Source organism: Erithacus rubecula, assembly GCF_903797595.1.
Source record: "Erithacus rubecula genome assembly, contig: SUPER_Z_unloc_3, whole genome shotgun sequence".
NCBI classification, from domain to species: Eukaryota; Metazoa; Chordata; class Aves; order Passeriformes; family Muscicapidae; genus Erithacus; species Erithacus rubecula.
In genome coordinates this window covers 113,883-402,240 of record NW_027635944.1, presented here as the reverse complement: position 1 = coordinate 402,240, position 288,358 = coordinate 113,883, and the positions used below count along the sequence as shown (strand labels likewise).

At 39.0% G+C, this 288,358-nt stretch overlaps 4 protein-coding genes across 6 annotated transcripts in view; 2 read left to right on the top strand and 2 right to left on the bottom strand.

Annotated features, from left to right (window-relative positions):
- LOC306814886 (uncharacterized protein) overlaps nt 1-20,089 on the top strand; it is a 262,807-nt gene extending 242,718 nt beyond the window's left edge. The window contains exon 14 of the mRNA XM_079331380.1: nt 20,077-20,089. The gene's annotated coding sequence lies outside the window, so the exon portion shown is untranslated. The remainder of the gene's footprint in view (nt 1-20,076) is intronic.
- Nucleotides 20,090-65,779: 45,690 nt separating this feature from the next.
- On the top strand, nt 65,780-117,868 carry SLC12A2 (solute carrier family 12 member 2). The gene is made up of 27 exons (XM_079331353.1): nt 65,780-66,650; nt 82,160-82,279; nt 83,304-83,379; nt 83,956-84,051; nt 85,623-85,762; nt 86,541-86,651; nt 89,540-89,648; nt 90,028-90,155; nt 90,243-90,327; nt 94,085-94,245; nt 97,561-97,668; nt 98,284-98,407; nt 99,509-99,610; nt 100,526-100,681; nt 101,444-101,543; nt 102,340-102,451; nt 104,577-104,717; nt 104,903-105,009; nt 106,804-106,883; nt 108,183-108,320; nt 108,987-109,034; nt 110,513-110,629; nt 110,790-110,901; nt 111,350-111,436; nt 113,227-113,362; nt 113,990-114,057; nt 114,784-117,868. Exons 1-27 carry the CDS (start codon nt 66,150-66,152, stop codon nt 114,917-114,919), a joined length of 3,399 nt encoding a protein of 1,132 aa, XP_079187479.1. The 5' UTR covers nt 65,780-66,149; the 3' UTR covers nt 114,920-117,868.
- Nucleotides 117,869-130,306: 12,438 nt separating this feature from the next.
- On the bottom strand, nt 130,307-246,146 carry LOC306814893 (fibrillin-2-like; the record flags this gene model as incomplete). The annotated part of the gene is given in 66 exon segments (XM_079331388.1): nt 130,307-130,699; nt 131,949-132,105; nt 132,769-133,000; nt 134,480-134,599; nt 136,594-136,722; nt 137,374-137,490; nt 137,580-137,702; nt 138,308-138,433; nt 139,094-139,300; nt 141,545-141,670; nt 143,053-143,184; nt 143,589-143,711; nt 144,264-144,383; nt 144,473-144,598; nt 144,846-144,911; nt 145,210-145,362; nt 145,577-145,702; nt 148,681-148,800; nt 149,095-149,223; nt 150,683-150,799; nt 152,100-152,225; nt 152,609-152,734; nt 153,498-153,623; nt 154,150-154,218; nt 158,393-158,545; nt 159,063-159,188; nt 159,893-160,018; nt 160,672-160,740; nt 161,729-161,890; nt 162,177-162,299; nt 162,518-162,640; nt 164,796-164,921; nt 166,462-166,584; nt 167,735-167,857; nt 168,807-168,932; nt 169,504-169,629; nt 169,750-169,872; nt 170,680-170,805; nt 171,472-171,597; nt 172,737-172,865; nt 174,657-174,782; nt 177,482-177,709; nt 180,462-180,587; nt 180,758-180,808; nt 182,138-182,275; nt 185,553-185,672; nt 190,687-190,812; nt 193,188-193,313; nt 196,732-196,785; nt 197,500-197,652; nt 202,861-202,983; nt 203,995-204,117; nt 204,757-204,769; nt 204,771-204,883; nt 205,456-205,575; nt 210,809-210,946; nt 211,821-212,048; nt 212,758-212,910; nt 215,067-215,192; nt 220,128-220,253; nt 225,479-225,676; nt 239,702-239,797; nt 242,073-242,168; nt 242,624-242,722; nt 245,050-245,132; nt 245,896-246,146. Coding segments are annotated over 66 exon segments (8,733 nt in total).
- A 28,268-nt stretch (nt 246,147-274,414) lies between these two features.
- On the bottom strand, nt 274,415-281,768 carry LOC306814877 (ketosamine-3-kinase-like). 3 transcript variants are annotated; one of them, XM_079331369.1, is made up of 7 exons: nt 281,589-281,768; nt 278,842-278,993; nt 277,428-277,519; nt 276,860-276,942; nt 276,328-276,450; nt 275,504-275,640; nt 274,415-274,929 (listed from the first exon to the last, which is right to left on the bottom strand). In XM_079331369.1, exons 1-7 carry the CDS (start codon nt 281,727-281,729, stop codon nt 274,878-274,880), a joined length of 780 nt encoding a protein of 259 aa, XP_079187495.1. In that variant the 5' UTR covers nt 281,730-281,768; the 3' UTR covers nt 274,415-274,877. The 3 variants fall into 3 exon arrangements, with proteins under 3 accessions (XP_079187495.1, XP_079187494.1, XP_079187493.1); XM_079331368.1 differs by having other exon boundaries at nt 274,416-275,640; nt 281,579-281,750; XM_079331367.1 differs by having other exon boundaries at nt 274,417-275,640; nt 281,589-281,767.
- Nucleotides 281,769-288,358: the final 6,590 nt, after the last annotated feature.

The following is a 288,358-nucleotide window of genomic DNA, read 5'->3' as shown; positions in this document are numbered from 1 at the left end:
GAAGGAAAGACAAAGAATAGGTATGTAATATAATATTTCAATCAAAAAAAGCAAGAAGGCCCACACCAGACCCCATCCCAGCTTCACAATGCTGCAATGTCATTGACCTCTGGAGGATTGTGTTGATCCAATTGAGAGCAGAGCTGGTCCAGTGCATGATCCTGGAAAAGCCATTGAATTCAATTCCGAGATATTTTTTAAATATAAAATTTCAAAATACCTAATATTTGGTTTTGTAAATATGCTGCTGGTAATACACAAGAAAGGAAGCTTTTTGTGTTTAGGCACTTTCTGTCTTCTTTCCCATTTTTTGTGATTGAAACAAGTAATATTCTTGTTATGACATGACACTTGTTTCAGAAGCAACTCAATATGAATTCTGTAAGAGAGGCTCAACAATTGAACCAAGGGAATAAACAGCTAGAAAGAAGGCAATAAAACTGATTAGACTGAAATATTACTTAGTATGGGTAGAGGGCCCTTTCTATATACAGACATTTATTCAGGGAAATAGTGATTATTTTAGATCCTGTGGCTGGGCTGCCTGGTGAAATGAAAGACATTGTCTAAAATCTTTAATTCTTCACTCAGAATTTGAGTTATCAAAGAGTCCAAAGAGTCTTTTTAATATCTTTCTGTAAACAGCTATTTTATGTTGCTACCTACCAAACTGCAGGGTGCTTTCAGAGAATCATTATATACTAAACAAATATACATAATAATATTATAACAACATGATATATTTCAAAATAAACAGAATTTCTTCACTGACACTTATAATCATGTACAGGGCCCTCCCTCTACCAAACACACTTTTTTTTGAGAGAGAGCTAGCATTATCTTGATTCTGCCTTGTTTTTCTTAATAATTACTACTGTATATAACAAATATATATACAATTGCCCCATTATATTAGGAGAGGATTTAGAGTAAAGCATGCAAATAAAATGGTAACAAAAACGGATTCCAATAAGCTGCAGATTTCATTTTGCACATAAATCTACCAGGCAGAGGTAGAAGTCACCCTGCTCTTGATATGTCAACACAAGAAACTGTGTCCCAGGCAGCAGAGTCTGTATTCCTATTATTTAGGTCCTGGTTTTTCCTAGGTGATTTCCTCTTTGCATGAAGCCCATCTTCTTTGCAAGTTTCTGCTTCCAACAATATTGAAATTTAGGCAGACAATTCCCTAAGTCTACTTAGATGACAATTTTTCTCAAAATCTCCTACTTTATTTTATTAAAATCTTCCTTTATTTTTTTTTTTTCTTCTTTTTTTGTTTTTTTCATGGAGTAAGGAAAATAATTTGTCTTGACTATAGGGTTAGGGTTAGGGTTAGGGTTAGGGTTAGGGTTAGGGTTAGGGTTAGGGTTAGGGTTAGGGAAAGTAATAAGTAATTGTTCTTGGCATTTTTCAGGTAAATGTACATGATAATATTCAGATATGATCTGACTGCACAGATAGGGAGAAGGGGAAGGAAGGCAAAGTCCTCTGCCACATTTCTTTGTGGGCAACTTGCAAACTGAGACCCATTCCAGTTGCCTGCTTCCCCCTCTAGTATCAGAATACACTTTTTCCCCCATTTTTTGTTTATTCACAGAGTCGCACCACCACAATTTTTTCATTTATTCCTGCAGAAATCCCTTTCTCCCACTTGCCTCTCCCTGGTGTCCTGCCTTTCCTAATTCACAGGGAGTTTGGGCCCCAAGAGAAGGGAGTTGACTGAAAACAGATGCAGGAAAGCTGAGTTTGCTGCTGCTTGTGAAGGTCAGTGACAATCCCTGAGAGTTGGCTCCCAGGCAGGACCAGGGTGATATCCCTTGGTTCCCACAGCCCCTGGAATCACTGGGGACGCTGCATTTATCTCCCCCTGTGCCTGAGGTCAAGTGCTCCAAAGGGAGCCCTTGGTGGCTGGTGCAGGTTGTTTTTCCAGGGCAGGGAGAGGAGTTTTGTTGATTCACACAGCATGATCAGGCCAGCATGTGACAGTGGCCAAGTGCCAGGAGGGTTCCAGGGGCACCGGCTGCTCCTGCCACTTCTGCTGTGACCTCTGCTGGGACAGGGAGACAGCTGAGTGCCTTCTGTTTATCCTGCTCTTCTGCCTCCATCCCAGCTTGCTCTTACTCAAATAATGCAAAAACTGTGGAGTCTTCATCACATTCATTGTGGTTTTCCTGTAGTTTTTTGTGGTACTGCTCTAGCATCAGGATTTCATTAGCCACTGGGTAGGCTGATATTTTTTTCATATTTGTCTATATCATCATGGAAGACTGGCAAATCTGACATGAACAGCATCAGTGACCAAGGCATTTTTCTCCCTCATCTCAGTGCTGCTTGGACAGAAACAGCAGAATTTCAGGAGTTCTCTACTGAGGATTGGTCATATCCCTTCACTCCCGCCACAGACACTGGTTGAAAAAAAAAAACAAACCCAAAACAAAAAAAGAAAAAAAAACAAAAACCAAAACCAAAACCAACCAAACAAAAAAACCTAACCAACCAAAATTAAAAAAAAAAAAGAAACCAAGACAGAAGAATTTGCTAATTGCTCTCAGAGATGTGTTTGTGTGTTTGCATTGACAGCTTGCACAAACCTCTTTCCACTTTTGAGAGGAAAGATGGAGCTCTCCCTTGAGCACAATTGGTTCAAGTAACATTAATTTAGTAGTACAACTACAGAGGCCCTGATGCTCAAAAAAATATGAGGCAGAAAAAAATTTGTGAGGAGGTATATTGCATTAGACCAGCTAGTTAGTACATTTAGAAAGTCAGCAAACCTGTGAGGACACAAGGCTTTCCCCAGATCTGAGACTGCAGGCTTGAGTTCTTCCCTGTGTCCATGAACTGTCCTTTAGCCACACAGAACCAGGCCTTGGATTTTAGAATATTTGTATGTCCTCTACCTAGTTTTTTTAACTTTCATTTAATGTCTGGTTACGAAGGGCTGTACAGGTTTTCTCTCTGAAACACAGAGTTTATTTTGTTATATGGTCAAAATAAATCCCAGAAGCATCGTTATACCTACTTGAAGATGCTTAGTCCAGTTTTTGGACTGGATTTTTTTTCTTTGCTTTATTGGGAGGGTTTGGTTTGTTGATTGTTGGTTTCTGTGGGTTTTGGAGGAGGGGGGTGGTTATTTCCCTTTCCTTTCCTTTCCTTCCTTTCCTTTCCTTTTCCTTTCCTTTCCTTTCTTTCCTTTCCTTTCCTTTCCTTTCCTTTCCTTTCCTTTTCCTTTCCTTTCCTTTTCCTTTCCTTTCCTTTCCTTTCCTTTCCTTTCCTTTCCTTCCTTTTCCTTTCCTTTCCTTTCCTTTCCTTTCCTTTCCTTTCCTTTCCTTTCCTTCCTTTCCTTTCCTTTCCTTCCTTTCCTTTCCTTTCCTTTCCTTTCCTTTCCTTTCCATTTTTGGGACCTCTGCAGAGTTGAATGGTGTTATAAATGACTTCCTCCTGGGCTCAGTCTTAATAGGTTCACAGATAAAAATCTCATCTCTTAATTATTTAGGATATTGTGTAGATATTTAACTGGACAGAAGGTTCAAGCACATGGGAGGACAGACTGTTCAGCACAGAGGGTTGGGGCACTTTCAGAGATTAATGATTTGGACAAGCAGAATTCCCTCAGCCCCTAAACTGGACTGCTGGATGTTGCTGTGGGGCTTTTTGCCCCTCACAAATTTCTTTCTGCAGAGGCAATCTGCTTGTCTTATACCTGTTTTAAGGCAGTTCTTCACACAGGCCCCAAATCCCTGAAGTAATAATTATGTTCTTACAATGACTGCAAACAGCTGTTGAAATAGGAGAGAGAACAGGTGAGGGTGCATGACAGATAAGATTCTTGAGCTTGCTATTCCTCAGATTCCCTGGGAGCAGAAGAAATGTAACAGCCCTGCTTATTTTCTTATTTTTCCATTGTTTTTTGTGTTTTGGGTTTTTTTATTTTTAATAGTAGCTGAATTGTTTGTTCTTGTTTTTCCAGTGATTTTTAGGAACTCTCCCAGAGGAAAAGCGTGGGTTGTGTAAATCCCCATCTGCCCCAGCTGTGATAACCTTGCTGCAGATACTCAGAATCAGAGCTGGGGACTGGGACCTCAGGGAAAGCATTTGAAATCCTGCCAATTTTCCCAGTTGCCTCCCACTCCTGAATTAAGCTTCAATCTTGTCAGTCAAGGAGCTGAGCAGCATGGCAGTGCAGGAAACTGGGATCCAGGGAAGAAACTGATTAATCCACTTTGGATTATTTGATTTGCAATTCTTTCTGCTAACTTTATAGGGTTGCTTTTATATAGGAGCAGAGGGACTGAAAAAAAAACCCTTTTGAGTCATATAACCTAATCCTCCAAAACAATAATTCTCAAGGCCTGAGGAAAGACAAAAGCACTGAGCTCCACAGTCTGGGTCTGTTTCCATCAGATGTTGGAATCAGTAGAAGGAAAAGCTGTTTCCTTCACCTGGAAAGACAGCAAATATTGGAGCAAGTCTCTTCTCTCCAAAACATTATTTTCTTTGGGAGAAAAAAAAACCAACAAACAAAATGAAACAATCAAACGTACAACTACAAAAAGAAATCAACAAAAACCCCCACAAACAAAACAAAATTAAAAACCCCCAAAAACAAAACCCCAAAGGCAAACAACCCCAACCCACCTCATATTTGTTACTGAAACAATACATAAAAAATTCAGCAAAAGTCCAAGTGCCTATTACTCTACAGTCTCAAAGTAAACTGGGAGTTTAAATTACTCCTATTCAGAAGTACAAAATTATTAAGAGCATCTTTTGCTGCCTATATTTTCTAGATGCTGAAAAGGAAGCACAATGTGTCTGCTTCTCTTCAGTCTCAAGTCCATAATTTGAGTAGGCAGGGCAGGGTTTGGAGTTTCAGTTGACAGATGCTCAAAAATCTGAGTTAAAAACTTGACAAGGACAGAAGCTTGTTAAGATTTTTAGGGTTTTCTATATTCATGTGAAGCAGGAAAGAAATTTTTTCATGTCTGTTCGCATTTTGTCTGAAAATAATAAGCTACCTTTCTCTACTTTGAGCTTTAAATTAATGCTCTTCCTTTTGAATTAAACTTCTTCAGGCTGGCTTTCATTCAGAAGATCCGCAATTCCTTTTTAAATTCAACTGCTACCTTGAAATACCTCCAATCAATATAATTGGTAGATCAGACCAACACCTGAAACTGTTCTTTTCAGAGAAGAGAAAGAAAGCAGCATGATAAAAAGTAATAATGTCTGCTTTTATTCAGCTCGATGATATATCAAATATAACAAATTATTGCAAGGTAACGAAGCATTCCCTTGGGAAAAAAAGGGAACATTAGATAAGTGCCTGTAAAAATTAGCACAAGAAAAAATTGATACAAGTCCTCAGTTCTATCTACCACATAATAAGTATATTTTTTTTTTTTTTTTTTTTAATGTTTGGACATTTAGATCTAGAAGTGACATGTGAAAATTTATTTTTTCCTTTTTAAATTGGAGAAACTGTTGGGGATTTGATGTAATTTTGGTGTCTGGCTATCTTCCCACTATTTTGTTGAAGGAAAGAACAGACAGACAGGTGTAATATTCTGAGGTAAATGAGGTTTGTAACTGAAGTAGGTGAAGTGTGAACCACAACAATGTGGTTCTTGGCCTGTGGTAACCATAATAGATAATAAGTTTAAAGCTGATAGAATCATGTCTATTTACCTTTGGTGCCTGATAAATGCCAAGAACAATTATTCTTAAAACCCTGTAAGATTGTTAGAGATAGACAGGACAAATTACTTTTTTTTTAATTCCATGAAAAAAAAAAAAAAAAAAAAAAAAGGAGAAAACGAGATGCTTTGCAATAAAACAAAGTAGGATTTTTGGGAAAAATTATAATCTAAATAGGGATATTGTCTGTCTATATCTCAGTATTTCAGCACTAAAATAGAACAATTAAATAATTGTGAATTGCAGGGTTGTGTTTTTTTAATAAAACAGGCATTCTAACTACAGAGGTTCTCAACCTTGTTTTGGTAGAGAAATGGCGCTATAAACGGAATTCACAGCACTTCTTGCATAAGCAGTGTCAGTTTTGGATTCATATTTGAGGATGGTAATTGAAAAATGTGAACTCAGAAATCCTGTATCCCACATCCTGCACTCACTGAAGGATTCAGGAACAGCTTAAATGGAGCTGTGAAGTGCAACTACTAACAGAGACAGTATAGATAAAAGAGATAACTACAAAAATACCAATATTATAAATTTTCACTTCATATCTGGTAATCAGGATTTATTTTGAGCAAGAAAATGCTGGCCCTGATTAGCTAAACTCAACACCAATTTTGAGACTTCAGTCATGGTGGGAAAGGATTAAATGTGTTTTCCTGCCTGACAAAGACTGATGATGCCTCACCCAACCCAAATCCAGGAGAGAGATAAGCAGAGGGGTGAGAAGAGGAAAGCTGGAGTGATTTGAGCAGGCCTGAGGCGAAGAGGCCTGGGGGCATTTAGCTCTGGCAAATATTAATTAGTTTTTGAACAAAGCAGAGCCCGAGGAAAGGGGCTTGGCAGTGTTGAGAGACACTGTGGGTGTGACTCATGGAAACATGTCTCTATTTTCCACTTATTTTAGTGGCATTTAAACAGATCTTTAAATGTTTTGTTTAATGCTGGCAATTTCCTAAAGCTTTGGTTCCTTTACTTTAGGAACATTTGGGGAAGAAGGTAGCAAGTTCATTTTTGACAGAAAACTTTGCCTCTGAGAAAAAAAAAAAAAAAACAAAACAGACTTCCTCCTGACACTGAGGCTTAAATAACTTTTTCATGAATATTTGCTCCAGGAGTCCCAGGTTGCATTTTTTTTAAGGCTCCCTTGGCCTGTAGAAGCCAAGTTATTCAAAACCTGAGTTCTGAGCCTTGTCCCAAGGGGCAGCCAGTGGGAAGGTTTATGGAGCAAGGAGGAGTCTGGGGTCAGTAGGTGGCTTGGGGATGGCTTTTGCATCAACAGGAAAAAATACTTTTATCGAGAAAAGCATTTTTCTGTTGAATTCTACCTTTAAGTTAGTGAAAAAATCACAGTCATGGAATGGTTTGGGTGGGAAGTGAGCTGAATTCCCATCTTGTCCAACACCTTCCACCAGACCAGGTTTATCCAAGCCCTGGCATTGTACCAGGCAAGGCAAGGCTTAAAAAAAACCCTGAACATGGTAAATAAATAATTATTTCTGTTGTCAAGATGAAGGGTTGACAAGTTCTCAGAAAATTCCTGTGGCCTGGACCTCCTGAGTGAACTTGTGGATACTGCAGATCCTGGAGGTATCCTGCTCCAGACTGAACTTGAGGGAAAAATAACAGTTTTATCAAGCAAAAGTACTTAAGGGTAAAAGTTCTCAAAGCAGAAAAAATTAATGACTGTTTGTCCAAGCCCTCCTGGGAACTGCTTTTTATAAGTGAATGAAAAAAATCAAATGGCAGCAGATGACAGTAAACAAACAGAAATGCTCTTGAAACAGCAAGGGATTATTTTTTTCCCTATGATGATTTAAAGGGTCCAAACAACACTACAGATGATGCTAAAATGATGCCACTGAAAAGGGTGATAGTGTAGTTATTGTTATTATTATTATTATTATTCAAAAGTTTCAAATTACTACATTGCTTTTTTAATTAAATATTTCTCTACAGTTTTCTGGAGAATGACATCAGGAAAAGATCTGCACTGGTCAAAACAACTAAAATAAATTTGGATATCACAAGCAAATTCTCATATTGATTGCATGAGACTTCAAGGAGAGCTGAATTACAAAAGATGATTGTGTTTGTAGAATTTTTTTTACCTTCTGAGTTGTTGAGGATGAAGGAGTAGGGTCCACTGACGAATGGTTTATTACCAACATCATTAATTAACATGTGGATTTTTTTAGAAAGGAAGAGAGGCTGAAAAAATTGAACAAAACATTAGTTGCTACAAATTAAACTTAAAACATTAAGGGAAAGTTTTTTTCTTCATATACATGAAAAATATTCTGTGTGTGGTAGCTATTAACCAGATTCCATACATTAACCAGATTGATAACATTTTGATTTATTTTGATGTGAATAAAAGATTACTTATATTGAATAGTTCATATTCTAAAGGTCTTTCTCATCATTCCCCAGAAGTAAATTTGCATGGAAGCCTTGGCATGCTAAAGGGTAAAAAACTTGTGGAAGAAAAAGTTCAGAGATGTGAAAAAAAATAAATCTCAAAGTACTCAGCCAATTTATTTCCACTTTCTCAGGCAAGTTTTCATGTTTGATTGTTTACATTGACACCCTGCTGGACTACAACCTCACCAACCCTCCCCTTGAATTTCTGACATTTTATCTCTCAAAACCTCATCTTTTGTGGCCCCTGAGAGCTGCAAATGCTGCGTGACAGGGCTGGGCTATCACACCACTCAGCAACAACTTCTGTATACATGAAACCCCTTTATCTTGGAAAGGAAGGGGTGATAAGATTAATATGTCCTTCACAGAGGTCTAGAAAAGGTGTCTTTTCTGAGTACTGTTCCAGGACTTGGCCCTTTTAGGTATTCTAGACATGAAAGTGAACCTTTCATAAAGTGAACATTCTCTCCCTGGTGTGGTTGGATGAACAAGTTCCAGACAACAGTTGAACAAGACTGTGCAATTATTGTATTCTCTGCTGCAAGTTATGCAATGAAACCATCAATTTCAGAGTTCACAGGCAAGGTCTGAGGACATCATCACAATGACATCAGAGACAAATTTGATTTTTTTTTGTCCCCTGAATCACAGCAGCCATGGGCTGGTGTTGTTGTTGGTTCACAATCTTAGTGGAGTTACCTCAAGAGGTATTTTTCCAGAAAGTGATGGCTGTAAGAGGAAGGAGTACCTTGTTTTGGAGCCAAACTGTGAAATTCTTGCTTTTTTCAGTGTCTGGAGCATTGTTTGGTACAGCTTGCTCTTGCCACAGGGATGGGCTGTCCCTTCCCTGGGCTGTGATTTGCATCTTAAAAGTAGTGGGAGCTATTTCTGAATGGGGATTTTACATCGGGAATGATTGTTCACATAAGTTGAACTGTTTTATTCTGTGAGTGTGGTGGCAGGAGTTCCTCTCAAGGGCTAGTTCTTATCCTAAATTTGCCATCAACTGTATGGGTTATATGTATGTTTTATGTAAACATTCAGAGGTAAATGTACCTGAACACACAAGTATGTATATACACAAACATATATTCACTGAAAATGGGAACAGGGGAGTGTTTGAGTCACCATTCCTGGGAGTGCTCCAAAAACGTGCAGATGTGGCACTTGGGGATGTGGTTTAGTGGTGGATGTGGCAGTGCTGGGTTAATGGCTTGACTCCATGAATCCAGAGGTCTTTCCCAGCCTAAACCATTCCATGAGTCTCTGGAAAACACATAGTAAAACAAGTGTGCAATTAGTATATTGTATTTTGTATTTAAATGATACAGATTGTGTATATTTTTAAATTACACACATATTTGCAAGTCCTAATCCGCTTGTCTATATTTAAATAAAACCTGAATTATTCTAAGGAGAAAAGGAACTTTTTCTACAGTGAAGAGAATGAATCTTTGAGTTTCATGGATGACAAATATTTACTAACTGTGAGTGGGAAAAATTGGAGCACCCACAATTGTAACATTCATGGGTGTTTGAACCACTGGGTGCAGCAAGTGCAGGACCACAAATACAACTGGCAGGATGTATCTTGGAAGGTGTCTATTCCAGAAATTCTTAGAAAGGGAAAAGACTGATGTTTGACATGGGTGAGGATGCAGCAGTGCTGTCTCAGAGCCACCTGAGAAACTCTAAAGGTTTAAGTGCTCTCACCTCTTTGTGCCTCTTTGGCAGGAATTGAACCCACTCATGTCCACAGCTTCTCTCAAACCCAAGAAATTTCTTTTGGACAGTGCTGTTACCAATTGAAATTTCCCTGTTCCAGGTTCCTACAGGCTGACTACATTATTCACTTTATTCTTTAAAATAATGCATAATTCATAACAACACTTTCGAATTTGCTTTAATCTGCATTTATGAGATGAAGTATGTGCAGCTGTGAACAGTCTTTCATTTAGATTCAAATAATCTGGCATTAAGCAATAGTTTGCAGGGGTTTATTAGCAGAAGTTACAGATGATTTTGATCAATTTGTTTGTCTGTTTATTACACAGTACTTTTTACCCTGTAGTGTGTATTTTCTTTCTTTCTTCTGTGCCAGGTGCAGAATTAAATCAAATAGCATATGCTATAAATAAATTAAAAAGAAAAGAAATCTGCTTGCCTTCCTTCATTGTTGCCTTCTTCCCCAGTCAGCACTGCCTTATTTAAACAAGTTTGGTCTGGTTAAATTCTTCCACTATGAGCTTTGCTGCATGGACTGCCTGTAGTGCTTCTTCATGTCATGCTAGTGCAGTGTGAGAGTAATTAATGGCTGAACATCTTGGTGTAACTTTACACCAGAAATCACAGGCCTTTTGTTAGTTGTGGTTTGGAACAGCAGTGGGAAGACAACTAAACCAACCTCCCAATAATTTATTCCATGGTTTTGAAGAAATGACAAAATGTCTGAGCTCTGGCGAGAATGAGATTAGATTTTTTATTTTTAAAGACATATTAATAGATGAAGAAGACTACTAGTGGTCAGTATGTTATGCTACAATAAAAGGTTTTCATCAGGGGAGAGGAAATCCTTAAAAGGTTAAGATCAATTTCTATGATTCTCCACCCTATTGAACATTACATTATTTGATAACTAATTACAATATTCTTTCCCTAGATATAAGTGCATCTAGGAAGTGCTGGGGTTTACTGCTTTATCTGTGGATATTCATGAAAATAATTTTAAACCATTCCTGATGTTCAGAAGACAGAACATGTATTCTGGGCAAATACCTAATGTTCTCCCCTCCTAAACCCTTGCTGAGATTGAACCTCCTGTGCCATGTCTCTAGCAAAAACAACACTTAATAATAAGATTTTTCCTAGGCAAACCCATGGAATAACACTCTTGTCTTCAGCACTGCAGCTTCATCTCTGTTGTGCCTATGAAAAGCGACATTCTCATTTAACTGGACTGGTATTTGCATGTACTGTGTGCTTTTTACCAGTAATGTTCTTTCCTATTATGACTGGATGAAAGTCTTCCACGAATTTTCCGTGGTTTCTCGGTGGAAAAAGGATTTCTGATATGCTGGTTTTTTTGGTTTTTTGGGTTTTTTTAAAATCCTGCTGCTCATGAAAACATTCCAGTATCAAACTACAAAAGTTCACAGAGGGAAACTCCTGGCAAGTGCCTGAGTTTTACCTGCAATAACCATCTTGACCTCCCTCCTAGCTGGACTTCCCAACCTGACTTCACTCTTTGTGACACATGCACAGCCTTGAGACCACCAGAACCTCCTCCCCAAGACCGCAGTGAACATTTACAGGTGAAATCCAAGCTGTCTTTAGGGAAAGAAGTGGGAGAGTTCAGCCTCTGAGCTAAAAGTGCTATGTGGAACGCTGAAAAAGATTGCTTTGGAGTTTTCCAGCCCAAAATGGAGATTTTCACTGCAGAGAAAAAGGGAATAGGCACACCCTGTCTCATCCAATCATCTCACAAATAATATTATCCCATTTTATTTCCAGCAACACTGCTAAACAAAGTCAGTCTGGGGAGAATGAGTGAAAGTTTCTTCATTTTCGCCCATCACCTCCAGACCAGTCTCATGAATCCTTGTGCATTCTGCCATCATCAGTGTAATAGTTAGTCCCATACCTTTGAGAAATAATGCCAATCCCAGTTCCATGGCTCAGCCTGTTTGAGAAGAAATACCTTTACCTGTCCTCTAAAGGGTCAAAGGGGCAGGTGAAGGACACTGGAGAAGCAACTAACAAACTTCTCTTTCATAAACCAAGCCTTTGTGAGACAGGTTAAAGGGAAATAATGCAGACAGTAATCCCAAGCCTGTTTTGTTTTTTTTTTTTTTTTGGAGACTTTTCAAGGCAGAACACCAGCAGTGAATGCCAACAAGACACATCCTATGTTTCTGTGGCTAGGACTTAATCATGACACCACAGCAATGCTAAATCTTTAATCTGTGTACACAGGTGTCCCAGGTTGGAGCACCCACACGTGGCTTCTGCACTTCACACCTCATATTGGGGAAGAGACAGAAACTTCTGAGTTATACTCCTTAAATCTCCCACTCTGGGGACTTTCACCAGGACTAGGAGTCATTTGAGCTCTGGAATAACTGCAGCCTGGCTGAGCAAAGGGAATTTTGTCTCCTGTGCCCTGGCACAGCCAGCAGAGCCCCTCAGCTGGGCTGGCACTGTGGCACTCAGGCATGACACAGCCTGCAGTGAGCTCCAGGCAATCCTGGGAGGTCTGGCTGCTGCAGATTGCTCATCCCTGGTCAGTCCTGCCCTGCTCTGCTTTCCCATGGCATGGGTCTGGAATTCACTTCAGCTGACTCAAGCAAACTCCGCAGTTGTGCTCCCCACACTCACTCACACCTGAGAAGATGCAGGGAAACAAAGTGGGGGGAGCTCAGGTGCTGGTGCAGATCTAGATTACATCTAGGCATTTGTGTTTGGAGCATTATTGCCTTCTTCAGCATTTTGGAGAGTCATCACTGCTTCCTTCTGATGAACATGATATGGTCAATGTCCAACCACAGAGCAGTGATCCCATCAAAATGTACCACAGCATGACAAGGATTAAAGCAAGGCTTATATTTCTCAAATACATATTTGTTTTAGGGTTTTTTTCTCTATATTTCTTTCAGAAAGTTTTCTCCCATCTGATGGTCTGTGTTTTATTGATTTCACTGATTTTTATCTGATTTTCCAACCTTTGCTTCATGAGCAATAGTGAGTAAAGCATCAAATTCCTTTACTGCTCTGTCTAGACCACAGACAGTGATAATGATCTCTTCTTGTGCAGATATCTCCAGCTGCTCTCCTTTGCTGTGAAATCTGCCATGCATTCCTCCACAGCTGCATCCACTGGGTGATTAACAACTTTTGGTGCCTGGCTGTGGAACCTACACCTTGGACATAAATCCCTCTCAACATTTTCTCTCTTTCACACTTTGGACAGCACTAGAAAAAATGTTTTACAGCCTCTTGTGCCATTTACCATATACTCTTCCTTTTTCTTTCCTTGCTTTTAAAATAAAATATGTCCATATGCTTATTTTCTCTATTGCTTCTTTCTAACCTCTCTGCTGGATTTGGGGACAGGAATTTGGTTTGGAGCTTTCTGCCATTTCCAGTCAGACCTCCATGTACATTAAGTTATATTTTGCATTTCAGTCATTGCATATCCTTACTTCACACCACTCTTGATGGCTGTCAGCCCAGACAGTTTTCCTTTTTGGTGACTTTTCTACCAAGAAGATGAATATGCAGTGGGAGCCTGGTGCAGCTACTATCACACAGTTTCTGAGGCATTAAAACCTGTCCATTAACACTTTACCTTCAGTGTTTTCACTAAAGCTTCCATTCTCTGAGGCTAAATGCCAAATAAAAATGTGAACTTTCATCTGCTGCATGTTCACACTTAGGAAAGAGAAGCTTGGAGCACGAAGGTTATAGTAGGAGTGTAAAGACTGATTTTTGTTAAAACTTTGGGGCTGAGAGCTCTGTTTCTGGAGGCATCTGACAAGACCTTTGTCCTTGACAGAGGTTTTCTGGAGGTCACTTGGCAGCCCAAGCACAGCAAATGCTTGTCTGTGACCGTCTGACACTGGTGCCTGAGGACCTCAAAGGAAAAAATATCAAGGTAGTAAATAAATCATAGGAGCCAAAGGTTTAGATTAAAAAAAAACATGTACACTATAATAAAGCCTTTTCTCTATGAGTGACGGGGCCCTTCACACTTTATCCTCCTGAACTTCTGGTTAAAAGGGTAGCAGGGCCTCAGAAACCTATCATGTACTTTCCTTCCCTTCCCTTGTTCTTATTAACGAAAATATTTAGATAAAAAGGGGTCCTTATTTCCTAACAGTTCATCCGCCTCTCCTGTTTATTCTCTACCTGGGTCACAGTCCTCTGAGCTTTGGCAGTGTATAATTTCCATAGCAGTTCCTGCTGGATGTCACAAGCAGAGGATTAGGATTTCAGGTTCTTAATAAGCAAAAAAAGAAAGATGAATAGTTAAACAAAAGACTCTGTCTTCAAGTAAATATCCTCAATAATGTACAATAAGGAAAGAAAAAACAGGGGAAATGTATAAAACCTATGCAGAACTGTACAAGAACAGTTTAGCTTTTTTAAACTTTTCCTCAAACTCCCAGAAGGGCTTCAGGAATGCCATTGCATTTGTCTTCATCCTCTGTTAGAAAACTGCCTCTGTATTTTTTTTGGGGCAGAAGAAGGGCTTGGCCAAGTTTCAGACTGGACTGAAGAAAATTTTAATGAACCTTTTCTTGGATCCCACCTTAAATAAAGGCCTGGCTTCCCAAAATAAATAGAGAGAATTCCAGGTGGGTATGAGGCAGGCTGGGGAGAGCCAGGTAGCTGTTGGTCACATTGAGGGCTTGGGGCTGTGCAAAAAAAAATCAAATGTGGTTTGAAGAGACCCTCAGTAGTATTTTAGGATTATTGTCACTACATGGTGGATCACACCAAAACAGGCACCCTGGGTTAAACAAATGGAGTGGGTTGGCCAAGAACACAAATAACTGAGCTGTAGAATTTTAATCTGAATCCTGCAAAGCAATTAGGGTTTGAAATCATGAGCACAAACCTCCAGGTGTAGCTCACCTACCTCAGAAGCAAGTTAAAATAATCACCAGGAGCCAGGTTGTGCTGTCAGGGTTCCCAGGAGGAAGTTGTTTATTCTCCAAGTAAATCTCCTTGAAACCCATCCTGTTTAGAACAGCAAAATGTGCTGTAAAATAGCTACCAGCAAATGGCCATGTGGCAAAAAAAGGATCCTCTGAAAAATTATGCTTCCACATCCTAGTTGTCTAACAGAGTTACTAAAATAAAGCTTAAAGTGATGTGTATTTTTACTGTTACCAGAATAATGTTTCAGTGATAGCTATCCAAGTCACAGCATTCCAAGTCTTCGTAGGATGGCACAACTGCAGTCCTTGAAAAACCTTTATTTTTGGTCCTGACGTGAAATCACACTGATATAAACCCCAAAATGTTGAGTCCTTCAAAAAGCAATGCTCTGTTTTCCATGGAACATGTTCCACTGCAATTTTGCAGATACTGCAGGCAGATAATTTTATGCCTTGGTTAAAAGAAGCAGCACAGACTGGTATTTTAAACATTATGTTTTGTTTTCCAACAATGATAATGTCTTAGGCTAAACACTTCTCTCCAAAGTGCTGCTTTGCTTACCTATCTGTCTCTGAGGAGCTCCTAAATTCCTGAAAATAAACCCCAAGAAACAAAAGGTGGTCTTTGATTACACTGGATAAACAGTCTGCTACACTCCAGCTCCAGCAGGTTTCCAGCACTGCATCTGCACTTGGTGTGTGTGTGTTACAAGGACCAATTAGTAATGCTCTGATGAGTTTTCTTTCACGTGCCTGTAGCAAGGCATTGTGTAATTTGTTCAAACAGTGGCTTCATTTGCACATTTCATTTGCAGTCATTACAGCTGTATTGCAAATGAAGCATGTATTCATGGGCTACACGTGGTATAACCATAGGCACTCTTCTTTCTTTTACTATTTGGACTGTGTTTATATTTTCAGGGCAACATTTATCCAGTTTGTATAAGTCTTCCCTGGAATAGAACAACTGAAAAGTACTTACCTACCCCAGAAAATGTGTTTGCTGGCAATTTTTACAGCTCCATCTCTACACCAAGGTCTAGAATATTGTGCTGTTAAAAACTCTCTCCATTGCATTTCCTGAAGGTTGGAGCCCTGCAGAGCTGAGCTATTCCCTCTGGCAGTTCTCCTGCAGCAGCATTGTCTAATCAACAACATTCCCACAGCTTTTGGGGGAGAATTTCTGGTTGGCACTGAATTCTGCTGGTGTAGGTGGATTTGCAGTGGGTTTTTACCACAAGCTGAAAGCTACCCCCCTTTTCCCCTACCCTGTGCTAATCACACACACAAAGACAGACAGAAAAATTAGGAAAAAAGAGAATTTAATGACACTGGGGGGCATTTAGGATTTGGATGGGTTTCTTTGGGTGGTGTGTTTTCTGGCTTGTGGTTTGGTGGAATTTTTTTTCCCCTTATTTTACAAGAAATTATGAGAAATTAATTTCTTGCTGTGAGATGCTGTGTCAAAGGCAAGAGGAGAAATGGCAAGTGGGGTGAATAATCAACTCCAAATCCTTCTCCCCTGCTGTGCCAGGGTGGAACAATCTGTTACCTGCAGATCAATTACACATTGGCAAGTGGTGGCAGGTTTCAGCTGAAGGCATTGTGGCCTTTAATAACAATAATAATAATAAAAGCACTCTGTGCAGGCACCCACCGTGGATGAATTGTGTGTCACTCCTGCACTCCCTGGATTTTCAGGTGCATGACCACCACTCATGCATTAACCAAAGAATGCTGTGGGATCCCTGGTGTGAAAAAAACTCCTTGGGGTTGTTTCACAGGGGGAAATTTGCTTAAAAGAATTCTGGATTTTTTTTTTTTTTTTTTTAGGCCACAGTATCCAAATTCAGGCAGCAGTAAACACTTGAAAGCCCCCATCCCTTCCAGAATCAGTCTTGGGAAACAGGATATGGGGCTTAGCATGCTGAGTAGTGAAAAAAAAAACAACAACTCCACTTTTATGTAGAGAACATTAAAAACAACGGGAAAGCCAAGCTCTCACAGAGCCCAGGATCCCTAAGGATTTTAGACAGGAATTGTCTTTCTGCAGTAGCACAGCTGCAGGTGCAGATGGAAACATCTCTGAGTAGGAGTCATACAGGAGGTTTTCCTCAGCCGTGGGTGATGGAAAAACATGTGTTCTGAAAGCCAGAGGAGCTCACATAGGATTTTGGAGTGTTCCTGTTTTAAACAGGATAACCTGCTACCACAAGGCCAGCTCAGGATTCATTTAATTGCTCTTCCCTGAAGACTGGGCTTCAAAACTACTGCTTATGCCAGTGTGAGGCTGAGTTAAAATCAGTTTAAGACCCCTTTGTATGTGTGTGAGGACCTGCAAATGTGCTAAAAGGGAATGCAGCTGCTGCAAGGATAAATTCCTACACTTTTTTAAGACAGCATTATGAAAAAATCTAGGATTCTGCACCCCTGTAATGTGATATGAAAAATGAACTTTGTCTGCAGCTTCCACTAAGGAAGTGTGCAGAGAGGGGGATTCAGAGAGCAGGAGTCTCTTTTTGGAAGGTAAAATGGAAAAAGTTCAGAAGTTCTTTATTTTCTGACTGAAGAGGTAATCCTTGGTTGCCAAAGGAGCTGTATTTAGGCTAGGCATTACAATAACAACCTCTCTGACTCCTCATTTTGGAACATTGTCTTTTTTTTTTTTTTTTTTTTTTTAAGTTAATAAGGATTAGAGAGCGTAAAAATAAAACCAGGAACTGGGAGAAGAAAATTTATCTGGTGAGGCAACAATAATGCTGTGGTTTCTGACACTGTTGTATTTTTTTCATCAGGCAGCTCATTCTGCTTCCTCATCTCCATGAAGTCACAAATTGTGATTGCATTGGAAATGCAGCACCCCCTCTGCAATGGTTGGGTGGTTTTTGTGTCTTTTTCCTTGTTCATTACTCATTTCTTCTGTGAATCATTACCATAATTTTGTTCTAAGCAAATTTGGGGTTGGAAAAAAAAAAAAAAAGTATTTGTGTCTAAAAATCAGAAGGCTGTGGAGCTTTACTGTGTCAGGTTTGCTCTTTTATTTTAGCAGAAGAAACTTTTTTGGTTAAGTTTAGATGAATAAAAGATAACCATGGTTTTTACATTCTTAGGACTCACCGAGGTCCTTTTGTGGACTACAAGTTAATTTCTAGGACATACAGATATTATTTTATTTTCAATCTTTTATCAAAGGCACTCTGAGTAATCAACCAATTTATTATCTTTACCATGGCCCCTCATTTTCAGCCTCTAAATTTCCTGAAAATGTATTGTATAAACTGTGGATCAACAAAACACCATTCTAAGCCACTTAATGTAATATTTTCTTGAAACAGACATATGTGAGAGAAATGCTTTCACAAAAATATTTTTCTGCTATTTTCCTTAGTGCAGGCAATAAAATGTTTCAGTGCTGTGCTGAAGAAGCAGAATTAGAAAACAAATTTAAATTTTCTGTTTCCATTCATCAAGATGAAAGGAAAATGAAACCACATTTCAATCAAATTATAGAAATAACTATTCAATTTGTCATGCATGTTTTCTTTTAAATTATCAGTTCTAAAAGGTATAGCTTTTTTAGGGCTTATGGGATGCATCTGGATTCAAATCTCACCTGCTGAGCTCAGGGGTAATATTTTTAGTTTTTAAGGAACAGGATTGTGAGTTTAGAGTTGGTTGGGAGTTCTTGTGTTGTGTGCAGGCATTTCAGCTGAAATACTAAAAAATACTAGAAGGATACTAAGGATACTAGAAAATTAGTAGCTTGGCATTTTTGGGGGGGTTTTTTGTGGGTTTTTTTTGGGTTTGTTTTGTTTTGTTTTGTTTTGTTTTGTTTTGTTTTGTTTTGTTTTGTTTGTGTGGTTGATAGGCCAAGTTGTTACTTTAATGTACTGTAATTCTTCGATTATTCCTCTGCATTACCATGCAATAAAATGAAATAATCTAATGTAACCAATACTAAAAAGTCCTTGAAACATGAACAGCAGTTCATAGTGTAACTTTCCCTTACATGTAGAAAATTTTAAAAAAATTAATTGAACAAGCTTCCTCATGCATGTTCAATTATGCTTTTTTCCTGTAAAAATTCTATTTCTATTTCTATAGAAATTCTATTCAGATTGATGCCTTCCATGGTACTGTAATTTTTTTCTTTCACAAGTAAACAAAATTAATTTATTAAGAATTAAACTGATTATTAGAATGGGCTTTGGTGAGTTACCCATATATCCAAATACCATTCAATTAAAGGTTTCACACTGTGATAAAAAAGAAAAATGGCATGCCTTTAGTAATAAAAAATTTTGGACTATTGGAATGAATAATTTTATCAAAAGGAGGCAGCAAGAATACTAGAGCTCTAAATATAGTATTTTTTTTTAAAGGCAGAGTGTGTCTATCAGTAATTTACTTCAGAGTTGCCTACAGCAATGACATTTTTAAAGTGTTTATTAAATTTTAAATGCATTTAAAAAATCATTTATTATATTAAACATTTCAAGTGTATATTAAATCTGGTGTGGAGGGACTCCTGAGGTAAGTAATGAATTAAGCTAGAGGAGGTGCAAATGACCTCTGTATGCTGACCAAGCTGTGATGGGTGCCCAAACATTTGTTTAAAACTGCTAAATGAACCTAAATGAAACTCCACATATTGCTTTATCATCAGCTGCAGACATGCAAGAGTTGGTCACACACTGCTTTGCTTCCCCAGCACTGCAAAGCTGTGCCAGAAAGAGAATTATTTATACTGCCCTTTAATTTGGACTCCAAGATTTTCTTTTGCCACATTTTTTTCACTGTAGCATTTTCATTGAAAAACAGGGTTTTTTAATCTTAGAACTCCCAGGTGCTGTAATACTGCAAATAACAATGTAGTGAAGGAATAGCCAGAGCACTAATTCTCTAATTTGTCTTAAAAGAAGGGGAAAGGGATCAAAGGCTGTAAAATAGCTTTAGACACCAAACCACTCAAGCTAAGCTACTGCTGCTAAGGTGCATTCTTTATTTCATCCATTGATTGAATCATGAGGAGGCAGAAACAACCAGGTGCTCACCCAGGCACAGTAGGAACACTGAGTACATTTCCAATGTAAAACACCACCTAAGGTTTCCTTGCCTTCTGACAAAAATTATCACAGATCTCAAAATAAAATAAAACATTTTTTTCCCCCCAGCCCCACAGAATTGCACAGGTGAAATAAAACATGTATTTGGCTTTGAGATTGTACTGAAATGTGATATTAATGCAACATTCTTCTGCACTTGTTGCTAAGAGGGGAAATTGCACACAAAGAAGAACAGTTTATTGCTACACAAATTTAACTCCATGTAAACAGGAAATGTTTGCCACATAGGGACAGTGGTATGTTTATATATTTACTATAAAGGCTCAGAGCATATGGTGGGAAGGACACAGATCTGCAGCTTGGGGAAAGCCAGTTCCTTCTGGCAGGGCCTGGAGCTTTCTAGGAGGAGATTTTATAGCATTGACCTTTATTTATTTATGGTTTGTTGCCTTGTATCCTGTGTGATGAAACGTTCAGCATTTCTTATCTAAAGCCCTGCATCAACTACTGCGTTAGAAAGAAAATTTTACAGAGACAGAAAAACTGCACAAACAGCTTTTATTTGGTTCTTTATTGAGTTTCCCACTCAAGAAAATTTAAAGTGTAGATATATGGAGTTTTTTCCAGGTGTTATTGAAAAAACAAAGTATTTGTGAACCACATTGTTAAATGGTGAACCGAAGTCTACTGTAATTTAATTATAGACATAATTGCACACAGAAATAAAGGAGTAAAATATCTGAGGGAAAATGTACTTTTACAGAGTATCCTTGAAAATATTGTCCCTTATTTTCATGTGATTACAGCAGTAGCCTGTGACTTCAAAAATGGGTAGTAATGTGGATTATGTTTTGTTCTTGTTCTTGCTGTGGTTTTCTGGTTTTAAGCTCCCCAAGCATTTCCATTTCTGCTCTAGCCGTGTGAAGCCTGTGACTAGTTCAAATAAATCAGCACACTTGTGGATTATCCAGCCCTGTCCTGGCTAAAACAAACTGATCTCACATTGATGTGGCAGGTTCATGGGACACTCCAGAGTAGCACCAACTAGTTCCACGAGAATCACAGCATTCTTGTGCTCAGCTGGTTTCTTCACTTTTTTTTTTTTTTTTTTTTTTTTTTTTTTTCTTTCTCCCCAGGTAACAAACTCGTTTTCAAACAGCAGGGAAGGCAAAACTTTAGAAATCCCAAGCACCAAGCAATAAAGGAATTCACAAAACTTGCTATGGCAGCGAGCATTCTTCAAGGTGATTCAGGTCAAGGTGGCAGCTAAAAAAATTGTGTTACCCTCACTGTTTTAGGTGTTTAAGTCCCTTTAAAAATCTGGCTTGCACCCACATTGTATTGTACTTAGACATCAAAACACTGGCAGTGATTCTTTTACAATTTACATTTTGTTTCTGAAGTTTTTTAGAATACATAATTTCTGTGTATACTGACCGTGCTTTTCTTCCTGCTGGGCTTCCCCTTTTTGTTCCATAACTTTCCTCTATGAAAAGAGTATGGAAAAAAAAAAATAGTTGGATACTGGATTTGAAGACCTTCACCTTTTTCATTGTTTAAGAAGACAATAAATCATCAAATATTCACCTTCATTCTATGGTAAACTTTAAAGATTCAAGATCTGTTCCAAATTCCCCTCTCTCAGTATCATCATAGTTGTCAGCTGTTTGCAGCAGTGATAACAATCTGTCTGCATATAACAAATATCAAAATACACAGTGCTACAAATTAAGGATAAAAGATCATCAGAAGTCTTCAGACACAGCTGCTGTAAGTTTTAACTGAAGTTTTCCAGCAGGAACCCACACTTGCCAGCTTCAGTTGCAGCTCTTTAACCTGGGTTGTTGGGGGTTTTTTTAACTTTTCTAGGAATATGAGTAGCAAAGTGACTAGAGGAAAAGGAAATTTCTCACTTATGCCAAGTGAAATGGAACAGACCTTTTTTTAAAGTTTATTTTAAAGAAAAGCCTGCCAGAATAGGTCTGTAGAGACCTGACTGGTCAGGGAGAGACACTGTTTCCTTCTGCTGTCATCTATTCAAGTTTCCTGTAGCATTAGAAAATAAAACAACTGGAACAAGCTTCAGAGCAAATAAGATGCAGCAGCTGTAGCAGATTTGTCATTCAAGGCTATTCTTCTTGCTAAATTCTCTTAGAAATATTTATCAGATGTGCCAAATGGTAATAATGTCAGGAAAAATCTCACTGAAACTTCTGGGAAATGGAGGTTTCTTGTCTGAAAGCACCCAGTTTATAATGTGGTATCAAGCCAGGTAATGTCCACAGAGTTCTCAGAAGCAAAATATACCATAGTAATTGTATGCTGCATTCAGCAATAAACAGAACTTCTTCTGTTTAATTGGATCTTAATTTAGAAATAGAAAATGGGCAAATTTCAAAGGCAGATCAGGAGGCTGAGGCTTAGTGATAAGTTTAATCATACAATTAGCAAGGTATGAATAACCTTGGGTGAGGGAGCCAAGGTATCAGTTAAACTGGAAGGAATTCAGCCACCACACTCATTAGGGAAAGCAGTGAAAAATAAACAGAAATCCTGGAGTTCAAAGTTACTAAGCAACTGCACTTAAAGGAAGAAATATTAGACTATGCATTTCTCTTTGTTTGTCCTTCTTACTGGATTCACTGCAGAATGATTGGTAAGCAATAAACTAACCTGGGAAATTCCTCAGATATTATCTCAGTTTTATTCCCAATGACTTTTTATTTGCCTGGAATGCATTTCATTAACACTTTGGAAGCCTTTATGATATTAAAAAAAGACAATCTAGGCAAACTGTGGTGTGATAATTCCAGTCAAGTGGGCAAATTCCCTGAGGATGTCAAGACTACAAAACTGCATGAGAAACCACAAGATGTCTCATGTTGGTAGCTGGCTGAAAAAAGGAAATGGAAATACAAATTACTGTTCTACCATGCTCAGCATGGTGGGAGTACTGCTTGGGGAGAGGGAAGATGTTTTAAAAGAGAAATTTCAATAAATCCAGAACAGTGCAGGATGCCACTGGGCTGACCAAGAGCCTCACAAACGTGATGGGTTGGTCAGAGCTGCTGTCTGAGCACTTTCCTTCTTTCCCTTGATGATTAAATGATGATTAAATCCCACAGGATGGACAGAGGTCCTGACCACAGTTCAGCAGCAGCTCAGGGTGGAAGAAAAGGGAGGGATGTCACTCCTAGAAATTAAGGGTTTTTTTGGTGGGCTCATGGAATACTTTTGATTCTTGTTTCTACCATTTCATGGCGGAGTATAAAACTTATTACAGTATGAAATCTCATTCATTCTCTGCAGTCTGTCAGGACAATTTTTATCCTCAGTAGAGCAATCCTTCCTCACAACAGCAGCAGTCTTTCTGCTGTACAGATAATTCAACTCTCCCACAGACTCCTCAGTCTCTCCTGGAGACTGAATTAGTGCCTCCCAACTCCTGCTTGTGATCATATTTAAATCTTTTTTACTGCTCTACAAGTTTTTTTTAAGATCCATAACTTACTTTATTTAATCACACAGTTTGGTGAGGAAAATCTAGGGATAATTTTAGGACACAGAAATTCATTTGTGTGAAGAAGGACACTCTGAGATATTAAAACACTGAATGGACCCCATTCAAGTGACAGTTTAATTTTGTCACATGCCATGAGATGATATGTCCCATTGGCTCCCTCTGGACCTTAGAAGGCTGCTGATGCTGTATAACATCAAATTGAAGGTTGGTAGAAAAATAAAGTAATTTATTTTCCACTAGAGAAAACTGCTGTGGCAGAAATTCTTTTGTTAAAAAAATCATAGCACTTTTGATCTTTTGTTTTTTGAAAAATAAACACTGAAAAATGTTAAAAAGTATCCAAGGCCCATTTTTATATTTTAAATGTAAGTTTTATTGATAATTTCAGATTCATTATTTGCTTTTGGATTCTTTTACAGTGCTTCAAAGGGATTTGAATTCCAAATGAAACGTTTTGCATTTATTAAAGTAAAATACTTGTGCTGATCCAGTTTGGTCTTTTCAGATATGTGAAAATATTCATGAACTTGAAAATCAATTTTCTGAAAAGGCATAACTATGATTACAGCAGAAAATATGAATTCATATATAATAATATAAAGATTAGCAAGATTAATAATCTTGCATAAAGCAGTGAGTCACTTCAGTTAGTTAAAGAACAAATACCCTGTAGTCATGTAAAAAAATTAGCAAATTCACAGTAAAAAGAGTTCAAAGCAGATTTACTTCCACAGGAAAGTAAAAACTATTTCAGAGTCAGTCCTCCTGGAGTGAAAAATCATCATTTTCAAAGCCACCACCATCAGGTTATACTCAAATAGACAAAAGGCTATTACATTGATAATAAATCACATTAATTTGATGTTCTTCTGTTGATTTCACCTCGAGCCTGGGAAAGCAAAGGCCTGAAGCAGGTGAAATGTGCAGCACAAAGAGACCTTTAGGTTTCTGTGCTTGAGCAATCATCAGGATTCCTGTTTGGTGACAGGGGCAGGCAGGCAGCTCTGGGAGGAGCTGCTCTCAGAGCCCTGATGCTCCATCAGAATCACCCAGCTCTAGGACACAACAGTTTGGTACAGCAGCCCCACAAAAAAAAAATCCCAAAGAGCAATATTTAAAATTTTTAGGATGGATTTTTGCTGCTTATCACCTAGGTTCTGGCAAGCACAGAGCTTAAGCATCGTGTCTAATCCCTTTGACTTGAATGAGCTTTGAGTCAGTTGCTTTTTTGCATTCATACCCTTTATTGTAAGTGTTTTCTGATGCAAAGCAGAGTCTAAGTTGGTTGTACTGCCTACTTGCATACAAATGCTGTGGTTGTTGTTTCATATGGTTATTTACCAAATCCAGAAGCATGGAACCTGTCCAAAGATTCCAAAGCAGAATCATATCACACTCCTTATTGGCCAGCATCCCCTGTACACAACATAATATATGTGGAAATGGGATCCTGTGAGGAATTTGGTGCTCTAAAACATCCCTTACTCTTTGGAGCATCACTCAACCCTTTGAAATCTATTTGGAGCAATTACATGAAAGAAACATTCCACTTAAATTAAAAAATTAATTCTGTTTTTCCTGTGATTAAAAAAAAAATATAATGGATGGGTTTGTGACTGTGACAGCTTCCTCAGCAGAGTCCACTGTAATATTTGCTTCATAGAGAAAAAAATTCAGCAGGTTAAGCTAAATGTATATATAGTCAAGTGATATGTTTAAAAAACAACAAAACAAAACCACACAAAACCACCCCTCCATCTGTATGGTCCCTGAATAGGACATCTAGAAAGTATCTTCAAAAAGAATTCATAAGAAATATAAATGTTGAGCATTTCTGCAGGTCTACCACTACTTTATTTCACAGTCACAACTAGCTGATCACAAGTTATGAGATTTTCTCTGCTTACAATAAACAATTGTTCTGACCATACCCTACTCTTAATATTTTTTTTCCTCTTTGTTCAGTGTGAAATGAGATCATCTCATACATTCAGACATGCTAATGACTCATTTCAACACTTGAAGGTAGAAAATCTCAAATGAAAGCATTGCACAAAGGGAAAAGATTTTGGCAGTAGGTCTGAACCACAGCAATGCAGCTATGAGCATAGTTTTGGGGAATATACAGAAAACACTTTTAATCAATATTTGGCTTATGATTGGAATGTTTTTCTCATTTATTTCATTCCTACATGTTTACAAGGCAGTGAGAGCAAAAGTGAGAATGATTGTGTTTTATCAGTAGCCTTGGAAAATTAGACAACTCATGAACTTGACAATTATTTCTCTCTACTTAAACATGATGGAAAAATATCAATTCCCAGAAATGAAGCCAAATAAATGGTATGCAGGGGTGAGGGGTATATGAGAAAGGCAGTTGAGATACACAAGCAAATATAAATGACTCTGCAAATCTTAGAATGTGCTGTCTGAGGTGAAAAATTAGTGTTGTCATTAGTACTGAGATCCTAAATAAGTTGCCAGATCAGTGTGAGAGCCACACAGAAAGTAAATGATTAAGCTTTCCCTGAGCCTTGAATAAAAGAACTGTTCATTTTTAAAGAATATGTCCCTGAAAGGACATGTTTGTACAAGGGGGACAAATAGCTTTACACTTTGCTTTGTTTTGTTTCCTCTGAAGAAAGTAGATGCCAGTTGTGAGAAAACAGAACAAAAGCAGCACAGGAAGGAAGAAGAGACACAAAAATGATTTTGATATGTGTAAAATTATCTGTTTGTATAAAAGAACAAGCAAATCCAGAGGAGGACCACAGAGGCTCTGGGGACAGGCTGGGAGAGCTGGGGGTGTCCAGCCTGGAGAGGAGAAGGATCCAGGGAAACTCAGAGCCCCTTTCAGTCCCTATTGGGGCTCCAGGAGAGCTGGAAAGGGATTTGGGGCAAAGGATGGAGGGATATAGTGCACAGGGAATGGCTTCACATGGAAGGATGTTAGATTTAGATGGGATTTTGGGCAGGAATTGCTCCCTGGCTGCCCCTGGATCCCTGCAGTGCCCAAGGCCAGGTTGGACATTGGGGCTGGGAGCAGCCTGGGACAGTGGGAGGTGTCCCTGCCATGGATGGGGTTGGAACCACACAAGTTTTGAGGCTTTTTCCAACTCAAACTATTACATGATCCTACACCAGATTCACAGGGGTGGATTTCTGCTGGCCACCAATGGAATTAACTGGTTTTGTACATTATTTATATTGGTGTATTTAAATTAAAGAAAATAGAGCCTGATCTTAGGAATTTTGGAAATTAGGCAAAATTTTCCTTTTTGTTTTGTATTCACTGGATTCATCTCATGGAGGGTAGAAGAGTAAATATGGGGGGAAAGCTTTGATTATGGGCTCTCTCCCAGACCCTTTCCAATTTTTTTTTTGGAGTTTTGCAAGCTCTTCTGAAGGCTAAGGTTTCCAACAGCTTTCTTAAGTCTAGTTTCCTCAATTTTGTATACAAAAGTGCATCTCTTGCAGAACTCACAACAGAAAAGCCAAAGCAGTGGCTCCAACCACCCATGCTTTAGCCATCCTTATTGCTGGCTTTCTTTCAAGGCAACCATCACCTAAGCATGTTGGAGTTTTGTTTTTAAGTCAGTGAAATAACTCAAGATGTGGATAGAAATCTCAGTGTCAAAAGCTGACATTTATCTTTAAATTAATTCGGTGTGCGGGTGGGGGGGGGTGTTGCAAATTCTTTGCAGGTGTATGATTTTTCATTAATTTTTAACCTCTAAATACCAGCACCATGTTAAATACCAGTATTGGTTTTCAGGGACATCTTTCCAGGAAGTAATAAGGTCTCCTTGTAGAACAAAATTAATTTCTGTCTGACATTTATTACACATCCTTTCTAGTTTAAACAAATGGGTCATTTCAGGCCACAAAGTGGGAAAAACAAAGAAATTTGTAGGACTGCTACCTCTTTCAGATTATGTAGAAAACAAAAAGATATTTCAGAGGTTATTAAAATCTTAAGCACTTAAACCCTATAATCAAATGTAAATTATTGAAATATGTATGCTGCCACTTGTCCAAATTAAAGCAATGTGGCAATGCATAGAGAATATACAGATTAATTTTATTTTTTAATTCTTGCAAGAAGAAGGGTTCAGGCAGGTGGCTTTGCCCTGTGTGGGATGGAATACAAACTAAACAAACAGCTCCCATCAACTCAGAACTTTAGTCCTGCTTGCCATCTTGCAGCTCTCAGGACATCTTGTCTCTCTCCACATGAAATCCAGTGGGTTTTCTACTGATTTTGTGTTCTAAACACACAAACACCACAGCACCTGGGGTGAGTGATTGTTTTCTGCTTCACCTCCAGCACCTGTGAAATTATTTTCATTTCAGCCATGGTGTCATACAGCTGTAACTCAGCACAGGCACTTCTCTCTTGTATTCCCTCTTACCCTCAATATTGCAGGGCAATAAGTCCCTCTTCCTTCTCAGCCCAAGGCATGGGAATTTCACACAGCTTCCATCCTCAAGGGACCACCCACCCCCAATTGCTGACAACATTTACTAGATACTGTGCATTTCCCAAAGAGGAACCAAGCCACATTCCTTGACCTTTAATTTAGCTCTCACAGCAGCTTTGTTCCACTGGCAATGCATGGTCCTGGGTTCTGCAAGACTGGCTGTAAAACCAGTTTTAAGGGTGGGTGTTTACAAGCTTTGCTTGCTTTGCCATTAACTTCTCAAACATCTAGAATCCAGGAACTGAGTATCACAGTTATGAGTTTAAAAATAAACAATTGGGATTATTATCCTGTTCCCCCCTGCCCTCCATCCCCTCTGCTTTCACCAAAAGTGCTTTGGTGCCACAATGTGAAGCCAAAAGCTGCCCCATCCTGAATTCTGCATGCTGTGAGTGCCTCATATTGAAAACCAGCATGATGAGAAAAGGCTCACATAGTCCAGATTAAGGGTAAAATCCATGAGCAGGAGTGTCAGGGAAGTGGGAACATGCACATGAAGCTCCCCAGCAGCAGATCATAAAAGTCACAGGGAACATGCAGGCAGGCAAATGACTTGAGATCCTCTTCAAATAGGAGAATTAGGAAATATCCAGCAACACACCTAACAGAACTACAGCCTTGCAGGATCAGCTAAAACAAGAAAGGAAATATTAAAATTGTCCAATAGTGACCATAAAAACTTGATGGAAGAAAAATCCAGCAAGAGCTATTAAATATAGTGGAGAAGTCCTTGGAGTGGCAATTACTGGAGGTTGTGACTTTTCTGGGAAAGTACTTGTCCTCAGTTCTTATTTTAGGTACCCAGTGTTGAGGGCCATTTCCTTTATTACTCCAGTTATTTTCGTGCTTTTCTGCAGATTTTGAAAAGACAACACTGACGGTGTTTGTTGCTGTAATAATTTTTAAAATTTCCACAAGTGTTACTGCAACCACCATGGTGATTGCTGCCCTGCCAGTGCAGATGCACCAAATTTTTTCCCAAAAACAAGGGATGTCCAGCACTGCATGTTTAATTCACTCAGAATTAAATATTTATCCCTCAGAATGATTGGAAATACTTATTTTTACACATTTTGGGGATTATTAAAGACTCCATGCAAGCTCCCACTCCCCACAGCCTGGAGAAAAGGAGGTTGAAAAGTTACCATGGAATTCACTCCAATCCCAACTCCATATTTATTGTGATCCTACTAATTTACTGTGCCAGGAAGGTCAAGGAGCTTTACAAACAGCTGTGTGACAGAGGAGCTGTCAGGAAAAAAAAAATAATCTGCCTGGTGGTGGTGGTGACTTCTGCTGAATGGAGCCTTAGAAAGAATGGAAAGGAGAAAGCCTGAGAGCTGGATAAAGTAGAATGGCAAAATAAACAAATCAGGTGGTAAAATAAGCAAGTTAGGTGTAAGAACAGCAGAGCCTTCAGCACTTCTTATACCCACACACCAAAAACTATTGACTGCAAAGCCAGAAATTAGATTTTTTCCTGCAGATTTTTTCTGAGCTTCCCTGAAAAAAAATTAAAGAAAGACTTCTGGAACTCTACTCACTGAAGTGGGTAGAGAGGGTCTAGTTATTCCAGCACAACATGTGCACTCCCTTCTCTGTACTAACCAGTGGAATGTTCAGTATTAGTGCCCAATAGGTTGACCTGAAAGTTTTCTTACCTGAAGAAAAGTACAGAAATAAATCCCACATTTAAGGTTATGTAAACTACTATTCAACTTTTTCCCATTTTAAAATATTTTTTCCATCTGCAGTGAACGTGGTAATAAAGTTTTTCACATTTTATTTGTGCTCTTTGCATTCCCTAAGGATATAAGAAAAAATGCACCAGCTAACTGACTTAAAAGAGTGAGCCATTCACTTTACCTTCCAGGGACAAAGACAGAAAAGTCTCCTCACATTTTTTTTAGCACTGAAAAGGGATCAAGTATTTTTTTTTTTCCATTCCTGTAGACTGAGAGTAGTAGCACTCCCATATTTAATGAAATGGGCACAAACAAATATCCAAAAGTCAGCCTGAGAACAACCTCCAGTTTTGACTTTGACTTGACAATCTTCCTCAGACTAACAGGAAACACTGTAAAACCTTTTCACCAACCTTTTATTCCTATGATAAACCCACATATACATAAATACAGAAAAACTTCACCCACTGTCCATAGGTGCAGCTTTAGGACTACAAAAGGGGCACATTCCCTGGAGGACTAAAAAAACCAGCATTCCTACAGTGTGATCACAAATTGTGTGGGGTTTTGTTTGTTTGTTTGTTTGGGGTTTTGGGGTTTTTTTTTTTGCTTTTTTGTTTTTTTGTTTTTTTTTTTTTTTTTTTTGTTTCAGAACTCTTTCTCAGCCTTGCTCCCTCGTTGAGACACCCAGTCATGGGAAACAGCAAATAAAACCCTCCTAACACACTGTGGGAAGAGTCTTTTCAGCTGCTGCCATGGCTACAAGATATAAGCCAAGGTCATTGTTTGTTATGATTGTAGCTGTGTTGAGCCTGGTTTTTGTTGGGTTTTTGTTTTGTTTTGGGTTTTTTGTGGGTTTTTTTTGTTCTTTTTTTTTTTAATCAGCAGCTGTTGCATATCAGGGAAATTAAATAATGTTTTAGGCAGACAGAAAGTGTAGGATTTTTCTAATTCAGGTGAGTCATGCTGGTATTTCTGTCTTCTCTGTGGTGTAATGTCTGATCTCCACTATCACCATACTTTAAACATGGAATAGCACACCTTAATGTGCTGCACCACAAAAAGGGTGTCAGAATAAGTAACTCTGCATTAATAGCTTAAAATAAACCGGTAGTTACAGAAGTGAGTTAAGTCTGGGTGCTTGCAAGCTTTGACATTTTACAGACACGTTCTCTAAAACTAATGACATTGCTGGCAATCTGTACTTGTGCTTTATTTAAGGCGCATTATCCTCTGAATTAATCAGATTTATCAGATTTATTCTGCATGGATTTAGTGTCAGTCACTCACAAGCAACTTCAAAAACAATGAAGAGACGTGGTGTGAAAAACAAAGACCCCTCTCTTTAAGACTGCAAGGTTGATTTGGCAATTTTTGTAGATATTTCTATTTAAATAAGTTATTTTTAAGTACCTGGACTAAAAGAAAATCTTTCACATACTTTAAATGAGATTTCTGTACGTAGGACCACTTCCATGCATGGTGAAACCATACCACAGGATTCAAGAAGCTGGTCCAAAGCCCTCTTCTTGGCTTTTTTCCAGGCAAAACCAGAGGCAAACCCAACTGCTAACGTAATTTAAAGCAGATCCAGGATTGCTTTATTGTGTATGAACTGGAATTATTTCCTCAAGCGACTAAATGCAGGTCAAAATTGCTGCAGCAGTGTATCAGGGTTTTGATACAGAGCAGAAGCCAAAGCAGTAAATGGGATATGATGTGATCCTGGATACAAGACTAAATCTGGGTAGCTTTTCCTTAGCAAAACACAAAAGGCACAACAGGTAATGTTTAGCATTTTATTTACTTTCTGTTTTTAAAAGCCTCCTTTCAAGTGTAGCCCTCTAAAATGGATAACAATGGTTATTCAGGTATTCACTACAAAAGTGAAATATTGCCAAGACCTGTATTTCCCTGCAGGAAACTTTCCATACTTCTGTATTTTCCTTTTCAAAAATGGTGTAAAACACAGCGCTTCACATCTCTAGATGAAATATGACTCTCTAAACATTCACTTCCTTTAAAAAAAAAATGTATATACACATATATAATCGAAACTGTGCTTATCTCCCATTTCATGTGGTCAGTCATGTAATACGTGTTCTTAAATGCATCCATGACCTCAGTTAAACCTTACAGAGCACGCTCCTATTTTCCATCATTTCCTTTCTGACAGAGTTGACACTAAGCCAAGGGAGCAGAGAGAATCCCTATCTTGATGTATAAAGAAATAATTAAGGACATTACTTTTCCGGGGCCAAATCATCCAGTTTCAGAAAAGTATATGGAATAAAACACTTCAGAAAGGATCTCAGAGCTAATTATCTCTTTGCTTTCAAGTCTTAGCATATTGCAATATTTTTGAAAGTAAACAGACTGAAGGTTTGTTAATAGGGAGAATACTGGATGACAAATTCTTGGGTAAAATTATTTACAGGAAGATAGGAAATGAGTCAGGATTCTCAGGAAAAAATAACTATCTTACAGGCGTCTGAAAAAATGTCCAAAGAGTTATTTTAGATGGAGAAAGGAAGGGGAAATGTATCAATAGGAGTTACAAATCACAAATTCCTAGCTTCCTTCTTAGCTGCATACCAACTTTGTCTTAAGTTTTGTCTTAAACTTCTAGTGCTAGGCACCGATGGGCAAAAGAGAGAGATTGGCTTTATTCTGTATATTATGGACTCCTTGATGCAGGCACCAAATAGAACTTGAATAAGCAATTTCCTCTGCTTCTGAAATTCTTTGGAAATATCAATAGCACTGCACAGAAAAGGTTTCTGAAAGCTGCTTTAGGAGCTTTTGATAAGCAATACAGAATGCATTTTCATATGCTAAGCAGAATAACAGTATAATTAGTATGTGGTGTCTATAGTTTTGCATACTCAGAAGAATCCAAAATGTTCATGGAGAGAATAAGGAAGGTATCAGAGCTAACAATCACTAAGTGACATTATTTAAACTTTGACATTTCAGAAAAAAAGGCTTTGGGGTTGAGGAAAATAAGATTTCAATGGCGTCATGCAGTACATTTTTTGGGCATGACTTGCCATTTGCATGCAGCAGCACAAGAGGTGGATGTTTTTCTGCATGCTCAACTCTCTTCCTTGCCTTGCTGCCAAAAAAATCCTGCGAGAGTCTTTGTAGGACCAAATGAGCCAAGTTTCATTGTAGTCAAAAATTTGAGGTGGATGAAGGGCAGGGGAGCACTGTGGATGCTTCTGTTCTGCTAAGCAATTGAGAAGAATCCTTCCTTGTAAAATGTGAGTTTGAAGGTGATACAGGGTGTGGATCTGCTGGAGGGTCTGGACAGGCTGGATCCACGGGATGAGCCCAATGGGGTGAGGGACAACCAGGGCAAGTGCTGGGTTCTGCTGATGCCTTCAGTTCTAAGTTTTTCTGTTCTGCTTGGGTTTGCTTGGGTGATGAAGACAAAATAGTCCAATTCCAGCTAGGGACTCAAGGACTGTCTCTTCAAACTTCAGGCTCTAAGCATAAACAACGTGACAAGAGGAGGGCAGCCAGCAAGCAAGCAAGGAGGATGGAACTTCACCCTTTGAGACTATTAATTGGATGGTTATTTCCTGTATGCAAGTGGACTAAAATCTATAGAGATGTGAGTTCATGTGACCAAGCATTCTTTCCTTCCATCCTGGAGCCATCCAGGCAGTGGCACTGCCAGGGCCTCTCAATAAACACCCATTTTATGTCAGGCTTTGGAACAGGCTGCCCAGAGAAGTGGTTGAGCCACAATCCCTGCAGGGATTTGAAAATAGCTGTGGCACTTGGGGACAGGTTTAGCACTGGCCTTGACAGTGCTGGGTCCATGATTGCACTCAATGTTGTTAAGGTGTTTTTTTCCAGCCTAAATGATTTGGTGTTTCTAAGAACATGAACACAGGCAGAAAGGGCTCACTTTTTTCCAGGTAGTCTAATTAAGTAGAAAAAAAGCACATTGTTCAACAGGCAAATTTTAGTGACATGGTGGCAGTAAAGCTGTTACAACCCCAAGAAAAGTCAGAATCTCTGTGTAGAGGAGCTTCCATGTGCACAGAGCAGCTGCTTCCAAGACTTGGAAGATGGAAGCAGGTGTGGTATTTTTCAAAGAAACTTTTGTCTTCTTTTTTTTTTTCAATTAACCCTTTAAGGTTAACCATATCCTTACATTTTTATTTCTGTTTTAGAAGGTCAGGTTATAGCCCCACAACCCACAAAATCATTCACTTAAACCAATTGGGGAACATCTCCTTTCAGCCCCAGGAGACTGCCACCTTCCACAACTCTAAATCACTTTTCTCAAGCTCTTTGAAAAGTGGTGATTCCCTGGAAAAATAAATACCTGACAATCAAATCTCACTGAATGAGGCTCTTTTTGTATAGGACCCATAATTTAGTTTATTACAGTCCTCAGGTGCACATATTTCAGCAGTAAAAAAGCCAGACCAAAAGGCTTTAAAGAATAATAAATTTCCATATACTAAGAAAAAAGCATATGCAGGTGAATAATAAAGTTTGGTTGTTTTTTTTTGTTGGTGGTTTGTTTGGTTGATTGGTTGTTTGCTTGATTGTTTTCGGTTGAGCTTGGTGTTTTGTTTTTGGGGTTGGGTTTGTGGTTTTGTTTGTTTGATTTGTTTTGGTTTTCTCTTTTGTTTTTGTTTTTGTTGTTTGGTATTTTTTTTAACACAGGCCTGCTTAGATTAAATTGTTATTATATTTGCTGATGCTCCCCAAAGGGGATGTTTAAATTCAGGACTGCTCCTGCATAAAAATACCTCCAACTTTTACTGTGACAGGCACATCTTCTGTTGTGTGATGGTCCCAGATTATGGTCCCTGTTTTGGGAAAACAAGCAGAAAATTATGTATTTGATTCTCTGTACTCTTCTTATGTTACTCCAGGTTAGGTTGTTTCTTAGATCTCAGCTTAGATTAAAAAATGCAGAAAAGCTTTTGGGTATGTAACCTGTATTTTAGGTAGTCTTTTGTAAGTATTATTAATTGAAAATAAATATTTAGGGTATTTTTATAGACAACAGCTCAATCCCTTCTTTTGCAGCTCCCAGAATGGATGGTTATCACAAAATGAATATTCAGACACTAATATGAAGCAATTGTTTGCATTTTTTGCTGCCCATCACTGATATTACATTGTACACACAGAAAGATTAATTTCGTCCGAGATTTTTTCCTAGTAGTCTCATGATTTTAGGACTTCTAATATGATTTCAATATGATTTTTAATATGATTTCATCACTCTCCAAGGACCTCTGTCTATTTGCTTTTGCAAGTTTTTTAAGTGTCCATTTCATTTTTGGGTACTTACTACTTTATTTAAAAATCCTGAAAATTAATTAAGTTATATTTGTAGCTACATCTGGATGCAAATGCAAGTGTGTGGAGCCAAAATCCTGGTCTCTGAAATATCTGCTTAAGGCAAGCATTTCATAATATTTCCTCCTTAAATTAATGTCATGGATCACGCTGTTCTCCCATGCAGACTGAAGCAACAATAGATCTCATTAATTAATTAATGAGAAGGATAAGAAAGAAAAGAACCAGCTTATCACAAATACATTCAACAGTTTAGTTATAATAAGGTGTTCTTATCACCATGTGACCTTTCAGGATACAGGACTCAGCAAAATAGGCACAGCTTTCTTTATAAAGGTCAGATGCTGTTGAAACTTCTCTTCCACAGAAGAGAATTTGTTTTACCCTCCAAGTTCTCAAAAGGTGAAACTTTCCAACCAAATTCAGTTCAAATATCTGATTCTAGGGTCCTGGTGTTCCAACATTTTTGCCTTTTTAGCTGAGGAAATCTACAAAGATTAGAATAATTTCTCTAAAGCTGCTCTGAAATTGAGCAATTTTCAGCTATAATGACATTTCAACCCTAGTTCCTACAAGTGCCAGATTTCTCTTTTCACCTTTGAATCAAGAGCATATTCTGCTTTTCCAGTTTGATTTAAAGGCCAGAAAGTTGTTTAAGACTGCTGATCATTCCAAAACCTGAATATAGCTTAAATATGGTGGTGATGAGGGAGAACAGATACACCATAGTTTTAATGACATGAATAAAGTTTTTTGAATCATCTTGGCTTATACCAATGTTTTGGGGTTTTTTCCTATAATATAGCAGCATTTAAGGACTTCAAGAAGAAGGACTGAGTTCTTATTCTTCTACTGCAAACACAGTAAAAAACAGTCTGACCTCTGGTCCAACCTGAAACAACAGGAAAACCATGAAGAGAACATGGAAAATCACAGAAAAAAAAGTGATATCTAGTTGTTATACAGCTGTTTGTTGATGATTATAATCTGTCTATATAGTTATATTAGCTTTCTTGTTATTTATTTCCCTTTATATTTGGTTATACATATTGTCCATGTATAATAACCATGTCTGAGCAGACTTTCCAAGTATAATCTGCACAGAACTGTCAAATAAACAAACCTGTTTTTGGAGATAACTAATTTAAAAATCTCTATCCATGCCTGTCACAAAAAAACAAACAAAAACCAAAACTAAAACCAACCAAACAAACAAACTGGGAACATTGAGGATAGGTTTAGAAGGTTTTTTTATTAAGAGCAGTATGATTTTTGTAACATTAATTATCAGTGAACTCTCACATAACTGCAACAGATCGACTGGAACACAACAATTTAATTTCTCATGAAATACAAAACCTGTGCAGCTGGGAAAAACTATAAAAATTAAAGGATGTAAATACCCTCAGGTTCATTTTGGCCTTCTGCCTCTTAAGGAGAAAGTGAGTCCAACAACATAAATTTTCCCCCAAATTAGGACTGCAAAATAAGGGAATCTATGAATCATGAAAGCTGTAGCTCTAATCTTTTATTATGCTTGCATTTTCCCTCAGGGCTGCAAGGCATTGTGCTTCTGGAATTAGGATACTAGACTCAAAAAAGAAAATGAGATATTCTTCCTGACCTCCTGCTCAGGAAGTTACTAGAATGGTATTTATTTTCAGTGACTAAACCCTGGGTTAACCATGGCCCAGATTAGCAGGGCAAGTCATCTCTCCCTGCTGAAAGTGCTTTGCTTCACCCTGTAAATAACATTTTTCAACACCTAAGAACCTTGAATTGCAGTAATTAATTCATGAGACACTGCAGTTGAAGAAAAAACGTGTCCTGTTGATTAAATTCTTGGATGGGGATCAATGGCTTCATTGCTGGGACGTATCAACTTCCTAAATATCATCACTGTGAGTTCCATTGCAGGGAGCACAGTGGATTGCACGTGGCTGAGTGGGAGGAATTCACACTTGGAATTAGCACACAGCGCTCCCTGAAATCGAGGAGCACTGCAGGGAGGAAGAGGAGGGCACATCTGACAGCCTGACCTCCCTTCCATGCAGAAATAGAGAGGACAGGCTGGGTGTTCTGCTGGTTTCAGAATTTGTGCTGCTGTGAAATATTGACAGGCAAAGGTGATCCAACCCACAGGAGGAAACAGGGAGTTGTGGTTTTGGTAGATTTAGAGGAGTTGGATGGTTTGACAAAAACTTTTTTCACTGAGAAAAGGGACATTTTTGAAAATTGACTGGCAGTGACTTGTCAGATATATTTTCCTTCTCTCTTTTCTTTCTCCTCTCTCATCCCACTACTCTCTTCCTCCCATTTAAGATAACACAGTAGTTAGGACGTGTTTTTCCTGTTTCTCTTTGAATCCTTTTCAAAGTGAGGAAAGATTGGTAAAGACATAGATTACCTGTACTATTTTCCTTCAATTTTCCTATGTTTATAGCTTGGGAGTGACCTATTCTGCCACACTGATCTGGATATTAATTTCATTTCCTGAATATATGCATATATACAAATTATTACAATGGACTTATCTGAGTCCACTATATGAGTAAGGGGTCTTTTGAGGGTTCTTGTGATCATTTAGTAACATCCCATTCCCCAAACTTCCTTTTTATGATTCCAGATCTTCTAAGGAATCTTTTCTCCTTGAGAATATCTCAAGTATGTGGGCAGGTCAAGATGTACTTCTGTTACCATTCTTTGCTCTGGCACACAATCTCAAAACTAAATTTGCTAGTATATTTTATTAATCACTGATATAGGCACCAAACATTATTGTGCTAAAGTTAAAAGAATTTTCCAATGTCTTCCCCCCCACCTGTTTTTAAAGAGGTTGTTGGGTAACACCATCTACACTGTTTTAAATTTAATTCCTTGGTTTTGCCTTCTTCCCCCTATTTTTTATCTAATGTTACCTTCCTGCTTGCAGTGATTCACCTCTGAATTTTTTTCTGTAAGGAGAAAAATACCCCAAAACTTTTGAAACAAATTGAAATTGGTCAATAGTTACCATTCAGGAAGTGTGCCTGGTTCACTGCACACAGGCAGCACCTACTGATGTCCCCATTGGGTATCAGGTTGGTGACAGAAATGTTAACTTATTCTGGAAATTAACTTATTAGCTGGAAATTAACTTATTCAGGAGTCAGCAGGCTCCTGACCTGCTCTCCAGAATGTCTCCTGTGGTCACAGAACAGATTTTCTAACCAGATCTTCTTCCACCCTATGGTGGATATAAGCACATGTCCAAGCACCAGCAGTTCCTTAAAAATGTGAGCATATTCTCCCCTGGGACAATCCACAATGTACCTTTTTTTAACTGTTTTTTGTGGCAAGATTAGAAGAGCACAGAAAACATTATATGTTTCCTTATTTTTTTAAAATTTCCTCTCCAAAACACTGCAATTTCTAAGACACTCCCCACAGATTTCCACTCCCAGGGCCAGAAAAAGTTCTTTTACTTGGCAGTATTTGGTATTTTGAGTAGGCTCATGGTTAAAAATCTTTTTTTCTCTAACAAAGGAGGAGCTGAAATCCTGATGTTCAGAACATGCCAGAGTGTTGAAAAGATAAATACTGCTGCTCCATTAGCATCTTAATGAACTTACAGAAAAGCCCATCAGATGTCTCAAACTCGTGTTTCACACATGCTGAACACTCTCATGTTTCTCTTACATTCCTTTGAAGTCCTTACATGCAGAAGACCATCACAGGAATTTTTTTTGTTGTTTTTTTATTGAGAGCAGTTGCAGGTCTGGCTCCAAGCATGGTGCTGATTGCTGATCTGTGGCACACAGAGAGAAAACAAAGTGCCAGACCTTTGTCATCAACACCACCTGCCTCAAACTTCTGATTTTGCTGCAGACATAGCAATGAGAAGGAGGAGAGGGAGCTGGGGAAGGACAGAAAGATTTCAAGGCTAAAGCTCTAAAAACAAACTGCAGTTTCCTTCCAGCCCAGGGAGTACACCAGAAATGTCCCTGCCTGAAACAAAGCAGAGGGAGGAAGGGTGAGGTTGAATTTTGTGTTTTATAGTCTATCTCAATTCCACATGGGCATTTATTATAGATCTGGCCTGGAACATAGTTATTTCTGCATCAGCACAGAAGAGATCAACTTATTTTGGCATTTGCTTCACAAAATAGTTCTGCAGTTTCACAGGTACACTCTGGGATGGACCATTTCCAAGGTCCTTTAAATCTGTGAGACACATGACAACCATGCAGGAGCATAAATTTCAATCAAAACCCTTCTGGAAATGATTTTCAAAAGTCCTTAAAAGATTGAGTGGAAATTAGTATTTAAGTCATATTTTCAAAAATTCTTGCATTGTAATTTCAGGAACTGAATTTTGAAACTGTATCAGACTCACTGTTTAATAAAGCAAGATGAAGGCATTTAATTTTTCCCAGTTCAGGTGGGGCAATTATCTGTAGCGTAATGATAAAGAAATTGCTCCTCTGTGATGTCAGCATACCACAGCCTAGAAGGCCAAAAACATTTTGGGGAAATTTTATCTCCTAACAGCAAGTCATGGATCCTGGGAATTTAATACTGTGGATTGACTTTTTTTTTTTTTTTTAACAGAACATCCCATGGGTCAGGGTTGAAAGACATAAATAATATTACTGCCCAGGTCAGACTGGGAGCTACAGAAAGGTTTTTTCAACCTCCCATTGAGTCACCAGGTGTGGAAGGGACCCCCTGGATTTCTAAAATCCTTGTCTGAAAACTTGTGCAGGTGTAATTGAACCTTTGGATTAAGGATGGCAAACCAGACATGTTTATGTGAAAGCAAGTTATTTATTATAGGTGCCAGATGAAGAACTGTTTGCACCTGGTGGGTAAATACAATGCTTATTCTTCAAAAATAACTGGTCTATGGAACCACACAATGCTCATTCTGTAGAAGGAGAAATGGAAAGCAACCAGCCCAGTTGTGCCAAGTTTCACCAGTTCACTGGGTGGTCAGGTGTGACTTTGGAGTCACAAAGGAGGGACCACCACAGAGACCCCCAGGACAGAAGAATGCATGAGCAGAGGGAAGGGAACACCTCCATACCAATAATTTTTGGGAAATTATGATCATTTGTATGTTTTTCCTGAGAAAACTATGAATATGTATGTTAAATACTTTTTCTGTACTCATCCAGCTCAATATTTCAGAGGAGATTTCATGCATCCTGCTGAATAAAGAATGCCTGCTTCTTAATTCTGTATTGGAGCCAAGGAAGGGTTTTTTTAAATCTATTTTTGGTGATATTATGGACTACAACATCTTAATCAGAATTCTTTGCTCCACAGTAAAGGCAGCTGTAACTACTGTGTAGCATAGTGCATTATTTTTGAAGCAGTATCCAGGCAATTGTATTAAAGCTAGAAAAATCAGTTTTTGAGTAGAGGTTGGTGTGGTTTATCCCCACCAAGATGGGGTAAATCTCTGTTTTTAGCCTCAAGAGATAACCTGGAGAGGAGTCCCCTTTCCAGGGAGGAATCTCCACACACACTCCAAGGAGGGGTGAGAGAGAATATTTAAAAAGTGGACCTGTGTTCTTACAGTATCAGATGTTGGACTGTCAGCCAGATGTGCCCAGGCCAGCTGTCAGCTCAGCAGCCCCAGATAAGTTATCAGCAGCATCAATTAGTTCCTCTATTGGGTCCTTCACCCTGCCTGCCACATCCTCACCACACTCTCAGGATGTTTGACTTCCACCAGTGATGGGTTGGGCTGATCTCAGCATTTTTCAACACTATAAACACCAGGACACCCCCTTCTCCACTCACCACTGATAAGGTGTTGTAAGACTTGTTTTACCCCTACTCCAGGCAGAGCATCCTCCCACAATTACTTCTCACACTCTTTTTTTCCTCTGGAGCACATGAAGTGCTGGATGCAGGTTGGAATACCACTCAGATGGTTTTTCTCCTCTCATTGTTTATATGGATGGAGAAGCATTTACAGGAGTTGGTTCTTTTGTTGTTTGGGCCGTCTTTATTTTTATTAAAAAAAAAAAAAAAAGGTACTTTTGAGCTGAGAGTAATGTTTCCACCTTTGGAAAGCTCAGCCAGCTGGTGTGCTTGGATGCTGGGACAAGAAATAGTGCTGGTTTAATTACTTACAATGCTGTTGCCAATGTACAAACAAGATTTCTAACTGAAATTTCTTAGTCCTGTCATACCAGGACCAAGAAGCTGCTTGGCAGGATAAGAAATGGTATCTTAAGGACACTTGTGCTGCCTAAGGTAAAGCAAGTGTTGTAAGGTACAATAGAGACTTTGAAAAGCAGCATTGACTTGTTGTGATTATAATTCATATTTGTGTCACTTCAGCTGTCAAAGACTCAGAAAAGCCTTACAAACTTGAGTCATCCTGGATGACATCCAGACCTCCTACATACAACTTGTAAAAAATGGTCCTTTATAAATATATCATAAATATCTTATCCATTTTCTGGAGTGACTGACTGATATTCTGTTGTCTTTGTGTTGTAAGAGCCTTATGCATGGCAAATAATGTATCATTTGTTACTGTTTTTCTAGTAAGACCTTAAAATCTTTGAAACAGGTAGGAGTCAGCTTCCTAATAACATACACACTACTGAGAAAACTAAGAAATTATTAGGAAGTTACTGCTATTCTGGTGCCTGGTGCATTACTCAGACATTCCTGTAGACTGGAATTCAACTTTTTTATATAAGCACTGAGTGAATATGAATGAATTATTCCGAAAGTACTTAAAACATCCCAGATCTGCCATTGAGCAGTGGATCTCCCAGGTCATTTCCCATCAGTGACTTTATGTGAAAAGTGGGAACCAGAAGCAAATCAAACTCTGAGAACCCTAACAGCACTCAGCATTGACATTCTAACAGCTGTAGTAGATGTTGACCAATACTTAAAAAGCACAATTTAGTTTTTGGATCAAAGCTGAAGAACTGTATGTTTTGCTACATTTCTACCATTCTTGGGAACACTGCTTTTTTGGCTAGGTATTATTTAAAATCAGAAATAAAGGCTTTTCATGTTTCCCTGGTGCATACCATGGAAGATAAACCTGTAACTTAAAATACTTTGAGATTTGGCCTGTACAGGACCTAGCAGGGTGAGCTTTATATCCCTTCCTGCTCCCTCATGGGTACCACTCACTGCCAGCCCAGCTTGCCACTAAAGGAATTTGGGCTGTTTAAACATCCTGAAGTTCGTGTTTGTTTTGCTGACATTCAGAGGGTGCTGTCTGTTCAAATGAAATATGGGACCTTGGTAAAAATCTAACATCCAGCCTTATCAGCAGTGCACCAATTTTCTCACTGGGGTTGTTTCTGCGTCTTCAAATTCTGAATAAAATGTGCTTTTATAGTATCTAACATACAACTGATCCAGCTTATGAACTCCTGGATTCTTCTAAAAATCAGGCAAATATTTAACAGAGGAAGTGTCCTTTCTAGAAACTTGTTTGCTCACCTACTACATTGCCATAATCTCCCCTTTAACTGCTGTATATTTATTGGATTCTGACAAAGGGTTGCAAAACATGCCTCTGATGATTGCATACATTCAAACACATGTAGATAACACTTGCCTTAAGCAATCGGTGCTGTGAAAGCAATCCTTATGTAAAAGGGGTGAAAAAACCCTGTAAACTGAAGAGGAGACAATGTTCTGTCATCTTCAGAAACACACAGTCAGCCAAACAGTAACACCAACCCTGCTAAAACAGTGGAAAAACCCCAAGCATTGTACGTCAGCACTCCAGCATCTTTCACAAATGGTTCTTGCAGCTTTGTGACAAGAAGACACAAGGCATCAATCTTCTCCCTATCTGCAACAATAAGATCATATGCCACTTGGGACATGCAATTTATTTTTTTCTGTCCCACATACAGGAAATGTTTTCTCATGCACTAATATGCTCTGAAATACATATTACAGTGCTGTGCCAGTGAAAAACCTCATTGGTATAGCATAATAATAGTGGTAAGTGAGGAATAAGGTATGCCAGGGTAGATTCCTCTGCTGTATTTAGACATCTGGAAAAACGATTTGCACAGAGTCATCTAAACAGTTGACTTGGTTGCCTTAATGGGTCACCAGCATTCACAGATCACTCTGATGTAACCACTGCTATTGGCACCTGGTTCCCTCAGACAGCAGAAGGCATGAAGGAATTCAGTTATGCCAAGAGGGAAAGAATGAGGGGAAGGAGTGCAATACAAATTATAACTCAGGGATAAGGTGGCAGGAGCCACTAATGTGATTAAACAAAAGAATTCCTCAGCAAAAGAATGTTCAGGGACCTGCTTCTATCACAAATACTTGTTAGGACACTGGTGTGTCTCAAAGACTGATCAGTTCCAGAATCCAGGGGATTCTGCCTGAAAGATTAAATAACAATATTAGAGTGTGTGAGTGGCTGCCCAGCAATTTGGACGTGTGTCCTCCTCTCCGCGTGCCTGCACTGCCTCTTGCTCGAATTTAGCAATGAAGAAGATTAAAGCTGTCAGTTACATACAAGGGTTAAGAACTCCAAAAGGATTTGTGATCTCTGTGCAGTCTCCAGGGAGAATAAGCAGACTGCTCCCTGCCAAAACACTCCTAAGCTGCCCTGCAGTGAGGAGCATTACAGGAAAAGTACCAGTTAGACAGAGGGAGGGGGAAGAGCTAAGGAATAGGGAAATGCAGCTGTCAGCATCTTACCTGCTGCGTGTGTTCCCCATTCTCACTTCACTGTACTTCCTCTTTTCTTTCAGAAATGTGTTTAAATTGACTCAAATTTAATGTAAAGTTTAATTAAATCAAGTTGCAGAGTTCTAGTACATCCTCTGCCGCATATAGAATCTTCCTTAGAATAATGAACAGAAATAATGAACTGCTAAGAATAGTGAACTACTAATGAAGATGGCTCCTTTCTCAATTTGCTTATTCATTGCCTGAGCAAATATTAATGGTTTACAACTGATGGATGAGACAATTATTATTGTTTCAGCACTCTCCTGGACAATAGTGCTTATCAAACTGCAATGGAATGTTACAGCATTTTAGTATCTGAAAATATATAAAAGTATCTGGAAATATAATTTGCTTTCAAGTCCTCTCTTTACCCTAGGTATTAATAAAACAAAAAAAAAAAAAACAACCCTCTGGAATTATCACAGGGCACTCTCTTGTCAAAACATAATCATATAATCTGCCCCGGTCTTCTGCACAAATCTACCAGTCAGCAGAGGTCTTTCAATCCCTAATTTCTCAAAGTCATCGTGGAGGGGTTTTTGAGAGGACAGAAACCCCAGATGAGGAAAAAAATCCCTGTGACTGGACTGCAGATCTGCAGCTGGGGCCAACTGCTCGTGAGCAGAGCTGTGTGAAGCCTCCAGCTGGAAGAACACACATCTCTGCAAATATCAGAACCATCCCTGAGCCGTAGCTCACCTCGCTGAGCAGCCCACATTTCCACAGCTGCATCAGACTGTGGCAAAGGTGATGATAAAGGTTTACAAGAGCTTAAGCTCACCCACACGCTTAATCACGCGATCCGCGTAATTTGGGCTGGCGTTTTCAAAAACTGCCCAGCTGGCACCGGGTCTGCTGCACGGGAGCACGGTCAGGAGGGGTCAACACAACCTCCAGCCTGGGGCTTGGGGGGGTTGTTTTCCACTGCACAGCTTTTCCCCATCAGTGATGAAGAAGCAGAGTTTTTTTTGCCGGCCCCAAAAAGAGAGGAAAAGCAGCCAAAGGGAGGGTTTTGCTCCCTGGCGCAGGGAAGGGCCATGATGACTGCAGCTGAGTAGCCTTTTCAAGCATAATGTTGCATGTCTTCACTTGTGTAGCAATTTATATCTTGTTTGCATAAGGTGTGTGAATGAGATGCATCTTTCCTGCGAAATGGGAGCATTTCTGAACAGTTATGTAATAAAGGTATTAGCGTGCCTGTCTGCAAGCACAATGCCAAAGGAAAGGGAGAATTGTGGATGAAGCTGGAGGAAAAATTAAAAGGCTTGAAGCTTCTCTATCTATCAAATTTCTGTACATATTTTGGTCATCTTTTGGACCTTTCCACATCATAAGACACTGGCAATAGGGAATGCAATGGGGTGGAAATTGTGCACAAACAACCAAACTGTGCCTCTGAGCCCCAAGTACTGCCAAACTGGGCAAGGAGGGCAAGAATTTGATACCTGTGTATATTAGATTGACTCTAAAATGCACATTCTTAGTGTATCCTCAACATGAAGTAATCTTATAATTTCATTGGGTGTTTTAATCAAACGAGCATCCCCGTGTAACAATTTATGTGACGTAAAAAAACCCAGCAGATCCCTTAGAGATGCAGCTCTACCTGGACTGTGCACTTCAGCACAGTTTGGGTTAAATTGGCTGCCAGAATGACTCATTGAACCTGGATCATTACATTGGAAAAGAGCTCTTCTGGAAGGAAATTAATGATCTGAAGCTACAATCTAGCAAGACCCAGGATACCAGTACCAGTTCCAAGCAAATAGGCGGCTTCTTTATGGAACACGTGTATTTTTGGATAGCACTAAGACAGTGCCATAAGGAACTGTAGGAGGAGAGCAGATTACAAGCCAGGATCTCAGAAAAAGTCAGAGGCAGGAAACAAGCAGAAGAAGCTGTGGGGAGCCTGTCTAGATCCAAAAGTCTCTTTGGAAAGACTGAAGTTAAAAACTGAGAAGATACAGAAAGACAAGTTAATATATCTTCAAATTATATAATGCTTCTTTTGTTATTCCCATAACTTCCACGCCACAGCAAACAACTTCATCGACCTTACTTTGTGTTTTTGTTGTTTTGGTTGTTTTTGCTGTTGTTGTTTTGTCAGGAAATTAGCTGAAGCAGCACTTAAGCACCCCCTTTTTTCCTTTCAGCTCCAGTGCTGACCTCCTGTGTCAGTCTTGTCACTTCAACACTTGTTCATTTTCCAGGCAGCACAGGACATTTTAGCCTTGTGTGAATCCCTTTCCAGCATAGTTCCTCCTCCCTGTGGCCCAGGAGCCCCAGACAGATGGCTGACAGCAGTTCACAGCATTTTGTCTCTAGCCACTCTCTGAATATGTAAAAATTCAAGAATAAAGACAGCAAAACAGCAACAAAATTCTCAGGAATATAGTTCCTCCCAACACTTCACTGTTAGACATGAAAACTAATGTAAAACAAGGGGAAAAAAACCTTAATATTTCTTGTTTCCTCAAGCCTCAGGATTTGGTTTTTTCCTTAAGTTTAGCAGTAGTCTCACAGTCAGATGACAGTAATTCCTTGCAATCCCTGACAAATTCTTCTGAAGTTTTCCTGTTCTGAAATATGTCGTTTTCTAGGATTTCTTTCAAGCAATTTTACCTGATTGGAAGTTAGAAGTCTTCCTTAAAATCTAGGTGGCTTCTCCAATAGAAAGATAGGCACTTCCCATGTATCTTGCGTTTTTATCTTCAGGTGGCTGAATCATCCACTGGAGATGCTTATCTCTCTCCATTAGTGCACTGTGAGAATAGGCAGGTAATTTAAAATTTATGTTTAAATTAAAATGGTTAAAATTCAAATAAATCAGCCTGTTAGTGAATAGATTAAAAAACCCAAACATTGTGGACAAACACTCTTTAATAAAATTATTTATCATTAACTACATTAATGTCCAGAGTATTTCAGAGTGCACTGACTAGACAATTTTCTTTTTTCTGGTCAATATTAGGACCATTCTGCCTATACTGGCAAGAGTAAGAAAGGGGAATTCTATAATTTTTAAATCAAAGCCCTATTTATTGGCAGTCCTCCATTTCAGATGCATGAGAATAATTTTCCTATGTTGAGTTCTGATACCACATCCCCATGTTCCTATGCTCCTATCCTAGGATGCTGTGTTGAGTTATACTGAATTCTGATACTCTGCTGAAATGTACAGCACCCTTGACTTCCATGGCAATAACAGTTTTTAGGTGTCTTTACTCACATTTTAAGAATCAGGGGATGCTTTTGCAATCCCAGGTATATGAGATGACCAGCAAACCTAGGAACAAATCCTACTTATTTTCAACCTACTGTTTAAAATATGGGTTTTTTCCCCTGTTATGTAGGATTAGCTTTCTACCACAAAACCAGAGAATTATAATCACAGAATACCAACATCTTGTGCAGCATGTATTCAAGGGAGCCCTGGATGCATGGATGAAATTCCCAGAGGCATTCACACACCAATGTAATACTTGATTAACTCCCATCCTTCACACATTTTTTCTTTTTTTTTTTTTTTTTTCTCCTGTGAATCATTTACCTGAAAGCATTATTTTCTTACCAATAATGAAAAAGAAAAGCAAACATCATTCAATCATGACCTTGACTCATAACTTTGTCCAGGCAGCAAAGCAAAATCTTGAGGTTAGATAACTGAAATTGTGGAGTCAAGGGACAGAACATTTCCATGGCTTGATCCCTGCACAGAGAGAATCCAGCAGCACTCAGGAAACGCCTGTCTTTCCCAGTCTTGCTTGTTTGTGTTATTTGGAGCTGTCTGCCATCCTGGTACTGAGTGACTTCATCTGAGAAACTTGCAACCCCTTGCAGCCAAGTGTCAAAGAATGCAAACAGTAAGGCAGAGAGTGTGGAAGTTTAATGTTTACTTAGTGTTTTAAAACGGAGCATCTATTCCAACATATGTAGGGGTTTAGATGCTGTGGAAAAAGGAGAACTCTCATCTGAGGAGCAGTGCCCCAGCTATTCTTATCCTGCAGCTTTCCCTCTTCTGCTTTTCAGTTTAATGAGATTTCACAAGCAATTCTGCTTCCACATCAATTTACACATTGCCATATCCTTGTCAGAGTAATTTTTTGTAATTTTTTTTTTTTTTTTGTCTGGAAAATTACTGAGAGGAGACATAATTGGAGGATGTAACTTCAAACACTTGCAGATTTGTATAAAGTTTGATAGATTCTTGTTTATGTTTCCCATGACTTACAGAATTGGGAAACAGGCCCAAATCAATAAGTTAAGAACATGCACTGTGTAAATATAGCCACATCCCAAAGAGAAGCATTGAGTGGGAGAGGACTGGGCACTAGGCAGGGTTTTGTTGATATTTTTCACATCCATATATCCTGAAAAAAGGATAATTACGTATGTGGCACTCTCTTGGCCTGTTTTTCAGAGCCTAGTATACTAACATTTAGTAGGTTTTTAGTTGTAGTTAATCTGTTTAAGTACCAGTTTAGTCTTATATTATTCAAGATCCTGGCAACAGATATTCAGACACTACTTTCTAAATCCACCCCTTTGTGTTCCAGGCTGCAGTTCAGAATAACCCAAGCCCAAAGCACCATCTCAGCCACTGGCACTTTGATATTTCTCTTGGAGCTAAGGTTCCTACACAGTACTTGGGAAAGCTGTTTCTCAAAGGAATGGCCTTTCAGAAGATAAAGTGAGCACAAGTTTGAAAGAAAAGCTTAGGAGAGGAGCTTATGACTAATCTGATTCAGCCAGCTGATAGGCATGTCTCTTTCTCAAGATAATCAGCCTCCAATCCTTTCCTGGTGGTGGTAATCATTCAAGAAGCTTAGTTTGGACCTGCCAAAGCCCTGTACTTGCCATTCACTAGCACTGGCTTCCTCTGGTGTATTCCTTAAATTCCAAGTGTTTTCTGCACCACTCCTCTGCTGTCTCTCACTATTATGGATCTGTCTTGCCTGATGGCTGTTAAGTAATAGTTATCAGGCATGTTGTAAGAGAGCCAACGATAAGGAAAGGCTGCCTGGGGCTCCTGTTGAGAATATTTCAGCTGTGGCACCCACAACAGTCTAATTGGCATGTGGCTAGACTGAAAAGTCCTAATCCTAACCTTGGAAACAAGGTTATGCTGAGAGCCAGCAGCATCCAGCCCAGCCAACATCCAGCTAAATCCACTGCAAGCTCCTGTCATCTGCCTTTGACCCCACTGAGCTCTTTTCTTTCAGCCTCTCCTTATCTTTTCTGAGGTTCAGCCTTGGTGAATTCTTTGAGAGATGGTTTGTAACACCTGGTTTAATGAATTCTGCCTTTTCAACCTAACTAACAATCCACTCTGGGGGCCTTGGGAGATTTGAGGCTGGGGTTTCCATAATGTTTTAGTCCTGGGGAGGCACACTGTGGTTTCTAAATATGAAAAGGCAGAAAGAGGAATGGTAGAGAGGAGTCATCTAAGTAATTCTGAGGTTTTATGCTGGACCAAGATGGGGAAAAAACCATGAAATTGTCATCATAACTTTCACATCAGCCTCTCTTCATCTATTTATTAATTGCTATAAAGTCATCAGGAGGAAGTCCTTGCTTATCATTATGTAAAATTAAATACGTAGAAATACATATTGCTGCTTTTTTTGATGCTTTATATCTAAAGTATATTTGGAGCCTCTCTGAGGTACATGATGTCCTGCTTGCAGCCAGACAGCCATAAGAAGATCAAGCAATTTATGCAAAACTGACATTCTGAGAACATTGCACCTCCTAAACATTAGCTTGAAAGCAATTTACCAGAGTACAAACCTGCATAACATCAAATAAGAAAGATCTTACTTGTTAATGTGGAAGTAAAGTGATAGGAAGATTAGGAAGAGCTCTAAATGACCAAAATCATCCTGTTCAACAGAGATCAGATTAATCCAAGTAAACTTCAAGTTAAAAAATGCTCTGCCTTGTGTGATGTGATGCCTCAGATCCACCTTGTTCATTTCAAAATTTCAATGGTCATCCTGGGAAAGGGTCCCTGCAACAAGATTTAAAAACCTTCTCACTGCTGCTCAGGAAAATTTTCAGAATATTTGCTTCACCTATAATTTTGTAGGGCTGATGGAGGCATTGGGGTGGCCCTGCCCATGTGCATGGTGTGAGAATGGACATTTGCTGCTTGCAAAGCAAAGACAGTGGCACAGGCACAGAAAAGCTGATCCTGGCAAAAGTCTGCCAGGGAATCACCTGACCAAGGGGGCAAGGCTCTAAGAACATTTTATTGTCATTATTGCTGCCAAAATATGAGTGTTGTTTCCAGCTGGGCATCTCCAGGATAGTTTAGTACCCTCAATATTGTTACACACAGAGCTCTCTGAGCTCTCAGCCTAAGGGACATTCTTTTGTCTCTCTCTGTAAATATTTAATTACTGGCTACAAGCATAACATCCAGTTGACATAAGCATGCACACATCCTGGTGTCTACATTTCCATTACCTTACAGTCACAAAATATTTGTGTGTATCATGCTGTGTTAGAAGTAATTTAAACATTATGCACCACGTAAAAATCACTGTGCATCATAATGGGTATTTTCACCAAGATTCACACAATCATCAACTGATACTGTTTGATAATTAAAATTAAATTTAATAATACTGTAAATGCATTGATAGGCATAAGAAAAATACTTTTTAAAACACCCTCTTGGAATTCAGAGATCCATTTTATAGAAATTGGACTTACAGAAAAGTTATTCCCACATTTTGAAATATAACAATGCATGAAAACACACTGCATTGTAACTCTAAGCTCTACTGTAGTATATAAGATTTTATGAAGATACGTCAAGTAAATTGTTCATATCTGGATCACAGCAATACAGCAAATCTAACCCAAGATTCAAAACACAGCAGAATGCATATAAAATCTCAACAATTCTTCCTGAGAGATATTTGTAAAGAAGTGGTTTGTTTGGATGTGGGATAGCTTGTTCCACTTTTAACATTTTCAGTAGAAAACAAATAAACTCAGGACTCAAAGGTGAAAAGAAATGTGAAAGCACTTATCATTTCACGACAATGTGGAAAAGATGGCACCATATTTGGCTTTGTTTATATAAAAATCACTGTTTCTGCAGAGAACCACTTATCCTCCTGTGCAACAAACTCCTCCAGCAAATGCAAGCATTTCAACACCAACAAATTCTATTCCTGACCAACAGAGTATCTAGTCAATTTTAACAGTTTAAATTTGCATAAAAATTATAAGTCTGTGTGTGGCTCAAACTGGCTGTTCTTCTGACAAAGAATTTCATGTCACATGAATGTAAAAACCATAAATTAAACAGAGGCTGATATCTTTTAATTTTAACCTTAGTCATGCAGCACTCAGTTTGAACTATTCTACTGAAATTGAGCTCTTGCTAACATAAGGGCTATATTTAAATTTTAACTTCAAAAAAAATTCCAACCAACAACATACTTCAATCCACAGAGAATGGTAGTTTTGTCTAATGCAGATTTCTAGCTTTTAACAATATGGAGAATACTAAATCTAAATTCCACCAAAACTCGGTAAGCAGCACACTGCAAACAAAGAAAAATATGGTATTCCTCAAAGTGCAAGTTGTCAAAGTACTTCATAGTTCTAATAATAGCTTTCTGGCATTAACAACACAGAACACAAATGACATCCGCTGAATATTTGTTAATTGTGTTTTTGAATTGCTTATGGCTACACCAGAGGATATATTCCAGGCTCTGATTTCTATTAATAGATGCCTGTTGTGGAAAGCATCAACCTCCCTCTGTCCTATCCGACCTCTCCATGGCTAAGACAGCAAGTCCCCATCTTTTAGACCACCTACTCTCAATAAAATACAATGAGCTGCTGCTCTCCCATAGCAGACAGGGAATATCCATGTGGATGCACAATGTGCAGGTCTGTAGGTTCTGTGAAACCCTTTGTCAGCCCTTAAAAAATGCAGAAGTATAATTAATCTGAGCCAGCAGTTGTATTTATTGCTTTCACAGACTCCAGCATTCTGTAATCCTTCAGGAATAGGTGAGGCTCAGTTCAAAGGGATGTTTATCTCAGTTATCTAAATGTATTGAGATTAGACTCTACTGCAAATAGAATAAAGTGAACTTTCTTACTAGGCATCTATTAATTTCTCTTTTGATCACTCGGAAACAATTCAAGTGCAATCAGAGCCCAAGCCAAAACCTGGAACTGTGGAGCAATGAAGTTTACACAATGTTTTGATAACAACAGTTGAATTTCAGAAAGTTCTGACAAGAACTGAGGTCTGCATTTCAGCTCTTCAGCTTTATTGAACTGACTGAATCTAAACAAGGGCCAAAGGTATGTAAGTTTTCTCCCCAGTTTTTGGACCCTACAAATCTAACTGCTAGTCCATATTAGAGGAGCACAAATAATCTGTTCCACCATCACTGTTAAATCCCACCCATGAGAAAGAAGACACCTGCTTCCACATGACTGCTTCCAATAGAAAATACAAGATTTATTTTTAAAAGTCAGAAGTTGTAAAGAGAGCAACATGATTTAATCCTGAAAATACTTCGGAATTATCTCCTCAGGAGATGTAATATTGCAGTAACAAAACCAGATATTCTAAAATTTTCAGCATTTATTAATAAAATATTATAATTATAGTGCCAGTAACACTATTAAATTAATTGCACTTTTTGTATAATAAGGAGATAGTCTTTTAAGAAGCACTACCCTGTTTTCCAAAAATGTCCCTGAAAAGTACATACTCACTGCAGACACAAACATTTACAAGTTGCAACTCGTGGTACAGATTAAAAAAAAAAAAAAATTCCATGAAAACATTACGTAGGTATTGACAAGTTGGATAAGAATGCAAAGACTGATCCAGGAACATGTATCTGCTACTTTTGGCATGGAATAAGCCTGACATTACACCTGCCCTGGCTAGGTGAAAGATTGCCTAGATATGAAAAGGCAGAACAAACACCAACAATGACGCCTGCATGTGAGAGGCTGGAGAACGTTGTGGTGTGAGGGTAGGGCAGATAGAAATGTCTGCTCAAAAGCTCTCCAAGGGCAGACAATCAAAGCTACTTAAACACCAGATGAGACAGAGGCAGTTGGAAATCTACTGTTGTGGGTTTTATGGGGCTAACATATATCCTGGATGTCACTGGGGCAATCTTATCCCAAAGCTACAGTTACATACCTTCTGAAAAATTTGTTTTCCTTCCTCCTCACCCTTGCCCACTACTGTTTTCTCTGTTTTCTCTGTTTTCTCTGTTTTCACTGCACATTTTTCTTGGTCAAATCTGCCTCTCTGCATCACTAGGGCTGTAATAACCCTACTGCTTCTTTTCAAGAGGAGGGAAAACATCAAGAAGAAACACACACCTGCTGCATCCAGAGGCAAAGGTTTTACTGTCCAGTGGGAGAATCCTGTGTGAAACAGCTTTCTTCTCACAGAACAGGTGACAAAAACCTCCCCTCTCCCCTCCTTGCCTGACAGCATCAGCAATCCGGAGTTTCAATGCAAGCACTTGTATGTAACCTCTTTGGGTTGTGTGTCAGCTGCTAATTTTGCAGATTTAAGACCAAAGCTGGCCTATCTGCTCTCCAGAGCCAGCAGAAGGAGCTGGGACTCTCTGGAGGGAGGGCTGGAACAGCCAGGTAGGCTGCCTGCCTGCTAGAAGTCCTCCCCCACACCAGCTCTTGGGAAGACGAGGTACCTCAGCTGAATAAACCATTCCATGTGATCTGAGGCTTCTGTGCAGTAAAGGAAATTATTTTCCTCAGAGAATAGGACTGAAGGGCTCCTAGAGTTAACCTTTAACTGGAATGGCTAACCCAGTGCTTTGTCTGCTGAGGGCAGGCAAGTTCCTAGTGTTCCCATCCGAAGGGGACAAGGTGATTTGGCACAGCCAAACTGTAGGATGCTGGCAGTGGGAGACAGCTCCCATGGGAGCTCTGGAAGAGGGTGTTCTATTGCTGTCTTTGGGCAATTCCCATCCAGGCCAGTCCTGCAAAAGAGAAATGAGGAAACAAAGCAGGACATTTATTCGCAGAGAGTGGATTTTGCTGGCTAAAAGTCACGTTTATGGTGTGGCTTTGTAAGGTGGGGAGCAAAGGAAGACCTGCACCTATGTGACTATGGGGAGGGAGAGAGAGAAAGCAGGGGAAGAAAAAGAGCAGCCTGATCCTGGCAGGAAAAAAAGGTGAGAAAGAAAGAATTTTCCCTGTATACTTTCTTAAGTAGGAACACCACTGAGGAAGCATCTGATTTAGTTGTCTGAAGCCTGTTCGCATCCTTGAATCTTCAGCAGTAATTTGAGATACACAGTAGTTACTCCTATATTTACCAGCCAAGAATTAAAAAAAAACCAAAGCATAGGATTTCTTTTGCACAGTTAGCAAAACAACAAATGATTGAGACCAAATTAATCACATGGCCTGTAGCATTTTTGGCAAATATATGTGTACCTACATAATTTTGTAACATTACCTAAATCAAACTGTCATCATTAATTTATATTTAACCAAAGACCCCTGCTTTCCTTTTTTAAAATAAATAAATAAACAAACAAACAAACAAACAAATAAATAAAGGTAGGTTTGCATTTTCATTTCCAGCAAAGTTTTAATGCAAGAGTGGTAATGTTTTATCTTCCTTATGTATTCATAGTTACTGGGACACATTTCAGCTGGTGCATTGTGATGATGAACCCCTAGAGCTTTTTCTGAAAATTCACTGTTTTGAATTTTCACTTCACATTTAGAAAATAAATGTTAGGAAAATAGAACTGGCAGAAAGATGTCAACTTACAGACCCACTAACCAGACTCAGAACAAAGTAAAGGGGTATCTATTACCAAACCTGAAAATAATTTGAATAGCAGTTACAATATTTCCCAGACAGGTAAGGACTAAAACAGATTGACAATGTATTTTGATCTGAGTGATGGTTTGCTTTTGTTCTGGGTTTTTTTGGGGGTTTTTTTTTGTTTTGTTTTGTTTGCTTTTGGGGTTTTTTGTTGGGTTTTTTTTGTTTGGTTGGTTGTTTGTTTGTTTTTTGTTTTGTTTTGTTTTGTTTTTTTTAATAATAAGAGTAAATTATCAAAGCATTTAATTTAATTTACTCAATTTTATCAATTAGATTTTAAAAAGCAGAACAACACAAATATAAATTAAAGACAATCTCACTGCAGAACAACAGAAAAATTATTCAGGAGAACCTAAGCTTTTCCTTAGTGCTGTGTTTGTCCCTGTTATCTGCAGAATAACTCGATTGGGAAAAAATAGGTCTTGAATTTGACCCATGTCCAAGTCAGAATGAAGGTGAAGAAATCAAGAGTGACTTAAATTGTGTGTGTGTGTTCAATCTGACATTAGCCAGATTAAAAACAAGATTTTTGGTACATCTGGATAGTACAGAAAGAGGGATGGCAACAGCTGCACAAATTTAAAACATATTATGTATCATAACTTTTTGTCCTAGATTTCTAAACTTTCTGCCTTTAGCCCTGACCTTTCCTTCCTGTGCATACTGGATAAACAGAAAACAAAATTTTTGCTGTGGTCTCTCAGTGAATCATATTTGTATTTATGAGTCACTTATCTTAAAGGAATAGTCATTCATCCACTAAAATATTATTTATCAAAAAAGAGTAGTTATTTTCCATTATTTATTTATTTAAGGACTACTTCATGTGAAGTACTCATAGCTAACACAGCAGTTTTAATGCAAATTTATTTTCTAATTTCATTGTTCTAGGTGGTAAAAGGATTACATCAATCATGTTTTAAAGTCACCCTGGTTTCTTTGAGAAAAGTAATTCCTTCTCTTTGGGAACAAATTGGCATATTATATTTCTTTAATGAAAAAAAAAAAAGTTAATGAAATATTATCAGAAATCTCACTGAAGATGCAAACACATGAAAAAGTATTAGATTAAGAAGTCAAAGTTGCAGTTTTCACAGAGCACTGCTAAGTATAAGTTTTCAGGTAATCTTTTTAGGGAAGGCCTTTCTGCAGTCTTAAATTATATTTAATAATGTCTACACTTTACTATGAAAATAAATAGAAATATTTTTCAATTTGACAAGACAACTTATTCTAGTTGCCAAATGCTTGAGATGTCAACACTTAATCAACCTGTTGACAGAGAATTAAGGAGAGTGGAGCAGCAAGCCTTCCAAAATGCCAGTTTCAGCATTAGCCTATTTTACTTGTTAAGAGAAGAGAACACCTGTTCTCTTGTTGGAACATGAATATATACATCAATATTCTACCTAAACAGACATAATTGTCAGGTTAGCAAAGTAAAGGTGACATCCATATTGTAATAAAAATAGGAACTTAGAAAAATACGCATATTTTTCTGTCTAATATTACATTTCTGAAGTGGGTACTTCAGTTCCCAGTAAATACATTGCTGTGTGTTATTTCCTGCAAAAGTTTTCCCCAAACAGTATGCAGAATTCTTTTTTATATTTAATACAAGAACACTTTACAATGCTATGGATGGATGACTGTATGCTCCAAGGAGCAGGAGTTGTAGGGTCAAATGGAAAAACACAATATGAACCATAACAGAAACTTTTGGGGAGGTCACTGTCTGTGCCTCTCAACCAGGCTCAGTTGCTAGAAAACTAAACCCAGAGAAATTCAATGTTAAGTATCATTAGTCTGTTTTATTTCCAAATTACCAACTTCAGTGACAGTGTTTAAATATGTCTGATGAGAGGCAAAGTGTTTTAATCTGGAATCCAATCTCCTTGATAGTGTCTATACTTTTTTACCTCTTTTTTTCCCCTGTGCTCCAACCTGCAAAATGAGGGATTTCTTTCAGCAATCCACCTCTGCTTGGCATATCTCTCAAACTAATTGCTTGTCTTTAGTAGGCCTCAGCAAGTTTAATGCTGAATTAATTCTTCAGTGCCTTGCTGAGCTGCACAGGAGACAAACACACCCTTACATAATTTGCTAAGTTGGATGTCTAGCTATGTATATAAAACAGCTATTCAACTGAATATTTGTTTCAAAACAGTATAAGGTCATTAAGAATTTTTTAAAATTCAGTGTACTGAAAACTTTAATCTGGGTTCTGATACCTTTCAACCTGCTAAAGCTCAAGATCTACTGCTGAAAAAGGCCAAGAGGAAAGACAGAACAGAACAAGACAAGGAATATAAAACAGAATGTTAGCAATAGCTTTAGGAGAAACGAGCAGATAGGGATTCAAAATTTCACACAAAAATGAGACAAGACAGTGGCAGAATGGAGGCAAATCTTTGTCTAAGGTGTGTCTGATGTGGAAGGTAGCTGGTCACACAAAGAACAAGGTTTGTAAATAGAAGCACTAATGAAATGAAGAAACAGTTATCATTTTCATTACAAAACAGAACAAAAATATTCTTTGTAGAGATCATACAATAAAGGGATAGAAGGAAAAAACGCTGCTTGCTGACAGAGTAAAGAGATAAGATGGAACACTGCCAAAAGACAAAATTAATTATTTTTTGCATGTTGATGTTCTAATTGAGAAGGATAATCACATTTCAAAATTATAGGATTTTCAAAAGCAGAAGATGTGCAGAGACAGCTGCAGGACAGTATTTCTCCTGCATTTTCTTCCAGTCCATCCTGAAGATTAAGGACTGCCTAGGATATTAATTCCCTTTGACATAAATGGGTGATGACAATAGCATGAGATGTGTGGGGGTGATGTTTGCCATATGTTTTTTGGCACAGTTGAAGGAGTTATTTTTGAAACTGGATAAAACAGATTTTACAATATGACATGTGGGACGGGAATGAGCTATAGTTACAGCAGAAGTTCTCCCTCTTGGTCTGAATGAGCTGCCTACAGGATGTTTTGAAAACATGAACCAGTTAATCGATCAAAGCAGCAGCAAGTCAGTGTCTGTTTCAATGGCACCTTTCATCAAGAGGAAAGCAAATGATAAAAGAAGATTCTCTCTTGAACATTTCTGCAAGATTTTGGATCAGATTTTGTGCTGCCAGTTCAGTCTCCCAGTATTTGTAAAGTTACCTGACATCCACTTTCTCCACCAGATGCCTCTGAAAAGGGGTGTTTTTCTAGGAGCAGAAGCACTACATGAGGTAAGTTAATGCAAACATCACCTGGAAATCCAGTCCCTAAAGGGACCAGTGTCAGCTGCAAGCATGAGAAAATTCAGATTGCAACTTACACACCAATTCTGAGGAGGAATTCTGTCTGATCCTTGCTAAGAGTTCACATGTACTTTGACAGAAAAAGATTAATAGCTTTAATATTTTCCTTTGCCAGAAAAGGAAATTTGAAATGGTCATTTGAACGGCTAGTCCTTTCTTCCCATCTACCTAAGTCTATGGTATCTGTGTCACCAATCTTATTATGCTGCATGTCATAATTTTTTAAACTTAATTGATCGTTCTATTATATTTGAAAGATTGACCGTAGCTCCCCATTTTCCCTTTTTTCAGTGCCTTACAGCATTTTGGATACATATACTAAGCTCCTTCTAATTTGACCCCTCATAAGGGCCACAGCCTTTTTCAGTCTCTCATTTGTCCACTTCTAAGCACTTTTATTTCTATTTTCTAGAAAACTGGATATTTTTGTCTATTGTGTTTGGTTTTTTTTAAAGCAAATTAATCAAACTGTATGATTTCAAATGAAGATGAGTGACTGACTGAACATTATTAAAACCATTTGATAGAATCCTAAAACAATAGAAGAACAGAATGGCTTCAGTGGAAAGGGCCTTTAGGATCATCTCATCCCAACACCCTGCCATGGCAGGGGCACCTTCCAATATCCCAGACTGCTCCAAGCTCTGTCCAACCTGGCCTTCCAGGAATGGGGCAGCCACAGCTTCTCTGGGCAACCTGTGCCAGGGCCTCCCCTCCCTCACAGCTTTCATCCCCTTCTCACATTTTTGCACCATGATGATTTTCTTTTTTTTTTTTTTTCCTTTAAAGTAATCATGTTTACTTGGAAGGGTCATATACATGTTAGGTATGTGCTAGCTTTTTCAATGAATTTTCATAAATATTAAATTTCCTTAGCATTCCCAGGGACCATTCATTCAGGTCACCCTGAACTTATCCTAGGGAAAGAGTTCAAAAACATTTATAATCATAAGAAGAAAAGCATTTGTATTCTAGCCCTATACAAAGACATGGGGATTTTTTTTTTTTTTTTTTTTTTTTTGTATAAAACCTTGGTGTAATGATTTTCAGAGATTAGTGATAAACTCTTTGAAAGGATGCAGGTGAGTCACTATCTGAGCATTTAAGGACTTTAATAGCACATACAAAAATACCCCAAGAAAAAAGAACACTTGACCAAAATACTTAGCATTGTTCAGGAATACAATATACAGCAACTTATCCTGCCAACATATCTTTAAAAGTTACACAAAGGACCTACAGCTAGTATCTGTAATGCAATCTGTATTTCTTAGCCTGAAAGAAAGAGGAAAACAAGTGCATTGCTACAAAACTGCATTTTCAGCTTCCACTACTTATAAGATTAGAATGGATTTGACTGCCTTCAGTATTAGCAATTTCCCCAATGAAACTGTGGGTGGAACAAAAATGTGGAAATGAAAACTGAGAGGGTATTGTGTGTTCAAAATAATCCACCTCCACTCTCACACAGTAGAGTCAATTCTGGCTGTCATCTTTCCATGCCTCAGTTTTCCCATCTGTGAAATGGTTCAAGTCAGAATATCTTCTTTTACCACTGTATCTTCTCACACCTTAGTTCCTTTGTGCTCCCACACTAATTTCCTGTTCTGGAGATGAAGGGAGAGAGCATTTATTAAAACTGCTTATGAAAAAGTTCCTTGATTCTCTCCCAGTGGCTGCACTCCAAAGGCTGGATACATGCTGGGGCACAAGTGCCCTGTGCAGACATCCTCAGGGATGTGGTAAAGCTTCATCTTCCCTGCCTGGTCTTCAAGGATCCCACCCTCTGATGCCAAACATGTACCATACACAGCACAGTCTTATACCATACTTCCCCAAAGATTTGAATATGAATTGAAATTAGGAGTAAGAGATTACAGTGGTGACATATGACAGAAGTAGTTCAATCCTCCTTTCCCATAATCTTAATTTCCTGAAAGTGTAAACTCTGCAAACTCGTACATTAACACAAAAAAAAAAATCTATAATGACTGGATTAGCAGTCTTGGTGCTGATGGCACATGGGACACATTTTGTTTGTCATATCAGGGGAGAGTAACAAGATTTCCATTCAAACAATTGGACTTTTCCCTCCAACCTGAACCACTCAGTTTTAAGCTGTTACAGGGCAGGACAAAAACTAGGAGTTTGCTAAACCCTGAATTAAGTAGGCAAAGCAAAAAAAAACCAAAAACCAAAAACCAAAAACAAACACAAAACCAAAACCAAAACAAAAACAAAAGGATTACTGTAGAATAAATTATTGGTAACTTCCACTCAATTTTGATAATGAGTGTTTATAGAACATGAAAAAATAAAAAATATTAATGGACTGACTGTTACAGTACAAGAAGAATTAAAAGAAAAGGACTGAAAATTAATTGTATGAGTAGAATGTGGTTGGCTGGCTTGAACTTCTGGAAATATAGATATCTGTGGACACTGGTGGGCTGCTGGCCAACCTGCTTCCTTTGGCTTCTTTACAAAATGGGTATTTGCTCCAAAGGACATTATTTCAGGAGATAATGAATGGGATACAAAGACATAGAAGCTATTTTATCTTCCAGAAACATAATTAAGTAACCAAAAAAAAAAGCAAAAAAGCAAAAAAACCCCAAAAACCAACAAACCAACCAAACCCCACCCCCCCCCCAGCAACAAAACAACAAAACCTTTAAAAAGGAAAATTGAGAAAAACAAATCTTTTAGCTATAACTCTGAAGGGTAATGCAGCTCCTCATCCCTGTATTCTGGCTGTCTCATGACTATAGGCCACAGTTTCCAGAGTGTTATGTCTGAGATAACTTCTTGCCCATATTCTAGAGAGCAAAGAGATGAACTGATGAAGGGACTGAAATATGCAAAATGGACTTTGTTCACACAGAAGTGTCAGAAAGAAACTGTCAGAACACGTTCCTAGATCACAGAGAAATGAAACAGATGGATCTCTGGTGAGATAGATTGTATGAGCTCTGTCCTGAGCAGCTCAGCTGCTTGGTTTGAACTCAAAATTAGCCCTCTGTAATCTGGAGTTACTGAGTGTTCAGGCTACCCATTTTACATTTTAGCCACACCTCAGAGACAGCCTGCAGCTTCTTCTGTGATAAAATTCCTTAGAGACTGAGATATAGAAAATTATTATAACTTAACAACAAAAGAAACATAATAAAAAAATCACAAAGAGTAAAATTTCATATTGAAAATATATTAGACTGCACAAATAGTCCTGTTGTTGTCTTATTCCCGTAATTGTTGCAGTAAGTTCATCTATATTTTCAAATCATTCTTGATGTACCTGCTTATAGCCACAGCACATTAAAATAATGAATTCCATCTCCCTTTGAATAATTTCTACTTCCTAACACATGTACGTACACACCACAATTTTCAAATGTTGGGCAAAAAGAGAAGTGAGTCAGACAATAAGTGCTCTGAATGATATGTGATAATTGAAGTTTGTAATTATAAGGTCTGTCTTTGCATTTAATCTCACTGTGTCACATGCACATCTTGGCAGTGGTTTCTAGAGCCTGTGGGGCTTTGCTGGTCTCAACCAGACTGTTACGGGCACGGGATGAAAGGCAGTTTCTTGGGTACCAAGACAACCAGAACTTTAGAGATAAACCAGTACCCTAAAACTAGACATGGGAACACATACTCAGGGCAGGGAGCAGGTGCTGGATATCCTTTCTCCAGCCTCCAAAACTGCAAAGCATCTTGCAAAAACTTACATTTCTGGATGCACATGAGATGTACCCAGCAGCTCACTCCTAAGCAAATGCATTGGTGACAGAGTATTAAAACTGGGGCCTGTGTAAGAACCCTCTAAAATGTATCTTCCATGCCAGTCTTTAGGAACAGTAAAATTTCAGGACTAGAGTAATTATGGCAGTGGTCTGACTGCCACCAGGCCCATAAAAACAAGGACAGTGAAATACTGAAGACACATAGGGACACATCTAAGGCATGATCAGAACAAGAAAAGCCCCCTGGAAGAGATTTTACAGCACCACATCCGGCTGCCAGCAAACGGATTTCATTTCTAAGTGTCTTAATCATAGGATTTATCTGGCAGCCTTTCAAAAGTGTTGCTGCAATTACCTTTTTTTCCCTTGTAAGCTAGGATTAGTGTAATACAAATACAGGTAAGTTACCACATGACAATACCGTATTTGTAAGGACTTCATCCAGATTTCTTGGAAAAGAAAGTATTACTTAAACACTGATTTGGATGAACACCTGTAGTAATTATAAAGGACACAATAAACAGGAGAATACAAATGTTAACTCTGCCTCTATTTTCTAAGGAGCAGGAAAGAAAGATAGAAGAAAAAAAAGTCATATAAAGGAAGTGAAAAAAGAAGGAAGCAGAACAAAGAATGAGGCTGTGTGTGAGCTGAGGAAATGAGGGACAAGATGCACAAACATTTCTAGATCCTAACAATTGCATTGATAAAAGTAAACATTTCTAGATCCTAACAAACATTTTTAGATCCTAATAATTGCATTAAGGGGCCACTAGGTAGAGACTATCCAAGAGAGTGAATAACCCTCATTATGGTGAAAAACTGCATTGAAACAGTGACTGCAGCTTCCTCCACAGGACCAAAAAGTAGACAAAATCACAAAATCCACCTATGCTCACCAAAAAAAAAACCAAACCAAAACAAAAAAAAACAAACAAAAAAACAAAAAAAAAAAAAACAAAAAAAAAAAACAAAAAAAAACCAAAAAAAAAAAACAAAAAAAAAAGGAAACCGATCAAAGACACAAAGGCAAAGCTTACAAGGAGACTAAAAGGAGTTAGATTCTTACAGGTGCCATGTGCTGAAAAAAAAAATTATGAAAAAATTATGGAGAGATGACAAATTTGTATCACCAAAGCAAGAATGTCTTGAGAAGGGCTGAGAAGAAGTTGGCACAAATAAACAGTAGGAATAAGGTAAGTTACTAGGGAAAACCTTTTCCATCCAAAAGTTGAAGTGTCAAAATGTTTTAAAACCAAATCAAAACAGATCATGAGCATGAGAGGAATGACCCAATACAGAAAAAAATATGGAAAAAAATTAAATTAGCACACAGATCTGGAACAGCAAGCCCATCAAGAGCCCAGGGCCAGTGGATGATGAGGATGATGATATAAAGAGATGAAAACTTGGTTCATTTTTCCTCTTGCTGTTGTTGCCAGCTTCTCATAGTGGTAATTCCTCATTTCTTTGAGACTTGTAATTCTGAGAGGCTTTTTGGCATTTTCATCATCAATCTTTTTCTCTTGTCCTCCATCCCCTTGCCTTTCTTTGGGACTGTGGTAGCATTCTCAGCTTTTTGTTTTCTTCAAAGCCGGCATTCAGCACTGTCTCACATTGTTACAACCACGGAATCACAGAATGCTAAGAACTGACACCAGGCAGGCCAAGAGCCCTGCAGATGCAGCCAACACTCACCCATGAAGACTGTCCTGTGAAATGCCTAAATATTGCAATATCATCCCACCATCATCAGCTGTACAACATCCATGGGATTTCACAAGCTGTTTCCCTGCTCTGTTTTCACTTATTTAGACAGGGAACTGACAGAGATTGCCATTTCCAAGTCTAAACTGCTTCCAAACACCTTTTCGTATGACATTCTATGCAGATGTTGATCAAGAACTGTTTATGTCTGCTTATGAAAAATGTACGGTGGATTTTCTTTGCATGTCATCTGTTGTTTAGGTGCTGTTTCACTTTCACTTCTAAACAAAAATATTTTATTTTGACTCGTTCCCTTCATCACCCACTGTTTTTCAAGTCCTTGCAGCCTGACAAAAGTAAAAACTCCACCATGGCCTACTCTTTCATTTTCCAGTCTGCATGCAGATTTTATTTTCTTTACGTTCTGAAAATTTGCCAAATGCTTCAAATATTTTATCTTTTTTCTTTTTTAAAGTAGTGAGTCTATCAAAGGTTGTCTCAAACTATTTTCAAGCATATAAATTTTTACGGTTTTTGAAGAACAGTGTTTAAACAAGAGAAGGATCAGTGTACCCATCTTTTTAATCTACTGAGGCATCCTCAGGGTTTTTTAGGCATGTACACATCCCTAGAATTGAAATACTTCTTCGTCTAATTGTTATGGAAAAGCAAGCTTTGTTTTATAGTTCCAGTCATTTTCTGTTGGATGACGTCACCAGGTTTGTTGTTAATTGAAATTAAACAGTAGAGATGTGGTGAGCTAGAAAATGGATGTTGGCACTCAAGAGTTTGCTAGGCAGAGGGAGGAAAATATACAAAACTGCACATCAGGGAAGAAAAAAATTACTTGAAACCCAGAAGTACCAACTAGAATGTCAATGAAATAAAGAGGTGGCATTGTTCAAGGGGCCTGACTGAGGTGAATGCTTGCTTGATGATTTTTAGCACCTTAAATAAGGTGAAACTGTTTTGGAGACATAGCCCACCTCTCGTGATATTCTGTGAGCTGCTACATTCGAGTATAAAGACAACTAAAATACAATGGAAAATCATTGGTGAGTCCCTGTTTAAATTCTGACTATAGAAGTTGAAGCATTTTACTCCCATCTGAGGTTTCTTTTCACAACCTCAGAGCCAACTTCATATGCTTTAATGGATTATCCAGGCACTTATGTTCCAGTAAGAGCAAGGAGGCAGAACAACTCTACTTTTCAAGATAAAAGAACCATGTATGCTTCTGGAGAAAGAATAAACTTTAAGAGAACAGGGACAAAAAGCTGCAGCAGAGGAAACAGAAAAAGGCATTACTGACATTAGATCAATTACGCAAGTGGTTTTTACAGTGCACTTGGCAGAGATCCAGAGGCTGGAAGGTAAAAAGGGGGATCGGGGGGGAGTGTGAAGGGGCCCAGGGGTGTGAGGGGTTCAGGGGGTGTGTGAGGAGCCAGGAATCCCTGAGCAGGTCCAGGGGCAATGAGGATGACGGCACTGGAGCATCTTTAGCCTCGAGAAGAGATAGCTGAGAAAGAATCTCATCCTTGTTTATAAATATCGAGTGGGGGGTGCCAGGGAGATGGAGCGGGGCTCGGTTTGGTGATGGTCAATCAGCAGGGCCGAATAAACGGCAAAAACTGTGAAAGAAACGCAGGAACATTCCACCTGAGCGTGAAGAACTTCTTCCCTGTGCAGTGACAGAGCATGGGAACAGATTGTCCAGGGAGGGTGTGGAGTCTCTGCCTCTGGAGAGATTCCAGAGCCGTCTGGACACAATCCGGTGCCATGTGCCTGAGCAGGGACCAGATGACCCGGGGTGATCCCTTCCAACCTGACCCAATCCTGTGATTCTGTGGGGTGGCTGAGGAACCAGGGGTTAATTAGGGGATCTGGGCGTGTATGTATGGCACCAGGGTATGTGTGTGAGCTCTGTGCGTGAGGAACAGGAGAGATGTGAGGGGATCTGGGGTGTAAGAGGCCTCCGAGGGCTGTGTGAGGCTAAAGCCATGAGAAAGCTCTGGGGGCGTGTGAGAGGAGAACTGGAGGTGATTATGAGGGGCCCAGAGGGTTTGTGAGAGGTCCGTGTGTGTGTGTCAAGGATCAAGGGGTATCTGAGAAGATTTGAGGAGACCGGCAGTGTGTGTGAGGGATTGGGGGGAAAGTGATGGGATCTGGGGATGTGTGAGGAGATCTGGGGGTGTCTGAGGGGATCTGGGGGTGTCTGAGGAGATCTGGGGGTCTGTGAGGGAGGCCCGGGGCTGAGTGAGGGACCGGGGATGTGTGAGAGGATTCAGGGGTGCGTGAGGGGATCTGGGGGTGTCTGAGGCACCGGGGATATATGAGGGGATCTGGGGGTGTGTACGGCAGTTCCGGGGGTCTGTGACGGACCCGGAGCTGCCCGAGGGGTCTCGGGGCTTCCCGAGGGGTCGGGGCTCCGTGCGGCACCGCGCAGCTCCGGGCGCCCCCGCGCTCCTCTCGCGAGACGTGGCGGCGGCCGGCGGGGCTGTGCCGGGCGGGATCGCGGCGCGGCCCCCCCGCCCCTCCCAGCGCCGCCGCGGGGCGGATGCGGCGGGGCCGCCATAGTGCGGGCGGGAGGAGCCGCCGCCGCCCGGCCGGGGACGCGCTCCCGCCGCCCCCTCCGCCGCAGCCGGGAGCGGGCGGAGCCTGCGCGGCGCCGCCGGTTTTTTCCCCCCCGCATCCCTCCCGCCGCGCCAGCCGGGGAAGCGACCGCGGTCCTGCCTGAGCTAGAGCGGGATCGGGCGGAGGGGACCGGAGGCACCGTCACCTGGCGCTGCGGCGGGGGCGGGGCGCGGCTCTGTGTCTGCGGCAGCCCCGGGGCGCTGCTCGGCCGCTTAAAGCAGCGGAGCCGCCGGCCGGGAGGGGCGTTCGGAGCAGCGGCGGCCGCAGAGCGAGGGGAAGGCATGGAGGGCAAGGAGCTGAAATCGGGCTCCTTGGGGGATGAAGGCGCCAAGGATGCGCTGGGCAAGCCGCTGGGTCCCACGCCGAGCCAGAGCCGCTTCCAGGTGGACCTGGTGGCCGAGGGGCCCCGCAAGTCGAGCGGGGACATCGGCGCGGCGGGTAAGGGAGGCGAGGAAGCCAAGGGCAGGTTTCGGGTGAACTTCGTGGACCCGTCGGCCGGCGGCGAGAGCCCCGGCGAGCCCGGGGGAGGCAGCTCGGAGGGCGGCAATGTGAGCGGCGTCCAGAACGGCGGCGACACGGTGATGAGCGAGGGCAGCCTGCACTCGGGCGGGCACCACCACTACTACTATGACACACACACCAACACCTACTACCTGCGCACCTTCGGTCACAACACCATGGACGCCGTGCCCCGCATCGACCACTACCGGCACACGGCCGCTGACCTGGGCGAGAAGCTGCTCCGGCCCAGCCTGGCCGAGCTGCACGATGAGCTGGACAAGGTGAGAGCGGCCCCCGGGCTCCCCCGGCGCCGGGGGTGCGGCGGCTCCTCGGAGCGTGTCGGCAGAAAAGCTTAAAAAAAAAAAAAAAAAAAAGCAAAGAGAAAAAAAGGAGAAAGCTCACCGAGCCTCGAGGAGGCGCGGGTGCATAGCTTGCGTCTCAGTTATGGGGTTTTTTTTTGTCTTTTCATGACGCAGTGGTATCCATCCATCCTCCCCCCCACACACACGTGCTTTTGGGAGATAGTCCCCCAGTGCGAGGGGTGTGTAGAGCCCTTGGTCTGTTTTCCCCATCACCGAGCGGGGATCTCTTACAGGTTTTCCACTTGCAAATAGCCTCCAGCACACAGGGTATCGATTCGGGGGCTCGCCATAGGAATTAGTCTGAGAAGGGAAGTGAAAACATTTGGTAGAGACGCTGGGATGTGGGGGAACAAAAAAAAAAAAAAAAAAAAAAGTAAATAAATAAAGATGCTCTTGCTTTGGCAGCGGGCGGAGCTTTGTGTCTGCGGCGCCGAGGCAGAGCCCGCTGGATCCGATGGGATCTGGATGGGATGCTGCTGGATCCGCACAGGCACAGATCCTGAGCGAGCCTTCCCAAGGCTCTCGGTGCTTGAAACATTTCCGAGCTGTGCGTCTCGAGCTTTTTCTATTTTGGACTACGAGTCCGTGTGTTATTTGAGACGAGTTGACAGTGAGAGCCTTCTTTGCATTGCCGGCTGTCTTGGCTAGAAGACCAGCTTTAGCTGAACGTAGAATTAATTTCCTAGGCTTTCATTTTTTTTCCTTTTTTTTTTTTTTTAAGCTATCATCACTAGCGTAGATAAAAATCAAGCTCTTACAGCGCTGTTTTTCTCACAGTTTGAAAATTGGTGTGTGTCTGTGCTCAGCAGCCTGTGTATTAAGTGGGCTCTTAAGGCTGGGTTTAGGGAAATAAAGAAGTTCGTGGGCCACGTTCCAAGGAAGTGAAGAATATTCTGTTTTCAGAACTTTTTTTTCATCCCACCTTTCACTCTTTATAGGTTGAGCTCCATGAGGAAATGTGTGTTTTTTACAGAGATACCTGTTTCACTCCATGATTAGGCTGCTCAGTGCATCAGCACTGATAGGTGGAGTTTGGGGGTTTTTTTGGGTTGTGGTGCTGATTTTTAAGTGTATTTTTTGATACTGTGGGGTTGTTCCAATGGAAATAACTAGTTGGTGTATTATAAAGATCCTTGTTCATGACATCTGAGATTAGATGTCAAATTTTAATTGCTAACCATAACTGCAAATTACTCCTGCCTTCCAGATCCCCTTTTGATGGAGCTAAATGATGATCTGTGATCTAAGTCAAAATCGGCAGTTACTGCCATGTGTTTGGACATGGGTAAACTACAGATAAAACACATACATCTGTGCTCATAGTACATGTGAAACCACATTGATTTTCTGTCATGCTCCCCCAAACTTCTGACTCCTGGTCCGTGAAGGGCTGACCAGGTGTTGGATACTCAAGCTTTGTAAGCAGAACATTTCTCAAGGTGGGCACATAACTTTTTCAGTGTTTTAATGCTGCAGCACTCTGGAAAGCTCTTTGACTCCATTAGGATGTTTCAGTGCTACTGGAACTACTATTTCTAAAATTGTAATATCTTTATTAAGAGGAAATTTATAGCAAGGAACTTTCTTTGTAGTTTCTGGCATTGAGGAGTGGCAGGCAACCTGATTACAGGGTCATTATCAAAACAGTTTTATAGTAAGCATTAGTTAAGTCAAATTACTAATTTCTTAAATATCATTATTTTTTTCTGCAGTGTAGATAGATGTACATATGAAGGTACTTTTTTTTTTAGAAGTCATGTCCTGTCTGCCTGGGACAGGACCCACCTCCCATAAAGAAAATATTGGACATGGAATATGGAATTTTGATATACATTTGGTATTAAGTATTAATTTTTTTAAATGGTCACGGTATAAACTTCAGAGTTTTTAGTTGAAGTTCAGTGGAGTAATTCAAGTGTTCTGTCGCAGGATGTTTAATGTCCAAAGCAATTAAAGTGTTAGCAGTTACTTAGGCTTATATGAAGAAGGGAAGCCACTATTTTTGCTTCCAACTTGGCAAAACACTTTCCAAGATAAAGCTGTGAACACAAAAGCTTTTAATAAGGGTGTGTTGTGTGTGCTAATAGCATTGGATACCTACATTCCTGATCATCCCCAGAGTATGAAATGCATCCCATCTCGATTATGTACTTGGTTTGTGAACATAGAGCCCTGATAATTTTTAAATCAAGATGGTGCTGTGCTTTTACTTGGAAGGTGCTCTCAAAGCTGTTGTGCTTTTTTTTACTGTTTCCAAGGGGCTTGTTGTCTCCATTCTCAAAGTGACTTCAGATCTGCTGATTAACAGATCTCTGCTGTTGAATAGTGCTGTGCATTTGGGAAAGTATCTTAGTGACTTTCAGTAACTTGAATAATTAACCTTGCTCTTGTACCAATCTATCAGGTACAGCCTGTCTGTGCAAGGCAGCTGATACAAACATCCTGGTTCCCTTACACAGAGTTTGCACTGTGTGAATACCTATTGTTGTGCCTCTGCTCTTGACCCCGTGCATCAAAAGTGGCAGATCATTCTTTGTGTAAAGAATGATCCAAAACTGTTTACCAGCAGTATGGTTCACTGGTTTGAATGCAGCTATTTTATCTGGCAGATAGAGTTCGTGCTATTCTGTTTGCTTTTAATAGGTAGATAAATGTCAGGCAGTGTTGGAGCATTGTTGATGCCAGTGCCAGTTATAGAACAGATTTTTTTTTTTTTTTTTCCTTTAGCTTTGTTTGGAAAGTTCACCTATCTAACTTCTACTGATTCTGTTCTCACAGAGAAGCAGTGTTGGAAGAGGAGTGACTGAGGAAGACACACACACATGTACTGGAGGGGTCCCATTTCACAAGGCTTTGTCCTGCACTAATAAGGATAAGTGTTTGTGTGGTCATTCCAGCAGTGGCTGTTCTCCTAGGAAAGGGATTGTTCTTAAAACTGGCTGTGGAAATGCAGCTGAGTGATGCTGCAGCACTCTGAGGTTGATGAATTGCATAACACTGGTCTTGGTTGATCATATTTAACTCCATGTGAGGGGTCTTGTCTTAGTATGTCATAGGCTGTAGATAACTAAGGTGATCAATCTGTTCCTTACCCAGTTGGTATGTATGAATTTCTCTCTGCTTTGGAGAGATGAGGGGGAGAATTTGGTGATGCTGTTGCAGTTGCTGCCTTGTAGATAAAGGGAGTGTGTTGACCTCCAGAGATGTTGAGGTGAGAGCATGTTTATGAGCAAAAAAGTGGGAGGGAAGTCAGCATACCATGACTGCAGGTTTTTGTTGCAGTGGTGTCACCTGCCCTCTTGAGGGGGATCTGTCTTCAGACCATGGGAAGATTAAAAGCATTCTTGCTTTTATTAATTTTTTTTCTTCTGTCTTGCAGTTTTTGTGGGTGGGCTACATCTGTACATAAAGACACAGCCTGTAGAAATACTGCAGATGCCTTTGTGCTCCTCAGTTTATCAAAACTGTGTCATAATAACACAGACCTTACTGTTCTGACAAATGTACTCTTAAAGTATTCTGACCTGCACACTGCCATGCTCTGAAATAATGTGGGATTTTTCTGTATGGCATTGAATTAATTGGGGAGCTTATGTTTTTTTTCCTTAAGACTGGATGTCTGGAGTGGTTCTGACTTGATCTTTGTTCAGTCCCTCGCAGCTGTGGTGAGTGGATGTGGTGTGAACCAAGCCCTCTGCTGGCAGCTCTGCTCTGCTGTTTGTTAAACACTGACAGAGTAAGGTACTGATCTCAGAGGAAGATCCTTACACCACCTCCACCCCCCAGATCAAATTATAAATCAAAACAAAAAGAAATCCCAAGGTGTATAAAAACACAACTGCGCTTGTCTTCCTCCCACACAAAAATCTGTGCACCTGTCATTTGAATTTGAAGACAGGTGTCAGGAAAAAAGGCAATTAACTGGTAGTCCTGATACAAACTGAAGGAGGTTTTTGTTGTTTGTTTTTATTCAAGTTGGATGACTAATAATTATTTTCAGTTGTCTTTCTGACTTTGTTAAGTATTTTCTCAAACACTGCAGCTTTTCCTCCTGCATAATGACTTCAAATGTTTAATATAAGCACAGTGAAATATGGCACTGCTTTCTAACGAAATTGTATTCTATCTTGAGAATGTTAAACAGCTGCTGCACCTCTAATATTTGTTTGGTTTTATGTTCTTCCAGTTTGTGGTTTAGGTTTGCTTAGCCTGTAACAAAAGCAGGACTGAGCTAAAGATACATAAAAGGCTAAAAGATGATTGTAGGGTATCAAATTAGCTGTTACATAAAGTCTGTCTTTAAGATTGAGACCCTCTTGCACATAGTTTTCATTTCAGCACATTGCTCAGTCTTGTTTGCAGTTTGTAGATCTCTTTCTTGAGTCCCTGTTATTTTTAATTTAAATTACATTTCCTTCTTGCCGTCCTTCATATATGTGAGCAGAATTTGAATCTTCCTTCTGAAGTTCACTGTACTAAAATTAAACAAGAGAAGCTCTCATAGTCTTGGTCTCAGTGCTGTTGTATGTCCCAGAAGCCTATAATTGGTAACTGTTCTTTCATCACTTTTAAACAGCAGTGACCTTAATGCACCTATACTCAGTGAGGCTTTACTTGCATCATGCAGAGAGATGTTTTTATGCTTTTTCAGCTAGTGTTGAGAATCCTCACATTGTTTACCCTGATACCCCACTTAAGCACAATCATTTTCATGAAGGGAAAAATGAGTGTACTGCTCTGGTTGCAGCAGTAAGTAATATTAGTGTTCCACAGCTTGTATTTTGTAAAGACTTTGTATAAATTGTATTTTTGTGTTACTTAATGCTTGTATCTCTTGAATCTTTGATTAGTCTTTAATCCTTAACACTTACAGAATGCTAAAAAACATGAACTGTGTTCAGCAAACTGTTAATATTATTCTTATTACTTTTTTTTCCCCTTCATATCCCAGGGAAGCTGGAAATAACCTTTAAAATCTTAAATAGCTCACAGCACTGTTGTGGACTGCTGATGAAAGGGGTGAGCTTTTTGCTGTCACAGATCTTAGCTGAATCTGATACAGATCTGATCTAGTTTGCAGAAAGCCAGCATCCCCTCAATTGCAAAATCTTCCACTGCATGTGGTGATTCAGTTCCCTCATCCAATATTTAAGGAATCTCCACAGTATTTCCACTGCACACAGGCATGAATAAAATTATTTGAGTATGCACTCCTAATCTGCATATGTTCATTTACTTAAAAATTTTATATACTTGTGCTACTTTACAAATAATAATGTGTATAGTACAAAGTAAAACTTCAGGAGTGATATAAAGATGAAAGCAACACTTCCTTTTTTTTCTCTAATGTTGCAAAAGCAATATATTGTCACACTCCTAGTGGACTGTTCCAGAACTGGTTTTAGAGGAAGGTGCTGCAGAGTTCATCTCCAGATTAACTTTTTTCCTTTCTGGTACTGCACTTGATTAGACCTCAGATGATCTTCATTCTTGAAGAACATTCTTGCAGGGGAGGAGCTTGGCAAGATCTGTATCTTGGAGTAATTTGAACCAGTGTACTACATCTTCTGTTGAATTCTTCAGATTTTTTTCCTAAAGCCTTGTATAATACTCATTCATTAACAACTACAAACACATTTTCCCCAGTTCTTGGAATAGGTAATAGTGGTCACACCATGGTCATTGGTTTCTACTGAGAATTGTTTTAATTAGTTGACTTCAAATTATTTGCTTTACAGAGTTTTGGAAGTGATCCAGTTTTTGCAGTTTAAGTGTGTGAATGGACTTTGATTTATTTCTGCTTTTCACCATACTCATTATTCCTGACAAGCTTGCTGAAATTTCATTTGTGTATAAAAAGTAACTTTGGATGTATTATCCGTGCCTTGTGAACTTGACTGATTTAAGGATAAGGTGATAAAAAGAGTGAAGAAATTCTGAAAAATTAAATTAAAGTTGCCTTTTAATTAGAAGGCTTATCTCTTGCATCTTAATTTAGTTAGTTTACTTCCCTTTGAATACACTGTTCCTACTTCAGATGATTCAGTTGTTTGGGTTTTTTTTTAAATTCAAATAAAACAGCTCTGTCTGTTTCAGCTGTGAAGGAGCTGTGATGCTAGTCAGCTTGGTCTGTCAGTCTACATGGCAGAGACTCCCAAGACTATTCTGAGTAATACTGCTTTTGAACTGTAAGCAGTTTGGCAACTTTGGCTGAAATGTGGTGCTGTGCTGGTGCAAGGGAGGTTCTTTTCTGTGGAACATACCAGCCCTGCTCAGTGCTGGCTCAAGGGCTGTACTGTAGCTGCATTCACCACTTCAGAACAAAACATAAAAAATTTAGGTGGTACTTAAGTGATTTTTTTAGGATTACTTCAATGGGCTTTTTAGTCTGTTTTAAACCAACAGGTAAAATGCGATTTTTCAGGAACCTACTACGTAGGAGTTAGACTTTTTCTAGAAATGAGATGTTTTATTAGGGTTTTACTGTTGCTGCATAGGGTCATTTGTTCCTATCTCTGACTTCTTGAATAGAAAGTGCAGCATGTTTTGCAGAAGTAGATGAAAAGCAAAAGCTGTTAAAACCAAGAACATTTCAAGTTAACCTTTGTTTTTGGTGGAGAACAGATGACTTGTGTGCTGGTTTTGGCTGGGGTAATTTCCTTCCCAGTATCTGGTGTGGGGTTCTGTTTTGGATCTGTTCTGGACACAGGGTTGGTAGTTTAGCAATGTTTTTGTTTTTGCTGGGCAAGACTTGCACAGAGCCAAGGCCTTTCATGCTCCTCCTGTGGCCACGCTGGTGAGGAGGGTAGGAAGGGACACCACCAGGACCCAAACTGACCAAAGGGATGCTCCAGGCCCCCACATCACTCAGTGTAAAACTGGGGGGAAGGAGGAGGGGGACATTGGGAATGGTGCTGTTTGTCTTCTCAAGTCACTGTGATGTGATGGGACCCTGCTCTCCTGGAAGTGGCTGAACACCCCTGCCCAACCATGGGAAGCAGGGCATTAATTCCTTATTTTGCTTTGCTTGTGTGTATGGCTTTTGCTTTCCTTTCGAACTGTCTTCACCTCAGCCTGTGAATTTTTGCCTTTCCATTCTCTCCCCAGTCCCACTGGTGGAGGAAGTGGCTGCTTGGGGCTGGGCTGCTGGGGTTGATCTGTGATGACTTGGAAATGTGTCCATCCAAAACAACTTCTTGACAACACTGAAATGGATTCTCCTTCGTATTTAACAGCAGAACATTGTATTTCTTGGACTACATTTGAGTATGTAAAACTTCTCTGCAGGAGGGTCTCTAATTGGATTTACTTCAGGCCTTATACAATTCAATGCTGTATCTGCTTCATTCTGGAGTGTATCAGGCTTATGTGTTTCAGATACTCATGTGAAAACTACCTGTGTTCAGAGGCTGGATCCACTTCCCTGTGGAGTGTGGTTTCTCCTTCCAGGACAATGGATGTCCAAAGGAATATTGCATTCAAGGCGCAGTAAGGAATAATTACTTCTGTGGATCATTCAGAGTGCAGTGGTGGTTCTGGAAGGGGTCAAATGCATCAGTGCAGAAATTAAGGCCCGTTCTTGAGGTAGACTACTTGGATTTCTTTCCCTTAAACTGAAGGCATTTGTTGCCCCCACATTTGTGCAGGAAGTCATGCCTCCTGCATCATTCTGTTAACCAGAACTGGAGAGAGTGGAAAAGGAAGTTTGCACTTTTTTTGGTGAAGTTTGTTTTTTCGGGGGTTTGTTACTGTTTTGCTTTTACAGTGGCAGACAATGTTGACTACTCCATGGCAGGAAGGGCTTATTTTAGCTACACAATTTCTGAGAGTGCAAGTGTTGTGTGTCTTCCACACTACAGAAGCCTTTTCTCATTTGTTTTTAATTTTCATGGTCAGCTTGCCCAGAATTTTTATACCATCATGTGCTTATGGAGGGATATATGAATCAGGATGTGAAGATGTGGGGAAGTTTTCTATATTTTGCAAAGTGCTCATGCTTTAATTAATGTTTTTACTAGGGGGAAAAAGCAAATATTATTTATATTTCTGATGGGATACTGGTCTTGCATACCTATAGATGTCAACAAAACTTTGCTGCTTTAACACATATCAGCTGCTTCAGAGGGATGTAGCTTCCATGTAGTAAGTGTAGAGATTTGTCAAGAAAACTGTTCATGTAAGACACTAAAGTAGTGCTAATCTTCACAAACAAATCTCCTGTTTATCCTTTGTAAGTATATCACCTTGGAAGAAAGGATTTACTCCTAAGCTGAAATCAATTGCCTGAGTTTCCTGATTAAGTCTTGCTAACTTAGTTAATACATCATACTACATGTAAGAGATGAAGGATGAGCGGGTGATTATCCCTTTAAAAGAATTAAAATAAAAGTGGCTTTTAGAATCATTATATATACTACATATATATATATATGCACACACATAAAAAAGCCACGTGTTTAATGTTTCTCTATTAAAAGCAGTGTGCAAGACAGAAATACAAGCTGATGGCAGAGACACACAGCTAATCCTTCAGTTGACATGTTAATTGCAACCATAAATTTCTTCTGTTTAAAATTGTTCTACTGCAAGCACAGTACAACACTCTTTAATTTCAGCTTATGATAACATTAATGTTCAGTGTTTGATGCAATCTCTTCTAAAATCTCTGGAAGTGGGTGCCAAAGGCATTTGCTACTACGTTTTAAATCTATAATTGTAGAGAAGGTAATACAGTCAAATCCCTTAAGTTTTGGTCTGCAAACCTGGAAAGGATTTCCTTTGATTGAGGTGAATAACCAATGATTGTAGCTGTTCATGTTTGATTCTAAGGAATCCCACATTTTAAGAACTGACTGTGTTTTTATCTTGGCAGTTTATCTCCTGCTGTTCTAGGTAACTTCTGGATGCCATTTAATGACTGAGTAGGCTTTTTAAGGTTATGACTGTAAAGACACTGGAGTGGGATTTATGGCAAATTTGCTAATAGAATTTATAATTCTTTCCTGTTTTATAATCAAATAGTAAAGTACCTAATATGACTGCACAAATTTCTGAACTGCTGTCATCAGCAGTCACTGGTCATTGTTCCCTGGTAGTATTCATTTTTTGAGGTAGCTCTTTAAAGAAAATGCTAAGAAGGTGTTAGGCAGACTGAGGTGTCTTGCACCTTTCTTTGTGCCATGTTTTCTTTTCTATGTGCTACCTGACTGGCTTTTTTTCCCCACTGGGAGCAGTGCTGATCAGTCAAGCTTCCCATCTAACTCCTGAAAAACCTGAGCACCTGAATCTGTTTTGTTAGCTTGGAAAACCATTTTTTACTGATTAATAGTCAGAAATCTGTGAGTTGCTCCACACATTCTGTGGGAGAGACTGGCTTTCTGAGTAGCAGTTTCTGAGTGAGGGTAACCCTGTGTGAAGTACCAAAGATTCAGACTGTTACATTTTACATGTACATTTTAGTATTTAGACATTCATTGCTCTTTCATCAGAATGAGGCCAGTTATAAAGCATTAGTTGAGAGTTGTACATGATGCTCTTGCTTTCCATACCTGTCACCATCCTTACTCCAGCAGAGCAGGACTAGTTTACAAAATACTGGCCAGTCAGACTCTTCTTCAGAGAATGTTACATGGAGTAAGATATTTTAAAAGTCATTACCTGTGATACTTCCTCCCTTTGGAGTTATTTCCCTTACAGGAAAAAAAGCCACTTGAAAACTGTCAGACTTGGCAGACGTATTTTCCAAGTTTACTATTAAAAACTCACTGTGATTTGTAGTTTACTAGCAAAGTTTGACAAAGTATCCCAGCCTCTCTGGAGTAGTGGTTTTCGGAACAAAAAATGGTTACAAGCAGCAGTTAGTGTCTCCAGCTTGAGTCAAAGATGGGTGAAAACTTACATTTCCTCCTGTGTATTTAAGTACTGAAATACTCAATCTCAGGCAACCAAATTCAAGGCTTTTCTTGATAAATGGTTTGTCCTAAGACTGTCTGGTGTCCCTGCTTAAAGCCATTTAGTGATTCAGGTTTTGGAAAGGAAAGTTCAGTCCTCTTGATGTCTTTGACAGTTGTGTAGATAAAAGCATTTAAATATAAAAACAACTTACCAAACTGACCTGTAGACAAAAACTGGGAATTCTATGACTGCAAACGTCAACATGCTGCAAAAGTAATGTTTAAAGAACAGATATATTTGATATGGCTTGGTGTCCTTCAGACAGCATTTAATACCTAGCTTATTATTTATTCTTTATCAAACAGCATCACGCTTGTACTAGTACAGATTGTTTTCAAAAGTTCTGTTATATCAGAAGTAAACACCATAGCTGTAGAATTATTCTGTGCAGTTACTCTATGCATTAAATACATTTAGCACTTTTGAAATCTTCTGTTCAGCTTCTTGGAAGTGTCACAGGTGGTGGGAGCTAGAGTCCAAATGTTCATTTGCTCTTTCAAGGAAAAGATCTTTGGTAGTGTTTAAAAATCCTTTGAAGTGTTGCCATCATTTGAGGCAAAATGTCTAGTAATTCTTATGTAACTTACATACTTAGGTAGCTTTCTTTATTGTCATTTTTATCTATGCTCTGGCTAAAGTATCCTCTTAATTAGAAAAGCAAAAGAAAACAAAAACATATGTTTATAAGCTCTTTTTTCATGTATGTTTTGAACAGTTTTGACTGTGGAAAGAGCAGATTTTGTAGCCAAAGTCTTAATAGTGTGCACGTCTGGAGCTGGGATATTTGAGAGTGTAATCTCTCCAAATAATGATTCTTCCTCTGTTGTGACAGATGGTCTGCTGCATCTGGATCAATACATTTTACTGTTTGTTTCCTCCCACAAAATAAGGCATCTTAAAATGGCAGTGCCTGCCAAATGAACCTTTGGGAGATGTAAACAAGAAGTTGTGATTGTAAGGGCTGTGAACAGGTTGGCAGTAGTGCTGTGAGCCACAGTGAAGGGCTGCAGGAGACGTGTGAAAGCTTCACTTGGGTGAAGAAGGATTCCTGCAAACATCCCCAGCCCCAGAGTGGTGTGGGCATTGAATTGTTCTGTCAGTACTCTTTGGGCAAAGTTGGTTCTCAGGTAGCATCCTTTGTTTATTTTTTTTCTGTTCTCAGTAAGCATGAGAGAATTATGCTCAGCATCAGAATATAGGTAGGTAATCACAGTAAAGTATGTATCAGAATCTAATACCAGAATTTAGAATGTCAGTACAAAGCAGTTTTCAGTATAAGCAGCTTGATTAAATGTACTGGAAGCCCATTTTTATAGTTCTTTGCAGAAGCTGCAGCTTGAAAAGATTAGACTCTTGATTTTTAGCATTATGATAATATAAACTATTGAAACCAGCTTCAGTACTGTATCCTGCCAAGATGAGAAGAAGCTGCTGTTGTGAAGCCTTTCTAGGGAGTTTGTGTGAGAAGAGGCTCATATTACATGACATGTGCTAAACCTGCAGCTGGCCAAGCTTGAGGAATGGAAAAAGCAGTTAAATGCTGCAGTCTGAGGTGCTTCTCTGGCCTCCTGTTTTTGCACAGAATAATAGCAGTGGGAGGGATTAGCTAAAGAAATCAGTGACTACCTAGAGCACAGTTCAGTGAGATCCAGCAAATAGTAGTACATGCAGACTTGCTGGTGGTCCTGCCCTTTACTTGTGGCTTCCAAGTTTGGATTCTTGAGGACTTCATGTGTGTTTATTCTGGTATTACCTCATACATTTCCAACATAGCCCAAGTATATTGCCATTAAGATGGGATTTAGATAAGTTCACCACAAAAAAAAAAATCATGCTGCGTGGCATACACTGCTATCAAGAACTCTTAAATAAAGCAATTTTTACTGAACTTTTTGATGCACCAGTGTATTCCAGACTGTGTGTGAAAAATCTCAGATCTCCTCTACCAAAATACCAAGTATTTTCTCATTACTAATCTACTTCTAATAGATGTGGAGGCTATTCACAATTGTCACAAATAACTTATTGTTATGATCCAGCACTGGAGATGAAATAGTAGATTATCTGTGTAGAAGCAGAAATTAACTGTTTCTTGTCTGAAGTCCTCTCAGTGTATGATAGAATTGTCAGCTTGTGAACATACATTATTTTTCACTTAACAGCGCAAATGAATGCCACGACTGAGTATTTTTGGACTGATTATTTTAAGATTTGTGTTAATAGGACTGTTTCTAATCTGAAATGCTAAACCCCCTTTTCTTACCCCTTTTGTTACACCCCCTCCAAATCCACAGTGTGTTAGTGTTTTTGACTGTTTATGAAGATCTTATCATACTTGTATTGGCTGTTCTAAAATAGTGCTAGGGCAGTTTTTTCCATTCAGTGTCTGACTTGAGTAGAAGCATTGTTTCCTCATGAAAACGAGCATGAAAAATACTATGCCTCCTTGATTTACAGCTGAGACCACAGTGGTGCTTTCTTAATATTGCCTTAGAGGGCTGAACTTGGAGCCTTCTGGAGTGAAATTCTTTTGTGCCCACACTCTGCAATATCTGTTCTCAGTGGTGCTTTATTGGGCACCCACCAGCACTGATAACCAGGAATAACCTTTCAGTTATTACATTTTGCTCGTGCCTCAAAATATTTTCCTGAGAAATATTGCATGGTGTGGAGAGACGAGACATAGAACAAAACTTTCCTGTGTTCAGAGTGTGCAGTATCTCAGAGCTGATCTGGTAACTGATAACTCAGAATACCAGTTGTGAGCCATTGTCTCCTGCCTAGAACACAACAGACTGAGCTGTGGGCTTGTTTGAGCACTACAGTAAAATGTGTGGCTGCCACATGGTGGTTGGGGTTTAGAAGTGACCTTTGGGAGTCACCTTGGCCATGTGTGCAGCTTTTACCAGTGCTTGGCCAGCCATGCTCACATCATGATGTATGTGATCCTTTCTTAGACTAAATACAATAATATTTCTCCACCTTCTTACCAAATCTGAACTTGGAGCAAACAAGCTCCAAGCTTGTTTAAAAAAAAAAAAATAAAAAAAATAAAGGCATTACCACTTTAGTCTGTTTAGCCACATTTCACTATTTTAAGACATGAAGATACAGAATCCTCCTGCCATTCCTTGATATCCTCCCTGACCACACTTCCCCGAGAACAATTTTGTTATTTATTAAAGACATGATGTGTGTTGTTGTAATAGATGTTATCTAATGCTGGCAAGTTTTTTTGGCCAAAGCTTAAAAATTGTTTAGATATTTTGAATGCTACTCCTTTTATATAATAGTTTAAAATAGAGTTTGTTCTAAATATACTGTGATGGTTTTCTATGAGGAGTAAGAATGGGTTTCATATGAACAAGTAATAAGTGGTTATACTGTCTCATACTTGATTTGAGGTTTTGAGAACAAAGTATAGTTGAGAACATGTTTATAATCTGCCCCCTGTTTTAATGCATTCTTTTTCTCTTCATTTCCTCCCCACATCTGTAAGAAGTCATAAATGGAGGCATTAATGCTTAGAAGCATATTTGCATTTTATTTTGCACTTCTGTTGGAGCAGGGTAGGTGTTCAGCTCATCCTCTTCTGGCATGAGCCTCAGGCTTGAGTAGGAGATATTTTCTTAATTCTGGTTCAGGCAGGTCAGCATTTGTGAAATGCACCACATTGCAATTCTCTTTTTGGTCCTCATTGTTCTTCTTACCACTCTAAGTGATTAGGTGCCACTGCTTGATTTGGCTTGAGTGCCTGAATACAAATCAGCAATCAGTGGATTCATCTGGTCAAAGGCTGTGCAAATCTCCCAAGACTTACAGCCATTAGTTCTATCCAGGAAAGCTGCAGTCAGCAAACTGGGTGACTCCTGGGTTAGGTTTCTATTTGTCCTATTTTTGGTGTATATGACACAGTGTATAACACATGAAAGAATGTATATGACACATAAGATGTCTTCAGGTTTTTTGTTGTTGTTGTTGTTGTTGTTACCCTTTCTGGAGATAATGTAATTTACCTCTTTAAAAGAAGAGGCTGTTAAAGGTAATGATTTGGAAACTGATCATGATTCTGCCTAACAGTGGTAGGCTTGTGCTTTACAGGATCACCAGGTGTGTTGCAGGTGTATCTATTCCTCTGAGAATTTCATAATTCTGCGTCAATGATAGAAGCATTGATGTGAATCTGTGCTGTTGACCTTTGGATAAGGTTGACATAATCTGTTTATTTAAAAATCTGTTTTATATGTTTGCTGCTGATTATAAGAGCATATGGATGGCACCCTTCATTACTGACAGATTTTGAAATATTTCTTCTGGACTCAGTGCTGGGCTGTGTGTGGTAGTAATGTATCAAGAGTAGGAAGGATTTGGTAAAGTGTATCACCCTAATCTTTATTACTCTTTCCCTTTGTATACTTGGAAGCTTTATTTGTATCCACTCTATTTTGTCTCTTACTTAGCAAGTGCTGGTTTTGCCATTTACCTCATTGGGATTGAACCTCTAATTGCATAAATTCTTTCTAAGACCTGGGATGCAGGCTGCCTCACAGTGTGCTGCTTGAGCTGGTTTGTTGGATGTTTTTGAGGGTCTTTTTAGTGTATCCATTCTTAATTCTTGTTGCCTTGGATAAGCTTAACTTTCTTAGCTTAGAGTGCTTTTTGCTTTCTTGCAGCAATTGTGGGAAATGTTTGAGTTTAAGTGTTCTGGTATTTGCCTGGCTTGGCAAAGCAAAACTGCCTTTTAATAAGCATATATGTGTGTGTGTACACATATATTTTCATTGATATCTGAAGTTGAGATTTTGTGTTTTTGAAGTTGAGAGTTGAATTGTAAATAAAAGACATAAGTTGGCCTTTGTCCATGGGCTGATGTTTTCTCCATCTGTCAGCCTTACCATTTAAATGGGGAGTAGTTTTTGGGAAAAGACTCCTCTTCCCTCCTTTTCCCATGAAATGCCGATCTCCCATCCTTCTTTCCGGCAGCATCACCTTACAAAGAGTAGTAGAATAGTTTACAGGGAAATTAATAATTTATTTCCTGAAAAATTGGTCGAATGACAGCTGAGTCTGAATACAGGAAGTGCTACAGCAGAGACCAGTAACTTGTGGTAGAACAGTCTGTACTTTCAGATTAAGAAGTAAAAATTCATGTACATTTGGAATCTTCCAGCTCTTTTTCTACAGACCAGGTGTTTGACTTATTTAGGGATCTGGAACTAATTCTTGAATATACTTTACCATGCTGGCTGTAAACAGTTTGCTCTTATAAGTTTGTTTTACATTACGTGAAATCCAAGATGTATGTCATGCACAGGATGTAAAGGAGCAACTCAAAGCTTCTCTCATATAATTCTTTCAATTTTTCTGTTTACAGAAGTAGGATAGTTTGTCTTTATTTTTTTTAACAACATACGTTTCACATGCCCACTCTGTTCTCTCAGTCACACAAAATATAAACTTTTTTGTTTTCCAAGGAGCCCTTTGAGGATGGCTATGCAAATGGTGAGGAAGGGACACCAGCTGGGGATGCAGCTGCTGCTTACACACCTGACAGCAAAGGGGTGGTCAAGTTTGGCTGGATAAAAGGTGTGCTGGTAAGTTTTATGTGTGTCTCTTCAGTTTCTCACAGATGCTGATGTATTCTTACAGATCTTTCCAACTACCTTTTTTTATTGACAGGCATTGTGATAGTGTAGTATAAAGATTTTTATGTATGAGAGGCATGATAAATGCCATAATTTCAGGAAGGGTTGCTCCCACTTCAGCTGAATTTTAAGACAATAAATACTTCAGGGCTTTAAGTTCTTAAGGGTTTATGGTTTCTTAGACAGGTTTTAAGAGTTTTTAGACTGCATGATTTCCAACAAGGAAAAAGATACTGTAGTAGAAAAATGCATACCATACTTCTGTGGTCTGGAGAGGTCCTTATCTCCTCTTTTGGAGGATTGATATCTTACTCTTTAGCTAAGACAGAGATCCAAGATCTGATTTTAGTCTCTTGTCTAAGTTCTGTACAACGCAAACTCTATTTTTTCAAGATCTTGGAGTTGTAAATGCAGGGATTAAAAAAGCATACCTCTCCATCCTTTTACTGTGCAGCTGTGTTGTAAGATACAAAAGCTATAGAAATGGAAAGCTGCAGCAGTTTTTTTTTATTTTAAGAAGGATAAGTTATTTAGTAGAGTATTGCTTTAGCGCTTTTTTTTTTTTTTTGAGGGAGAGATTTCTGAGAGATACAAACTGGGGTTGTAGATCTCACAGTCATCACAGCTTTCCATCATTTTTTAAGTCATATATTCCATAGTATGAATTTTGAATCTTAAAGGTTAGGTTCTAAATTATTATTGTTGTTTGCTTAAGACATACTGCAAGCTTCAGATATTGGAGTACTCTTAATTCTGTGATTAAGGTAGTAACATTTTAATCATATTTAAGTCCTTCTTTTAAAAATCAAACTTAAACTTGTATAATAACATTATATTCTTGTGAAATAATTTGAAAAGTGGTGAGGAAAAACAGCAAGATGATTTTAAGAACATTAAAAACTGAAATGAAGAATTAGTGAAAATGACTGAGGATGCAAGAACTTATCTCTGTTAAATTTTTGTTTTACCCTAGGTACGATGTATGCTGAATATTTGGGGTGTGATGCTCTTCATCAGACTATCATGGATTGTAGGACAAGCTGGGATAGGTATGGGTACTAATGCTGTAATTTTCAATGTATTTCAATATATTTAAATGACTTTCAAGTGTGATCCACAAGAGGTGTTGATCCTGAGCTTTTGCTTAAAACCGGAATAGGAAATTATCTTAATATTGCCAGTTTTTATGGTAATTTATCCTTATCAAGAACTTCAACCAGTTACTTAGACTTTTTCATTTAGGTACAAGGGAAGTATTTTAAAATTGACATTTAAGTCTTCAGAGAGCTGTAGAGATATACTCTTGATCTCTGGTTATTAAAACCTGCATATAGACTGTGTAGTAAGTACATAAGCAATTCTTTTCAAAGGCTTAACTTAGTGTTGGACTGATCTGCAAAAGGTCTGTATTTCCTTGAATCTCTAGAGTACACTTCTTACCTTGCTGATTTAAGAGAATCTTTGCCCAGTTTTATTTGTATCCTGAGAGGGGAAAGAAGAAGCCTTTTCCTTGAAAGTAAATTTGTGTTGTATTTACAAGACTGAGTATTTAAATGAAATTAATTGAAGGTTTGTACTCTAAAACTGCTGGGCTTACAGTGTTTTTCACCTTTTTTTCCCTAAAGGTCTGTCTGTCTTGGTTATTGGAATGGCCACTGTTGTGACAACTATTACAGGACTGTCTACTTCAGCAATAGCCACAAATGGATTTGTAAGAGGAGGTAATGCTATTTTCATGAAGTTTTTGTAGCTTTCTTCACTCTGGAGTGCACACTTTAATGTTACTGAGGAGCAAAGCCTTCCTAGTGTTCTGTATGTGATTAAACAGTCAAGTAATTAACAAAAAGTCAACAGGTAGCCTACAAATTAGATTTGAACTTGTATCTTGCTTTTCTGCTGTGAAAGAAATGTAACTGGGTAAATTTTTGTAGTGCAAACATTTTTAAGGATACATATCCAGGAATGAGTAGGGTGGGGTTTTTGGGGTTTTTTTTTTTTTTACTGATTTTTCTGAGCTGCACCAGTTGGTGTGTGCTTGTATGTGTTCATGTCCTGAAATAAACCTTCACACAAGTAACTCTCCAAACCCAGTAAGTTAGCTCCACCCTTTTCCACGGTGATGGTTTTTGTGGTGTTGTCAGCTATTTTTGGAAATGGTTGGTGCCTCTGACATGATCAAACCGCTTCATGACATTACAAAACTGCTACTAGGAAAAAAAATAGGATGGAATTAAAAGTAGAAACTTAGAAAACTACCTTCATTAAGGTTAAGAATGAAGAGAAAAGCCTCACTAACACAGAGTAAACAGACCTAAGATCAGCTATGAGTTGTTATTATGTCAAGCTTAATTTCTAAATGCTCTTTCTGTTTTTTAATTCCATGATGTATATCAGGTTTTCCCATTAATATAGGAACTTTTTTTTTTAAGATAGTACTTAATTAAAAAATTTGAAATGCTAAATTTGAAGAACTGTGTAATTTCATAGGAACAGCTGTTCCTATGGAATTGTTATATTACAGTAAGATTTTTTAAAATGTTACATAAGAAGTCCAGAGTATGACCAAGCTGGGTACATATACAGGATTTGTCCAAGAAGTCTAATGAAGTGAAATTAAGTATTTTCTGTTGCAGATTTTTGACATGCACTCAGTTGCTTCAGACTGGGGCTGAAGGATTTTGTTGCTTTTAGAAAGCTTACCCATAAGTTTGGGGAGTATGCCTTTGTTACATGTTCTAAACTACTTTCCTGTAATACTCCAGATACTCAGATTTTCATTTGTCATGTGGGATTTGAGATGTTGTTTTTATCCAGCTCAAAAGTACAAAAAACAGGCTCTTGAGAGTCCCATTGGAGGGCAAAAGTTCCTTTAACAACAGAGCTCTTAGAAACTTGTCTTGAAAATTTGGAACTTTGGTGGGTTTATTCAGTCTGCTTTGCCAGTTTCCTGATCTTGACTGCACAAGTGCTTTGACCAGTTTGAAATGAAAAGCCCAGTTATACTGCAGCTTGTGTTTTACAGTTTTTTAACCATAGAACAGGTTGCAAAGCTGAATAGTATAATGTGGTGCATGTTCCAACTGGTCTCTTTTCCTAAGAACTTGAAATATGTTCCTGAAATCAGCACGTCTGTCTCTAAAATACTGAGTTAAGGGTTAGTTTTAATACATCAGGGAATAAAGAGTGAGTAGATTCTGGCTCATGTAAATGTTAAATTGCTGATGATTCTCTGTTTTAGCCTCTGTCATAGAGGACCTGTTTGTCATTTTACTTTTTTTTATTTTTCTTTCAGGAGGAGCATATTACTTAATTTCCAGAAGTCTGGGGCCAGAGTTTGGTGGTGCCATAGGTCTGATTTTTGCATTTGCCAATGCTGTGGCAGTGGCAATGTATGTTGTTGGTTTTGCAGAGACAGTTGTTGAGCTACTCAAGGTATGTGGATCACAGTGCTTGTATTCATTATACTTTGTATATATAAAGTTTTATACTTCATATAAAATGTTTGAGTATATGAAGTGTGTACTTTATATGTAAAGTTAAAGATTATGTTTGGGTTTTGATTCATCCTATCACAAAACAGTGTGGTTTGGAGGAGACATTTCAGGGTCACCTAGTCTGTCCCTCATCCAGGTAGAATCACAAAATTATTTGGGTTAAAAGGGACCCTAAAGACCACTCAGTGCCACCCCTGCTATGGCAGGGACACCTTCCACTGTCCCAGGATTCTCCAAACCCCAATTTCCAACCTGGCCTTGGGCACTGCCAGGGATCCAGGGGCAGCCACAGCTGTGCCAGGGCCTCACCATTCTCACTGTAAAGTCCTTCTTTCTTACATGTAGTCTAAATCTGCCATCTTTTAGTTTGAAACCATTATTTCTTGTTCTGCCACCACAAGGCTTATCTAAAAGTCTGTTCCCATTTTTCTTGTAAGTCCCCTTTTAAGTGTTAAGTGATTGCAGTAAGGTCTCCCTGGAGCTCTCTCTTCTCCAGGTTGAACAGCCCTTACCATTTCCATTTGGAAGATTCATTGATTCAAAAGCAAGGCAAAAATCCCAAATTACTTGAATCCTTCAAAGGAATTTGCAGTCAGTAAATTTGTGGTGTAACTAGTAATAAATTATAGTGAATATAATGCTGTTCTTTAGTAGGGAAGGTATTTATGTGATTAAGTGTATGACTCTGTTTTTTTTTTTTTTTTTTGTTTTGTTAGGAAAATGGAACATTGATGATTGATGAAATGAATGATATCAGAATCATAGGGGCTATCACAGTGGTTATACTGCTGGGCATTTCCATTGCAGGAATGGAGTGGGAAGCAAAAGTAAGGAACTCCTTTTTAATTTTCTGCTTCGTTATTTTCATTCTCTTTTTGTACCTTAGCTGTCTAATTTATTTTTAGTGTATTCATTGTGTTCAGAACTGCATGATAGTATGTTAGAAGTCAGTTGACTTCTGTGCAGTAGGTCTTGGTCTGGCACTAGCATATGCAGCTCTGAGCAACATTTCAGATCTTAAACCACTTCACTGCCAGCTTAAGCATCTATGAGAACCTTAAACTCCAGCATAATCCACTTTTAAGGACATTGTGAAGTAGATTAATTGTATTTCCCTCTTCTGGGCAATTACAGCACAAGAGAAGGTAAGAATTTAAGCATGGGAATTTTCCCTTACTGTGAACTTTACACAAATTCTGAGGATGAAGAACACACTACTGGTACCAAAGTCTATCTAGAGCTGTGTAGTTTCTGCTAGCTCAAACCCAGTACCCTTCCTTCTCTTCTATTCTTTTTCTGGTTTGTTTTTCACCTGGGAACAGCCTGAAAACTGTGGGATGCATTCCCCTGACCCAGCATGGAGAAGGATTTTGAACACTGGTGATGAATGTGTAGGAGGGGAAACTTCCTTCCCTCACTTGTGGTTGCACAGTCTTAGGTCAGCTCTGGCTGAAGGGATCTTAAAAGTACCTCAACAGAGAAGCTGCCTTACCAGTTTTGTGTTTGGCATTATGAGGCAGTGTACCTTGCTCTGTCTGCACCTTGTAGGCTTTTACTGAATATCTGTCCATAATTTGCTCAAAGAAAAAAAAAAGTTCAGAGCTTCTCACTGGGGCTTCCTTCCCAACTTGTATCTATATCACAATAGCTCCTATTTTCTGCGCTGAGAGGCAGCTGAGGGAACCTTTCTGTGAAGTGTTGTTTCTTGAAACAATCAGATTATATTTATAATCAAAATGAGAGAGAGTATTTTGTCACTGTTGCTTCCAAGCAATAGGGATCCTGGAAGAAGTGAGTGAAGATTGAGTGCATTTATTTGGTCTACTGGGGAGAGAAGAAACTTACAGAAATTTGCTTTGGCAAGATCTTCTAAACTGAGCTTCTGTAAAAACTGTTTGCCTTTCTCTCAAGTAGCCCTTCACTGTCTTAACTTGAATTTTTGATGCTATCTTTATACACCCAACTGCAAACAATGCTGACCTCCTTATTCTGAACTGTTTTGGAAGAATTATTTGTTATTAATCCTCTGGCTGCTGCCACCTGAAGTCATGAGAAGTATCTTGATTTTGCTGTGTAGCATGAGCAGTTATATGACAATAGTTTGCATGAAAATACCCTATTTAATGTTTCTACATCAAGCCTGAATTGTGGTATTACTGCAGTGTCATCCCTATTTTATTGGTAGCTTTCAAAACTCCTGTCCTCAATGTAAAAGTCAAGACCTGGTTTCTGTGTTGTGGAAGGAGGCAGGTGGGGGCAGTGATAGGCTGAACCTGTCAAACAAGCATTTCATGTGGGCTAACATAAAACTCAGCATAGCAAAACACTGATGTCTTCTTGATCTGTGGTGCTCTGTGCCTTAGCCATGCCTTGGGAAATGGAGCAGGGGAATCTATAATAATGCCTCTGAAATACATCTGAAAGTCAGGACAGACTGGGATTTGTTCCAGGGAAGTTTTTTTTTTTTTTAAAAATGGATTTACAGAGTTTACTGCTGAGCTCCTTGTGTAGAAGCTCATTCTTTCAGACTTTGTAATTTAAGTAAGATATGCAGGAAACACCCCTGGCTTCAGGGAGAAGCCTAGGTTAGTTACTGGAGAAATCCACTTGTGGCAATTGCTCTGTCATTACTTCATGTTTGTTTCTTACTGAAAACTTCTGTAAGCACGAACATGCATCCTTACACCTTTCACCTATTCTTGAGGCTTTACTAAGATTTAAATACAGGGCACAAACTCTTTTCTTCAGGTGGACTTTAAAACCTGCTCCAGGTCCTTTTTTCTCTGTTTATAACTGCTCCACCCTGTTTTCTCCAGAGCTGAAAACTTTGTTTTGTAGGCATCAGCAGTGCCACGGTGATAATTGCATATTAACTCCTCATCCTAGGCCTAAAAAAGGTCTGTGAAGAGCTTCCCCCAAGCTACTGGCATTCCTTTCTAAGGAACAAATAATCCAAAAGATAACAGCACTGTGATTGCTTGTTGAAATGAAGATCTGAACCATCCCTGCAATGCCTAGATTTATCTTTTCTTTGCACTTTTAATGTGTTGCATGGTTTAAAGTACTTTTTGTTCAACTTGTGGGGCTTATAATAGTTCTGTGGAAAAGTGACTAAAAACCTAGGTTGTAATAAAATAAGTCTCTAAACAAGGAAATAACAAGTAATTGTAATTTGCAATTTAATTTCCTAAGTTAGTGTTGAGAACATGAGAATGTAGCAAAATAACCTAGTTCCTTGCATAAAATAGGAAACAAAAGCTTGTTTGATTCTGGATGTAATAAAAGCTTCAGAAAATAGCACACTCTAAAGTATAAGACAAAGTATGGCCATGGCTAATAATGCAGTAGTATCATTTGTGTTGCCTTTGGCTATTTTCATGTGAATTTCTTGAATCTCCTCAAATGAGCTCCTTCTGGAAGGCTTATATATAGAAAAATAAGTCCTTTCAAGCATTTTATCTTTAGGAGTACAATTTTGAAGTGTTTGGTAATAATAAACCTTTTTGTTTAGGCATAAAACTTGGAAACTATTCGTATTTCTTAATTAAAAATCCTGGTACAAGTTCTCTCCAGCTTTCCTCATTTTTTTGCAGAGAACATGCTGAGAAGGTGAAGCTGAATTTGGAATCAAGTAAACATTTACATTTTATAGCACAGCACTTGATACTGTGAAAAGAACAAGTTCTCCCGTCTGACAGCAGTCTTTGTGTTTCAGGCACAGATAGTCCTGCTGGTGATCCTCATTCTTGCTATTGGAGACTTTGTCATAGGAACATTTATTCCTCTGGACAGCAAGAAGCCCAAAGGATTCTTTGGTTATAATGGTATGTTGCAACAGTTTACAGTGTGGTAAACAATACCTTTTTTGCAAAACAAGCTGTTTTAATTGAATTAGACATCCAATATATCTTGTAGTCCTGCTTAACTATGGAGACTGTTTTCCTGATTTCTTCAAACTACTGCAGTTAGGTTAAAACTTGAATATGTATTTAATTTTAAAAGCTAGATTATAGCACAGGTATTTTTTCTACCTTTAAATCTGCTTAATCTTGCTTTGAATTGATGAATCAGAGCTTAAATGTTCTACACTTAGTTTTAAGGTCCTGTGACTGTCAGCTTTTTTTATTGATCTGATAGTGGCTGGAATGGGTTAATGCTTCAGCTTCCAGGTGAATATTGACAGACTTAAATCTTCTCCCACAGCTGAAATATTCATGGAGAATTTTGGACCAGATTTCCGACAAGAGGAAACTTTCTTTTCTGTGTTTGCTATTTTCTTCCCTGCTGCCACTGGCATACTTGCTGGTGCAAATATCTCGGGGGACCTTGCGGTGAGTAGAGAATTAAAAACATTGTTCAGGACCACTGGAGTGTGCATTGACCTGTGTCATCACTGTCCACTGACATTTTTCTTTCAGGATCCTCAGTCAGCCATACCTAAAGGAACGCTGTTGGCCATCTTAATCACTACATTGGTTTACGTAGGAATTGCAGTATCTGTAGGTAAATAGAGAATGTTTTTAACTTTTATCCTTTCACGTTCGTTCCGAGGGTGTATTTTGATACGGTTTTTATGTAATTTGTTATGTAAAGTCATTATGTAATTGACTTTCCTGCATGGGAAAGTAATAGCCAAAGGTTTCTGGTTTTTGCTGTTGGGAGATTCAGTTTTAGCTGCTTCTATAATTTTGTGAAATGACTGATGCTTTTCTAAGGAAAGTGTCTGCTTCAGAGTCAGGATGACAAAAAACTTCTAACGGTGTTTCCTCATTTGTTGCACTTATTTGCTTTCAAGGATTTACAGTTTAGCAGGGGGATAATCCCTGGATTAGAAAAGCATGTTTACTGGAAACACCCACTGAAAAAACACCTGTATTGTTTTGAGGATTATGGTAATCAGCCACTTACCTGCAGTGAACTGTGAGATGATCAGGCAGCACTGTGGGGAGGATGCTTGAGCAGTAATTCCCCTGTTGAGGGAGGAATCCAAGAAAGGCCTTCAGTTCTATCAGTCCACTTTTGGAAGTGTCATGTTCTTGTGTAAAGAGGAGAAATAATCACAGTCTGATCAGAGTCTTCACTTCCCAGACTTTCTCACCCCACAGTTTGAAATCCTCTGTATAAGTCACCCTGGGGTTGATGCCAGTTTTGATGTAGAGCACCAGTGGTTAACTGTGTTTTTCCCCACACATAAAGTAATTCTATTAACTTTAAAATTACAAGCTTGTGATTGAATCATGCATGTTTCTTGCCTGTGATTTAAAATGTTTTTTTACTCATGTCACATAAACTAGTTTCTGACAGCAGTAGTAAGTTTTCTTATATGAAAGACCTTGTTTTATAATAGCTGTGGTGCCTTTTGAATGAAATTCCGATTTTTAAGAGTGGCATTGATCTTACCACTAATGATACTTCCTTTCCAAAGATACTAATCTTGCTAGTCTGTTGGCGAACGTGGGAGTGTAGCTCTGCCAAATAGTTGCTCTGTAGTGATTGTGCTTTTTGCAGCATAATGAGCTACACTCATTTCCTAATTAGATTGACTGCATAGACCTCTTGCTACCAGATTTGAATCCTTTGGAACCTCAACCCACACAAGACTAAAATTATTGTTAATACTTGCTTATTAATGGGATCCTTTGATCAGCTTCCAAACATGAAAAATGCAGTACAAAAATTGACAAAAGAAGCAGTTTGCAAAACCAACTGGACGTGAAATTGTTTGATTCATCAAAAATGTTCTGCTGTGTACTGACTTATGCTTTGAATTCTGCTAGTTAGAAAAAGGCAGCAGGAGTCAGGTTATGAGTGAAATTTAGCTCCTTGTGAGGCATTGATTTAGGAATTCTGGACAAATACAAATGCTTCTATTCCTCCCCCAGAGGAGTGGTAAGCAAGTCACTAATGAAGGGGCTAGTAAATGTTGCATATCTGAAGAGGAAGATGTTCTGAATTTAACTCACTATTTATATGCTCTGTACTAAGTAAGAAAACTAAACTAAGTAGAAAAGACTGAAAAAAGGAAAATTAGTGTTCCTGCTGCTAGGGGTAGGCAGCTACTTCAAAAAGATAACTGAGACATAGGTATGTGCAGTTTCATATTTTTGCAAAGGACTAATGCAGACAATGCAGGTGGCATGAGGTGGCAGATTTCACAGGACAATATGCATCAAAAATCCTAGAACACACATTTCAAGGAACTCCATTTATTGCTTTATAAACAAGGGAAGCTCTAATAAAAGGGGAAAAAAAAGCAACCCAAAGTTCTGAGTAGCATTAAGACTTGCTTCCTGTATCTGCTTCCTGTAGTTATGAAAGTAAAACTAATTGACAAGAGCCAAACTGTAGGTGTTTACAACACTAGTAAAATTAAACACTCTGAACTGCAGTCTGAAGGGCTGTAGTACCTCTGGAATTTATATATTAAGGAGAAAACTTGATGGAGATGACTGTAAGCTTTCTAATGCTTAAAGCATGGCAAAGTTCTATTTGACTTTGGCATGAACATGCTTATAAATGCCTGTGAAAAGGTGAAATTTTATTTTCACAGGAAGGAAGACTTAGAGACTTCGAGGGAAAAGGCTGCCAGAATCATATAAATAGATAAAACTTTTCTGAATGTTACAGAAAGTAACATTTAGTATTGTTACTTTTATCTAAATGTTTTCAGCTGAGCCTGCCTGCCTGCCTGGCTTCAGTCTTGTGTTCTCCCAAACTGAGGCTCACATTAAGTGTGTCCCTACTGCCATGTCTCTTTCTGCCATATTTTGATTCCTCAAATGTCTGAAAGTCCTGTCAAATCAGCTGAGTTTGAACTTTGAAATGAGGAAGAGGAGGGTTGTGATGGTGCACTGCAGGTATTTAATGACTTGTTCAATATAATGGGCCTGCCACTGCCATCTGTCACCAACAACATTTTATTTACAAATAGTTCAGCTGAGATGTTGTCAAATGCATTATATATTGCTTGAGTAGTTGGGGCTACTTATGTAGTGAAGGAGAAACATTTTCCTCTTACAGAGCTTTTAATCCCAGTTAAACAAGAAAACAATAAAAAAAACTCAGCTCTTCCACATACTCACAAAACAAGCATAGGACAGGTGTTTAGTGTAGGAAAGTTTTACTGTAATTTAACTAATTAGGCAAAATAAGTAACTAAAAAAAGAAATGAAGAGTGGAAGGATTAATTAATGTCCACCTACTGGGACCAGGTGTTGCTGTGGGCTGTTAATCAAGTTCTGGTATCTCACTATAATTTATATATGGTGTAGCTAATTAGGAATTAATTTTCCCCATGGAAGAGAGACAACAGGCATAGATGCCTAGGAATATTACTGAGTAAATTTAAACTTGCAGCAGATCTCTGCCTTCTTCCTTACTTTGCAGGTAGCTAATTTGGGTCCTTAGCTGTCATGGGGTTCTGTTGCTGGGCAGTTCTTGTCATTCATGTTCCTAAATGATTAAAGTAAGGGAGTTTTACTGGCTCTGTAGACTTTTCCCACTCCTTGTTTAATTCCAGTCCCTGGAAGTATTTCCTGGTGTTCAAACAGTTAGATCACTTCTACTGTTAGGCCACAGAATGTTAAATAATACTTAGTCTGATCAACTTTTTGTCATATGAGTTGAAAACTCATTGAAATACAAGATTTCATAGTCTTTTAGTACTCTCCAGTTTTTCTTAATAGTTGCAGGCTGAAATGCTTTTTCTGCAGCATTTTCATGATCAGCAAAATCCAAAGTAATCATAGATGAACTGAGGACAGTAGTTAGGGTGATGATTATTAAAAAAAAAAGTATTCTGTGTCTGTTTTTCACCAACTGAAAAATACCATGGTCACATAGGAGATGGCTTATTTAAACATTGCAACAGGCTTTCATGAAACTTACTTTTTTTAATGGCTGAGTCATAGTAACTGGAAAAAAAAAAACCAAGTGCAGCAGAATGTGTACCTGTCTGCAAACATCTGTACATACAAAACAAATCTGCACTCCTCTAGGAAAATTGACCAGAAGAGAAAATATAAAGTTGTAAAGCTATAAAATGGCTTGAATGGAAGGGACCTTGAAGATCATCCAGTGCCACCCCTGCCAATTGTTCTTCATAGTGAGGTTAGGCTTAGTACTTTAGTGTGTTAAAGAAATAAATGCTGTATTTTAATGTTGTTCTGTGAGATTATGCTTACATAAAAAGCAATTAACACATATCCTTAAATTCATGTTCAGTTTGTTAATGTTTTTTTTATTGTTGTGTCCCTTGTAGGTTCCTGTGTAGTTAGAGATGCCACAGGGAATGTTAATGACACCATTATCACTGAGCTGACAAATTGCACTTCTGCAGCCTGCAAACTAAACTATGACTTCTCATCCTGTCAGTCTCAGGCAGGGTCAGGGTGTCACTATGGGCTGATGAACAATTTCCAGGTAAACTTCCTCCTTAATCTGTATCCTGGGCTTTGTGTTTGGTTTTTTGGTTGTTGGTTTTTTTTGTGTGTGTGGGTTTTGGTTTTGGTTTTTTTTTTTTGTGTTTTTTGGGGTTTTTTGGGCTGGTTTGGTGTTTGGTTTGTGTGTTGATTTTTTTTTTTTTGTGCTTTGTTTTTTGGGTGATTTTTTGTGAGTTTTTGTTTTTTGTTTGGTTTTGTTTGTATCTTTTATGGGGTTGTGTGGATTTTGGGGATTTTTGGGGATTCTCTTTGGGTTATTCAGTCGTGGATTTTTTGGGGGTTTTTTTGTTTGTGCTTTTTTGGGTTGTTGTTGTTTTGACAGGTTTTGGGGTTTTTTTCCTTGGATTTGCTGGCTTGGGTTTTTTTTTTAGTTGCTTATTAGGAGAGTCTTAGGCTAAATATGCTTACCTCCATAAATGCAAGTTTTGTCTGGAATAGGTGTGTGGTGCACTCTAGCTGGAATGCAAAAGAATGCATACATGTTGAAAACTCTTAGGTGTTTATGTGCAGGTGGTATAAATATTTACACTTTCTGATTATACTGCTTGGATTTAGATGGTGGTGCTGCAGTTTTCTTTAGGGGCCTGAATGTCATCATTCACTGGTGGGATTAGATGTACTCATTTTTCAGTAGTTATGCTGAGTAATCATAGGTAGCCTCTGACAGTAATTTGTTTGCTAAATTTTAAAGTTTTTTAGAAAATACACACTGATATTTTTTTTTTAAGACTGTTTTACATATTTATCACAGCATCCTCTTTAATGGAAATAAGGTAATGGAACATTACATTCATTAAACATGAAGTTACAGTATTCAAAGTCCTCTACAAGTTAAGGGGTAATTCATAGTTTTTCACCACAGCCAACTGGGTTGTTCATGAACTACTGGTAAGGGTTTGAAAAAATCCAAGGAAAATAAACTTACTGCCCTCTGATTGCAGCTTAGTCTGTGGTAATCCCATCTTTGCCCATAGTTTTCCTAACGTGTACAGAAAGTTGGCTAGAGATTGAGCTGAAATCCACTGATGGAATTGTTATAGTGGAATAATATGAGTATCTTGTGTGGTGTTAACTTTGTTCTTGTTCAGAGAAAGTCAGAATTGCTCCTGTGGGATGGACAAATTTGCAGAATTTGATGTCTTCCATTGTTTGTTTTAAGCTCAAAAGAACCAACATAATTGTCAGGTGCATATTTGTGAATAGCCTGTAGCTGGTTCCCTCTGTCTTTAAGTCATGACTTTTTAAGGTTCTTAACATAAAGGATAATTGTACTTACAGAGTGTTTCTGTCTCCCAAACTGTTCTTACTTCTCTCAGTGGAAAGAAGAGTTGGTGTCAGTTAGGAGAAGTCACTTTTTAGGACAGAGGCAGCACAGAGAATGCCCCTCACACCCCCCTGCTTTGTTGTAGTTTTGAAAACCTTCTATGTAAAATTTCATTTTTCTATTACCCAGTGAGACTCTCCCATGCTGTTTTTTCTCTCACCCTGCCTTTTGCTGTGCATCTCTGGGAAGAGTCTGATTCTGTCCTCTCAGGAGGTGTCAGAAGGAAAATGTTTGTGTGAGAGGCTGTTTATCTAATGAGAAACATGCCCATTTCATAACAGCTCACAACTTTGTATCTCTGATTTTTAGGTGTAAAGAAAGATATTTTTTTTCATATACAGAGCATGGTGTGTGTGGGAAGGGGAGTGTCAAAGCTGGTACACTTCTCAGGCTCAAACTTACATCTCTTTTCTGTATGATAAAAAAAAAAGAAACAACTTCTCTGTATGGGGAACAAATAACTGCACAAACTAAAATAAACCCCTAAGATAAGGGAGGGCTGTTGTATTTCTCTTCCAGCTTGTAAACAGGCAGGTTCTGAGGCAGAAAGTGCCAGTTTGAGTTCTGTGTAATGACTTTATCATTTCAGGACACTTTGTGCTGCACTCAGTTCTTCTGGCAGAGAATTGATCTGAAGTTCTGCTGGGGCAGCTCAGGGTTTGGGTGTGTTCAGGCAGCAGATGGATGGCTTGTATTATGATTTACCTGTGGAAATTTTAGATGAGAAACTCCAAGTGAGGACAGAAGATGAGAGAGGTTTAGTCAGACCTGCCTGGGAAGACCATCTTTAGTTCCTGTTACAGTCAGGGAATTACAGGTCCTCACAGGCTTCTGAAATTTCTGTTCAGTGTCAGAGGTTATTCTGTGCCCAGGCTGCCACCTGGTAGAAGAGTGTTTTCAAAAATTTGCTCTGGGCAAATCTAGAGCTTCCCAACAAAAAGTTACAGCTGCTTTTTTTCTTTTTTTTTTTTTTTTTTTTTTTTTTTCTTTTCCCAACTTTGGATGAAAGTTGAAAGTAGCAGAAACTCAGTTGTTTTAATACAGCATTTTTGTTTTGCTTCAGGATGCCAGACCAAGGGATGAAATAGTCAAAATACAGTATTTCATGATCCCAATTGTTTGAAATTTAGGAAACTGCCTTAACTGTAAATACCAGGCAAACATAGTGAGGCCCTTATCAGCAGGAACTGTGTGTCTGTATCAACACACCAGTGGTTACAGGGCCACTCTGCCCTACTTTGCATGATCTTGCAAAGAAGATTTCTCTGCTATGGGTATCTGCCTTTTGCTCCTTGGTTCATGGTCAGGAGGTCTGGATTGTGTTGGGGAGGGAGAGGGGGGAGTTTAACACCACTGCACACTGGTTCTGCTGGGTCTGGTTCCCAATATATTCTCCTAGCTTAGAGAAGCTTCCTAAAGTCTCTTAAGGCATAATTTGCTAGCTTTTGAAATGCCAAATATTGCATAGGCTTTGCTGGGGTATCTCTCAAATTTATAAAACAGTGTCATAGTCAAAAATGGAGTGTATCAATAATTGGAGGTATTGGACAGAACCAAGAAAGAGAATGTAAAATATGAGGCAGTGTAGTAGATGTTCCCCAGTTTCACTTATTTTATCACTTGAGCTTTCTGAGACAATATTAGTCTGCAATAGGTTAGTTGGAATAGATAACACATTCCACAGTGTTTCACTTCCATTACTTCCTTCTTTTCTTCTACTCATGATGACTTTTGCACTTGATAATTTTAGCTTCAAATTATAGATGCATTGTATGAAAAGTTACTGTCTCCTGTACTGAAATCAGGATGCATTTGTGTTCTGTTTCTAGTTCATTCATTTATGTGAATGCATGATATTCAGAGAGCTTTTAAGTGAAGAGTGCATAGTATTTTTTTTTCTGCTTGTGTAGTTAATGGTGCCATCCAATTGTGCTTTTTCACATATTTTTGAAAAATAATTTTGTTTTTCAGGTCATGAGCATGGTGTCAGGATTTGCACCACTGATTTCTGCTGGTATTTTCTCAGCCACCCTGTCATCTGCATTAGCATCTCTTGTGAGTGCCCCTAAGATCTTCCAGGTAAGTAAGGGAAGAAAACTAATATTTTGAAGCATAATTAATTCTGAGTCATGATTTTTGGAAGGGGGCTCTGACATACTGCCAGTATTGGTTCATATCAGATGACCTCAGTAGATTGTTTTAATATTTACCTGTTTAGAATGGGAGAAGAGTTTGTTACTGTTTCTTGAGGCTCCTGAGTGTGTTTTGCTCTACCTTCTTTTTTACTATTGAATTTCCTTCTCTGTATTTAATTGGGTTTGAAAAAATTCAGTGGGGAGTCAGTCCTGTTGATGCAGAGAATTAGTGTGTATATTGGGCAAACTTTCCACTTCCTGAGAAAATACTGTCTTTAAAAATGTCCTTTTGTGATTGTAAGACAGTAAAACAAGATAGTCAAGTAAAATAGACAGTTTCTTACAGAAAAGCAAAACTGCTTCTTGCAGGTGGAGATTACTGAAGGATAGAACAGTGGAAATGCAAAATGTCAAGATGCAAAGACAGTTAAGAATAAAATCAGTCCATGATGGCTATAAACTAGCAGGAAGTGTTCAGAAAGACAGTATGCAAGGGAAGATGGCATGGGCAAAATGCATGTTGACTCTTGATTTTTTTTTTTTTAATTTTTCCCCTTAGGCTTTGTGCAAGGACAGCATTTATCCAGGATTTCAGATGTTTGCTAAAGGCTATGGGAAGAACAATGAACCACTGAGAGGATATATTCTAACATTTTTAATTGCTCTTGGATTCATATTGATTGGTTAGTTCAAAATTTACTTAAATCTCAATCCCCTTTTGAACTTTAGAAAGCATTCCAATGCATGTTGACAACAGGGTCCTAGAGATCTAATGCACATCTTAGTTCTAAACCAGCATTCTAAATCTGGTTATTTTGAGGTTACTTTCTCCTAGCTGCTAGATATAACTATATCAAGAACTGCAGCAAATTCTTTTTAACCACAGAGATCTGCCTTTAGGTGTTGTCAGTCAATAAAAATGCCTCCTTTGCTTGAGACAGTGTTAAAATCTTGAAAGTACGAAAGTTTGATTCAGATTTTTGATAATGACAGCTTCAGTAAAATAGAACTTGCATGAGCAATATTATTTAAAATGTGCTCTTCTGTGAAAATGTGGTAGAGTTGAGTGCTGATGCTGCTGTTGCTAAAGGTTGTCTGGGTATTATTAATTACATGTGTTCTCTGTAGTTGGCAAACTAATTGTGCTGTGTTCATCTATGTGCCAGTGCTTTAAACTTCTTTTCCCAATTTGCTCTGTCCTCCTTTGTCCTCATCTTCTTGAGGCAGAGCTGGCTGGAATTTTGATTGCAGCTAGAAACTTACAGACTAGGATGGCACATTCTGCATTTTGATCACTTTTTTTATTTTTAAGTGATGGTGAGAGTACACATCCAAGTGTTTTGTAACATGCTGCCTTGAGGAAAGGAGAGAGCATCAGGTTTTTCCTTCTCACTGAAGGGGATGTAAGCATCATTGTTGTGATGGTGTTGGTCTAAAATATTAAAACCTACTGGCATTCTTCAGAACCTAATGTATTAGTGCACTGTTTGATCCAAGCCCTGCTGGGAATGAAATTTTCTCAATTAATGATCTTGAGAAAGTATGTAGTGCTTTCAGGGTGCATCTAGAACACTTGGTAGAGGTTAAATTTTTGAAACTGAAAGCTATATTTTCTAACTGTTAAAAGATAGCTTGGTAAATAGGAGATCATTGACATGAAGCTCAGTCAGCAAAAAGAGTAAACTGCATTTCTTCAGAGTATAACACAAAATAAGATTCCTTGTAAAGTCATTGATGATACCTTTGATAACAGCTTGCTTTTTTTTTTTTTTCTCATTTTACAGCTGAACTGAATGTCATTGCTCCAATTATTTCTAATTTCTTCTTGGCCTCATATGCCTTGATTAACTTCTCTGTATTCCATGCTTCTCTTGCAAAATCTCCAGGTAGGAACTACATTTTAGGGGTGGGAGTTTAGCCTTGCAGTTCCTTTATGCATAAATACAGTGTAAAAGATTTTAAGAGAAATTAAGGTTTAATTTAATTATTAAATTTGTATTTGATTAAACTACAGGGTTAGGCCAAAACCTGATGTCTGCAGAGTGGATGTATATTATACCCACTCCATGTGCAGTTGTACTGGAATAAATCCCTTAAAAGCTTCTTAAGTTACTGAACTCATAGATTTATCTTTTTTTTTTCTTCTCAGAGGGTGGATATAACAGTTTGCACAGCAGTTCTAACTTTATAAATCTATATTTAATATGCTTGTTAGTCTTGGTGTGTTGGTGGAGGTGTGCATGTGTATACCTGATTTTGGAAAAACTTGTGGTTAATAATGTAAAATACTGGCAGTCCAGTACTTTGGTGTACCCAAGTTGGTTTTGGATATACCTGTCCTTTTTCATGTAGTGAGAATTTCTATGTGAAAGCAGTAAAAAAATGCACAATTAAAACAGTAGTAAGAAACTGAGGTATGAGTGGGTGATTTATACTTTACTACCTTTGAAAGGAAAAATTGAATGTCAGGCAAAGCTATTGCCTAAAATTTTTGGAGCCTGATTCAGTAGACATGGTGGCACAGGCATCCTCAAACTTCTCTTCTGAGCTGTGCTTTTAGGGGGCAAAATTAGGAGCATTTACATACCTGTGTGAGAATGATGCAAATTCATTTAAGAGGTGTTGGAAAATGGGAAGATAAATGTGCCAGTCTGCATTTTGTTCATCACAAACTCAGATGTAATGGATGCAGAATACCAGGAAAGGGAAAAAAAGTGCAGTGCCTTCCTTCTCTTGTAGTGTTGCTTGAATTAATTTTCCCCCTCTTTTTTTCCTGCCCTCTGAAATTTCATTTTGACTAGGCTGGCGCCCTGCTTTCAAATATTACAATATGTGGATTTCTCTTATTGGAGCTATTCTGTGCTGCATTGTAATGTTTGTCATTAACTGGTGGGCAGCACTTCTAACCTATGTCATAGTCCTTGGGCTTTACATCTATGTCACCTACAAGAAACCAGGTATGGATAAAGAATTTTTTTGGTTGTGGAGGTGGGAAAGAAGGGAAAAAGTGATGATCTTGGCAGGGAAAATCCCCAGCAACTTTTTTGTGTTTGGACCACTAGATTAAATTTCTGTTTCAGAGTTTTTAGTTGTAATTAAATGGAATTTTGCATGCATAGTCACTGCCTAGTCACATAGTTCCCCCTCCTCCCAAATTATGAAGATGCCACTTAGGCATAAATGTCTGAATGAGAGTTGGAGGAAAAGGTGCATGTAGAAAATGGTAAATTCATTGTGGCTATCAAGAGATGTGTATGGGAGCAAAAAAGAAATAGTGGGTTCTTCATTTTCCTCATAAAAATAATAATAATCTAAAAGGATCTGCTTCATCTAGCAGTTTTCCACTGAAGGTATCTGATTTTGTTTAGGCAATGTTTTGAGATTAAGTTTTGTCTTTGCTGTAGTATAAAATAACTCAGCACAGCATTTTTTCCTCAAGTGGTGTTATTTGGACTGTGAAGTTGTGGTCTTTGAATTGTGGAGGTAAAGAAGTCAGTTACTCCATTCTTTAACTTTTTTTGCTAAAACTTGTACAGAAATGTTATCTTTAAATATAATAGCCAATTAAGTAGGTTTTGTTACCTGGTATTGTATAAAATGCAGCAAGGTGTAGCTTAAACCTGTGTGTTTAGTCCATGTCCAGCATTCAGTTTGTAATCACACAGTTTTACAATGGGCAGCTGTAAATAACACACTGAAATCTCCAAATCTTTCAACAGATGTGAACTGGGGATCCTCAACTCAAGCCTTGACTTACCTGAATGCACTGCAGCATTCCATTCGGCTCTCAGGAGTGGAGGACCACGTGAAAAACTTCAGGTGACACTCAAAAACAGGGAATTCTGTGCTCACTAGGCTGCTGTCATGGGGTTCCATTAAATCCATGTTCATCTCCTGTGATTTATCCAAGTAAATGGAATTACAGATTGAGTGGGGCTCTTAGTGCAGGTGCCATCCTCTGAGGTTATGGAGAACCTGGCAGCAACACTGTTTTCAGCAAAGCAGCCATGAAAATTAAATGGAGCAGCTAAAAAGATTGAGAGATTACTTTAGAGGAATTTGTATGATATGATGTATTAATTATAATGATTATGAGAAATGATCACCTGTAATGAGTTTGTAAGCTTGGACACTTCCTCATTTAAAATTTATTTTAAAGTTGTCTTTGGCTTACTTGCATTAGGTTGGCTCTGCCTTCTGAAGGAAAGTTTATGTAAAAATGAGCATTTGATTCCAGTATTTCTTCTGGACACAGAAGAGTCTAAGCTACAAAATGCAAGAATGTGATTTTTCAGTGAGGAAGAAAAACTTAATCCCTCTGCCATAGACTTGTCTAAAATCTGTTCTTGAACTTTTTAAATGTGTAGATTTTCAGATTTAATGGGATTACAGAATTTTTTTGCAATTAGTCAGATCTGCTGACAGTTGGGTAACAACTGATTTTTTTCTTAATTTAACATAGTCTTATAAAAGTGGGTGAGGTTATTACATATATATTATTTGATGAATATATTGCTATGGCTAATGTTTGGAAGAAACTTTTCTGTTAATCAAAAAGCCCCAGAATTGCAGATTAATTCCAATTAAAATCTTCTTTTTTTCCCTCATAATCCAGACCTCAGTGCTTAATTATGACAGGAGCTCCAAATGCACGTCCAGCTTTGCTTCACCTTGTCCATGCTTTCACCAAGAATGTGGGCTTGATGATCTGTGGCCATGTACATATGGTAAATTTTCTTTACTTAATAAAGTTACCTTGTTGGTGTTTTTCTTTTCTCTGCTTTGGGGTCTGGTTTGGTTTTTCTAACCTGTTTGACTTAGTTTCTGGCTCATGTTTAAGTTTTGGGTTGATTATTTGTTTGGGTGGTTGTTTTAAATGAAGGTATCATTAGACATTAAAAAGAGATTTACTGGTAAGTTTTGCTAATGTATGGGTCATCACTATTCCAGTTATGTGTACTACAGGGAAGAATTTATAAAAAATCAGTACCTTTGATAATTTGGTGCTTAAATGGTGAAGGACCTTTCACTTCTAATTGAAGTGAACATTGGGAGATTGATTCTCTTGTAGAATTCTTAAAAATCCTGGGAGAAAAGAAATGTTCTGGAGCAGGAATCAATATGAGTTTACTCAGTTGCTAAAAATTGCTTTTAATCTTCTAAGTAGCTTTTTATTCCTTCAGTTATCAGATTCATTTAATTGTCAGGTGTTTCCTCTTCCTTTTATGACCAGCCCCTGATACTTCACTAAGTATCTTTGGGTGTTTTTGTCGGAATTTCAAGTGAGCAGAGGGGATTGTTTGATGCTGGTTCTGCAAGGATATAATTCTAACTGTTCTTACTACTTAGTGTCTTATGTGGCAAAACTTGAGAGTGGTTTTGTGATCATGGGAAGGAAACAATTTTCAAGTAACTTTTCTTTAGAATCAGCTTGTCAAGGATTTTGTTGGGTAGATGTAGGGTGGCTGTCATACAGTGATCTGTACCAAAACTTCCATTTAGCTACAGAGAGGCTGTGGCATCTCTGATAAACTCAGGTAAATGAACTTTACCACATTGGAATTGTGTAGTTTTGCTTCATATCTTAAGACCAAACCTCTGTCACATCACTAAGAACATTTAAGCAAGACCATGACTTAAAAAATGTAATCCAGGACTGACACATGTCACCTACCCAGACTTCTGCAAAGTCTTCAGAGTCCTGTGTGACACTGACACCTCCAAATTGAAGAGTCCTGGGTTTGAAGGGTGTAGGATTCAGTGGAGGAGGAGTTGGCTGGATTATGCAGCCAGAGCTGTGGTCAGTGTTCTGTGTCCAGCTGGAGCTGGTGATGGGTGGTCTCCCTCTGGGCTTTGTCAGGGATGCTTTCCTGAGTGAGAGCAGGTTTGCAGCTGGGAGGGATGAAAGACTATGAATAAAAACATGGATTACTCCTAAATGTGTTTAAATTTATTACACTTACCAAGTATGACTTGCTTCTGATCTAACGAGCAGATAAGAGCAAATCAAGTTAATGCTGTCCACATACAGATACTGTCTTAAGAAACTTTTAATTTCTGTCTATATAAACTTAATATTTCAGTGAATATCAAAGGACAAACTGAGATACCACAGATGTAATCAATGCCTTTTAAAAGTAGGGCTATAGAGAAAAGAATAAGGTGGTGTCATCCTCCTTGTAGGAAGGCAACTGAAGATTTTTTGGGAACATATCCTTTCCCTATTTAAAATTGCTTTCTTGCAGGAAGGGTGGCATTGCCTCATTTTTCAGTAGCTTTGGCCATTTGGTTGAGCCTGTGTCCTACAAAAACTGGGCTTCTGTGTTCCTGATGATACCTTGTGCTTCTGTATATATAATACCTTGTATTCTGCATTTTGATGTCTAGGAGGAGAACAAAAGATTCACCTCAAGAGAAGTAACATAAAGGAAGTATTTAAAGGGGAGGTGACTTTGACTGCAGGATACAAATACTCCCATAAAGTGTAATATTAAGTCATCCTGCATCTGTGTCTATTTCTTTGCAAAGCCCTTTTCTTTTAAAACTCTGTTAGTGCTTTGGAGGACAATCTTATACCTCCCCCTGGGCAAGAGGGTTGTGCTCTGCAGGAGCAAGATTGCCAGAGTTTGAGCAACCCTCTTCCTAAAATGGTGAAAGTTTCTCAGTTTTGGTGCTGACAATGTGTGGTATTTTGGGGTGGTTTTGATAGTGTGCAAACGTGTTTTGAGGCTCTCTGAGTTTGAATTTGTTTCTAGCAGTGACACTAAAAAAATGGGTGGGGGGTTTTTACTCCCATTACTCATATTCCTAATTCTTGTTCCCTCCCCTCTTACTGTTTCCCTTTTTTGAAAGGGTCCTCGGAGGCAAGCCATGAAGGAGCTGTCAACTGATTTGGCTAAATACCAGCGATGGCTAATTAAAAACAAGATGAAAGCTTTCTATGCACCAGTGCATGCAGAGGACTTGAGGGATGGAGGACAATACTTAATGCAGGTATTTTTTAAAAAGTGCTTTAGATGCACATCAAAATCAGAACGGGCTTTGTACTTTGAAATATGTTCCTTTTGCAAAATTAACTTAAGCTTTGATCAGAAGTACTTTATTATTCTCTTAAGCAGAAAAAATCCCCTTCAGTTTAGTAACATGTTATTTTATAAAATCCTTCTTGTCTTTCTTAGGCTGCTGGTTTGGGTAGAATGAGGCCTAACACCCTTGTTGTTGGATTTAAGAAGAACTGGAGACAAGGTGATATGAGAGATGTTGAAACCTATATCAATTTATTCCAGTAAGTAGTAAATACAAAGTTTTAGCTGCTGTGTGCTATTTCAGTATGTTTGGTAGTAAGAAAGATCTTAGTTACATGAAGTCTCTTTCAAGTGGACCTAGATTTTCCATTCAGCAGTCTTCAAGAGGTTGGTGTTTTTCTGATATGGAAATTAATAAGCAAGTCTCTGTAGTTTAACCAGATTATAAATCTCCATAATAACTTTCTGTATCTGAAAAGGTTTGTAGCAGAGGTCTGAGGTTTGAGAGCTACTGTCTGAAAAAGAGAATTACTTTACTCACAAGATACACAGCACTGACACCCAGGCTAATACAGGAAGGAGAAGAGAGAGGAAATCCCAGAGTAACTTGACAGTACTGAAATGCAGACCAGTTGAGGCTGAAAAAATTAATAGAGTTTGTGTTGCTACCCAAACAAAGTAAAAACTTGCTTGGATAGCACTTAAGGTAGAAAAAGAATATTATTTTACTTACACAGAAGTTTTTGTGTTCAGCTGAAGTGTTGGTTAACCCTCTTCCTTTGTGCTTTATATTCCTTTGTGATTTATTTTATATTTCTCATTTCCTACGCTTTTGGAAGAGAGAGAGGATGGAGCTTTAGCCTATAGAGGCAGATATTAGAAAAGGACAAAAAAGTCATCTCACCCAGGTCTTTAAGAGAAAAGCAGGGGCACCAAATACAGGGAAAAATAAGGAAACACTTTGGTTAGTTTTTCTTTTCTTCCTATTTTATTTTGGGATGGCTTTTGCAGGAAGATCTGTCAAGGTCAGCAAGTCATGTGGTTCTCCACATCCCTAAAGAAACCTCAGGAGGTAATAACTGCAGGTCAAAAGTATTTCTGGAAAACTAAAAGTTTCTGAAGCACACAATAGAAGCACATCTAATCTCTACAAATCTAACACATTAAATAATTAAATTAAAATGTTCACTAATAGACAAAACAAATCAACCTCAATATTTCTTGCACTTACTGTAGAATACATTGGTACTCCAAACATTTCTAATCAAGTCTTACTACTTCTAAAGGGAAGTGTTTAATTAGTGAAATCCTGAGAAATTTGTCTGGAAATTATATGGGAGGGAATTCTGATTTATGGTTGTTTGTAATGAATAAGGTATTTATATGTAAAGGATGGTGATTAATGACTAATGCAAACTGTTTGATATGGTTAAGTTCATCTTTTTCTTGTCCTATATTTTGGGGGTGGGGTTGTTACTAACTTTATTCATTTTATTCCACTTTTATTCAGCAGTTTTGGGGGGTTTTTACTCTTTTCTACAGTAATGAAGTTCTGCCTCTATTTTTGATTGGAGTGAGTTTTGACTTTATCAGATGTGATGGGACAAGGCAGATCACAGCTAACTTACATCTAATGTGATATTAAATTATATCATCTTAGGTGTTTGTAATAGGCAAATGTTTTGGGAAGACAGCAGAAATCTTTAGTGCTCAGATCAAAAAGATGTATTCAAATCCCTTTTTTTATGGATTGAGATAAAAATCTCTATTTCTTGTGCAGAACTCGAGTGACCTATTGACATTGATTTTATTTAATCACTGTTTACATAGTGGAGAGGGGGAGGAGGGGTAGGTATCCTTTCTAAATCCTGTTTTTCCTAAAATGATGTTCAGTTAATGTTTTGGAATTGAAACTGACGTTCTAAAGCAAATTTTTAATTTGGGACTTAAAACAGCAGTGCTTAATCACTGGAATTTGTTCAGGGAGGGTGCTTTTTTCATTTGGAAAAAAAAAGCCAACTGTAAAATATTTTATTTCTGTCCCTTTTGTTTAGTGATGCCTTTGATGTTCAGTATGGTGTAGTTGTCATTCGCCTCAAGGAGGGTCTGGACATTTCTCACCTTCAAGGCCAAGGTATGACTGACTTCATCTGGTGAATTTGCTGGTCTAATTTCTTTCTAAAACTGCATTCTAAAAGTACTAAGGCTCTGTTAAAAAAAAAAAATCAACAAGATACCACTGTTGTGGTACAAAAAAAATTGTGAAAAAGTGAAATTAGCAAGTCTGAATTCTAAGAGTGACACCATGGTCAGCAGCAGAACATGGGTTTCCTGTGCTTCACCTTTTTGTGTTTGCAAATTGCATGCAGCTGCTTCCAGAAGACCTGATACTTTCCTGAAACTAATCTGTGATGCTGGCAAGTTGGCACCAAGTATTTAGGGCACAAGCCCAGAAATTGTGAAAATCACAACAAATACTGCACCATGCAGGAACTCCATTGAGTTTGGTTGCCAGACTGATTTAGGGACTCTGAGTAGTCTGCCTCAAATTTGGGAAGATTTTCCATGTTGAAGACTTGGTTGCTCTTTCTGAGTAGAGTTCTTAAGTGGGGTGGTGTAGTTTCAGTTAAATTTCAAGCCTGTGAGCTTTGGTGCAGCTGTCCTGATTTGATAATGTGTAATTTGTCTGTGGCTTGCTCCATGAGGAAAAATGGCACAAGGAGAGGCATCCCTCTGAAAGAGGAGGTTCCTTCACTGGAAAAGATGAATGTTTTAGTGTTAGGAGAGAGTCAGGGAGCCTGTCACCATGTGCAGGAGGGCAGAGGAGTGTGAGAAATGGCAAGGAGTGAGCCTGCAGTGTGGAAACAACACTGCTGAGAAAACTGGGAATGTAGCACCAAGGTGCCAGAAGGATCTTGGTACCCACTGGGGGATTGTGTGAGTTTGCTTCAGCTCTCACAGCTGCTCCACAGAAGCCAAACTTGGAAAAAATCTCACTTGGAAGTGAGACAGACACACTTGGTCTATGCCCTGTCTAAGGCTCATCTTGCTCTTGGTGTTAAAAGCAGAAACAGAAAACATTTCACCAAGTGATTTATTTTTCTTTTTTCCTCTTCTAGTTGTAGTTCCACAGTGTTACCTAGCTCTGTTTTTGTACTCTGGGCATGCAATCAGCAATCACAGCATGGAAAAATAACAGAAAATGACAGCTCTGCTCAGAGGAAGAGCTTTGTGCTCTCAAGAAACTCACAGAATACTTTTGTGTTGGTTTTTCCCTCTCCTGTCCCCTTTGCTGTGGTGAAACAGTTGCAGCACCTTGTAATTCGTTAATTAGTTAATTAATTCCAAACCTCCCCAGTATAGTCACACACCTCTGTTGATACTGTTTGTAACAATTCAGTGATTTCTAATAGTTTTTTTTTCCTTCACAAAGATTTGCTGTCATCCCAAGAGAAGTCTCCCTGTGCCAAGGATGTAATAGTAAAAGTGGATTACAGCAAGAAGTCTGAGACAGACACTTCCATAGCTTTTGCTCCCTCATCCAGTGAGAGAATTCCCACTCCACGCAGAGGTAACTGCTGGTTAGCAATGAGCCTTGAATTCTCTCCTCTCTCTGACTCCTCCTCAGTTCCTCTCTCTCAGCCCAGGGATTATTTAGGGGATTTTTTCCTCTTTGGAATAGAAGTGCTACATTTTTCTAGATGTTGATGTCTAATCTCTTTAAGTGCTTGGTTCAGATCTTACCAGTATGTAAAATAAATATTTGTTTCTAGTCCCCTAAATAAAACAGGTGGTGGACAGTGATTTAGAATGGATTTTTTTTTTGTTACTGGAGACAGTAAACAATGCTTGAGGATTGCCCCACATCTGTATGTTATGAGTGATTGGAAGGCTGCTAAATTTGTGGAGGTTTGTTCATCTCAGACTAGAATATTATGTGCATATTAACAGATACACATCATTCAAGACACTTTGACATGACAATAAACAACTTTACTCTCCTCTTACAAAGCAAAAGCCTTTATAGTTAAATGAATAATTGAGGTATATTATTTTCTTGAAGTGCAAATTAGGATTTGGTAGACTGCATTTGTGTGCTTTTCTCTGTGCAAAAAAAAACATGCTTCATTTCACATCTTTATTTTCTATTTTTTTTTTTAATTTGCATTTGTATTGTGTTCATTAATATCACAAAGGAGATTAACCTTTTTATTTTGTATCTTTAAAAACCTTGCAGAGGAGGATGACGATGGAAAGACTCCAGCACAGCCACTGTTGAATAAAGGCAGGCATTTTCCATCTTTTTGTGTTAAATCATTCTTTCACATTGTTGATTTCTGTTTTCCTTTTGTAATTCTTTCTACACCTAAGTACCAGAGAGGAAAATACCAACCATGCAATGTTTATTTCTTTCTTCATATCTGCTTTAGAATGTGCTCCATTCTTATGGACTAGGCTTTGGGGGGAAAAAAAAAGCAACATTGTGGAAATTTCCAGAAGTTGCTACTGAGAATGGATTGTGCATAAGTGCTGGAATTAAATCAAAATTTAAAAAGCTCATCTCTTAAACTAACATTTGAAATGTGTTCAGGACCTTTCTCTCTATTCTGTCTCAGTTGTCTGTCTGGGTCTTTGCTTGGTTCAGGAAATACTCTGATGGTGTAGTGGAAGAGCTTCAGTTTATTCAGTGTATCTTCCAAAGTCTCAGTTGTTGCTCTGTTATTTGGAAATAATTCAATATCCTGAAAAATTAAGGCTTAGTGCAGCTACACAGTGAGGTGAACATGTTGAAATAATGCAAAGTAGTCCTTCAAATCTGCATTTTCAGAAATTAACTGAGCAGTTTTCACTTCCTCATTTATTTCACACTTGTTCTGAGCTAATCAGGTATTTTTGTCTTAATTGCAATTAATCTGAACTGTTTTGACATTTTCTTTGTAATTTCAGCAGCTAGAAGCTTTTGTGTTTTATAAAGGAAAGTGAGATTATATCTTGAAGCACAAGATGGCAGTTTGGAAGAAGTCCCAGTATGCAATAAAGTAGTATATTAATGTAAATCAGTCACAGATGTGCTCTAAATTTTAAAAATTCCTGATAAAATAAGGACAGAGATGAATGTCAGACTCCTGGCTCTTGCTCAGACTGAGGTTTTAATTAAGAGAGAGAGCTTAGGAGTTTTTTTCTGCAGTTCAAAAAAGAATATCTATATTATTCTAATTGAAAATGCTGATACTGTCTTGTTCTCAGTAAATCAGATAACTTTGTTATGCAAAACAGTGCTTTTTGCAAAAGGGGCCCAATGTGCACAAATAGCTTTTAATTTCACCACATGCTTAAAGAAAACTGGATTTAAGGAAAGAATTGCTCAGGACATCACATTTACTTGTAAAAACAGTTACCTCCATATTTTTAGGGAAAGTTTGCAAGAGGTAGAGTGCATGACCTAAAGCTGGAGCAAAATTAATTAAGTTGTCCAGGCAAATGTCTATGTAAAGACCTCAAACATCCTTTATTTCTCAGATTCCTGCTAAATGACTTCAGCTGCTGAAATTATGAGTCTCTAGACTAAAACAGACTCTAAATTCATCCAGTTCAGCTTATATCCAGTCATTCAGAATTTGGAGTTGGGTTGGGAGGCATAAAGGAAAATTTTTAATTTTAAAAGTAGGTATATTGCAAAATATTAAGAGTTGCATTTGATGATTTTAAAAGTGATTAGGCAAAACGCTTCAAAGCCAAAATTTGATCATATATTTTTTACAGATTCAAAGGGCTCTCCTTTGAATTTGGCTGACCAAAGACTCCTTGATGCCAGTTCTCAGTTCCAGAAGAAACAAGGCAAGAGCAATATTGATGTCTGGTGGCTCTTTGATGATGGAGGTAAATGTGTTTTATAATTTAAGAAACTTTAAATGTTGATACTGGAGTAATTCTGGATTAGTTGCTAATAGATAGATACCTGTCAGTCAGTTCATATAAAACCTGTACTATTTAACAAAGTGCAATTTTATTCACATCTCAAATTCTGTTCAAAACACAGGTTTGACACTGTTGATTCCTTACCTTATCACAACCAAGAAGAAGTGGAAGGACTGCAAGATCAGGGTGTTCATTGGTGGAAAAATAAACAGGATTGATCATGACAGAAGAGCGTGAGTTTGCCTTAAAATTCCATTTCAGATGCTAACACAGCATATTGCACATTGGACTGCTTTCCCTTCCTACTTGCCTTATTTCAGCTGTTCTTTGCTGGAGGTGTGATCATGTTCTATTGCCTTTCTCAAAAAGGTGGTTTAATTTCTCCCAGATTGTTTTTGAATGAGTTACCTTAGACTAATTTTTCTGTTATGCTGTCTGACACTATTTTCAATTATTTTCTGAGATTATCTTCAAGAGAGAGCTCTTCTGTTATTTTATTTGTTTGTGTTTTTATTGGTTTTTATAGTCATATGCCAAGTCAGTTTGATTTTTGTCCTTGTTACATTTAAGATGCATTTTTCTCTTTCTTAAACTAGTGTTTATTATTACCACACATCTATCTAACTTGTGAAATAATTAAAACTATGATCATGTATAAAGGCTGGTTTTTTTCTGATGCAGGATGGCAACTTTGCTCAGCAAATTTCGGATAGACTTTTCAGATATTATGGTCCTTGGGGATATTAATACTAAGCCAAAGAAAGAAAAGTAAGTCTCAAAACACATCTTGTTTGTTCATTGAGTTTGTGATGTCTTTAATTTAGAGGATTTCATTCTTTCCTACATATGACAGAGAAGTTCCTCAGTGTTTCACAAAAATGTGGGCAATTAATTAACAATAACTCCCATGTCCAGAAATACAGAAATCTATTTTTTTTATCTCTGGCCCTTAGATTGTAATACCATAAAGTACCTGAATTGTCTGGAGCAATCTTCTTTAAGAAGAGAGATATTCACCAAAACTTACTTGATCTGAATTTCAAAGTCTTAGTTTACTGTAACAAAACTTGGCCTTGAAATAGCCTTGGGTTTTTCTTTTTTTGCTTCTCCATTTTTAATTTGCTTGGACTTTTAATGTACACAAGAATGGTCATACATATGATATTTCTTACTTTCAAGTTCAAAAAAGCATTAATTGTAGATGGCTTTCAGCACAAATTTAGAACAGAATGTGTGTGATCTAAAAATACCCTCCTTTGCCATTATCCTCCTTTCTCTTCAGGCCTTCTTGAGTATGCTGAAGTTGTAAAAATATCTTTTATATGGGCTTGCACTTATCTGAAATTCTTGATATGCCCTGGAAATTTAGAAGTGTTATTTTAGAGCTTGGCTAAATGCTGAAGTTAATATGAGTATAATAGTTTTTTCTTTTAATAGTTTTTTTTTTTTTTTTAATAAATAGTGTTTTTTTAAATATGGGGTTTTTTAAATGTATAGAATATATTGAGCAACTAAAACAAAATATTTCTGGCACTCTAGTGCTCTTGGATATTCAGCTTACAGGAGCTGCTGTGAAAGGTGTGAATTCTGATGGAGTAGCACCCATTTATGCATCACAGCTGAGATCTGAGAATCGTGGAATTATTTTTGTTTAACAGCAGTGATCCATGAGTTACTTGTTCTCAGAGCATTTTTCTTTCTGTCTCTATGGATACATCCCCACAATATATCCAAAATATTTCTAAATACCATTTAGGTATTAACAACAGCTGGAAACCAAGTGGAGGATTAATTTTTAACAGTTGCAGTGCTGTATAATAATGTTATTATTAGATCTGCTTGTTGCTCAGCCAAACAATAGCAGATCACATTTGTATTCTTCCTTTTGATTGGAGTCAGGTCATTGTACAGTAAAGACCACCAAGGGTAAATGTAATGTGAATAATTCCTTGAGGAACTGTAGGTGGAAAAAGTAGGGTGATGTGAGTTCTTCTTTCTAACAATTAATTCCTCCTTAATTTTCAGAAGGTTTTATTCCAAAGTTCTTGCTCTAATGTCCTGGTAAATTCAAAGTATTCATATTCTTACAACAGGAAGACTGAGTTAGAGATGTGTGATTTTTTTTTTTTCATTTGAATGTGGCTCCTGGACTGCACTGGAAGGAGATAAAAGAAGCAAAGTGAAAAGATGAGAGCCAGAATCCTAACAGCAATGGCATGAGACTTGATAGCTGGTTTTTACTGTACATCAAAGTTAGTTCTGAAGAACCTGCTCCTAGTTATTGTCCCTTTTTTAAAGATAGTACTGTTCAGCTTTTATAATTAGAGGTAGATTTCTGAACTGAGAGAAACTTCAGTTGTGTGTTGAATTGTTTGCTGAATCACAACGTCTGTGTGTGCAAAAAGCTGATTTGATGTTCCAACTGCAACAGGCAAGGGGGGAAAAATGCTCAGTTTGTTTTTACATAGCAATAAAACTTAGTTTCTGATACCATGAAAACAGTTTTTGACATAAAAATTCATATCTGCTGTAATGTTTTTTTCTTTTAATCCTTGCAGTATTGCAGCTTTTGAGGAAATGATAGAACCCTTCCGACTTCATGAGGATGATAAAGAACAAGAAATTGCAGATAAAATGAAGGAGGATGAGCCATGGAGGATAACAGATAATGAGCTTGAGCTTTACAAAACAAAGGTTCTGGTTTTTTGTAGAATGTCAGTTAAAACTTCCTTCTCCTACTGCATTTGTGGTTGTGGTAACAATGAATTAATTCCTGTTACTGTCTCTCTTCCATAGCGGTTCTTATAACAGATAAAAAGTAGCATCTAAAACCATTTAGATTGTTCATAAAAGCAAAATAGTTCTGCTTTTGAGTATAAGCAGGGGCCAGGCTGCTTTCCCACAATATTTCAGCAGGTAGTTTAGAATAATTCAGTCTATAGCCAGGTGTTTGTTTTTAAAAAAACAAACCAAAGGGCACTTTGTGGTTGTTGAGGAGCAGTTAAAGGTTTGACATCTTTCCCAAGCTATTGTGCACCAGAGACACAAAGGTATTTCTTCTTGGGTGTTTCTTTGCATAAATAGAAAATAAATGGCATCCTGTAATAGGGCAGCACTTGTCTTACTTGCCCATTCTGAGCTTGCTGCTTTCTTTTTTTCCAGCCTTACAACAACAGTTTTTTTGATAATGAGAATGAGTTTCCAGCTGCTTTTTATTAATTACTCATTCCAGTTGGGCATACTATTTTTATTTTTTTTTTTTAAGAATTTTTATAGTTTTTAAATAAAAACTCTTCCTAACAAGTTTTATTTTATTTACAGACTTACCGACAGATTAGGTTAAATGAGTTGCTGAAAGAACATTCAAGTACAGCTAACATAATTGTCATGTAAGTAAATTATTTGAATTTGTGCTGTTACCTGAATTGATATGGAGCTGTAATTCGAAATATAAATATAGATCAGGAACAGGACTTTGCCTGGGCATTGAAGTATAGAAATATTCATAATTTCAGTGCTGACTATATTTTTTTATTGGGAGTATGGAACCACGATTCTGCTGAAGATAAAAAAAAATATCCTTGTCAGCATTGTGCTTTTGACTCTGCTGCTTTAGCTGATCTCTTCATTTGTGGTGCAGCTCAGGGTTCTCACATTCTTTCTACTCCTCTGTGCAGTGTTACTTGCCTCTTTCTCAATTCTTTCCTTTGGTTTCTTTTTCTAGAGGATCTCTCTAGATAAAATTAAGTCATTATCTTACAGATTTTTGGGGATTGCCTTTGGGTGTGAACAAACAAGAGGCAGATTGTAGGTTTCTTACTGCTGTATTTTAAAATATGTTGAAGATGAGGAGAATGAAGCTGAGGAGGATTCTTCATGAAGCTGCCTGAGTATTAAATGGTGTTAACAGGCCTGAAGTTAGGGGGGAATAGATCTAAATGCCTATGATGTTTAAGATAAACTCTCAGCTCATGAATTCTGAGAGAGGGCAAAAAAGATTAAAAAGAAGGGAAATCTGACTTAAAACTTAGATCCTAAATATGACAGATGATTCTAGAAAGGTCTGACTTGTACATGGCCAGGTTTCTCAAAGTTGTTTCCCTTGTGGCTTGCAGGAGCTTGCCAGTGGCACGGAAAGGGGCAGTGTCCAGTGCCCTGTACATGGCCTGGCTGGAAGTTCTGTCTAAAGACCTTCCACCAATCCTCCTTGTTCGTGGGAATCACCAGAGTGTCCTGACCTTCTATTCCTAAGAGTGCTGCCCATGGCACAGCTGATGAGATGGTACTGCAGTGCCCAGGGGAGAGTGACTGCCGTGGTCTCTAGTTCATTAACATCACAAAGGCAAAAAGTGACTCTTCTTTCACTACTTCACTGACTTGAAAGCACACAAGGAAAGTCACTGTATTTCTAAAGTTGTGACATCTTCAGTTTTATTCTATATTTTCTGTAATTTAATCTTGCTTAATGGGGGAGGATTCCTTGTTAGACTGAAGAACAAGACGAGCTTTTTGTTTGCTATTTGAATAGCAGCAATAAAATGTTGTATTTTTGATCAATGAAAGGATTATAGATTTATAAAAGCCTTTTAGCCTTGAGGTGCCTTCTGAAATTAACCAAATCTCACCCATACATCCTATTTTGTAAATTTATATAGAATGTCAAAATCTGCCTTCAACTAAGAGTTTCGATCAGACTTCCTTTAGTTTTTAGTCTATTCCATATTACAATAAAAATGAATGCTGCTTTTCAGTCTTCCATTGAGCTATTAGTTCTTAGTACTGTATGTTTTCTATCATCAGAAAGTTTTTTGGTTTGTTGGTTATCTTGGTTTTTGTTTTTTTGGTTTGTTTTTTTTTTTTAATTATTATATCTGTTAGATTTAAAGGTGAGAATTGGGGCAGGTCAGTTGAACTAAAGCAAATCCCTGACATTACTGTCACTAAGCTTTGTAACAGCTAAAATAAAACTAATTCTGCTTGTAGGGAGGATTCTTTTCCTCAAATTTGTCAATGTGTACTTTGGCAGTAGTCTAAGACAGCTAATTTTATCTACCTTGGCAGAAGGTAGTATCCTCTTTGTCTTAGCTCTGCTGTGAAATCAAGCTCATCTTGCTGGCTGAGGCTTTTTATCTTAATACAATTTGGAAGAAAACAAAAAGACCTGTCCTAATTCTTGGCCTCTTACGTTTTAGTGTCACTTTCAACTTATTTTTGAAACAAAACTCGACTTAAGGCTTGAATGGGGATAATATAAGCAACGTGATGCTATCTAACAGAAAACAGTAAACACTATGTGGAATTGTGCTATCCAGTATGAAATGTAAAAGCTGCAGTTCTCTCGCATTTTTCAACAAATGGTTAAACGGACCACTAAGTTCTTAGGGGAGATGTTTTTAGGTCAATTCGTTCAGTTGTCAGAAAATGAATTTAGTCTTATGAAATAATACTCAGGTTTATCGTCTAGCAATTTTGATCTATTCCATACATCCTACTTTATACATTTTCTATGTTCAATAAAGATACTGCCAGTCTTGTGTGCCCTTTCATTGTATATTTTGGAAACTTCATAATTTAGTCTACTACAAACACCTGCAAAAGAAATTTCACTTGAGCCTTTGTATAAAGGTTAGTAATGTGAACTGTTTTTTAAATTCCTAATATTTTTTTTGATAGAAAGGATTGCCTAAAAACATTTCACAAGCTTTTGATATTAGCATTGGACATGCTACTGGATCAGTTTACCAGTGGGTGAGTGACTTTCATTTAAGGATGCACAGAAAAGGTTTTTGGGGTTTTGGGTTTTTTTTGTTTGATTTGATTTGTTTGAGGGTTTTTTTTTTTTTTTCCTGTTTGGTTTTTTTGTTTTTTTATTTTTTTTCCTGAATGCAGGATCAAATTGAAATGTAACTGTTGAAGGATGAAGTATAATCATTGTGTGGCAAGGGAAAGCTTCAACTTCTTGTGATTAAAGACAAAATAATAATACACTGTGCAGTGTACACTGTCAAGTTCTTGGTAAACTGCGAAAAATCCTTCTTTTTTTTTCCTTTTTGTTTGCTGTTTCTGTCAATTGGATTTGAGACTATGGAATCATTTCACTTTTGAAAAAACTTCTAAGAAAAACAAAACTTGCATGTCTTGCTGCTAAGTGTGAGATAACTGATGCCAGCATGAACCCAGCTTGTTATGATAAAACGTTGTAAGACAAGGCAGACAGTGTGGGTCAAAGTGATGTTCCCTTCCAGGTGAGGGGATGTGGATCAAATTTACCAACATAAATATCACAGGTTTTACAGTGTTTTGTAGGGGATAAGGTTGTCACATTCTGCATATGGAATCATTGCCACATTTCTCCTTGTTTTGTGGGTAGCATTCTTTTGATGGACAGTATGGCATGGACTTAGTGCTGCTATCTTTTAAAAAAAATTACAAAAACAAAACATGCACAGGTACACTTACTTAAAAAAGGTTTATTTGCCCATTCAGGAAACCATTGCTTGTGATCTGTAACACAACACAGAAACCAAATGAAGTATATGTGTATACATGCATATATGTGTATAAAATTATATAAAGTATATCTAAATATGCATAATGGGGATAGTTAAGGTCATGTCTGTGAAATACCATAGGATGCTTTTCACATGCACTCTCAGGAGTCCACTAATGCTAGGCATGAGGGCAAGTTCCAAGATTTATTTGCTCACTTAAAATTTGAACAGTTAATGGTAATTGTCTGCAACAGATGTCAGTTAGTGGCAGTCACTCCAACTCCTGCTTTGATTTTGACTCCAAATTTACTTATGTTCCAATCATCATTAATTAAAAAAATTAAATCACTTACACATGGCAATTCATACCTTCTTATAGATTAGGTTCCTTTGTATGGGTTTAGAAAGACAGTAATAGCTGGTGAAAATCAATTATTTATTTGTTCACTTGTGTTTAGGTTTCCTTTTACATACATTCTTTTTATATGCTTTTTTTTCTGACATTACATATTTAAAAAATAACTAAAAATAATTTAAAAGATTTGAGCGTTAGTGGGTCGTGGCCCACTTGGGTTTGAGGATGTAAGATTTGACACTGTACTGTAACTGTCCCACACAAATGCTTTTCTAATGTTTTAACGTAATTATTGCAGTTAATACTTTGTACCAGGGGGATGTCACTGCAATAAAAGAAGTGAATTCAATACAACTCTCTTGTCTAACAAAGCCTTTTTTTTTATCTTTATTTTTTTCTTTTTTTGGGGGGTGGGAAGGGAATAATGTTCATAATTCAACAGATTCATGCTGAATTTGGTTCCTGACATGAATATCTTCTTACATCCATCTGATAATTACCTTTGTAGTGGGATTTGCACATGACCAGTGAAAACAGTTCATGTGTCTGATACAAGACCAAAGCCATGTTGTTTTTTTGGGAGGAATGTTTGTCTCTAGCAGGTCTAGGAACAGCATTGCATAGGAACATTCATTGCATAAGAAATTCACCTTGTAGAATTGGCCATGGCAGCACAGACCCGTCCTCAGCCCCTGGGGTGTCTCAGCTGCAGTGGTGGTATCTGAAAATCTGTTACAATTCATTTTGCCCCTGATTACAGAGAAGGACTCAACTCCTCTTTCTCCCACTAAAATAGAAATCCACTGGGACATGAAATGTGTTGGGAAAATGTCTTCTCAGACTGCTGTGAAGTTGCATTGTAAGCAAGACATGTTTGTGCAGTGCACTCCACTGAAAGGTGGAGAATCTTCAGTTTAAAAGCATAAAGAAAGGGTGGGTTCTGTTAAAATACTGCAGAACACTGAAAAACTTAATAATCTCACCAGTTTTGGTATTTGATCCCTGCTACCTTCAGAGCATATCCATTGTTAGTTGTGTTTCAGTCGAGGCTGTAGGAGTGAGGTTTGGAAGCCCCTGGGAAGGGAAAGGTTTTTAAAATGCCCTGCCAGCTCCCTGGCATTGGCTCTGCCCTGGTTTATTCTGTAAAGGAGAGGAGGTTTGTGACAGCTTTTTCTGGATCCTCCTATTTGCTTGGAGCAGTGAAGAAGTGAAGCTGAATAATGGCATTATCTTGTGCTGAATTCACACATTAGTAACCCCACCCATGCGTTTGAAGGTAAAATATGAGGATTTGATCAAGGTCAATGCCATCAGTTCACAAGAGAGTGAAGGCTCACACTGCAGAGAATGACTGCTGTGATTGTGTTTTAAAACAGCAGCAGGACACCCTTCACCAGTCCATTACACTTCCCATGTCACCCCTGTGGGCTCCTGTAAATCCCAAAACCTGGTTTTGTACAGCTGGGCTGGGAGCCAGGCTTCAGGCCACACAGGTGGCAGCAAATGGTGCATCACCAAATCCTTCTGCTGTTCTGCCTTTGTGTGCTGCAAAAAAACAGGTTTGCAGAGTTCACTGTGGGTGAGGTGGATGGAGACTGCTGCTGGTGTTCAGGACAGAGAGAGATGCAGGCTGGCCCAGAGCTCTGGCTGTTACCATGGAAGGAGGGAATGGTGAAGAAGAGCAGGCACATTCCCCAACCAGCAGCAGGGAAGGTGTTGTCCTTGAGGTGCAGGAGGTTTTCCTGAAGTGCAGATGCCCTGGGGTGATCTGGTGCTGGCAGACTCTGCTCCATCCCTCGGGCTCCTCTGGCCTTGCTGGCAGCTGCACAAACAGGAGGTACCAAGACAAGCCCTGCTGGTTCCTGCACCCTGAGCTGAGAGCAGCAGCAGGAGCCTGAGGGCAGTTCCTTTGTCTCTCCTGTCACCTGCCTGCTGTCTCTTCCACAAAACTTAGGATTTCTGCTTCCAGGAGCCCCCTGCACCCTGCCTGCACAGCCAGCTTTAATTGTACCCCACCACACAACAGGGGGCAGGAAAAGGGAATCCTTCGGGATTTGAACTGTCAGGCCATGTTGAATTAAACTTCTTAACACATCTTCCTCTAAAGATCTCTCAGTAGTGATACAATCAACATAGAGCAACAGCAAAGGGACATGCCAGCCTGCCCTGCCTGGCTCACAGTGGTGTAAAAACATTACAGCAGCCTGACTTGTGGCCCTCTCAGCCCTGCTGACAGAAATCTGATGGCAGCAGCCCCTGGCTCTGAGATCTGCCTCACAATCTCCCTGGGATCTGGGGAATCCTGCTGAGCTGCAGCCAAAACAAACTCCAGCATGAGGTTCCATGTCGGGTGCATCCCCTGGATGAACCATCCTTGGATCCATCCACAGCATTGACAGAACTCCTGCTGACGGAGCATCAGTGAGGGGAATCCTCTTCCTGCGCAGTTCCAGGAGTTCCAGCTGCAATCCTGTCACCAGGTGGCACCGCACCCCCTCGCTGGTCCACTGCTCCCGTTCATTAAACCACCTAATGCTTTCAACAAATAACAAATACCACCATAATAACTTTGCTTTCCCTATTTATGTTTATAATAATTTTGAATAGATTGGTGAAGAGTTTAATATTAATCCTGCCAGACCCTGTGGAGATAAAGTGCTGTGGTTTTGCTCCAGAAAGATGCAGGAACCTTCAAGCAGAAGCTGCCTGAAGAGTTCAAGCAGCCAAGTAACCATTTCATAACACACTGGGTGATGCTTGATTTTCACAATGTCTTTCCAGCAGTGTTAGCCTAGAGAGCAGAAGGATAAATTCTGCAGGCAGAGAGAGAAAGACTTCCCATAAGGTGTTTTATTTCATAAACAGCAAACAAGACAAGTGTCTGCCACTTCCAGCTACAAAGGTGGGAGCTGGACAAAAGGAAATACTTTGTGTCATCCTGAAATATCGAGGGACTGACTGTTCAAAGTACTGATGGAAACTGAATCCTGCAGCACTAGACACATTTTCATATTTAGCTTGAAAATCACTTTATGACGCTGTTGAACAGTTTACAGCTACTAAAATCTTGGAACATCTCGGCAATTAAATTTGTCCATGCAAAACAGATGGTAACATGGAGTCAGTCACGAGCAAAGTGTTTCCACAGGCTCTGGCTTAAAGTTAAAGAGCTGGGATTAGCCTTGAAATATCCTCAGTCCTGGCCCTGTGAGGTTACTCATTTTTCAGACCAAGCTATCTGGCTGGATGGGTTAACCACAGCATTGCAAATTATAGAGACTCTTGAACAATCCCATTCTACTGCTGTTACAGTACTGCATATAACACTTAGAGTAGTATTAAATAAAATTACACATCAAGTAAGGGGCTGGACACCTTGCTAAAGAATAATCCAGCGTTGGCCCATGTGTTTTGTAAACCCTGGGGGCAATTTAATGCAACTCCTCTCTCCTGGGTAGCAGTGCTGAAGAAAAAAATTGAATCAAAACCATTTGATAAGGTGCAAAAATATCAGCACAAAAGTCAAGCTTGTAGTTTAAGCACCTGTAAATCATGGTAGGTCAAAGCACAGTCCTGCCAAGAGGAGCAAGCAGCACTCTGCAGAGTCAGCCAAGGACAGCTATTTGCAGAATTAACAGGTGAAATCAAGGCCAGCCACACACTGGTGTGGGCTTTCTGCAGGGTTTTGGCTAACCTCATACAGATTTCATTTTATGGAGCCTTGTTAAGAGTGTTTGTTCTCATTAAAATCTTTCTGTACCCTTCAAGCAGTAATAGTAGTAACTCTGGCATGGCAGGAGTAAAGTTCAGCCTGATAAACCTTGATGAACACTTTTTCATGGCATTTCTATTTTCTTTATATTGCATAGCTTGGGGGAAGCTTTTGTGTTCTTCCTGTGTTTGTAAGGATCTAGAAAATGAGGCTTGATACTCAGCTGAGACTTGGAAGTGCAAGGTTACATTTCCTCTGTAGCCACAGCTCAGATCTCACTTTTTCCATCCTGTTGGCCAACCCTCAAACCCATCACTCGTTCTAGAATTCTCACAATCCATTCTGCCCCGGACACAAAACATTCCAGCAATAATCTGTGGTTTGGAACTGCATCCATGTGCCATCACTCCAAACACATCACGATCCAGAAAGTTTCACTTTCCCAGGTTGAACAAGGTTAGTGATAAAACCCATCTTCCCCTACTGCAGCTTTGGCTTTATGTCATAAATAAGCTCTGAGCTGTAGTTTTGTCCTTGCTCTGATAGTTATTAATCACATTCTATGGCAGCTTTTATGCCAGGAAACAACCTATTGGTAGATTTGGGATTCAGATCAAATACTTCTCTTGTGTATGTTTTGTTGTGAATAATAGTAATCGTTTCTCTTCTAATGGGAAGCACCTAAAATTGTTTTGTAATTTCTTTAAAATAACACTTTAAAATTACTTTTTGTAATCCTCTTTAAAACATTCCTGTGGGATAATTAATAGTTTCTGATAAAGAAAAATCAAATACATAAACCAGCTTGTTCCTGCAGTCCCTGAGCATAAGATACTCCCCAAATCTAAACAAAAGCAGGAAAAGATGTGTGGTTTCACTGGCTTCACTGCCCTGTATGAACAGACCTTTTAAACTGGCCAGTGGTATAGGAATACCAAGGGATACCAATGTTTCTGCCAAGATTTCAGATTCTCATGGTGGTTTTAGTGAAAGTGAGGCTGGTCAGGTCACACTGTCTGACAGATTTTGGAAATTGGTGCTGTTTGTCCTCCAGGTGATCCACTTTGAGCAGCTGCAGTTTGCTAGGAGGTTCCTTGCTTGTTTGTTTGTTTCAAGAAACGAAGAAAAATCCCTGTTTCTCAGTAGGTGTAGGAGAAATTGTTCAGTGTCCCAGGGGATTTCTGCCCTGTGGGAGCACTCACATTCCAGGGGTGCTCTGAGGACTTGACTGCTCCTGTCAGGAGAGGAAGGAGCAGAAGGTCACCCGCAGAAATCCTGCAGGATCTCAGCCTGGCTCAGGAGCTGAGGGTGAGGGAATTTCAGTGTCTGCCACCAGAGTAGCTGTGGAATGATCTGCTGGAGGGAACTGGCAGAAGATGAATCCCTGTGGATGAGATCCTGTGTTTCTGACTTCTGCCTTGGAGAGGACATCAAAAGTGGTGTAAGGAAATACACAGCAGGACAAGGAGGGTGTGTCAATGCCTTCTGTGCATATAAACTTATTTATTTTTTTAAAGCACTTTGTACTATGGAAAAGTAAAGTGGTTTGCCTTTTTTATCCCTTTTTTTGCCTTTTTTTTTTTTTTTATATATAAACCATTTAGTCATGGGATGCTTGATATTTGATCACTGAAAATTTGGGGCTTTGACAGCTTGTGTGGGCCATATTCTAGATTCTGCTTCCTCTTGATTTTTAACAAATCTTGTTTTTTCTCTGGATCACTTTAGAATATTTGCTCTTGGCTGCCCCCATAACCAGTTTGTTTGATGCAGACTGCATTCTACACCTGAATGCACAGTTCTTTGTTTGCCACTGCATGGCTGAAATTGAAAAGGCAGGAAAAGAAAGGGTTTTTCCTTTAATTAAGTAGCAGCACTAAATAAAATCAAATCTAAGGAGGAAGATGGTGATTATTTAAAAAAAAAATTATATATGATACACAAATAGTTTTAGTACTTAGTCTGGAGACAAAGAACTTGACAATTGAGAGTGGTTTCTTCTCATGTACAGAAGTTTCTGTTTATTTCGTTCATTTTGGAAGGTATTGTCTGCACAATGGGGAAGGCAGATCTGGCACTGTGATTGTAACATTTTTGCATCTTTTGTGGATAAATAGATATTACCCCATTTTCTGTCTGTGTAACTTCAGAAACATTAAAAAAAACCCCACTGCTTTCCACAAAGAACAGGTTTGTTTTTTGTGTTTGTTTGTTTGTTTTGGTTTTATTGACCATGCCAAGTTATATACATATTTTATGCCCCTTTCATGTTGTCTCTTGCTGGGTATTTATTTTTCTCTTGTCCGCAGCAATGTTTTTATTTGCTTCACACTTGTTGAATGTAACTTTATGGAAACAAGAGCTTTTCAAGCATTTTCTTTGCTGGTGCTCCATTCAGGGTTGGGTTGCTGTGGTTTGTTTTCCTTGGGCCCTTCCTCTGGACTGTTCTTTCCCTAGGAACACAAGCCCTGAGGAAGGGCAGCTCGGTTTTTCTCTCCCTGGAGGAAGTAACTCAGTTCATCCAGCAGGAAAAAAGACTCATCTGTGATTAGCTCCATATTCCACAAACTCTCAGGTTTTGAAGTGTGTGTGTGTATTTATAAAATTTACATCTGCGCTCTTAGCAGCAGAGAAACTTAAAAAACAAAAATAAAAATAAGGTAAATATAAAAAAATAAATGCAGAAAATGAAATTAATTTTCAGACCATCATCTTCTGCTTCCATCTTGGCTTTGAAATTGGGTTTCTACAAAGTTCAGTGGTCTGTGGATATTAGTGGTTGGTTGGGGTTTTTTTGTTTGTTTGTTTGTTTGTTGGGGTTTATTTATTATTATTTTTTGAGGTTTTTGTTTTATTTTGTTTTCTTTTTGTTTGTTTGTTTGCTTGTTTTTAATTAGAGTTGGGATTGAGAGACAGGATTTTTGTGTTTGGTTGTTGATTAATTCTTATCTATAGTACAGTGATTGTTACAGCACCTTTAATTAATAACCTTAAAATGACAAAATGGAGCTGTATCTTGTTTGTAACAAGGATTTGCAAGGCCTAACTATTTAAATAAAAGCTAGCATCTATATTATTTGTACTTTTGACACAATGACTAAACACTTGTGACCCACACTCTGGTACTTTTTATCCAACCAAAAACTACTACTTTATACCAAGAAGAAAGAACAAGAAGGAAGAGGAGCCAACACCCAAGATCCTTTATCTTGTTTCACACTGTTTTAAAAAATTAAATTCCAAACCCTTCACAATGTGATATTATACACTAATTTTCACATACATACCTATGATTTTAACTTTATTACCTAATTTTGCAAGCCCTCTCCAAGGCTTCAGGTCAGAAGCAGTGTTTGTTTGGGGGTCAGAGCCAGAAAGCACAGAAAGTTTAAAACTCTCAGGTTTTAAGGATCCAACAAGTGGAGAAACACACTGCACTTTCCAGTGATTTTTTCCAGTGTATTTTTTTCTGGCAGAACTTTACTGATCAATTTTGCTGATTTTAAAATTTTAATGATTACAATTTTACTGATCAAGGCTGAGGGACAGAGAACTGAGGTATCCCAGCAGTGAGTCTGGCTTTAAAAATACTGTAGTAGGAGGCATTTTTTTGGTTTTAATTCATCTTATCTAAGGTCTCTGAGATACCTGATAGATTTAAAAACAGGCATTTTAAGCTGAATTTTGATTCTTAACTTTAAAAAAAAAAAAAATGACACAGAAATTGTTAAGCTAGTGTTTGGATAATTTATGAGTAATGGGGGAGATGAACTCTGTGATTATCAGATGCTGAAGGTTGTGGTTATCCCTAAAACTGGGGCCTGGAGATGAGAGCAGCTGGGATGTGAAGGATTCAATGGAGACTGCAGCTGGCATTCCAATCCTAGTTTTAATTAATTAGGAGTGAAATATGAAGATTATACAAAGTGAAAAGCCCACACTGGCAAGTTTGGGGTATTTCAATGCAGACCTTGAGTGTGCAGTGACTGATTTGAGGACTTTTTATTTTTCTTTTTTTTTTTAATATTTCAGTGTGGATTCTTTAGGAGGTCTTTCCCAGCATTTTTTCCAGAAATCCTTGGAATTTTGGCAGATTTTGGGACTTTTTTGCCCATTTTTAGTGTGTTTTTAAGGGGATTTTTGTGTTTCTTAGTGCAAATTTTCAGGGGGTTTTAGGGTTCTTTAGGCTGTATTTTTTCCAGGTTTTTCCCAATGTTTTTCCCAGATATGCTCAGAATTTTGGCAGGTTTGGGGCGTTTTAATGCAGACTTTGGATGTCTCAGTGCAGATTTTAGGTAAATGTTTACACCTGACTCAGGCCATTTGTGCCTGTCAGTGTTGTGTGGCAGAAGTTCTTCTCAAATATCCACCTCAAAACCGCTTTTATTTCTGATCTCCAAGAACTGGTGGCTTCCAGAGATGTGATATTATTTTGGGAGAACAGTTGGATTCCCTTTTGACCCTGAGGGCGAGCTGCTTGGCAGGGTTTCTATTGAACTGGTAAGTTTTTAGTCAGCTCCTTTCAGCCTTCTGCTGGATGATTTTTCTGGAGCAGACACAACAACAGTGAAATTTGTGCCTTTGGGTGTTATGGTTGCTCTGCGTGTTGACCTTAAAGCTAAAGGTTCTTTTTTAAAAAATGAATGTTCATCAGAATGTTATGGTCATTTGATATTCCTCCTCCCCATGTGAAGAACAGCAAGGCCTGGAGATATGAACATTATTTTTCAGAGCACAAAGAGGCCCTTGTATTTCCCTCACTTAGGTACATAATGAATTATTTTTGCTAAATAAGTAAACTGGGGATCAGATCCTGTTTTCTTGAAATTCTTTGGGCTCAAAACCACAAGCCAGGCTTTGGGAACACAGCTCATTTTCAGCTGTGAGTTTGGAGATATGGTCTAAAATTCCAAATATTTCCAGAATTCAGGTGTAATGGTGACAGGAATTCTTCATTTTTCATCATTGCAGAGAAGAGGGAGCATCAGTTTAGTTGTGTGCATATTTGTGCTGTTTTGAATACTTTTTTTTTTTTTTTTTTTTTTGTCAGCTTCTTAGGAATCTTGCCCAGGGGCAAATCTTAGTGGTAACTGACAGGGTTTTTTTCAATCTATATTGTTCAGGAAATGCTAGAGGTTGAAGCAGAGAAATACCAAATATTTCTCTAAGTGTATGATCAATACAGAAAGACCAGAATTGGATAAAACTGCAGCAAACTGTTGCATATTTACTTTACATCTTTAGTCACAGGATTTTAAAATGCACCAAAAAATTCCTGCTTGTGTAGCAAGTGTTTTCTGAGGCAATGAAGAGCTGCTCCTGCTGGTATTCTTTGTGTCTGGAAATCTGGTTTTGGCCATGAGTAGAAATGCTATCATCACTCTCCTCACTAATATTTGGTAGGTTGCTTTAATTAAATTGCAAGCACTTTTAGTCAGAACTAGATAGGTTTCCTCATAGACTCTAATTGTTTCTTTGATTATTAAATCACTGAAAACTTGATTTTGCTAAAACTAACCCAGACAGGCTTCAATACACGAAGCCAAAGGGAGTTGAGGATTGGACATCTGGGATCCTAAATCCATGGCACTTCAAAGATGTTCAAGGAGTAAACAGAAGATACAGAGGAGATAAAAACCTGGAAAGCTGGTGACACCCTGTCTGGGAAAAAGATGATAGGACTGAAAATGTGGGCCAAATGAGCATGAAGAGCAAAAAATCAACAGAGGAAAAACCACTAATTAATGAAGTGAATTATGTAGTTTGGAACAAACAGTAACTTCACTGCTTGCAAAAAATTTATAAATGAGTGAAAAAGCTTTGCATCAGCTTCAGTGGTGAGGCTGAAAATCTGACAAGCACACTCAAACCCTGGCCAAGAATTGCCTGACTTGCCAACACAAAAAAATACAGTGTTAGAGAGGGTCATGTTTTTCCTGACATGTTCACAGGATTTGGGCAGTGACCTTGTTTTTGACCAGCCTGGGCAGGGAGGAGGCTGGGGAGGTTTTGGCTCGTGCTAGAACCGTGCCCAAATCCACAGGTCAGAGCTCTCTGTCACCACCCGTGCTGAGGAGGGGCTGGAATGTGTGAGAAACCACCTCCTCCACCAGTTCTGGAATTCTGTGGGAGCAAAGAAATTATTTCCTACCTCTGCTGCAGCAATTTGGTGTCAAACGTGAGCAGCCACAATGGGGACCAAGGATTTTATCTTAGATGTGAAATGTAGCTTTTTCCTCCCACCTTTTCTTCAAGAAGTGTGAATATTCCCCTCCTCAGAGCGAGTCTCATAAACCCAGCCCTTTTCCTGGATTTAAGGGGTGCCTGCTCTGCAGCTCCAGTTTAGTTTAGGTGTTAGTTTGATTTATTACACATGGGAAGAATTAAGAAACAGACTCAGGGCAGTGAGATTTTTGCTGTTGTGTAGTTTTGCAGGGCAGCTCTCCTGGGTTCCTCTGTGGGTTCTTGACCTGCAGACCCCAACCCGAGGTGTGACTGCTGATCCTGAGTCAGTGCAGCAAAATCCCACAGAATTCCACAGAACCCCACAGCCCTTTCTGGAATGCTGGCTGCCCCTGCCTAGCAAAGCCAACAGTTTATGTTTAAAGGATTCCCTGGGTCTAACTGAGCCTTCTATACAACTTTGTGGGATTAAAGATGGAAAACCTGACATATTTATGCAAGTAATACACATAATTTTTTTTAAACATTTATGATGGCGATTAGACTAAAAGACTTTAATCAAACCTGTGTCTATACTACAGTTATAACCAAAGTCCCTGCTGCCCAGGCCTAGCTTAGGTCTTAAAATTAGTCACAAAAATCTTGGTTTCAGTTGTCACAGGCTCTCTTAAATAGCAAGATATTAATTTTACTTTTAGCAACAGGCTTGGAGGTTCTGTAGCTTCCTGGGACACCAGTCTGCCTGTGCATGTGCAGTCAGCTTTCTCATTGTTTCTCAGAAGCTGTAAAAAGGCAGAATTTAGAGAAATCAGTATATAAATTTATACTGTCACAGGATGGATTGCAAAGAGGTTTTGGATTTCTTCCTCGGGATTTTGGGTTTTTTTTCTTTTAATTCTAGTTATTTTTTCATCTGGATTTGAAGCTGGGATTTTTCTGGGATTGTGTGCAACTGTTTCATGCAATTTATGATGGATGATAATGTTGCCATTCTAGAAAAGAAACAGAGTTTTTTTATACCTTGTATTTACTGTGTAATTAGTTAATGTATTACTGATGACAGGCGTGTTTTTTGTTTTTTTTTCTTTTTTTAAAAAAGCTACAAAAATCTAACAAGTGTGCACAGCACATGTAAATAATCCCTGCCCATAGCATCCTCCAGCATTTGCATCCTCAGGGAAGTCAAATGTGAGTGTTGCTGATATTTTCTCTCCTGGAGTTGACAGCAAAGGACAGAACTCTGCTGTTTTCTGTGTAAGAAATGCCAAATAAATGTGGTTTCAGACCCCACTATTGGCTATTGCTTTGAATCAATCACCAGTTTAATTCTGAACGGGGAAAAAAAAAAAAGGACAAAAAATAACCCAAAATAAGCTTTATTGCAAGAAAAGCATTGTCTTAATGATACAAATGTTCAAGAAAAAGCTTTTTTTCTTCAGACATTTCTTTTCAAAATCCCCAAACTCAACAAAAGAGAAGAAAAATCACTGAGTTTAACTTAGTATAGTCTTTGGTCAGCACCTACATGCAACTGGAACAATCCTGGATGTGCTCTGGCTGTTTTCACATGTGAGATTCTGTTGCATGGCCAGTTACAGGCACCAGCTGTCACAGAAAGCACCATTGAGACATACACTTTAACACATGACAGTACAAAACTTAAAAATAAAAAAAAAAAATCACTAAAGTAAACTAAAACTCAAGTCATTGTACAATCATCTTTCATACAGAACAAGCTATGATAAAATGAGGCGTGTACAACTACAGCATTAATGAGATTTCTAACAAATGAACTTCAGATACATAACTTCCATAATTAGCTCTGCAGGTGTGGCAATCCTGACACTGAGGGCTCAGGAAATGCCCCCTGGTTTCGAGCCAGCACCAAACAGAGTGAAACATTCTCTTCTGAGAGACATTTGCTTCAGCTGCCTGCAGGAATTAATTAATGCCAGTTTGTGGAGCACCTTTCTGAGCACCAGGTGCTGGCTCCTGAGGTCACGGAGAGAAGGGCAGCACAGTTTGGTTCTGCAGTTCCCAGGGGATTAAAAACAGTCCAGGTATTTTGCTACAGGGCTTGTGCCTCCTCCACTGTCTGCTGAGGGTGATTCAGAACAAATCCCACTGAGCTCCTGTGAAATATGATCTCTGCAGAGACTCATCCTGTGATATTTGTCCTCTATGATCCTTTTTTCCCCCCTTTTTAAAAAAAATTTCTTCCTTAGTTCTCATTTGCAAGAGCACTTCAGAATATCTTATCATGTGAACAGTTTACAATATCCCAATTCAGGATATCCTACTACAGTGATCTTTCAGCTCTCATATATTTTAGAATTACTTATATACTGCTGGTCCAAGTAGAAAAGAAAACATCTTTCAAATCCACTTTTTTTTTTTCTCGATTAAGAAAGTACCTCTAAAAATGTTATAGCTCAAATTTATAAAATGAAAGAAAAACAAGTTTCCCTTTTTGTTTACATAATTTGTTATTTTCTCCATATATTACTGCATTAAAAATAAATAAACTTCTATAATTTTTTTCATTAGGAAGTATAGCAAAATACCCAAAGTGTTACAGACTGCTAACATGAAAAAAAAACTAGCTCACATTATTGTGCCATTTAGTGCCATATGATGACTTCTTGAACTTTAGCTTTCTTAATACACTTTAAATCGAGGTTATATAGAAGATACAGTAACCATGATTTGCCCTCCTAATAGAAGTTTTGGCAGCGGCAGAGTTTGAAGCCACCCTCCAGAAAGGGCGGCTCTGCAGTCCTGGCCGGATGAAAAGAAGAGCTCTTCCCCTCCGCCTTCCTCCCCCCAAAACACACTTCCCGGAGGCAGATTCTCTTGGAAAAGCGGTGTTCTGGGGCGTGTAGACAGCTGAGGAGCAGCTAATGGAGGCGCACCCGCAGCCTGACCCTGAGGGGCTCTGTGGGGACGTGGCCGCCCTCATGGCCGCCCTCATGGCCGCGCTCGGGGCCGCCCTCGGGGCCGCCCTCATGGCCGCGCTCATGGCCGCGGTCGTGGCCGCCCAGGGGCTCGCTGGTGATCTCCAGGCGGTGCAGCCCGGGCGCTGCCCGGCCCCTCACGGCGTGCAGGCGGCCGCCGCCGCTGCCGAGCGCCATGCGGAAGGCGCCGCGGGTCCCGCCGCGCTGCCGCAGCGCGTATCGGCCATGGCGGCCCCTGAGCGCCGGCAGCAGCTCCAGCAGCGGCGCCCGGCCCAGCCCCGACACGGCCGCGCTCAGCGCCAGCGGAGCGTCCGCGGCCAGGCTGCCCCAGCTCACCTGCAGGGGGAAGAGAGGTTAGAGCAGGAGGGACGGAAAATCCCTAAAATGTGTCAATCCTCTAACAGGCCTCACAGCCACAATGAACAGCAGGCTCTGACTTCCGATTATTTTGAGAATCGTTTAACTTCATGCTTGCAAAGAGACCGTGTAGAGGAGTGTTACAAACAAGTGTTTGAGATCACTTAAAAAAACCATCAAGGTACCAGCAAAAGGCAAATTTAATTTTCAAGGGTAAGGCCTAACAAGGATTTCTCAGATTGCTCTGCAGCCTAGAAAAGAGGAGGAGGGAATGCACCACCACAAGGAGAACCCTCTGTTTTTACTGTTTTAGTGTGTTTGCACACAAAACTCACAGTTCTTACATTCTTACGACCAACAGAAACTATAGATATATGCATTTCACAACAACCCATGGAAATTCCCTGAAACTTTCTTTGAAAATTCCACAATGTACCAGTATGTAATGCAACCAAAAAAGCACAGTGAAAATAAGGAAAAACTTTAGACAGGAGCAAGTAATGCGTTACTTTAAAAATCTGAACCCCACAGATGACAACAGTGATTAGAAAGTGGGGGTTTCTTCACACAGTTTATGGATGTCACTTTTTCCTGCCCAGAAAGCTCTAGAAACTGGCAAGTTTAATGGTATTTTAAAAGTGCAATAACAAGATAAAACAATTCCAAATTAGATATGAATTTCTGCAACTTACCCTTATAAGACCACAAAATGAAGCAAGACAAAAATTAAATCTAAAGTGTAATTCTCTAAAAACTTTATCAATTCTGTAAATATTGGACTTCCAACAGCCAGAGCTAATCCCCCACCACTATGAGCAGCTATGGAACAGGCACCAAGGCTAAAATGATCTCCTGCAAGGAGATTTGTTCAGCTGTTCCAGACCATAAATGCTGCCCAACCTCCTCTTGGCAGCAGAACATGTTGAAGACATGTCCAGCTTCCCAGGTCTCTGTATCTAAAGGAGAATTATTCTCCTGGATGTACTCCAGGAACATCTCACAGTACAGAGGAATGTCTGCAAACTTTAAAAACCTCTTCCTTTCACAGCTGTTATGTGTTTATTGTCAAATTATTACTGCCAGCAGGACCTAGGTGAGGCAGGGGGAGAAAAGATATTTTTACCATTGAATGTGGCCTGTTTAAAAGATAACCTCTATTTACTACTAGTGTCGTATTTCTGAAAATACTTCAAAAAACATAACAATGCTTTTTTATCCTGGTACATACATTGTTAGCACTTCTCTTCTTCCTGCTGTCTTTTCTGGAGTAGCCATTGATTTTGCACTCATAACACACTTCTGGTGACAAAGCATTCTCTCCATCAGCATCTCCATCCAGTGGCAGGTACTGGCCTTTGTTAAATCCCATCCCTGAGACACAGTGTCTGTGGAATGAAAACGTGTTTCAGTTACTCCTTCATGAACTGTCCCTGCTAAATGGAGTGTGTGTAATCTGTGCCACAGTGTTTCTATCCTCTTCCTTGCCCTTCCCTCAGCAGGAGAGCTGTGCATTAATTTCCTCACACTGGAGCTGCTTACTGAGGGAAATGCAAACGCTGGATGAAGGCTTTTAGCCTGATCTAATTTTCATTTACAATTCTAGAAAGAAACCTAACAAAGTCAGCCTGCCCTGAAGTTTGGGGACTACAGAATTTACCCATTGTTCTGTACCAGAACAATGTTAATTTGTGTTTAATGCTCCAGATTGATGAGTGATACTTAAACCCCTTAATTATCTCAGTACATAGGGTATGTATTCCTTATCAATCCTCACTGAGCAGGTCTGTGAAGGAGTTCATGTGCTGCCACTGGGGGACAAAGCAAAACTCTTAATTAGTTAATTTTAATTAATTAGCTAATTTTAAATATAGCATATAAATACTGTTGTTTATATGCTACATTTAAAATTAGCATCATGTTGCACGCACAGATTTTTTTTTTTTCTAGTTTCTGGATATTTTGTGCAAAACTAGAAAGGACTTAGCAGCTTGTCCATCATTTGCACCTCTGCACCTTTTGAATGTGGAGAAACACATGGGGAAACTCACCCTTGTCCAACTCTGTAGTAGCCAGGGGGGCAGCCACAGAGATAACCACCCTCAGTGTTGGAGCATCCATAGCTGCAGGGGTTCTTGGCAGAGGAGCACTCATTCACATCGTGGCAGGCTTGGGAGAACTGGTCATAGGAGAATCCAGAGGGGCAGACACACCTGTAACTCCCCAGGGTGTTGTGGCAAGAAGCAGAGCCACACGTGTGAGGATTGGAGCACTCGTTTTCATCTGGGAAGCAAACACAAAAATATTGGTGTTTTCTAGTCTGAGAGACAGCACGATGCAGCTAACAAATAAGAACATCTGCAAGTCCCATCTGCTACATCCCTGACCTCATCATCCCACAGAGACTTGGTTTCTGAAAGAGAAAAGGAGTATCATCTTCACTTGTGGGTGTTAAGATATAGAGAAGATGACACCTCCAGTCACCGTGGCTTGGTTTCAGGCAAAAAAATCCCAAACCCACAAACAAACCAAAAACCAAACCCAAATAAAAAAAAAAAAACAAAACAAAACAGGAAGGTTGTGGTATCAAAGTCATGTTTTGGTACTTGGTATAATGGTTATTTTATTTCTCTAGCCAAGGCATTTCTCTAAAACCTGTAGGTTTTCCTCCCCAAGACCACTAGAGAACACTTTGTCATTCTTGCCTGCAGCCACTTAGAGGGAGATTCTTCTGAGGACTATAATTTACAGAAACTTGAGCTGGTTTGGGGTTTTGTGAGAGCTGTTCATTGTGTGTTCTGTCACTCTCACCCCAGTCCTTTGCTTTCTTTGCTGAAGAGCAGTATTAAGTCAGGAGTGATCACAGTGACTGGGACTTCAGAAAAACTGGCTAGTGTGCTACTTAATGTTAAAATGGGGAAAATAAACTAATTTTTATGTATAGAATCAGGACAGTGAAATCAGCCTAAATGAAACATATAGCAGTGCTCACAGTCATGCTCTGATTATGATACCATGGACAGAAAATCATGAAAGAGAACCTGAAAAGGTAAATATTTTGTGTTGGTCTTTGCGAGCAGCTCTGAATCACACTGTTTCTGTGCATATTGGCTTTTATTAAAAAAAGAAAACCTACATTTCGTTTTGTATGTGATACAGCTTATTCATAAACCACAGAAAATAAGGGATGTTGATGGATCGAATGAGCTAAATCTAAACAGAACACCTGAGCTTCCTAAATTGTCCCATTGCCTGCACGAAGAACTAATGCTGGCCTTAAGACTGTGTTTGGGAAGTAGGAAATCCTTAATGCTTTTGTTGATTTCTTACTCACCATTTGTTTTAGATGCTATTCTGTAGAACTCTTAAATTGCTAATGGTTTTTTGTGCTTTTTCTTTATGACAGGTATGTTTTTTAATGCATTTTTCCCTCAGCAGAGGTATTCATGCTGATACTTTCTGGAATTCTATGAACATTCAGTGATGGGGATTTTCCACAGAAGGAACAGGTCAGAATTTAGTCCTTTTTAGAAAAGCTAATTGTCACAGTGAGTTTTCAAAAGGCTGAGTGTGTTTTCTTGCTGCCTCCTGTTGCTGATTTATGTTGGAAGTAGTAAGTGTATGGAAAGAGTAGGAGACAGATAAAAAAGATTTCTGTTTGCACACCCTTTGTTCTTATTCTTGCCCTGGCCTAGTGTTGTTCCTATAAACACTGAGAAACATTTGCTGTTTAAATGCATGCTGTGCTGTTTGTTTCCTTACCAACACACTGATTCCACTGGTAGTGCTGGACAAACCCTTGTGGGCACCCACATCTGTATCCACCCAGGATGTTCTGACAGCCATGCTGGCACCTATGGTTTCCATCACATTCATCTACATCTGTGTTTTCAGGAGGGAAGCAGAGCAGGACACAGGATTACACCCACTGCCAAACACTGGTGGATCTGAAGTTTGTCACAACCCAGCCATGTGCTCTGGCAGCCCAAGAAGCCAAATCTGTGCTGGCTGAGCCCCAGTGTGGGCAGCAGGGCAGGGGGATCCTGCCCCTCTGGCCCAGGTGAGACCCTGAGCACCTGCAGAGCTGCCCCAGCCCTGCCCAGCACAGCAGGAGGCTCAGCATGAGCCAGGGATGGAGCAGCTCTCCTAAAGGCAGACTGAGAAAATTGGGGCTGTTCAGTCTGGAGAAAAGAAAGTTTCAAGGAGACCTTAGAGGCCCTTCCAGTGCCTAACAGGGCTACAGGAGAGCTGGAAAGGGCATGCAGTGATGGGACAGGGAAGAATGGCTGTAAGGTGAAAAGGGTAAATTGAACCCTGATATATGGAAGGAATTGTTCCTGGGAGGGTGGGCAGGGCTGGCACAGGGTGCCAGAGCAGCTGTGGCTGCTCCTGGATCCCTGCAGTGCCCAAGGCCAGGGCTTGGAGCAGCCTGGGACAGTGCAAGGTGTCCCTACCATGGATGGGGTGGGACTGCATGAGATTTGGGGTCCCTTCCAATTCAAGTAATTTTGTGGTTCTGAGACTTATGACAGAGGATCACTATTGTAAGATAGAAGGACCATGCAAATTGTTGTTCTGGAAAGCCTTAAAGTTAATTAATGTTTTGTTCTTTCCATCAAAAATCTGATTTGAGTTCTTGAGCCTTTTCAGTACTCAAATTTGGAGAATAAACACTATTCTTGGTAATCCCACATGTCGTTGCTTTAGTGTAATGTTTATAATTTGAGGGGTTTTGTAATTTCAGTTTTAAACCAACCACTCAGGGATAAGCTTTCCTGAAACATATTATAGTGTTTGAATGTCAAATATGGATGTGTTTGCAATAGAAAAAAACAAAAGCCACATAAAACAACTCTGAAACAAATGTTAATAAAAGGAGACAGCCACAACCATCCCACCATCCAAATTCTAAAAACTTAGACATCTGTAATTGTATCTGCTGTAAGAAATAAGTAGATTGTAAGCAATCTAATTTTTAAGGTACAGTATGCAGTCTAGTAGAAAATAAAATGTTTCTTCATTTTAGAGGCACATCAGGACATATGCACTTTATGAGAACAAAGTAAACTGACAGGAGATAAATCTTAGTCAAACTTCTAGCTGCATATATTCTGGACTGCTGTTCTAGAAATAGCCTCTAAATATCAATTCCTGTTTTAAATGCTCTGTCAGAGTTGCTGGTATTTTGAGAGATAATAAACTTCTTCATGTATGCTCTTGCATTTTTAATTCTCAGCAGCCAGGTGGCCTTGTACTGCCTTTTATTTTCTTTTTTGTCAATACCTGAGGCCCACATAGATGTCTGCAGCTCTCAAAGAGAGATTTCCTGACTGAGGCTTCCCCTTTGGCCAATAGAGAGAGATAAAACTAATCAATATAACCTGCATTCTAACTGTATTAATTATCTTTCTGAATGCAGTGAATTGGCCCTCTCAGGTTTGTAACTGCGGTAGGAGAATTAAGTACAGGATTTAAAATCTAATCTTAATCCACCCTCAGGTGGACAAATAAAATCAGCCAAAATGAAAATTGTAGGGAGATTCTGTTTAGGCATGGAAGACATAAATGTAGAAAAGCCCCACTACTACTAGATTTAGATGCATTAAATCTGTGTCAAGTTGAAATGGCAGCCTGAAAACAACTGTTGAAGAGTTCAACTAGACAGTCACCTTTTTATCCTAATTTCTGTAAGTATTATTCGAGGTTCTTGCAGGTACTTTTGTTATACTTACAATTAGTCTCATGCTTTCCAATTTCTTTTTGTAGTTATTTTTACTGTGGCTGGTGATCTGTTTTCTCTGTCTTTAAAATCAAATAGTTCACTAGAAACTGAAGTAAGGATGCTCACAATAAATAATGTGACTGTTCCTAGTTACCTTCACAGTTTAATCCAGTAGAATCCAGAGAAAATCCCCTTTGACATTCACAGGTAAAACTTCCAGGAGTGTTTTGGCAAATTCCTTTTGATCCACACAGTGATGGATGAGTACCACATTCATTGTTATCTTCAAAATACAGAGGAGATAGAAGGTTGGTTTACCTTGTGGCATGATGTTAGATATGCTCATATAACATAAAAATAAAATCCACAGAAGTACAACATTTCATTTTGTAGCTTTTCATTTTTAAATGCCAGATTAAATGGAGGCTTATGCAGAGCAATGAGTAATTAATTAACTGGAAGTGCTAGTGGTAGTTCAGTTGTGATATGAGTGTGGAAGAGCAGGCATGTAATTGCTGATATTGGAAAAATGCTGCCCCTCTGTGTTAGCTGAACTAAAACAGTTTCAGTTGGCAAGATTTATACTTATACTTAAGATCTAAAGACATCTGTATCTACTAAAAAAAGAAAATGCAGTCTGGTTTTGGTTAACTACATTTTAAATGAGATTTTAATAATTCACCCTTTTGTCTCCATGTGGTTATACTTAGAACATAATAACATGCATTAAATATGCACAACTCTTTACTAACCAAGAAAACTGAAATAGTGGACAGACTGGATAGACTAATTTTTTCTTTAGCTGTAATTGCTGCTTTTCAAAATCTGTTTTCTGCCCTCTTGATACTATTGCTCTGCATAAACAGCACAAGAGATAGCTGAGAATGTTGTTCTTCCTGAAAAGCTTATGAAAGAAAACCAGTGTTTTTCTTACCAATACAAGCTGTGTGATGTTGTGTAAAACCAGGTGGACATTTGCATGTGAAGCCTCCAAGGGTATTGACACAGAGAAACTGGCAGTTGTGCTGTTTGGTTTGACATTCATCAAGATCTGAAAATGAGAGTGTTGTTGTTTAAAAAGCCAACAGAGAGGCACATTTAATCAAATTTAATAAAAATTCCACACTTATACCTACTTACCTTTACATGTCTTTCCATCTTCCTGCAGGACATAGCCCCTGGGACATGAGCACTGATAGCTCCCTTCTGAGTTCTTGCAGATAAAATTGCATGGCCTGGGAGACTGGGAGCACTCATCAAGATCTAATGAGAGGAAAATATTAAGTTATCTTTTGTCCTCACCTCCCTGACACAAAGATGTTTGCTACACAGCACAACATTTTAGAGAAGAATGTTCATAGAATAAAGCCCCCCCTATTCACATTTGTTCAGGGTTCCTAATCCTTTCTCTACAAATGTGTTGCTGTGGAGTTCATGTGGAGTTGTCAACTACCATGACAAACTGTTTTGAGGAGTTAATACAGCAGAGTGACAGTGGCATTGGTATTTTGATACAAGCAAGAAATATCTAGTTTTTGGTATACTATGGTACATTTGTACCTGAAAACCAACAAAAAAGTGGGAAAATGTAGACTGTGAGGTAATGAGCTGGTTTGCCACTTAAAGTGGTTACATTTTAATAAAATGCAGTGATGATTCTGCTGCACAAATACTGCCAGCAGAGCTTGTTCCTCTGTTTCCCCAAATGAAATACAAAACCAGAAATGTGTATTAGGAAAAGACATTAAGGACATTAGATTAAAAAAATGGTTTGCTACAGGGGTTTACAAGGGCTGGCACAGCACTGTGTAAAAACTGCAAAAATAACTGATGATTACTTTGACTGATGATTAATTAATGAATCTTACCATTACAAGATGTGCCAGTTATGTCAGTGGTATAACCAGCTTTGCAAAAACACCGGAAGGAGCCCATGGTGTTAATGCACTGCCCATTCCTGCACAGGTTTGCCAGGACCTTACATTCATCAATATCTGCATAGAAATTATTAAATATGTGTCATTATATATATTACATATGTCACATATCAGTTTTGAATTTGACTTTTTTCTTCCATTTTTGCAGAGTTCCTCATCACCATGCTTCTGACAGAAGCTTTCTCCCTCTTTAAAAATGGATCTGAAACCAAAGCCAAACATCTTTCAAATTTCATTACTGTTCTTTGTACCAACACCCTCCTGCTGTTTCATTGTGTACTCGGATTCCAGTTTTGCTAACTCCAAATACAAACCCCATTCAAGAGAATTTTCTTATGATTACTTCCACCAACATTAAGAAATTCACATTAGCTTCTGCTTTCTGTGTGGAGGTAGTACCTGCAAAGCATTGTGAGATTGTTAAACGAGATGGTTGTGGCCTTGCCATGTGTCCAGCAATACAAAAGCTTTGGAATAATTTCTAGCTTTCAGTTACTGGTTGGTACTTCCAACCAGATCCTAATCCTGAAAATTCTGCACAGTTGATCTGTTTGCAGCTACCGTCAAATGTGTTTTTAATTTCTGGTCTCTCGGCATTATCTGAAAAACCAAACTCTGATGCTTAACAGGAAATTCTCCAAAGGAACTTCAAAGAGAATTCTGCATTTTCTTAAGCACGCAAGCATACTCTTTTCCCCTTTTCCGGCCTGCAAATACCTCTTCCATCTGTGGTGTAGCCTGGTCCATGTGGACAGAGCTTCTTGTGCTGGGTGGTTCCGGGCAGGGGGCAGAGCCTGCACTGGCTGCCCCAGCCCCGGCCCCCGTCACAGCAGCACTCGGAGCGGGTGACGAGGCTCCGGCTGCTCGACTCCACCTGGCACACGCCCTGCAGAACCTCGGCAAAGCACAGCCCCCGGCGGTGATCTGTGAGGAACAGGGAGAGGCTGCAACAGGCAAGGAGAAAAAGATCTGCTCCATTAAGCATCTGGTGCGTTATTCTGGCTCTCTGTCAATGTATGCAAGCAGCAGAAGGTTATTAGCCACCGTGAAGTCCATCTTGATCTAGCTTTTCAGAATTGCTGTGTGTAAAATGCTGCCATTCCAGACATATCCAAGACATCCCTAAGGTTCAGTTTTTATGAGTTTTGCTCGTAGGAAAGTTGTACCCTTGGTTGTAAAACAGACTGTGGGCAAAACTGAGCTTCTACTTCAGTTGCCTGTGCTGTGTTTGCATTTGAATGATTTATTTGGAGTGGGGTTAGAAGTTTGTTTAGTTTGTTTGTTTTATTGGCCAAAATAACACATTTGATCATCTGTTATTATCCTAGTGTGGTTTAAATAAAAAATCCTTACAACTTAGAAGTGTATATGCAACTCAGTACTTATTTCAGTGGTACTCTTGTTGTGGCAAAAACATAAAATGTGTGGCCTTATTATTGGTATGCCCCTGCCCCCTAACTCTATTTTCATCTTTAAATTTTTTAGTTCATGCCTGTCAATAATGAAAATGAAGCAAAACTTTAAGGTCATTGGGCTCCTATAGGTTTCCTTCCAACAGGGAGCTGACTGAACAAATCCCAGTTTCTGGTGCTAACAGAAACTCCAAATCTTGCAGGGATTATATCTTCTGTATAGGGTATGTCACCTGTCTTATTTATTGATTAAAATGGAGACATTGTCAATTACTGATCTGAGAATGTTTATGTTTTTAAATGAAAGATTTTCTTTTTTTTTTTTTTCCTCACAAAGATGGTAGTGATCACTCAGAATGTGTAAATTTATCAATACTCAGATTATTTTCTCTTTTACAAATTAGAAGAATCTCTACACTTCTTACAAGAACTAAGCAAAAGTCAAACTTTGCCTTTAGCAAAGACTTAATCTGTTCACCTGGTAACTTAACTGTTTACATCAAATAAAGCTGTCCTCATTGAAAGTGTCAGCTCTAAGAAAGAAAATATTTGCTGTAGTACTTTGCAAGACTCTGCAGATCTCTGTTTTCCCACACAGGGATATTTTGCAGGTCTTTAGGGACATTATAACCTGAAGAACATATTCATGCTTTGTCCCCAGTTTGAGATACGGAATGAATTTTAACGTGAGCAGAATATAAAGGTTTGCACAAGATATTTAAAACAATGTAATCTGTGACTTAAAGCTCATGCTATAATTCAGAACAAATTCTGTGTTTCTGACAGATCCATTTTTCATTGTAATTTCTAACCCAGGAAACCTGAAACAAAAAGCAGCAAAAAGCAAACCTTCCCAAGGCAGAAAATAAGAAAATTACATATTAAATATAGGAAAGCAATAACGACCTCCAAACAGGGTATTTCCTTGGCATTAATGACTGGCTGGGGTCAGCAGACTGCAGTTTTCTCTTCCCATCTGGTTCTAATCCTTAGGAAATACTCTGCACTTCAATGTTATTGCTTAGCCATTAAGTCAGCACACTTCTCATGACAATTTACAGGGAGCTGGTTTTATAGTAATAGCATCAGATAATTATGCTTTTTTCATGCAAGAATACTAATAAAAACACCCTTTCAGTACTGTAAGTACACTTGAACACTGGTCAAGAAAAAGTAAATTTCTGCAGTTCCGTCTGACTCCAAAAAAGGGAATGATGAATTTTGTAGTGCAAATGAACAAATATTAATGTATTAAAAAGAAAATGCAGGTTCATCAGCATACCCTTCATCAGCATTTATCTTGAAGGCCTGCCTCAAAAAAAAAAAAAAATCTTGCAATTTTCTAGCAAAATCATGGTATTTTTTATCTGAATTATAGATACAGAAAATTCAGATGCCTAGTTGCCATATGTTGCTTAAGATCATGTTCTGAATAACCAAGTTGTATTCTGCATCAATTTTTGAATTATCTCAGAGTGGCTAAATTCTCCTTCTTTAAAAACCCCTGTATTTTGCCTACATTTATGTCCTGTGGAATGAAGACACTCTATGTGAGGCCTGATTGCTACAAGCTGTTCATTCCTATAATTATTTAATAAGATTAACAATATTATTTAATATTGTATCATTATTTAATTAAGATGTGTAATTATCTAATTTCTGTAGATATGACAGCTGTTAGGTGTTCATAAGTCTAATTTTCTCTCTGCATTTACTCTGTAATGTGAGATGACATGTGTACAAAAGAGACATTTACCAAGGCACTCAGTGCCTGATGGACTTGACAGGAATCCCTCGTTGCATTCACATCTGTAGCTCCCAACAACATTCACACAACGACCATTTTCACAGACACCTGCCTTGGAGCGGCACTCGTTCTCATCTTTACAGAAAACATAAAAGCATTAATAAAAATTGCAACAGTAACAGCAATAAAAACAAAAATAACAACATCAGCAACTACAACCGTAGCAATTCATTACAAGAGAATATATCAGACTCTCTAGAATACATTAAATGTTTAATCTAACAGTTGAAAAATATTTTCAAGATGTGGAAAAATCAACTGATTAAGCCTTGAAAGGGCTTTCCAAGGAACACTATCCTATTCCATTCCTTCTGTACTTCATCCCAGGACAAAAGCTTTAATGCTCCACAGCTTATAATAAGAAGCAGAAAACACAGCAGAGCAAGTTCCAGGCACAACATTAACCTGGTAAGCAATATTTAAATAAAATTGGAATACATGCATGATTTGAGTGATAAATCTTCACTCCATAACCATCAAGAATCTCTGAATATATTTGATCTCTCCCACAGTAAGTCATATTTCAGTCCACATATAATTTTCCTGAAAACTTACAGTCTTAATGTATTTTCTTCCATAGCTAATGGCACACATATTGTAAGCAATTACACCAATTTTTTAGATGCCTAAAATGCTCAGAATTCAGATGCTTTACATGTTCACAAAACCTTAGGTTCTTTAAAGGCAAAATTACATATCAAAAAAAGGACAAAATTCTTGCTAATACAGATTGTTTTCCCTAAAATAAAAAAAAACCCATAAAGATCTCTGAAGGAGAGTAGTCATTATCCTGCTGAAGGAACATTGCTATAAAATACTTCTATTTAAAACATTCATTAAGATGGGAGTTTAATTTTTTTTTCTCCCAGAGAATTTTTGAATTTGGGTTTTTTTCTATATACCAGAAGAAAGCATGATTTGTCAAAATATAGCTATTGTCTTCCCCTCAACTATAGAGTAAATGATGGAGGAAAGGTGTTTGTTTACTTGCAGGATGGAGAATTGTTTTGAACTATGACAGTTTCTTGGGTTTTTATCACTTTTCTAAGTAGTTTCAGAATCTTAAGAGTCCTAATTCTTTAAAGAAGTGACACATTATTTATATTAATGTTAAAGGAAATGTAACTTCTTATTTAAGAAAATCTTACTCCCTACCCATAAATTGAGGTCTCATTTGTTTGGAAAATTAATTTTTTAGATGCACCAACTGTCTGAAGCACTTCTGGATTTAGTTGTTGAGCAATGGAGCTTTTATTCTGAAATTCTTATAGTCAGTTAGAACTCACACTGAAACAAAATAGAAAGTTTAAGCTGCTGGGTATCATTAGATGCCTTAGGTGCTCCATGAATTGTTATTTTCAGATTTAATAGATACATACACACACATGTACAAAAAACTTCTATCTGTTTGCTTGTGTAGATTCCATTAGATGCCTTCTTCCCTTTCTGAGCTTTACCTGTGCATCCTTCTCCATCAGGTCTCTGGGTCATCCCAGGAGGACAAATGCACACAAAGGTTCCAATCAGATTTTTGCAAAGCATGCCTCTTGATTCACAGTCGTGGAGACCTTCAGCACACTCATCCAAATCTGGAAGAAAAACAACCAAAACTTTTGTATTTGAACTTCCAGTATCTTCAAGACAACTTCAAGAGAAAGGATGTACAGGCTTCCCTAAGTAAAAGCACTGAAGGAAAAGTCCAAAATCTGTGTTTATCTGCAATTATCTTGATCTTAATGAGCTGTATCATTTTCTCAGGTTGGAGATGAATTTCACCATTGTGACATTCTTGGCATTTCAGTCCCCATCATGGGTTACATTTGAAGACAAAAAACATTAAATACTGCTTTTTTGTGAGTTCTGAAAGAGCAAATCATCACCTGCTGGGCTGTTTGCTACCTTCCACCAAGAGGATGAACACAAGATACACAGAAATATTTGGATTATGTGCTGGTGCTGGAAGGTGGGGAGAAGTTTATACATCAGTCATTACCTTTGCACATCTTTTGGTCTTCCCTCAGTTGATATCCCACTGGGCAGGTGCACTCATAGGAACCATAGGTGTTGATACAACGAAAAGCACACAGCAAGGGGTTCTGAGCACACTCATTGATGTCTGAACAGGGAGAAACAAAACAGTCATTCTCCACTAAGTTCCAAAGCAATCACCAAGAAGATTTTATTACACCTAAGCTTCTCTTTTCAGCTAAAATTATCAGAAAGGCAGTAATCAAAACCATTAGCTTTTGAGTGACCAGAGAAAATTGAATAATGCTCTGCTTAAGAATAATGGCATAGCATATATATAGAACTACTTAGCATAGTATGGCAAGTTAGGGCAGGCCTATTTCAGATTTTTATTATATGCTCATATACTTATTTGTGTGATGAGAAATGTCAGCTTCACAAAGCAAACTAATTATAATTCATAAAATATAACATTTGTGAAAATGCTCCACATGGGGCCTTTCCACTGAGTGTGGGAAGTCCTGTGATAAACTAAAAGTCCTGCTTAAATCAATTCAGATTTCTTTTCCGTATTTCATAGAACAGAAACTTTCTTTTCCTCCCAGTTACTATGACATGAAATACATGGCTAATAAAGTAATTATGCTGAGGACTGGACAAAAGCCAAAGGAGAAAAAAAATAATAAAGAGGACAAGTTACCTTCACAATTCATCATTGGGCCTGGCTCAAACCCTTCGTGACAGCTGCACTCAAAGCTGCCAACCACATTAGAGCACGTTCCGTTTCCACAGGGGTTGCCAATGGAACATTCATCTGTATCTGCACATAATGAATAGATGCAGAGTGAGGAGATCTGGGACAAGTTGTGTTTTAAATTCAAGAGATCCAATTCCTATAACTGCACACACCTATGCAATGCACTCCTGTGAAATCCAAGTTGTACCCCATGGGGCACTCGCAGCGGAACGATCCGTCAGTATTGATGCAGTGACCACTGGAGCAAATTCCTGGGCTTTCAAGACATTCATTGACATCTAAAAAGCAGGAAGATATTAACAACCACTCAGCTGATGCATTTCAAGTCTGAGAAAGGCTTTAAAAAAAAACTCTAAGCACCCTATTATGTTAGTCTCGAGCCATGCGCTTCAGGAAGTGTTCCCACATTTTACACATCAGCCTCTTGTCACCAGCAGCTGTGAAGAGTAAGCTGTCACATGCTATTATATCCAAGTGTAGTTTTAAGTATTAATATTTACTTTTTATATTCAGAAGAATACCTACCTTCACGTGTATCATCAATTCCAGGGATAGTTCCATGCCCATATGGGCACAGGTCCTGAAAAGCAACTGCAGAGATAAATTTTCATTAAAAAATAGAGCAAGTGAGAGACAGAGTCATGAGAGATGGTTAAAGCCATACAAAAAGGATACTAGTTCAAGTCTCTACAGAGCAAAACCAAGAAATCAGTACTTCTCTCTGTCTGTGGTTTCCTGCATTCAATTTTATTCCTTTTGCTGACTTGAAAAATCATTCTAGAAAAAGCCATTGAGAGTGAATGCCAGAAAGATCTCAATTTCTAATGACCAAAAAGTACACACCACCTTCTTTTCCCACAGCAACAAATTTTGAATTTCAAATATGTACCTTCTTCTTCCTTTGGACAGAGCTCACAAGGATCACCCCATCCTTCTCCTGGCATTTTACTGCAGCAACACTTGGCCTTTGTGGTGTTGAAAGCCTTTGGCACTGAGCACTTCCCATTCTCAAAGTTGGTGAAACAGAAGCTCTGACGAGTATCTAGGAGAAGAAAATACAGTTATGCAGAGCTAAAACCTTCTCCCAAGTTAGATTATGACTGACTGCCCTGGGAGAAATAATGTAAGATCTGTATTTTTCATAGTTTTTAAAAAGCATTTAGCAATCCTTGTAAAGATACAAATTGGAAGGAGTTTCTACAGAGTATCTCTTACCTTTTAGACTGAGTTATTACATTCCTTATCCATGAACTTACCAAAGCACCTCCTCCCATTATCAGACAGCACAAAACCCGTGGGACAGATACACTGGAAACCTCCTGGGGTGTTTGTGCAGGACCCAAAGAGACAAATGTTGGGATCCTCATTGCACTCGTCAATATCTATAAAGAAATGGAGAAATCTTCACCATAAACTCACTTGCTGTGACCTCCTAGGTTAAGGAAGATTATTGATTGATTGATTGAACTGAAACAGCTTCCAATAAAGTGGCCAAGAGATAAAGCAGCCTGTAGGTCTCACTGACTGCTCCAAGTCAGAGTTTCTCACTGGCATGCACCCTTCTTTTCTGAATAACATTCTCTGTTTTTCAGTATATTCAAAATATAAACATTAAATAAATGCTTTCAGAATATATTTCCTGTAACAACAATATTTTTCTGTAAGCATAAAACATTCAAAGATTACTTTTTAAAATCTTTATGTTGGAGGTTCTTTTTAATTAAAGGCATATTTTTTTTAATGCTTCCTGTCAAGATTCTGGGACTGAGACTATAGCTAGTTATTAGTAGAGTGTGACACCTTTAATTGTATTTATGCAACTCAGATTTGTATTTAGCAGTGTTTTACTGCCACTCTCATTGTCTTATTTAAGATATATTCATGTTCTGTTGGATAATCTTTAACATATTACTATTATTATTATAAGACAAGATTTATTTTAAATAGCGGTATATAGTATTAGTATTTAGTGTAAATGACAAGTGCCTGTAAAATTGTGCAGCTCAAACATGTCAGCTGTACATCCCCCATCCAAACAGAAAACAGACAAAGCAGGAAAATAATACACTAAGAGACCCTTAATTTTTCATATCTATTATTCAAATCTTTATTTTAACTTATTCTATCCTGCAAATATTAAAAAATATATAAGCCACCTAGCTAAGGTAATTTTTAAAGGTTATTATAATCGGATAAATATATGAGATTAATTTTAATAATCTACAAAGTACAAGGCTTTTTGAGTCTTTCAGTAAGGAATATTGGAAGAACCATGACAGAAGCCTGTGGCTATATAAGCATCTTACAATAAAAACCACACTGAGCTTTATCAAAGCATAGACAGGAACAAGACTCTCTGAATGAAAATTAGCATAGTGGATGTTGAATACTCAAATCTGTAGTGCCATTTTTGCCCATATTTACAGATTTCTCCACTGTTCTGAGTTTCAGAAAACCACCCTGTTTTCAGGAGCTAAGAAAACAATGGAAATACAATCTTTATTATTTGGAAAATGTAAGTGAATCAATGGAAGAAATCAGTTGGGACTAGATTCTGTGATGTAACTTCTGAAAAAATACTACCTTGAGTCCCATTTTCAGAAATTGTTATTAGGTACATGGACAAACCACAATCTGGCATTTGACTGAACTCTGTAGTAGCTTCCCACGGACAGGCTGTTTCTGTGTGAAGCATTCTAAGTCAGCTTATTTCACAGAAAATGGTAAATAATTTCCTAGTTGCTGTGATACCTGTTAATATATAAAACTCAGCAATTCAGCTGCATAGAATAGGAAAATTGCTCTTCGGAATTTCTTACTATTATTGCAAGGAATGGTTTGCTGCTAAGACTCTTTCTGTGGCCAGGATGGAGAGGTGACCAGCCAGACTGTGGAAATAAACATGTTCTTTCACCTTTACTCCTGTAAAATGGAAGGGAATATCTCAAATGGGTAGGTGAAAGCTAAGAATTTTTCTGTGGCCCCAGCTGCTCTGGTTTCTCCTGCATATAATCACCCTGAGCTCACAAAGCAACCAGCCACTGCCAACTTTCACATCACACACAGAAGTCATGGATTCTCATAAAGCTGTTTGCATACAACATCAATAGAGAGTAATGAGAAACATCTACTGCAAGGGCTGTCAAAATATTAATCTAAGTTTTAGTGCAGTCACATGTGATAATCTGGGCATTTCCTAGGAGCTCTAGCTTCAGATTTTCTGGACATGTGGCAGGATGAAAAAAGAATGCAAGCAAGTCCATTTCATTCAGTTTGGGCAAAAATCTGTCTGGAAGTCACTGATGCTCTCAAAAGCATAAGATTCTGAGAAGGTACTAAAGTGGCCATAAACACTAACATTCCTTGAAAACCAAAAGCTTTCATTATTTTATATTCATAACTTTAGAACTGTAGGTGATTTGAATTCACCTCAAACATAACTGCTAATATGGAGTCAGAAGCTGCCAAAAGAAATCATGAAGTTGGCAGGCAAACTGAGTATTGGTGGCATGATACAAATGGCTGAGAGAACTCTGAGGCTTAGAAAAATAAACCCTGATGTTCAAGACAAAAAGCTCAAAATGGTTCCTGTTCCTGCACTCACACAGATTAGGTGGCAGTAAATCAAATCTTAAATATCCATGAAATTCACAGTACCCCATGCTTTGCTCTGTTGGAAAAGGGAACTGTAACCTGGATTTATTTCTTGTTCTCTGCCACAGCAAATCTTAGTTCAGTGTGTGACATTCAGCTCCTGAACAGCATACAAGGCTTTAAGTGAGGCCTCTATGAAGGACCTAGAACATAAAAATTGATGCCAGGTCTGCTGTCTCCTCCTTCTCCTTATGAATTTCAGCACTTGAGAGACATTATACAAAAGGTAAAATCAGAAAACAGTTGTTAGAAAAAACTGATTTAACTGATTGTTCCTATAAGCGCCATGATTTTATCAAAATTTTTAAACTTTGTTTTCCTCTGAAACCAAATGCTTAATTTATGCACTGATTGCCAATAATTACCTCCTGTAAAAAAATTATGTAAATACAGTGAACACATCTGTTTTATGAATTGTATTTTTTCAAAAGTGACTGAAAGATAAAAAATATTTATTTTCTTAAAAGTATTTTTCCTTGCATTAACGAAGAAATCAATGTTCAAAACAGAGAACTATAAAGTACAAAATATTCTAACTTCCTTTTCTAAACCTCTTCCTGAAGACTTTTCATACCTATTCCCTGTCACCTTGACTGTAAGTCAGGAAGCATTCACAACCACTAGGGTGTACAACTGCTTTCCACCCAATTAGAACCACATAAGAATTCTTAAACTGTTCAGGAATAACAGTTACAACTTGCCTTACCAATACAACTTTCACTTTTTACTTCGTATCCTGGTGGACAGATGCACCTGAATGATCCTTCCAAATTTTGGCAGGTACCAGGAGAGCATGAACCAGGCAGTGCCACACACTCGTTGGTATCTTTGGGGAAAGGAGGAGATCAAGAAAGGTTTAGAATCTTGTAATTCTTATGGTAACAAAACACGAAAAAGACTGAAGGGTTCTGTACTAATTTTCTTTTTTTAGGGCAATTAATTGCTTGAAGACCAACAATAATTAAAAAAAAAAACTCCTGTTACTTCTACTGTGTTTTTATTTGAGTCACTATCATTCTCTTTTGTTATTTACATAGTCAGACTGTGTTGCTGCCCTCTACATGGGAAGTATTAGTGTATTTCTCATCAGTACTTTAACATCCTGTGGTTTCATACATACCAACACAATTCTTGCCATCCAGAGTAAGCTCATATCCTTCATTACACAAACATTTGAAAGAACCAATTTCATTGAAACACCGTCCATTCCTGCACACCTGACCAAAGAAGGAACTGCACTCATCAATATCTGATAAAAAAAAATAAAATTAAAACATATCAAAATTGAACCCAAGAAGTGAGAGTTGAGTCCCAGTATACTACATACAGTATGCTATATACACACTCAAGTTTCAATACTCAGTGTTTCTGTGGAAAATACACATTTTGTAGCAACAAGAAATCAGCTGACAGCTGGTGGAAAGTAATTCTCACTTAAGCATTAAGGTGCTTGTGCTAATTAAAACACATTTTCTACATAAGGTATTACAATTTCCAGGTTTATAGCATTGCCTCAGTTACTGCATCTGGTGATATCCCATTACTGATAAGGGGCTGCATGACACCAACTCCACCAACAGAGGAGCAAATGCCACATGGGGTGTTCTGGATTTTATCGGGATCCGCATGCACTCGAGGTTCCTCCTAAAAAAAACCTGTCCCTGCCAATCTCAAGTTTTGGAATATGTAATTTTCTTTCCACAGGATGATCTTCTCCTTTGTAACGCTTCTGAAAATGTTTTAAAATACCTGGTATTTCATAGGGTTATGCAGTAATGCAGACTTAAAGGAGCACTGCATAAGGAAAAATATGGATGAGGAAGAATAAATGAAAAGGATACTGGACAAACATCATGTTGTAAAAAAAACTTGTACTTTGCAGCACATTGTTGTTACTTTAATTTTTTTCTTTCCTGGACAAGAAGAGGATTTAAAGTGCTTTTTAAAAATGTATTAGTTCTCTCCTGAAACTGAAGGAACAATTAGACTTTGCTGTGTCTTCCTTCGGCATGAAGCCTTCACCTTTTCTTTGCTTATGCTCTGCAAAAGGGAGAAGATCTTGAGATTTATGAGCCTATTTCTCAGCCCAGGATGCTGGCTGCTTTATCACAAGAATCCAGGAATTAAAGCAGTCCAAACTTATCAGATATTCTGGTGCCCTGTGCTTTAGGGAATGTGAAATAGCAATGACTCTGTCAGCTCTGTGTAACTTTGCTCCTTTTAGGAGAGTAGATCTGGCAGGTTACAGACCAGCTGTCCTGGCTTTCTTAGTGCTGGCCTGCTTATTTCTCATCCTGTGCAAGAGTCAAGCAGAACAGTGAAATAAAGGAATTATTTTAAATTCAGGAGGCAGCCCTGGTGGTGGGATGGAACAAGTGGTGCCTGGGGGCTGTGCCTGTAGCCAAAGATGTGCTGTAAATACCAAGGAAGTCTACAGGAGCTGAGAGATGCATTAAAACACCAGTGAACTGAAAGCTGCCCCAGTAGTCCAGATATTTAGGATAACATTATATTACCTCAATTGGCTGTAATTAAAAAGCATTTTTAATTAGTTTAAAACATGACAGGAAGGATTAACCTCTAGTGCTGGTAACAGCAGAAGCTACAGCACTCAGTTAACTTTCTTCAGACCCTGACATCTCTTCTGTTTAACTGTCCTCCTTGTTGCCAGCAGCAACAAAAATAAAATCCTGGATTAGGTCTCTTACCCACACAATCATTATTACGAGTTAATTCAAATCCTGGGTAACACAGGCAGTTGTATGATCCAACTGTGTTCTTGCAGGTTCCATTTCCACATGGATACTGTTCACACTCATCAACATCTGCAAGGAGAGACAAACTGCATGTGGGAACTGGTTTACCCAGGTATGGGCTAATGTGTTGGCTGTGCATAATTGCAATATCCTAAAATTTGACCCCTCATTTCCTGTGGCTTTTTGTGTTTATGCTACAGATTTTTACAGCTTCTTACAGAATTCTACAGATTTTTACAGTACACACAGGAAAACACCACATGATGTAACTTTGTGCTTATTTTAAAATAAAAGGTACTGTTACATGTGAAAATAAATGCGTGTATGCAGTTATCTGAGGGCATTCTGTCTTCTTGTTTTCCATACTCACATTTCTTAATTTCTTTAACGTATGCAAGTGATCAGAACTGATTACAAAGGATTAAATATCACAGCCCTGAAATGATCAATTGTTATGTACATATTTTACCTCAGAGCCCATGAAAAGCCATTGAAAATGCAATTCAGTTTATATCAGCAAATGGATAATATCAATATCACATCCAGAATTGCAAACACTGCTTACAAACTTTTGCAAACATCCATTTTTAAAAGTTCAATGTCTCCTGCTGTGTGTTACAGTAATTTCTGGAGTTTCATGGGGATCTGGAAAGTATTGAGATTTTTGTCCTGCTAGTTCTTCAAAAATTTGCTTTGTCAAAACAGGTCACTTTCCCAAATATCCTCCTCTCATAGTCTGAAAACTGTGATTTAGTTTAAATACAAGAAGAGTCTAGGCTAATATGAATATGTACTACAATATGAATAGGTTTTAAATATCTGTTTAAAGTTGAAATGCATCACCTTTTCATTTTAAAACCCTGTAGAACTGATTATGAAGTAAAAGAAAAAGATCATTCTTATTGTTCAATCTTATTTCTTATATCATACCATCATTTTCACATGAAATTCATATGAAGTCACATTAAAAGGGGAATTCTGTTTATTAAATGACACATTAACTCAATAGATTTAAATAACTGAAAAATGTGTGTTTTTAGCTCCAAGCTCTATCACTCTCTGATAAATCCTATTAAAAACTCTGTCAAATTAGCCAGTGTGATGTATTTATGAGAAAGTGTTTCTTCAGTAACACGGAGCTATCTCTGAACACATTCTTTGATTCTGAGTTTTTTTCTCAAACTAATTATACCCTCCAAGGCCAATTTCACAGACTTTACTCACAAAAAAAGAAAAACAACAAACAGAAATACCTTAGACAGTTTTTTAATGTTAGTACAACCTACTAAAAAAATTCGACTCATCTTCCTCCCTTCAAAGACCCCACAGCCAAACAAACCACACACAGAAATGTATTTTCTCTCCATACCCATGCACATAGTCTGATCTTGGGATGCCTTGAAGCCATTGTGACATATGCACTGGTAGCTTCCCTGCATGTCCACACACAAACCATGACTGCAAACATTAGGAATTTCCAGACATTCATTGCGATCTGTAACAAAAACACAAAACAGATGGTGCACATTATTGACCTCCATTATATCTTCATTTTACACAATAATGTTTTTACAACCCGTTGCTACGATTAAAACCAGATTCAAAATTATCTGTAAGTAAATCTGAATTGCAACAGAACTTCATTTTACAGGAAGTGCTTGCCTACACACCTTGAGGATAAAACTACTGTGATGATTTGGCCGATACCCAGAACATATCCTTTAAAAATATCACCCCGTCTTTACTTTTACTGAGAAATGTGGCAATAAAGCAAAACAACAGAATGCACAAGGTAAGAGAAAATAAAGGATGCTGGGAGAAACACATGCATACCACTGGTGAGGTAAAAGCAGGAGAGGAATGTCTCTGATTTCTTACCAACACAGGCACCATTGGGTGAGAGTTTAAAGCCAGCAGCACATTCACAGCGGTAGCTCCCAGGGCTGTTGATACACTCAGCATTTCTCTGGCACAGGTTGTCCCCATTGCTGCACTCATCAATATCTGAAACACCAAGAGCTCAGACATCAGAAACCACTCCTGCTTCCGATTTGCACTGTAATATCTGTCTGTGCAAGAGGAAAACTTCAGTCCTCCACAAAGCTCGAGCAGCCTGACCTGCAGCCCTGTGTGCTGGGAATGCACACAAAAAGCAAAATCAGCACCATTTCACCTATGTCATCTTTGGGATGAAAGAGGATCCCACTAATCCAACTTACCATGCATCAGTCACTTTGCAAATTTGCACTATCTGCCTAAAGAAATTTTTGTATTTAAAAAGACTTCCTCTTTGCCTTTGAACTGAAAAAATAAGTGGCACAGTTTGCAACTTTTTAGGTTGCATGTTAGCACAAAATCCTTAATAAAAAAAAGACAAAACTCATACTGACTTCACCAACACACAAAACTATTAGCTTCTATGAGTATCTCTGCCTCTAAAACTGTAGCACAAGACATACAAGTTGGAAAAAAAATCCAAGATAGTTTCCTTTGAGAAGTTCTAAGAACAAAAAGTGAATTTTCTCCCTAAAATAAAACAAAAGCATTGGCTACCTATTTAGAAGTTTGACAGAAAACAATCACAAATTTTATTATGTGCATGTTCATCTGTATTAAAGACAAGCATTTAAAATGATTTATAACCTCGAGCCCTACAAAACTTCCCAGTCTGTCTCTTAGATTTTGAAAACCATATGAATTGAATGTTACCTTCCCTTAACAATAGGCTTTAGGGCACTAAGCAGAAAATAACCAAGTTTCAAATCACCTTCACAGACCAGGAGCAGGTCATTGTAGCTGAATCCAGTGGGGCACTCGCAGCGGAAGCTGCCAATCTGATTGATGCAAACTCCATTGGCACAGATTCCTGGGATTTCCTTACATTCATCAATGTCTGAAAGGCAGAGGAGCTACTTTAAGTACAGTTCATCATGTCTTAGCACACTGCAAGGATTCTTATTTCTGCTGTGTTTAAACCTGAATTGAGACGTTCCTTTCAATCCACAGAAATTGCACATGGGTCATAAAACCACACATATGCCCATTATCACAGAAAATGGCACAGGAACTTCAGGAAGTGGTCAAAACAGAGCTACACTAAGTATTGGCCAAGATGCAAAACTTACAAATGTGCAGAGAAGTCCCAAAGTATTTTTCATGGCAAAACTTTTAATCTTGATTAAAACTCAAAATCATGAACTAGGATGCCATGTCAGCAAAATATCATAACAAAATGTAGGAATTAAAACAAACAAACAAACAAATATTTTACATAGAAGTTGGCCTCAATTTATGTCTCCATTGTAACTCCAAAATGAAATTTAACAACTTTAGTTGAAATGTTTACTTTGGTTAACATTACGCAGGTGCAAAAACTATGTAAAACAATTTTTGGTTAAAATGAGACTGGTGAAACTTACCAACAGCTTTTCCAGTATGGATGTCAAAAGTGAAGCCAGGAATATTCCCACATAGGCTCTTGAATTCAACTAGAGGAAAACAGAGTGCAATGCATTTTCAGGGAATGCATAAATCTCCCAGTAATTATTTGCAGTCTTCTCAGCTACTCAAGAGTTGGTTTAAGCCAAATCTATTCAGGAGAGCAATTGCTTCTTCTATAGCTTGCACTGAAATTTCAGACTACCAATAAATTAATGCAAATTAGAATTGTAATTCATACTTTCCTCAAATCTTTGCAGACTTTGGCACATGAGCAAATGTCTCATTTAAGAATGCAGCCATTCAGTTACCTTTTGATGGGGTTTTTTTGTTTTTCCATGGTTTTTTTGGTTTTTGGTTTGGTTTTATCTGTTTGTTTTTTCTTTTTATAAATAAAGCACCATAAGGTTTATTCCTGTTTCCTAAGCATCTGTAGTGACAATCTACAGCAGCACTTCCAAATATGAGAAATAAATACAATTTACCAGTACCTAGGCTTCTTTCACAGTACTATTTTATTTTCTGTGGAATTACTGCAGACTAGTTCCACTGAATTGTTCAGGCAGAATGGAGACTGTGCATTAAAAATAGATGCTCCAAAACTCCCAGAGTTCTTAATATGCTCCTTCCATATCCTCTTTTTGGAGAATGGGAAATGCTTGGTGTGACGTGCAAAATAAATTAATGGTTTTCTAAGAAAGATGATTGAAATTGAGTGAGTTTGCAACATACAGAGAAAAATTTCTAGCACGGATTCCATTAATTATTGCAGATGGTGTTTTAGTGGCAGAACGGTGCTCTCTAGACAAAAAGTTTACTGCATTACAGTATTACACATTTACAGCAATAATTTTTAATCTAGGTAGAAATATAAAAATGACAGGCCTACAACCATAAGCAGGCCAAAATTGCATAATACTGCCAGAAAAATTTGTACCTATTTGAGGGAAATGAATCAATTCCAGTGTGATGTCACTACCTGTTTAAATGAAGTTTGCAAACAATAACCATGCAGCTGCTATTCAGCACCTTTTTATATTCTATCAGCATTCAAATTATTGAGAAAAAGTATGTTTTAATATTCAGTCCCAAAACTACTGCCAGGGAAGCATTTCAAGGTGTGTGGCAGGTTATTTGTACATTCAGGGCATCAGGTTAAAGTGAAACATTCTTTTAAAAAGTGTGCAAAATTTACAAAAACATCAGATTGACATAAAATTCAAAGTGTTTCTGGAATTTTAATATCTGGAGACTTTCATGGGTGCTTGGCCCACTGTTGGTGCTGCTGAGGATCTACAGGAAACCTCTTTACCCAACTCAAGGAAGTGTCTGGAGCCTGCCTTTGATGTGCCTCTAAACCTGAAATGCTGACAGATTATTCTAGCATCAAAAAAAGAAAAACAAAGAGCTGCTTCTGTATTCCTGAAAGTAATGCTCTTTAATCTGGAGCCATAATAGTCTTTACTGGCTGTAGTATGAGTTTCTTATTATCCACATTTATTAATGGCAGCTCCTCAGCAGCTCATGATTCTGAAAAGTTTAACCACTATTGTAAATTGAATAATTCTTGCCTCCTTTCCACCAAACATCCTCATTTTTAGCAAGTTTAGTTAATCACTGCCCAGAATAATATTTGGCAAAATCTTTTTCCTGCATTCAGACACACTTGGTCACTTTTCTAAGCCCAGCAGGATCCAGTATATCTGAACACCAGCTTTTTCTCCTTTCTTCTGTCCTATTGTTTAATGGCTGCTTAATGCTCACCCAGCTTATTCTTTCAGTACAGGGTACAGGGATACACAGCTGCTACCACAGTGCTTTACCATCCAGCAATTCACTGCTCCTTTATAGATATATCTTTAATACATGCTGCTGTAATGGTTTAATAGACTAATATATTTTACATGCTACTTACTCATAAGACCTGAGTCTTAGCAACTTAGTTCTTTTCTGCAAGGAGATTTATGCCATTTACTGCTGCCAGTAAATACACCAGACAAAAACAGAGCCCTGTGCTCACTACCCTGTCCTAGTGGGCAGTGATCTCCTGCTCCCATGATAAAACACATCAGGTCTGGGAGGATGAGGGAGAAGCTCCAAGGGTTGCAGAACCTCTTTTGTTCTATTTTGCTACCTCCATGTTTCATGAATTTCACTGAATTCAGCTTATCACACTTTTTCCCCCCCAGTTTTTACTGTGTAGAGAGAGAGCATTTAATTAGGTAAGGGTGGTAGGAAAATGTCTTTATACCAAGTGCCAAAATATCCACACGAAAACATGCCAGAAATTTACCTTCTAGAAGCCTGACTTTGCATCTGTAACTTTGAAAAGATTTCAGAATCCCTTACACTTATAACTATACTATTTTTTTAGGACAAAAAGATCTGTCACATAACAGGAAGAAAACAGAGATCAGGCACTCCTGGCATTACTAAACCATGAAAGAGTTCTGTACATTCTTCATTACCTCTTAACAGTGAAGCAGCTTTCTACACTTCTTTGGTTAAAAACAACCAAACAAAAAATAACTATTCTTTCTGATTAAAGTCTGTATGATAATAGTTATGATCCGTATAATGTGTAAAACCAAACAAAACAGTCTTCACTACTTAAAGTCATCAAAGAGAGACTGATTGCTAAGCTTAAACAGAGAAAAAGGAAGAAATTATTTTGTTCATCAAGAGGAAAAAAAAAAAAAAAGAGGAATGCATGGGCATGTGAAGTTCACTTACAATCCTCATCAGGGCAGAATAATGTTCCTAATGAGCACTGGGCTCAGTGTGGTGACGTGGATAGGGTCAGTTTACCCCAACCCCTATCTGTGATGTGCAGCCCCCACCCAGATTGCAAAACAACTGATTATAAGTGCAGCTATTCAACCATTTCCACTTGGAAGCTGATCCCTCACACCATCCCTTTTCATGGTGAAAAAGTTTCAACCACGCCTGCAGAAACAGTGAAGTCATTTAGAAAAGGTAAAAGGCAATATGGAGATATTTCAGGAAATATTTAAACCTCATCACTCCTTGCATAATACTAAGCAATTTTGGTTTTAACAAGTCATTAAAAGCTGCAGAAGTTTTTGAGAATTTGAGTGTCACTAATCTGAAAGAAGATTCTTTCTTCTACCCAAGAACATTAATTGCAAGAATCCCTGCTAGCAGTTTGCTGTACTTTTCTCATCATGTTGTCACCATGATGACAATTTTATGACATTTAGATAAATGACTATGGGAAAGAATTTCAGGAACTCTCTGTGGTAGCAAACATGTATGTCCTCTCTCAAGCTTTCTTCCATTTCCCATTTCTGACTACTAGGAACATTCCTTCATTCTCCCTCCTCCTATTTAAGAAGGAAAAGAAAAAGACTGTTTTCTTTTCAGTCCTATTTTCCTCCTCTTTACTGGGAGGAAAAAATCTTTCTTAAATTATCTCTTTACCTCATATCACCAGCATAAACCACTTGGAACGGAAGTAATACATTCTTCACACTAAAATCACAAATTATTTTTAAATCACAGCACCAGAGATATAGATTTAGTGATACTAAACCAGTAAACTCAGGGCAATTAAGCTGTGTTTGTAGAAAACAGGTACAAGAGTTTTTTAGTTTTATCTAAGCATCTTTGCTCTTTTTTTCAAATGTAAAGGATGTTTCAATAAATGTCAGGTTTCCCTCCAAGCTGGTGATTCTTCCACTAATGACTTTCCTGAGTTCAGCTTTCAGGGGTGCTTTATTACAGGAAAACAATTCCATAAAGACTGACTGAAAATGAATTGTCCTGCACTATTTTCACCTCCATTTACAGAAGAGAATTTTTTACTTCCCATTGCAATGCCCGACTTACTGAGCAATTTTTCTCAAGTTCAGTCACCTTCAGCAGAGGAAATGTAAAAACAACCAAGCAGGTCATGAACCAAATGTGAGAGACAGCTGAAAAATCCAGAAAGGTTTCCTACATCCAGCATGAAACCCAATCTTGATGTTCTGACAGACTAGGACTATCAGGATAAATGTGTCTCCAACTACCAAGAACTAAATAGACTCTCCTAAATTAATTATCCTGGAAAAAGATTAGACAGGAGGTCAGTCAGTATCTTCAACACCAGTATTACTGCCCAGTAAAAGTTCTTTCGGGATGGAATGTTAACTTTAGTTATTAGGTCAAAGCAGCAGATAAGCAAAGAAAGTAACAAAATGGGGTGACCACAGAAGGCTTTACCTGTTCCTGGAGTTGGACATGGCTCACAAAGTTTGTTCCAGGCTTTCCCAATATTGTATGTGCAGCAGCACATCCTTTTGGTCACATTGAAGGGCAGTTCATTCTCACAGGAGGTTCCATTATAGCTTCGGTAGCAAAAGCTTTTCCTCATGTCTGGATGTGAGAAAAGAAGCACTTAAGAAATAACCAACATTATGATAATTATGGTATTATGTAAATACCAACCCCCTACTAAATCAGACAAGGCTTCATTAACTCTGTTTTCTGAATGCAACATAAACACAGGCATTTAAAGTAATTGAAGGATTGATGTAATCCACAGTCTTTGTTTTGGACTTATGTGGCATATTTTCTGTTTTCATTTAAAGACACAAGGGGGAAACAGGCAAACTCCTAAAAAATCATAAGCACAGTGCAGAAACTCATGAGATCCATTTTTATGGTAAACCCCACCATTTGGAAATGATCAGCTAAAATAAACTAGAGAACAGTGAGCCCTGTTAGGGAGTAAGAGCCCTTGAATGCTGCAAGCCATCACAGGGATCTCTTTCCTGACAACATGACACCAACTGTGAGCTAACAACAGTGAAAATAAACTTAAAGCACAGGGTCTGGCCCTCAAACAGTCTGATATTCTTGCATTTCTAGTAAAAATGACATTTTCACGTACCCATGCAGTTGTGTCCTCCATTCACCTGCATATATTCAGGTGGGCAAATGCAGGTGTAGTTCCCCAAGGTGTTGTAGCAGGTGCCAGGACCACAGACACCAGGGTGTGCAACACACTCATCAATATCTAGAGACCAAGGAAAAATCATTGCAGTTGATGAGGGAGAAGAGGTCTCAGGTTTCTGAGAAATATGACCATAATAAACCACGCTAAGATAACAAAAATGCTTCATTTAAAGAACAGCTTGGAAAATAAAGCTCTGATTTTAACCTCTAAGTTTAGCCCTAGCTCTCATAAGTGCAAGACAACACACTAAATAAACTAAAGTTCTTGAACTTGCCACTGAAATAGAAGCAAATCAACTTCACAAAAGACATTCACACCTTCACACAGCAGGGTTAGTTTTTGTGTCAATTTACAATTTTGGTTGTAACAGTTATGAAAAATCTCAAACACAGAAGGAAAACCAGTAAGAACTTTACTTCATATTGAACAAATTAAACTGTTGCTCACACCCAAAATGGAGGGAGCACCATAAAACTTGCAGGGGATACAAGGTGTTGAAGTGAGAAGCCAGAAATCCTCAATACCCCCTTAGTTTACTGAATACACATGTCTGAGGTCTAATATCTAAAATAAACATTAAAATATCCAGTTGTTCCACTTCAAGCTTTGTGCTAATTATATCACTGGTGCCAAAGACAATGGTTTTAGGGAAGACTCTAGGTAAGGGCAGGGTGTACCATGCCCACTTGTGGATTTAAGGTTAAAAATCAGTGGTTTTCATAGTAAGTACACTCTGACAGAGGAAGAGGTTCAGAGGACTCAACCTTCACAGATTCTTGTCTCTTCACTGAGGTAGTAACCTCTTGGGCATTCACACTGGAAGCTGCCAAAAGTGTTGATGCAATTTCCACCCTGGCAGAGACCTGGCAGCTCCTGACATTCATCAATGTCTAAAAAAAGAAGAAAAAAAAAAACCAACAAAAAACCCTCACAGTATTTTCATTCCAGAATGAATAGAAAGAAGAGAATTTAAGTACTACACTGAAATTTTGCCAACTAGTAGCTTTGAACTGTCATGTGTGGTTTCTTTTGGGGTTTTTGGCTTCTAAATTGCTCTCCAGGAATGCAAGGATAAGATGCTCATTCTCTTCCATTCAAACAGCACTTAAGGAGCAGTTTCAGCTTGTTAAGCCAAATGTTCCATTGCTGTTTACAGGAATTTGGCATCTAATTCCTCACTTCTGCTTATTTATTGGAACCAGAGCTGCTTTGTCTGATGAATATTTCCTGACATTTGCACCTTCTGCTATCAGCTGTAATTTTCATAAATGACTTACCCTTCAGGGCCCAATTTTGAAATCCAGTTAAAGTCAGGAGCACACAAAAGGTATGCACTAAATCATTTTCCTACTGAAATGGTGTTGGACTCCTTTAATATTCTTTTGCTTTTTCTTGTTGTTTCCCAATTCACATTAACAGTGGTTTTTGATTTGCACTAAATATAATGATTTCTGAAAAATGCAGTTCATTTTCAAAGATAACCCCTTTATGACCCCTTATTATTATAATTATTAGTCATCACAGCAATTTATAAGAATCTCACCTTCTAAAATAATAGTGATAGGATTTGGTCTGAATCCTTCTCCCCCTGGACAGAGAGTATTGTATTCAGCTATATTAAGGTATAAAAGAGACAACGTGTCAGTCTCATAAAAAAACCCCAAATTATGACAACAGAATCATAAATCGTCATTTGTGTTTTTAATGGCTGTTCTTCCTTACAGTCATTTGCTTTCAACTTTTTTTACTTATTACCAGTAAATAAAGCAAGTGCATTAGATTAAAAGAAAAACAATGTAAGATAAGGAGCTCTGCTTTCTTTTATATCCATAGCCTCAGATCCTCTTAAGGCAGGCACAATACTGAGTTTTCTGTACTGTGTCCTTACAGAGGCACATATTTTCTGTTTTGATTAGTTATTTAACATGAAATGTCAGTATGCCACTCATAAAGGTAAGTGTTAAACTTGGAATTCCTGCTATTATGAGGCTGTAAAGAGCAACATACTCAACATTTGTGTTGCATTATTCATTGAAGACTTTCAAAGCTCTACAAAGGTGATAACTATCATTAGGTAACAGCTTTGAAAGTACTCAAGAGGGACTCAGACATAAATACAGAACAATTATCAACACTCTGAGAATAATGAGGTCTTCCAAATTAAAGCCATGATTTCAATTCTAAGCATAATTAATTTATTTCCCTACCAGCTTTGAGCTCCTGAGCAAAAATGCAGATATACATACAGCAGGTGTATGCACTCTATTCCATCAGCAAATCTCTTAATTTTTTTTTCTTTTAAATGGGAGAAAAGTAAAAGCAAAATAAAGTGCCCAAAACTACCTAACATATCAAGTGGTCGGTTGGAAGTGCCTTCTAAAGGTAGCACTGATTTATTAGGGTGAGAACAGGCACCAAGCCAGTGACAGAAGACTAAAGGTCAGGTCAGGTCTGTGATGCTCAGGTCCACACCTCTGACAGTGGCAAGGAAACTTGTTTCAAATGACCAATGCACAGCAACACAGAACAAATCTGTAAATTCTTTTTCCATCACTTCTAAATTAATGCAGCACCAGGAGAACATGAGAACATTTCCTTACTGCTGTTGACAGGGGGACAGGTCTCACAGGGGTTCCCCCAAGCCCTTCCCAGTGAGCAGCAGCACGAGGAACGGGTGACTCCAACCCCAATCTCGGTGTTGCAGGACAGGCCCCCGTCCCCTCTCGGTCCAAACTTCAGGTAGCAGCTGCCCACACGGTTATCTATGTAAAAAGCACACCAACAGCTGTGCTTACAGCTGCACACCATGATCAGCAAAGAACAGCAGGCATTCACCTGTAATTTCACACCTAGGAGGAGGAATTCAGGTAACATTGTACTCTGGAAGTCATTGGCATTTCAAGAACACTGATGGTTATGGATGTTGAGAGAGACAACACCAAAAAACTATGTAACAGGATATGCAGAATTGTGGAATAGTTATTTTTCTATCTTATTTGCATAAAAGCAGTGATTTCTGAAGTGATACTTCAGGACGCTTTTACTTACCCACACAACCCACTCCAGTAGGATTCAGCTGGAAGTCTGGTGGACAATTGCACTCATATCTTCCAGGAGTGTTTACACAAAGACCATTAACACAATTAATGGGATCAGCACATTCATCAACATCTAAAATAGGAAATCCACACTCATAAATCTGCTCATTGGATAGAAAAGGGCAAGTTTACTTCCTAAGACAACAAAGCAATAAAGTTTAAATGCAAGTGTATTTTAGCTGAAACTAAAGTTTTATGAATTCACCAAATGACTACAAGCAAACTTTGGTCATTTGCATATTTAAGAAGCCACCCTTTTTGCTGATGTATTTGTTTAAAGCAGTGATTTACCTGTGCAGTTTCCCCCAGTCCGATCCAGTTCATAGCCATCATCACAGATACAACGAAACATTCCTGGGAGATTATTGCAGGTGCCAAACACACAAATATTCTGGAAGGAGCATTCATCGGTGTCTGAAGGAATATTTTAAAACCAGAAAGTTACACAGCATTACCATGTTATTGTAATTGTTATTGCTGCTGTTCTTATTATGTGTCATTCCACTATAAAAGCAAGAGGAGACACACACAAAATATTTTAAAAACTAACATTTTTGAGTTTTTGTAGAATATTACACAAAATTTGTATTAGTGAATTTGCATTTGTAAAGAAATTGTAATAAGAAGAAAGGGAGTGTTTAGGCATCAACAGTCATATCACCTCGGAGGAAGAACACAGGGAAAACAGGAATATAGGAAGTAAGAATGATCTGTGATTTTTCTCAAGCCCACTTTAAAACAGCTATGTAGTAACTACACACAGATGAGCTAAAATGCATCCAAAGGACTGCCTGCATGCTGATCTAAATTGAAGATGAAATCAAGTTGAAAGACTATGACAGAAAATTGGATGATTCTGCCAGCTGCAGTGTAGAAAGGAGCTGAACACTGACACCACTGACTGCAAAGCTATGGCTTTAGGCACAGACTGTGAAAGACTTCTGAGTTCAAATTAAGTAGGATAAGACTGAAAAAAAAAAAACTCTCCAGGTACTCTCAGACAGCAAGACTTTTTAAGCTGCCAGAATAAAGCAGCTGTGGAAAAGGCAAATGCAATTCTGGCACGTATTAGTGAATTATTTTTAGCACAGACAGGGAAGTAGAAAGCATTAATATCATTTTACAAAGCACAGCCAAATCTTAATTTGAAATTCTGAGTACAGTACTCTGTTGATGAACTAATTTTGTACAAGATGTGCAAAAGGGGCATTAAAATTATTGCAGCAATAAAATACCTACTTTTAACCTGGATTACGTCAGCCAAAGGTTGAAAAGTAATAAAATGTCCCTTTACAGTAACACATGAGAAAGGTTAACTTCTGGGGGCATGTTCAGACACACATTTTTTAGGCAAAATTTATACTTAACATCCAGAAGTCCTGAGTCAATTTAATCTGCAAAATAAAATTTCTAATACCCTGGAGTATGGCCATGGAACAACCTCCAAATCAGGTCATTAAGAAGCTAATGCACTGACATCTCAAGGGACTTCTGAAGAAATTAATAATTTGTATTACAATTATTTAATTAAATCGAGACTGGATTTTGCCCTTTGATTGTAGAAATCAACCAAGGACACTCCTTACCATAGGACAAATTAATATATCAACTTCAAAATGCGAGAAATAAAAGCTAACTTCTTTTAAAAATTCAATACCCAGATATTTTATTTCTCCAACAGCATAATCTAGTCAATGAAGGCTTTCAGATGTCTGCTGTAATCACAGTAATATATCAAGCATTTCTTCAAAATCCTTCAATTGTTGGACCAAAACCCCTCAACACACTGACCCAAAAATTAGAATTACATGGTTTTTCAAACATTGGTTGGCTGCAATAGATTGGATCTATATTAGGGGATTTTTATTAGACCATCACCACCACTGTGATATGACTGAGGTGCACCAAGAAATTCAGTAAAGATGATTGACAATACTTGCTAATGATTAACAAATCTGACTATGCAGTGGCAGAGTTAAAAAAGTACCTGAATTATTCTGAAGACTGATTCATATATGTACACCTGAATGTTAGAATGTGCCACACTCTGGACTGAATCTTAGAGATTAAGTTTTGAAACCTGTTTTTTATATCTCACCAAGAATTTCAATGTCACAAGATGTTATGTGGTTTCCACCTTTAAATATGAAATAAATTAAAAGCTTTGGGGCACCAGCTAAAATGTTTTCATCTCCTATACAGTCATATTGAACAACAACAACAAAAGGTATAAGAACATGATAGGGAATAGAAGCTGAACTGGACTAGAAAGATAACACAGGATTTTCTACACACTATCCAATAGTGACAAGAAGGAATCAAAAAACAATTTCACAAAATTTCTGAGGCAAACCTCTGCTCTGGGATTTATGGAAGAAGGCCAGCAAAACATCATAAAAAAAGATGAAAGCAACCTTCCAACATAATTCACACTGAAGAAATTCCTTGTATATGAAACATGTGGTGCTTTCTCTGCTTCCAGGCTGAGGTGCTGTTGCTTGCTCCTTGCTTTAGAGCAGCCAGCCCCAGCTCAGAGGACAGAGCTGAGGCAGCAGCAGCTGCAGCTCACCTTGGCAGGACTTGCTGTCAGAGGCAGGAGTGAAGCCCATCTCACACTCACAGCGAAAGGAGCCGGGGACATTCAGGCACTGCCCATTTTCACACAGGTTGATGTTCTCTGCACACTCGTCAACATCTGTGGAAGACAGGAAAACTCCTCTGGAACTACAGGTTTCACATCAAAAAATACATGTAAATATATCCTAATGTTCAAAATAATAGCACTGTTGAGCATTGAAGTTATAAAACAGAATTTCTGATACCCTGAAGTAAATTGAAAGAATGCAGAAAAGCAAACAGAGTTTTGAAATTTATTCCGTTCACCTTTGCACAATTACTTCCTCCTTGTTTTTCATTAACCAATGAGTTTTTTTTACTAATGCAAGCTTTTAAGATTCAATATTACTGTCTTGACAAATAAGTTAAATTCCTTGCTTAAAAAGTAAAAACTTTGCCTCTGGGTATATACTGCTATGCCATTTTCAAAGAAAAAATGTTCAAAAGGCAAATTTTCCTAAATCATACATAGAAAATTATTATCATATTCATTTTAGAAAATATTCCTCACATGTGAGGAACATTACAAGTACTGCTTGCACACCAGGATGTATATATGCCCCAAAACAGCTATAAAGAAAGAGAATGGCAAGGGAGGGCATTCACCATTGCAGTCATCATATGAAGAGATAAGTGATAAGAAGTGATAATTCAGTTATTCTTATGACTGTCAAAAAAAAAAAAAATGTTTTCTTCATTTTATTATTATATATCTGATTTTTAAAGAAACACAGAAGCTCAATATAGGAATAAAACTTTGTGCTCATGAACCAAAAAAACTGAAATACATAAACCAAGTCATATTTGAAGGTCTTTGTTCTCAAATAAAAAACTTTATACTACTAATCAGAAAATCTTGTTTCTAAGCTGTTAATTAATTTTTGTTTGTAGTTAGCTAATAATGAATACATTCACAGTACTTTTCTAGGTATTTTATTATCATCAGGATGGGTTTCTTTAGACCTTTAAATATGCTGACCAAATATAGGATGTGTTAAAACTCTAGAGCAGAGATAATGACTCATCTCTACTCTGTAAGTGATAAAGAGCAGAGCAGCCCAAGACATAGTAATTAATATTTAATATAAAATCTTTCTATCATACGTGCCACTTTGAGTCAGTTCCTATGTGAATAACAATGTCCCATTCTCACCTACAAATTTAAATGCAATGATCACAGGCAATGTTTTTTAACTGCAGTTTGTTTTCCTTTTAAAAAAGTTCTATGTAATGATCACATCCTATTCTACTAATAGAGTGTTGGGAAAAGATATGATGCCAGAGAGAGGAACTGTAATAGAGCAGGCATTTGGTGATCTTGATTAGAGGCACTGCTACAAGCAGGACATGAATGTTCAAAATAATTGGCATGAAGATGATAAGGAGGAAGAAGCAGCAGACAGGAATTTCCCCCAAAAATGGACCCAGTGAATCCAACTGGCACATAAATCAAAAGAACAAATCAGGTGCTTCTGACACCATTTCTTATGCAGGAATCATCTTGATCTTAAATTACATCTCCACACTTATTGTCTTGCGCTGTGGGCTTAGGTCTAATTCACAAGGTTTCCATACAAGAGAACAACCAAGAAAGAGTCAGGTGTGACAAACCTCCTTACCAGAGCAGGTAAAGCCATCTCCAGTGAAGCCCTCTGCACAGGCACAGTGGTAGGAGCCCGGGCTGTTCACACACTGGGCGCTGGCGCTGCACCGCTGGGTCCCGTTGGAGCATTCATCAAGATCTGCACATCGGGGACAAAAAGTGCAGCCAGCAGCACAGCAATTAGAAAACTGGCTGGCAGTGAACTGGCAAGATAACCAGCACCACTGCAAGCATGATTATGTATCCATAAATGCACACATTTACTATGAGATGATACAGTGACTCCATTTTAATACTCCCTTTAAATTACAACGTGTGGTCCTGGGCAGAAAATTTCTGAGCAACAGATGGAATGCAGCTGACTCACTATTTGGATGCTAATGTCCTGTTAAAGAGCTTAAATTCAAAATTAGTTTCAAAAAAACTAATTTTTAGTTTAAAACTGACTAATTAGCTAAAAACTAATTCGTTAAAAAAGTAATTTTAGAAACTGAGCTGAAGAAATGTAGGGAGGTAAAAATCTGCCACTTATCGAGAAAGCCTTCTCAAGCAATAGAAGAAAGTGAAAACAATGCAACCCATAGGGCTGAAGCAAACTGTTCACTTGGATATTAATATGTATGAGAGAAAAAAAGAGAAAAAAAAATGAAGAAATGAGAAATCATATACGGCATTTTTTTAGCACATTACATCAATAAAATTAATCGTTACATGAAGCTCCTTTTCCACAGATCCCAAAATGTTCTCAAAACAAAAAGCAAGTATCACAGTCTTTTACCCAGCAAACTGAAACATGAAGGCAATAGGACATACACAACTATACCAGCCCAGCAAAAGCAGACACAGGCTTCCCCCACCCCTCCAGTCCCAATCTGGTTTATGCCAGGGTCTGTAAGTCAGACCTATTACAAGAAATTAAAAAAAAAATGTTTGAAGGACTGTAAATATCTGACAGGAAACAATAAAACAAAATCTATTTAATTTCTGGTTTTTGTGGTTTTTTGCACATTCGAGTAGCAGCTGCATACAAATTTTGTAAAATATGTAGTTAATTCAGTAAGATGTCACAGCATTACATTTCTGCGATAGTAAAATGGTTTTTTTTTTCTTAGAAAACCCAGTCTGTGAAACATAATCTTTCATACTCATTTACACAGGCTGCAGCAGACAAAAGAATACTTATTTTTTCTAACAGACTAATCATACAGTCACATTACATACTTTCAGAAAAAAAAGGAAATAAAAAGGATGGGGAGAGAGAAAAAACATCTTTATTTCTATATACTTACCAATACACTTAATGCCATTTCCAACCCAACCTTCTCTGCAACTGCATTTAAAACTTCCTGGCACATTGACACATGAGGCATGCATGTCACAGTTGTGAGCTCCAATTTCACACTCATTCACATCTACAAGCACAAAACAAACTATCAGTATTTACGTCATAATATTAAAAATTTTGTTCCTTTTACGCATTTCCTCTGTGAGGGTTTGCAGTTCGTTAAAAAATAAATGTTTAAGAATATAGAATATTCAAGTAAGCTATTTTGTATTCTGTATTAGTAAAAAGGAGTGACAATTGCATTTTATTTTTGCTCTTTGTTTGTAAACATGGCAATCAGTCCACTTTACTACAACTGCTTTTCAGCTTGAAATTAATGCTGTTTTCCAGAAATATGAAATATGCTGACATTTTTAATGTCTAAAACTGGGATAAGGATTTTGGGTGCACAGCCACCTTTCAGTTATAAAAATAATTATACAGCGAGGGCTGTGGCATTTACAGAACAGATTCCTAAACATGAAACTGCTGGAGAAATTCTGTCAGCTTCTTCTGGATGAGCCTGGATTCTTGAGAGCATGCGAAAGAAAATGTACTGCTTAAAATATCACAGGAACTTGCAGTGTGACTGCAGAACTTTAAAAAATGTTGGCAAAGGTTGAAGGATTTTTTATTTACTTTCATTTTTCCTCTGTTCTTTCCTTAAACCACATGGCCATTTCCTGCAGTTTGAGTTGAGATGAGCTCACCCTTCAGGTACAAGTGACAAATGAGCAATGATAAAATAATTCCAACACAACTACAGCTCTGTAACATGGGTGCTCACATAACCTGTGCTGATAAAATCTTTAAAATTAGTTTGCAAAGGACCTCCAGCATTGATACTGGTGAAGGAACACTCCCTTTAAAACTCTGGCACGTGATAGCAGATGGAAACAGTCAGATATATATAGATATAAATATATATATATAGAGAGAGAGAGAGAAATCAACCTCTCTCTTGTGTGAACACCTGTGCATTTACTGTACCTGGAAGCAAACCAAAGCATGTGACACATTCACTGGAAATGTTTTACCTGTGCACCCTGTGGTTCCTTTCTTGACAGAATACCCAACTTGACAGTGACAAATGAAGGAGCCTTTGGTGTTTTCACACTCCCCAAACATGCAGATATTGGAATTCAATTCACATTCATTCACATCTGTAGGTGATTATAAATTAGTTGTTAGTTGGACATTATTGTCATTTTGGAACATTTTATTTCAGGTGAAACTACTTACTATATGAGGTCATAATATATTTCAGCTGTTCTATTGTGTAAATTCCCTAAAAAAAGTAAGGATAAATGTATAGTCTAAATACCTCTGATTTGTGGTAAAACAAATACCATTTGTTTTCATCTTTTTTGGGAATGCTAATTAAAGGAATGTGAAGCAAATTTTTCCTTACAGGAATAATTTAAAATCATCTTCTTAAAATATATTTATAATAATTTTCTTCCAATGAAAAATTTTTGAAGTACCCCCCCTTCTCACCCCTCAACTAATCCCTTCTCATATTCCATTATAGTAAAATCACAGTGATGTCTTTCAACTATGAGATCTGGTTTATTGTTAAGGACTGGCCAAAAGGCAGGCAGTTTTGGTTTTTTTTTTTAATAATATACATAACTTCAACTCCCACTTTCAAGAATACAGTAGAAAGAACATCTTGAAACAAAAGATGCAGAATTTTCAAGACTTGCACTAAATTTGGTGCACACAGCTACTCACCAACACAAGTTTTCATGTCTACAGAAACCATAAATCCATCATAACAGAGGCAGTGATATTCTCCTGGGATATTGGTACACTGCCCACCATCACAGATATCTGGATTGTTTTCACATTCATCAATATCTGTGGAGGAGAACAAAAAGCAGATAATAATGCTGTCACTCTGGCATGGATGGGCTGGAACACCACGTTGATTCTGGCTGAAAGATGTGAAGCTGGAGCTTTTCAGGTGCCAAAACCTACCTGCACATGTCCTGACATCTGGCATCAGAGCATAGCCATCACTGCAGCTGCACTCATAGCTGCCTTCTGAGTTAGAGCAGTGGGTGTCACAGCCTCCATTCATTATCATGCACTCATCAATATCTGGGGGAGCAACAGTGGCAGCAGTAAGTCTACTTCTTTAAGAAAAAAATCATATTCCCTTTACATTTTACATTAAGGAGTCTATCAGTGGCTTCATTCTGAATTTTTATTCTCACTTGACTCTCTCTGATTTTCATTTTTCCCTCTTCCAATTGCTTTTTTCATCTGTGGGAGCAAGTGGCTAAGTTAAATGTTGCTTTTGTTCCTGTGTATTGCTAGGGATGTGAAAAAAAGCTCAAGAAACAAAAGTTTGGAAAGGGAAAAAAAGGGAAACCCTGAAAAACTTAAAGCTTGAAATATACCACAAATTTGTATTTTTTTTAAAGAGCCATAACAAGCAAATAAAAAACCCTTTCAGTGAGTGCTGCTATTCTCCTTTGCAAGGAGTTGATGTGCTGGCAGCAACTTTATTCAGCATTATTACAGTGAAGGATTAAAGAGATGCATATGATAAGAAGAAGTGAGAGATAAGCCATTAATGAATGGGGCTTTTCTTGCTTGATCAAGAAATCTCAGTGTATTTTTCTGGTTGTTAGGTCAAACCTCTGATTTTAATGGAGTAGTAAAATAATTGTAATTTCAAAGTATCTTGCAGAGTTCACTACAGCAACCACCTTTTATGTCTTCTTTAAATTTTTTTATACTTCCATATTTCCACAACAGCTCATAATAAGCCTCAAAACCCATGAGAAAACAGCCCCTGCTAATTTTCAAAAGGAAGGTGCGAAATGAAATTAAATAAAAACAAGGAGAGATGGAACAACACAGCTGAAGCACAAACCCCCATGTTTGGTGCACAACACTTGCCTGTGCATCCCTGTCTGTCAGGAGTGGGCTGGTAGCCAGAGTCACAGAAGCACTGGTACGTCCCAACCATGTTCACACACTTGCCATTTCTGCAGAGACTGTCACTCAACGAGCACTCATTTACATCTGGGGAAGAACAGTCCATATCAGTAGCAATTCTGAACACTTAACAGCTTTTCAAACAGCTCAGGTTCCAGGGAGAATCAGAGGTAATATTGCAAACTGGTGGCTTTCAGATTTAGTAAATTTCTTTCTTGCTCTTGGTATGTTCCAGTTCAAGGAATTGAGTTCTGAACAGCTTGTTTAAGGTAATGTCCAAAGATTTATCTCTTCTGACTTAGGTCTGAGAGCATTAATTACAGAGTCTGCTGTGGGCATTAATTACCAAGTCTGTCATTTTCCATCAAGAAAATAAGCCACAGAGATAATGTGCTTATTTTTCTTTTTTTCTCCTTCTTTCTTCTTTTCCTTTTTTTATCATTTTGGTGGATTATACGCTAAAAGGAAAAATGCATTTCAAGACAGGACAATGCCTTTTTGTGACTGATAAAAATTGCTCCCATGAGTGGTACAGTCCCTTCACTTGCAAAATAACCCCTGAGACCTGATAAAACACTCGTCTTTGGAGCCAACATCCTTACAGGCACTGTGGATTTTACAGGCCTTTAGTTTTTGATTCAAAGATACCAATATAAAGCAGGAGTATTAATTTGTTAAGAGATCCCTGGGATTCCACCTTTGCCAGGGACTGACTGTTCCTCAAACTGGATGATTTTCTGAGTTGAAACTCACCTAAGCATTCCTCCTGTGATGGTGACAGCTCATGCCCTGGGGGACAGTCACAGTGGAAGCTCCCCTCAGTGTTCACACAGGTGCCACCTCTGCACAGCAGAGGGTTGCGTTCACACTCATCAATGTCTGCAAGGAAACCAGCACATGCAGGTATAAAATGGGCATACAAAAGGGCCAACAAGGAGAAAAGCAATTCCCAGTGTCTACAAGTGACAAAACGAAACAGTTGTTCCATGGTGTTGCTCATTTACTCACGCTGCACAACAGGACAAACAAAAACTACAGTCTTTATTAACTCTAAAGATGGGTATTTTTTCTCTCAAAAAAACCCCAGGAATTCATAATTTAATGTTAGATATTCAGTAAAACATGGGATACAAACGAAGGTAGCAAATTTTTGGATATTACCCTTTAGAACAATGTATTAATGTGATGTATATTTTTTTTTAATTGCTCAAGGCAACCAGACACCTGTTAATGTATGCAGTGAAATTCTTGTCTGTGGATGCAATCACAGTGGATGTTTGAGTCTCAGTTTTGACCTAGATGACTCCTCAGTTTGGTACTTCTTGTGTATGCAATGGTGTGGCTGGGGAATATTCTGGCTACAGTCATAAAGGCAGACTGAATATTTGACTCACAAACCTGATAGAACCAGCTAACACTACAGGTGTGGACAGAGAGATATACAAACAAAAGATGTTCAAGGTGAAGGATGCACTCACACTTCTGGGCTTCCAGGAAAGTCTAAAAGCATCACAATTTGCAAGAAAACAAGCAAAGGTGACAGGAGACTAAGTCAAGATTTTTTAAGGTAGCCTTTTAGACCCCTTTTAGTGTCTCCAGACCTATTCTTACAACTTTAAACAGATTAAAGAGATGTATTTTTTTTTTCAGGCAATGCTGTGAGAATTTCTTGAGTCCTAGAAGAAGCAATGAAAAGGGATTGATGCTGCTTTTGAAACTCCAGATTTCTATTTCTTTTTACCAAATATTTGGGGTACCCCATGAGCAGTTTTTAAATTAACTGTGTGAAGAGTTGCTGCTATTCTAAAATATCCATACAGAATAGGTGTCTTATAAGGATATAAGCAATGAATATAAAGAACAAGCAAGACTATATACCTAATTCAGTTATCTGTCTCTATAAACTGACTGATGTGGACACAATAATGACACATCTGAAGTGTTCAGTGTGGCAGTTCAGAGAACAGCCAGGCTTTGCACAGTAAATGAAGGCTCCAGGGCATCCTGGCAAGACTTACCCATGCAGTTCTTCATCATCATAAATCCACTCTCATAGCCATCAAAGCACTCACACTCAAAGCTGCCAGGAGTGTTGATACAAGTGCCACTTCCACACAAGTCTGGGGAGATCCTGCACTCATCAATGTCTGTTTCACAGCAGTAGAGAGGTAGAAAAATCAAACTGGGTTTAAGGTTATTCTGCTCCTCACAGAAAAAAAAAATCACTATAAATTCAGTCTACAGAAACCATATACAGTATGCAAATCAACAGAGAAAAATTAATTACTTATAGAAACATCTGATTACCTGAAACAGTTCATGAAGGATTTGTAAGGCTGTGTCATCAGAGCTCTCAGGTCATAGTAACTATGTAACAAGTTTGCTTCTATGAAGTGTAATTTAAGTTTAGATTAAGGAAATAACTAAGTGTAAATATTCTGAGATATCATTCTTACAAAGGTATTAACTGACTCTGTGACTACAGTACCCTTGATTGTAATTTGATAATGATGAAGATATTTATCCAGTAATAAGCTTGCATATCCCCCTTCCATTAGGAATTAGCTCCTATCAAAGCTAGATTTACAGTTCACTGGTTGTCTTGTTAGTTAAATTTGAATGAAACCTGCAGGAGAAAACTATAGCAGAAAAGACAGAAGAGCTTTTTTTAAATCCCACTGGTAGTGAGTCAGAAATCTAAAGAGGAATTTTAATGTGGATTGATCCAGTGAAACAGGTCAGGGTTGCAGGAGAGGAGTTTGTGCCACTGTCCATGTGTCTGCTGGGTGATGACACCCAAACCTCACAGATGTGTGGAGGAGTCAGACCCACACAGTACATCTGAGATATTAATGAATATCTGGGCTCCTACAAGCTTTATAAAACAAATTCTAGCTGATTTAAAGCAAGCAAAAAAACTAATCTATTTAAGAAAACCTGTTTCTCTACAGCTGCTCAGTGGAATAATTTCATCACCACGGAACAGATGGAAAAAAAACTTTTGCAGGGAGTTTTCAAACCTGTTCTGGTTAGTCTGGAAATAAAGTTTTTTAAATGCATTCTTCATCAATGCAATCACTATAAAAACAAGGAAATCACCAGTTAGGGCAACACTAACATCCAGACCAACCTCAGTGAACATGCTTTACCACCCACACTTTGTAGTTATTACTCAGACACACTCATGGACGCCTGCATGTAACAAAACCTCCTTCATTTTCACACAGAGCCACCCACAATGCAGGCATCCAAGCTCTCACAGCCACAGAACTGACAAGCTTATCTTCAGATTTTTCAGACAGTAAAGAACAGAATCCTAAACTCGTAAATTAAACTCATATGTCTGTATCCTCCTGAGTTCATGTTGCACTGGTGTCAGAATTGCTGAGGTGCCCTTGTGTGTTCTCAGACATCAAATCTAAATGAAAATTAACTTGCAGTCTCTAAATTCATTTGGTAATACAATGACCAGTAAGTAGGAAACATAAATTAAAATAATCCCCCCATTAGAACATCAAACTTGCCTTTGCTGGTGATCTTTATTGATTTTAAGGTTGTATTGATACAGCATGTCCTGAGCATCTTAAACACGAATTCTAAAATGCTAAAAATGTTGGATTTATTAAATTACCAGTTTCTTAAAGGGAAACTTGAGATTGCTGACCATTCTGTCCAAAGATTAAGCTCTTAGAAACGGAAGCAAATTAATGGCATTAGGTTTTCAGACCATCAAGCTATGCCACAAGAGCAAGTTCCTTGAAAAAGCCCCAGGGATGTGGTGGAGTCCCCATCACTGGATGCTTCCAGGATGGACAGGGTGCTAGGTAATCTCATCTGGGCTCCCTGTAGCCACAACAGGTTGGAGGAGCTGGTCTTTTCAGCTCTTTTTTAACCAGGACTATTCCAGGAAAATGGTAGAACATGCAGGGCTTACTCACCTGTACAATTTCTTTCCTCCATATCTAAAGTGAATCCACTGTTACATCTGCACTTGAAACTTCCAATTGTGTTTCTACATTTACCATTCATACATATGCCAGGAAACACTTTACATTCATTGATATCTAGGAATAAAACAAAAAAAATTAACATTCATAACCACAAAGATATGTGGAATTGATGGGAATTTCCTGTTCCTTCTTACCAATTGCACTGAGCATAAAAGGCAGGGTTTGGGTGAGAGGGACATCCTTGGAGAATTGACTGGAGCTGAGATGTTTCCCTGCCTCATTCTTCATTTGCTACACAATCCACAAACCAGTCATTAAAAATTTGTGTTTGTCAGCAAAGCAATGCAGTGATGCTCTTGGAAGTGAAATTCTGATATGTGTATTGTACTTAAGTTTGCTTTGTAAGACAAATAATATTCCTGGCATTCCTGAGCCAGCTTGTGAAACTATTTCTTGGTTAACTGGTTATATTGAGACTGAGTTTTATCTGGAGCTCAGTTTTGAAAATGGTTTTTTCTCTTTGGTAGAATATCAAGTGAAATGTTTCAAGGTTCAAACGTTTCAAATGTTACCCTCAATTCTGGGTAACACAAACTGTTAAAGGATCTTGCACAGGACAAGGATTTTCCTACACTCTTGTGATTATTATTTGCTGAGGCAATGCCCTTTACTGAGAATCATCATCTATGAAGTAAATATCTACCTCCCATGCATTTCTGCAACTGGAACACAACAGTGGTCCAAATAAAAAAACAGAAACTGGAAGACAAACCTCAGAGGATCCCAGCCTAAACAAGATCTATGAAATATCATAAAAATGTTGATGAAGTTATTGTTGCTATTGTTGTTGTTATTTTCCTTATTTCTATAGTAAATCACCAACAAAAATCAAGAGTTTTGCCTGAGAGTAACAACTCCTAAAAATCAGAGCTTATTTATGGTGAAGCAGAGTCCAATCTGTTATAGTTTTCTCAAGCAACTCAAAATATTCCAAGACAAACGCTTCAGAATATATCTTTAAGAAAAGAAGACAACAACAACAAAAAAGAAATACTAACAAATTCCTATTCTGTTTTGTTGTTGCTCTACAGGAGATGAAGCTAGCAAAAACTGGAAAAAAATACTTTTATTTACTCCTTTATCACAGCAGATTCTTATTGTCACTGCCTCATGATCATAATGCAACAACACTCTCTTCTTTTAATCACTCACTGGTTTTGCACACCAGAGAAAGAACCCATCCTTCTTCGATCTCTCAGAGAGCCCTGGTCAAAATTTAGAGATATTTTATGCCTGTATCTAAAACAACTAACTTCACAGACCATCCGATGATCAGTTCACCTCCTGCAAAGCACTAAAAAAGATGTGCACATTTAGTGTTATTTCTGTAATTCAGAGCTCCTCTCCTTTCAGGAATTTCTTTCTTCTCCTTACCCAGTTCAGACTTTGCACCCTTTGCTTTCATGTTCCCATGAAAGCAGAGAATATCTTTATCCCATCTCTGAAGTACACTTGACATGCAGCCTCAAACTCAGAATTTCTTCAGGTTACCCTTTTGGATACACCCACAGCTCATCCTCAGAATTGATGCCTTAGGATTTAGCTTTTATGCTTTTCAGATCCTGTACTGCTTTAGTGTATGGCTCTAAAACACCATAGCCTGGCATCTACTGTTCTCCCATTTTATTCAGGAAAAACAATTCCTCTCTAGGCCTGAAACTCAAGGACAGTGGGGACTCACTGTCTCAGCTCCAGAAGTGTAAATAAAAGTGAGTTAGGGGAGGGAGCAAACTTGGAATAAATTACCTTATTTTTTAAAGCTGTAATTGGAGGATTAACCCCTGATATGTAAATGGAAGCTTTGGAAAAATGAACTTTTAATTGTGTAAAGAACTGTGACCGCTGTCCATCTTGGGCAAGGCCTCAGAGGCTCAAGGTGTACTTGTTGAAGGCCTTCAATAAACAAGTGCTTTTATTCTCTTAATTTTGTCTTATTCTCTTAATTTCCAGCTTCCGTTCTAGGTAGCCACCCCAAGGCATCAGTGCCATCAGCTCTTTCAAGCAAATGCCTTTATCCCAGTTCTCAAACTGGCAGCAAGAGGCCTCAAACCCTGGAATTCCCTCAGGACACGCCAAGGGAAGCACCCACCATTGTGATAATTGATAAATGATTCGTGTTAATCATAGAAGTTTTGGAGTTTGCATAAACCAGAATACTTAAAATAAAAAAAGAACATGGACCTAGATAAACGGAAATATATGATTAAACCCATTCTGATTAAATCCCCCTGTTATGAATATTGTGTATACCAGTTTGTAAGAGAAAAAAGAAAAAAAAACAAACCAAAAGGTTTTTCCATAGTCTGAAATTTTTTTCTGCAGAATCAGATTTCCTGCCTTTGTGTGATCAATCACAAACTATCTGCTACAGATCAGACTTCACACTTCTTCTGTTTTTTATCTACCAAGACCAGATAGTTCCATGACAATTGTGCGATGAGCTACAAAGTTTGGAAGTTTCTTCGACCACCCCTGTTACCTTGCAGAATTACTGCGACAAAACAATGACAATTATTGATGACTACAAGGAAAACTATGTACTATATACTATTAAAAAAAAGGAATACTATAAAAAGCAGCTGCAACCCAAGTTGGGTGGAAGCATGGAGTGGGAAGCACGTTCTCCCCAGCGCCGCTTGCTCCGCCTATATAAAACAAAGCAACCTGCATTTTGCTGAATATCGAGACTTCGCTTCTCCTTTACAACCCCATTAACGCTCGGGCCCGAAAAGGAAGCGAAGAGCAGCGCTCACCTTTGTGGAAGGGCCTGCCGGTGAGAAGGTCCCGCCGGTAGGAGAAGCCGGGCCCGCGGGGGCAGAGGGCGCGGTGCCGCTCGGAGCCGGGCGCGGGGCAGCGCCGGCAGCCCGGGCCCCAGCCCGCCCCCAGCCCGCAGCAGCACGAATCCATGCGGAGCCTGCCGGGCACGGGCTGCGCGCATTCCTCCTCCTCCCAGCGCAGGAAGCACTGCTCCGTGCGGATATCTGCGTCCCACAACAACAAACAGGCGTTTGCCCCTCTGCTCTCTGCTGAGGAGGTGCCTGCGCGGCAGGCCTCAGCTGGAGGTGATCTAAAAGATGAGTCCTGGGCACTGTGTGATTAACACCATCAGTGTTGTTTAGCTAAAAATAGATGATAAAGATGCTTATGCTAGCTCTGCATAACCTTTCATGCTCCTATGAAAGCAGAGAATATCTTTATCCCATCTCTGAAGTACACTTGACATGCAGCCTCAAACTCAGAATTTCTTCAGGTTACCCTCTTGGATGCACCCACAGCTCATCCTCAGAATTGATGCCTTAGGATTTAGCTTTTATACTTTTCAGATCCTGTACTGCTTTAGTGTATGGCTCTAAAACACCATAGCCTGGCATCTACTGTTCTCCCATTTTATTCAGGAAAAACAATTCCTCTCTAGGCCTGAAACTCAAGGACAGTGGGGACTCACTGTCTCAGCTCCACAAGTGTAAAAAAAAGTGAGTTAGGGGAGGGAGCAAACTTGGGTTAAATTACTTTATTTTTTAAAGCTGTAATTGGAGGATTAACCCCAATTATGATATGTAAATGGAAGCTTTGGAAAAATGAACTTTTAATTGTGTAAAGAACTGTGACCGCTGTCCATCTTGGGCAAGGCCTCAGAGGCCCAAGGTGTACCTGTTGAAGACCTTCAATAAACAGGTGCTTTTATTCTCTTAATTTTGTCTTATTCTCATCTACACAAAGATTTGCCATTTTAAGAAACTTTCCTAACTGCCATCAATGCCTTAGGATTTTACCTTGGATGTTTTTCATATATTTATATATTTCATACAGCCCTGCACTTGTATTTTATATAATCCTGCACTGAAGCATAGTTAGAATACATCATTAGTGTATAACTCCAAACTCCATATTCATTGCTGGCTGCTGCTTTCCCATTTTGGGCAGACACAGCAATTCATCTCTGGGCTGGGAATCAAGGACTCCTCACTGCCTCAGGCCCTGGAAGTGTAAATAAAAGTGACTTGGGGGAGCAAACTTGGGGTAAATTATCTCATTACCTGGAGCTGTAATTGGAAAATTAATTCCCAATATACAAATGGATCAAGCTTATCAAAGTGTGAAAACCTATGACCTGCTGTCAGTTTTTTGGGTGTAGCCCCTGGGGGGCTTTGTCTGCCCAAAATGTACCTGAAGGCCCTTCAATAAATATACCAAATTTTTATTCCTTCGATTTTGTCTGGCCTCTGCTTTTAGGTAGCCCTGGAAAAGGCATCAGTTTCTTCGTGAATAAAGGGCTGTTTGTAGGGTATTTTAGGGGAAACCCTTCAAGCTGAGGCCTAAGCCCTGGCCAAGCCATCAAATCCAGGAGTTTATGCACTAAAAAATATATAATCTGGGCACTTCGACTTGGTGATTTGGGCCTATAAAAGCTGGACTCACTTTGGAGGTGAATTTGGAGACCTCAGCTACGGGTGGACACACTGAGTAGGATTTTCCCAGTTGCTGGGAAGGGTTCTGCAGATCCTCGCTGTGAATGAGGCTCCACAGGCACTGAGGATCTGGATGATGGTATTTAGGCAATTGGTGATGTATCTTTCTCAGTCACTATCATTTCTCCCATAAAGTAACAATTAGGTGCACTCCCTTGTTTACTTTTGCTTGTTGCTAAAGCCAAGAGTGTAGTTTTACTGAATGTATTGTTTTATTTTTGTGTTGCCTTTGTATTCTTAGTAAAATAAGACCATTCTTTCCATGGTGTTTGTGTTTTTTAGATCTCCCCTGTCAACTGGCAGTAGACAAGCACACATTAACACTCAGTTCCTACTCAAGACTCTACATTTCTGCACAATGTTCAGCCATTTGAAGTTGCTAATGTTGCATTATAGTTAAATTTCTGTGTCCTTCTTGTGCCACATAAAGGTACAAGAATTTCTGTTGCTGTCTCCCAATATCAAGATACATCCTTACCCTCACATGACTTGTGTTTTTTAGGATTCTGTGTGTATTTGACAGGGCAGACACCTGTATGTCTTTACTGTACCAAGTGCTCTCACTTATAGAATGACTCTTTTATTTGATGGGACAGACACATGTATTTCTTTATTGCACCAGGTATTCTGACTTATTAAATGACCCTTTTGTGGCTTTTGTGGTTAAGAAAAAAATTCCTCCCTATACTTATATTACTGAATTAATTAATTCAATAGTGTATTGAATTCAGATTAAAAAAAAAAAAAAAAATGCTGACTGCTGTAGGCTTACTGTAATACCAATAGCAGGAGAACACAATAGGGTTTCCAGAAAAGTTAGTTATGGTTATGATACTCAAGAGTCCATCTCATTAGCAGCAAAGCAGGTCAACCAGAATACAAATCAACCAAGTGTGCAGGCAAAATCTTGTGTACCCAAATATCAGGAAAAAAAACACACACTGGCTTGTACAACGAAAAAAGAGACTGATTTACACCAGCATATTTGTGCTCACCGTCCATCACCCAGGCCAGTGATCAGGAGTCAGAGCAGGGACAGCACTTTAGCACAGCCTACTGACAGCACAGAGGGAAAAACAATCCTCAAAACAAACTCATTCCTCGAGGGAACTAACAGCTCCTTTCTGAAGTGGCACAGATATTTGGTATCTGAGCAACACATCATCTGGGATAATTCAGAAACAAACCACTTTCTTTCAAGCCCCTCGAAGAAGGGTTTTGGACAGCTGTGGGACACAGCTGCGGGCGTGGGGTGTGCTCTTACCTACACAGACTCGCCCGGTGCCGTCCAGGGTCAGCCCCTCGGGGCACTCGCAGTGGAAGGAGCCTCTGCTGTTGATGCACCGCCCGTTGGGACAAACCCCCGGGAAAACCTCGCACTCGTTGACGTCTGTGGGGACACAAAGGGCTCAGTTACCTGCTGGCTGCAAGGGGAGAGCCACAGCTCTGTGGAGAATTTTAAGTGACAGGAAGGAAACTACGCAATAAATCCCCTTTTATCACGTTTTCAAAGGGGGGTCGGGGAAAAGTGACGTCTTGAGTAAGAAGCCAAAACTTCACCTTCACAGGTAACACCCTTCACTCTGGCAAATCCTCTTGAGCAAGCTGTGTCTGGAATCAAGCCAAAAAAGACACTGTTACTGCTTTAAGTGAAAGGAAGGCAGGAGAAAAAAAATTTAAAACACATCTAGCTTCAGAATTCGCTAGTAATTTCACGGTGTAAGGTGGGGGCTGCTCTAGCCTCAATCAAGAAAAGCATTGACTCATGCATGCTGTTTAAACTAAGTGAATAGCTGAGGAAATTAAATCTTAGACCATTACTTTCTCATGAAATTGCCAGCATCTAATCAGATCAGTCTCTGCATTCACATGTAGCTAAAACGTAAAACTCCTTTAAGAGGCCTGAAGATTTAAAACTGTAGCATCATCAATTATCAGCAAATTTTTTTCCCCATCAAAGCTTAATAATGGATCTGAGCAATGAGATCACCTTAGGAGATGCATGTAAAATGAAGCATCATGTAATAATTTGAGATCTTACTGTAATTTAACTACGTGCAGAATAGGAAATTCAGGCCCCAAACATACCCAATCTGAAGTAATCATCTGTCTAGATTTGATTAGATTTTGATCAGTTTCACCAGTCTAACCTCACCATGCTGCTTCCTGAAGTCCAAAGGAATATCTTTGCTGCACTGCTGAGTGCAGAGTTAAGAGCTCTGCTGAATTCTGCTTGCACTCTGCTTGTTAGAGGGGATACATGTGTCCACAGTTACTGCTCCAATTAAAAATCAGAGGCTAAAACATCTTGACACCAGTTCAGCTGCCAGTGGCATTTTTCAAACCTTAAGGGGATCATTATTTTTGCCATAAACTAGAGTACAGTTTGCATTGCTGCTTCCAGCTTCCATAACTAGCCCTGAAATGCTGATTCCTGCAATCAATAATGGTACACAAGCTACATGTTTGTAAAGGGCTGGGAAAAAAGGTGTTAACAGCCCACAATATAAAAAGCAGTCCAGAATTTTACCAGATATTTCACTTTAGTGTTTTAGTTCTATTCTCCCTATCCCAGTCAATACCCAGTCCTTGTGGAGATGAAACATATTGTAGCCATTAAGAGGCCTATTCACATGCTATTTCCTGGCATGCTTCACAGTTATTAGAATGATCTCTGATGGTGGAGATTACAAGTCTAAGATAGATAAATTCTAAAGAAGACAACTTCTCATAGGTTTTTTGGGATGGGTGGGTCCATTTTGGTGGTTTTTGTTTGGTTTGGTTAGTTGGGATTTTTTGTTTTGTTTTTTAGGGGGTGGGGTTTGTTTTTTGTTTTTTGGTTTGTTGTTTGTTTGTTTGTTTTTAATATACAGAGATGATAAGGATCTACTAGTGATACTTATTCCCTTCTCCCAAAAGTTGGAGGCTATTGGAGCATACCCAGTTCACACCGTTCACATGGGCTGCCCCAGGCTGCTCCTAAGGTAGCACAACACTCAGATTTCAGCGTGGCACCATTGATGTTGACTTCACAGTGGCTGTCTCGGATATTGAGCCAACAAGTCCCCTTCAGGCTGTCTGCAGCAGAACAGAAAGCAAAAACAACACAGAACTGTCACAGCCAGAAGAGCTGGCAGGCCACATCCATGACACCAGCAGGCAGAGTACCAACCAAGGGAGCACAGGCTCTCTTTAAAAGAAAAAACTTCCATAAGAGTAATTTCATGCACATTTTAGTTTAGAGTTGGTGTAAAGGGCATTTTACCATCCAGGTCCCACAGCTTGCAGAGGTCTTCCAGATGTCTACTGCAGTGGATTTATTAATTTAATTCAGCAAGTCACTGATCCATCTAAAACATACAAAATCAGACATCCCATCCTGGGACTCCCTTTCCCAGGTTGAAGGCCTGAACCCTTTCTGAAATGCAGGTGTTCTTATCATTTTTGAAGGAAAGCCTTCAAGGTTGTAAGGAAATTTAAAAAATAATAAAATGTGGTGGGTAGGACTGTTCTATATTATCTTAGGGGTCTGGCTCTGCTGCTGCATTGGCTTCACTTTGAACAGCTGGTCAGATCTTGAATCAGGTAATTGGTTTTATCTTTACCTTTACACTTCTCTACCTTTACAAGGTTACTCTCAAATGCCACAACATTTCTTGAGACAGGCAACAACCTTGGTGATCAGACAGAAAAAGCAGCCTGTAAGGTCAGACCCAAACCAGGAGATCAGCCTGGGCAGGGCTTAAATGAAGGTGCATATTCAGAATTCAAGGCTAAGCAAGTGACCCAGAGAAATTTAGTTTGATGGATAATGAAAGGAGAATAGGATTTGGATTTAAAACTTACATGCACTGTATGTGCAAAAACTCAGTATCTCATGCTCAGGAACAATGTGCTAAAGACAGAATAATTCCAAACTTATTTTCTTCCAAACAAAAAGTCTTCAACTTTTCTACCAAGCTGTCATGTTAAAAAATATGTGGATCACAGGGAGCACAGCCTTTCTTTGGTTAAAGCAATGGGAAAAAACTTCACCCAATAATGTGAGTGAAATCAGGCCCAGAAGCTGGGCAGGGTATTTCATTAACAGTTAAGTGTAAAATAGTTGTATTGTTTAGGTTAACATTGGTCTCAAACATGTGGGACAGAGCTCCATATTTGAACAAGTGCATAAATAGAGAGCTCAACATTATTTCCTTTAACTTGCCAACTTTATAGGAGTGAAAACTCAAAACCAGTATCTCAAAAATTATTTAAATTCTACAAATAAGCAGGTGCTTCTGTTCACACTAGCTGCATCCACACTATCCTGTCAGTCTGCTGATCTTTTTCAGGCTATTCCTTTATTTTGCATTGTCTCTTTTGTCCAGACAAAAATCTTTGGTGAAACAGTTATTATCCAACATCAAAGCATTCCTTCTGTTGCTCTTATCTCTTGGATTCTGACTTGAAGAAGAATATATGCATACTACAGGCAGATGGCATCCTATTATTGTGCACTGGATGAACTCCACAAATCTTGACTAAGAATATGCCTAAAAAGTATGTGAAGTGTGTATTTCAAAAAGCACAAATGGCAGTATCCCTAAGCATGGGCAATTCCCAAAATAGCAATAAAAAACTTTTATACTTCAAGTATGCTTAAAAAACAATTCCTCTTTTTTTTTCTTTCCATGAGCATGGTCCTAATATTGCAAAAGCTGCCCATGGGCAAGCACAGTATGTCAATATCATTGCTGAAACATTATATTTTACCTGCAGAACTTTCTACCCTCGTTTGCTGAAGGTCTGAGCTTAAATCTGAGTGCAATTGCTGTGAATTTTATTCTGCCTGTAATTTGAGCAAGACATTTCTCTCTGCCCAGGAAAGCTCACAGACAGAGACAAATATCTCACATCTCTGCTGAATAATCTGGTACTGATTCTGGTTCTGACATGAGAGCAAATTTAAAGCAAAAAAAACCACAAACTTGTCAGAATCAGACATCACCTTACTTTGATCATTCCTATGCAGAACACAAAAAAATACTAAACCTCAATATTATTTTAATCCTTCATTTATGTTTAGGAATAAGGTATCTGTTGTTATAGCAGTGCTTTACAGAAGCAATCTAATTAAAAAAAAAAAAAGAGAGAGATATATTCAGTATACAAGTCTTTCTCTACAGGACTAATGGAGGAAAATCAACTTGATTTTAAATAGAATACATTTGATAAGAACATCTTTAAGTTTTTCCACACAGTAAGCTACCTGTATTCTCCAGGCCCTCACTCACTTTTCAATAACCCTTCCTGCCCTCCTCTCATTGCTTCCAGTGCAAATGAAATTTTGGCCAAGGTGGAAAAACTGGGCTGTAGCAGTAAAAATGTGTATGTCTTGCATAAACTCTCCTTCTGACCGTTCTGTCTTAACATATTCACACTTGCAGTGGGAAAACATGGTTCCCAAGACAATTTTTGTCAACATGAAAGACTAATGATTAGGCTCACAGTATGTAGCTGGATCCTGTTCTTCAGTTTTTATCTGACTACTCAACTGGTTTTTTGTTTATATTTTATGTTATTTATCACTGCTATTCAGGCCAAATGGGACATCATGTTGTAAACATTCGAACTAAAACCATTTGCAAAGTGAATCCAGAACACTGTTATAATTATGCTCTTGGTGAACTTGGGCCCCTTTGGATGTAAGAATACAAGATTAAAAATGAGAGGTACAAAAAGCTTAGGATAGTGTGGTTATATCAAGAAATTAGCACAACATGAAAGTTACAAAAACAATAATAAACTTCACCAGCCAGTGATGCTACAACGAAATATAAGAGAAGAGTTAGGCACAAAAGTAACATTCACTTAAAAAACACATTAAGGCATGGAAGAATTCCACTGTTAAACAGAAACTGGAGTCTTTGCACTCATTATTCCATCTTAAAAAAATCCTGACAAGGCATGAAATTCGAATAGAAAATGCCAAACAAATCCTTCTGAAAACAAAAGTAACATTTAAAATTAACATCACCCACTTAACAATGACAGCCACTTATTAATGACACTGTTGGGGCACATATCCTAGAATAATTTCAATTATGCTGCACAAACAATATGAAATAATGGCAGCTTATGAACACCTGGGAAGTACAGAAGACTGCAATCCTTTTGAATTTTCTTAGAAAGGCAAGGGAAAAAAACATTGATGAATGTTACTCCAATAAAATCTGCATTCTGCTGTTTTTCCAAAAGAACCCTCAAAGGATGCCAACATTTTTATATGTATGTAGAATATATGTTTCTCTCTGTGTATGTATATATATTTCTTTATTTATAAAAAGGGAAAATGAAAGGAGGAAATACCCACCAATACAAATCAGTCCTGTAGGGTCCAACTTGCTGCTAGAGGAACATTCACAGTGGAATGACCCAAGGTTGTTCCTGCAGGCACCATTGACACAGGGGCTGCTTTCACATTCATTTATATCTGCAATCCAGAGACAAAAGACATTATTAGAACTACAGAGTGCTTCTGGGGAATATTAAACAGTATTTTATACTCTCTAAATGCTGATGTGGACTGTGAGGGGCCAGAACTGCCTGAAATATTTGCCCCTCCACTCCTCCCAGCAAGGCATTCCAAAGATACAGGGCCAGACAGGTAGCCTTTATTTTTGAAGTGCATATAATTTTGGAAGTGTTAATTAAGTGGCCCTCTTATACAAGGACAGTTAATTTCCAACACCACGGGCCATAAAGTTCTCCAGCATCAACTGCAACTGTCCCTTGAGAAAACAAAACTCTTTTTTCACAGAATGCAAATGCATTCCCAGTCACACCATACAGAGCACAAACAAAGCCCTCATTGTTTCTGCCATTTATGGCTCCATGAGAAGAATTAAGAAAACCCTGTCAGAAGCAAAATATCACAATGCTGGCCGCAACTCCCTAGTTATGGAAATGTTGAAGAAATAGCAGTTGCAATTGAAATACTGTAAATGGTGCTTCTCTTTACCCCCAAAATCCTGTTTATTATGCCTCTGAGGTTTTTAAGCCTGTTCACATGCAAGAATAGGACCCCTGCAGACACCATTATTTGCTGATTTTTTCTTTTAAGTGGAATTAGTTTTAAGATTAAAACAATACAAACAAATTCTCTCCAAGAGGAATTGTTGATGCATATCCACCATTTCTTTCTGAACCCAACTAATTTATTTTTTTATGTATCCTGAATCAAGCCATACATTCTAATCCAACCAGTTCCCTTTGGCAGGCCAGAAGTAAAAAATGTTTAGTGCTTGCTTATGTTTGCTAGCAGTGCTTGAGGAATATCTTGTAATATCTATAAATTAAACCAGATTAATTTAAATTAAATATAACCTAATGCAGTATCTAGATAAGCACTAGAGATAGTAATAGCATCATAATAAGAGATCATTTCCAAGACAAATCGAAATGTCCCCCGTATTTTTTAAGTTTCCTAGGAGATACAATTTGCTATTTTTATATGATGCATCAAGCCTTCATTTCACTCGAGATCTGTGCATCACAGGAAGCAAGAGGTATTTAAACATATATAATTTAATAATATACATGTATTATTTAAAACAAAAATAAAGCAAGAGAGAGAGATAAAAATGCCCAGAATCAGTAAACTTTGGAAACTGTGATGTCTCTCTTCATGCCAAAAGCAAGCACTTAATTTAAAAGCAGCTTTCACAGATCCTTTACTTAATGGACTTATCTACCAAGAGCAAACAGGACTTGGCTTTGACTGTCAGCAACTTTGTGAACAACAACAGAGCTCCATGCTTCTGAAGCCTACTCTTAAACTGTGGATTGCCCATTTTAATGATAAATCATACACAGATAACAGGATGTAAAAAAATCTAAGAGGCTTTGCCAGGTCAGGACAATGTGCCTCATTGTTAGTTCTGGCAGAGTGAGCTGCAAGTCCCTCTCATCCAAGCTGGCAATCAGGAGTCCTCACCAGCAATTTTCTGCTCTGCACCAAGGCCTTCTCCTCCCTGTGAATGTATTTTACACTCTGCTACCTCAGTTTTTCATTACCCAGGGAATGCTGCCTGCCTCTGCTGCTTCCCACTCTCTCCCCAGCCAGCAACACCTGGTAGTGGGGAGTGTTCTCTGCTGCCCTTGCAGAGAAACCAAGTGGTTCTTAAAATCATAAAGCACACTGGCAGGAAAAAGGAATATTAAGTATGCACTTTATCTCAAATAATCCACTGAATGGAAATGCTCTGGGAGAAGGACACACTTTAGCTTCCTCTCCATCCACCATCTTGCCTTCAGAAGTTTGTCTAACTTTAAATAAAAGTGAGAAAAAATTGAAAAGACAGGACAACTAACAAAATTGAAGTGATATATCTCTGTCCAAACACTCACAAGTGTTCCTGCCTTCTTTTACTAAGTTGCAACTTCAGAGAAATTTCCACGAGGGACCAGGCATCATCTGTGAAGGTACTTGAAACTAAAATTGGGTGATTTTCAGGTAAAGTGTCCCACTGTTTTAACAGCTGGCAGCTGTTAAGAGCCCTCACACAGGTTTGCACAGACACAACCAATGTGCAAGAGAAAGTAAAAAGCAGACAGGTACCACTATGCAAAACATCACTTCAAGAAGATGCATGAAACTCAAAATTGCCTCACATTTGTGGCAGTAGTATGAGTAAATCATGGCTATCTTTAGTTTTCCCTGGCATATAGCAAGGCAGGATTAGAACCAATTTTCTTCTAAGAAAAGACATCTTTTGTTTCAAATTTTCAGAATTTAAACCAAAACCTGACAAAAAATTAATTGAGGGCCACAAGTGGACTCCAATGTCCCTGAAACTACAACCAGAGAAGGGAGTAAGTGGAGATAGAGGGGCCAAAATTCAACACATTTTGAAACATTTCAACATTTTGAAAAGTAGAGACAACTCTCCTGGTTTAATGAGCCATGTTCCAGGCCCTTCTGCATTTGATACACTTTAGCACTGTGCTAAGCAAGGAGGAAAAAAACGAAACAAAAACCCAAACCAAATGAATCTGGAGAGTAATAGTCTGATAATAGTGAATTGAGTACATCCCAAAATCACCATCCAGGAAAAAAGAAAAAAATAAAAAGACTAAAAGCTTATATTAAGTGCATTTCAGCATTAGTGTGCTGCTGAGTGAAAAACTATCATACACACAATGTAAACAAACTCCAAAAATCGTTACCCTACACCTTTCTCATAATACTGCAAAATGGTAATTTTTAAAAGAGTGAGCAAGCAACCAAATGGATTCTAACACTATTTTGTGAGGTAAAATAAAACCCACTATGAATAAAGATATTTATTGAGGTGTGCTTTTAAAATTTTTTTCTCTTAAGTGAAGTGAACATACATTGTAAACGTCAGAGAAACCAAAATTGAAACAGTCCGCTGTACATTCCTGGAAATGAACTTCAAAGCACATCTGGTTTATGTTTAACTAGTTATGTCACTGGAAACACAAACTAAACCATGGAGCTTGTCATAAAAATCTCAACTTTCATGGACTGTGGAGCCTCAAACATGTCTGTACTCCTTGCAACAAACTGATAAAAAATTTCAATTGAACTACCAATAAAAACAGTGAAGGGTTTTGTTGTTTCTTCAGAGCTGCTGATGACAGTTGTATTAAAAATTTCTTGGTGACTAATAAGGAGCAGAGCATTTTTAAGTGCTCAACACAGAGCTCCTGGATACAGAAGGTTTTTACAACCAGTGAACTTGTAACTCCAAAACAAATTACAAGAAACAGGATTTGGGCAGAAAGAGAATAATTTCTTACTCTGCTGCCAAGCCAGCATTACTACTGCCTACCCAATATGAGTAAAAAAGCAACACATTTAATAGGTTTTACAGACACTTTTACATAAAACCCCTCCTGAACAGCTTTTTTTTGCCTGACTAGCTAAATTTAGATATCAATCTAGCAATGAAATTATTAGATGTATTAATAATAACAGTATCATTACCATTAAGAAATAAATCCAAGTTTGTGGTTTGAAAATGTAGATACATCTTATTTCAACCAAACTGGCTGGGTTGTCTGTATTCTGGCTCCTCATCCATCCAGCTTTAGGTCAGTATTTTATGCTCTGATTTTATGGTATTTTATGGTTGTGAGCACCTCCCCTTACCATACATCAGCTTTTCTGTCTGAAAGATTCCTCAAGAAACATGTACATTAAGGGCAGGCAGTACACTGTTTTCACAGACAGAAATCTTCCAGTGACAGACCCTGGAGAACGAATTCCTGAGCACTGTGGGCAGATAGGAACTGAGACAACTTGGCACAGAAAGCTGTGTAAATCCATGAGGGCTGGCACAAGAAAAGCCCCACTCTGCACAAGTGGTACCAATTTGTAACACGGAAAAAGAGTAAGAACTAAGTTTTAAAGGCGACCTCTGAAACCCCCATGTATTAAAATATAAAGGAATGTAACTTCTTTTGCATAGAAGGGGTGAAGATGTTTTGTGTAGAACTTGTGAATGATTTTATACTGCCATAATTTGAACCATTTCCATTTTTCTATGTGTTTGCTTAGCTCTATGGCAGTAACTTCTACCTGCTCAATAATAGTAAGGACATGAGGACATTAATACCTTCCACTGCTTCAGAAAAATGTGGATGATAACGTTGGTTCACGTAACAAGTGTTTTGCAGCAAAGAATTACAGCCTCCCCATCACTCAAAGAAATGCTGAACCATTTACTATAAAAGCTTTCTAATGATTACAAATACTGAGATTTAGAGACTGTGGAACCAAACAAAAAATAAAGGAGAATACCAGGAAAATTCTACTACTCCAAATACTAATTAAGAATTAAGTTGGCACATAAGGTAATACTTTCAATTTAACTTTTTTTGGGGTATAGTTTTCCATGTATTTTTTTTTTTAAGAATTAAAATTTATCATTACTTTCTGCTATATGACATTTTTGCTGTTTTAACATCTGTGTTAAATAGTAATATAAGAAAGCAATTTTGGTTATACTGTGAAAATAAAGGACAATTTTTATATTCCTAGGTAGTAATCCCCAGGTCCTGGAATGGGTCACAGATAACAGGATTTGGTCTAGAATAACTATCATCACAGACTGAAGGGAGAGAAGAAGGAAGAAAAGAAAAAGGAGACTCTGTGATGAAGACAGATGCACTTCCCTAAATGTCAGACATGGTGTTCCTGCTACATGTTTACAGGCAATCACGTATCCCCCTCTAGTTTAAAAATGTTGTAGCTAAGCAAAGGAAAACATTATCATATAAAAATCAAATTATTACTTTGAAAGAAATCCAACAGCAATACCTAGCACATTAAAAGGAGAGAAATTAAGAGAGAAATGTGAAGATTTAAGGAGCATCACAGTTCTCTCCTTTCCTCTGGTATCTGCCATCACTCCCATGAGCGTTTTGCTCTGACGCGACACAAGAATCAGCAGGCCTGTCAGGAAGTGCAGGTTGCTCACCTTCACAGGTGTCAGTCTCTGAGCTGAACAGGTATCCCCTGGGGCAGGAGCAGCTGTAGCTGCCCGGGGTGTTGCGGCAGAGCCCATTGTCACACAGCAATCCATGCACAGAGCACTCGTCGATGTCTGCAGGGACAGGACACAGACCGGGCAGAAGTTACAGCTCCCACCTTCAAAGCTCCCACTCACCTCCAATTCCCACTGCAAACAATTCTGTTCTGCCTTTGAAGTTGTTGGGTTTTTTTTCTTTTCCACTAGAAAACTCACAAATTAGTTCATGGTTAGTCTTAAAAGAATAATTATGTTTTCTTGCAATGACCTTGGTTGTTTGAGTTTGATCAGTGACCTTGGTCAAATGACAGTATGGCTGCACCATATAAATTCAGGAAGGTCTGTTTGCTTTGAAAATGTTGTTTAACTATTTATTTTTTTAAAAACACACGAACATCAGTTCGTTAATTACTGTTCTAACTCTGTTTTATGGGCTAAAATTGTTTTTGTTATCCATGAAGTGGATTAGAACCTGTCCTGTTCAGTTCATGTATGGCAGACATCTCAAGAGTACACATGAACCTCCTTTCCAGAGGAACACTGTATTTAAAAAAAAAAACTCTGATTAAGACCAGGATATCAAGCACACTGGCTCAGAAAATCCTATATATTAACACAATTCCCTGAACTCCTCTTAAACTAACTGAAAATAATTCTAATTAAAAGTAATGCGTCTTCCTCATTGCCCCACTATTTATTCTATGAAAGAAGAAAAAATATAATTTTAAATCTTTTCCTTTAATGCTTATCACATGTCAAAATAGCTGATGTTTATAGAAGAGTATTGATAGGATAAGTCAAGATAAATATGATGTTTTATCCTGCTTCAGGTTGTCTTCTCTTTATTGACTGCTTGATTTCCTAAACCTAATACTGTAATTGCAATCTTAAATCAAACAGATTTTTAGGCAGTTTTTAAGTTTTAAAATACAGAAGAAAAGTGAGAATGCAATATAACTGCAATCTGGAGAATTTTCCCTTCCCCAACTGCTTTAGATTTTCTAAGCTGTGCTTATTCCTGTAGGATTCAGACAACAAAGCCTAAATTTCCCCAGATAATGAATCCAATATTTAAGTCTGGCAGCCATGAATTAAAAAGAGTTCTTATTTATGAACCTGTCCTTAATCTAACTTCATATGATTTCCATCAAGGAAAGGAGACAAATTTGTAAACTGACATTTTTAAGAGCATTTTAATTTTGAGCTTGTTGTCATACAATCCTTTAGCCCAAACTGTGCAGTGTGATGAATGCATTATTTCATTAGAATCTCATGGAATAACTTCAAATTTGGACTCTAATCTGTTGTGATATGCTCTGTAAAAACACCAAACAATGTAGCTCATGATTTAAACCCACTCAGACCTGACAAAAATACTGTCTGCATTCTGACTGATGACCATTTTTATTTCCTGGCATCTCCTAAACTGTGTCATTAATTAAAATCTGTCAACCTTTTATCTGAATACTCAATTTAAATTCTTTTATTGAAGAATTCTATCCAAGAATAAACACATCCTCACATCCAGTCAGCTTTATCTTTATTTAAGTAAATATATAGATTATACTAGCACTTACCTAATCCCAAGAGTCACTAGATAAACAAAACCTCTTCCCATAAAATCCACTTGGAGAATGAATGCTACATGAACCATTTTAAAAATAAAAACACCAATACTTTCCTGCAGCAGTGCTTTTCCTGCCAAAAGGTCATTTTTAGGGCTTTAGGAAGTAACTAGATGCAAAGTTCCTTTATTCAAGCAGATGAAAGGAGACACTTTATTTACTCTGTGTTTGCTTTGCATCACCAGGAAGGAATGTTTGATATGAAAACTATACCACAGCTGTATAGAACAAGTTTTCCCCAGCAAAACTGGTGGAGTTCTGTTGAGCACCAACAGCAGTGACAGGCCAATAGTCTTTTAAGTGCAGAGAGCAATCATTCACCAAAATAAATGCAGTACTTTAGGACAATGCTTTGAACATCCTGATGGTTTCAGAGAGATTTCCCTTAGTTTTTAATTTAAACTTTGCCTTTCTGCTTAAAATTACCAGGTTTTAAGCAACATGATTATACAATGCACTTGTGGTATAATACACTTTTTGTTCAGTGTAAGAATTCCCAACAGAAAAAAAAAAAACAAACCCACTGGATTTCATGTATGGACATAACTAATAAATTTAATTAGATGGAGAGTGAAACCTGCAATGTTTCCTCCTGCTCATGCTTCCCAAACAGCAACACTCACCCACCAAATGACAGGCAAATATACAGTAAAAATAACAAATCTGCAGTGATTGAGGAAAGCATCATCCCACGTATTTTGCATTTTGATTGGAGCTTGAAGAAGTAGACGTCTTGTGACCTGAGTTCTGTCAGGCCAAATCAGCATCACTGCAATGGTAAATAATTCAGCCACAATAAATAAAAAAAAACAACAACAAACTTACCCACACAGCTGGTGCCAGCAGGGTCGGGCTGGTAGCCACTGTTGCAGTTGCAGCGAAAGCTGCCACGCAGGTTCTCACAAACCCCGTGGGAGCAAATGTCAGGGTCCAAGGCACACTCGTTAATATCTGTATTAGCACAACAACACGAGACCATCAGGCACTGACAGGCGTGGCAGAGCTGTTCCTGTGAGAGGTGTGGGCAACATGGATTCTGGGGCTCTCAGTCGGAGCCAAGGCACAGCACAGGTGCAGCCCAAAGGATGAAAGAGGTGATTATTCTCATTTATTTGACACTAGAAGGTCAAATCTGGAATATTGTGTGCAGTTTTGGGCCACTTTACATGGCCCCACTCCTCAAGCCCCCTAATGCAGCTACAGAATCCTGTCAGACTCTTGGCACTCCTTGCCAAACTCAGCCCCAGAGTGCTCTAGCTTTCCCAATCCCATGGCTACACATCTGGGCAGCTCTCCTCTATTCCTCACAGCATCCTTCCCTGATTCCACTGACTGTGCATTTCCTTCTTACTCTTCAGTTTGATCCTTACTCAGCCATGCTGGTCTTTGCCTTTCTTGCCTGTTTTCTTTCAGGTATGATCTCAGGAAAGCATCTTCAAAGCTCTGTTCTGCTCCTTTAAACCTGAGGGCAGTTCCCCAGGGAATCCCACTCACTGGTGCCTTAAGCAAATGAAAGTTCATGCTCATGACATTCAGGGTGTCTTTACTCCCCACCTGGCCCACACCCCTCAAAACTCAGCATGAGTTCCAACAGGGGGGCTGCCATCAGTATATCACTAATTAGTTCACCTGTGTTGACAGTTAATAGGTCCAGTGCCTTTGCTCTGTTTAAACTATCACCTGGATTACAAAATTTTCCCCTCAGTGTGCTCCTGGACTACACAGAGCCCATGTCAGTGTGGCTAAATTCCCTCAGCAGCATCAGTGTCTGAGGTGTAAGAAGAGGCTGAAGGGACTGGATTTGTTCAGCTGGAAAGAGGGAAAATCAGAGGGACCTCTAACAACATTTCTCTGATTTTAACAGATGATTACAGACAAGAGGGAACCAGATTCCTCTTTGAGGTGCACAGTGGCATGGCAATAGACAACACTTGGAAGATACAACAGTGGCAATTTAAATTAAACACCAGGAAAACAATTCTTCACACTGAGTGTGGCTAAGCACTGGGCTTTTTTCAGCCCAAAGAGGGTACAAGACCTCCATGCTTTGAGATTTTCCAAATTCCACCAGGCAAGGCCTTGAGAAATAGTTTAACTTTGATGATACCCTTGCTCTGAGCAGAAGGTTAGGTTGGATGACCTCCAGGTATCCTTTTCAACCTAAACTGACAGCAAAGTGCATGTTTATAAGGTAAAGCTTGATGCAAATCACCCAGCCTGTGCACACAGTGCCTGTGGTTTACTAGGTAAGAAGTTATAAATTATTAGGTGACACAAGAATTTTCCTAATACAGAAGTAATGCATAGGTCAAAACTACAGCATATTCAGTTCTATAAGAACTTTTTGGAAATTTTTTTTCTCAGACAGACGGAACAGGATGATGGATGAGTTATATTCCCTGAACTTACAGTCCCATATAAAATTTCTGCTGTAGTTGGAAAAGTCCAAAATATTCACATGAACTATAAGAAGAGTAACAGACTAATTTTAATACTTTTTTGCCTCTGAGGAAAAGAGGGTTTTTCAATATTTTCCTTCTTCTCATATGGTCATCCAATTACTTTAAACAGTTCCTTTCCCCAGTCCTGGAAAGAAAGGGTGCTGGCCTAGCTGTGACTTCATGAAAGGCTTGTTTTATACTTGTAGGGCTCAACTTTTTGCAAAGAACATTTCCTCTTTAATCACAGTGCAGTTTAGACACTGATTTACACTTAATCATACATGCATTTAGAAAAAAAAAACATGCTACTCTTGGGTAAAACTCAGTGCTATGAAACATCTGAAAAACTTTGTAAGAAAATATGATTTAGCATACTGCTTCAGATTTGTATTTTCTTTAGAGCAAAATGCATCCTGTAGCTTGCTAGACACATTTGAATATGTGGGACAAGCCACACAAGGAGTGTACAGGCATGAAAATTGGCTGCAATGTTGCTGCACAAGATGAACAGAGAACTCTGTGTTTGCTCTGGAAATCTGAACAAAAAAGGATTTTGGTTGAGATGTGAGCCCATGATCTTTGTCATGCATTTGGTAGACAGCACAGTTGTTTCAATGTTTTAATGAGAAAACTGTATTTTACATGTCTCCAAAAGGACACATAACCTCTCTACCAGGCTGCATGCAAATTCTTATGGTAGGATGCTGCTTGTGCAACAGTATTACTGAATGCTGACATTATTTCCCTGAGATGGAGATATTCTTCAATGGGTCTTGTGTAATTCACTGAAAAGTAAACTGAGAGAATTTATAAATTCCATGGATTTCAAATTACTCATACAACATGTTAAGCAATGCAGGAAAAATATGCAGATACTTACAGTACTGAAAAATCCCATAATTTAAGTGCTATTTTAAAACTTAGGCTATTACAAATGAAATGATGGGAGTTCTTATTCTGTTCCTGCTGCATAGAATAGGGGCTTTAATGCTGACAAGAATAATTATTAACACATCAGACAAATACCTAACAATAAATTTTCTGTTCCTATATTCTCCTATTCCTTCTTCAACCCATTTTACTTATCTGGAAGCTGCAGCATGCTTTGCACCTACTTCAGACCTGGCTCAGCCATTATTTTTTAAAATCCCTGTCTCTGTAATACTAGAAAAAGATCTGGAGCTTTACAGTTCCCAATACTAAATGCAAGTGGTCACTCTCAGGACTTTTTTTCATAAGGATATGGTTTTTTTTTTCAGTTAAGCTCCCTTCCAATTTTTAACTCTACAGAGAAACAATCTGTCCATGGAAATGGTCCATGAGTGAACACTGGATCTGGAGTGAAAGCTGCTCTATTACTATCCCAGCTGACTGAAAATCAACTGCAAATGCAAGTGACTCCTGTCAAATGAGAAAGAACTGTTTTATGCCAGTCTGAAAAGATATCTAATCTCAAAAAAAAACCCCATCAACCAAAAAAACCCACTTAAGTCAGAACTCTGAAACTGATTACTCTGATTACTTTTTTTTTCTTGAAAGGGTCAGGCAAAATCCACTGTTCCAGCCTTTTCTCTAGACAACATTCAAATATTTTGCTTCAAGAATTAGAATACTAAAATCAGTATATTAATCTTGAGGTTAAAAACTCCACTCTAATATGTTATCAAAAAATATAATTCTGAGGATTTTTTTTTAATTTTGGATCATTATCCTGGGGTGACTTTATGAACCTGAATTGTTAAATTGTTAACTGCTTGTTAAATAAACAATTTTTCCCACTTTTCTCAAAAGAAGTTTACCTCCCAAACTAGATGGGGGAAGGGCCACTTAAATTTGCATTCTGGTAAAAAAATACTTTAGAAATTTCCTCCCAGGGTTTGCCCTAAACCATGACAATCACAATATATTAAAAATAGTAAGCAACATACCTCTTCCATCAACAGTAATACCTATTCCACTGCTACACAGGCCATGGAACTCAGCTGCTCAATTGAGGTGGAGATGATGGGGAAAAAGAAAATGTTATTTCCAGTATTTCACCTTCTTTCATCCTAAACAAAATCCACATGATTTTTTTTTTTTTCCAAAGCTATTTTTCTACAATATAACTAATGAAATGCCAATGTTCACATGAAATAACCATTTCTAGATAATTCAGTTACATCTGTCAGGTAGATTGCATCCTGAACTTTCATGTATATATACAAAATCAAAATTAGATGACCAGAGTTAAACACTCAGATGATTTCTTCACAGTCTTGACACAGTTGTCCTCTCAATTTATTACTTTTAATCACACTGTGTTTTACTTGTTTTTTTCTAAATAGTTTTCTGCTGCTTCAGAAAACAATACTAAATAGAGATTCTGTCCAAGATGCATCACCTCAGCTCTACAGTCAAGCAATTTTTTTTTAAATGAATCCCCAGGTTTACTTAAAGAATTGATTCTTATAAAATTAAATATAGACTTCTAGAAATGGCCTGCACTTTTAAACTGGATTGACTGGACCAGAAAATTTACAGATTCATTAAAGAATTTTGCTTATTCTCTTGCAATTATTACTTATAGCAAACAATTCAGGAACCCAAATTTACCTTGTTGAGTCTTCTTCAGGGCATGAAATAAATCAACAAGGTGACCTCAGCAAGATGTTTTTTTTGTTTGTTTGAAGTCTGTATGAAACACAAAATCTTACCTGAGTTTTTGGCAGGGCAGGGATGGCACGGCTCTCCAAAGCCATAGTCAGGGTTGGCACAGCAGCATTCAGACTTTGTCACAGCACCAGGGAAGGGACGGACACACAGCCCTGTCCTGATGCCCCCGTAGCACGTGCTGCGCACGTGGGTGTCTGAAGGAAAAGGACAAGGGAAGGAGTAATTATTGCAATTATTTCCTTAGGCTGAGAGTGAAATCTATGCACACTTTCCCAAAAGCTCAAATCCCCCATTTCTGGTCAGCAAAAAGGTCACACTGGCTACATCTGCACTGCCTTAATAATACTGAGACCAATTCTCAGTATTATCAGACCAAATCAAGACCAATTCTCAGCCTGGTTTCCTCCTGGGGCTTTCTCCAGAGCACATTTTAAACCATCTAAAGCAGGATTTTGGGGGTAAATTCAAAGGCATTCCAGAGGTGCCAGCAAAGGGGAACCACACCTCGAAGCAGCTCTGTAAATCCATCAAATATCTCAGTAAGAAACACAGAATGTCCTGGATCAGCATATGGTGGCTGATTCTTCCCTTTGGAAAGTTCCACAGACATCTCTGAATGGTTCTTCAGGTGGGATAACTCACCAGCAGCCCAGGGCTAGCAATGTGGGAGAATACCTGCTTCTAAAAGGAGGAGCATGGTCTCCAGCTGTATTTACAAAACCAGGAACAGAAATGCAATTTTAGCAGATTGTTTAAACCAGCATTTATGTGACATGACCATCCTAATAGGTTTATACCCAAACAGGCACCAGTGCTGGATTAGCACACCAATGAGGTCCCAGAATGTAGCTGGGAGCAGCAAACTAGCAAATCTTACACACAACTAGGCAGTGAGGAAAGCAGTGTTACTGCCCAGACTATAAGGAACTTCAGGGGATTTGTGATTAAAAACCCACTCTGGAAGTTGAAGTGCCACCCCTGGGGAGAGGGCTGGAACTGATGGCCTGGATAAACCACCACTTATCACACAAACAAAACACAGAACACCTGAAAGGTTCTTCAACCCCAAAAAGCATGCCAAACAAAGACAGCAGGAAAATTATACAGGCCGACCATACACACCTGTAAGACTCACAATGTACATGCTGCCAATCTTACAGCTGATTTAATCACATAAATCAATTTGACAGCCTTGACCAGGAAGATGCAGGAAGAAGCACCTTCCAAGACAGACCCTCAATAGGAATAATAACCTCCTATACTTATCCAAGAACTATGAGAATGTCTCTGAGACTCCTTTTTATGCATTTGTTTGGGGCTTTGTTGCAATTTTCTGGTTTTGGTCTTTCTAAGGTACAATGCTTTTCCCCATGTTTGCTATAGGATAGTATTAGAGATCTTTTAACAAGTATGTGACTGGACAGTCCTTCTAATAATGTGGAGCTGAGAACTGCAGGATACAGAGTGAATAGCCTTTACTTTTGACTCTTGTAACTCTACAGACACTGTTGGAACTGCAGAAATACTCTTTGTTTCAGGTATCTTTATGGGCCAGAACATAACACAGCTTTAATTCATGCTCCTTGTCAGTGCCCCAGTAAAACCACCATGCATGTGGCCTGGACATGAGCCTGGGTGGACTCAGAAACTTAAATGGGTTTGAGGGAATCCAGACAGTTACTTGCTTGAAGTATGACCCCAAAACAACAAAGAGAAGTTGCATGAGAAGTTTTACAGTGAATGTTGAATGTGCAGAGCCAATCCAAATAAGAACTGGCAATTCCTTATGTGTTCTGTCGGCTCTTTGAGTGTTGTAAGCTGGCTCCTGTATAACATAAATGCCTGCACATAAATGTTTTCTCTTGCTTTTGGTATCCCATGGAACAGATAGTTCTGGAGCACAGCTAAATATGTCCTAGATTTTAGTTTTTTCCTTGCCAAGAATCTAGGTGAAGCCAGTACAACTTGCTTGCACTTGACATCAGGAAAAGATTATGATGCTTGAAAAGAGTCGAGGACTTTTGCACAAGAAATGTCTGCTCATTTACTTTGCAAAATAATTAGAGGCACTGCACCCTTTCCCTCCACCTCAGACAACTCCAGTTGCCACTGACAAGTTCTTCCATGAACAAAGGGACTTTAAACCACTGCCCTTCCACAGAAGAGGAGGCTCCCTCTGTGTCTGTGAGGGAATGGAGAAGCAAATCAAGGGAAGGAAATGGCACCAAGGGAAACTGCAGAGGGACAGAAGACTGGAAAGTGGGAATGAAACTCTGGAGGAAGGTCTTCAAAGATGTGGAGTGTGGGAAGTAGCTGAAGGAAGCCACAGATGTACTGAGCAGCTGCTCTGCACAAGGGAGCAAGTGCTTCAGCATACATCAGTGCTTTTAGAGAAGTGACACAGAGAACTTGGGGATAATTTCATGCCTAGTTCAAGAAAACAGTCTGATCTACACAGTCAGTGATTCACTAAGCCTGTGAAGGATGAAGAACCAAGCTGTCTCTCCCACAAGCAAAACAGCAGCTGTATGACACAACCCCCTTGGGCTGTGCTACAGGAATGAGAAGGACAGGAACTTCCTTGTGGATGATTCAGCTGCTGCCCAGGATCTGCATTTCACAACAGTTCTGAGTCTGCACCTCACTGATGAACCTGTGCCGCTCCCCATGTTCAGTCTGATTAGCCTTTGGCTGCTCATTTCAGAGCACCAGAAATTTACTTTGTGCCCTGGATCAGATTGGCATTGCTGCTGCTGTACCTGTGTACCTGTTTATGGGACTCTCCACTCTTTCCCAAGGCACAGCACTTCCACACTCTTAAATTTAGCACTTCAATACCTACAAAAATGATCATCACCATGTTTGTGGTGAATATCAGGTGGACCAGTGCTTGACCCACACTCACTGTCCCATCCAGGAGCCTCAGAAGGACAAATCAGGCTTATGACACTTTTCTATTTGGCTCTACAAAATCACCAGAGTAAAATAAAGCTGAGTTGCTGTGTCCTGGATGACTCTGGCTGTGGGCAGAGGTAATTAGAGGTGTCTCAGCAGAGAACAAACAGTGTGTGAAGCTGGAGCCACAGCTCAGCACAAGTTCTGAGGTGATACACACTCACACACAGAGCCAGCTGAGGTGTCCAAGCATGGAGCTGCAGCTGGAAGTACAGCCAAACCTAAAAAGCCTGCAAATATTCAAATATTGGGAGTTTGGCTCCAAGTATTTATCTAACTGTTCCATGACTCTGTAACTGTTCCTTTTCCAAGCATTTGTTCCCCTTTGCTGTACCTTTTTCAAGCTTGTATAACATTCTGTGATTGACTCAGCCATACTTAAAAATACTAAGTAAACCAGCATTTTTTTTAAAGTGTAGTCCCACCAGGATCAAGGTCATTATTCAGAGGTAAAACAGAGCTCAGAGAAAGAGTGGGACAGCTGGACTGTGGGCTCTTAAATTTTATATTCCTTGCTAGTTACCTAGCAGACTTGTGGAAATGCTCTTACAAGATATCCAATTGAAGTTATTAATTTTCAAACTACCAATGATCTTCTAGCAGCCAGAAAGTCTGAAAAATATTATTTAGGTCATGCAATATATGAAATAGAATAGCACAGAATTCCTGTAGTTAACACAGCATGTGGATTATATATAAACACACATACACAATTCTGAACCAAGTGGCTTGGAAATTCTATTCTGAAGTCATGTGTGAGGATATTTTGTTATGCAGTATTTGAAATTTCCTATGCTACATTATGGCTGGAATAATTACATCATCTTTTTTAAATTAATTTTCCAACTAGATCGTGATTCTGCTTTGTGATTTTTTTTGTTCTATGAAGGGTACTTCCTGATGAAAATGTATGCATTCATGGCAAACCTTAAAGCTGTGTAACACGTAACTTCTAAATAAATAGTGTTCACAGGTGATGGCCAACCTGTGAAGACCTTTGCTGCTAGTACTGTGGCAACATTAGGTAATTGAAAGCACAGAAAATTGAGTACTGTATTGATTCTTTGCAGCTGTATCACTGACAGGGGTAAAGATGAGGCCAACTTGGAACACAAAAAAGGTACTGAACAGCCTGTACTCAAATCTGGTTTTCTTGGTGGGCCTCTGAGCAGTGAAATTCCAATATTTAAAACAGTACACCAGGCCTTTTTTCATTGTTTAACTTCTCACTGCTTTTCTCCAAACTTTTAATAAACCAGAAGAAAACAACTCGGCTACCACACAGGAGGGAACACAACTTGCTTTTGTTGGTTCAATCTTTAGCACAGTTTTGCTTACTAGAACATTTAATTTATTTAAAACAACAAAATTTGGGTTCCAACTGAGAGACTGAAAATGTGTTTTAGCTTTTTTTGATCCTATGTTTTTGAGACAGCCTCAGTTTTTATCCTGCATTTTAAAGCTGAAGTGGTAACAGAAGGGGCTAGCTTGTGCTGGCACTTGGTAGAAACACTTGTCCTACATTTTGTTTTGAAGAATTTCGAACTTCTGCACCATCTGAAATGTTATTTCAAATGAGCTGGTAACAGCAACATTTAGTATGTCCCATCCCTTTGGTGTGAGAACCTCCAAGCACTGTGATGCAGTCTGTGTTTCCTTTATCTGGAAATATGCTGGTAAGGCAAAGGCAGATACAACATCCATGAGTCCATCAGCAAGAACAGTCACAGCACTGGTTAATTAATGTGATTATTGTAGAGTCTCTGGTCACTAACATGCCTGATGACAGACACATGCAGGAGCTGGGGAAAGAGAAATTTAGGGGATATAGAATTGATGCTCAGGTACTCAGAGTGAAAAGATGAAATCTCCTGTGGATTAAATAAAGGAACTTTGCAGCAAAGTACACACAGTATCATAATTCTCATAAATCCCTGTCAAATATTTATTCCTCTCCTCCCTCCTCATCAGCAATCAGCAGAGAACAAGGGATTGGATTCTTCTTGCCCCCCACACTTCTTAATTCTTCATCAGCTTGAAAATTTTCCATTTTTTGTTCCACGAGCTCCCTGAAGATATGCTAGAGCTCCTAGCAAAGCTTAGTGAAGAATCCCTTAAATACCAATCAGAACCATTTGAGAGGATAAGAGGCTGATTACATTAAAATATACTTTTTATCATCAGACTAGAAAGAGTGTCTCAAAACCAAGAGGAGATTCCAGGAAGAGTAAGCACTTTAAGCTTACTTTTATATCAGTAACAGGTAAACAAGAGGTAGTGTCTCTTCAGTTCCACAGAGGAAATGAAGTTTCTTATCTTTTAACAATAAGATAATGGGATTGCATCTTGTTTGTGGTTTGATGTCAACTTTATTTAGATGGAAATCATTTGATAATTAATTAACCTGTTGTTTTTCTGTGGAAAAAAAAAGAATAAATCTGACTTACCTACACACACACGACCATCAACTCCAACAACCAAGCCAGGTGGGCAATCACACCGAAATGAGCCTTCAGTATTTATGCAATGACCATTCATGCAAATTCCTGATGTCTGGCATTCATCAATATCTAAGAGGAGGCAAGACATTTAAGCAATCAACCTGTTTTTAAGCAATATTACAGCTAAGAGTTTCAGAACATTATCATATTGCTTTATGATAGCAGGTAACAATATCCTTGCTTTATTTCTAATAAAAATTTAATCTTGGAATAATCAAAATTCCAGCTGCACAAACAAACAAAAAAATCCCCAAAACATTCAGAAGAACTGTAGGATTAGAGATACTTCTTATTCTCCATCAAGCAAAATCAATGATAAATTTTCCCCTTTGTCCATCCCATGACATTTTAATTTTGCTATAAAGTGTGGCTAAAAGAGCATTAGACACAAATTATCCTTATGATGGTTGATTTCAATTTCAAATAATTTTTAAGTGGTCGCCAATTTCTAAGCACAACTGCACATTATTAAGAAGATCATAACTAGTATAAATGGCTCAACTTCAAATCAGAAGATTAAAAATTGAGAAAGATTTACTAGAAGTGGCTCAAGCCCAAACCTACCTCTATGGGCAGCAATATTTATCTTCAATTAGAAATAAGACCATATTCTTAAAATGCTCAAAGGAAGTTTTTAGTGACTGCACTTTAAAAAGTTTACAATGCTGTGTGACCTGTAAAATGACTCAAGTGCTATGCACTCTGAATTATCAGAATAATGATGTGGAAAATGTGGGGGGGGTGGAGGGGCTCATTAATGTAAAATCTTTCAAACCTCTTAAATTTACCATACTGCTGCTCACTTTACCATTTCAAAAAGGACCTGAATATTTTGATGCCCTTACCATGCTCCAAGATGTTTCAGAAGATTGTTTATTGATGGCTGTGGCTTTCACAATGCTATTAAACACTTTTTTCAGTAAAGATCTGTTCCTAATCCAGGCAGCTAAAGAATCTACTTAGTGAGCAGCAAGGTGTTACATGGCATTGAATCAATCCACGTGTCCAGGCTGCCATTCATCCAGGGATGAACAGACAGGAAAAGCTGTTTTCAGTCAATATCCCCCAAGTTCCACATACCAGTACAGTAACGTCCATCTGGAGCCAGGACAAATCCTGGTTTACAGATGCATTTAAAACTCCCATCTTCATTTATGCACATCCCATTCAAGCACATGTTTGCCGTGGCACACTCATCACGGTCTACAAAAACATGGCAAGGAAAACTGCTTTTAGCTTCTCACCCTCCAGAAAACAACACAGTGAAAATAATCAATATTTCTTCACTCAAAGAAATATTTCTTCACTCAAAGATTGGTTTCTAATCATAACTCACAGTATCTCAAGAGTTTTCACTCCACAGAAAAACTAGCAATTTTTTTTTTCATGTTGTGATCAGTTGCTTTACATGTCACAGCAGGCTGTGTATTCAAGAAGAGGGTGTGTCCTTCTTTCACACATGAGAGGATAAAAAGCTTCCATAGCCTGAGAGAATTTAGCTTGTTGTTTACCTAGCAAGGTTTTCTTCTTGACACCATGCAATCAAAATTAAAAACAGGTGTTTTCTTCAGCAATGCTGATTTATGGATCATTTGCTGTGAAGCTTTATGGAAAATCATTATTCTTAGTAGTCTTGAGAAGAGGTGCAGCTTCAAAAACAAAAATTACCCCAAATTTTCTTTGAAATCATATGGTTCTGCATGATAAGTATTTGAATGAAGGGCTTCTAAGTTCACAGTATTTCAAGAAAGGTAATCTTCAGTGATCCTTACCTGCAGTATGAAGGACAATTTCTAGAACCAACAAGCTAATGCCTGCCCCATTTTTCAGAGGAGTCCTTACCCACACAGTTTTTTTCCATTTGTAGTCAGCTCAAACCCAGCATTGCAAATGCACTGGAAGCTTCCCTCAGTGTTCACACACCGGCCATTCTTACAGAGAACACCATTCTGAACACACTCATCAATGTCTAAGGGGAAGAAAAGAACACACCAAGACAAACAAATGAAATCCTACAGAACCAGAGAACTACAGTAAGATAAAAATGCATTTAGAGACAATTATTGCTTTGAAAAACACTGGCAAGTCAATTAACCATTACTTAGAAAACAGCTCAAAAGTTAGTTAAGAAATTAGTCTCCTTGCATCAAGGAAAAATATTATTCTTACAGACATGTGCAGCAATTACAACATTTTCTGATGCTTTGCAATTCCTTCATGAGTACTTTTAAAAACCTACTCACACTTTCATCTGCACACATAGACAAAAAAGCACCTGTCATTAAATTTGGTTTGGGCTTTTTTTGTTGTTTTTTTTTTTTCCAAGAACTGCTGTCTGGGAAATTCCCTGGATGGATATTCCAGAATAATGGATAAATATTAAAAGACAACAACAGACCAAACGAGGCAGCAGCCCAGATCTACAACACCAAATTTAACACTGGGATTTACTGAAATTGCACTCCTATATTTTAAATTCAGAGTCTGAGGCAAGGGGTGAGACCATCTGCAACGCCAGCAGACATGGGGCAGTTTTCTTACCAATGCAGGCTTGCTTGGTGGGAGTTCTCTGGAAACCTGCGTGGCACTTGCAGTAATAGGAACCAGGTGTGTTGACACAGTCCCCGTTGGAGCAGGGGTTTGATGTGCACTCATCAACATCTGCTGGCAGCACACAGAAGCATTAGTGACTTCACAACCTCTACAGCATTCCCCCTCCCCAAGTCTGGAAGCTTCTGAGTTGAAAAGATGGTAACTAGCAGCCAAATGCTAAATAGAAAAGCCTGTTCTTGGTGGAAAATCACTTTGCTGGGAACACAGGGCTGTTCTTGGTTCAGCTAGGCAGGAGTTTGTAAGAAGTGAAGTGGCACTGCATCAATTGTAAGCATCTTGAGGAGCAGAACAAAAAACAGAAAAAATGTTTTCTTGAGCATCTTGAGACCTGGTGGTTGCCTTAATGGTTGACTTAATATGACCCAGTTTCATTTAACTCAATGGCCATTTATGCTCCTTCAGAATAAAACAAATACTAATCAAAATAGGTACTTTGAAATGAAGCAAAGCATGGCATCCAAAAACTACCCCTATTACTTTACAGGTTTGTTGTAAAAAAGTGAGGAGGGGCCTTACACCAGCAGGAGGGATTCTTAATGAGACCACAGTCTCATTAACCACATCTCAATTATTTATGCCTCACTGCATCCTCAACCCCAATCTTTGCACTGAGTAATGCCAGATTTAACCTACCCTTTTCTATAATGTACCTTACTCTCCTTTCCAAAAGTTTTGGGTACCTGGGTGCAACCAAACACATTTTAACCAATTTAAATGTCAGGTAACTGCTCAAAAAACCCCTTTTATTTGACACAGCACTCTGAAAACTTCAACAGTTACTTTCAAGAACCCTTCCCAAACTTGATGCCCAGCAGTTACCAGTGAGTCAGATGTGTCTCTGACTCACAACAACAGCTATTCCCAGATGTAAAATAACATTGATTTTTCACCCCATTACATTTCTGTAAACCCTCTAGGATCCTTGCCCACTGCAATCCAGGGAGCAGAGAGGGTGTATCCCACTGCTCTGGCAGAGCAGGACTGCTGGTTTAGACCCACTGCAGCTCCTAAAGGAAGTTACAGGTGACAAATGGATCCCTTAATGAAATTCCCCATTTCTTTATCAGCAACTTTTGCTAATTTGATTTTTTTTTCCCCAGCAAGGCCCTTCATTTCATTTACAATGTATTTGTAATTACTCATCTCTTCATTTAGGCAGGGTTTTAACACCACAAAGCCAGTGGTGATTTGCAGGAGTTTCTGGCATCTGGCTGAAAGCTGCCATAAGAAGCTCAGAAAATCATTTCCTAACAAGGATGATTTTACCATGCATTTCCCAGTGTGTGCTTCCAGAAATACCAAGAAAATCCCAGGGCAATTTTTGTGATCTTTTCCAGTCACTCTTTATCAAATCTGGCTCTACAACTTCACTCATTACATCTTGGGAATACTGGGATGTGACCAGAAATTGAAATAATATTAATGTGCACTTTCTAGAAAGTGTTGTTCCACAAACAACTTCACTGTAAAAGATGGGAAAAGGCTAGTTTTGTTCTAATTTAATCATAAGTGAGGCCACATATTTAGCAGGAATTACTCTGCTAATGAACACAAAGTCCAAACCAGGAGCATCAGCATGGATAAAGAGATCTGTGTTTACACAAGTACTAAAAGATGCTGGTTTACAGCACTCTTAGTGCCCAGACACAATCTGTGTAAACAGCTGAATTACTAAAGAAAAAGCAAATGGAAGAATCAAACACCTCCCCTCCCAAGTAATTAGCTCATTCACATTTACATACCTGCTGATCACACCACCACTGCAGTAAAACCACAAGAATTGAGACAAGAAAAGAAGAATTAGGGTGTTAAACACAGAGGTTACTGAGTTTTTCATGTCAGTCTGTGTCACTCTAGCAGTTCCCTGTTTATGCCTGGATGTTGGGATGCTCCTTGTCATGAGTGGGATGGTTTTTCATGAGAGGTGATTTTTCCTCAGTGCTCAGCTGATATGGGAAAGGGTCAAGGACCCTTTAGAACAAAGTCCTCAGCTACCAACAGAACATCAAACTCTGAATCACATCTTGACTATATTTTTTTGTCAAGTGTCCTTATTCAAATGACTTGTATTTATATCTTGCTTTATTACAAGTGAGCACAGAGGGAACTTATAAATATTTCATACAGCACTCATCCATTCTGTTTAGTTTTCCTGCAGAAAATTACATTTAGGACCTTCTCTATTACAGGCTTCAACTAGCTTAAAAAAAAGTCCATGTTCATGCTAGAAAGGATCTGTCTATAATTTTATAAACTCTGCAGCAGGAATGCAGAGTTTCTCTATCTGACTTAAGCTTTGAAAATCCATCCAAAGCCATGTGCATCACATGACTTCCACATGCATTTTAAAATGCTCTTATTTTTATAAGCTCTTGATAACTGAGGGAAATGGCAAATGTATGTTAGTATAAAGGAGTTGTTGGCTTCGAGTTTGCATTGAAAGCTTGCATATTCCAGAAATATAAACAGGAAACATCTGAGACAGAGATATTTAACCCATTTATTCTGTCTCCCAGCATACCCCCTTCAGTGTCAAATATTTCTCTTTCAGCACTTGCCTCACACTCATCTCCATTCTCAGTTTTTCATCTCTAACAATAGTCAGAACTCTCTCAGGCACAGTAGGAAACTCCCAAACCTCCCCCTTAAAAGACTCACTGCAATGATTCTAAATTTTACATAGGTATATTTGTATTGACAAGACAATTAAAACTCAACACAACACACCTATGGGTTTGCTCCCATTTTTTAAGAGTCTCTACAATTTTATCCAGAGTTTTTAAAAGCAGAAATGACTAAGGAAAGGTAATAAAATTAAAGCTGCCTATTTTGGAGAAAAGGACTGACCATTCTGAGTCAGACCACTCAGGACACTCATGGTCTTTGGCCCATCAGGCAAGTTCTGTTGTGAGAAGAGCATAATGCAAGTTTAGGTCAGAGAACAGTGAGTAACACCACAGTTCTTTGGTCTGGCAGGATAATCTTGAAACAGGACTTTTCTTTCGCTACATAGAAAAATAAATTTTCTATATTTTTTTTCACTCCATAGAAAAACAGATTTTCTATATTTTCTTTCACTCCATAGAAAAATAACTATTTCTGGATCCTTAATTTATTGCTTTGGGAGCAGGCAGACAGAGAAGTACAAAGCAATGTTCATTTATGTGCCATTAACCCTGTTTCAAATGCCCCAAGACTGTCCTTCCAGTAATAGAGAAATATTCAAATTAGATTCAAGCAAGTCTTTAAATTCATTTAATATGCATCAGCACACATATTAAATCCTTTTAGTTAAGTTCCTGACTGTATTTCCAAGAAACTTTCTGTATAATTTGCAGCAACTACTCTTCACAAATCCCAAATTCAGTAGGGAACTTAAGATACTTTGGCTACTTCTTCATAACACAATTAGAAAATAACATGAAACAAAGCAGTGTTATTTATAGAGTTCACAGAGTTATTTATAATTCATAAAGTTCACTCTCTTATAAAACATCTTCTGAATTTAAGCAGCTATTTAAAAGGCAAACCACTGAAGAGCTGAATTAGTAACAACTGATTCATTTAATGCAGGAAAAAAACTGGGAAAATTTCACTTATAATTTTTTTAATTTTGGGTGTCTTTTGCCATGATCTCAACGTGGGAAAGCACTGTAGCTGGCACTACATCTTCAGCTTTTGTTAAACCAATTGAAATTTTTGTTTTGATCCCAGTGCATCCAAATTTGTCTCTGTTTCCAGTCTACTCTTTCATGCTGAGGTAAGCATTGCAAAGTCAAGATTAAGTTCCTTAAGTGAATACAGATTTTTACTGGGCACATACCTGTACACTAGAGAATTAACCAGGTCAACTTTTTTCCCCTCAATGCACCAATTAACCAAACCTCACAGTTTTCAGGCACCCAGACCCCAAACTGAAAATTAGATACAATTTCACTATTATCACAAACCTGGACTAGAAGGGGACCTGCCAGTCAAGTGTAACCCCACAGAAGAGACAGGGACAGAATGACACATTAACAAGAATACATTGTGATTTTCTGTCCCACCACCCAGATATGTAAAGCTGATGGGCCTTTCAAACCACAGATTACAGCCATACTCCAATGACAACTGAAAATCTAAAAACTTTATAGCTCTGCTTGCTACAATCCATGTGCTTGAGATGCCATTTTCACCTTGACCCCCAAGTAATGAAAATATGAACACAAGATGTGAACTAGATTTTAAAAAGATAAAATTAAATAATCCAAGATGCCAGATAATCCCTGAGTGTCAAGGTCCACCAGAGTTAAAAATATTATTGATTCCAGTGATGCTAAATCTGTTGCTGTCAAAATGAGCCAGGGCTCTCCATAATCCATAAAGAACAGCCAGGTAAGACAGACATCCCAAAAATCCTGCTCCCCAAAACTCACAATGTGATTATGGCTCCTGAGAGCCAAGGATGCAGCAAGAGATTAAAGCCTGTTGAACTTCCCAGTCAGAGGTCAGAGGTACAGAAAACTCTCACCCAAATAAAAAAGCTAAAAAATTTCAAGCTTGCCATATCATAAAGAAGAAGAATTATATCATCCTTCAAGTACAAAAAGTGAAATGAGGAAGAAAGTGAACTGTTTTTCCTGTATAGTGAGGATAAGACAAGAACTAATATTAAGCTAAATTGTTTTGCAAACACAATGTTTAAATTAGATTAGATGCTCTGAAAACTGTTTGAATATTTGACTATGGGAGCAATGCAACTGCCTGGGAATGTGGTAGACTCCCTGTTAACTGAGTTTTCTTAAAATGAGTTCTTGCTGTTAAAGTCAGTATTCTGTATTTTCATATGAAATTTAAATTTAACCAAAAGTTAATTAATGCAATTTTAAAATTATTTTGTCTCTTTCAAATTGCCATTAATCCTGATAAGGAGGCAAAACATAAATTTTGCCTTTCATCATCTTGATCATAACAATAACATCCCAAAAGTAGAGCTTTGTGAGCCTAACAAAAGAGAAAATTAAGCAGAACTTATTTTACTGAATGTGGCAAAAATGTGCAATAGCCTTCAAGTACAGCAATAGGAATACTAAATAACAGTATCTACAATTAAAGACCTTCTTATTCTTTGTAAGAAAACAGATTGCTCTCATATAAAATTGAAAATATTGTTGTGTAACTAATACCATGGACTTTGCATTCTCTCTATCATTAAAATTAATATTATTTATTTTGGAAAAATACCCCGCATTTTAAGACGAAGAATGTTAAAATAATGGATTTTGAAATGTGCACTCACCAATGCAATCCCCATTTGCATCCTGCTTATATCCCATGTTGCATTCACATCTGTAACTAGAGGGGGTGGGTATGCAACGTCCATTCAAACACAGGTTGGGATGGTGCTTGCAGTTGTCTATTGTCTGATTGAGTATTGCTAATATAAAAAATCAGAATGAGAGACAAAAATTCAGATTTTCAAATGGAAGTAAATAGGAATATTACACTTGGCTTCAGAAAGGATGCTATCAAGTGCACAAACATATTAAAAAAAACCTCTCTCTAAGCACTATCTGTTGATCTGGCAGCAAACTAACAACAATGAAACAGTTCTTGGAAATAAAAACCACATTAGACAAACATTCCTAAATAAGGTTTACCATTTCTGTTGATGGCTTGATGAGCCTGTTAGTGAGCTCATGGATAAACCAGGATTTGTGTGAAAGTCAAAGCAATTTTTGGTGTACCTGTCTTAATAACACTTCTTACATTTTATGATCTCTGTGGTTGTGATCCCAGAGATGTGTGTACACATGTCATAAGCCATGTTTGCATCCATGAGACTTCTGCCAGAAAATTACTCACCTTGGGCTTTCAGCCAAGGCAGTGTTTCTGCAGAGTAAGTAGGTTTTACAGTTGGAAGAGAAAATACAGAAGACAGTTTATTTTAAACCCTGGTGGTTTTTTGAAGACACTTAGAAATGTGGAGTTTTATTAGTGCTGACAAAGACACCTCAACAGGAACACACGTTCAGGGACTCTGTAACTGAAGTCTAGCAAAATCCTTTATCTTTGAACTCTTGTTGTAAAAAGGACTCCTGAACCTTCCTCATGTATCAGCTGAGGTGTTTAAAACGTGCTTGAATAGCAAAGTCATTTTTAAGCGTTAAGAATATCGTATCCAGAATGAGCAGTAAATATTAAGCAAAAACCAGAAGGAATAGTGAGAAAAAAAAAAAAAAAAAAAAAAAAAAAAAAAAAAAAAAAAAAAAAAGAAAAGCAGTGAAACAAGTCAGAAGGCAAACACTTACTCAGCCCTGTAATGATCGGGCCACTTCCAGTGGGACTGTGACCACCTGCTCCCACCCCTGCTCCACGCACAGCCGGGGAGAATCCGCTGCTGCCTGGGATGGGGATGAAGCCGGCTCCCCTGGCTCCGAAGCCGTTCCCATTGCCCCGGGGAAGGTTCCCCGCCGCTCCTCCGCGCCGGGAGCCGCCTCGGGCAGCGGCCGCCTCCGCGCACAGCCTGCGGTGCTGCTCTGCAGAGGGGACAGAGCACCGGCACGGTCACAGCCAGCCCAGGGCAAGGCACAGCCCGCCCCGAGTGCTGCAACAACCAGGATGGCAGCTCCTCGTTTCCCTGATGCTGCCCCGAACGCCACTTGGTTGTGGGCAGGAGATAAAAAGGAATGAAAAGGAATGCTGCAATTTAAGAGTATTTGTTCAACTGTTTGTTGATGTGTTGACGTGTTGACTGTAACTCCCTGGTTTCTCAGAGGTGTTGATAATGAAAATACCTTTCACAAGGCATGTGCACTATTCCTCTCTGAGCAGAACTGAAAGAACAACTTAAAAACTGGTGCACTCTAGTTCAAAGTAACCCAAAATGCAATGGAATAAGAGAGCAGCTGCTTCTTTAAATCAAAATTAACTATGGACCCTAAGAGTTCGTTTCCTCTTTGAGCCTGACCACAAAATCTTCCCCATTTCCCAAAAACTTTTTCCAAAGTCAACAAAAGGACATTAAAGAACCAAGTGCCAAACAACCATGGACCAAAAGGAAAAATGGTTAACAGATGGTGATACCAGCATTAAAAACGGAAATTAATAATAATGCAATCCATGACCAACTTTTTTTTTTTTTTTTTCTGTTTAGCCTACATTTTAAAGCAGCTTAAAACACCCCAGTGACCTCCACCCAGCAGCAAGCAGGAGGAAACAAGGCAGCCAAACCAAGAGGGCACTGACCAGACCCTCTGTCAGGACACAGCTCTGGAGCAGAGGCAGTGGCCCAGCAGTGTCCAGGCTCACAGCAGCACTGGCTCCTGGTGAACCTCCCGGGCAGCTCCTGCGCGCAGCGGCCGCTGGCAGTGCTGGAGAAACAGCTGCCTGCTCTCTGCCCTGGCAGACAAAAAGAAAACACAAAAATAGTGACATGGATGCTGTTGTGGTTTTAGCTTTCTTTCTTTTATATGCTCTCTGTGTCCTTTATGCGTGTACTTTGTAGCCTCATATTGCAGCTTCGTTTCAATATTTTCCTAGGGAGAATGACAAAACAAGTTCCAGGATCCCTGTGCTGTCTTGGTTTTCCTTAGAAACCAGGGCTGAAACCAGCTTTCCAAGACAGACTTTTGTAAGCAGGGCCTGGATCTCATCCTAGTCTGAGGAAGAGAGGAGAATCTAGAAGGTGCTAGAACTGGGGGAATTACTTCACCAGAGAGTTCCTAACCTGTCAGATACGCTAATTTTCGGAATTTATAAAAATTGTACACGTGTTACACGGCGGGTGCATCTTCAGCCTTTTCTACCTGATGAATTTGTGTACTTGAGGATCCTCATATAAAGGCAGCCTTCTTATCACCCTAATTTTGTCTGATTTTTATTTTTAGGGCCAGAGAAAAAGGCATCAACACAAGCTCTCAAAGCTACCTTGCCATGTAGCCTGAGGTAAGGATGAAAATTATTTAAAAGTTGTATTAAAGAAAACACAAAACCAAAACCAACCAACCAAACAAAAAACTCCTACAACATCCAAACTGCACCCAATAATTATTTGACCCACATATTCCACACTGGATTTACTGCAGGATCACACAGGTGCAGTGGTATTAGCCTTGCATTAATCCACCATGCAATCCTGGAGTCTGCTCAATCCAACAGGAAATATAGATATGAAGGACAAACAGCAATACAAACAAAAAATTTTAAAAATTACTATTAAAAAATAGGGTTTTATATATTGAAAAACCCCTTATATATAAAAAACTTCATGTAGGAAGAGCAATACCAATAAATTAATTTAATTAATTTTTCCTTGGTTTAGATGTATCTAACTGAAAAAATACTATTCAATCTGCTCTGCCCAGTTGACTGAAAGTACAACAGATTATTTAGTAATGCCACGTGAAAACTACACTCCTTCAAGGCAGATGATCTTTTATTGTCACAGTCCTGAATGCTGACTGCAAGTAAAGCTCAATTAATTTGAAAATACATGGTCTGAGCAGATCCTGATGCTTTGTTTCAAAGTAAATTTTCATCTTAAATTAGGAAGAATAAAGTACTTTGTATTAAGGTTTCCATTCTTCACTTTTCTCCTAATTAAACAAAAAATTACACTTCTAGAGTATTTGAATTATACTCTACTATGATAGAGCACAAGAACTTTCAGACACATTTTCTTTGTAACATAAGGACTTGCCCTTTGCAGATTAGGGCCTGTGATTTTTCTACAGTAGTCAGATTTTGGGAGATCCACAGAAATTTTGATCATATTGGAAATCACAGGTTTTCAGTATCCCTGAGCCTAACCACAATGCATTTGAAGTTGGCACTCTTCAGATGAACCTGAGTAACAGAAGGTGGCTACATTGTAAAAAAAATGTTAAATCAGTTGTAGGTTTTGTATTGCTACTCTCTTATATAATTTATCTCCAAGTCTAATAAACCTCTTCAGAATTTATATCCCTTCCCCAATGTGAGAACAAAGAGCTCTGAGACACCTGAAATAAGAACCACATGAGATCTAGAGAGTACATTACTGTGAGCAATTAAGGTTTTTTACACGTGGTATGCAGTATTTATAGTTAATTGATCAGAATGGTTTAAATTATGTACTTGACACATGCACCTATGTATAAGAAATCAAGACACGTGGAAATAAGCAAAAATGCCATTTAATTAATAAATAAATTAGCTATTTAATAGCTGTTGAATAAACTGTCCTGTAAAAGATGCAATCTGTTGAAATCTAACACTTTGTTTTCTTCATTATCTGTTTCTGACAAATTAGTGGCACATAAGCATATGCTACTTAATGCCTTTTGAGTTTATATTTGTGCCTTATGTGGACCACTAAAGGTTAATTTAACCTGTGTGAGATGGGATTTGAAGCACCAAATAGGGATAAATGTTTGCTCCTTTAAAATCAAAGTGATCTTAACTTGTGGGCTCATCAGATGCAGATTTGAGAAACAAATATAATTAACAATTCCTACATTTGCCTGGACAACAGAGTGAGGCCCTGGGGGGAAGTGCCAGATGGTTGGAGCACCTACCTGGAGTGCAGGATCCATCCACAGATGTGACAAAACCCCGTGGGCAGATGCAGAAGTAACTCCCAACAGTGTTGGAGCAAATGCCACCCTCACAAATCCCTGGGATGACGCTGCATTCATCAATATCTACCCAAAAAGGAAAGGACATGGGATAATTAGCAGAGCACTTGTACATACTGCATCAAAAGAGGGGACAGGGAGCTTTTCTGAAATTGTTATTCAGCTCTGAAAAAAGTATTGCTGATGCTTGCTTACTGAAAATAGTTTTGTTTGCCACCTGTTGGAGGTTTTCCTTATAGATGGGTGTTTAACACTTCAAGTCACAGAGTGCACCAGAGCAGGCTGAGATTTCCTCCTCCTAAATGACTCAGTGCCACCTCTGAGAAGCACAGGACTGGAATGCCAAAATACACATCCTGCTTCCAGGCTGAAGGCAGAAGGATGGCACAGCAGCCAGCCAGGACATCTCTGGTCTTCCTGTGGCCACACAAATATTGCTCATGAGATCTGACTGCTTTCTGGCTCCCCAGCACCCCAGCTGTAAGAAAAAATTTTGGCCAAGCCCTTCAAATGCAAATGAACTTTTTGGTGCATCCAAGTATTTCTGCTGACTGGAAGCAGTGGTGCCACCTGAACACCAAGGCAATTTTGTGTGTAAATATGTATAAAGTGAGATGTCACCAGGCTGATAAATGAGCTGCTCTGTGTAACAGGGAGCTGCCAAGTTCCAGACCAGTGGCCCAACAGTGCAAAGCCCATCAGAGCAGTGAGGAGGGGAGTTTGCAGCTGGCAAGTGAAGGAAGTTTTTCACCATTTCTCCAAAGCTGCAGGATGCAGACCATCCTCCCTAACTGGCTACATGCACAGGAGTTTAACACTGCCTAGGGCTCCTGTCCAAGAATGACAGGAAGCTGGGAAGGTAAAAAAGCACCTTCCTAAAATCCAGGCAGTGGAAGGAAGACTCCACAGTCTTCTGCATGTGGACAGCAAAACCAATTACCATGGAGAAACCTGGTGGAAGAATAATTTATTTAACTTACTGGAGCAGTAACAAGTAATTGGATTTTTTGTTTCACTGTTTTTTGAGCCAAATCTCGGTCTCTACTTCCCTCACCCTGGTTCTTGCATGTGCAATTATTTCAAAATATCCCTCTTACCTCTGACTGGAAATTCTGACACTTCCCCTCAGGAAGCCTATGTTTAGTGAGGCTGATTGAAAAAGTTACTAATTTTCTTCCCTTTCCCCCCTCCAAAATACATAAATGCACTCAGGGAAAATGCCCCAAAGATAAGCAAGAGGAGATGCTGTGTTAAGGAGTGAATGGTTCCAGTGCTGCAGAGAGGATGGGATAGCCAGTCTCAATGTGAGAAACCATTTTTTAAATGTGTGTGAAAAATTTTGCAGATTTATTACCCAGTGAGTTTCTGCCAAAAAGACCCAGCCTGGCTACCTACAATTCAAAATTCATGGCTTTTACTGCTAGGGAAAGCAGGGTTTTATAAATAACTGGATTACAAGTACCAGAAATGGGGCTTTCAACTGCTGAATTCTGGGAAAGGGTTTCTTGAAATTAGTTTTAGTCTTGAAAATAAATATTAGAAAGTAGTAATACCTGGTAGGAACAAGTCTGAATAGCATCCAGTCAAATGAAATTATACATTAAAGCAGGAAAATTTGAAATAGAACTGTTTCTTTTAAGGGATTCTTTCCATCTTAGTGCCACTTGGTTTTTTTAAGGCCTTAATCTGTTTCATATAATCTTAAGCTTTTGATATCCACAGTACATAGTAATGTATCTTTTTGGAAAAGCAACAGAGGCTTCCTACCTCTTAGAAGGCTTTTAATTGTAAAGGATGTCACAACTAACTACATCTATTTAATGAGTATGATGTATTTGCTATTTGAGGAGAAAAAATGGAGCACATTTATTAGATCCCTGGAACACAGTAAGTAACACTCCAGCCCTTCTGTAAAGCAGCAAGCATAACTGAAAGTTTCTCTCTTCTCAGTTTCTCTACATTTGATTCTTCTCTGAATAACCCAAAGATATAATTTCAACTAACCCTGGGAGATAATAAAATCCTAAAAATTAACAGCATTTCATTCCCAAAAAGACAGTGACAACTCAGTATATTGCAGACCAAAACTTTTAGGGAAAAAAAAAAATTAAATAAAAAAGCTGGAGGGTTTGGAGTTTTCTTTTGTTTAGCTAAGACACCACATTGGTGCACTGGATATCTGGAATTTGGTACAATACCTGTAATGTCCTTTCTGTTTTTCAAATATTATGGCACAAAAATCACAACATGGACATTCCTACTATTCCAACAAGTGCTGTTGTTTCCAGGAAGAACAACAGGAGAAAAATATTCCAACTCACAAAGTACATCTGTATGCTCAGAGGCAGACAGTATACAGGGGATCTCAAATCTCTCCTTCTACAGTAGAAAAATTGTTGTTATAATTAAGAAGGTCTGAATAATTATGGCAAGATTCCAGCCTCTGAACACTGGAGCCTTGACTGTTACTGAATCCAACCTGGATTTTGTCCTGTGTAGACAGTAAGTATGATTTGATCTGCTTTTCCAGACCTAAAGAGGGAAAGGAATGAGCAGAATACTCCATACATCATTTCTACACAATGTTTGTGACAAAAAAAACCTCATTATAATAATGCAGTTGCTATTAAATAATTTCTCTGCACAGGTTCTTTTAACTTATAGGACAACAGTTTCTTACATCCTTACCAATGGCCCAATCCACAGACACAGATACATAGATACATATATATATATAATCAAAATTATGTAACTTAATTCAAATTGCAACTGCAAGTGCAATTGTTTGAAGGACTGGCTATGGCTTTTTCCTACAGATTTAACCCTATAAATTTAATTTCCTATAAATTTAAGAGATTATGAACACTTAATTAAGCATACAAGTAAAAAAAGCCAGAGCAACACCATGGCTTATCTTTCATTCCCTGCTCCATCACTAGAGTAATGTAAGCATGGTATTATCCTGGAATAATTTTGGCACTACCACCTTGGCTGTGAACTTTCATAATGTTTTTCTTCTTCAGAAAAGATGGTACCAACTGCAAGGAGAGGGCTGTTAGTTGTCTAATTCCCTGTGGGGAATTATCTAACTAGGGAAGCAGTGACCAGGAACTAATTAGTGTTTAACTTCTGCATGGACAGAAGTGGCAGGGGCTGAAAAGACAAAAAGCCAGAACATATGACCTGTTCTGCCAGCAACAGGAAATGAAGACCTGTTGATTAGTGAGCCATGAAATAACAGCTAAATCAGGCTGCAGATGATGTTTCACTTCTATTATGGGTTGTCACATCAGCATCACAACTTTTCAAGAAGATCTATGTTAAAAATACATTCACCTTTTCCAGTGGATATTATCAAGTGCAGAATAATGTTTTCAACAATTACAGCTTTAGAAAAGTTAAAACAGAATGCTAAGAATGCTATAAGTACTGTTTTCAGAAAAAAGGAAACATGTCTCTGAATACATTCTTTTGCCATCAGAAGAACCACAGTTAAGAGAATAAAAAAACCAAGTGCACTTCTAACAAAAAAGAATGGATTATAGGCATGGATAGAGAGACAAGAGCTGCCTCTGAGAAACAGCCACAAACAGGTTATGAGTCTGTGGGTAAAAACCAAGGACTAGACCAATAAAGGACCTCTTGTATTAATTTAAGTAGAAAGACAGTGCAAGGAACTTTTTTACCCCCCTCTCTCTCCCCTTTCTTCCTTCTTTTTCTCCTTATCTTTCTTTTGCTCCCTTCCTTTCTCCCTCTATCTCTCTTCTCTTCCACCCTACCCTGTATTTCAAATCCTCATGTGCTGATACCAGGTCAGAGACAAACACACCAATTTCCATGCCAAGTGTTTAATTTCCTAATACAATTTTTTAAGTTTTCAGGGACCTTCTGACTTTCACTGTTCCATTTCAACCATGAGTATCTACATACCTGTCTGCTGCCTACCCTTTCAGATGCTGAGTAGAAATTTAAACTAGTCCACACAAAAAAAACCAAACCCCAGAAAAGCAGAAGAATGTGGAGGGCAGGACCAGAAAAAAAACCTTCAGAATTTAGGTTTTTTTTTTCACTTAATGTTACTAGCAACAACACTGGAAGCAACAATTTCACTGAAAAGACATGATTTTTAAACTGCCTATATTATTTAATTTTTCTGTGAATGTTGTACTGTAGGCAAATCTCAGTAAAACTCTGAGGGGATGTTTGGCTACAAACCATGTATTTGTTTGTGTGTGAATACCAAGTATAATGTAATTTGGTACCATAATTGAATTGCCAGCAAACAACAAGTCAAAGCCTTTAATAACAAATTCCTCTCATCAGCACAACTTAAATGTGAAAGCACCCCCTGTTTGGGATGAAGTCTGAAGTTCTGAGTTCTTTCAAAGGTGTGAAAAAGTCACTGAAATCAGTGAAGTCCTCAGCAAACTAACAAAAACTCAGCAATTTTCTTTCATTCTATTTTAACTGCTGCTCTTGATTGCATTGACACATTTACTAAGTAAATATGGTCTATGTTTATTAAACTACACTTACTAAACCTGGTCTACTTAATTTTTCATCTAAAAGAGAAGAGCATTTCCCTGGTATTTTTCACTTACCCAGACTCATCAAAACTGCCACATTTGCTTTCACTCTGACCAAAAACTGCAGTCACAAGGCCAAAAATATCTACCTGAACTAGAAAATATCTTAGAAAACAAAGAAGATTCTAGTAACTCAGCAGCAGTTATATGTTATTCACACACAGAGTTTTTATCAACAGTTCTGGATTTTCAAAGAGAATAAACACTGTTTTTTACCCAAAAGAGTCAGAGAAAGAATAAAAATCTAATGCAAAATAGGGATGCTGCAAAGTAGAAACAAAAAGCCCAGTTCAGTGATGTTATGCCTGTCCAGATCAGACACTACAAGTATTCAGCAATTTAATAATGCTCATTTCCAAAGTGCTCTAGTGCTCTGCAAAACCACTTTCTAGGTATGCTCCACAGCATCACTTACCATCACATTTTTGAGTTGCCTCATTCTGTTTGTGGCCCACAGGACACTTGCACTCATATGAACCTACTGAATTAATGCAGTTTCCTCCTTGGCAGACTCCAGGGATAGCCTGGCACTCATCAACATCTGCAAACACAAAAAAAAAAACAAAGACACAGCTCTGACTACCTGACACAAGATATGTAAGTTACTTTCAGTAACTTCTTCTTCCATTTCAAATTGTGTTGTGGTTTTTTTGTTTTTCTTTCCCCAGCTCTAATTTGAACCACCCTGTGTTTCTGTACATTTTTTATACAAACCTCTCCAATAGGACATTTTTCCTGGCTGGCTCCCTTAGTACCTGTACCATGAAATTACCATCCAGGTGTTTCAGCAAGTTTGTCTGGTGCCCCCAGGTAACATCTGGCAAGAATATGGAACTCTTTTTCAGCTGGATGATCAAAGCCCTTACAAGGCACTGAAATTCCACCTGAGTTTGTGGATTTTAGGGCTTCCTCAGTTTTTAATTCCTCCTGGTGCTCGTGCTATAGATAATCATATGATATTTGCCTTGTCCAGTCACCTGCTTTTCCATTTAACCAAGTAATGTTTCTCATAATTCAGGAAGAAGGGAAGCACTTTTTGCAGGTTTGGGGGGTTTTGGGGGCTTTTTTAGCTCCTGAGTCCATGCTGATTTAGCCACCATACTACTATATCCAAAATGCAACAGTTAGACTGCAAATGGATTAAGGATTTTATCAAAGGCATAGACTTTCTCAACTTTTTTTTTTTTCTTATTTTTGGGTTTTTTCCCCCTAAATAATCAGTGCTTACAGCTTGTTTACTTGGAAATCAAACACTTCATGTCTGAAGTATTTTAAGGAGTGGGGGTCTGCACTAGGAGCTCTCCAGAGAGTCCTTCCAACCCTGATTATTCTGTGATTCTGTGAACCTTGACATGGCTTAGCAACATCTAGAAAGAAGATGGTTCCAGCATTTATTGATACACAGCCCACCCAGAGGCTCCCTACTGAGTAAAACGTGTGGTGTTTGTCTTCTGACCCTGGGGCCTCAAAATGCATTTATCACACACAGTGTGCCTATGCCTTTTGTCCCTTATTAACACTTAAATTAAGTTTCCTGTCTCAGCAGATCAGTTGTTAAAAATCCACAGTGTGTCTGACACAGTTTTAAAAACAAAGATGTCAAGGAATGGAGAAATAATGGCAGCAGCAGCAGGTAGTAAACCCCTCCCAGAAACAGAAGAAGTACCACTGGAGGCCTGAGGTGAATGAAATTTTAAGCTCTATTGGTTTCCATTAATTTCTGTCAGTTCTTTTAAGAAGGCAAATAGATGTTGAGCTTTGCTGGAGCCTGAGGAGCCAATCCCAGTGATGCAATGCATCATATTTACATCATATTTAAGATACTTACATCATATTTAAGTGTGAAGAAAGCAAGCACATTCAACTTTCATCCTAGTTTTAATATATATATATATGTATATATGCCAGAAGACTGATGGGGTTTTTTGTCAGTATCACCTTTTGCTGAAAACTCAAGTTTATTTTAACACATTATTGGTGTTTTGGGACAGAGAAAAGTAAAGAAGAACAGAAGTTTGTTACTAAAAGAGCATATTTTATCAATTGCTTCCTAAATGCTGTTTTAGGATACATCATTTTTTTTTTAATACAAGCAAATTGAAATGAAGATTTTTTTATTTTAGTATCTTTGACAGTTAGGCTAAACCACACAAGAGTTTCAGCATTATTAATTATCCACTTACACTTTTAAACCTCAATCACATTAACACAAGAAACTTTTTACCATAAACAGCAAATTTGATGAATAACTCTGTAGACAGAGTTCTATATACAAAAGTTCAATATGTTACAAATTAAGTAGAATGTTTCCATGTGTTCATAGTCTAATATTTGGTAAAGGAAAAAAGATTTTGTGCTTTTGCAGAATTTTCTCTGCAAAATGCCTGTGGGATTTGCACAGCTAACTTTAAACACGCACCTTCCCTTTCTCATCTGTGGGCTGTTTCTCAAAAAAACTCTGAAAAACCAAAAAGCTCAGGAAAAATAAATCCACTCAGATGTTAGATGCAGATTTCTGAGAGTTTTTTATTTACCATGGTGGTGACAAAAATTATCCAAATAAAAAATTGTGTCTTTAATTCTGCCTGGAATATGTATGGGGAGTTTTGTTGTGACTGATCTGAGCACAAAAAGGTTCATGAATTCCATGGAAAACTCTTGGTTCTTCCTCTGCACTCCAGAATGCAGAAATACTGCACACAACAGAAAAAATACCAATATTTTCAGTAGCTCAGACACATTAGTACCAAGCACTAGATTACAAAAAGAAATCATCACTCTTCATTGTAAAGTTGCACCTCCATCTGTCTTCTCTCTCTTGTCCCATTCACATCAGTGCCTTTAACATTTAGACAGTGTATTCCTACTAGAGAACAGATTTTTTTTTATTTTATCTCCTGTAATGGCTACATGCACATAACCGTGTCAGCAACAAAGGCAGGAAGAAGAACCTTCCTACTTTCAAAATCTACTCAGCCATGACCACTCTTCTCTCCTTAAAGCAAAAAACTGTCTGCAGGAAAAGGGTGTAGGTGGGAAATGGGACTGCTGAGGAATGCAGGGAGGAACTGAGAGAACATCCAACAGGATTTCTGCCATCATGCTGCTTCTAAGGCCATGCAGAAGTGGCAATAAAATTCATTCAGGCAGAACACTGAAGTTCCTCCTGCCTGAATTCTTGGAATGAGGGATGTCTAAACAGCTACAATTGCTGTTTAAGAAATCACTGAATAGAAACTTGTGGGGGAAAGAAATAAGAAGGAAACACAACCAAACAATTTGAATTTTGATTGGTTCTCCTTCTCGGATTTTTTTAAACCTGTTCATGATAATAATGAAGCTAACAGTACTACTACAATGTCCTATACAAGAACATTACCCAGAAAACATAATTAACTCTCAAGAGGTGCTAAAGATCCATTTAAGATTGATGAATGCAAATCCTTTGCAGAGTAGGTGCAACTTGCTACTTAGGAGTTCCATGCTGTCAAATTCAAGTATCTAACACACATTGAAATTATGACCTGTTTTCCAACAGCAAGGCTTGCAAGCTCCACTCATTTTGAGTTGTTCATACAGCTCCCAAACCTGTCTATCTAGTGATATAAGTATTCACTCCAAAAATGCCAAACCCCTGAAGTATGGACTGAGTGGGCCTGGTCTAATGAATACATGACAAATGTAGTTTTACTGAATACCAAAGAGGTTTTTGCTCCTTATATCAAAGTCTCTGTAACTATGATGTCCTCAACAGAAAGAAAAGCACTGAAAAGCAGGACAGATCCCTCTGTTTGCTTCTAAAGCCCTCAGAGAAAACATTTGGTTTCTTCTGAGCTCTCTGTTGAGGATGGCAGAGCACCAGAACAGGCTGCCCAGGGAGGTCTGGAGGCTTTCCAGCCCCACATGGACACACTCCTGTGTCACCTGCTCTGGGTGGCTCTGCCCTGGCAGGGATCCAGAGGTCCTTTCCAACCCCAGCCATTCTGAAACACTGTGATCTTATTTCAACAGGCTCTGCACCCTAATGTGGAATTTGGAAAGGCACAAAGTGCCACATCCAGCCCCTCCTGCAGCAAAGTGGGCTGGTAATTCACAACAGAGCAGACATGTGCTACCAACCTGCTCACACCACAGAGCTCAGGTCAGGAGTTTCCTCTGCTCGGAGCCTAAATGGAAATATCTCCACTGCTGGAAAGCAAAGACTCTGTGAAATAAAGAAATTCTGTCTTTTCCCCAAAGAAAGGCCAAGCATTTTTTATTTATGCCTTGCCATCACCTTGTAACCTTGCATGCTAAACCCAGCTGACATAAATACAATCCCAAGCTTCCTATTTAGCAATTATATGTCAAAAATGTAGCAAAAATTACGGCTGTTCAAACTTCCTTTGTTTACCCACCATACAAAGTAGACTACCACATTGTTTCCATGCTCCCCAGGGAATTTAGCAACGTGGTTAAACGGGAAACTTAAAAACTATTTGCCACAGGGAATATACTGCCAGAAAAAGAAAACACAATTATTGTGGGCATGGGTGCTAAAGAGCACCACTGATCTCTCACATAACTCAAATGAAGCCCCATTAGCTATGTCAGGGTCAGCCTGGCAGAGCAGTTTCAAGGGCCCATTGTATGTGGCCAAGTCATACAATGGAGCTTGACTTGGAGATTGCAACATGCTCCCCTTCTGTAGTGCACTGTTTCTGTTTCTGACACTGTTATGAAAAGAGTGTCTAAAACATATTAATCACTTGGAGACAAATGGCAAAACATAAACTGCTGCATGGAGGCAGAGGCCTAGCTCTGACACATAAGGAAAAACAACATCAAATATTTTTCCTTGGTATTGATTAATAATCACTTTTCTCCAGGCACTTAAGCTTTGCTCCCTAGGTCCAACAGCAAAAATCTGGAGGCAGCAAAGCACACCCGGATTTCATCACAAGACACAGACCACACACACAAGGAGAAGAGTGACCTTTCCAGGGCACTGCAAGGTTTTTCAGGGTGACTGTCAGAGATGCCACATGTGTTGGGTTGATGTGGCCAGAAATGTGTATTCTACCACCATCTGTTGAAGCCAGGTGAGGTAGTGATTCCTTATCTCTGTGGCACATACTATCTGCTAATGGGCCATCTTTAAAGCCAGGTGGGGCAATCATCTTTATCTTTTCCAGAACCCATCCTCCCTCCAGGAAGATATCATCTGCTGCTGGCCCATTGAGTCCCACTGTGTGACTGATCAAATTCCATCATCCCACCGGGAGATGCTCCAGCCAGGGGAAGAAGGCAAACATTTCCTACCTAGATAAAAACTGAGACTTTGGACACCAAGGCACCTTCTTCCCACTGGATTCCAGAGGAAAGCCGGACTTTTCCACATCATCCCTGGAGCTCCAGAGGAAACTGCCCCTTCTCCAGGAGCACTGCTCCAGCTGAACCACATCTGCCCCTGCAGGAGGATGCAGCACCATGGAATGGGACTGTGCCACCACCCTGACTGACTGACGGGTGTCAGCTTGGATTCTGGCTCTTGGCAGGGTTTGGGATTGTTCTGTGTAATACTGCATTGCTATTGGAATTGTCCTAGTGAAGAACTGTTATTCCTAATTCCCATATCTTTGCCTGAGAGCCCCTTAATTTCAAAATCATAATAATTTGAGGGGAAGGGGTTTACATTCTCCATTTCAAAGAGAAGCTCCTGCCTTTACTGGCAGACACCTGTCCCCCAAACCAGGACACCCCAGGGGAGTGGCAGGGGGAGCTCACCTTGGCAGGCGCCGGTGCGGATGTTGGGGATGAAGCCGCGGCGGCAGGGCTGGGGCTGGGCAGGGCACATCTCACAGGGGTGGCCCCAGGCCCTCCCCACGGTGGCACAGCACAGGGACTTGGTGCACACAATGCCTGTCAGCTGGCCCTGGCACATCTGCTTGTTCACCTGGGTGAAGCACGGGCCTGTCCTGTAATCTGGGGGGCAAGAAGGAAATATCGTTGTATTACACAAGGCAGTTGTAGAAGGAATTTTTTTTTTTAATCCACTAGATGCCCATATTAAGAAAATTCCATGGAAATTTAACCTCTATCACTGCTTACAGAAGCTGCATGACACCTTCCACTGAAGGTAATTCTTTTCATGAGGTTTTTCGTTCAGTGTATTTCTTTTAAAAAATTACAACCATGAAAGGCAGCAGGACGCAACACTGCTCTTGAGCATTTACAACATATCCAGTAAAATCCACAGAAAGCAAAAGAATTTCACCAACAAACAAGCAAGCAAACAAAAGAGAAGATCAGATTAAGCAAACAAGGACTGGAAACTAATTTTCTTGCTCCTAACTTACTCCATGGTGATTTATGGGAGGGAGCTACAGACCACAGCAGCCACACATTTTTTTTCACTCCACATTGATCAACATCCATGCCAAGATCCAGAGTGTCACAGAATCATCATCCCTGCTGGAATGCCTGTTGCCAAACAGTGCTACCTACAGAGGACTAATTGGCAAAACTACCACTTATTTTCAGAAGAAAACCGTGGGACAATACAATCAACTCAAGCTGTATGCATAGCAACTGTATGAAAATGTACTTCTGGCAGAATTCCTGTGAGTAGTTAGTTCATTAACACTGATTCTCTATAAAGAGAATTTTTTTTTTACATTATGAGTGAGTACAAACTGGGATCAACAATTAAATTTTCTAGGAATAAATAAACAGCTTGTTGCTCCAAGCCAGACTGCACACCCTCATGGAAACAAGAGTGGGGGGTGAAAAAAAGAAGAAAATGCAAAGCTTTTACCCAGACTCAGTCACATGAAAGAAAGCACAACAGAGGGGTTATGGCTGCTCCAGCTGCTGTTCCATCCTCCTCTTTGTTCCCTACCAAAAGCAGGCTCCAACACCAGTATGTGGATAACACACTGTCCTCCAGACACCTTCATTAGGTTACAGCTGGTCTCACAACCAAGATGCAAATGGGACAAACTTTGCTCTCTATAACTTGATACTTTCACCTTGGAAAAAATAAGAGCTTTGACATCTTTGGAAAGAAAAAAAAAAATCTTCCCAGTAAGATGTTATACTGAGCTTCCTGGGCTCTTAAAATGAAAGCTCAAACAGAAATAAATGTTCTGTTCAGTCTCTTTGGGAAGGGTCATTCAGCTATCTAGGAAAAACTTCTGCAGTTATTTATACACATTGGTAGTTAATTTCAGCTGCTCTTTTCACTTTGAATAAAGTCAGCCAAGTACACAAGTACAGAAAAGCCTGATGATAAAAGAAGATTTTAAAAAATAAGTACTCAGTAAGGCCTGTGAACTTTAGTATTTCTTGATTATCAATGCCAAATAGTCTTCAAAGTTACACTCTGAGTTTCCCCTGCCACCATCAAGCCATAAAAATGGTACTTCTTGTAAAATAAATACATTATAAAAAGAAAGTCCTGTCCTTGCTCTACACACTCAGAGTTCAGTTCTCCAAGGGTGAATGTCCTCTATAGTGAAATCAAATAATGACTTACTACACATTCCCAAATTCTCAAAACTTACATTCAGCAAGGCTGACCATCATGACATCCCAGCTCACTCAGCAATTCCTATTCAGGAAATAATTCATTCTCCTGCACAGTATTGTATTTTTACAATACAATTCTCAGCAATTTACAATTTACAGCAATTCTCCAAGGTACAAATTTTTGTAGAATCAATTTTTGGATATCATGAAGGAATCATAGCAGGAATAGAAATTCAAACCATGTATTTCTCTGTTTAAAGCCTGGTGACCCACAGGAATATCCTGGACAAAGATATTCCACATTAGGTAGCCTGGAATTCCATCAGAGGAAATTACATTTGAGACTCACACTAGAGCTGTGAATTGTACCTGAGTTCACTACCTTCCCAGAATACACAAAATTATTGTGTATAAACTCTGTCGAAACAAGCAATGAAAATCTCAGTTTAGAGAGTGTGTGCAGTAGAGAATACAACCAGACACCAAAACATGTTTTTTCAAGAGAATAAGAATGAGCCAGGTACAAGAAGGAATGATACCTGTATACCTGTTGCCTACTGTATCCTATTAAATAGAAATACATTATCTGAAAACCACCTATGCATAGGTTCCTACTCATGCCTTAATAAACAGAAAATTAATTAATTTGATGTTCAAATTCTGTAACCAAGCAATGTTTATTAGCATAAGCCTGCAGCATGGTATCTATTCAGAAATATGCTTTGTAATAGTACTAGTATTTTAAAATATTACTGTAATTTAATTTATTATTCATTAAAAATGCACCCATTTAAAAAATTTTTACTTATTCAGTTTACCCATCATGAAGCCCAAAGGTAAAGAGTTTGATTAGTGGCTGCTGTTCTATACTATGAGGAAAAGACAAGATTTTAAAATAAGAAATGAAGGCAAGCATATTCTGGTTAATGATGAAGTTCACCTGTTTACACAAAGATCTGGAGTCACACAGTAAATTTTACATGTGGGAAGCAATTGCAATAAAATTAGATGACAATTTGAAGATACCTTGTACCTTCAAATGAAGCTGTGGATTTGTTTCACACATTATATTATCATAATGTCTGATCAGACCTTAAAACTTCTCACTTATGAATCAAGCATCTTTTCCATATGGGTTTGCTTGTCTTATCCTTAGGTGTTTCTTCATTTATTCCTTTGCCAGCACTGCTGATGGAATAATTTTGCCAGAAAGAACATATGTTGAACACAAGTTGCAAATCATTTGTTACTGTGGGAAGGGTTACTGCTTTGGTGAAAGGAAATGATCTTCAGCACATGAGTTAAACAGTTTTGTTTTTTAACTTCAGAAAATTATATTCAATATGCACAGTGACTTGAAGAATAACAACCTTTATCAACAATGCAAATTGCTAATTTAATTAAATTTAATGAGGAGTACTTTTTTTCTTGGCATCGAGGAAAAAAATCAAACCATGGACTTTATATTTAACTATGCTGCAACATTTCTATTCTGTCATAAAAGTGTATATCTTGTATTCTCAAATGGGAATATTCAACTACTATGGTTCTTGGGATTTTCTTCTATTAATACCTCTTCAAAATTCTTACTCTACCTGTAATTTAAAAGCCTAGTTCATAGGAGCCTGAGACAAGGAGTTGCAATGCTGAGATTTCTAGTGTTGCTTCAGTATCCATCTATTTTAATTTTCTTCCTGTTCCTCTGGCCAAACAAATGATTCAGATGGAGGTGTAAAGAGATGAGGAATATTCTGTCTGCCACATATTCTCTGTGTCTAACACCTACTAGCTAAAAACCTGAAACATAATGTTTAGCATCCCAAATACCACCTACTGTCACTCAGGACAAAACATTAAAATATTTTGGCACACATATAAGGATCCAATTTCTAGCTGAATTTTGTCACAACTCCTGCCCTTAAAAAATTCACCTCTTCCAAGGTAACATGAAAGAGAAAAAGTGAAAAGCAAAGAAGAAAAGTAAAAAAGGTAACTACACAAGTTGGAATATCCATTGCAATCTATCTGGAAGAACATTAAAATTTGAGTTTCCTTTAGTGACAAAGCACAGATCGAAATTTTAAATGCAAGTATCTTCTATTGTTTATATTAAAATAAAAACACCAAACCCAGAAAACCATAAGTAAATAAGGAAGCAATGCATCTGGAAACAAACAGTTTTAACCAGAAACTTTTCATGTGAGTGTGAAAGGGCTGGCAATATCCAAAACTGTGCTTGGGTTCAGAGCACAAATCTATGAATATGTAAATATTATTCTTCTTACTCAACTCCAACATCTGCAGATCATAAGTCACGGTAATGCAAAAAGCTAATAAAATTTTAAAAGAGCATATTTTTATTAAATATTATCTGAAATCTATCTTCCTTCAATATTTTGATCAACTTTACATGGAAATTTGGGGGCCTTTTTCTCAGTAAATGCTTTGATGCCAACACAAAGTACACAATAAGGGACATTTCAAAGGTAACAAGAAGGTAGATAAACTGTACTTGATGTAAATCAAAAGAATTTTTTTCAAAGGTGACATCCAAAAAGTTATGGTATAAAAGATTGCTGGCTGGAAATGAACAACGAGTCTCTTGGAATATGAAAGGGAGTTGGCAATGTTACTAATTTCTCATGGAAAAAATAATCTGTGGGTAGTACTGCTATTTAGACTGAAGAGTTCTTACAAACCTAAATAGTAAAATCAAAGCTTCCTTTCCTTGACCTTTTGCAAAAAACTGTGTGGAAAGTCCTTAATTAAATATTTAATAGCATTCACGTTTGTCATTAACTCACAAAATCTCAAACATTTAAATTGCTGCTAAGTCTAAGTTGAGACACATCCCCAGCAGGTTCTTTAGTCATTACCTGAAGTGATGACTTCTCTAAAGTTTATTTTTGTATGTAACAGAGAAGAGCAGCTTAGTGGAAAATGGTTTTGAGCATTGATGTTAAATACATCACAAAGGTCTGGACATTTTTATTCATCTGACAGCTTTCCTTTTCAGGTTGAAATTTTATTACTGTTCTAGTGGTCCCACATGACCTTTCCTGATCAGCTCCTGTGATGTAAAACTTCCCATCACACAAACTACTGTGACTGATGGGAAAGTTAACAACACACTCTTGGCATCTGGAAAGGAAGTGGAGGGCAGCTGCAAATGACAGAAGAAAAAGCCACAGGTTCAATGCAGGAATCTGTGTGGGCTTAGTAGCTTTTAGCAAAATTCCAGGTTCCACCAGTATTTCTGTCACGTCTATTCTATGGATATTCTCATTTTCCTCTGGCTGGAACAGCAGCAGGAGCTCTTTTCCAAAAGCAACAGCTCCATGGCTCACACTGACATTTTTATATAATTGGTATTATGACAGTTCTAAGCAGATAAAGTCTTACTCCAGTAGTAACTGCTGATCTTAAAACTCTTATAAACTAAAAAGCAATTTGCTGTTACACACCTAAGCACATGGGGAGGAAATGGCCAAATAGCAACAGTATTTCTGAAATAAACTGCAATTTTGCCTAATCAATCTGAACATTAAAAAAAAAAATGTTTCCAGCATTTCAGAACACAAAACATTTTGAAAGGTTTTGTGTACAAACACACAAGAAAAAGCACAGAAATAGAGAAACATGGAAATACTTCACTTTTGTCATTTATGGGATTCAGCACCCTCCAGAATTCAAATACTTGCTTAAAAACTCCTTGGAACAAAATGTATCCACGTGTAACTGAAGTATCATATACAGACCGATAGAAAATTTCAAGCACAGGGAGAGAAACATTCCTGAGTTTTGGTTCCAGCAAGATGTCCAATTTTGGTTTGGCTGGAGCTCCTTGTGAATGCATGTATTTCCTTATGCTTCCAGAGGGCCTGCTACTATGTAAAGATGGCATCTAATGAAATCCCAAAACTCAGCACACAGTCTGACACACAATGAAATACTAATCATCAGTCACTGCAGGAAGTTACAGCAGTGTACATAGAGACAAAAAAAGCAATCATCTTTTTTTGGCTTTTCACAAAATTCAGCAGTTTATACCAACAACCCTAATAAGATGTTTGTACATCTTTGCTGTAAAATATCAGAAGCAGCAAAGGAACACCTTCGTGCTGCCTGCTGCTCCTTTCTCTCCTGCTTCTCCTTCAAAAATACCTTCCTCATCAAAGCTTGGACACTGGAAAGACAGACAGATGCACATGAAGCTCTTAATTAATTCACACCCCAGGAATTAAGAAGCCAATATTTTACTCTGTGTGTGCAAAAACATGTTACTTTTCTTGGCCATAAGTTGTAAACTTGAGCTACACTGTCCACAGGCTTTTGGTTCCCTGCTCCATGAAGTCAGTGCTACTCAGTTCAGCCTCAAAGGAACAGAAAATCAGGATCAGTGACAAGGAAGACTTTAATTTTAAGATGGGACACCCTTTTAAGAGTATTGCTGAGCAGTGTAAAGTGTAGATTCCCTCATTCCACCCTCACCCTCTCACTCTGGAATTCAGTCATTCCCCAGAGCAGAAGCCAAGGTTTCCAGAATGCACCCACACTTACAAAATGAGGAGGGAAAATATTTCATAACCTACCCCCATGTAAATTAGAAAGGCATGGAAAAAGGAGCCCAGAAACCCAAACAAAACCACAGACACTGGAGCTGAATGCAATCTCATTAATTATTAACCTAAGTGGGAAAAACAACTGTTTCACACATTCCCCTTAGAAAAAAAATTTATATACATACATATATATATATATATCTGTATTTAAACTGCAAGAAACGTTTCAACAGATGACTGTCTAGACTGCTGTGATAATTTGAGTTCATAATAAGCTAAAAACCCAACCTGCTACTATTTACTAGAGTTCTGTTTGTGCAGAGGCAGAAACACAGTTCCTGCTCTTCAGATCTCTTGGGTGTGCAAAACCAAAGGGCTTTAGAAATTTACCTCTTGGGCTTATACAAGATTTTCAGGGAGAATTATAAAAATGAGTATCTTTTAACAACCAAAATATAGAAGATAATTTCTATATTTTATCAATCCAGAATTAATTTAATCCTGTTCCCAATATAGCAAGTTATTAGTCTGAGGTGGAATAAACCAGTTTACTTTTGGAAATCCATGATTTTACAATCCTGGATGCAATGTGCTCTTGACTGGCTTCAGTAAATTATCCCTGATAATACCTGGATTGCTCTTTTCCATGTATATTTTATTACAGCAACTATGGCTTTTAATACTGCATAATTAATGATTAGGAGGACAGATAAGGTTGAAAATTTAAAGCAAATCCAATTTACAGAATTTTAAGCTTTAACATTTAATTTGCTGTATGGGAGTTGGAAGCATAATAGACATAATGAAAAATACCAAGGTGTGTGAAAAACACAGGAGGAGAAAATAGAATAAGAAAATTACTTCAAAATTTCTGGCATCTATCTAACCTTCAACCAGAGAGCCACAGAGAGTTTTGGGTTCTCCACACTCATCCTCCTGGCTCAACTTTGAGACAGTTTTATCAAACTCCTTATTAATCAAAACAAGTCTAAGGTGGATGACTGTACCCTTTGAGAGAAAAACAAGAAAAAGAACAACAAGAAAAAAATGTATCTTCCCATGTCTTACTTTTCAAATTCAGTTTTCACAAACAACTGTTTGGGTGTTATTTATAATATTTACTTTCCCTCTTCCATTTCTTGCTCCACCACTGCAATATTCAAAGAAATATCCAAACCCCTCCCTTCACCCTCCTGGATCTAACATGAAACCTCTGTGTACACAGAATATAAACCCAAGGTAAAACAACAATTTCAGACATTCATAACCATTACAGAAATACAATTCCAAGGTTCCTGAGTTTCCCAAATAATCTCTCAAGCCTCCTCTACACAACACTTGTAAACAGAAAAGGAAATTAATCTAACTTGTTCTAATACATTTCATAGTCTCAAAAAGTGAAAAATTTGATTATTTCTTCCTTCTTCCCAGTATTTCAAAACTGGGTTCTTTAGTTCATTTCTGCTTTTTTCAATTTTGTGTAGAACACCTATATAAGCAATATATAACATCAGCACTTACTGAATTTGACAGAAAGTTTTCCTACGCACATGAATATTTCAGAGGTATTTGCATTTGCTTTGTTAAAGGCAATTTTTTCTGATCTCTAACTTTCCTAGATATCCTGTAAATATATCAAGATATTTTTTCTGGATACCGCACAAATTAATTATTTTGATAAAATTAGTAATTTTTTTACTTATCAGCAAAAATTTTTTCTTCTGACACTCTAACAATGCCAACATAGACTTGCTCTGCTCTTGTGTTTTCGTTCTCCCCATGCAATTTTTTAAAAAGAGGTGACATTTTGAATGCATCTGACAAAGAGCAAAATTTTCACTGAGGGAGAAGAATAGACAGAAGGTTTCAGAGCATTCTCATCCCTCTCCTCTGCAACGTTTCTCACTCACCCATGATTTTGCTTCACTGATCTATATTATCAGACCCTTGTTTCACTTTTCAGTGAACAATTTTTAAATGCAGAGCATAAACTAATCCAAGTCCTACCTAACATGTAAAAACCTTTTTTTTTTTTTTAATGCTCTCCTAGACTTGTTCCTCCAGTAGCTAAGAGGAAAAAAACTAATTTTTGAGTGCAGATTTTAAAAAATAGATTAATGAAGAAAATTTATATATTGGCCATAAGTATAAGGCATAATAGCTCTGGTAGTTCTTTTTCACAATTTAGGGTGGCACAGCTACAGAGCTTCCTTTTTAAATGACTGAAACATTCCAAGTGCCTGAGATGCACTCTGGTGAAAACTCTCAAGACTCAGAAGAGGTCATTTAAATCCATATTTTCGTTTTTCTTTTGCAGACCTACTTTTAAGGGATAAAACCACTGCTTTTAATTCTAATAAGAGCAACAACTCCACTTGTATGACTGTTTGTATCTTCCCTGTCCAGTGCTTGAACAAACTGAGAAGTTTTGAAGATTTCAAAGCTGCTGCACTGAAGGGTTTTTACCTTTTCCATTTGGAGCCAAACGAAGAGTCATTCAAGTATTGGGATTTAATTAAAAACTAAAAGAAGGGAATAAGAGAGAGACATTGACTGGGATCACAACATTTCCTCCACCACTATTGCATGATCAGCATTACCAGTGTCATTTTTAAAACTGCTAGATGTTAAATCTTTTGCAGACCTAGAAGGGAGAAATTTCCCAATGTGTTAACAACAAGCACACACACTCTGTAAGCACCTTGCAGGTTTTTAGTGCTTCAGGCAGATATTTGCCTTTGGAAACCTTGTTTTTGGAGATAAGGATGGGTGACAAGAGCAGGGAATGCAGTGCCAGTAGCACCACTGGGCACTGACATCAGAGAGCAGGAAAGCAGCTTTTTGGATCTGCCCTGCTGTAATCCTTCAAGGGATGATGTGGGCCAGTATCTACAGGTCAGAACCTGCAGCACAAAAAGGAGCTTGGTGAGCAGGGGCTGCACTTAAGTGTGTGTTATTAGCACCTGACAACATCTCTAGCCTCAAAAAAAACCCCCAAAAAACCAAAATACATAACAGGTTCTTCCAAAATCTGATCTACTGTCCTGAATCAGGGATTTTCCTGTCAGATAAAGCTTTTCCTCTTACTGCTGCAGGTATTTGCAATTTCTATCACCTACTATCTCCAAGAGGAATAGAATGTTTTTTTAGTCTATACAGAGGCTTCTTTTTAAAAAAAAAAAAAAAAAAAAAAAACATGACCATTGTGGCATTTTGCTTGCAATCAGATTTCAACCAACTATTGAAAGCTGATAGAAATTAACTTTTTAACAAAAAAATCAAGAGATAAAAGTAGACAAGAATGAAGTTGTAAATCTTAGGAAGTTTCACATTCCATAGTTTTAAACTACTGCTGACTTATTTTGAGTCAATTTTATTAAACAGAACTTTATTTTATAATTTTAGTTAAATTAGGTTTCAAGTTGATAATTAAACACTTGCATTTCCTTCAGTGACCATGAACATCCACTGTGAACTGGGCCATGTAGTTTTGAGCAGGCTACAGTAAATTAATTATTTTTTTCTTCATTCAACAGGCCTTGCACAACTCCTTTATGAACCTCCAGAAAATAACCCATGACCACATGCCCCCCTTCCCAGAGGCTAAAATTGGAGATGAAGTAAACTGATGTCTTTCACTTACTGTACACTGAAAGAAAAAAAGCAGGATGACCTTAAAATACCTCTACTCTGGCTCAGGATGATAGCAGCTATTAATAAAGAAGAAAAAAAAACCAACAAAACAACTCCACAGTAAAATTAAAAAGCTAGCTTTCCAAGACTCTCACGAAAAGAGAAGAGCTTGCTGATCAAAAAAACATTTTTGCTGTTAAGCACCTCATGGTACTGCTAGCAAAAACAGACAGGAAAAGCATTGTAAAGTTAAGAGGTGTTCTAAATACCTGTCAGAAGAAGCACCTTGTTAAGGAATTACATTTTCTGCTGCTTCATTTAGACCTGGTCACTGTCACTTCAGCACACACAAGCAACTTCAACAACACTACAGTCTAAATATATATTGTACTACTTCTTTATAACAAAACTGTGTTTGAGAAGTATTGACAAATCTGTGTCAGTTTGCTATGCTAGCTTAATTTTAACTACATGTATTTTACCCAAACATCTTTATATCCTCTGTGCTATCAGCTGTTTCAGTGCATGCCCACTTCAGTTCTGTTTTATTCTTTTTTGCCTCAGTTACTGCACACTAACAATACTTTAATAAGGATGCATTTTGCTTCATCCTACTTTCTCTGTGCTGTTGGTAAGTTTTTTCCATTCACTGCACAGCTTGAAGAAAAATTTTTCTCTCATGTTATAGCCATAGAATTTAAGACTCCCAGAATGGTTTGGGTTGGAATGGACATCAAAGCTCAGGTTGTTCCAACCCCATCCACATCAGGGACACCTCCCACTGTGCCAGACTCTCCCAGCCCCAGTGTCCAGCCTGGCCTTGGGGACTGTAGGGATCCAGGGGCAGCCACAGCTCAGGGCACCCTGTGCCAGGGCCTGCCCACCCTCACAGGGAACAATTCCTGCCCAAAATCCAATCCCTCTGCCCTCTGGCAGTTTAAAGCCATCACCCTTGTCTTAACCCTGCCTGCCCTTACAAAAAAACCCTCTCCAGATCTGTTTTAGGCCCCCTTTGCTATTGGAAAGCTGCTTCTCCAATTATGTATTTCCATATTTTTTGCCAGTATCTTACCTGTCACATCTTGATAGCTTTGTCTGAAATCCTCTTCCCTCTCCAAAAGGATGCTCTTCCCAAGCTACACATTTCTACTCATTCCAAACCCTTTGGCTTCCCATTAAGAGCCATTTAATGCAGAGTAAATGGGAACTGCTCTTCCTCCCCCCATATGGGATGAAGGCAAGTTTGCATAAATGGGCAAGACTTGCTTTTCTCACTTCTTCCTTTCATCACATGATAAAGAAGGAGGAAGACATCCTTGCTTTTCCAGAGCTTCCTATCTCTAAAGATTATAAATAATAATAAAAAAAACCCACACAGACCACAAGCAGAGATATAACTATCCTTTACAATGCTCAAAAAGCAAAGGAATTGGTCATGTTAGGAAAGAAAAAAAAATCCTTATATGTACAACTGAGAATGAGGCCTATTATTCTGTTGCTCTTTCTTTTTTCTGTTCCTTTCACTGGGAAAATTCAACTGCAGAAATATCAACTTTTGGTTTTTTTCTTTAAAAGCACCACACAAAAAACTTGTATCTTATGAATTTGTTCTTGTGTGTCTTGTGTCAAAGACAAGCAGCTGACCAAAGACCAGACTTGACAAGAAATGTAAGAGGTCAGTGCACATATCAGAAAAAGCAGGAGCTCCCAAGCAGGTTTTTCTCTCTTTTTACCCCAGAAGATCTGAAGTTAAATACTCCAATCATGCCAGCCATCAGTTGCTGCTCAGCCTCCTGTCTCCAGCCCGGAAATTAGTCTGCTCAGAGCCCAGAGAGCTGAAAAACCAGCACATTTTATCACACAGCTTAGGCTGGGGGGCCAGGCTGAAGGAAACACACACATGTTCCGTATTAGGAAGAAAATACCTAATTTTAAAGAACTTAATTTACAGAACCATAAAAAAGTGTGCGTTTAAAACAGAATGATGCAAATAAAAATTATAAAACAATGTCTCTTATAATTTTGATGTGATTTGCAAGGGAAGTTCAGGTATCCTTAAACTATAAAATTTTACTTAAAGAGTTATGAACTGCTCCTAAGTTCAGTTTAAAATTAAACCACTGAGACATTTCTTGCTGTAAAACATTACAGGCAGCTATGGCAACCCACAGATGAAGAAATCACTGCATTCTGCTATTTATTGGAAAGCATAAACTATTACATTAAATGCATAAATTACAAATTACTGTTGAACTAAACAGGCATTTAAGGCATCTTTCTTTTACAGTACTTTCACATACTCTACCTCTTATAAAGCATAAACAAAATGAGCACTCAGATATTTTTTGCAGTTATTATTAAGATATACTATAGGAGTCATCTTAACTGAATAAGAGTAAAAAAATTACTAACTTCTTTATTTGAATATAAGAAGGTCTCTGCAACACAAAGATTAGGTAAAATTTTACTTAACCCTGTCAAAGCTGTAAAAGCATACTCTATTAGATTAGATACAGCAGATAGTTATTATATATGCAATTACAGTATATGCTATATTTTATTGACAGTGACAAAATGAAATTTGGCTTACTACCTCAAATTTAAAGCAATAAAATGCAAACCTTTAACTGAAATAACTCAATTTTCAAATAGGCACATAAGGCAGACGAGCTCTTGCAGAACTCTACACAAAATTGAAAATCTAGAACTTTCAAGGACAGCTGGGAAATAAGGATGCCAAAACACTGATGTTTCAATTCCTGTACAGGGCCTGAGTTCTGCAGGTAAAGATTTCACACTGAATGGTAAGAAAGCAAACCTAAACCCTTTCATCATCACAAAAGATAAGTTGCAACACACGTGTAGCAGAATCTTTTAAGCTTTGAAGGTCAAACTATTTAAAGTATAAATATCATTAGTAAAAACTCTGAGCCATCATCACAGCTGGAGTCTGTCAGATGCATTAACATGATTCCACAGATTGAATTCTCTGAATGCAGTCAGAGAACAGAAGCAAACCTTAACTAGGAATGATTTCTTTTATCTGGGACAATAAACAAGATTACCAAGTGGTCTGGCAGTAAGTAAAAAGCATGTCTGAATGCAATCAGGAGCTAAATTAAAAAAATAAGAGATAATTTTGAATATTGCAATTCTATCATGCCATAGTTTGGCTAGAGCTACAATCCATTTTAGACACACAGCCCAGACTGCAGAATTTCAGTGTTAAGATCCATCAAAAGTAAGGCTCAAACTATATATTAGCCCAACCTTTTCCAATCCTTTGAAAATCCATTCTAAACAGAGAGTTGGTACTCTCTTACTTTAGACAGGTATACATCCTGCACAGATATACTTCTGAATGGCTATAAAATGGCTCTAAGTATTATTTTAACAAGATACTTCTTCCTATTTCTCCACTAACCAAACAATGTAAGATCTGGGTCTTGAGTTTGCTTCAGAAGAATCTACAGGGAATGGGGTAAACAGAAAACTGAAAATCAGGTTTTGAGAATGAAAACAACAACAAACTAGAGACAAACTGATCCTTTACATTCCTCTCATGCCTGTGATACCTAGTGGGTATATATACCAGGCTGGAATAGCAAATAGAAACTCCTGCTTTTTCAGTGTTTGGGTTTTTAGTTCCTTTACCTCCAAGGAAATTATTTCCATTTCACAGTTAACAAATGTTAAAAAGTAAAAACATAAAAGAGATGCAAGATATTTCTCCCAATTTATGCCCAGGTCTGAGCATTTCACAGCTGAATTTGAAACAGGGAATCCCACAGGATTCCCTTCAGAAGTCACCTTTGAGATGCATTCTGGAATAAGAATGGTTTAGGAACTGATCCCTGTACTATTGTAATTGGTTATTTTTTCAGTCCTTCTCTGACTTCCTCATAACTAACCATGGCAAATGACTTCCCAAGTTCCTCTTATGAAAGAGGTTTTATACAGAAAAAAATCCTTCAGTTATCTAGATTCACACAATCCTAACACCACCAGCAATTTGGGTGGATTGCTATTTCATATAGCAGAGAGCAAAACACAGATAATCTTTTAACTACTATACAAAATTTGCAGCCCAAATAAGCTGGAATTCCTACCAGTTAGGCTTTGTACTTGTCAATTTTTAACGTGTCTGCCAAACTAGAAAATAAAAAGGAGGACACTTTCTAAAATTACAGTTAAGAGGTTTACTGAAAGTTTACTGGCTGAAAATACAGTGTAAGACATGTACACACAGCATTTTTTTGTATATAAGAGCTGAGATTTCTTTTACCTCTTTGGCACTGGGGGCCAGTGAAGCCGTAGATGCAAGCACAGCGATTGGGTCCAACACAGCGTCCTCCGTTTTGACAGCCACTCTCACAGACAGCTGCAAACAGCAAAAACAGACAAACAGCTCAGTAACACCATGGCAGTGACACCTCCAACCTCAGCACATGCTTCATTTTAAAAATGCTCGCTGCTCTGAGTCTTCCTAGGCCTGGAGATGGAGCTGATTTCCCTCCCAGCACCTCCACCAGCAATGGCTGTGCAAACCAAATTCCATTAGTACCTGCTGCTGCTAACTGCAAACAGCTGCTCAGCACAGACTAACAGCAGATGTTCAGCTTGTATTGTATTTCAATCAGCTGTGCAGCTCTAGTCACTCATAACCATAGGAATTATCTAAGAACTATATTATAAGAACTTTTATCCCTCACTGAAGTTAGTTATCTATCAAACCTCAACTATTTTGAGGGGGTTTTTGGGCATATTAAGTTGTGTTGTCCAGTCACAAGAGCAACAATCATTTTGAGAAGAGAAAGGAGTCCAAGAGACAGATATTCATCTCTCAGAGTTGATGCTGCTGGAAGGAGGAGTGATGCTTAGAGCCAAGGGAGAAAAATTACCCACTTAACTCATCCTTTTAAGTACCTGAAAAACTGTGTTTCTTAAAAGATCCCAACAAAAAGTAAAATCTGTGTGTTGAGAGAGGAAGCTGGGTGGGGTGAAAGGGTTATAAACCCACAGCACATTCAGATGAAAAAGGTGTTTCACTGTCATGGGACTTCAGAGCACCCACCCAAACTCTTTACCAATGTTCTGAATCAAGAACAAAGCTTCCTGACAGACCACTGAACTTTCTCAGTTCATAAAAGGAAGATGGCTCTTCAGAGAGGCTGAAAAACACCATTAAAAGAATTCCTTAACTAACTCATTTTGGCTATTTTCTGACTCATTGCTTTGGGTCATTTCTTCAAAATTAGCACATGTTCCAAATCAAAATATTTCAGGTTACAAGACAGCCACAAAATTTTTAAAATTTTAGATTTCTGGTCTCAAAGTCATTAGGCTGCCTTCCTAAACATGTCTCCTCAGTTCGGATGTGACATGTGTAACAGAAGCAAAAGAACTCCAGAAGCCTGGAGAAGGTAACAATGTCAAACTGAAAAAAGATACACATGACACCTGTATCACAGTGGAGAGAATAAAATGTAGTGTTGTGAGAAAATGTGATAAAGCCTTACTTCTTACCAAGAACCACCTGAGAATGCACACATAAAATTTAAATATTTTGCTGCATGTTACATTACTGAATTAATGGATGACACTTCAGCAAGACAATTAACTTGTTTTTCTTATTAAGACAATATATAATTAATTTTTTCTAAATAGAAATAAAAATATATTTACATTTGTAAGACTGTCTAGAAAACACATATTCAAAATCCTGCTTGAAATTTTAACTAACTGATACATTGAAACCAATTTCCAGAGTTTATGCAGATTTTCTGGATTGCTTCAGGGTCATCACTTGAAAATTCAATCATCTTTTCATTTATTCACTGGAAATTTGCCTTGTCTGAGAGCGTGCAGGTGTTGACCCAATATTTTAACAAAAGCAGGAAGGGACCAGCAACCCTTAACACAAAATTTCTCTGTGGCTAGGGTCACAATTCAAGATTACAGCTATTTGTACAACTATTTGCTAAAATTTCAGAGTTTTATCCAGTTGAAACAAGAACAAGAGTTTTCCAACATTTATAAGAATGACTAGGGCAAAAAAATTAACTTCCACAATATTCCATCTGGTTTTTGCATAGCTACCCTCTGTTTAATCTCTAGTTCTTTCAGGCTGCTTTATGCAATTAATTTCTCTCCTATTTAGTAGTCAGTTGGCCTCAGAATACACTTTGAGTCTTTCTTCATCCCTGCAGCCTTCAGGGATTTTTATTGTTTGCTAAATTGCTACAGCTTGTAAACACTGTGCTGTTATAGGTAAAGCTGGGCAAATAATTCACTTTCTAGCTTGTCTGCCAACACAAGGAAGTATCCAACAGCTTGAACCATATTTAATCCTTTTTTCCTCAGACTAAGTAGAAAACAAAAAAAACATTATTCAAGCCAGCAATGAGACTGTTGTTCTGAGGCAGAGAAAACTTTGCTAAAGAGAATGCAAATCCAGCGAGCATCTGGTATGAAGAGCGGGATGAACGGTGACATCGCTCTCCAAGGGTTTCCCAAAACTTCTTGGCGAATCCAATCTGTAACTTGGATTTCAGAGAGCACAAAAGCACTTCATGCACGGAATGGCTGCCAGCTGACCACCACAAGCACTTCTTTCAGGTGTTGCACTGCAGTGGAGGAAGCTGCCTGTGACTTACGCTGCTGGCAGTGGGCACCAGAGAAGCCCTGCTGGCACTGGCAGCGCTCGCCCACGCACGTCCCGCCGTTGCTGCAGCTGGTGCTGCACTGCTGAGCTGCAGAGAGAACCCAAAATCAGCCAGGAACACCACACAGGGGTGACCTCCCACAGCCTCCAAAACGGGGCCTGAGTGATGAGCTTTGTACCATCTACACTATGTGTTATGAGTGTATGCTCGTGGAGAGGTTACGTAGCAACTCTGAACTTTTAATTGCACCGGAGAGTGTGCAGTCTTAATTTCTTACCAAAATGGACTCAGTGAAAATGTAAATGCCACACACATTCATTTGTAAACTTTCTTCTCTCTTCAAGCATATTTCATTTAAATTTGCCACACAGAATAAACAGGCATGTGTGGCATAACAAACTTGATCAAGAACTTGACGTATTTTACCTGAGCGCAATTTACATTTGCGTGTGCAGTAACGAGAAGTTGTTTCTAAGAAAGTTGGCATTTTTGTCATAGAATGACTTCCAATGAAATCTCTAATGAAAACACAGAGTCCTCACCAGGTCTTGGTCCACATGTGGGTGATATCTGCCCATTGGCACAGGTGCACATGTTGGGACGGGAACAGAACCCATCACCACAGCTGTTCCTGCAAATTGCTGAGGAAAAACACAGAAAGAGGGTGACAGGGATTAACCTGAGTTGTAGGGAAAAAAAAAACCCCAACATTCAAAAATTCACTTCATCTGCACAATTATTGCACATGCAAAGGTAATTTAAAGTTAAATAAAGGAAACTGAATTTTGGCATGATCAGAACACCTAGACAAATTTGAAGAAAATCAGAATTAAATCACTCATATTCAAACACTGACCCGACCACTGAGATCAGGTAATCAATTCTTTCCCCAGTCAGAAATACCAGCCAATTATGCAAGCAACGTAAAATGATTAAAAATACATCTTTTAGGCCACAAGACCCGTGAAAAAATATTACCAAGAATCCAAAATGTGAAGGAATATAAACAATGCAAATTTATCCAATGACTTTCACTCTTATAATCACCGTTTTTAAGACATTTTAGGGCCCATTTTTTTTTCTCCCTTTACCCAAAGCAGTTTTGTGGCAAATTAAAGCCCACATGCTGGACTTTCCAGATTTTGTGGTCTTTCCCTAAATACAGTTTTCTGTACACTGGTGGCTCCCACACTCTGATCTAAAACTAACCATAAAAACCTCAGGAAAGCCTCTGCACCCCATATGTGTGTGTCTGACCTTGTGCCATCCCCCTGATGACCCAGAGTCCTGCCTTCCCTTCTCACTCACCATCCAGCACAGCTCCAATGAAGAAAGAACAGACAGAACCACAAAGAAAAAGAGCTAGAAGTCTAAAAGATTTTAAAGAAAATTCAAATTAATCTCCTCAAGGAGCATATGAATCAAAAGAGAGCCTAAGAGCCACAGTCATTAGATGTGAGTATAGAAATCTGTATCTTAAAAGTTCTCCAAAAGCAGAAACAGACCATGGTCTGACAAAATCATTCACCCTCCAAACAAGTTAAAAAACTGCAATTAGAGTGCAGCAAATAGGCAGGAGCTAAAATATGTCCTTTGTGCACATAAACTAAAAATAAATCAAAGAGGATTCTGGATGTGGGCAGACCTGAGACCAAGGCCTTTAAGACGCACTGAGAGTCACAATTTTATTTAAAGGTATCTTGAAAGGATTGCTGAAAACCCCTAGCCACATTTGAGCCAGACACAAAGCTGGATCTGAAAAGCCTATCAACAGTGTAACAGGCAGCCTAACTCCTTCTTAAAAACTGCATATTCAAGTAAGCCAGTATTGAAAGAGTTGATAAATGTGAACAGAACATCTTGAGGAACTCCCTTTATTCCACAGGGACATTAATAGAAGGATCTTCCTCTGAATAGCACCATTATCCTTTGCTGGGAAATTCTGAGCCAGCTTTAGGTGAAAATAAATGATACATGGCACAGTTATCCCCAGTACTAGCTAGTCAAGCTGAATCATTTAAAACCAATAGATGTGAACAGGGTGAGAGAGGCCTGAAATCATTAAAAAGAAAAAAGCCACCAAGCATCAAAAGTTTAGCAGACCTTGGCTTATTACCCTTTCCTTCCCCAGTTTCATCCTGCATGCCTGCAGTTTATCAGATGGAGTATTACATAGACCTCTACTGCTTAGTAAAGAACAGTCTGTTCTTGAACCTGAATTCTGAATTTGAGCACACTTATAAACAAAACAAGAGAGTGACAGGCCAGAATAAATGGCAACAGAATAAAAGTGTGAGGTCTGAAGGAGGCGAGTGCCTATTATCAGCTGTTACCTAACAGAGATAAAGTTAAACTTCATTTTCTCTTTCATGGTAAACATCCCCTGAGACATCATCCCACCAGAGCACTGAGTGCATTCCCCACACACACAACGTTTTCCTTTTTTTTTTCCTGCCATGTCAAAAGTCACATCTGTCAGCACAGTACCTGCCATGACCAGCCAGTAGCCAGTCTACATGCCTGACAGCTATCAAAACTAAAAATAACAGACAAGAGAGTAAGCATCCCAGAGGTAAAGAAGCTATCTGATTGTAATTCCAAGTTTCAGAAACTTCAAGATCTGATTTGTTTATACCAAGACCTTTTGGCTTTTTCCTGTTACTATAGTTCGGTATTTCATTTGACAAAGTTTTTTTTTCCTTTTTCCTCCACTGTCCCAGTTTTTGTTTAAAAAGTATTTGGAGACATCTCTTATGAACATGTCAAGGTCATTGGGCAGCCCTTCAGCTACAAGGAACGTGGACCTGTAAATCCATCTTGGGTTTTTTTCCCCCCCCCCTTATTTTTAAAAATAAGGTGAAACAGAGAACTTAATAGGCTTTTCTCATACAGAATGGAACAGTGACTCGTAGAAGAATATTTGCTTTCATTGTTACCCCTGGAACAACAGAAGCAGTCAGACACTTACGAACAATGCACTCATTTCCTCCAGGGAATGTCTTCCATCCAGGGCAACAGTAGGAGCGAAATCTAGAACTACACACATTTGGCCTGCGACACAGACAAATCAATAAATGTGTTTGGGAAAATATGAAACACTCTAAAGAGAAGTTAATATTTTACACACACACGCAGAAAGAATCCAGCTGCATACAAACAAACAAAAAGTGCATAGTGGAGTTGACTAAAAGAGTCCTCTCAAAGAAACAAAATCTTCTTCCGTGATGTTCTATTTTTGGTTAGTTCAGCTGATTAGTATAAAGAGGTATATATGGCAACAGCAGACCACATTCCTCCTTGTTGCAACAACTGAGGAAGAAGGGATGAGTTTTATTCTACTTTCATTCAAAGTCTGAGAAGCTTTGCCGTAAAAACGGGCTTGCTGGCATCTGACACAAAAGGCATCTGCTGGCATCTGCTCAAAAGGAAACATAAGCTAACACAAAATATCAAGAAGTACCCGAAACATCGGAAGAAACCAAACCAACTTTGCGTCACTTCTTCGCAGAAACCCCCCAAAAAACGAGGGTCAAAGTATGCCAGCACCGCAACACCAAGGAGCCCAGTGGGGTCAGCTCGTTAGCTGTCACACAGGCTCCCCACAATGACTGCTCTTAATCACATCGCGCTAATTAGGCGGCCAGACTCCACAGGCGAGGGCCGGACCGTCAGCTGGGCGAGCCCCGAGCCCTCAGCCAGGGAGAGGCGGGAAGGGGGAGCGGCGCCGGGGCACACACGGAGCCCGCGGGCGAGGGGCTGCGGCGGGGAGATGCCCTGGGCAGCTCACGGGAACGGGGTCCAGCCTTCTCCCTACCCTCGGAGCGCGTCCTGCTGTCCCCTCCTGCGGACCCGGCCGGCGGCGCTCCAAGCCCCGTCCTCCCGGTGCGCGGCGGCGGCCACGGAGCCTGAGGGAGCGCCTGAGGGAGAGCGGAGCGCCGGGCGCTGCTGCTGCTGCTGCTGCTGCTGCTGCCTCCCGGCCGCTCCCTCCGCACACAGCGCCAGGCCCCCCAGCCACAGGCACAAGAAGCAGCAGAGCTGCCCGCGGAGCCGCCGCCGGCGGCCCATGCTGCGGGAAGCGGGCGGGAGAGCCGGTGCCGCGCCGCCCTCAGCTCCCCTCAGGGGAGGGCAGAGGCTCCAGCCGCGGGAATGCGCTGCGCGCTCTCCCCACGCCGCGCCGGCTCCTCGCAGCCTCCCCTCGGCGGAGAGGGAGGAAAAAAAGAGGGGAGTAAAAGCAGAGTTAGTTGGGATTTTCTCACCCCCCCCTACTCCCCCTCCGCCTACAACAGGAAATCCAGGAGAACTCAACTTCTCCAAATGGGGAAAAAAAAAAAAAAAAAAAAATATGGAGAGAGAACCACCCGATAATTAACCGCGCCTAAATAACCGAGCTGGGACGCAGAGGGGAGCGAAGAGCCGCTGCCCAGCGCCAGGGGCGGATTTACAGCGAGAGCAGCCGGAGGAGGGGCCGGTGCCTCAGAGCCGTGAGGGGATGGGAGGGGGAGAGGAAGGGAGGGAGGGGGCCGGGAAGAGGGGATGGGAGAGAGGGAGAAGGAACAAGCGGAGGCTTGTAGGCAGAAACCAGCCCTGGGCTAACACCAAGGGCTCTGTGGCGAGGGTGAGCCCGGGACCGGGGGCCGGAGCCCCACACCGGGTCAGAGCCCCGAGTCCTTCCCCAGCCCAGGGCTCGGGTGCTGCCATCACGGGCAGGTACTGGAACAGCTGGCACTTCCCTTCAGGAATAAGGTTTTTTAAGTTCACACCTGGAAATTTGGCTTATTCTCCGCTTGCAGTTTCTCCCTACATATGCATCACCCCCCCCACCCAAAAAAAAACCAAAAAAAAAAAACCAAACCGTGGAGTAGGAAATTTCCTGCTTGCCTTTTCAGAGTATGCATTTACCTAAACGTGGCGCATAGTTAGCCGCCGGTGAAAAGCAAACAAAAGTGAAAACAAAAAGGTGGTCCTGCTGACAGTCCCCGAGTGCTGGCTGCTGGCCATTGAGATAACAACAGGACTCAATCTGGTTTTGTCATCTGCAAGATTTATCCCTTTGAGCTGCAGCTCCAAGGGGTGAGCACATCACCGTACAGCCCGTGGCATACGGTGGCGACCTGGAAATTTCGGGATTTTTGTCTTTTAAAACAAAACCGGGAGATATCAGAGCTTCATTTAGCTCCACGTGCGTATTACCTGTGACTTCTGGCGTGAGAAGCAGCAGCCACGTGTGTTGTTATCTCTGAAATAAAACCCAAGTAGACAAGAGGTCAGAGGGACAGCCGCCCTCTTGTTCCACTTTCTCCTCTGCTTTGATGGTCCAGTGGCTCTAAGAGAAGCTCCGCTTACAGACCTGTGTTCTGACACATCAGGAGCTGGTTTTGTTTAAATTTGTGAAGAAGAAATTTTGCATGACAGGATATCAGTCTTTAAACACCTTGAGAAACGAAAAGTATTTAATGAAGGAATAATTTATGAAGGCAGCTGGGTAGGAGAGTTCAGCAACCTCCTAATTGTGAGTGAAGTTTGGAATTTCTTCTAAACAGAAGCTGTTCGACCTGTCGTGAATGAAATGCAGCCAAGAGTCAGGGAAAGAGAAAGATTCCATGCCATGTCGGGTGAATAACTGTCTCCAGAAAACAGAAGGAATAAATAGATATGACGGAAGGAATCAAAAGGAAAGATGTGATTTGAGATAAGCTCAGCGTCTTGGATATCAGGAAGCACAGTGATAAAGAAGCAATCAATTCTCAGAAGTTAAACACAGCACATCTGGGAAAAGACAACGCTAGAAAATCTTGACGGGGAAAAAAACCCAAACAAACAATGAAACAAGTAACCAACACACCCTCTCCCCCCAAAAAGTTAGGGAATTACACAGCAAGGGTGGGCTAGAAATTAGAGAGTGGGAAAGCTGCCGTTTAAAGCCAAGAGAGACATCATTTGAAACTGCAAATACTGAGTAGAGTAACAAAAGCACAGTCAGCAGCTACCAGTGATTTCTAAAGTGATTTGTGAGACCTCCTTGCACTCAAATCCAAAGAGGACTATGGAGGTCTTTGCTAGATTTTTGAAAGGAACTAGGACACAAAATTAAAACATTCACTGGGCAAGATGTCTTACTTTGCATAAGTTTGGTCTTTGTAAATATGAATAGAAATTAATGTTTACCAAGAAAGCTGTCTGTGTCAGAATGGGCATCATAAATACTTTCTAAAGTAAAAGACACAGACCAGACATGATTTGAAAAAATGACAGTGTTCTGATCGTTCACATTAGAACTAAACATGTTGAATTTGGAATAGCTTCCTGTAAAAGCCACTGCTACAGTAAAGGTGGGAAAATTGTTGCCAGAGGGCTTGGGGTTCTTCAGCTAACAGCAGTTCTCTTAAAAATACGGAAGGAAATTAATAGAAAAAAAGAAAGTGCAATGTGATCAATGAAATCACACCACGATTAAGAGTTGCTTGGATAAGACATGAACACAGCTCTGCATTCGAAAAAGTAGCAAATAAGACTATAAGTACTTGTGGGATGAAATTGGATTTCTTTAGGAAAAATATGGTAGGTTGTATCTCCCAGCTCTCAGAAAGCATTTGGATCTGCTGATCCCAGAGATTCTCTCCCATTCTATTCCCTGACTGCTATAAAATAGAAAAGCTTCTTTCACAGAGGATGCCATGAAATATCGTTGTCCTATTGATGCAGAAGGATGAGTGATGCCTCTTTTGCTCTTCTTGAACTTCCACTTCAAGCCTGGCCAATTCCAGTAACAATTGTTCAAAATGTTACCTGTAGTGAATGTGCAGGAAACATGCAAGTGTACATCTGCATAAAGAAAATTTTTCCAGAGAAAAGCTCTTAATGCAGATTATTTTTCAATCTTCACTTTTCCCAATTTTCTTCCCAAACAAGGATGAAAGATAACTAACTTTGAGTAAAGCCAGTCATATTATTTTGACATTTTGAAACAGAGTAAAAACATAGACCATCATTTTGCTAATGCAGGATCTAATTAAACTAGACTATCACGGGTGTAGATAGCTTTTTACAGTGCTGAAAATTATGTCTCTCAATGGCCACATGGATTTGAAAAATAAAAGCATTTTCAGGTATTCATTGCTTGAATCACCAAAAGCACCCAGTGGTGGATGTCTAGACCAGCACATTGGTATTGAACACGGAAGTGACATGACAATATCAGGATTAAAAATTTCAATTCAGCTGTTTCCTCTTCTCCCCTGGACTGAATCCACGCCTCTGCATGCTCAGTGAGTGCCCAAGCTTCATTTGTTAAATATCTCTGGTATCTTCACCATAAATCTATTTTTAAATTATTTTTGGCAAAGACCTTAGAAACTCATTTGCTTAAACCTCTGCTGTAAAGCAAAAAGAAAACTGGCCATTAAACCTCAAGCACAGGAATTGTGCACTGCTGCAGATGACACTGGTTTGACCACCAAGAAGTGTTGAGCTGCATCCTCTTTTTGCTTGTTTGATTTTTAGCTGTGCTTTCTTCTCTTTTTACCATTTGTCTAGTATATCTGACCATTTTGATTTCTAATTTTGTCCTCCAACATAATCGTGCTACCTCTAGATTGTAATTAATATGGAAATGGTATAAATAATAAAAAATTAATCATTTTAGTCTACACTGTGATATATTTTTTTTTTCTTACTTAGAAGAATGTCATTTGAGACTGTTTCAAAAGCATTGCTTGGATTAGGTAGTCAACCTCTATTTTTTTTTTTTTAATTCTGCCTGTCTGCATCATTCTCTGACTGTACATTCTTTGATTTGGATAAGTCTCTTTTAGTCACTTTTGATGTTCTTGTTTTCACATAGAAACTTGAATGACTTAATTTTTCAGCATTATTTCAGGCCAGGAAATTAGATTAGTTGGCCTAACTTCCTTTTCACCCACCTTTTAAACATAGGCATTGATTTGGTATATGGCCATCATTTGGCAAACAAAAAATAAAAACTAATAAGTAAAAAGAGATGGAACTAATTTATTCCCACTCTAAGTGTATTCTGAATAAAAAAGAAATAGCTAAAGAGTTATAATTTCCTCTCTGTGTTCATTTATAAAACTGCAATGCATATGAAGGATATGACAGCCATTTAAGAAGCAATTTTGACTCATATTTTTTATTAATTTACTGAGATATATATATATGTGAATATATTATTGAACATAAAGTCCCTTGCACATGAAACAAATAGATAAATATCCCAGATTATCAGGTTTATAATTTATAAAATTTAAAAATATTTTAGTAGTGGTTTCAAAGCAATGCTTTCACTGCAGAAGGAAGAAAATGTATATGTTGCCTGAGGCATATTGAAAAGGAACAAAACTATTAAGTCAGACTTATAAAATATAAGAGGAAGATATTTAAGACACAAGACAATTTGAAAAAAGCAAAAAAAGAATTGAAAGATGCCATGAGAGAACTGTTCCATGCAATTAAACAAAAGACCTCTCAAACCACCACAAAGCTGTAGAACATTTGCTGAAGCTACAAAAGGATTACTCAGCTTGGAATGTGAGATTCTTTAACTTTGTGACCCAAATAAAAATGTAAACAAGGCAAGATATTTTAGTACATAATTCCAGAAGTGATTTGTGTGTTATGCATGTAAGATCTACACTTTATGTGGGAGATATACATATATATATATATATATATATATATTTTAGCATAGGAAAAGTAGTGTGGGACATTTCCTTTCCTTTCCTTTCCTTTCCTTTCCTTTCCTTTCCTTCCTTTCCTTTCCTTTCCTTTCCTTTCCTTTCCTTTCCTTTCCTTTCCTTTTTCCTCTTCCTTTTTCCTTTCCTTTCCTTCCTTTCCTTCCTTTCCTTTCCTTTCACTTTCCTTTTCCTTTCCTTTCCTTTCCTTTTCCTTTCCTTTCCTTTCCTTTCCTTTCCTTTCCTTTCCTTTCCTTTCCTTTCCTTTCCTTTCCTTTCCTTTCCTTTCCTTTCCTTTCCTTTCCTTTCTTTCCTTTCCTTTCCTTTCCTTTCCTTTCCTTCCTTTCTTCCTTTCCTTTCCTTTCCTTTCCTTTCCTTTTCCTTTCCTTTCCTTTCCTTTCCTTCTTTCCTTTCCTTCCTTTCTTTCCTTTCCTTCCTTTCCTTGCTTTCCTTTCCTTTCCTTTTCCTTTCCTTTCTTTCCTTTCCTTTCTTTCCTTTCCTTGCTTTCCGTTCCTTTTCCCTGTTCCTTCTTCCTTTTTTCCTTTCCTTTTCCTTCCTTTCCTTTCTTCCTTTCCTTCCTTTCCTTTCCTTTCCTTTCCTTTCCTTTCCTTTCCTTTCCTTCCCCGCAACTTTCCTTTCCTTTTTTTTTCATGATAGCAAACAGAAGTGAAGTGTTCCTAATTTAGACATCCCAACTACCAGTAATTAAATCCAACTTTAAGGTCTGAAATCTGTCATCTAAAGGAAGGAGTGGAGAGAGTTAAAAAAATGAATTAAGCATTCTCTTTTATTTTTTCCTAGATACAGAAAAAGTTAATCAAATTCTATGTGCAAAAATTAGTAATAGAAATAACAAATAAAATTAAACAGAAGATTGAAGCTATCCCTACATAGACTTCAAACAATTCAGTGTCTATTTTAAAATTACTCAAGTCAAACAAGATAAAAACCACAGTAGATATAATTGGATATTCTGTTTTTATTTTTGGAAAAAAAAAAACCCAACATAGTTTCTAGAATAATTCCCAGGTTAAGAAGTTGTATATAATTAATAATTTATTTATTTTGTCTTGTTCTAGAAGCTCTACTCTGGGGAGTCAGTAGGTGGAGCAAGTAGAAGAGCTCAATTACTCAGGAGAAACTTCATGTTTTGTGTTAAACAACATGTTTTAAGTTGTTTAGACACATTAATAATTTTATAGCTGGATGATTTAAAGTAGTTGCCATTTTATACGCTCCTCTAAACATTATTTTCTGACCCAGCTTCTCTTGAAGAACATATTTATCTGCTGTCCTAAAACTCACTGAGATTACATGTTCTCTGATCACCCCTGAATTAAGCAATATCATTATCCTGATATGCATATATAAATTATCCTGATATGTATATGTGATTATTTATATATTATATAAATAATTCTGAACAAAAGAAGTAGCAGCAGTTTTCTGTGGTGATAATTTTGTATTTTCCTGTCCTATGAACCTGCTGATCTTAAAGGTGTTCTCCAGCCTTCACAACTCTATGATTCCATGATTGCTTTTGTGTCCTAGAACAAAACTCCTTTTTTTGGCCAAATTGAAATAGTTTCATGGAATATAAGTAAAGGCAGCCTTTGATTCATTACATGCCATAAGAGCCATGCAAACACTGAGTTCATGGAATTCCACATTCCCAGAATGGCTCAGGTGGCAAGGGGCCACAGTTGGTCCCTTCTCACTGTTCAAGAAGAGAAATAAAATCAGTTCTATATTTTATAAAAAAACTATAGTATATAATATTTTATAATATAAGCATCTGTGATGGACTACATAAACTGAGAAAATTCAAAGTTTGCATTAATGTATTTCGGCAGCCCTAGGCCAGCATGTTTTAATTATAAAATGTTGTGTACAGCATGACCTTCCTATAGACCAAAAGATGGAAAAAGAATAGGTCATGGATCAGTGCTAATTCCATAAGAAAACTGGCAGAAATATTTGTCACATGGCTTTCCAAAAGGAAGGACTTTTTGAGTACATTTGAAGCTCCCAAATATTGCCTGCAAATATAAAATTTGGTGTATAGGCTGCTACACACAACCCCTTACACACATCTAAAGATATCCAAAGACTCAAAGACTTCAAAACAACACTAAACTGCCTGCTTTTATTCCTACTCCCTTAAAAACTCTATTTCAGTCCTTTTAAACATTGCACCCTAAGGTACAATCAATCCTGATGTTTTTATTAGGAAAAACAAATCTGGAGTGGAGATGAGAGTGTCAGTTTGCAGGCACATGGATCTCAGAGCATGAGGGGCAGAATCCATGCTAATTCCACACAGATGTCCTGCTGCATTCCTGTAAATTTTCAGACTGAAAAGGAAATGCAGGTTACACTCCTTTCCCCTTCAGCCTACGGTAGAACATTTCACAGTTTGCATACGTGCTTTGCACGCAGAGAAAACCAGTCTAATACAAGCATCATATTTATTTCATACTTAGATATTTATGTATATTTAATACATGGATATTTATATATCTGTTATACATATTGGGGGGTTTTCCCCCACAAGATAGAAAACTAGCCTTTGGGGTTTAGATTGGTTTTTTTCCCAACATGCAAACACGAAAAATAGGAATAGTTTTATTCTCTTAGATGTCCTCCTTTGTTAAGGAAAATAGCATATATTTGCATTTTTATAGGTGTACAAGTGCACAAATATGGATTTATATATGTAATGTGAACATTTTAAAGAATGACTTGGTCTAGGAGAATTAAAAACCCCAAACATGATATAAAATGTGACTGTTCTTACATAGCCCAGAAGGTTCTTTGCACAAATTAAGACTTCCATGCCAGAGCTTTTCAGAGCAGCAGCTAAAACCAAGCATGTTCTCCACTCACTTCCATTGGCACAGAACCTGGTGGAAAACACATGTGAATGTGAAGAAAACATCTTTTTCTTTATAAAACCATAGATTGAAATGCGTCTATCAAGTTCCTTGAGAGTCATTCAAGACCATCTTACCTTTATAACATATTTATATAAATATATTATCTGTATTATAGTGACATCTAGGGGTTTTGTTCATGCACTGGGGCTGTGTTCTGCAAGTGTGGGATGAACAATTAATTTCTTGATCATGAAATAATATGATCAATATGAAAGAGGAGGGAATTGTCCAGCAGAGACTGCACAGAAGACGTGCTGGCAAGCTTGGCAGGTGGATTAATTATGCACATTATGCATGGCTACTTAAAATTCCAGAGCTATATGAATGAAGGGGGGGTGAAGAATGATGCTTTGCAGATTCTTTCCAAAAAATGAAAAAGGCAGAAATATACCAAGTTTTTACACATGCTTGTCTATGAGGTTTGTTCCCCAGGCCAGCAAAAGGCAGACTCTACATCCCAAAGAGGGGCAACTGCAACATTCTTACAAAGCAGGGTCACATAACAGGTATTTGATACAATATAGGATGTGGAATCAGAAAAATGATTGTGTCAGAAGCAAATAAACAAATAGTTCATGGCATTCAGCCTGTCTGTGTGAGCATGTTGGTTCTGGCATTCACATTACTCAAATATCTCAGTGATAAGGACTGGTAGAACTCCCAATTTGTAGCTGAAAAGAGTTTACCATAAGCCCACGATTTATTCCATTGTTTATTTATTTGTTTGTTTCTTTATTAGTTTGTTTACTTTCCTGTATTCTTCTGAAGTTAAAATAGAACTTGAAAACTATAATGCAATACTGTGTCTTTAAAAATTTAAAGCACTGTGATAAAAATCAACCCCCCAGAAAAAATGTAGTCTAAAGTTAAATTGCCATATGCTATAGAAAACATATCAAACTACAAAACACAGCACAATCCATTCCTTCTGTTACCTCACAAGCAATGAATTCCATCACTAATAGTTCTGTAAACCCATATTCCTTTCCATGTATTACAGGACTGAATAAATAAACCTGGAATTAATAAACTAAGCAAGTCCAGAATTGAAGCATGTTCTATATGTATAAATTAATCCTATCGAAAATGTTTCATTTGTTAAAAATAGCAAAAAAAAAAAAAAAAAAAATCTTAATTGTCACTTGCTTTCTTTCTAAGAAAAAAATGCTGCAATAATTTTTCAAAACATGAAAGCAACAAAAGAAGGTGAAGCCTAGGCTGCAATTCTCCAATAAACTACAGGCTGAGTCTAATTTCTTCATGGGAACTGATCTTGCTGCAGAAATCTGAAGACACAATGTCTTGTTTATGACCATCATAAAGAAAATAAATGAGCATGACAAAACAGGTGGGCAGTGATGGTGTTTGGGTACATAACTTTATCCCCTCTGCACATAATTTGATGTTGAATGTGCAAGTTATGTGCACTAATGCTATAGTAGACTGAAGCAGGAAAATGTGAATTTAAATCAGCTTCAGGAAATTCTGTAAAGCTGCATTAAGGCAAGGAAATACTAAATTATCCTGTGGGAGCTTTAGATATGAGGATTTTCCTGTATATTGTTAGTGTCTATCAGGCTGGAAAGGCAGGTAATTATGGGCATCACCTTCACCACAACTGGTGCTTCTAGAAACTTTTTTATTATAAACTTTAAGTGCCAACACTTTAACCTGGCTGCCAAATCCACCTGTTAGCATAAAAAACGTCTGTGAAAGCTATCATAATGTGATTTTGTACCCCACAATTGCCACTCACACCCAATTTACACTAGTTTCTTGTGCTGGCTTTGCTGACATGCTCTGTCTACACATGTTTTGTTTTGATAGAAAGATGTAAAATTAATTTATAGCTCTCAAATATATGCAGAGGTTTTCCCTACCTAGGCTGACTTTTGGAAAGTCAGGAAAAAGGTGCCAGACATCTGCCAGAGTTCATTTGACAGGAGATCCTCAAATGATGATTTCTTGAGGACAAACACTATTTTACACTTGTTATTGGTTATAGCAGTCAAAATATTTAAAAAATTGGAATTAAAATAGGCAAAATAATTTTGAGGGTGATTACTCGTGCCAATGAGTGTTCTCTTGTTAGAAGGCATCTCTTATCAACCAACAGAAATTTAAATTTTACAGGCTGTCAGTATTAGTGGTGCAAGGCTGAGCTGGGAGACAATTTTCAAAACTCGTGTGACCACCACCCACCAAGTATTTATCACTTATGAAACCACAAAATTATCATCAATATTCACAAATTTAGGGCTGTTAGCATAATTCTACCCATGCAGCCATTTCTACTTCAGAGTAAACCTCGCAAAAAAATTTAATGCACTAAAATTGACATGATAGATCTCATCCTCACCTATTTCTGATTTAAGTTTGTCATCATTTGCATGAAATAAAAACAGCAACATAACTCATGCTAGCAGAAGAGGTGAACTTTCTTTAGCATAAAAGGTCCTGAGATCTTCTACTTAGCACTCTCCAGTTATGAATACTAAAAATTAAATTTTTCTAAATTTTGCAGACTAAAGCAAATGTTCAAAAATCTCCAACTACTTCTACGTAATTAAAATTGTTTCTTCAGGTTGGAGATCCACTTTATATCCCAGGACAAACCCTATGTTACAAGACTATAAAATTTAGCTTGAGGAAGGACATTTTTTAAAAATCACCATTCTTACATTTGCAGGAAATACATTCAGAGACACTTAAAGTGACATTGTAGGAAAAAGGACCTCTGGAAATGGAGCAGGTTGAAAAAATTTCTTGGAAATGTGTGATCTATCTTCTGGATTTCTTTTTTTCTTTTCTCAAAGTACCTTTTCAAGATTAGAACTGCATTTGTTGTGGCACAAACGGTTCAACAGAGCACATAAAATTTGGGATTAATTATATCCCGGTTTTGTGATAGGAATTTCATGTTGTATCTTCATTGTTTGGGGATATCAGGCAATGAGGTATACACAGAGTAGGTTTCACAGCCCGTAAATTCAATGAAACAGCATTGATAATTATGAAATAGCAAATTAATAATAAATTATTAATAGCAATCCTGAAAATCTGGCGTGTAGCCCACAGTGGAATAACTGACCAAGAGATGCAGCTGGCTGGACCATACATGGCAGTGGCATGCTGTAATTAGCTGACTCTTTGCAAATGAGGAAACAGGTCCAGAATCAGCAGCTACAGGTTTCCCAGTGTTTACTGGATCCCTAGAGAGCACTGTGGAAACAAAGTAATGGTTGAATGTTACTGAAACAACAAAATTGCTAGAAATAATCTTCATGAAACCACCACATTCATCGTCAGGAGATGGTCAGATTTCATGGATTGATCTCATTAAATCACCAAATCCATCTCCAGATTTCACAGGCTGACTCCAGTGTGTGGAATCTCCGTTTCTCTGAGATTACATTGGTTTTGGCAAAATCACCTGCTGCTGGTGTTTCTCACAGGTACAGCAGCTGTAACTCAACAAAGATGAAGACAGTTTTTCTCTAAGTCATCATTATGACTTTGCATTCCTGTGTAGATCAGGAGCTGAGCTGGTTTCCAGCAGTTTATTCATGGGTGATGGATCATCAAGGCTGCAGCAGCCTCCCTAAGGATGTCTGGACCATATGGAATTCCTCCTGTGCCATATAATTGCACAGCTTCTGATCCCACAGCCAGTCTAGAAAACATGGATTGCAATTTGTGTCAGTCCAGGGTGTCTTCCCAGGTCTGGCACAGCCCCTTTGGTAGGACAAAGCTCAGTCTCAGCCTCAGCCTGAACACTGGAGCCCTCCTGAGTCTGAATAAATACAATTCCTGTTTTTCTAAGAGCCCATCATATAATGGAATAATCTTTAGCCCATACACAGGAAAAAAAAAAATCAAAAATCCTTTTAATGGCACGGAATGGGGATTTGGAATGCTGTCTGCAGGCTGTGGCTTGTCAGATATGGATTCTCATCCTGATTTCCTTGTGGATGGCTTGAGGTAACTGAGAAGCTACATGAGGTAATGCCCTTTAAATAACAGTTTGAGCAGAAACAGAAAACAAAATTTCTGGATGTAAATAAGAAGTAACACTCCTTCTGTAGCTTAGACAAAATAAGTGCAGTCTCTCTTTTGGCTTCTGAGAGAATCTTCTTTTCCCTAGATGAATGAAATGGGCTGTGGCATGTTCTCCACTTTCCTTTTGTTTCTCTGCTGCAGAAGCCAGCACACGTGTGGCCACTGCTGGGTGTGCCTGGCAGAGCAGGGATGCCAGGCTCTGGAATGCTTTTCCCAGGACAGATTTAAGGGATGTGTGATGTGCTGTCTGCCTGGCTGGATTTACAGGCTGGCCTCACATTTGGCTGCCACAACTACTGAGGAATTGCCAACAGGGCTGGTGCCAGGACTAGCCTGGATTGCTGTGATCTTCAGGATGTTGTGATCTTCTAATTTTCTGCTCACTAAAGAGGAAAATAAATCTTTTTTGTGTGTGTTTCCGAACAAAATTTTAGAAATGTGGTTTGGGTTTTTAGTTTGTTTTTGTTATTTAGACCTCCTTTTTCAAGTGACTTTTCTGGTGGCAGAAGAGAAAATGCCACATTTATTTCAATTGTTAAAGCACATACAGAAAACTACAAATGTACAAATTCTTCCTGTGTTTTTTCAGCAGGCCACAGATTTATCAAGTTCCTACCCTGAATTTGCTCATAGCTAAACCAGAGAACTCTACTGCTTTCAGCATTTTTTCAGGATTGGGTATCTTGAATATTTTTAAGTTGTCAACAGGGCAAACAGCTTCTTTGTGTGGTTAAAAAAAGCATGCAAGGACAAGTTAAGGACATTTTTCAGTTTGCCACTAAAGCAGGAATATAAAAGAATACTGACACAAAACCTCTGTTTGCATCAGGAACAAATGTACCAATCCCAACTTATTCCAGAATGTTTCATATGCATCAGATGATGGTGTCACTCCAAGGGGAAGCAGACTAATTTGCAGAGAAGAATGAAAACTGGGAAATGTTTCCATCAGTAAAGGTCCTGGAAAAAAAAGGGGAAAAATATTAATAAGCAAAAATGCTCAAAAAATAAAGATCAAGGATGGAGGAAATAGTAAAAGGGAAGTAGCAGAACATGGATAGGGGGGATTGCATGGGGAGACAACAAAGTCTAAACCTTGTGGTCCTCAGTCCACATCACATCACAGGAACATTTCAAAACTTGGGCCTGCACTTTGTGTCCCAGAGACCTTAAACCAGGTCTGGAATGAGGCACTACTTGATATGTAGTAGAGGAAAATGTAATTCCTTTTTTCAGAGGCAACAGCAAGGAAAGAACAGTGGAAAGTACAAAACTCCCACCCTATGATAAATGTAAAGAGTTTGTAAATCATCATCCGTTTGTTACATTTGTTCTTCCAAGGAAAAGAAATTATCAAGTGGGACAGATATTCCAGAAATATCTTTTTATTCTTCTCCTTTCTTTTTTCTTGTTTGGAGAGGATAGGAAAAATAACTGAACCTTTCATTCATCAAAAAGACTTAAAGTAAGAAAGTGGCATTAAAAAATTTGGGACGGGGAGAGTGGTGTCTTTGGGATGGAATAATGGATTAAAATAATGAAAGACACTTAAGGAGTTGTGAGTATTCATTGCCATGTCTGGGCTGGGGCTTTGAAAAATGTGTGTGTTTTATTGGGTAAACATCAATAAAAATAAACCATCATAAACAAAAAACAAAAATCATCAATAAACTTCTGAGTTCTACTGGAATTTCTGAGTTCTTACCCAAACCAGCCTGGTGTGCAGGGATAGCTCTGCCTCAATTTCATGTCTATTTCTTGTTCCAGCCAAAAACAAGAACCACAGAGGCAAAGAGAAGAAAAAATTGTAAAAAAAGGGCCCCTGTTGCCATTCTGCTAAACATATATATTTAACATATCTCTCCAAGTATTATAGAAAATTGAGAGGAAATTTCTGTAGGACAGATGTCAATAAAATGGCATTTATCTCCAAGCTGTGCATTCTTCACAGAATTGTCAAAAATATCTTTATAGAGAGATCAAGTCTTTTGTCCCTTTCTGATGTAGGCTCCACAACAAAAACTAAGAAAGTCCAAAATAAAATATACTAAATGTTTTTTTAATCCTGCACTTAAATTTAGCAAGGTATGAGTTCAGAAACAGTATCTTTACAGATCTACAGTTTCAATATTTAAAATAAGAATGTGAACACAAAATTAGTCCTGTTACAGGACTAATTTTAATGATACTGCATTTGATCTGAAACTAATAAGCAGGCATATGAATTTCAAAATTTTAAATGCAGCTATACTGTTACAGAAGTGGGAGAGGTTTTATTCCACACCTTTGATGTGATTTTGCTTTCCTTTATTTTAAAGGCACATTCTGTATTTGCAAAACAATCACACTTGAATTTCTGAAAGACATTTACAGAGTAATGGGGGAAGCCTGACTTTGCTTCCTTCTAGAAGACAAAGTAAGCAGAGCTCAAGGTTTGAAGCAGATCCTTGAGCTTCCAAATTTCCAGTTTGCTAAGACTTAATAAAATTCTGCAAATAAAAAATACTTTGCAAACATTAGCAATGGAATAAGAAAAGAGCAACAGTTATATCAAATACAAGTTTAAAAAAAATCTCAAAATTCCCTGTCCTTCTGCTAGTTATGGCAAGCCAAGGGAATGTGAAGAAGGGAAGGAAATAAAAAGGGGGGGGAAAAAGAGAAGGAAGTTGCAGATAAATTTCAATTTGTTTGTGAAATCTTAATGAATCCAGTGAACATTTTGGAGTTAGTGACTTGACTTGCATTTTGCATTGTGCACATTTATTGCTATGGTTTCTGCACTCTGCACTTTCTCCAGGATTTGTGACTAAATTTAGCAGCTCTCAAGACTTCTTTTCTGATAATACACATTTCAATCTTTTTAAATGGGCTTCTGACCTTCTCAGGTGCTGAGTCCTCAAAAATTTTTGTCCTAACAAAAATTCATAAATACTTTTACTTAAATTTATTTCCACCTGAAAACACCTAACCACTGCATAATTACAATACAGTGTGGCCCAAGTAATCTGCAAATTTGTGACTGTGGAAGATCCAACAGACATGACAACTTTACATTCCTGAGCTGTGGATCAGATGGGACACATTCTCCTTAAGCATCCAGACAATTTGTATTTAAAAGAAAAAGTAATAATTTATTTCTTTTCACTGGAGATCAGCTCTCTGCTTTTAGTACTCAGCATTCACACAATGTGTTCTAGGCCAGGTCAGAAACTGTAAATCAAAATACTGTCTTTGGTATGAAGTGGTGGGATTTAGTTTTAATTATATTCTTTTTTTTTTTTTTTTTAAGTGGTTTGGGGTTTTTTTGGTTGGGTTTTTTGTTTGGTTGCATTGTTTTGGTTTATGTTGTTGTTTTTGTTAGTACACACAGAAATTCTTGCACATGAAATAGTAGCTTATATTGCAATTTTTTCAAAAGTATGGTCATACAAAGCAAAACAAGTGTTCGTGAATTTTGGAGAAAAATGTAAAAATTTCCTACAGCATTTTCTATTTCTAGAATGCTACAAATAAGTCTGACTGTCACAGTTGGACCTCTTTTTCTTCATGAAGATTTCATGCACTTGGAAAAAGACACAAGCCAACAATTCAGAATAATTCATATCCATATATCATATCCACAATTGTGGATTCTTTGGGACTTTTTCTACTTCTGTTGGCAAATGGAAGAATGAAATATCATGAACACAGGTATTATTAAGTGGTTCTTCAGGCAGTCAGACTACAAGGGATAATATGGACAAAGGTAATAAATTCAAAATGAAAAGCTGGACAAGGGCACCAAGCTGTGTCTGCACTTCATGACTCCTGAAGCTGGAAATTTCTCTTTTTCCCCTTCTGACCAGGAAGAGAAATCAGTGGCAAAATCTTTTCAGTTCACAAGTACAGAATCAGAGCAAGGCAGGAAAGCCAAAAGCTCTTCAGAAAAGGGTCTCAATTTGCCACTGGATGTGTCTGGAAAGGGGGAATGGTTATTTTCTGTGAGCTTAATGAGGAATTGGTCAAAAATCAGTGTTTCCCTGAGAGCTTTGGAGGATGCAGTGCAGCCATGAAACAGTATTGGCCATGACATTACCAGGCAGATGAAAACAAAGACAGACAGATAAAATTAATTTTTCCTGTAATCTAGAATAGTTAGTTACAAGTTTCTCTAAGATTACAAACCCTAATCAAAATGGAAATGATAATAAATACATATTCTAAAAGGGATGTAAGGATTATGGATTACAGACAATAAATATGGATCTCTGTGCACACTATGTGCACCTGAGATGGCTGCCTTCTGCTTTCTGGGTTGTTTTGTTTGGGTTTTCTTCTTTTTCCAAAACAGCTGAATACAGATGGCTGGCTGAGAAAAATCACAATTATCTTACCTTCCCATTTTCCTATCTACAACAGACAGTGGGGGAGGAAAAAGGGGGGGAAAAGAGAAAGAAATGTGCCAGATGTGTTTCTAGCATGTTAATTGTGAAGGAAACTGCAATAAATGTTGACATTTTGGCATTGAGACACTGCTTTGCCTAGGGTCCAAGTGGTGGAATGTCAACATTCTTCACTTCCTCCTAATAAAATGCTTGCTTTAAAATGTAAATGAAGACCAAAGAGTTTTCCCTTCATATTAGCTTGCCAAAACATCTGGATTTGTATTTACATTGGTTGGCACCACAGGGATATCCTTCAAAAGAACATGTTTGTATTTTCTGATATGTAACAGAATCTTCAAATAGAAAGTGTTTTTCTGAGTAATGCAATATTGTCTAACTATGAGAGTAATCTTAAATATCAAGTCAAAAAGCAGTAGCTGATTCTATAGGAGGCTAATGTGAGAGCAAGTGAAATATGGAATTACAGAGCAAATGGTACCTTCCTGTGAGGCTCAAAAAACCCACTCAAAACCAGGCAATGTTCATACAGGATTCACTTCATCAGCTGATGATTAATTTTAATGCTAAAAGGAATCTATTTTAAAATTCCCTTTTTTTGTTTGCTATTGCAGGAAGCAAATCTAGCACTTTTTCCTCTTTTGTTTTCATATTCAGTGTTTTCAAGAAAGCATGAAGCAGAAAAGGACTGTTGCAACTAAATTTGAGTATTGATAATTTTATTTCCATGATTACAAGAACTATCAGTTGGTGTCCCATACACCTGATGTGTTTAAACAGCAGATAGAATGACTGAAAATTACTGCCATGGAGCAATAGTAACAAAACAGACAAAAATAATTTAGAAAAGCCAAAATTTTCTCAGTGATTTTCAGCCCCACTCCAAGGTTTATCTGCCTTCAAAATTATACCACCAGTGTACTTGTACTTATTCTTTCTCCATCTCTACATTTATCTCCATCTCTACAACTTAACTGAGCCAAGTATTTCTCCTTCTTGGCAAGACTTTGTTTCAAAATTAGGCTAAACAGCCTTGTAATGGTGACAGTATAAAGTAGTTACTAGGTTTTGTTAAAACTTAGACCCTTTAAACTAATCATTAGCTAAACCAAAACAATAAACCAAATCCTGCAGTCCCTCTTTGAAATAAAGTTTATTAGCAAGAAAAATACACTATGTGAAAAATCTTTCTTTTTTTTTTTTTTTTTTTTTTTTTTTTAAGAGCAGTATTATTGGCTTACTCATTTCACTGGTTTGTTCATTTAGTGAGTACAAACACTGCGGGATTGGGAGGTTTTTTCCATCCCCAAGATATTTCTTACAGGATTTTAGTGTGCTTAATGTACATGTGTATACATTCTTGTATAAAAATCAGGAATATGCTGCTGGGGTCTGTCAGGCCATCTGTTTATTTTACACATGTGTATTTATATGAGGAATATTTTAGTTATTACATTTCACATCAGTGAAAAATTAATGCCCATGCGTTTTTATACAGTTGATATTCCATTATTGTTACAGTCAGAGAAGGGGCTGTAAAAAGGGGTTTGTGTTTATGAGCATACCAGTTCCTGTGTGTCTTCAAGTCAGTGGGAAGTTACAATATTGGCTCTGTAATTCAGGATTATGTTTTACAGTCTTTGCCCTAGGGACACCAGCACCTATTTTTCCAGTTTCTAAAATGCTGTATATTGAAAAATTCCATAAACCCGTGTCACAGTTTATTAGGAGCCCTCTAATCATCAATAAGAGACTTTTTAGACTTTGGGCATCTTGATTCAAAGACAGTGAGACTCCATCTGTTAACTGGCCCTAAGGTTGAGTTAAGGTTGAGTTATTTCTCTTGCTGTGGAGCAGCCATCAAGGCACGTGTGAGGGACACTGACAGTACAAAACAGAGACACTTGTCTCACTTGCAGGCCTTCATTTAAGGCAAAGAAATTTATAAAGAATTCAAATTAAATCAGAGAAAGCTCATCTGGAGCATTGGCTGCAGTAAGGGACCACACATTTCTGTAATTCTTTTTTTGTTTTGTGTTGTCTTTGTTACTGTTCACTTTGGACTCCCTGGAAATGAGTGAAATTGGAGGATTTTTCTTGCTTAATTCTTGGGGTTATTTTTCATGTTTGTTTCTTTCTTTTAGAAACTACCATTACATAACTGTTGGGCACAGTAAACAAAACTTCAAACGCACCCTATGTTTGAACCCATGGTAGTCTGAGCATGCCACAGGAGCTGAAGTGTTTTGAAAGTGATCACAAAGCAGAAGTGACATTTTTTCAATGTACAGATACAGAATATATACCTATACAAAGACCTGAGTGCAGCTCTTTTGCTTCAAAGCAAAAAATGCCAGAAATTAGGAGTTTTTAAGCATCCCACATTTTTGGACTCACCTGCTGAAGAATATGTAGGGTCAGTAATCTGATCAGCTGAACATCTCTGAGATCAGAGTGAAATAATTTGCCTCTGTACCTTGCTGAGCCTTTTGCAGCTCTACCTCACTGTGTACTTGTTTCTTGTCATGATGGTTGAGGTGAAAGAGTTCCCTCGGATTTTTCTGAATATCCTTTCTGTAGAGCATAGATACAAATATACATATATTGAAATAGATGCTGGAAAACATCAACAATGGCAAAATTAAAAGTGGTGACATTAGAGCACTTACAAACACGGAAACTGCAGAATCAACAGGGGAAAAAATGCAGTGGGGAGAACTTCTCTTTTGATAAAGGAAAACCCAATGACAAAATTCAACCCCTCACCCCCAGCCAGAAAAACACCATCTCTCAGACCTTATCAGAGCAGACTCTCCTCTCTGCATCACCACCTCCCTGTCTCCTTGGGGCACGATTATCTACTTTAGTATTTTAATTTCCCTTAAAAATGTCACCAGAAGCCAGAATACTCAATATGAAATCAATCAGCACTTTAATGAAAATCCTTTTTGAAATGAATGCTCCCAAATGATTTGATAAGGGACAGAAAGATTTTCTGAGTAATTTTAGTGTAAGATGCTTATTGATCTCTCAACATTTGTGATACCTCCTCCCAAAGCGTGGCCACTTTGTCCCATTCATGAAGCAAATCAACTATTTCTCCTAACTGAAAGAGTTTCACTATATTCAAAAAATTAGAATCTCTTTATAATTGAAGTGACCCTTTCTGCTTTTATTTACTTAATTAACAACACTGTCATCTCAGCAAGTCAAAATCCCTCCTTATGGTAAAATCCTCTGACATGTTCCCCTATGGAATGTCTGTTGCACAAACTCCTTTACAAACCAGTCTGTCATAACAGCAGATTTGGGGTAAATCTCACCTACACCTTCCTCTTAAACCTGCTGTGTGAAATAGTTACTCTGAGGCTCTTCTGTCTAGTTTATTTTCCTTTGCCAAGGGTTCATTCCTTCAGAAAAGACGATAAATTATCAGTAATGAGACTTTAAAGGCAATTTTTCATATTTACATATCTATATATCTATATCTATCTATCTATATATATATATATATAAAGGGATATAAGGAAGAAACAATAGTGAGGGGGGAAAAAAGAGCACAGCACTACAGTTTTTCCAAATTAAATTATTATGTCTACATATTTTACAGTCCTAAGGATGGAAAGCTTGTAAAGGAGATGTATTTCTATGCAATTATATAAAATGATGTCACTTAGGCAATTTAAAGTGCACATAGAAAGTGGTCTTTTAAGATTTCCCCAGACCCAATAAAAATCCTGCAGGATATTATCTTTTTTCAATTCAAGGTGATGTGGGCGAAGTTATTATTTTTAGTAATCTAAAGGGAAAGTATGTTCATTACATGTAAAACTCATTGTATCAGGCTGTGGAAGCTAAAGAGAGAATGTTCTGAGGGCTCCACAAAAAAAAAAATTTAACAGAATAAATGAAATGCTGCCCTCTTCTGATTAAATTTGATCTTAGAAGTAGCTGCACTTGCAATGGAAGAAGAGGTCTGAGGAAAAGACAAAAACGAGTTAAAAATAGGGCTTGGCAGGGGATGAACCCCCTCTGCAGGGAATGTAGTGGGGAACCTCCAAAATTTCTGTGTGGCAAATAACATCCCTCATCAAAGCAGGAGATATGGGGAGCCTCAACAAAAACAGCTTGCACTGTACCTGTGCACTTTGGGGTAATTTATTTAGTCATGGAACTTACTGCTTCTCCACTTTTGTCCACATGAAGCTTTTTAAATGTCCAAAAATAATCCAAACCCCCGAAAACCAAGTGCACTGGAGACCTGTCAAACACAAACCCCCATTTGAGCTGCAAATACCACACACCTTTGTCTGATGCCCTCTTCTAAATATTTTTCCACTGGCAACTATCACTGACTAATGTCTGGCATTCTCGATTCTTTTTATTAAAAATGTGTTTCTCTAACTGCAAAATATAAGTGGGACACTGGTCTTAAGTTAAAGCATTTTGCAGACTTGCAAGCATAAAAAAATTCAAAAATCATATAAGAGAGAAATATGAACATGTTGTGCCACTTCTCTCTAGAGTTTTACTATTTTGATGGCAATTCCTTCGTGGATTATTTCACACCAGACTGACACACAGGGCTTTTCCACCTGTAAATTATGATTTACATTGTATTTACCTTCTATTACTGTATATAGTGTAAATTATATACATAAAATTTTATATATAAAGCTTAAATTTTATGTCATTTATGTACATTTTATATATATTTACATTATTAAATTACACTATTTATATTTACATTATATTATTGTAATTTACACATACTCTAAAAATCCATTGAATGTGAATGCTTGAGTCAATATTTCATTGGCCTTTCTCACCTGTTCCTCTTAGAGATTTCCATGAACTCACCTTCAGTAGTGATCCCTTTGGCAATTGGAATTTGTCTTTCTGCATCACATAAGTGAGGACATTTTCAGCAGAATTCAATGTATTTTTCTTCATCCCTAGGCTGTGCAGTATGTGTTGGATTTACCCCTGTCACATTCATAGGTGTTACTCTGTGAACTCCTTGTTTTACACAAGGTGTGGCTCCAACACTCATGGAATAGTTGGCTGCTTTACTCTCATGTCCTGATTTTTTTTTTTAAGGTTAAGTATTTGAAAGACAGAGCAATATGTAAATGGCATGCATGTACCTAATCTTCTGTTCTAAAAGAAATATAAAAGCATTTAGCAGAAAAGCTTTCAGGTAATTCATCCAGATGTAAAACTTTGTTCTTCACTTATTTACCTTGAATAATGTTTCTACTTACATGCTTTTAGGCTGAGTAAAATGATCTTTCTGCCCACTGCTGAAACTTTGAGTTTTAGAGCTAAAGTAAAAATATGTGTAACAGGTTATTTGTACCATGGGGAAACAATTACAGAACTAAAAATGCAAAATAATGGTACTGCTTAAGAGCCACTGGACTGTTAAGAGCTGATACTGCTGCAAGTATTTATCTTGTTGCAGCTTTCTGTGCAGAAAACATGTTAAAACACAAAAAGATTATTAAATTAATCACAAAAACAAATGCTTGCAGGCTTTGTTGCTATAAACAATATGACAGTACTGGCAACAGGTGCAGTCATAACTCTCAGACTATGCCAGAAAAAGAAACTAATTTTTTAAAATCAGCTATTTCAAATGAAGTAAAGCATCTTTCTGTACTTTTTCAAATCTTTACACGTTTTCATGTAACTCAGAGGAAACAAGGGGAATGGGCAACAATTTAAATAACAAATTGTACATCTGCTTACTCTGAAGCATTTAACAGTGTTTGCTCCCATTTAAGTTGTGATGGTGGAAAGACTAATGAGTCTTTCCACTAAATATTCTGGTTGAGGAATAGACTTTGATGGATTTACATTAGGCTACATGTCAAAGACTTGTGAAATTTTTTCTACCATGTTTCCAACACGGTGTGACTCCACCATGATCAAATAGATGACTGCCCATCTGTCTCAGCCACAATCGTGTTGAGGAGTTGTTTTCCATCAGAATCACTCATATTTTTGCAATCTAAAATGTAGAAAAATCAGGGTGCTAAAAAAATATAGGCACAAACCAAAGAATTACTGCTTTGAATTACCTGAAATGTTCTACCATATTATGAGCTTTTACATTTTTGTGGAAGGTGTTCTGCACCAAGAGCTGCTGGACCTTTTTCATTGCTGCTAGAAACACATTTGAACTAGAAAGCAGGATTTAAAATGCTGCTTATTAAACTATCAAAGGACAATACCATGGATAACCAAACACTTCTTTAAGTGTCTGAGTCCTGAGGGTGTAGCACTCCATGCAGACCTCGTCCAGAGCAGAGAAACTCCTTTTTATTATTTTCTTACAAGGAAACAACTCTTTTCATCATTTCTGCCATCAAGATGAACACCATGAATGTTCATGTTAGTCCTGAAAAAGCACTGCCTGTGTGTCCTTACTGCTAAATCATCTCAGAAAGTTCTGATATGATTTATTTGTAGGAGCCGTGAAACAGAAGATAAAGTGACAGCTGATCAAGTCTGCTCTGAGGCAACAACTGCAAAAAGGGGAGGCAAATATTCACACCAAAGAATATGCAGAAAGTGTGCACTGTGTTAAGTCAAGCTTGGATGCAGCCAGTTTCTGGGAATAATTTATTAAAGATCCTGTGGAACATGAGGAATACACAGAACTGAAAGAACTATGTTAATTTACCTTTTATATAAAGGACCAATCTCTTCTGTGCAAACCAGGTGTTCTTCTGGAAACCAATAAACCCATTCTTGTTCCTGTGATTTTGGCTGGGAGATTGTTTTTTGTCTTTCCAGTCAGAACCACTGACTGCAATTCACACTATCAGTGGTAGTGGTTGTGGGAAATAGAAAAGGTAGGAAACTCTCAGAAGCTGTGTGAAAGGAAAACTCAGAAAAATGCAAGAATACAGATCTGCAAGGACAAGAAACAGTAAGACTGTTTTTAAGCTGCGTGGAGATAGGCCTTGGAAAATATGGTAAGCAAGATAATAGAAAAATATAACTTTAGCAAGTAAGCTTTATCCATTGTTTTTTAGCTAACAACATGCAAGCATTGTTAAAAGCAAGGTGTACATGTAACTTTAGTAAATGGCTTAAGCAAATGTCTGTAAGCTTTTAACAGTACCCCATTAGGTAGAAGTGCTTCAAAAAGACCTTGTAATGAATAGAATTTTGGGCAGTGTTTTTACAGTAAGAGCCTTTGCCACTTCCCGAGTCTCACCCTGTCATGAGGCTGATGTGCTGAAACAAAAACTCTAGGACTGCCATACCTGTAGCCTCATCCCATTGTTAATATAAAGATCCAAAATAAACGGTTTTGTTTAAGAAACAAAACTGACTGGCTGCCAACCTGTTGGGAATCCTCAGATATAAAAAAAAAGAAGTGTTGGAAGAAGTAGATAATACTTGCCTGAGCCTGAAGGATATGTGGGGATGGAAGTAGAGAAGAAACTGCTGAAAGATACAAGGTGAGCTCTGGGGTGAACTAAATACAGGACAGGAACTGTCTGTCAAGAAATTGCATGTTTATCAACGGCTCAAGACAATTACAGAAACTAAACCTCATAATAATATTCACAAAAATGAATTAAGAGACCTCCAAACCTGTGTCAGCACCGCTTTCCCAACCGCAGATCCCGTATCTGCTCTCACATAAGAGTTCTGGGATTTAGCTAACTGGAGATCTCATAACTCATTCACTCACAGTCGAGATCACAGAACGGGAAAACTTTTACCACTCTGAAAATATTGAACATTTTCCACCAGCCTTCCCCACTCGCGGCTCCCCTTGCACCCCAGGACAGGTCCTCTGTTCTGTTCTGTTCTGTTCCCTGTGCCAGGAATCGCCCCCTCATCTCCCCCACTCCTGCTGCCCCTCAGCAATCCCAGCCACTGCCTGTTCCCCAGACCTTTTCTGCTTCTAACTTAACACTTCACAGGATATTGCTAAAGCCCACGGTAATACTTAAGAGAGCAGCTTGTAAAATCCCCAAATTCCCTGGGAGATAAACTCGAAACAAGCTATTGAAACACAAAAAAACCCTTGAGGAAACTCGTTGAGCCCTCCAGCTTGATTTTACCAAAAGGCTTTAACTGTGGGAAGCCCAGCCACATTTTTAAAAAAAAACTGTTTTGAAGTAACAAGAAAAGCTGAACCACCCGGTGTTTGCCCTCGATGCAGAAAAGGAAAATATGATGTTAATCAGTGTCAGTCTCAGTTTGATGTCGAACCCACAAACCTTGATTTTTATGTTAATGAAAAAAGTGTGGAAACTTCATTTCATAGAGCTCTTTTGGCAAAAGCTTGGTATCCCCCCATTGAATTTGTACTGGTACAATCACCCATTTTTGCTACAGTTCACCAGCCCCGGAAAAAATTTGGGAGTTGAAATACATGGAGAAGTCTTTTTCCAAAAATATAGCTCTAAACTCAAAGATACGGAGCAAACGTGAGTGGAACGCTGGTGCTTGCTAGTCTTGCTTGCTTCATGCAGTGTGGATTTGCCTGTGGGAAAACCAAAAACAAATATTTGGGTTGCTTTAGCCAAGGCAGCAGGCTCAGACACCATACACCTGTTCCATTTGAACCCAGAAAAGCCTTTTTCAACCTGCCCAGTCAGTGTGCCAGTGGAAGATTGGTCAATACATATATATTATGATAATTTGACCAAAAGGCAAATAGCAAACCAGGTGAGGTTGCCAGTGGAAGCAATCCTGTGAGTGATTGGAACATTTAGACCAAAGAACTTCCCAAAGCAGCATCCAAACCCCAAGAATTAGAGATCCTTGGTTCTTTAACAATGGATTTCTGCCTTATGTTTTCAGCTAGTGATTGGCGAAAAAGTGATCCTCCAAAGTACAAAGTTACTCCCCATTACTTTGCATACAGAAACTCGAGGTCTTGGTGTAATTATTCAGATAGTTGGGATGGAGTTTGCAGTGTTAACCAAAGGATATTGGTTCCTTTGTGGAGATAGGGCTTGGCAGAATATTCCATCACACCTTGAAGGTGATCCATGCACCATTGGAGGGTGAAAGCACCTAGTGCTAAAACTGTCCTTAAGAAACACAGGGGTAAAAGATTTGCCTGTCAATCTGAAGAAACCTGCAAGAGTAATTTTATGCCCTGGAATGCTGCAAAAGGGTTTCAGCAGGTGTATTTTTACCCCGGTTGGCTTCAGCTGTGGCCTTGAAACAATTAGGTTGAGTCAGGGCCCCATGCACTGCAATCAGTGATATGCTGACAGAGGTCACCACTGTTAGACTACAGTGCTCTACAAAACAGAGCAGCAATTGATTTTCTTTTACTGGCACAGGGACAGGGTTGTGAAGAATTTGAAGGATTGTGTTGTATGAACCTGTCTGACCACTCCAAATCCATCCACAAAAGTATACAACGGGAAAATATAACGTCTCAAATCAAAAGAGATGATGGATCACGGATAGGTGATTTGTTTGAGGGATGGAGCTTTGCACTTTGGTTAAGGGAACTTTGCAAGACAGGTTTATATGTATTGATTGTTGTGGTGGTGACAGATGATGGACAGAACCAGCATGGAAGCTTCTGTCATCCAACAGAGGTGTAGGAAATGAAATTACAGAGAATTCTCAAAATCTCACAGTCTTGTGCAATTGTCTGCTGATCCCAAAATAGTGCACACAAATGTAGACATAGGTAAAGGCTTTGATTCAATGCCTTGAAATAGACAAGACTTAAGAAATCAAGACATAGTACTTACTACCAGATTCAACTTACGTCCTCGGAATCAATCAGATCTTTTGCAGTTAGAACTACTGTAGTTTAAAATATAGAACATTTAAAGAACACAAAGAACATTTAAAGCAAACAAAAAAGGTGCCTTAAACACGCAAAAGAAAACATTTTAAGTAACGAAAGACTTTAAAGTATATTAATATAGCCTTGTGTAAAAAGCTTGCAACGCAGTTTTGTTGGAAAAATTGCTGTAGTAGAACTGTATTTCCTTGTGGTTGTACCAGGAGGGGTGGGAAACCATTGTATCAGTGGCACTGGTGAAGATCAGGACTGTAATTTCCAGTGGTATTTAGCTGTAAATGAACCAGTGTGTTTGTTGTGCAGAGGATTGCTCTTAAGAGGCAAAGAAGGAAAAAATTTGTAATCTATTTTTGCAATGATGCTGAATTTAAAAACATGATCAACCCATGTGATGTGCTTGCAAAGTGCACTGTCACTCTCAGGTATAAAGTCTTGAGCCTTTAAAACATGCTAGTATAACCCAGATCCTGTAACACTTGTTTTACTAATGTCTATATTAAGATGACATTCTTGGCTAGGTGGCACTCCAGCTGCTGAAAGAATCACACCCCGGGTTGCAGTGGAGCATGTGAGGAAAGGAGTAAAGTGCTTTGGCAACAAAATAATGACAAGAAATAGAGGGCCTTATATCTGCATATTGAAAGCAACCGTTAGTATTTTTCCTGTTTAATTTTTAAGGGAAAAACAAAACAAACCCCAAACAAGCGAAATCTCAAATAAAAACCAAAAGTCACTGAATATTTACAGAGGAAAAACTAATAAAGCTGTTGTGATTGGGGTGTGGCTTAGTTACCAGAAATACTCTCCCCTAAAGCTTTTTGTGACATTCTAATTCTGTGGCACTTCCCATCTGCTCTGGCTTCTGCTGGAAGAGCCCAGCAGCAGTTTAAAGCACCAGATCTGTTTTGGAACAGCACTGAAGATGAGAAGCAGGAGGAAAAGCCAGCACTGGAATGCAACATTCATACCTGCAGGCAGGTTTTGCAGGTGGCTGCAGCCCGAGAAGGGCTCAGAGCCAAGGGATCCATGGTGCAGGAGATTCCTGCTACATTCCATTTGTCTGCCTCTCTACATCCCTTCTGATCTTACTGACAGCAAAACAGAGCTTTGAAAAATTGAGCACAATATCCTTACATTAAAACTCTAAATACAAGCGTTTCTACCCGCATAACTTGCATAAGCACAACTTTTCTTCAATCACAAAAATATTTGGATTCAGTTCTATTAGGAACAGGTCATGCCTGAAGACTTGCTGTTTAACAGAAAGTTTATCCCACAGATACAGCTGACAGAAAATCCACTTTCATATTAATTTTCCCCTGCTAATAATGAAGAGTATTTATGTATTTTAGGAAAATTAACACCTTGACTTGCACTGTAATGAACATGTGAATTTTCTTCAGTGGCACACTGCTCCAAATCAATCCATGACCATGCACACTCCCAGAAACACCTCCAAATATAATAATTTATCTAACAAACTAAAGATCTTTAACAGGTCAGAGCAAGTAACTCCTCAAGAATAAACTAAGATATAAGGGCTTAATTCAGAAAACAGAGACAATTATCAACTAGGAAACCTTTTATTCAGGCAACAAGGTAAAAGTAAAACCTATTATTCCAAGCAGATTTTTTGCAGGAAGTCAAACAGCCAGTGAGTAAAGTGGTAGAATTAAGGAAAGTTGTAACGAATACCAGTCTTCTCCAAATTTGTTTCCAATTTGTGTAAGTTACAGCCACACTAGCAATTAGAAAACCCTCAGTAAACTGCCAATATCCAGTGCAAAGCAGTTTTAGTTAATAAAAGTCATTCCCCAATACTCAAAGTGCATTTAGCATCATGCATTTCTCTCACCTACCTGGCAGGCTTGCACAGAAGCACCACTACCAGCCTATATCAAAAAGAGCACAATTTCAGTGTTAACACCTTGGAGGCAAAAGCCACAGTCTGTGGAGCTTTCATCAAGGACTCCTGACACTGGTGAGGTGCTGCTCTGTGAGTGACATGTTACTTCCCTTGGTTTGTGTCTCTTACCACAACAGCTACTGCATGCACTTAGTGGGGACTGTCATGTGAGAGTTCAGGGAAGGAAGACCCCCTTGCTTGCCAGGTTATCCAGAGATGTCTGTATCTTCCTCTTCCTCATGTGACTGAGGCCCTAGGAGACCTTTACACAGAATATTTTACAGTGAACAGTGAAGCACTTCAAGTCTCACGAGCACAGGTGTACAAATAGTGCAGCCTTGACAACAGGCACACTCGTGGTGCCAGTGTGGTTTACTAATCCTTGTGCCAGAATAAATAAGCTATTGTTAATAAACACACTGCTATCAGGAAGCACAAGCAGTAGTATCCCCTTGGAACAGAATTACCTGACAGGCATTCCTATGGAGAAGCAGAGGGTTACAGCCTGTGAGCCATCCCAGACCTCCTTCCCCTTTCAAGTTATATTTTTAATTTTTTTCTCTTTTTTCCACCTTTTTTTTGAGTGACTTTAGTGAAGCATGTACAGGTTTGATTTCATTAGAGAACACACCTTCCAGGTATGCATGTGAAAAGTGTCTTACTGGGAAAGTTCTCAAAGAATGCATGCTACTGGACAAAAGCATAATCCAAAAAAGTAAGAGAACTAGTTCTGGTGGAAGCAAAATTGCTGTGGATAAAAGCCCAGTGACCAGAAAGCACAGAGCAGCCTACAAGCATTCCAGGAGGCACCAACAGTCTGCATCCAATGGAATCAATCAGCAAAACCCTGGAGGTCTTAAAAAGGCTCTGGACCCAATCCTGAGTAATCTGCTTAGGCAGGGAGGTTGGACTAGATGAGAATCTGTGATCCCCTCCCAACCTCGCCCACTCTGATTCTGTGAAAATTAAGAGCAAGTCCAAATCCCTCCTCAGAGTTCCTGTTACATAATTTTCCTGTTGATTTTCAGGCTCTGTTGTTATGATTTGCTCTCATGCTCACAGCTGGATGTGAAGAGCTGAAAGAGGCAGGAAGACACAGCAAAATGCAGCGAGCACCTCCTTTTAGGCATCTCCTCAGTGTCAGTATCTGTATTTTGTATTTGCATTACCCTGCACAGTCTCACGTGCTTTCTGGACACTGAGACATTTATTCACTGTGCAAATGAATAAATTCCTTCCTTTTTTTTTTTCCATTGTGGAGTTATCCCCAGCTGTTCTAAAAAGGGATGACTATTTCACACCTGGTACTCAGCAGGAGTCACTGGTTCTAGGTCTTTTACAAGGTCAAGGGTCACACAGGTTGTTTTTAACATTACTACTCCTGCAGCTGCACCACCAAGTATGGGGCCCTCCAAACAACACAGGAAGCATTTGGCTTAAGCTGCAACTTATTTTACAAGGTTTCTCATAATGTTTAAAGAAGACCCTCTGTACCCTGAACCAAAATGGTTCCAGTGGTTCATGTAGTGGAACAGCTGATAAAGCTTCAGGCGTTTCTCAAACCCTGCAGCTTTGGGAATTTTACTGTGATAAGCAGAATAAAAAGAACTGCTGAAGCCACCAAACATCCCAGCTATTGCAAGCTCGTACTCTGAATGGCCGTAGAAAGAAGCTGGATCAAAGATAATTGGACCAGAATCATCCTCAGCCACATTTCCTCCCCAGAGATCCCCATGCAGGAGAGCAGGAACGATTTCCACATCACAGAACAAACTGGGTATCTTCAGCTGCAGGAGAGAAAAGCAAGATGTGAATTACTACAATCATTCACCCCAAAATGCAGAGGTTTATCGGCATGCTTGAAGCATCTTAAAACCCATAATTTGAAACACCATAGACCTCATCAACTGAGATGATGAGGACATCCAGAGGACTCTTATTTTTCATAAAAGACAGCAGCAGAATAGTTATCTAAATCTTTTTTAGCAAGAAAATAAAAGCCTTGAAACTCAGATATTTAACAGGTTTAGTAACAACAACCACCAACACTTGATAATTAGAAAGCTCAAGGATGTCAATTTCCAAATTTCCAGAAAGCAGGACCCAAAGAGCCAATAGTGCAGTCACTTAATCAGGTGCAAACAGTGAATGAACAGACAAGGTGTGCAGGGCAGAACTGCTTATGTACATTTCTCATCATGAACACATTACAGGGAATGAGAACATGAACTCCACCCACTATTTCCCAAACAAGCAGGCAAAGTGGTATCTGGAATTCACTCTGGAATATTAGAATAGGGTAATGTGGCAAATGCCATTATACCTTAGAATAAGGACAGTGTAATCCCTAAAAACTGGAACCTCCTACCAACAGAACCTGGTGCAAATTAACAAACAGGAACACTGTTTTAAGAAAATAAAATTTAAGTACACCCAGCTCCCCCAATAATGAGAACTGAGAGAATTGCTCCTACCTGCAGTTGTGCCCAAAGTTCTCTTGCTTCTCTGTCACCTGACTTCTTTTCGACCATGTCCATCTGGGGCTGGATCCTTTGTCTGGCAAAGAAACTCACCCAGTCACTCTGCCAGTCGTTCACCTGAAAGAGCAGCACTGCAGATGTGAGTTCCACACCACACAAAAGGCAGATTTCCTTATTTTTCAAATAAACCTTTTGAGGACCACACAGTCTTTGTGCTGGTACCATCCAGGACAGTAAATGCTATCATCATTTAATCAAATGTTATCTTAAAACATTAAATTGGGGGAATAATTTTCTCTTAATTATTAAAGTCCAAGAAATTGAAGAGCTACCAATGTCCAAGCAGTTATAAGTGCTGACCAAAGCACTTCCTTCTTTAGCAGGCGGAACCATGGATTTTTTTTTATTTTCATGGCTCAACATCAATTCATTTATTTCCATTATGATGATTTTGATCCTCTATGTCACTGAAGGGGAAAAAAAAGATAAATTTAAAATTCTATCAGTCTGATGAAGTACAGCCTACCTGTGGAAGATAACCACAGCAGGTAACAGTATGAAAGCCAAACTGATCCACAAACTGAACTTCCGTTTCCCCTTGTCCTTTACCTTTCAAAACAAAGATAAAAATTCAGCAAAGGTGACAAAATACTGAGCATACATGACACAAATGAACCTTTAAAACTATGCAAGAGTACAATGCTGCTGCTACTGAGAACAAAAAAATTGCACTTTAATGTTCTTTTTATGGTTGCAATGTGGCTATTTTTAAATTTAAAGTTCGATGTAAAGCAGCTGTATTCCACTGTTTAAAATTGTATTTTGAGTTTCTTCATCTCCTCTGATACCATGTCTTTGCACAAATTGTGGTTTGGGCTTCCAAGGGTTCAAAACTGAGTATGTGTTTTGCTTACACAGACCCAAACAGAGCGAACAAAAGCAAAGATAATCCCTGCTGGGTCTGTTTCATCCAAACCTATTCCCATGCTATCTTCAGGGGAAGATAAACTTGTCCTCAAGTAGCAAAAGTAATTTTAACTGCTTTGTAGATTATTATCAACTTGGTTAAATTTGCAAACAGCTGTGTAATGTACCAACTGTGCTCCCTTCTTTCTTCATCTTCTCTCCAAGTTTCTGGTTATGAAGGTGAAGATCAGCCAGCTGAGTTCCAAGCAGTGCTGAATGTCTAGGACACAAAAAAGTAATCTGAGTACCACTGACACATGAACAGAACCAGGTCTTGATATTCCAGGAGTTACTTGAACAGATGTATCAAGTAAGTAAAAGCAGTTCTACACCTCTAAGAAAATAATTTTTCAGTGTATTCCAGTTATAAACACCTTGTCTTCCTATCAAGGCTGCATACTAGCACAAAATGTACTAACCTGGCTGCTTCTGACACCACTAAAAGTGAAAGTGAGCAGTAATCATAAATTTATTAACAAGGAGAAACTACCAATTCTAATTTCTGTGTGGTATCACTTCTGTAAGGACTTTCTCTAAGATACGTGTAAGAAAGCATGCACAACACGTAATGCCTATTATTTTTTTTTTTTAACTCTGGTAAACTGTGTTTGGGAAATAGAACCAAACAAGGCTGATGCTTTTCTTTCTACTGCTGCTTCCAGCTGCTTTTCCCTAATATGCCTATATGGTGAGAGTCACAGGGTCCTAGTTCCCTATATATTTTTAATAAAACCTCATCCTCTACACAGTTCAGAAGAGTCTTGTAGTAACTACAGATATTACAAAGAGATGCTTCCTCTGTTAACAAAATTACATTCCTTTTACTGCCTTTGACCTTTCTCAACTTTCCCTGCTCTGTAAGGCAAAGTTATTTCTTCAACTTGTTCCTATTAACACAGGAAATCTGCATGCCAATAGTATAATTTTTGAGCTGAAAACAGCAACATCTTTCTGTTGGGACTCACTGAGGGTTCTTCATGAATTAGAAACTCTGCCAACAAGCAGGATGAGGGGCAAGACTTTAAACTGGCTTGTTCCAAGAGAGAGATGAGGAATTGATCACCTCCCTAATGGAATCAGATTAATTAATCATATTAAGTGCTTGTCACAGAGAAGGGTCAAAAGTTTGAAACTATTAAAATGAGGATAAAAGCATAAAATAATGGAATCAAGATTAATTGATTTGGGGAAGTGCCTCTGCACAATCATGCCAAGCAATAAACTGGTGCTTATGTAGAGGGAAAGTACACAAACCAGGTGATCAGACTGGTCATTTTCCTTCTTGTGAAATGAAACTTTACTGTAAAAATTACTAATTACCTAAGCAAACAAACCCAAAACTAACCAGAACTCGCTTTGGTATGTATTATCAGTTTGCTAGGTGAGGCATTATGAAGTATTTTATACAGCTCTCTGCTGTGTGATTTCCAATATTGTCTTGACTTACTCTAGAAAAAAACAAGTTTCCCCAATGAAAACAAGTGATCTAACTATCACAACAGTCAAAATTTCTGTTTAAAGGAGGCAAAGACAACACTTTACCTGTTTAAGCCCCTCATTTCCAAATGTTCCATCACAAATGCAGTACTACCCCCAGGAAGTTCTATAACTTTGATGGGTTTGGGCACTTTTATGGTCTGTGTTTTCAGGATGGCTTCCAGACTTGCCATTTCTCCATCAAACATTCTTCTGGCCTGCCAGATATTAAGGGAAAGCATTAGTGTCCATGAGCATCAGTCACAGATAAACAAAGAAGTTCCACAAAAATCAATGAATTTTGTAAAAACTTACATATAAAGGTTGGAGGAAATGTTTATCCACACACAAGATACAAACAAAACCACACCAATAGACTGGACAGTAGTTTTACAATTACAGTAATTTCACTTCATAAAGTAAGTAAAAATATCTTAGGTTCTAGAATTCTCTATAATTTAGAAAGTCTGTTTGCAACTGCTTTTAAATAAAGTATGAGCTCCTTCAGCTGTGCCTCATGATACTTGTGTTCCAGTACTTTCACCAGAATGGTTTTCCATGGTGTTTTCTTTTACTTCATGGGGGAAGGGCATGGGTGGGAATCAAATGTAGCAGCCAAATGCCCCTTATCACACCTGCACAACCCAAGCCACCCCCAACTGCATCTGCTTGGAAAACATTCTGAATTTGGGACCTATTTCTGCAACTGTTACCCACACCTGTTCCTCCCCTGAGACCAGTGACACTCATCATGTGAAGAAATGCTTCTCTCCAAGAGGCAGACAGGGGTTGTAGAAAGAGCAAGAGGGAAATTTAACATATCTGATGAAATCAAAAGCAGGGAAGTAGAATGAATAAAATAGGAAGAGAATGCTAGCTCAATGATCCACATAACACAGTCACAGGACAATTTGCAGTAGACATCAACTAAAAATTCCAAAGCCTAGAGGCAATCACAGAATGGTTTGTGATGGAAGAGACCTGAAGACATCCATAAACATCACCCAGCCCCACCCCTGCCACGGCAGGGACAACTTCACTGTCCCAGGCTGCTCCAAGCCCCATCCAGCCTGGCCTGGGACACTGCCAGGGATCCAGGGGCAGCCACAGCTGCTCTGGGCACCCTGTGCCAGGGCCTCGCCACTCTGAGAGTCAGGAATTTCTTCCCAATATCTGACGTGAACCCACTCTCTTTTAGTTTGAAGCCATCCCCCCTTGCCCTGTCACTCCAGGTCCTTGTAAAAAATCTCTTCCCTGTGGGCTCCCTTCAGGTGCAGTTATGTCTCTACAGAGCCTTTTCTGCATGCTGAACAATCCCAGCTCTCCCAGCCTTTCCTCATGGGGCTCCATCCCTCTGACCATCTCTGGGACACATCTCTGGCTGTTCTTTGTCTGACTTACCCAGGCATGAGTTACCTGTGCCCACAGGAAATCAGGAAATGCTGTGTCTCTGTCTAAAGCATCACACTTGGCTGAAGCCAGCTGCTCAGAGTAAGAATTGCTGATGCACAGCAGCTGCTGCTCACACAACACAGCATTTACAGCACTTCAACAAAGTCTGATTAATCAGCACTCAGGGTCCACACACAGGCAAAATCATACTAAATGAAATTGCTGAATAGAAAATCTATCCAGATCTTCTCTTTTTCCCCCCCCCCCCAAACCTGATCTTGCAGCTATCTGGATTGTATAGCTAAACAGAGAATTAGCAAATGCCTAAGGAAGGGCTACACCAACTCAAACTCTCTTCTGCAAAGCAAGATAACCTTCCTGTATAATCCCATGTTACCACCCCCATTCAGCTCCCCAGCGTGATCAGAAATTGTTGAGAAATTTGGAATAGATACAGTGGCATGCATACTTTCAAACACATTTGCTTTCTATGAAGGGTAAATACAAGCTCTGACTCATATTCTGCCACTGAAGCTATTGATGTGATAAACACAAGTATGGAGTATCTTTAAAATTCCACCTGATCTCCCTTTTTGCAAAGTGTAATGAAGAAGGAAGTTGCATTGTACAACTCAACAACTGAGTGAAAAGGGTATCACTCACTGGGAAAAGCTCTTTCTTGTGTGCAGGGAACGAAAGGTTTAATTAAAACCACAGAAGCTGTACACACCCTCAGCAGACAATTTTATTTACACCTGCCGGGCTGCCTCAGCCACCGCCACATCACTTGCACACACTGTTACACCCTCCAGGGATGTTACATCTCCCTGGGCAGCCTCTTTCAATCCTTAACAAGCTTTTCCTGAAGGAAATTGCTGCTAATGTCCAATCTGACCCTCCCCTGGCCCAGCCTGAGTTGTTCCCTCTCCTCCTGTCCCTGTTCCTGGAGCAGATCCCAAATCCCCCCAGTGTCCCCTCCTGTCAGGAGCTGTGCAGAGCCACAAGGGCCCCTGAGCCTCCTTTGCTCCAGCTGAGCCCCTTCCCAGCTCCCTCAGGAATTCTGCAGCCCCTTCCCAGCTCCCTCAGGAATTCTGCAGCCCCTTCCCAGCTCCCTCAGGAATTCTGCAGCCCCTTCCCAGCTCCCTCAGGGATTTTGCAGCCCCTTCCCAGCCCCCTCAGGGATTCTGCAGCCCCTTCCCAGCCCCCTCAGGGATTCTGCAGCCCCTTCCCAGCTCCGTTCCCCTCTCTGGGCTCTCCACCCCTCAGTTCCCGTGTGAGGGGCCCAGCAGTGGGCACAGCACTCGAGCTGTGGCTCAGCAGGGCCAGCACAGGGACGGTCCCTGCCCTGCTGCTGCAGCCACACCAGGCCCGGAACGCCGCTTCCCACGGCCTGCCCAGCCCCGATCCCTACCCCGCCACACCTCCGACCGAGAGTTGCTCTTCACGAACACCCGGCCGCGGTCCGTGTCGTAGCTCTGGCCCTGGCTGATGCAGCCGCCCCCCGTGTGCCCGGTCGGCCGCAGCACCGCGGTGCCGAGCGCTCCCTTCAGCGCCTCCTCCATGGCGGCGACTGCGGGGCGGGGACGGGAGGGAAGGGACGGGGCGGAACCGGGCGGGCAAGGGAGAGAAGGGACGGGCCGAGAAGAGGCGGAACCGGGCGGGCAAGGGAGAGAAGGGACGGGCCGAGAAGGGGCGGAACCGGGCGGGCGAAGGGCGGCTGAGGCGGCTGAGGCGGCTGAGGCGGCTGAGGGAGGCGGCTGAGGCACCCAGGCGCTCCTCTCTAAAGATTCTCTCGTTCCTAGTAATCCAATTCTCCCATGTGTTCAGTTTTATTCTTCTCTTAATCACCGAACCAATTACAAAATAATATGATGTGTTGAGCTGGAAGGGACGTACAAGGATCATCAAATCCAGCTCGTGGTCTGCACAGGACATCCTCATTACACCATGTGCCTGAGAGCATTGTCCTATAATATTTTTCTTAAAATCTGCACAGCTGCATAGTAGAGGTGCCGGGTCTCCAGGATCTACTACTGATAAATTTATTACAAAGTCCCGAGGAAAGAACAAGACCAGAAAAAAACTCGACTTCAGATATGACAACAGGCAACAACAGAAGTAGTTGCAATGCTGAAACTTCTGTAATACAAAAGTTTGATGTTTACTTACGTAATCTTAAATAAATAAGCTACAGTTCAGTAATGATGTACGTAATCTTACAGGCATTAACCGAAAGCTTTAAATAAATAAGGCACACTTGATAGACGTGTCCTGGCTGAAGGAGACAATGGTTGCCGGGACTCTGATCGCTGTTGCCAAATTTCTGTATTGGCCTTTAAATGTAAGAAAGATCGTTGTGCAGATTCTGGCAATCCATTCTTCACAGTAGCCAGGGCTACACTATGAAGGAAAGATAAAAAGAAAGTTAAAGCATGTAAACATTTCTGCAGAGTTTAGAACTTCATTTTCTTTGCATGAAAGCAGCACCAAAGACAGCTCAAATGGGTGGAGTCTGAGGGCTGAAAATCTTACTTGGCTTCGTTTTGCAAAAATCAGAGTCAGCACACGCCGAGACTGAGCATCAGTGGGAATTCCTCATGGTTTCCCTTTGTCTCCCGGCACAGCACCACGGAAATTGAAATAACAATACTGCAATTTTGCAATCTAGCCAAAAACAAAATAAACGCCAGCCGACATGCCTCAAGGTTAATAGGGATCTGAAGAATTTTGTCACGGAAGTTGTGGAATGCGTGTGTCTAAATCAGAGAAGTTTGTTGAGTATCAGGACATGTCCAACATGTCCATGTGGCTCCTGTGACCTCAGCGGTGACATCAGCCTGCAAATCTCTGCCGTCACAGGGGATGCCATCCGTGCCAACTGTGACCTCACGGGTGACGGTGGCTCTCTGGAGCCCGCCATCACAAAGGCCAGCTGTGCTGTCACTGGCGATGGCAGCTCCGCGGAGCTCTGACATCACGGGGGTTCCACTGTGACCTCACGGGCGACAGCGCTGTGCGCAGTTGTGCCGTCACAAGGAGCGCCGGGAGCATTGTGACCTCAGGGCTGACGCGGGTCCCTCGCCGCCCCGCCGGGCTATAAAAGCGGAGCCGGCCCGCGCCCGCCCGCGGCAGCATGGCCCGGTACCGCCGGCGCTCCCGCCGGAGCCGCAGCCGCTCCCGCAGCCGCTCCCGCAGCCGGCGCCGCCGCTCCCGCCGCCGCGGCGTGCGCAGGAGGCGCCGGGCCTCCCGCCGCTCCCGGTACCGCCGGAGCCTCCGCAGCAGCCGCGGACGCCGCCGCCGGCGCTGAGCCCAGCGCGGGGCTGCCCGTACAGCAGGCCAATAAAGGCCAGCGAGACTTGCCATGCTCTGCGTGTCTCTGGCTGTCCTTGCGTGTCCCTGCGTGTCCCTGAGTGTCCCCGAGTGTCCCCGAGTGTCCCCGAGTGTCCCCGAGTGTTCCCAAGTGTCACTAAGTGTCCCCGAGTGTCCCTGTGTGTCCCCGAGTGTCCCTGAGTGTCCCTGAGTGCCCCCGAGTGTCCCTGAGTGTCCCTCTGGTGCCCGTGTGTGCCCCAAGTGTCACCTTGCCCCGAGTCCCTGTCAGTGCCAAATCGCTCCTGGGCAGTTGCTGAGCCCTGAATCCCCAAGTGAAGGGAACACGGAGTGAGGTCTGCAGAGCTCTCAGGTCACTAAATCCAAACGTTAACCCAAAACTACCGATGCCACCACTGAGCTGTGCCCTAGTGACGCATTTATGGCCTTTGCTGCTCCCACGCAGGGCCCTGGGGGACTCGAGCATCCCCAGACCACGGCAGCCCCCTCCCCACCCCACCGGCCCCCATCCCAAAGGGCTCCACTCTATAATGAGACACGTTACAAGGATCATGAGCCCAGGCAGTGATTTCCTCAGTTCTTCCCAAAACACCAAATTGTATCGATGGTAATAGGCAGATCTGTCAGGCCAAACCTGACTCTGAGACTGATATCCAAGGAAAAATTTTGCATTCTTCACCACAGGATGATCTACTCAACACCTGATCCACTGGCACCTGACAGGAGGCAGCTTTATCACTGAGGAGAAAGAGTTACAGCACAGAAGGTAGTGGAGCTATTTGACAGAGGTTTAAACTGGCTTGGAAGTGGGAAAGGGTCAAAAAACTGTCTCGCCAGTTATAGGAAAGGCATGGCATGCCAAAAATTGAACAAACAAGCTCGAATGGGATCCCTCCATCTGCTTCAGGAGCTGGTGGCTACAATGTACCACACCTCAAATGTTTCTACATCCATGTGCACGGCACCAGGGATAAAGGAAAGGAGCCTGGTTGCAGTCCCAGAGATTTGACATCCTAGGCATGAGTGGGATGAGTGCTGTGAATGCAGTGTCCTGTTGGATGCTTCCTGGCTCCTCAGGTGTGATGGCAGGGCAGGAGATGCAGAGGGGAGGCACTGTATGGAACAGCGGGGTTGCAGTGTCTGGAGCTCACAGCTGGCAGTGCCACAACTCGGGGCCTGCTGGTAAGAAATGATGGGATGTTCCTGTAACAGTCGCCTCCCCAAGGGACAGAGAGCTCATCTTGCCAAGTGAGTCCAGTGACGGGCCATGAGGGTGACTGAAAGCTTGATCCACCTCTCAGACAAGCTGAACAATCCCAAGAGGTGCTCTGAGCGTTTGGTCACTCTGTGATTCTGTGGATCTGTATCTCAAGTGCATCTTGCACACGCTGACAAGGCAGAGAAATGCTTCTGAGCAAAACCAATGTGAAGCAAAGACACTGAATGCAAGAACTGAACTAGCAAATATTCCTGCACTTGCATTATGCCATTCTTTACGTGTGTTCCTTTGTCTTAATTTCTGTTCTGATAGTTCTTAGGATCAAGATCTTATAAACTGAAAAAGGGAGGGAAAAAGTGGAAAAGGATGTCTTAAAAACCACAAACCCCCTAAGCAGCAAGGATGTATGCTGCATGCTAATTTTCTGAAGTGCCACAGGATTGCTGAAGCTTGAAAGGTGTTTCTTGAAAAGGTCTCTGAGGGATCAGATTTACAACAAGGAGAATGCACATTTTCAGAAACAATCTTCCCCCCATTTAATTAGAGACACTTTTTATTGTTCTCTTCTCCATCTCAGAACTGCTTTGCATGTGCCAGCTGCTGAGGAATGTTGGCAGGAGCTGGGAAAGATTTTATTTTCATGGATTATTATTGCTCTTCCCAGCAACCAGTGCCTGCAGCCTCTGCACAAACACTGCAGACTTCCCACTGCAAAAACCACACACCTACACAGAACAATAACTATGGAGGGACCAGCAGTAAAATAGCTGCAGGAAATTTCCACTTTCCACGTGACTTTATCTTTCTCTTTACAATTTAAACAGCGTTAGGCATGGACAGACAAGTATTTCTCCTCTACCCAAAGCTCTGGTGTGTAGTCCAGCACAAGATCAACCTCTGCTCCACAACTTTGGCCATGCATAGATTTAGAAATTCCCTGAACACAAACTTGTTGCCACAGGGGGTGACTTTAAAGATGGATTTGTCTTTGAAGTCAGCCTTCCTTTGTGTGGTAGACTTCTCTAAAGCAAAATACCTTTTAGAGATCAGTGCCAGCAGGGCTTGCCCTTCATTTCTGTGGCTGCAGAGATACATATACCAGGGACTCCAGTGACAGCAAAGCTAGCTAAGCATTTGCAGGTTTAGCCATCAGACTCTTCTTTAGTATCCACTCTCTAAATGCTCAGTTGTGCTTTGGTCTTTCTGGTAGCAAAAAAAGAAATAAAAGGTCCTTCTGCTTGTCTTTGGAAACTTGACTCCTGTTCTTGCCAAAAATGCATGGCTGACACGTGGTCATTTCATAAAAGATGATGAGAAATAGCGAAGGGTGATGCCTGATGTCCTAAACAACAGTTGGACACATAGAGCAGACAATGAAGAAAATATTATGGATTAGGATGCTGATAGTTCCGCACCAAAACAATTTCTAAAACTTCAATTACATTTTATTACAAATTACATTTGTATTTCTTTTCTTTGAAAGTAGTCTGTAAAGCAAATATAACAGAATTGGCCATTTCTTTCCATTCACAGCAAGGACATGACTAATAATTGAATAATTGGCACCCAGCAGTGTCAGCTCCCTGTTGAGCACCACGCAGGTGATGCCACCACACAGGTAATCAAAGTGGCAGCCAAGAGAAGGGATGTGGACACCTGGAGCCCAGGAGCACCTGAGGACCCACAGGATGCCCAGGGCTCTGTTTTTATCTCACAAACCTCACCTCCAGGCTGGTTCCCCCAAAGCAGAGGAGTGAGAAGTGCAGGACTCTGCCGGGCTCGGTGTCTCTGAGCACTGGCACTGGTGGCTCCTGAGTGCTGGTTCCACCTGGGCTGTGCCATTCCACCGTCCTGCCCAGCACAGCTCTGCATCTGCAACAGAGCTCTCTGATTGTCCTGTTCTCCAGTGATCCAACACACCTTTGCTGCTGGGAGTTGAAGCACCTGACAGATGAACTTCAGCAGTAGCAGCAGATCCCTGAGTAACAAAGGACTGAACTCCATTGCATAAGGAACACCTCAGCATCTACGTGTAACTCACCCTATATGTGACATATGACAAAACCAAATTATGTCATTTCTTTACCTTGTCGTTTTCTTTCAAAAGTGGCTGCTGTTAGAGTCAAGTACCAGGGAGTCCCTGTGTATTTTGGGATTAGGGAATCGAAGTGTCCCACGGGAGTGAGGGCGCGGCGGAGCCCTTTGTGATGCCAGAGCTTCGCAGAGGCGACGTCCGCGCTGAGGTCACGGCGGGGCCGCCCCGCCGGGCTATAAAAGCGGAGCCGGCCCGCGCCCGCCCGCGGCAGCATGGCCCGGTACCGCCGGCGCTCCCGCCGGAGCCGCAGCCGCTCCCGCAGCCGCTCCCGCAGCCGGCGCCGCCGCTCCCGCCGCCGCGGCGTGCGCAGGAGGCGCCGGGCCTCCCGCCGCTCCCGGTACCGCCGGAGCCTCCGCAGCAGCCGCGGACGCCGCCGCCGGCGCTGAGCCCAGCGCGGGGCTGCCCGTACAGCAGGCCAATAAAGGCCAGCGAGACTTGCCATGCTCTGCGTGTCTCTGGCTGTCCTTGCGTGTCCCCGAGTGTCCCTGAGTGTCACGGAGTGTCCCTGAGTGTCCCTGAGTGTCCCTCTGGTGCCCGTGTGTGCCCCAAGTGTCACCTTGCCCCGAGTCCCTGTCAGTGCCAAATCGCTCCTGGGCAGTTGCTGAGCCCTGAATCCCCAAGTGAAGGGAACACGGAGTGAGGTCTGCAGAGCTCTCAGGTCACTAAACCCAAACGTTAACCCAAAACTACCGATGCCACCACTGAGCTGTGCCCTAGTGACGCATTTGTCTCTCTCCAGGAATGTTGACACCAACACAGCCCTAAGCAGTCTGTTCCCATGCTTGTTAACACTTTGTGGAGAAGAAATCATTCTAGTAGCCGACTTAAACCTTCCCAGGATGCATACCTCGGCACTCTTCTCTCGTACTGCTGCTTTTTCCTCGGCAGAAGAGCCTGAAGCCAGGGTGATCATTAGGAGCTCCCCGCGGGACGCCTTGGCGTTTGTTTAGTGACACCCGGCCCTTCCCGCTCCTCCTTTGCTCTCTTTTCCCCTCACACGCAGCCCAGTGCTGGGATGAGCGCTGTGGGCGCTGCGGCGATGGCGGCAGTGAAGGCGCTGAGGGCCGAGTCCCCCGAGCTGCCGCTGGCGCCGAGGCTGAGCGGGACATCGGGCCCGAAGGCAGCGGGGAGCCCGTGAGGAGACGGTGAGGCTGAGCCGCACTTGCGGGAGCTGTGGCGGCTAAAAAAGCGCGGCTGCACGAGGGGGCACAGCGGGACTGAGGGGATTGAGCGATGGCGGGGCTGGCGGAGGCTGGGAGCACTGAGGGGCTGAGGGTGATGGCGGCGCGGGGGACCCTAAGGGCAGTTGCGGGACTAAAAATGTAAGGGGTGCGGCGATGGCGGCGCTGAGGGCACAGGGGGCTGGGTGGCTGAGGGCGATGGTGGATCTGAGGGCGATGTCAGCACTGAGGCCGCTGAGAACAGCGCTGAGAGGTGACTCCGATGGCGGCACTGCGGTTGAGTGTCTCAGGACAATGGCGGCACGGAGGGCTCTGAGGGCGCTGAGAGCTGAGAGTCTGTGAATATGGTGGCACTGAGGCCATGGTGGC

Bases quoted from the DNA above. Each gene is read 5' to 3' on its own strand.
- SLC12A2 (XM_079331353.1), top strand. From the start codon at position 66,150: ATGGAGGGCAAGGAGCTGAAATCGGGCTCCTTGGGGGATGAAGGCGCC. The intron at 106,884-108,182 runs GTATGACTGACT...TCCTTCACAAAG, and splicing joins TTCTCACCTTCAAGGCCAAG to ATTTGCTGTCATCCCAAGAG. The intron at 114,058-114,783 runs GTAAGTAAATTA...TGTGGCTTGCAG, and splicing joins ACAGCTAACATAATTGTCAT to GAGCTTGCCAGTGGCACGGA.
- LOC306814877 (XM_079331367.1), bottom strand. From the start codon at position 281,729: ATGGAGGAGGCGCTGAAGGGAGCGCTCGGCACCGCGGTGCTGCGGCCG. The intron at 277,520-278,841 runs GTAAAGTGTTGT...TTTGTGTCCTAG, and splicing joins GAAATGAGGGGCTTAAACAG to ACATTCAGCACTGCTTGGAA. The intron at 276,943-277,427 runs GTACATTACACA...TTGTTTTGAAAG, and splicing joins GAAAGAAGGGAGCACAGTTG to GTAAAGGACAAGGGGAAACG.